This window comes from Tachypleus tridentatus, chromosome 6 (genome assembly GCF_004210375.1).
Source record: "Tachypleus tridentatus isolate NWPU-2018 chromosome 6, ASM421037v1, whole genome shotgun sequence".
Taxonomy (NCBI): Eukaryota; Metazoa; Arthropoda; class Merostomata; order Xiphosura; family Limulidae; genus Tachypleus; species Tachypleus tridentatus.
In genome coordinates, this window is record NC_134830.1 from 71,946,316 (window position 1) to 72,234,673 (window position 288,358).

At 32.6% G+C, this 288,358-nt stretch overlaps 4 protein-coding genes and 1 long non-coding RNA gene across 10 annotated transcripts; 2 read left to right on the forward strand and 3 right to left on the reverse strand.

Annotated features, from left to right (window-relative positions):
* Positions 1 to 37,471: 37,471 nt before the first annotated feature.
* LOC143252779 (bifunctional 3'-phosphoadenosine 5'-phosphosulfate synthase-like) lies at positions 37,472 to 78,057 on the reverse strand. Its single transcript, XM_076505458.1, has 12 exons — positions 77,925 to 78,057; positions 61,121 to 61,235; positions 56,123 to 56,358; positions 54,711 to 54,849; positions 53,304 to 53,422; positions 52,744 to 52,969; positions 52,321 to 52,526; positions 49,214 to 49,345; positions 44,198 to 44,327; positions 43,211 to 43,353; positions 41,101 to 41,226; positions 37,472 to 39,630 (listed from the first exon to the last, which is right to left on the reverse strand). Exons 1-12 carry the CDS (start codon positions 77,949 to 77,951, stop codon positions 39,385 to 39,387), a joined length of 1,845 nt encoding a protein of 614 aa, XP_076361573.1. The 5' UTR covers positions 77,952 to 78,057; the 3' UTR covers positions 37,472 to 39,384.
* Positions 78,058 to 105,312: 27,255 nt separating this feature from the next.
* Usp39 (ubiquitin specific protease 39) lies at positions 105,313 to 147,596 on the forward strand. The gene is made up of 14 exons (XM_076505464.1): positions 105,313 to 105,470; positions 110,611 to 110,674; positions 111,676 to 111,770; positions 121,099 to 121,235; positions 130,976 to 131,072; positions 133,736 to 133,791; positions 134,927 to 135,152; positions 137,713 to 137,858; positions 138,698 to 138,743; positions 139,096 to 139,319; positions 142,305 to 142,366; positions 143,971 to 144,112; positions 145,521 to 145,607; positions 147,385 to 147,596. The coding sequence occupies exons 1-14, from the start codon at positions 105,374 to 105,376 to the stop codon at positions 147,430 to 147,432; spliced, it is 1,527 nt and encodes a 508-aa protein (XP_076361579.1). The 5' UTR covers positions 105,313 to 105,373; the 3' UTR covers positions 147,433 to 147,596.
* Positions 147,597 to 147,653: 57 nt separating this feature from the next.
* Positions 147,654 to 238,503, reverse strand: Rtel1 (Regulator of telomere elongation helicase 1). Of its 6 annotated transcripts, none has more exons than XR_013029139.1 (22): positions 238,212 to 238,503; positions 233,532 to 233,745; positions 230,766 to 230,850; positions 223,538 to 223,762; positions 213,524 to 213,743; positions 206,851 to 207,045; positions 198,567 to 198,785; positions 197,511 to 197,635; positions 195,501 to 195,707; positions 179,663 to 179,945; positions 178,989 to 179,120; positions 170,704 to 170,819; positions 167,442 to 167,565; positions 165,280 to 165,431; positions 163,531 to 163,589; positions 162,907 to 163,037; positions 162,049 to 162,219; positions 157,269 to 157,416; positions 154,614 to 154,697; positions 151,194 to 151,276; positions 149,039 to 149,136; positions 147,654 to 148,792 (listed from the first exon to the last, which is right to left on the reverse strand). XR_013029139.1 is itself a non-coding variant. In XM_076505461.1 (22 exons), the coding sequence occupies exons 1-22, from the start codon at positions 238,320 to 238,322 to the stop codon at positions 148,685 to 148,687; spliced, it is 3,333 nt and encodes a 1,110-aa protein (XP_076361576.1). In that variant the 5' UTR covers positions 238,323 to 238,503; the 3' UTR covers positions 147,654 to 148,684. The 6 variants fall into 6 exon arrangements, 4 of the variants coding, with proteins under 4 accessions (XP_076361576.1, XP_076361575.1, XP_076361578.1 ...); XR_013029138.1 differs by having other exon boundaries at positions 162,907 to 163,040; XM_076505461.1 differs by having other exon boundaries at positions 151,151 to 151,276.
* Positions 238,504 to 247,567: 9,064 nt separating this feature from the next.
* LOC143254582 (protein bicaudal C homolog 1-like) lies at positions 247,568 to 280,139 on the reverse strand. Its single transcript, XM_076509738.1, has 15 exons — positions 279,982 to 280,139; positions 277,876 to 277,929; positions 274,036 to 274,278; positions 272,465 to 272,522; positions 271,463 to 271,536; positions 270,907 to 271,117; positions 269,437 to 269,610; positions 267,443 to 267,583; positions 266,334 to 266,511; positions 265,172 to 265,299; positions 264,578 to 264,723; positions 256,205 to 256,334; positions 255,725 to 255,870; positions 248,957 to 249,053; positions 247,568 to 247,906 (listed from the first exon to the last, which is right to left on the reverse strand). The coding sequence occupies exons 1-15, from the start codon at positions 280,117 to 280,119 to the stop codon at positions 247,824 to 247,826; spliced, it is 2,001 nt and encodes a 666-aa protein (XP_076365853.1). The 5' UTR covers positions 280,120 to 280,139; the 3' UTR covers positions 247,568 to 247,823.
* On the forward strand, positions 275,154 to 276,544 carry LOC143254583 (uncharacterized). The gene is made up of 2 exons (XR_013030269.1): positions 275,154 to 275,477; positions 276,065 to 276,544. It is a non-coding gene; the product is annotated as an uncharacterized LOC143254583 (long non-coding RNA).
* Positions 280,140 to 288,358: the final 8,219 nt, after the last annotated feature.

The following is a 288,358-nucleotide window of genomic DNA, read 5'->3' on the forward strand; positions in this document are numbered from 1 at the left end:
CCATCCTCCGCTCTTCCATGATACTGTTTTGATTTTCGAATAATATAATAGGAAAGATGATTCAACTACATTAATCCACATATATAAGATGCTCAAATAAGAAGTTTCAATTATTTCCCCTATAATAAATTTCAGAAACTGTTTTTATTGTGTACGTTATACTTTTTCTAAATTACTGTTTTCAGTTTTATTATAAATGCTTATTTATTTACACAAAATATTTTAAAATATTTAATCAACGTTTTATCATTAAAGTTTATATACTAATATTACATATTAAAAACGGTACATTGGTACAAACTTAGCAATACCTGGCAAATTTTAAATGTATAATACTCCATAGGTATTTGTTTGTATATTACTATTTTGTGAAGGAAGTCCAAAAATTTTAAATGTGCAATCATTTCTTTTACAATTAATATTAATACAATTATTAATCAATTTTATATCTAAATCTAACGGAAATAATCACTATTTTATTTCAACTATCAATGGTGCAGAAATTATTATGTATTTTATTTCATGCATGTATTTTAAGAAAACTATATAATTTATTATCTAGTCAAGAGTCATTAAATTTACTAGTCTCTTAATGTATTTATCGTAAATACAGGGGATTTATTACATCACTGTAAAGTTAATGAAGCTAAACATAAAATGTTAAGGGTTTTTTAGACTAATTAAGGTTTCGTAAGTATTTTATTTTTCTTGTTACTTTAGATTTTCAAAGAACATAATAATATATTTCATTAATTCTCATTTTAAACAAGAATTTACATGTATAATTTCAGCTGAATCGTTATAATATTTTGAGATTATTACAGCACACAAAAATACGCTGGCGTAACACAAACAACACAATAATTGATAAAGTAAGGTATTTACATTCGTATAAGAGCTTTTGGTCGAGATAATGTGTATTTGTACTATCTCTTATTTTAAAATTTAAACTTAACCTTAGTTTGTTTGTTTGTTTTTTGAATTTCGCACAAAGCTACTCGAGGGCTATCTGTGCTAGCCGTCCCTAATTTAGCAGTGTAAGGTGAGAGGGAAGGCAGTTAGTCATCACCACCCACCGCCAACTCTTGGGCTACTCTTTACCAACGAATAGTGGGATTGACCGTCACGTTATAACGCCCCCACGGCTGAAAAGGCGAGCATGTTTGGCGCGACGGGGATGCGAACTCGCGACTCTCAGACTACGAGTCGCACGCCTTAACACGCTTGGCAATGCCGGGCCTCTTAACCTTCGTAAGTTTAGTCATTATGTTTTACGTAACAGCGATTTTTCATTTCATATAAGTTTTAAATACTTTTTCTTAATTATAATTTCAAACAAAACAACAGCACGAAATTTGAGTTTTCAAAGTAAAACGATTTTTTATTATTCGAGAGATAGAGTAATGAAACAGCCTCTCAATATGACAGAAACTACCGGTTCTTAAATTCCATTTTTTTCAGATTTTACGAACTTCTCGGTCGCACAGTTTGGTTTCCTGTTCCCTTCTAATGGCCCCCCGGTAGTACAGCGGTATGTCTCCGGATTTACAACGCTAAAATCAGGGGTTCGATTCAGCTCGGTGGGCTGAGCAGATAGCCCTTTGTGGCTTTGCTATATGAAAAACACAAACACACACACCCTTCTAATGTTAAAATTAACTTATAAAATATTGTGTATTTTTTAAACAGAAGACGTAAGTTTGTATTCAGGTTATTTCTTTATATCTCTATGATATATATGCATCGAAAAGTAAAAATCTATGTCAATTGCTGATAAAATATTAATTTCACTTCTATAGTAGAAAGCAAATACAGCATGGAAACGGTAACCTTTTGTTGTAAATATTACAAAAATAGTGCATATTTCTATAAACTTGCTGGAAACAGTATTCGTTTCTATTAAATAACAGACTAGTTTGAATTAGCAACTGTGAAAAAAGTAGTTTGTTGTAAATAGTTTGAAAATAACAACCGATTTGTTGTAAACTCTGTGATTTATGAATGATAATATTTGATAGACTGCAGACTTTCTTTCTTAAAACTTTTTAATTGTAATACTTGTGAATTTGTTCTCTAATATTTTTGATGTTCGTCATCACTATCTTATAATTCTTCATTTATAGAGAATATTTACTAGAATCTAAAATCTTGTGCCATCTTTTTTCTACTTGTAAAACAACCAATTATTACACATCAGCACCAAATAAATCATATTATAAATGAAACATGAAACCCTGAGAATGTTTTCATAATTTTGTGATATTTAGAAACCAGCCACAGGCAGAAAAAGTATTTGCAGCGAGTACCACAAGCTCTTTATCCAAATTTAATGAGTGTTGCTATGTTTGTTCCAAAGTTTCTTTTTTTTAATATCTATTTAAACATGTAAAAGATAATTCTAAATGGTTGAACTAGGTTGGATACTCAACTATTGAAATAAGACATTCGATTACGAATTTTATAAAACTAGGTTTTTTAATTTATGTCTCGATGTTTTAAAGCTGTGATATTTCTGAAATGTTTTTGCTACTAGCAAAACTATAAATCACGACGTCATAAAACTTTACCCTTAGAAAACATTTCGAAACTAAACTACAATTAACAAAATACAGACAGTCGTTTTATATGAAAGGAACCAAAAATTTAACAAGATTCATTATCAAAAAATGCATTTCATTTTTAACGCTCAAAACAATGATTTTTTTTAATACAAAGAGCTATTATACCTGTTCTTTAGGTTTATTTTATATATTAAGTTATTTGCTTTGACATTTCTCTCATTATGTTAAATAAAATATTTTCTGTGTGTGTTTTTCTTATAGCAAAGTCACATCGGGCTATCTGCTGAACCCGCCTACTGGAATCGAACCCCCTGATTTTAACGTTGTAAATTGGTAGATTTACTGCTGTACTAGTGGGAGGGAAATCTTTTCTAAACGGTATGAATAAATTACCTAAATAATTTGAAATGCATATGCTTTAAAAAACGGGATAGTTTTGAATCCGACGTTGAGATGTTTAATTTTAAATTTTGAAACGTTTCTCTGATAAATTATTAGATACATTCGCAAATTTGTACAATTTATCATAAGTGCTACAGGGATCGTCTTCTCTCTCCTGTCTTAGATCGCAATATTTCTACTCACAGAAATAGATTGAGTTCTTTCATTTTATTTTGTGTAAGCGAGCAATGACATTTTCTAACTTTTATATATATGTTTATGAGATTAACTTCACATATTTGTAAGAGCAGATGAAGCTTTTGTGTGAGAAATTTCATTTTTGGTCTAGGAGAAATTAATCACAATTTTATATCTATTTTTATCCTTCGATGTGTATTTGTGTATTTTTCTTATAGCAAGCCCACATTTGGCTATCTGCTGAGTCCACCGAGGGTAATCGAACCCGTAATGTTAGCGTTGTAAATACGAAGACTTACCGCTGTACCAGCGGGAAACTTTTATCCTCCGATGTAAACACATACAAATATTGTTTTGTTAATATTACGACTAGTTGATGATTAATACCTGCACAATAAAGTGAAGATTCTTCATATTAGCTGTGCTTATTACTGAAACGGTTCAATGACAGTTAAAATGTGCATAATAATTGACACAAAACTATTGGTTCCCAAAAGCCCCTAGCCAGAAAATCCCTACAGATCAATTATTCAGTTTGTTGGTTCATAAGATCTATCGATGCCCGGCATAGCCAAGTATGTTAAGGCGTTCGACTCCCGGTCGCACCAGACATGCTCGTGAGAATGTTATAATGTGACGGTCAACCCGACTATTCGTTGGTAAAAGAGTAGCCCTAAAGTTGACGGTGGGTGATGATGACTAGCTGCCTTCCCTTTAGTCTTACACTACTAAATTATGGGACGGCTAGCGCAGATAGCCCTCGAGTAGCTTTGCGCAAAATTCAAAAAACAAACACATCTATTTATCGTATTTGCTAATATCAATTCAACTTAAAATGATAAGGCAGAATTTAAGTTAATAAAAAAAAATTCATTTTGCTTGTCGTTTTACGTGATATCGTCTTTTAACTGCATTCACATTGATTTAATTCATGAAGGCACTAAATCTCGAATTAAAAGGGATTTAAATCTCCATAAAGGAACGGAATTATCGGGTAAATCCACTTTAGTCCTTCTGTCCATGTAATATTAGTTTTCCATTTAGTAAAGTATTATATCAATAGAAAAATGTACCTCCTATGGTTCAACTGTTAAATTGTAATAGGCAACTTAGTTATGGAACATGTTGAGAAGATAACTATTAAAGTATTTACATAACTACTGGAACATTGAAGCTGTGCGTTGATGATACATTTTATTGTTTCTAGAATCACTCAGTACTAATTTTCATTCTCAATTTTCAATGAAGAAAGAAATGTTAAACAGTTCACCTTTCGTTAATATTAATATTGCTCTACTGAAATGGTTATTTCAAATCGAATTTGTAGAGAAAACTATACATTTTGGAATACGTGTACGATTTCGATCCCATTATCTTAAAACCCATTACTTTGTTATTATTTGTTTCGTGTCTAACACTTTATAATGTGTTTAATTGTTGAAGCCACCTTTACTGTTATTTAATATGTGATATAGCTTACTCATGCTATGTATTTTGCTTTTTTCGTTTATTTGTTGTTAAGTACAACCCGAGTTATGGCTCAATGTTGTTGTTGTTGTTTGTCATTAAGCACAAACCCTCACAATGGATCATCTGTGCTCTGTCTACAGTGACTATCTAATCCCGATTTATGGCGCAATATTGTCATTGTATCAAAACTCGATTTCTATTATTTATTATAAGATCGCAGACAAACCACGGTATGAATATATATTACAAAGTTAGCAAAACGAAAACAATAAAGCTACTTCAATTTAATGACAGTTACAAATTTTAGAATGTCTTAATGATACTAAACAAACGTGAAAATCCAATGCAAATTTGATTTAACTTTGCTACAGTTTAGAGAAACCTTACACCTTGTTACTACACCCAAACATATACATTATTAATCTACCTCAGAAGACAAAACGTTTCTGCTCTTTATTTCACCAGTTATTGATTTTTACTGTTAGACTTGAGATTAGGGACGTGACAAACACAACAAGAAGGAAACAGAAACTGAGAGAGAAAGGGTCCTCTGTATGGATTGTATGGGTCAATAACAAGAAGAAATTGTGTATTGTAGCGTTGTTGGCAGGTGGCGCGGTAACACGGTGGCACAAAGTTACAGTATGAGTTCTCATAGCTGAAAAATAACGGAAAATAATTCTCATCAAAACAAGGAATCAAACAACTATGCATTTTATCATTATGTAATAAGCATAACTTACCTTTGTTAGCATGCTAAAAATTATAGAATTAATGAAAATCAAAGACGTGGCCGTGATAAGCAGAGCATTTGTAAAAAGTTCAATTGACTTCTTTTCCTCAATTGGAGTTTCACCAAATAGCGACGGTTTCAAGCATCAATTATTTAAAAATTTCATTTCAAATTCTTATAACACTTAGTAAACTTAATTCATATTGATTGTTTGTTTGTTTTTTTAATTTGGCGAAAAGATCCACGAGAGCTATCTGCTCTAGCTGTCCCTAATTTAGTAGTGTAAGACTAGAGGGAAGGCAGCTAGTCGTCACGACTGACCGCCAATTCTACCAACGAATAATGAGATTGACCGTCACATAATGCCCCCACGGTTGAAAGAACGAGCATGTTTGGTGTGACGGGGATTTGGATCCGCTATCCTCACATTACGAGTCGAGTGCTTTATCCACCTGGCCTCATGTAGCTTTGCGTGAGATTATTGCCAGCCGACATTTTTCCATGGCTTAAAGGAATTAAAACATAAGATATGAAAGCCTTTTTTTTTACTCTATCACTTTTGGTTAGTCAGTAAGAGTAGTGTTAGAAAGTTGCTTATGCTACTCCTATTTTTAAGAGAGATGATAAAAGTTGACCTGAAAATTATAGGTCAATTATTATTACTTCTGTCGTGGAGAAAAAGAGTCTGCTAAAAGTTGTACAGAGTCATTTAATGAAATGTGATATTATAAAAGAAAGCCAATATAGATTTTCCAAATGGAAATATGTTTCTTTTTCTGATGAACGTCACTTTTTATCTGGACAAGGGAAAATATATGATCTTGTTGTACTCAAGTTTTCAGAAAGGTTTTAATCAGGTACTACAGAAGATAGATTACTGAAGAAAATCATATTGATAGGGGTTGGAAAAAGATTATTTAAATGGATTGTGTACGAAGTTTGTAAGGGAGAAATAAAAAGGTTCAAGGTTAAATAGATTCAAGACAAACTGGTTCATTGTAAGGAGTGGAGTATCTCAAGAGTCAATGCTTGGACCTCTACTTTTTCATAGTTATAGTGTAATATCTAAAGAGCATAATTAGCAAATTAATAAACATTTTCTGCTTTCATTAAACTCTTAGAAATTTCTAGGTATAATAAATCGATTGGTAATTTGTTCAAATAAATGATAAACGACTTTCAATATTAGTAACTGCAAGGTGACGCAACTGAGTTATCGTAGTATGGATCACGCGTTTCGTATAAATGGGAACAAACTTAAATAGCGTGACTCAAAAAAAAAAAAAAGGATACTGGCATAGTAGTAAATAAGAAACTCAAGCCATCAAAACAGTACTCCATTGCTAGCAATAAATTCGATTAACTTTTAGGGTGTATTTATAAGCATTTTGATTGTATAAGCCAAATTATAGAATAATTTCTGCATATAAATCATTACTTATGCCTCTTTTGGAATACTGTATCCTTTTTTGGTCTCCTTATCTAAAAAAGGATATTCACTTACTGGAAAGAGTTGAGAGAAGGACTACTATGGCAAATGTAAGGTATGTAAGAGTTATCTTATATGAGTAGACTTACAATCTCTTAACTTATTTCGTTTTCAGAAAAGAAGAATAAGAGATAATCTTATTAAAGTTTACAAAAGTGTACGAGTGAATGATGAGATAGGGCAGTGATTCCCAACCTTTTTTATGCCCCGCACCCCTAAAAAATGTTAATATGTTTTCGCACCCCTCACAGTAATTATTTATTTAAGAATAAAGGGGAAGGTGGTAAAAAAAAATGTTATCTCATGCCCCCTGAAACGCTATCTCGCACTCCCAAGAAGTGCGAGCACCCCTGGTTGGAAACCACTGGATTAGAGCCTATGATTTCTTTATCTATACTAAATACACGAGTTTAAGATTTGTGAAAGATACGTTAAGCTTTAATAAGACGGTTTTATTTTACAAACAGGGTAATTGACTTATGGAGTAGGTTACCGTCGGCAATAATGGATGCAAGCAATTTGTTTGATTGTTGTTATCAGAAAGCTACACAGTTGGCTTCCTATGCTGTGCCCACCGCAAGTATCAAAATACAGTTTTTAGTGTTGTAAGCTTACAGATTTATCAATGTGTTACTGGAAGTCCCCAGCAATTTAAAGAAGTTTAAGAGAGCAGGCAATAATATCTTGAAAAGTAAAGAGTGTGTTTTCAAATTTTTATTTTTTCATGTGAGAGTGTGTGATGACAGTTTTGAAGGAACCAGTGGTTTCTTGTTGTTCCTAATTTATGTTATGCCATTAAATAATAAAACTGAAAATTAAAATTGCCCATTTGAGCTAAGCATTATGAAATATTCTTATTGATTCATCAAATAAAAGAGGTTAATATTGTAATATGCCCGGCATGGCCGCGTGGTTAAAGCACTCGACTTAGGCAATCCGAAGGTCGCGGGTTCGAATCCCCGTTACACCAAACATGCTCGTCCTTTCAGCCGTGGGGGCATTAATATGTGTCGGGCAATCCCACTATTCGTTGGTAAAAGAGTAGCTCAAAAGTTGGCAGTGGGTGGTGCTGACTAGCTGCTTTACCTCTAGTCTTACACTGGTAAATTAGGAACGGTTAGTACAGATAGCCATTGTGTAGCTCTGCGAGAAATTCAAAACAAACCAATATCATGATAATCTCAAAAACATTTTTTTGGTTGAAAAGATTAGGTCAGGTTATTCAATTATGTGAGAAGAGTTAATAAAGTAATAAAGAAATGGGTTTCCTTCTCACAGAAACAATAATTTCAATATAAGTCACACTGGATGTTACAATGAGCAAGAACCTGCAGTTGCATTCCTTGTTAACTAATACTGAAACCTATGGTGTCAGGAAATTTCACGTAAAATATTAATGAAATATTATTTTTTTTAGAGCAAATTTAATCAATAAGTAACAGAAGAAACTATATTAATCAGTAAATTTTGAAAGTTTCGCTATTGCATCTTTAGTTGAATAAGAGGCAAGCGGTGTGTATGTGAACTTACAAAGCTAGAAACCGGATTTCGATACCAGTGGTGGAAGAACTTACGTAGTCCATTGTGTAGCTTTGAGCTTAAGATCAAAACAAACAATCTCTTAACTTTTAAATTGCTGATAGAATGTTAGAAAATTATGGCACATCAGAAGATAAGACATAATATTAAGAGTAACCCTAATTCCATTATTTTCACGCTTTAAATATTTTTCAAACGTTAATTTAATAAAATATGAACTACATTTAAAGACATTACGAACAAAAACATATTTTATAAATCATCTAACATTCCTTCATTCTTTTAGCTGAGAAAAATTGTAGGATACGTTTAAAAATAGAAATAAAGTTATAAAACTTTCATAAAAAAAGACACCAAACATGCTCACTTTTTCAGCCGTGGAAGCGTTATAATGTAACGGCGAACCACACTATTTGTTGGTAAAAGAATAGTCCAAGAATTGGCATTGGGTGGTAATGACTAGCTGCCTTCCCTTTAAATTAGGGAAGGCTAATGCAGATAGCCTTCGTGTAGCTTTGCACATAATTAAAAAAACAAACAAACAAATCTTTGTCGCTGAAACGTACTGCGCACTTTGCGACCGTGTTTGCGTCATAATAAGAACAGATAAATCCAACTGTCTGGTCAGATAAGAGTAGTTCAACGGTTGGCAGTAAACACTAACTAGCTTCTCCATAGTATATCTCTTCAATATTGTGAAAAACAATGTGTTTGTAGCTCTTTTATGATTTTCTTGTATAGCCAGCAAATAAGGAAACAAAAGCTAAGTGACGAAATAACGAGTTTCATGTTTACGTTGTTCGAACACTGAATAGCCAGCAGTAAAAATAAAATGAAAAAATGAGGCAGATAAACAAAAAGAATAAAATTATTAGGGTTCAGTACATCTAGTACTGACGTTTAGTAATTTTATTAATACAAGTAAAAATATTGATTAAGCCTAATTAAATTATACATTCAGAAGAATAAATCATAAATTATACTTACCGACAAATAACTTCAGTTACGTACTGCTGATAGTAATCTGTGTTGACTACGACCAACCAGCGCCCGTTCGTGTTTTTCGCCCAACCCGGACGGACAATCCTTGTTGAAGAGTCACACACCAAAGCACCATATCCGGTGTCTACGGGTTTCGGCATCTTTGTAAACTTCAGATCCTGGAAAAGCTTCTCAAAGGGCCATTTCATGTATTTTGACACAGTCGTGACAATATCACTGCGTCATATAAATAATTAAGTCAAATAACGTTTGTACAGCGTTGTATTACTTTGGAGAATAGATAAAGAACAAGTCACACTGCAAAAGTATTCTTAAAAACTGAAATGGTATTGGGATTATTTTTTTAGGATCTAACAACATTCATGTGTATTTGAAGCAGAATTTTATTTCTCTCTCACCAATTTTAAGTTTCATTTTGTAGAATGATAATACAAGTGAGTTGAATCATCCAAGTATCAGATTGTTGTTTGTTGTCTAATACATATTACAATTCATCAGTATACTGTAATGGGTGGCAACTGAGAAAGGGTGTAGAATAACATTTCAGAACTACTTCGTCTGTAGAACCTGAAGACGATTCTTTTTGTGTGTGTGTTTTTCTTACAGCAAAGTCTCATTGAGCTATCTGCTGAGTCCACCGAGTGGAAACGAACCCCTGATTTTAGTGTTGTAATTCCAAAGACTTACCGCTGTACCAGCTGGTGACCCTAAAGACGAAATTCTTTGAAATGTCGACCTATACATTTGTGTTATTGTTGTTGTTTTTTATGACAGGGAGTTGCCATTCATTTCAGTGTACCCATCATGAATACTGAGCCAAAATAATTTATCAATGAATATGTTACCTTGCCATGAAAGGATAGTGTTTTCGTAAGGTTCACGTAAGCAAAATTAATACTACATTGAGAATCTTCGAATACGTTTTAACTTATTTTGCTTCATTCTTTAACTTGCAATTGCGGAAAAGTGAGCAGGACTCGAAACTTGATGATAATATTAAAAATTATCTTAAGTTCTTTCCTGCCTTTCCGGCTTTAATTTCCCGTCGTAGCAGAAGTTCTCAAAATCTGCAAATCACAAAATAAAAATTTCTTGGTATTCCCTGATTTTTTTCATTACAACATGTAACGGGACTCTATTCTTAATTATTAAGATGTTATATATCAGTATCGAAGATTTCAATATACATTTTTACTCTAGCTGTTATGTATGGAAAGAAAAATCCTGAATCAAGAGCATGTGATTTTTCAACAAGAGAAAGTACTTTTTACTGTTGATATTTTTCTGAATAAGGATCTAAACGATCCAATAGGTTTCTTCTTATAAAAACAAACAGTAATTTTCGTATTAGTACAGACAGTTCTCTAGATGATATCCAGATGTTTTTCTTTACTATTACTTCACATTTAAGTCTAATTTATTTTATCACAATATCATGGAATAAGGTTTTTATAAGTTATATATATATTTTAATACATTGATATGTTATTTGCATTAAGAGTCAATGTTAAGAGGGCTAATTGCAATTCCCAAAGCGTCTGTTGCTGTGTCACTCATAGTTTGTATTACAAATAGGTTATGTCATTAGTGTGCTTAGCTGAAGTTTAACTGGAATCTGTGTTTAAAATATTTACCATGTTTTATCCATTATCAATTAGTAACTGCATTTCCAGGTACTAGTACATAGCTAGAAAAGCAGTTGGAATCTCGTGTATGACGCAAGTATGTTTACCCACAAAACACTATTAAAACATTTTCATTGACAAAGAGGTATTGAGAAATTTCCATATTATAAAGTCTACTTTTCACAACTGTATTTAATCTAAAATCTCAGCATCGTCTACTGATATCTAATATAAATATAGATTTACGGTTTTTGTAATATCGTTGATTCTTCTATTTTCATCATAGCGAATAAACTTATTGAAATAAAATCATTAAATATTCAATAGATATGTTTATCACTTGCGTCACAGCAAAAAAATATGTATATATACAGTAACAAAAAAACATATCTTTGTATGTTTAAATAAAAGCCATGACTGATTTTTGTTTTCATTTATCATGTTAATTGTAATTTGCGAATTTTAAACTTGATATTAGTACACAAATTAAAGAAATGATAACTCACATTGGATAGTCCTCTTTATAACTACAATAATATCTGCCGTATCTAGCACATTTAGGTGCTTTGGTTGTTCCTGCAGGACCATAATCTTCTCTACTATATCCTCCATGTCCACTTCTCATGCTGCCGCGATGGACAGACTGGCTAGTAGATTTATCTGATTCGGATGGTTTATATTCATCTTCTGTATTCAAATCTGGGACTTTGGTCTTCTGCTTACTATCTTTGGATTCAAGAATTTCTGCAATGTTTGTAGGGATTTGCCACTTCTCTTTCCACGTGGAATCGGGAAAAGTATTGTTAAAATGGCTTGTTTGTGACTCTTTTTCATTTATAACACTGTCTTCAATGAATGTGTCACCCCAGACAGTGCACACCATAACAACAGTCAGCAAAGACAAGGCATATATCGAAACCTAAATAACATAAGAATTCTAATACACTAAAATATTTCAAGCGTAGGTATTATTAACAGAGGTAAATATAAGCATCTCTAAATACTGGAATTTCAGGTTAATATAAATTTAAATATGAATGAATTTTTCACTATTAGTTCAAAAGCAGAAGTTTAGGATATCGTTTGAGGATCACTTATTACTAAAGTCAGAATCAAATAAGAAAAATTAAACATAGTGCAAAATGTAATGCCATTACATGAGAAACAAGCTTGAGATTACTACGTGAGAAGCTTCATTATAAGTAATGTATAATTATGAAATATCATGTTGGGATAAAAGGAAATTCGAATGAAAATGTATATGGAGGATTATGCAAAAGTATTAATACAAAGAAGTTGTACCTCTGTTTAAGTTTGGTTGTTTTTTTAAATTTCGCACAAAGCTACTCGAGGGCTATCTGTGCTAGCCGTCCCTAATTTAGCAGTGTAAGACTAGAGGGAAGGCAGCTAGTCATCACCACCCACCACAAACTCCTGGGCTACTCTTTTACCAACGAGTAGTTAGATTGACCATAACATTATAACGCCCCCACGGCTGGGAGGGCGAGCATGTTTGGCGCGACGCGGGCGCGAACACGCGACCCTCGGAATTCGAGTCGCACGCCTTAACGCGCTAGGCCATGCCAGGCCCTCTCTCTTTAAGAAGACAGCGGTGAGTTTACAAACTTACAACACTAAAATCCTAAATTCGATTCCCCGCAGTGGACACAGCAGGTAGCTCAATGTAGCTTTGCTATAAAACAAAAATAACTATTTAAGAAGCAAAAGAATTACAAGAGATCTTAGTCTGCTCTCAGGCATCTCTGGTTTCAAACAACTAACCATTGGCTGATTGATTGATTGGTTCCTAGAGCAAAGACACATCGGAATGCCTTCTGTGTTTTTGCTGAGATTAGAATTCCGAAATTTAATGTCGTGAGTCAATAAACTTACTCACTAAACACTGGAAGTACTAAAAATTAAAATAAATAAGAATAAATTCAATAAATCAAAGCAATATGTGGGTATCGCTACATCGTAGATAACGACATACACGATAAAACATCTATTCCATTTTCGTGTGGCTTCTGTCTGCAAGAAGTAAATTAGCCTCAGTAATATTAAGTAATAATGAATGACAACCTGAGTCAATTTTGAGATGGCGCAATTATTTTACTATCTAAACTTGATTCATTATTATGTTAACGTAGTATATCTGGTAAAAACGATTTATTACCTCAAATAAACTTTATTATAAAACATTTTCTGTGTTTACTGGGAGGTTTGTTTAAATATAATGAAAGCTATTTACAATATGTTTGTGCTTTATTTTTAAATCTTATAATTCACTCGCTCAAGCTATGTTTATGAGATAAACATAACTAGTTTATTATTTTGTTCATTCAGTTATCAATAACTACTCACCATAATTTGACGATATTTCTAGAACTTCAGTTTATTTTCATGTAAACCGCTAATAATTGAGATAACTTGAAATATATCTATAATAAAAATTGCAAATTTAGGCAAGTTTAACTTGGATCTTTCACTTGGGTCGAGCCAAAATTTCCAATATTTTACAGTCACAGGAACTAAAAAATTAAGGAAGATATATCCATACTTATAAGACTAGAAACAAGGCCAGTAGGTCAAATTAATCAGAAGAACGTGAGCAACTTAACTACATAATTATTTTGGTAAAATATAGTTCAGTATTCTCCAAACTTTATGCTCTAGTAGGATTAATATATTTCCTCTTGACCAAGTGTCGAATTAGTTGCTATGATTACTAAACACATGCGAATATATGTATTAACCAAACGATGACCATTTAATCAGATGTACTGTGTAACGTGGAACCGGAATATATCACGGATCAATACCTCTCCCTACACCCTGCTGAGTATTTCTAATGCACAAGACTAATATGTCCGTGTTCGTACAAACAAAACAAGTTAACTGCCCATAAAGTTCATTTGTGCAGGAGGAAAGACAACAAGAATACAACAGAAATAATAGCAGAAACATATTATGGTCATTTACTCAGATTCATTAAGCTTGATGATTAGATCCACATTAACCTATTTATATATCTATTTTTATGTACATACTCTCTGTTATACTTACTACTTACAGTTATCATGGGGGGACCAGGAAAAAAAAATGTTGCAAAGATACGTTACTTTGAATGACATCTACTATCGTTTTCTTTTTAACTTTTCATTCAATTCGTTAATATCAAATTAAGTTTTAAATTATAAAATCGTTCTTCATAAGAGCAAACCATATAGTTTTTTGTGTAACCAGAAAAGGAGTCATTGGATGTATAGTATCTGCAAATTAACGTTTAACTTTCTATTTATGTCTTTGAACATTAATTAACGTTCAAAAATAAAAGACAAATAACAAAAATATGTCTTCGAGTTTCTATACTAATTACTTAACTCTTAGTTTTAAAGTTACTACGTTAAACTCTACTAAGAACTAATCTCCTAAAAGTTATGTTTGTTTTGATTTTATATAGTAAAGTGATTTAAAACAAATACCCTAATCTTTAGAATACAATGAAATATGGATATTCTTCTTCTTTTATTCTCAGATCGTGCTAGTCCACAGTATTTATTATATCTTTATGTACTGTTGGTACAGTGCAGTTAAGTTTTCCAATTTGAACAAGTTACATAGAAAGGCTAAAAACATACAGGCGTAACTCCTTTCCTTGAATTTCATTATAATGTCCATGAATGTAAGATAATTTACTGCGTTACACTAAAGATCGTAATTGTTTAAACTTCTGGCACTTAATAAAAGTTAAAACATGTGGATGTCCAGAAAATTTAATACTTATTATCTACGTCTCGACCGCATTTTAGAAAAAAAAATGTTTTCTTATAATTCAATTGTATATATATATATAAAGATTTTTTAGAGAAATACCGAATTACAGTATATTATTTGAGCTCATAAAGCGTTAAGTTTGGGCTGTTTTTGTTTAATAACTCCAGTTTTTGTAGTTGCACATTGAAGATAAAAATAAGCTGAGTCTTTCACGTAGTACACACATACATATATATATATATATAATTTTTCCTCCATGTACCACAAATAAGACTGCTTTCAAACTAAGTACTAACCTTATGGGTTGAGTGTGGTCTAATGGTTGTTGCTCCGAACTGCTGTGGAAGGAAAGTCCCAAATGTTCATTTTTGGAAGCTGCTTGCCTGTTCTCTGGTCGACAATTATAAGTTAGTGGTAGCTATACGTGAGCTTTAAGGGTTTTTATTCTGCCCTTTTAGGCCACATAATAATGCATAAAGTGGAGACTCTGGTTGAAAATACTAAATACAGTTTAAAAATTCTACACAAATGAGTTTATCAAATGGGGTCACGTGAATAAGACATAAGAAGTAAAGTCCTGTTTTTTATGATAATCAGTTTATATTGATTCGGTTTAGTGGTCTAGTGTGAAAGAACATTAAACCATTTTAAAACCAATATATTTAGAATAATTAAATTATCTTATAATAAATATTACACATTCTAATATGAAATGTTGAAATTTTATTTAAATGAGAGAAATCAAACGTAAAAATGGTGCAAATCAATGTTTCTAATCATCCAGTTAGTGGTCAAGCATTTGAACGATTGCATTATTCTTGTTTTCGGTTTTCATCTTTTATAGAAAATATTCACATATTTCATATTAGAATGCATAATATTTCTTATAATATAACTGTTCTAATTACTTTAATGTTTAAACGGTCTCTTGACCCAAGGGGCCCTGGTTAGGGTACTTGGCACGCAGTATTAGAAACGCGGGCTTGAATACCTGTCCCATGAAACATGCTTGTCTTTTCAGCTGTGGGGGCGTTATAACGTAAAGTTCATTCCAATTTTTCATTGGTAGAAAAATATCCTAAGAGTTGGCGGTGGATGGTGATGACTTTCCCTCTAATCTTCCACTGCTAATTGAGGGATGACGAGTGCAGATAGCCCTCGTGTAGCTTTGCAAGAACTTCAAACCGAACTCTAATACATTCAAGGCACGCTTTGTCTTTATCTAATAACTGGACAAATGCCAATCAAAATTATTTTACTAAAATTTAAAATAAGTACAAAAACTTTCAAATAAATTATTATATTTTATTATCAGACTTACGGTCTAAAAGACGTCAATAGTCTTCAAAATAATTTAGGCTATTTAAAAGCAAGTATTAGTTATGAACAAAACATTAAAGACTTTTAATAATTTTTGCAAGTCATTAAAATGACTTCTTACTTCAATAATGTTAATGACTACAAGTGTTCATGTAGTATAAGAATCTGTTTTGGTTGAATAATTATTAAAATCCGTATGACATGACAGACCGTTTATTTTGTAAAGCTCATCAGTCTTCTACCAATTATGTTTAGTAAGAAACGTACTGAACTGAATAATTAATGAAAAAATAGAATAACAAATTTTAATAGTAGGTAAGTTCTGACTTAAATCATTACAGCGTTTCGACTTATACTTGAAAATAATCCAATACTATAGGTTGAAAAGCTATAATAATTAAAATCAGAACATACCTACTACAAAATTTGCTGCTATTGAGTTTGTAATTTCTGTCATACTATGAATACCAACGTCATTAGCAGTAAGGACTGCTGCTGGAAGTTTTTGCAGTTTTTGTAAGTAAATTAACGATACAAAGTTTGTTGATAGAAATTCTTTCAGACAGAGAAGGTAAAAGTGTTTCCGTAGAAAAAGAAAATGATAATCCTATTAAGAACATTTAATAACATGAGTTACTGTAACATCATAAATTAAATGCATACTTAGAAATGAGTTTACCTATATATACATCCATTTACATAGATAAAGAGAATAAAGGTTTCAGTAATTGCTCTCTAATCCGTACATTTTGTGGCTCATGTGTATGTTTGAGGAATTATAACTTAAAAAAAATCGGTTTCCCATTAGTTAAAGGCAGAGCATAGATAGTTTAATTTGTAGTTTTATACGCAACAGTAAAGAAATAAATGCGTATCCGTTATTTCTGAAACCAAGGGAGGCAATATCCATTAGCACCAGAATTAGATTTTATGTCTTGTAAATTAAAGTAAATAGAATATGGTGTTTGTCTAGCTTAGGCGTTTTTATATTGTTGAGTATATGTTCCGATTACTGTTTTTGTTGTGCCTGATAACCTCAGGACTGAACAAAATGGGTCGTTGACAATGGAAATGGTAACGTAGTGTATTTCAAATATTATTATTATATACTCTACTCATTCTTGAAAATTTATAAGGAGCTAGATAATAAGTTAGTAATAAAATGCAATTGACTTAATAATGTCGTATGACAAGTGTAATAACTATAACCATGCTTCTCCAGGTGAGAAAAGGGTTCACACCACAATAAAAATGATATAACTAAAAAAAAAAAAAATTTTGACAGTTAACTTATGCGAATATCCTTTTTTGTTATAGGAATGAAAACAAAATAAATGTTTTAAAATATGCCTTTACTGTAATGGTTTGTTTACACGGGCACGTTTAGCACTTATTTTAAAACATTTTCAAACAAACTTTGTCAATCATTTTCATTAAATCTGGAAGAGTTTACTTGCTAGCTGTGTTTTCACCTGGAATGTTTATTTTAACTCAACAGAGACGTTTTTAAGGATCAAGTGAAGTGATTTGTTAAAAACTCTTTGGTATTTTGTATACTTCTTTAAACCAGTATATCCGTAGTTTATATATATGTGTGTGTGTGTGTGTGTGTATGTGTACAAACATATATTCTTATTTTCACACAATAATTTGCCAGTTTTACACAGTAAATAAGCATTTTAAATCTTTTTAGTCCTGCTTATCACTGAAAGTAATAGCTAAAAATTAAAAGGTGAGGCATATTAGGCAACTAGAACTTTACGGTAGCACCTTAAATTAAATACTCAATTGAATGAAAAAACAAACATTATTTCTCATTAAATTCAGTCCCGATAAGAAAGGCAAAAATGGGATTTCTTATAAAATGGTATCCTACGAACGAATAATAAAAGCACAAAAAGTTATATAAGCTATCAGTTGCATTGTTTTTTGCATGCAATACCTCGTGCTTATCTCGTTTCTATATTAACAAAGCCGATTTAACAGTGTTTGTTAATGGTTTCAGTTGGTTTTCGAAAATAAACCAAGCGCATACTTTATCTAATATCACACTTGTATGTTTCTGCTTCGTAACTGCGTTTTCAACGCGATGTTTTTAGTATCATAGCAACGCCGTGCTAACAATTCAAGTAACAGTCACAGTTCTACAACAAAATCGCTACAAAAGTTAGCGTATTATTAGTCCATAAAACCATCAACTATTTTAAGTTCCCTTTCAGCATAAGTTGAAAGACACCATAAACAGAACAATAACCGCAGTCTTTCCTTTCCGTAAATCTTTAATTTCTGTATGGAATTAGCTTAATGCAAACATTGTTTGATTGTTTTGGGCATATATCTTTTATTCAGCTTAACCGACTGTAGCATAAAGCATCGTCATCATTATGTTCGACACATATTAACGAACCAAATTAATTAAATCAAACACAAAATGTTCAAAATAGTGTTTTATTGATAGTTCATAATTTTAAATATATAACCATTTATGTTGAATACGTGTAGCGCATGAAAAGAAATGATTCTTATTTTGAGAGTTTACACTACCAGTCAACTTTCGAAAGCGCTCTGGTTATAGGGTTTTTATTTCGTTTCTATGTTTATTTAACGTTACACGATATAAAAATACATCTACAGATTAGAACATTTTTAGTTGTTCAGTGATAAGCACTGTTGAACTGTTATATAACAATAATATATACACTACTGGCCAAAATATTAAGGTCAATGAACATAAAGAAAAGATATGCATTTTGCATTGTTAGACTCGACCACTTATTTGAGAAGAACTTCGACAGATAAAAATAAGAAAAGGGAAAATAACCCCCTTTTTAGCATTTAATAGAGAAAATGCAAGCACAATGAAATTCGCCTAACTACTAGCTGGTCAAAACTTTAAGACCATACTAAAAAGAAGTCCTAAACACGGTAAGAAATTCCCAGCCAGAGGTCTCAGTAGTGAGTTGCACGGCCGTCATTGCGAATAACTTCAAACATTCACTTTGACATGGTTGATATAAGCGTTTGCAGAAGGCTGACTGGAATGTTATTCCAAGTGGTGAAGATGGCTTCACGAAGATCATGCGCTGTTTGGAACTAACGTCCATTTCTATAGACTTCCCTTGCCATCTACCCCCGAACATTTTCAATGAGATTCAGTTGGGGCGAACACGCTGGATGGTTCAAAAATCACGTTATTTGCCAGGGAAAAGTCCTTTGTCCTGCGGACATTGTGGATTGCAGCGTTGTCCTTCTGAAAGATCCAGTCATTTCCACACAAGCGAGGGCCTTCAGTCAATAAGGATGCTCTCTCCAACATGCCAATGTAGCCAGCTGCTGTTTGACGCCCCTGTATAACCTGAAGCTCCATTGTTCAATGGAAGGAGAAAGCACCCCAGATCATGATGAAACCTCCTCCACTGTGTCGTGTAGGAAATGTCTTTGGTGGGATATCCTTGTTGTGCTAGTGACATTGGAAACCATCTGGACCATCCAGGTTGAATTTTTTTCGTGGTGTGGAAGGAGGCGTGGTCTTTGAAGACGTTTATGGTTTTTAAAGCCTTTCTCTTGTACATGTTGTCTTATTGTTCTTGAGCTGCATTCTGCGTCTGTAAGGCCTTTAGCTGGTTTGACGATCGGCTCGTGTCTTGCCGGACAACTCGTCGAATCCTCCTGCTCAACGCCGGAGAAATTTTCTTGGACCGACCACTTGAAATTCTTGTTCCGTATCCCTCAGGGTCTTTTAAGAATTTTGCAACAGCAGTTTTACTTCGCCCAATCTCACCAGCGAGGGCAAGTTGAGAGAGACCTTGCTTTTGCAGCTCAAGATTTTTGTCACGTTCAAACAATGTCAACCTTTTAGCCCTTGCCATGTTTTTACCCAATGTAGCACAGGAGATGTCAGTGGGAGATGTTGACAACGCTAATGCTTGAACACAAATGACTAAATTTCGTTACGTGTTTATCGATTAATGCTTCATTTCAGTATGGTCTTAAACTTTTGACCAGCTATTTAGGGTAATTTCACGGTTTCCATATTTTCCCTAATAAATGCCAAAAGTTTTTTTTTTTTTACTTTCTTATTTTCATCTTTCAAAGCTCTACTCAAATAGGTGGTTGAGTCTAACAACGCAAAATGCATATTTTTTCTTTATGTTCATTGGACAGTACCATCTACCTAGGCATCTGTTTGATTTTAACATCAATTATCTTTAGAGATTTAATTTGATAATGCATGAATAGAATTTCAATACTTCATTGTAAATATGTTATCCTTATTATTGTGACTTTCTTTTCGCTTTATATTATTCTTTCCACTCCCAAATTCGTGCTTTCAATTTTCATTCACATTTAACACTATATAACGTTTTTACTCTAGCATATTTACCTAAAATATGCACGGAAACCAATCTAAAAGTCTAAAATACTATTTTTGTCTCACTATGTCTGCCATTCTCTGTTCTACATTCTTAAAACTCATTCAAAATGGTGTAACACATAGAAAGAGAGTTATGAAACTCAATCTGCCATAACGTAAGGGAACGTAATATTTGAAATGTTCTATATTTACTAAGCACTGATGATAAAGATGGATTTTTAAATAGGCTTTCTTTCATTGGTAATATTTCTTCCTATGTAAAATGCTAGTTGTGTTGGTACACAAATTTGTGAATTGTATTATCGTATAAAGTAAGTAAGTCTATTTTTTAAAAATAAATTGTGTCCAGCGTATTACTGATCCAACGACAATAATGCAAAAAGTCTTTGAAGTTGCAACAACAAATAAAATTTATAGAAAGTATAGAACTCTCAAAACGAAAAATGTTATGCTCGCAAAAGAAGGAACTCTGTAAGTCCGGATATCAAATATCTTCCTTTGTGATGTATCTATATTTTTTTTTATACTGTTTTAAGCACTATCAACAGAAATACGTAAGATCAAAGTGGCCTAAAAGTGAAAAAAAAACATATGAAACCTTCCTTTATTAAATTGGGTTTCCTAAAGTCATGCCATTTCTACAGTCATCACAATGGGGAAACTATTCAAATATTGATGAGAGTTAAGACAATAAACCATTTGACAGATGATCTCTGTTAGAAGCATGTATTTATTATCATATTTGCTTGACGCAAATGAAATAAGTGGAACCACAGATATTTCTTCTCAAGATAATTTATCGTCCACATTTCAGTAATATTTCTATATGCAAACAAGTTATAACTTAATATAGGTTTGGTACAATATTTTACAATGATACAACTATTTCAACATACGATATGCATAAATAAAGCGTTGTTTTACAACCAACAAAGTATATTTTTACTATCTGTTTATAATGTCTGTATTTGTAATTTTTGAAAACTACATTTTGATTATTAATACAAAAACTGTTTATTTATACTTGAGTTTATCAGCTGTGTTTGTGAGCAAAGGTTTTACACTTTGAATCTGTTTTCAAGCGAAGAAATATTTCGTTGACGTTCCGAATTATCTAATGAGATCTGTTAAATGTAAAAGTACAGTTAAGTGAGTTAATAACGTTTAAAACACCTATCAAATTTGCTCTTTACATAACTTAGGATAACTTCTTAAATACTGAAACATCATGCATGTTCTTCAGTAACATTATAAAATTAAAAATCATAATTAAACTTATTTGTAGCGAAAAATGTAGTGTGCTTATTATATAAAAAATAATATTATACAATAATGCCTTTTTCTTTTTGTTGTAGTTAAGCACAAGTCTATACAATGGGCTATCTGTGTTGTGCCTAACACAAGTATTGAAACCCGGTTATTATTATGTCCGCAGACATACCGTTGAGCCACTAATAATATTTCCTTCTTCTGAAGTGTTAAAATAGTTATTTCATATGCATCTGCCAAAAGACAAATAATAAAGATCAGTTAAATCATTTTTCTATCATATTAAATTTTTAGACCCCTATTAGCACAGCGGCATGTCTAAACACTAACACCGCTGCAAACTGTGTTTCGATACCAGTAGTAGGCATTGAGTAACTTTGTGTATAATTCCAAACAAACAAAATTATATTTTCAATGCTTTTTTAAAAATAAAAAATAAAAGAGTTTATTCTCGTTATGTTTCTGTTTTTCTAACTTATACAGGTCTAGCTCTTCTCGTTTATCAGTGGTGCATCGAGATGTTACAGACTTTCATCGCTAGAAACCGGTTTCCGATATCTGTGATGAGCAAATTACAAATAGCCTATTTTAAGTCCCTTGCTGGTACATGCGCCTTTTCTTAGTAAATTTTAGTACAGTTATTAGACCCAAAATGCTTGAAAACTTACGTTAAAATACTAATTATAAAAAGTATCAAATTGACCATTAAAATGTAAATATTCTTGACATTTTGGGTTAATGGTTTGACTTACGATACCAATATTTTTGACAAATGTTATCTGAGCTTTAGATTTAAAGATTGTGGCAAGTTATCCGAAATTATTATAATGTACATAAAGACAAGTTGGCAAAAGTTAGTGAAATGATCTATATATATTTGTATATAATACATTAATTCTAGGTTTTCACTGAAATTTATAATATATATATATTTGTGAAATTAAATAATTTATATCTAAATGAAGTTAAATGAATAAACAAAATCATGAGGAAGGACTGCTTTAAAAACAGTAAATCTTAACCTATGATAATTATATTATAACCATAAAATATTAAAAACATAAACCAAAACACATTAACATACAATTAAAAAAATTCAAATACGTTGCACATTTTTTTTTAAAAAAAGGTATTCTAAGGTACAAGCTACAACGAGGGATTATAAAATGTATTCTAGGTTTTGGAGGTGAGTGCGAAAGTATGACCCATATTGCGGTGGGGATACACTATCTATCAGTCTTAACCTCCAATTCGCTAGTCTCACAAAAGAAAATTAGAAATTAGGAGAGCGAGGTGTGGGTGCTCAATCCCACAACGTCAACATCTAAATCACCCTTCACTGCCTGCAGACAGTTGTGGGAAGGTGACTGCTCTCCCAAGCTAAAATAAGAGAAAGGTAAACATAAAAAGACTAAAAAAAGAGAAAAAGTAAATGAATAAATAAAAATGAAAATAAGGTACTGCTATTTTGAGGTTAGTAAGAAAAATTATACCTCTTGAAGTTAGAATTTTGAATTTATTTACAACAAAAAAAATATACAAATCAACAAGACAATGAAAAAAAACGCGATACATACTGTGAGAAAAAAGACAAAAAACAACCATATATACACTGTAAATATATACATGACGAAAAAACACATAATAATATAGATAATAAAAATACTTTTCTAGAAATATGTACACAAAATGAAGGAAAATTAATTACATATATATACAAAGTGAAAAAATAATAATAAAGAAAAAATAAATACATCCACCATGAAAAAATTAATAATAATAAGGAAAATTAGTATATACATACATATATATATATATATATATACACACAAATGAAAAATTTACAATAAAACAATAATAATCATACAAATATATACAAAATGAAAATAATAGAAATAAAAAGAATATACACTCATATATACAAAATAAAAAATAACAATAGAAAAAATACATTCATATATCAAATTTACAACAAAGAGCGGGAGCGGAAATAGATCCGATCTCCACCAACGCACAGAGGGGCAAAACGTCTGACCGCCACCGAAGGAAAAGTCCCGAGAGCTCAGCTACCGAAAGTTCGTCTCAAGACGTAGTAACAGCCAATACCTGGCTTTACCCAGTATTTTAAAGTACGACACCGGCGCCTGCTCGAAAACAAATTGATTTCGAACAAGCCAGATGAAGTACTTAAAGACGGTTAGTGTATACTGAAAAGAAACGGCCAAGTGATTGAGAACAGGGACCGGCAAGTGATATAAAATGGTCCTTACCCAGAACGGCGGGACATGGAAAAGGCGGGCCACCTTCTTCCAGATCGCCACAGAAGTCGGGAAAAGTACTAGCATGTGCATAACAGACACCACCTGAGAGTAAAAAAAAAGGCACATCTCAGCTGTAGAAAACTTTAACAGGAACGTATGTTCCCTCACTGGAAGGATGTTATGTACGTCACGCCAGTTGAAAGCCTGGAGGTAGCTATTTACATGACGCAGAACAACGCTGCCCCAAATAAAATCCCATGGCAGAGCAGGGTGGTGTTGCTCAATCCTGTTGGTAATTCAGAGATCAGTAAGACGTAGAGGGAACGGGAGTCCGTTGGAACATCAGAGGAAGCAACACGACGTCGCCGGATCGCCGCAGCAGCGTTCATATACCAGGAAGTAGGTTCAAAACACATCACACCAAAGAGCATGTACCCCGTGCCAACCAAGAATAGAATGAGGTGGCAACAGGGATGACCCTTCAAGGACAGTGAGCGAAAGGTGGTAGACAGTAAAAGAGAAAGACACTGGGTTTGGACCCATGGTATGCCCAGACTTCCCTTGCGATGCAGCAGGGTCAAAGAAAGAGTAGGTACAGCCTCAGGCTTGCCACTCCACAAAAGGTGAAGACATGGCGCTCAGTAACCCGTGCAGTGCAGTCATTCAGAGAAAGAATAGTTCCAAGGTACCAGACCACGGGGAGTATCTTCCTCTTAACCACTTCTGCTCTGCTAAACAGATCAGTAGGGCAGAAACGGTATTTATGCACTCCAAACAGACACGCTGCACCACCTACCCCAGGCAACCTCAGGTCTTGCAAGAAAACGAACACCAAAGCAAGTGACCTGGGAAGAGGTCCAATCCAGTCCAAATGGGGAGTCAGCAGACGACGTCCGTTTGCCCAACCACCGAATGTGAGACTTAGCGTAGTTGAACTGGACAACACTAGTCTGAGAGTAATGATGGACAATGGCCAGTGCTAAACCCAGGAACATGGAGTTCGCAAGGAACAGGTTCACATCATCTGCCTGGGAAACATATCCACACACCCAGTAAATGGAGACCACACACCAAAACCGAGTGATACAGATAAGAGAATCGATCACCAATGCATAAAGCGAAGAGAACAACGGACAGCCCTGATGAACAACCTGCAAGATGGAAAAGGAAGGCGTCAGATATCCGTTAATCAAGATCCTGCTCAAAGCTGTTGCATACAAGGATTGCATGTGCTGAATAAAATCAAGAGGAAGACCAAACCTTTCCAAAATGAACCACAAAACTTTGTGATGACCTTTATCAAAAGCTTTGCTCTGATCAAGGGGCACAAGATCATAGAGATATCTCTGACCATGATATAATGGAGCAGGTCCCTTAGAAGCACCAGATTTTGTTGGATGCTTCTACCCCACATGCCACATGTCTGAGTGCAGTGAACCAAGGAAGGCATAACTGCACCCAAATGGGAACACAGGACTTTTGAAATAATCTATACATCCACATCTAACAGAGATACGAGACACCATGAGGAAAGATCTTCAGACTACCTGGATCTTTACAGATAAGAGTAATGACCCTATTCAGCATTCTCAGTAGCATAGACCCTCCAGCCAGACAGCTGATAAAAAGTCTGACAAACAAGGGTCTAACAACATGCCACACATAGCGATAGAATTCCACTGGCAGTCCATCTGACCTAGGACACTTATCAAGTCCCATGAACTGAATGGCCAACGAACATTCAACCAAGTTGATAGGTTTCACTAGCTGATCATGCAAAGGGTCAAGGGAGGGCAAAAACTGAGTGATGGTCCACCACAACCCCTCATCCACGAGTAAACCTGAATATAAACGGCGATAAAAGCTGAAGCACGTGTATAGAGTGTCAGAGATGTCAGATAATGATTGACCATTCTCCAACAACAGACAGTGGAACTTTAGTAACACTTCTAGGATCGAAAGATTCCATTAAACTAGAGACGTTTGCTTGCAAGGAATAGATTGAAATCTTCCAAATCTATTTCCATACAAAGGTTCTTAATGTCTTAGAAAACCCAGTGATCCAACAGCCTGTCACAAAGGCCAGGTAGCAGACTTGCGAATGCTGTATGCCAGCTTCTCTCCACAGAGAGGCACAGGGTTCCTTGAAACCCGCACACCATGACTCGTCGACAGACACGACAAAACAAAGCTCATGAACTAAGGCAATCAACTGATTTCCAACTTTATCCTTGGCAAGAAGGAAGACGTTGAGCCTCCACACACCAGTGCCCCAAAAAACAGTTCTGAATTTGGTGAGAAGTACCAAATGGTCGGACACTTGAAACGAGACATCCTCAACCCAGTAAACTGCAGCCCTACTGACACTCTGCCTAAGGCAACGTGTTACATAGAACCTGTTCAGGCGACAAGAAACGCCTTGACTGGTCCAAATGGCCACAAAAGCAGACCCATGCAGCTCACGCCAAACATAAAAAAATTCAATATCTTATAACACCACACAAAGAGACCATGTACACTGATCACTAGGAAAAGGATTGCCATCAATCTTTTCAAGGTGAAGATCTAGTAAGCAGTTGACGTCGCCATCAAGGATGATATAGGTATGTGTTATCAAGAACCTGTCCTAGCCAGAGAAGAAGGAATCCACCTCTCCAGACGAAAGAGATGCATAGACATTAACAAACTGAATTTTATGACCCCTAGTAACAACATCAACGCATGCATACTGCCCCTCAGCATCACTATGTGACGGAAGTATGGTGCTATTAAATTGTGGATGAAAAACAGTTCCCACACCACATACACGCATCGTGCCAAACGACCAGAAAGCACTAACAGGAAAGTGGTAAGAAAACGAAAAGTGGTCCCTCGAGAAGCAAAATGAGTCTCCTGCAAGAATATGGAATAAACAACAAAGCAGTTGAAGAGGAAAACTGTGTAGAATTGCTTTGCAGTGCTATGCATTCCCGGATGTTAAATGTAATGCATGAGAAACCATCAACCAGTCCAGATGAAAGGAATCTGTGACACTGCTGCTTTACCTGAATGGACTGGACAGAGGGCCAAGCAGCCTCTTGAGGTCATGCAACCCCATCCCTGCTTTGCAGCTGCGGCTGCCAGAATCTAATCACTGCTGCTGCCCAGTAGATACACCCAGACTGAGGTCTACGAGATTCACGGGGCTGCAGGGCCCCACTCCCCATCACTTTCCTCCCCAAGTCCCGAAAAACTGGGGAAGTCGACGAAATAATCTAGCGAGCTAGGATATGGTATCTCATCCATCGTCTAGATGGGGTCAACAACGTCAGCAGGGGAGGGGTTAGATTACCCCCAACACCCGAGGCCTAAACTGAGGGCCTTCAGAGCCCCAAACCACATCATCACCAACTGGTGTGCACTTTATGGGTCTGCTTTTGTGGCCACTTGGACTGGTCAGGGAATTGCTTGTTGTTTAGACAAGTTTTATGTTACACCTGACCTTAAGCAGAACTTTGGCAGGGCTACAATTTGCTGGGTAAGGAATGTCTCATTTTATACGTCCGACTACCTGGCACTTCACACCACATTCCAGGACTTTGTCCCTCTTTCTCAGACCCTGGAGAGTAGAAGCTCAATGTCTCCCTCCTTGCCGTGGATAAGGTTGAAAACGAATTGATTGCCTTGGTCAGGGAATTTAGTTCTGTCGAGTCTGCCGACAGGTTGTGGTAAGCAACTCTCAAGGAAGCCTGTGCCTCCTTGTTGAGACAGACTGGCATGCAGCATTCGCGAGCCCGCCACCTGGCCCTGTGAGACAAGCAGGACATCTTATCTGCCTTCCTTCGAGACAGACTGATGGATCTCTTGGACATTTAGAACCCTTGTAAGGATATAGATTTTAGGTACTCCAAACTAGGTATTCAAGTCTGATGGGATCTCTCGATCCAAGAAATGTCACTAGAGTTCCACTGTGCGAGGCACAGGAGATAGCCAAGACAAGACACATCTCTAGTCTGTTGTTGGAGAATGGTCAGTCATCTTCTGGCATATCTGGCATTCTAGACGCTTGCCTCGGCTTTCATAGCCACTTATATTCAGCTTCACCTGTAAACGATGGGTTCTGGCAAAATATCACTCAGTTTAAAACCTCCCTTCAACCTTCTTTTCATGAACAGCTAGTGTAATCCATCAGCTTAGGTGAATGTTTGTCGGCCATTCAGTTCATGCTGCTTGATAAATGTCCTGGGCTGGATGGACTGCCGGTGGAATTCTATTGCCACGTGTGCATGTTGTTGGACCCTCTTTTGTCAGACCTTTTTAACAACTCTCTGGCTAGTGGGTCTATGCCGCCAGGAATGCAAGATAGGCTCATTACACTTATATGTAAGGATCCAAGCCAATCTGAAGATCTTTCTTCCTGTATCCCATATTTCTCTTGAATGTGGATGCAAAGATTATATAGAAAGTCCTGTGTGCCCGTTTGGGTGTGGTTATGCCTTATTTGGTTCACTGCACTATGTGTCCTTTGATCAGAGCAAAGTCTTTTATTAAGTTCACCACAAATTTTTGGGGTTGATTCTGGAGAAGTGTGGTCTTCCTGTTTTTGTTAACGTGTGCAAGCCTTCTGCACGACTGATTCGAGCAGGCTTTTGATTAATGGATATATGACAGCTTCCTTTCCCATTTTACATGAAGTTCGTCAGGGCTGTCCGTTGTCCCTTTCGCTTTATGTGTTGGTGATCCAGTGCCTACTCTCTTATCTTTATCACTCAGTTTTGGTGCGTGGTCTCCAGTTACCAGGGTGTGTGAATCTCAAGTGTGTTTCCCAAGCAGACAATGTGAACCTGTTCCTTGAGAACTCAACATCTTTAGGTTCTACGCTGGCTATTGTCTATCCTTACTCTGAGGCCAGTGCTGCCAAGCTCAACTATGCCTAGTCTCGGACTTAGTGGTTGGGCAAATTTGGACTGGATTGGATCTCTTCCCTGGTAATTTGCTTTGGAGTTCATTTTGTTGCAAGCCCCAAGGTTTCCTAGAGGGAGGTGGTGCAGCATGTCGGTTTGGCAGGGTAAAGGTGGTGAGGAGGAGGGTACTCCCCCTTGGTTTGGTACCTTGGAGCTATTCTTTCTCGGGATAACTGCACTACATGGACTATCAATCAGCATGTTTTCGTCTTCCTGTGGGGTGGACTATCGGCTGCTGAGCCCTAGGGACTTTTACCATTGGTGGCAGTCGGACGTTTTGCCTCTCTGTGTGCTGGTGGGGTATTGGGTCGAGCTCGAGTTCTGAGCCGCCCTATCGCTGCTCCTGTTTTATGTTGTACCGTATCTTATAAATATCAATCATTTTGTATGTATTATATTTTTATGATTTTTTATTTATGTCTTTTAATTATTGTTAACTTTGTATATATATATAATGTGTATTGTAAATGCTATTTTTGTATATTCTAACTGTTCTTAACTTAACTGTTCGTTAACTATGTACATATATATATATTATACTTTTCATTACTTATTTGGTATATTTCTCCTTTTTATTTTCATTTCTATTTTATTATTTCCATTATTTTTTTATTATTTTTTTTTGTTTTGGTATGCAGTGCTATTTACAATTTTTTACTTATGATTTTGTATATATGTATATGTTTTTGCATTAGTTGTTCCTTTCCTGTAAATATTTGCCTGATGTTTTTTAAAATTGTCTTGATTACTCATAATGTTCTTCTTGTTGTAAGTAAAATGAACATTAATTGTGCCTATGCTTCATCATGTAATTTACAGTTCAGTTTTTAGTTACTGCGAATTTTGATTTTCTTTGTGTGCTACCACTCTGGTGGTACCCTCGTCATCCTTCTTTCTGGGTGATATATCTCCCAGCAACCTCCTCCGCTTCTGAGTTGGCCAGGTTTATTGTGGGAGGCAGAGTACACTGTCTCGAGGCACAACCTCAGTCTCCCGGACTTAAGTCTGGGGGATACAAAGGTAATAAGGTGGTTACCCCTATCAGATGACCATCTTGTAGTTCCTGTTATTGAACAAATAAGTTTTAAGAGGGTTCATGACTTTTTGCTGCAGGATGTAGCACCAAAGCAGCAGTAGAAGTAAATCCATCCATCCAGAGCCTTTGATGGGTTTATCCTGCCTCACTGTTAACATCCATGGAATGCATAGCCATAGAAAACAGTTGTATGTATTCTCTCTCGCAGCCCCTTTCAGGCAGATGTGATATTTCTGCAAGAGACCCAATTTACCACTAGGAGAGATCACTTCTCCTTTAAAAATTGTTTTTCACTTTCGACATTTTGGTCCTTTCGTTCGACACATGTACAAGGTGTGGGAATTTTCCTCAACTTCAACTTCTCAGAAAGTATCCTTGCATCACAGAGTGATGCTGAAGGGTGGGTTGTGTATGTTGATTTCATCACTCAGGATCGTAAAGTATGGTTTGTTAATGTCTATGAACCTGTCCAATGGAGGGGATTGAAAATGTTCTTTTCTTTCTTGGACAGGTTCTTGATCACGCAAGCCAATATTGTTGTTGGTGGGAACTTCTACTGTGTGTTGGATCTCGGCCTCGATAAGACTGGGAGAGATCCTCTTTTTGGTTATCAGCATGCACAGCCTCTGTGTTCATTGTTGTCAGACTTCAACATCCACGAAATCTGGCGTGTACTTTATGGGGATGCTTTTGTTGCCACTTGAACTGGTAAGTGCATATCTTGTCGCCTGGGCCATTTCTATGTAACAGTTGACCTGAAGCAGTACCTAACTAGAGCTGAAGTCTATCGGGTTGATGATGTTACGTTTCACATGTCTGACCATCAAGTCTTTTTTATCCCATTCCAGGATTTTACCCCTGTTTTTCGGGGTCCTGGAGTGTGGAAACTCAGTGTCTCTCTCCTCTCTGAGGACGAGGTGGGAAATGATTTGATAGCCTTTGTCTGGGGACTCTGTTCCATTGATGCCATTAATGAGATGTGATGGGTGGGTTTCAAGAAAGCATGTGGCGTTCGTGAACTCGCCATCTTGCCCTGTGTAGTGAGCAAGACACCTTAGCAGCCTTGCTTAGGGGCAGCACAATGGACCAGTGGATTCTTGCAAACAATGACAGGCTCAAACAGGACATAGATTTGGAATATATCAAATTATTCTGAGCTGCGAGCGTTTACAGTCTAATGGAGTCACTTGATCCCAGAAACGTTACTATGATTCCAATGTGTAAGGCAGGAAAGATGTCTAGATATAAGCACATTTTCAGTCCATTGAGGGATGACGGACAGGTGTCCTAGTACATTACTAACATCCTCAACACGTTCCTTAACTACTATAGCCAACTATATTCAGCTTCGTCCGTGGAAGTTCTTGCCAACCCTCGATCCATCACAGTCTGACGACCTTTTGAAACCCATTACACTGGGTGAATGTTGGGCAGCTATCTGGTCCATTCTACATGGTAACTGTCTGGGACAGGATGGTTTATCAGTGGAATTCTATCACCACGTATGGCATGTTATTGGACACCTCTTTATTACACTTTTCAACGACTGTATGACTCATGGGTCATGTCTCTAAGTGTGCTGAATGGGTTAATTATGCTAATTTGTAAGGATCCCACCAGTTTCAAGATTTTTCGTCATGGAATCCCATATTGCTCCTGAATGGGAATATAAAGATTATTTCTCATGGCCTGTGTGCCTGTTTGTGTGCTGTTATGCCCGATCTTAACCTTGGCACTCAAACGTGTAGTGCAGGCTAGAAGTATCCAACAAAACTTTGTGCTTCTACGTGGCCTGTTCCATTACATCACAGATAGGAACATCCCTGCGATTTTTTGTCTCTCGGTTTGATTGAGCCCACCACAAATTTTTTTTGGTATGTTCTGGAGAGGTATAGTTTCCCTCCAATCTCTGTGCACTATGTTCGGACTTTCTATACACCTTCAAGCATGCTCTTAGTAAATGGATACTTGATGACCCCTTTAACATCTGTCAGGGTGTTCATCAAGGATGTCCATTATCGCCATCTCTTTATACATTGGTATCTGTATCACTCAGTTTCAGCGCGTAGCCTTCATTTGCTAGGTGGTGTGTCCATCAAGTATGTTAGTCATACAGATGATGTAAACCTATTTCTAGAAAATCAAACAATTGTGTTCAGTACTGGCAATTCTCAAAAAGTACTCTTAGATCACTACAGCTTGGCTCAACTACACTACGTCTAGGGCTTAGTGGTTGAGCAAGTGGGCCTCATCCACAGACACTCCATTTGGTTTGGCATGGACTTCCTCTCCAGTCAAGTGTTTTGGGATTCGCTTCCTCACGAGTCCTGAGGCTGCTTGGGGGAAGGTGATGCAATGTGTCAGTCTGCAGTTCAAGATCATTGTTAAAGCCCCAGCTAACTTGTTTGGCAGGGCAAAGGAAGTGAAGAGGAGGATTCTCCCCTTGATATGGTATCTTGGTGTGATGCTTCCATTTAATGACCACTATACGCGAGCTGTCGAGTGACATGTCTACACCATACTGTAGAGTGGTAAGACTGAGGCAACGTCCCGTTTGTCTTTAGTTTAGCTGCTCCACAAGGGAAGACTGGGCATCCAATGTGTCTGGACTAAGTGTCTTTCTGATTTCCTGTCCAACAGTAGTTGCTGGTTCTCTTGGGAGGATCATCCCCGTAGCCAACTGGCTCGTTTCCTGATTGACACAAGGCTCAGGCATTTTCGTGTTTCACCAAGCCTAAATAAACCAATGTGTTTTGATTCTACCACTTAGTATACTGATGCTGTTGAGGCGATCAAACATTGTCACGCCATGTCACGTGATATTCCAGCTACTCCAATTTTCTCTACCGTCTACTTGCTCCAGATTGTACTCAAAAGATAAAGCAACACCATCCGGATCTACCGTGGAACGTTGTTTGGGGTCGGGTAGTGATACGTGGTATTGATGGCTACCTTCAGGCTTTCAACTGGCGCATCGTTCATAATATCTTTCTGGTGAGAGGACTGTTATACCTCTCCAGTATCAGTGTCATCGAGTCATGTCCATTGGGTCATACTCGGTTGGAGTCTGTCCTTCACATGCTGGTCCTCTGTTTGACATCAGATGGGATATGGAAAAAGGTGGCTCGCCTTTTCTGTGTCCCTTTGATTTCGGCTGAGACTATTTTGTATCACGTGCTGGTCCCTGTTCCCAATCACTTTTGCATACATCCTATCGGTGTTTAAGTACGTAATCTGGCTTATCCGTAATCATTTCACTTTTGAGCGAGCTCTAGTGTTGTACTTTAAGATACTGGCTAAGACCAGGTACGAACTGTTACTTCTATCGGTACTGAGTTCGAGTGGACTTTTATCAATGTTGGCGCCTGGACGTCTCGTTGATGTGTACCATAGAGAGTAGCGGGTCAGACTGATTTTCTAGACTGTCTGTATTCTAAGTAATTATTGTTTATTTGTATTTTCTTTTTTATCTGTCCATTTTGTTTGTAATATTTATTCATTTGTATCCTATAATTTATATTTTTTAATTTTGTATACATATTGTATATTACGTGTAATGTTCATTTGTAAGTTTGTTTGTTTTTTTGTTTTTGTAATTCAATCCAAGAAAATGTTTTTTTTTATTTTTCCATAACCTTTGTATTTCATTTATTTTTGTAATTCTCTTTACTCATTTGTAATTTTCTACTTTCACTTTCGTAGTTTGTTTGTTTGTTTTTTGGATTTAATTACTTGTACATTGTTCTTTTATGTACCGATTTATTTTTTTTAATTTAATATTTGGAGTATATATATATGTATGTTTTCTTTTTGTTCTTGTAATTCACATGTTCATTTACATAACTGTATATATTGTATATTTAATTGTTTTTGTTATTTCATTCCATATCATTGTTGTACATGTTTGTATATACTTAGTGTTTTGTTCCCTGTACTGTTATCATGTACAATAAATTCAAAATTGGGGCAGGAATGCTAACCTCAAGAGGTAAGCATTATCTTACTTACCTCCAAATACTAGTACCTTATTTTCATTTTTAGTTATTTTTTTCTCTTTTATTCATCTTTTTATGTTTATCTTTTTCTTATTGTAACTTGGAAGAGCAGTCACCTTCCCACAACTGTCTATAGGTAGTGAAGGGTTATATAGGTGGGAGACATTGTGGGCTTGAGCACCAACTTCTCTCTCTCCTAATTTCTATTTCTATTTTGGGTACTGCTACTCTATTTCTTATGTGAGATTGACGAATTGGAGGTTAAGACTGATAGACGGTATATCCTTACCACAATGTGAGTCCTACTTCCGCAATCACCTCCAAAACGTAGGATAGAGTTTATAATCCAACGTTATAGCTTGTACCCTAGGATCCCCTTTAACAAGTATATGTGCAACGTATTATAATTTTTTTTTAATGTCATGTTAATATGTTTTGGTTTATAGCTTGAATATTTTATGGTCATATATATAGGTATGTTAATGATATTAAAGTACAATATTATGACGAGAAACCCGCTTGAAGCTGGTATGGATATTAAAACTTTAATTAAAATAAAGTACAGAACAACGTTTCGACCTTCTTAGGTCATCTTCAGATTAGCAAACACTCTTTTTTTGGCTATCATAAAATTATGCAAGAAAAATTGTAGATCTCATTTGGAGAGCTAGTCCTTTACAGACACCTCAAGATGAAAATAAATAACAGACACACAAACTGACTAAACCATTAAAGACAAAGAGACAAAAACTCCGATAATTAGATATTAACGACAAACAATTTTTATTTCTTACATGTAATGTGTTGAACTCTGCCTTCTTTCTTTTTTTTAATTTCGCACATAGCTACTCGAGGGTTATCTGTATTACCCATTCAAAATGTAGCTGTGTAAGACTAGAGAGAAGGGAACTAGTCATCAGCGCCCAGCCCCAACACTTAGGCTAATATTTTAACAACGAATATTAGGATTGATCGTTACACTATAACGATCAACGGCTGAAAGGACGAACATATTTCGTGTGACGGGGATTCGAACCCGCTACCCTCTGATTATAAGTCGATCGCCCTAATCACCTATCCATGCCGAGCCTTGTAGTGAGGTCTACGAATATTATCCATATATTTGAAACATATAAATAAACGTACATATAGTGAACTTGTGACGCGTTATCGATAATCACATATACAGAAAGGATAATAAATTATTGTTTACTGCTGGAAAGCAATTCTAAAAGTCTAAAGCTCTGATCCGAACTTTAAAATTATACTAAAACAAAAAACACCAAGCGTATTTCTTGAAAAAGAAATATTATTTTTATTCACAACGTTTCAGCTGTTAGTTCTCTTTCAAAAGTATGCTTGTATAACTGGCATTCAAAACCAAAGCAGAACAAAAGCTTCTTTGTTTGTTTAAGCTGTCTATGCTGTGTTCATCACAAGCATCGAAACCTAATTTTTAGCATTGTAAGCCCTCAGACTTTCTAATGAACCATCAATGAGGGACAGAAAAAAGAAGTTTCCCTTTTTTATTATTAACACAAAGCTTCACAATGGACTATCTGTGCTCTACCCATCACGGGCATCGAAACCTGGTTTTTAGTGTTATAAGCTTTTAGATTTACCTCTGAATCGCCAAAGGAGCAGAGAAAAAAAAGAGGAGATAGCGTATGAGTTTAACAGTAATCTCGTGCTGTATTACTGAATGTAAAATTCGTTTTTAATAAGTAAAGAGCATATTACTGGGCAAATGTAATAATGAGTTATCTTTCAAATAACGAAAATATAAATACATATTATAAACGAATTAACTATATAATTCCAGATCCTTACTAACAGTCAATCACAAATTATAAAACATTATTGTTAATATGTACATAATCAGAAACAAATGTATGCAGAAGTGCATATAAGTAAAAATATGTAATCAAGTTTTACACTTGAAAAATCACTGCAAAATCTTAATTAGCTAAAAGAAAAGAGGTTTACTTAATGTGGCCAGACAGTGTTTAAGTTAATTTTGTGCTTTATTTCCTCTTAGACTTCCGGTCTAAAAACGTTGTAGGTTTTGTGCAGAATATGAACAGAGGGAATTTTTTGGATAAGAACACCTGAAAAAAATATATCATATCTAAGATTTAATATTTATTATTTGTTTCAAGATCTTGTTCATTTATCATAGGATAAATGAACCTTTGTGCTTTTGTCTTTTTAACTCAGTATTATATAAGTAATCTTCCAGACAATGTTGTAGTCGCTCAGTATACCTCATCTGGCAAAAGCATCTTAGTTTACTATACGGTTAGCTGGTACATGCCTGATAGTGGCTCAGCGGTAACTCCGAGTATTTATAATGATACAAATCGGGTTATAATGCATCTGATGGACACAGCACAGACAATTTACTGTGTAGCTTTGTGCTTAACAACAAGCAAAAGCTTGTACAAATGCTGACGTTTAGGATGGTTGTTTGTTTTCAGGCTTTCATACTGAGTCCAAAATACATATATGGATTATCCTGGTATCGTTATATTTGGCATGATATTTTTTTAGGATTTTTTCAAGCAGGCTTTTCTGCCCTATCATAGTGAAAACGTTAAACAAAATAATTCTTTTTATAAGTGTGTTGGTGAAATAGATTGTGCGGAAAATGTGATGCTAATACTGCTTGTTTGTTTGTTTTGAATTTCGCGCAGAGCTACACGAGGGCTATCTTTGCTAGCCCTCCTTTCTCCGACAGTTGGATAAACATCTAAAAACTGCGTGCGAAATATGTGACTATGGTTTTTTTGTTCCTTTAATAAGATATGAAACGTTATAACGTCAGGAAATAAGTTCTTTGATCTATTTGGGAAGTCAAACATCATGCAGCATGAAGTTGAAAGTTTTTATTTTATCATACTATCCCACAATGCTGTATTTATATCTTGGTGGCTGAAGGTTAGTCAACACCATAATATCACAATCACTCATTATTCTTCGAAATTAAGTTGAAAAACACCAGAATGCCTTAAATCATTTTCTTTACCCAGTAAAATAAATTTTTCTCAGTCATACTGTGTAGCTTCAAAATAAATCATCTCAGCGTCTCTAAACTAGTAGAAGACATAATCCTTGCGGATTATACGGCATAGTCCAGGATTGTTTTCTGGAGAAAATCTGAGATTTTAGGTAGGGACTAGTCAATGTTGCTTGTGGCTTTTATCGTCTCAATATTGTGTGCAACTACGTTATTTCCTTAAGAATTAACTAATCATTACTTATATATATTCACTATATTTTTTATTCAAAATGTAAATTATGTCAAAATAATAAATATTGTCTAGTTTTGTGATGAATATTAAGCGCACATTTCGACTTAATACTGAAGATATAAAAAGTTTGAAAATGAAGAATTAAAACAAGAAAGAAAAACCATGGAAATATTTATTACCAAACCAAATCTCGTTCTTCTGAAAGGTAATAGAATGCATTAGTTTTCATTTAGCATGAACATAAGATTAGCGTGTAATAAAGTTAAAGCTAAAATTAAACAAACGCACAACCATTTTTCGTTGAAATAATAGTACGCATGTGTTATGTATTTAAGTAGTTAGAAGTTTAAAATAAAATATAAACAAAGTTTAATGTTTTATATTTAACAATTCTGTAGTTCAAAATATTGTTTCCTTAAATCCCAAAGAAAACACATCTTTACTGAGTAAAGAAGATATGCAACGATCCATAATTACTTTTTATGGAATGGAGCTTTGTCTTATATAAGTGTAGTATGTTAAGCTCTGCTTTAAAATACACGTATATTTATTTCATCATAAACTTTCACATTAGCAAAAGTAACCGATATAAAACTACGTCTTATTTGTAATTTATTGGGGATTTTACTTATATTTGTAAAGTATTAAAATAAATGAATTATATGCTCAAACGCCAAAGAATAATACTTTCAATAAAAACATTCAGATTTTATTCATATCTTTAAAAGTGGCCCATCATTCAAGTAGGTTCATGAAATATCGGGAAACAACATTCCTTACATAATCAAAAATCATATATTCATTTTAGAATGACTATATAACACCATCGTTCATTTTCTCATTTTGTACCTTTTGTCCAATTTCCCTCACTATTAATTGTAAAAATTCCTTAAATTGTTTATACGTATTTTTTAAAAAATTGAAAATAGTTTTCCACAACCAAACGAAATCATTGAAATTTAAGTAATAACCGTTATTATATTAACCCCGATTTATAATTATTGCAGCTTAACAATATACAGAAATGCCTCAGAATAATGAATACAATTTTTTTTTTTTTGTATTTTCTCGAAACAACAAATTTATGTGGGTTATAAATATCACTCAAAAATAAAATTTTATTTAAGTACGTTTAAAACATTAAAAGTTTAATGAAAGATTAGTTTTTCTCGAATACAATGAAAACTGCTGTAAAATCGTATTTTCTATCCGTAAATACGCTTAAAACTTCATGGACAGTATTATCGAAATAACATTTTTCTCTAATAATACAATGTTTACCATTGTATTTTTCCAGGCGTAGAGGAAAATATTATTCAAACTTAACACTGTTTATATCATATTTTAAAGTTTATAATGTATAAAAGTTTCTAAGGTCAACGGAGAGTTAGAAAATAATTTTGTTAACTAAAAGCTGTCATAAAGCCATACCAATACGAAACTTAAAAACATTATACATTCCAACGAATTATGCAATGTGTCTGTTTGTTTGTTTACAATTAAACAAAAGTGGTTTCTAGCGATGTGAGTTTGCAGACATACAGCTGTGCCACTGGAGAGCTGTATTATTTTTCAAGATTGTATAGCATAGTATTTGTTTTCTATATCTTTGTAAATAAAATCATTATTTGCATAGCTTTTATAATTATCACATACATCTGAAAGAAAATTCATGTTGCACGTTAAACAACCGAATTACTTTTTTAAAAAACCTACTTTAAAATAGACATGGCAAATCAGTTCTCACGTTTATAACATAATAATTAAAATATCGGTTATAAATATAATATGTAATTAACATACGTCTCATAAAATATATTTGTTTATTTTAATGTCTTATATCGTATACTAAAATAATTTTTATTATTCAATGGAAGCATTCGAAGTTGTAATTAATACTATTTCATTAATATAATAGTTAATTTAACACTAGTTCTTTTCAAAAACATACACGCATATCACGTGTTTATTTGTTTTTAGGCATTTCTAAACGTTGAGTTAATTCAGTTGGGATTAATGAATAGAAACATATCGCGTAGTTGCTAGTCTGTTGGCAGTGACAAAAGCTAAGAGTTACATTAGAGTGTGAAAATCGTTTCATTTTGTAGATGATTAGTTGCAAAAGGTCATTTAGAAACCTTATATTTCGAATTACTTATTTAGTCCTCCTGCACTACAGACTGGTAGTATTCAGATATAATCTTCCAGGCTGAAGGTGCCATAAAGCCATCTGGAGGACATTGACTGTCTCTTGCAAGTTCTCGCATTTTGGTTCCAGAAATAAAAATAAAGTCTTGAGCTCGTTCAGGGCTAAAGAAATCCATTTTTCCCTGCACTTTATCATAAGCTGCAACCCGGAAAGGAATAATTTCCAGCTGTGTCAAGCCAGGAGCCATCGTCAAAACCTAGGAAAACAAGCTTTGGAAATTAAGTAATTCAGTAGAGGTTACGGTTACATGGTGTTCCTGACAATGTTTGTAATAAAGCTTTCACAAAGATGGTTCCTTTTATCTTGGAACTCAAATCTAATAATGAAAGAATAACTAGGAACTACGCACAGCGAAATTTTAGAGTAATCAGCTTTTCTCCCTCTAAGCATGCAGGTTTTATAATTCTCTAAAGCAATTACAACTCTAGAAAATTTTACCGCTTAATTCACCTTTTAATTAAGTTATTTAGTTATAAAGAGTATTAGTATGATAAGAAGCTTTATGAGAAATGTGACTGAACCTATTTAACAGAAAAGAAGAACCAACATTATGCATTTATTCTTCTTCTGCGGGTAACTAAGATATAGTCTAAATTTGTTTTATTATGTTATTCGCTTCTTATATACTCAGTTTACTCAATATACTGTATGAACTATGTACAGTTATAGTAGTTACGTATCTCTTTCTTTCCCATTTTCTTTCTCTATTCTTATCTCTCTCTCTCTCTCTATATATATATATATATATATGAGGGTTTTTCAATTTATGACTTTTGTTTCTGACTTTTGTACCTCGCGAAATATCCAAAAGTCAATTTATCTTATCATAATCACATTTATTGCTAGGCTGTAAAAATCATAAAATTATTGAGCTCCAAATCTCCTACTAGAAAAATTTGAGTAGAGCATTGTCAAGAATAATGACCTTTAAATAGAAATAATAAAAAAATTAAACCTTGTCTTAAAATACTTCTTGTAATACTTATTAAACAACAGCAATCAGAGAGATTTCATACAATCTCCCGCCGCTTCTTTTCGAGAATGCATGCATTTATGTTGGACTGCATAAAAAATAACCTTAGAAAATATTTTTCAGATCCAGAATGATCAACGATCCGAACCATTTTTTCTTGTTTGCAGTGTGATGAGGAGTCGCAACCTTAATGTGCCCAAGAAATTTGGTACAAATCTGAGAAAATGCCCTGTATCCCCATTATAAAATAAAATACTTCAAAGAGATTCAAAATGCGGATCTTGATTTGGATCCGGACCAAATTTGAGGAGGACTGTCCCTTACTGTAGATGTTTTACCCAATTGACTTGAAGATTAAATTTATTCTAATCAGTAAATTATAACCTGAACTTATCAACATTTTTATTAGGTAATTTTAATAACTAGAGTTTTATTTAATGCTTCATCGTGTGAGGGTATTTTACTAACTAGAAATAAGCTTAATGCTGTAGCATAATTCAGCGGCTCAGCCGTATTGAATTATTTCTTCATTTTGATATCGCACTGTTTGATGGTGGAGGTTTTAAGGCGAATTGCTGTTTTGTAATATATCAGAACAGTCTACCTCTATACCTCTTGGTACTTGTAAAAAAAAAAAAAAAAAGAGCAAACATTAGCATTCCAATCATTATATTAACGTTGAGTCAACGTTACCTTTCCTCCATGGGTTGGTTCGTACAGATCTCCTTTGGTGTCTGGGTGAGGCATCCCTGCAGGATCTCGCCCAACAATGTAAAAGTTCGCCCCAGTAGGCATTCTGGCCTTAGCATGCCATTGAACCTGTAATCAGTGAAATAAAAGGAATACCGAGAAAGACCTTTTTTTCTTTCTGTCGCTTTATATTTGTTTTGTTATTCAGCACAGAGCTACACAATACGCTAGCCATCTAGCTTTTTTATATTTTGCCATTTGTAGATACTGAAGTTCGATTGTTATCGTTATGAGCTCTTAGACTTATTGCTAAGCTATATGTCTCTTACATTGTTTAATTAAAAATATATAGATTTGTTTTTTATAGCATCGGAATAAATTAACCCTTATTTTTTTTTCGTTTCACAAGTAACGGACATTTGACAAGAGTTTATTTACTTGTTTGTAGTTAAGCACAATGATACACTTTGGGTCATCTGTGATCTGCCCATCACGGATATCAAAACTCGGTTTCTAGTGTTGTAAGTCCGCAGATATACCACTGTGCCATTGGGGGGCGGGCAAATGAGAAGTGAAACTGACAATATCTTTAGCATTCCAGTAGTCTTTGTCATTTCATTTAAATAACTGTAATTCAGTCTGGAGATAAATAACGTGGAATTGAAGTGGCTAATCCCACACTTTTTCTAGCGACTCGTATCAGACTTGCCCAATACAAAAATTATATTTCACTATCCATTTAAAGCAAATGGAAAAATATTGAAAATGATTTCATATCTATACAGTTTATAATTTCGTCCAAAACATTTTATTGCAACGTAACACACCTTACATTAATGCTATTAAGTATCGAAATAATATTTAATGATAAACAAAATTATTGCAGTGATGTGCAGATAACACAGCCCTGTAAATTTAAACTTCATGAAAGTTGGTATAGTTTTAATAACATATTTTTCCGTAATTCAGATACGCAGATTTTAAAAAAGTATTTCATTTTTTTTCCATAACGTAAATATTTTTTTTACGACTCGGGAAAAAACTCTTACCACAGTAAACATTTTATTATTATTATGTTTGGCTTAAAAAACAATGAATAAGACTCTCGTGCCGCGATTGATCTAGAGAAATTTCTAGCCAATGGTATTCAACATTTTAAACAATAACAAAACGTGGCCTGATTTCAATAAGAGTAATTCTTTTCTGTAGGAATACATATGCAATTTTGTGAAAAACTTGCGTGGTGGGAAAAATGAACATCTGTTTTTTGGTTTTGAATTTCGCACAAAGCTACACGAGGGCTATCTGTGCTAGCCGTTCCTAATTTAGCAGTGTAAAACTAGAGGGAAGGCAGCTAGTCATCACCACTCACCCCTGACTCTTTTACCAACAAATAGTGGGATTGACCGTCGCATTATAACGCCACCACGGCTGAAAGGGCGAGCATGTTAGATGTGACGGGGATTCGAACCCGCGACTCTCAGATTACGAGTCGCACGCCTTAACATGCTTGGCCATGCCGGGCCAAAAATGGACATCATTTTAGGATTCAATATACAGGAACTAGTGTAGAACTTGTAAAAATATTAAAACAATAAAACCATCGCAGGTCTATGTAATCGTATCAATTCCACTTGTAATAGTGTTAGGTATAAATTAAAGGTTATCGTATAATTTTATGGCTCGAGGCATAAGATTTGAAAATGAGTGTATGCTACAGATTTACAGATGTGCAAAGTATTAGATGCTTTGATAGGCTTTCCTTATGCGAAATTACAATAAAGTACTAAAAACAGTTCAGAAAGGGACCTCATATCGATAAGATTTGTTGCATTATATAAAAACCTAAAAGAAAGTTACAACATATTATCGTTTTTGACAAAGTACCTCAGAATTTTTTTACACATTCTCAAATACGAATACACGTAAAAAAGGTAAAATTCTCAGGTATTCAGAGGATTTTTGTAAAGGTTTTACACAATTTCAACATGGCTATTTATATGGCTTCTTACTAATGACACCAGAAAAGCTAGTCGTCTTTGTCGTTTTCAAACACATAAACAAATTAGACTTTTTTATCATTTCTAGTTACTTAGAATCAATTTTCTCGTACCTCAGTTGGTCCAGCGTACATCATGGGAGAAGGAAAAATTGCCAAAACCGAACTGTCTCTATTCAGAATTCCCTCATCTAATACAGCTTCATGCTGCTTTATTCTGATAGATAGTGGAACGTCGTCCTCCTTAGTCCACCCTCCTAGGATTTAAATATTAAGTCTACTTACTTAGTTGCTAGTCACAAAAGCTTAAGACAAAAATAAATTGTCCTTTTGAACCTTATGAACTTCTCAAATAATGAAATTTTGGATTCGCTTAGTCACTTCAAACATTGTTTATAAGTCTCGACAGACTGATCATTTTGCCACTAGTCATACAGGTATATTCATAGGTTTTAAAAAGTTAGCTTAAAATAATAGTTTTTTAGCTATAACAAATTAATTAGAGTCAATAAATAATTTAAAACTAACTTTGAAGTAATATTATTTATTTCACACAAAGCTCTTTGTTTGCTCGCTTGTTTTTGTACATTTTCACAACATAGATATGAACTGTACGCCTATAGCCATTCCTACTTTTTACCGTTAAACTTGTGGAAAAGCAACTAATTAACTTTTCCACCACTATCACTTCATCGGTTCTCTTGTCTTCTGGTAGGATTTGGCCATTACTCTTATGGTGCATTCAAGGTCCCAAAATACGGAGCACGTTTTTTTGTTGTTTTTTTTGTGGGAACAGACATGAACCAAATTACAATTAGAGTACGTTAATCACTAAATTACGTCTAGCTTTTTGTTTTAATCGAAAATCAAATACTTCTGTTATAAATGTACTAAATACTTTCGATGTAATTATATTAGATATTCGCAACAAATTGTAGTCGAACCTTTCATTTCAATATAGTTAAACCAGTAAGTAAAATTATAAAAGCATTTATGTAAAAGATAAATAATATAAAATGTTCAGCATTATCATTAGCGTGTCTTTAATATTAAAATATTAAATAATTTGTCAGCATGATAGATCTCTGTTTTAATAGTTACCTAAAGGGTGCAAAAGGAGAATTGGCTTTTTATATCCTCGTTTAATAAGTCTGTGTTCAGTATCCTGCATCAGCAATGCGTGGCCGTTGTGAACTGGATTACGTAATTGAAAAGCAAAAACTGCATCTGCCTAGGAAGATAAATTAACAATTGGAGAACCTGTTTTTTCTTTCGGTGTTGTTTTTGTATTACAAAACATATTCTTAATGTTATAACTTGGGTAAATTACTTAGCTTAAAGAGCTCTTAATTTCCTTGCTTACAACTTTACTCTTTCAAATAAAAGCTGCACTTTGTAATACAGTACTTTTGTATACTTTATAATAACAATCTTACGTCCTACGTTCTTTACAAAGAAAAATGTTTGCTCTCAAATGAAAAATATATTTTTATATTTATTTTTTTTAAAAAGTTTCATTACTACGATATTTTCAAATCACAAAATATTTCAACTTCGGTAATAATAACAACGCTGTAGAATATTCTACAGGTTTCACCTACTTATAATATTTCAACGCTTTTAATATTATTTTCTTATGCTGTTAAGACTATATTCAAATATTTCAAACGAAAGAATAAATTAAAACTTAAGAATTTCGAAATATATTTGAAACAGGTAGCCTATCCAAATAAATATACAGACATTCTGGCTTCAGCATGCTACCGAACATATAATCAGTGAAATCAAATTTCAGGACTTGTAAATGTTCATTTATTTTGGTGAAGAGATTCTTTTAGGCGATGTCTTTTACAGTGTATCATTTGAAACACCTTGAATAATTTTTGATATAACGAGCAGATTCTGTTGTTTTGTCTAGTTGAGCTGATGAGAGTCGGTTTAGCTCAAAATTAGTTTTCAGCTGTCTACGATCCAGTTAGTTTTTTTTTAATTCAATATTATGTTTATTATTATTTGTTAAATAGAAAATTAATACAAAATAAAATGTTTTAAAAACTTAGCAGTGCAAGAAGAAATTGTAAATTATAAAGGTTTCAGATTCAATGTTTATGATTGTTGAGCTGTTATTATGTACATTTATTATCCATATACAGCTCGAGAAACTTTATCTCCAACCCATCTCAGTCGCTAACTACATAAAATATAGCAAGACGATATTTTTTGTTTTTTAGATGGACAAAATATAATTTAGCGTGTAATTTATTGTTCATAACATTCATTAATTGCACTGTCGTTGGTTGTCACACAAAGAAATATTATCATAAAGGTTCGTAAAAATGATTGGTATTTTGCAAATTCCCTATTTTATCGGGTTCGAATCCCCGTCGCACCAAACGTGCTCGCCCTTTCAGCAGTGGTAGGGTTATAATATGACGGTCAATCCCACTATTCGTTGGTAAAAGAGTAACCCAAGAGTTGGTGATGGATGGTGATGACTAGCTGCCTTCCCTCTAGTCTTACTATGTTAAATTAGGGAGGGCTAGCGCAGATAGCTCTCGTGTATCTTTGCGCGAAATTCAGAACAAGCCAAACCAACCCTATTTTATTCGTTTTATTTATGTTATTTATCTTATTTGAAAGCTTGCAGTCTCTAAATTGAATAATCTGTATTTTTGATAAGTACACTGCCAAATAACATCGATATTAGTAAGAAACCTATATCACCGACCAAGAGTTTATGAATGATTAAATGAAAGTGTTCGTGCATGGAAAAAATCTTTAAAATGATCGTTTGATTTATAATCACTTAGCTCTTTTACAAGGAAATTTTTCGTGATGAGAAACATATTTCTCGTTCGTAATGGCATATTTGGTGTTACGGCATAACATTTGAAAGTTCCGTTCTAATTTATATATCACATCCAAAGTTGTTATGTTTGAAACCCATTGTATTGTTGTTGTTTCAGTGCTATTTTTATAATTTTATCTTTTGCTAGACTCGAGAAACAAAATAAATGTTCTACTCATGATTTCGACTTATTCATAATGCACTTTTTTCCATTTGTTGCACAATGAACAAACTATTTGTATCACGATGAACTTAAAAGTTACAAACATTTGATACTGTTTTATGAGAGTTTCTATTTCTTTTATTCTTCGAAGTTCTGTCCTGCCATGGAGTAAGCAATGCAAAGAAAACTGGTTCAACTATCCTCTCTTTACTTCAGTAATTCAAACATTATTGAGACTTTTATTTCTAAATCATTAACAATTTTGTAAATGATTAACATTTTAGAATAGATTTCATGTACTTCTGATTACAAGAGCTCTCTGTTTAACTATGGTATAACCTTGTATTCCAAAATCCAGAGTAACTAAAATACAATCATGACGGCAAAATAATTATAGCGATTGAACACGTTATAATAAGATGAATTTAGAGCTTCACCACGTCTAGTCATGCGACCGTGCATCTTGACAATAATCCTACAGCAAAATTTCCTTTTAAAAGAGTACGACTTATTGTAGATCCTTTTTCTAGATAGTCCTGTTAACTTCAGTTGATCCATACTCCTTGGTTTTTCAATGCTGGTAGGTACAAAGGATATATCTGTCATGATTATTTTAACTCTCCGGCCTGAATACATTTTATGATCTGCCTGTGTGAATATATTGCATTAGGAAAAGCTGTTTCACAAACACTTTTTAAAAGTGGGCAATTTTCGGTAGCATTAAACATTTAACGTAGCGCAAATAATGGAAAAACGCTTTTCTAATATATTCCGTTCCACTCCAGCTTTACATTGGCTGCGGTTATCAAGTGACTTGTAGATTCGTGTATCCAAAATCGCTTTAAAATAACCTATGTAAACTTTAGTTCTCTTCTATAGCAACAGAAAAATAGTCATACGAAATGTACTGCTATCTTTAGCCGAAAACCGAAAGAAGTGTAAGTCACATACTTTTTTACTTGATTTCCTACATTTTATATGAAAAACGTCTTCACATTTTCTGTTTAATTCACTTTTTTATCGTGCCAGCTTATCAGTCGTGATTCGCATATATGTTTGTCTTCCAAGAAGTATTTCTAAAAGTAATCTTATATCCTACTGCAGCCAAGATTTATTTTATTTATGTTAGAATGATCGAAGAAAAGTCAAATTTCTTTGACTTATGAAGAAAGTTAAACTTTGAATGCAACCATTCTCTTTATATAAAATGTATATATACGTGATGTGTCTAATCGACTATAAGTCTTGCAATCGTTTTACAGCATTAATTAGGTTGTGGTCGTATACTAACTTGTATTGCCCTAGTGCTGGTCGTATAGTAAAACTTGTATTGTCCGGGAGTGTAGTTAGTTGTTGCTTTTTTTTAATTTACTATCTTAGATCTTTTGATTTATATTAATTTTTTTTCGTAATTCATGAAATTCTTCTTATAATATAAAACTCAAGATTGCGATTTCACAAGTTAGAAATTACATGGATGAGTATTTAAAATATTTTGTTTCCCCTTCATCTACCAGCAAAGCCATTTTGACAAGAAAAATATTAAACATTTTTAATGTTTATTTGAATATCAACATATTACTAAAAATTGAGAACAGTATTTAAAAATAAAGTGATGTATTTAAATAATATTATTAAAATGTTTTAAAGACTATATGTGTTTACTTTTAATTAAAGAAGTAAACAATTTATTTAATAATTATTTGGTGTTTTATATGTCTTATATACATATGCCATTTCAATATTATTGAAAACCTACATAAAACAGAATAGCAAAACTTCTTTGAGGTTGAAAATTAACCTGCAGTTATTGAATTTTGTGTTAAGCTGTCTTCAAGAATTTGCTTAATGAATTTACGACTCAAAATAGATATTGGTCATTCGTAACTATGTGTAGACCAAAGTTCAATGTTTAATAAACGCTTACTAACATATCTTCTAAAGAAACTATTGCCTTAATGAAATGTTTGTTCATTTATTCTTCTAGTGTTGTAAATGCTTTAATTAAATACGTGTTTTTTTTTATATGTCTCTTGCTGATAGAGAACATTTATATTTACCGACAACATCTAGAATAAAATTTAGGATAGGATCAATATTGCGTTTGCACATGCTGTTAATAATTTACTTTTAATTCATTATGAGAATAGGTGGATAAAATAACTCAGCAACAATTAAACACTCTACTGCATTCGTTTTGTTGATGATACTTTCGCTGTGTTTCTAGTGTATGAACATTTAAATGGCTTTTACACTTTTTGAAAACTAAATATTTAAAAATAGCTACATTAGAACAATAACTTGTCTTGGTACATAGACTAAACCATGACTTTGAAGAGAATTCAAATAACGATTGTTTGTGATCTGAATAATATGTTTATAGCAGCTGTTTAAATAAAACCGTTATCCCTATGACTCAATAACTCGTTGTACCAAAAAAACCCTTGAAATTAATAGCTGAAGTTTTATTCTACACAATACAACATTCGATAACTTCTAAAAATAAAGAAGAATGTTAATATTTCAATCTGTTGACACTGGCAGATCCAAGATAGTAAATCTGGTGGTGGGGGGATAAATTAGTTTCCAAAAATAGGCTGTCATTAATAATATTGTTACTTTCAAAATTAAATTGAAATCTTCATTATTCTAAGTAAAACTGACAATGAAATTAAGTTATGGGTTCTGGAGAGACTTATGATTGCTAACTTAAATTAACAAATATTGGCTTACCATTCTTCCTAATATTTAAGCAAATTATAACTTTTTATGTAAAAAAATATGGAACAACCTACAAAATGTGTTATTGTTTTGTTTTTTAATTTCGCCGTCCCTAATTTAACAGTGTAAGACTAGAGGGAAGGCAGCTAGTCATCACCAACCACCGCCGATTCTTAGGCTACTCTTTTACCAACGAATAGTGGGATTGACCCTCACATTATAACTCCCCCACGGCTGATAGGGTGAGCAAGCTTGGTACGACGGGGATTTGAACCCGCGACCCTCAGATTACGCGTCGAACGCTTTAACCCACCTCGCAATACGGATCAAATGTGCTTATATTTCATCTGTAAAAGTTATAAAATAAATATTAAATAGTTCTTACTCCCATATTTTTAAATCTTGCACGGAGTTCCAGAGGTGTAAGTCTATACTTATCTAATCCGTCATTCCACCGGATTCTTTCAAAAACTTCCAATTCTCCACCTGCTAACCAGTCTGCACTTTCCATAATCATCTGAAAGAAATAGATGATATAAAACACAGTATTTTTTTCTTTAAAGTTTTTGAAAAATAAAAATAAACAATTAAATTTATTATTTTTCCTGTACTAAATAATACGCCAAACTCAGATAATAAACAATTTCACAAACAATTAAGTGTGAATATAATATTCTGTCCTCAAAAATGTTTTCCTGTAGCCTTTTATGATAACGCTCCTAACATAAAGTAAATCAAATTATATATATGTATATCTGTTGATTTGTTTTGGTTATAAAATCCTTCTAGGTGGTATCTTTCACAATGCATCATTTGAAACACCTTTTTTGTTTCTTTTTATGTAATGAGCATGTTCTTTTGTTTTGTCTAGTTGAGCTGACGAGAGTCGGTTTATCTCAAAATTAAAGCTATCATATATTCACGATCCAGTTTATTTTTCCTCATTGCAAGACTATTTTTGTTATTTTACAGTCTCTTTCGCTGAATGACCAAGAAACACCGAATGGAAAATTTAATTTAAAACTCTTACTGCCTCATTCTAATTTCAGCGCTGAAAGAGTACAAAAGTGGACGTAAAACCAAAAACTATATTATGCAAAACTTCTTGCAAATTGTTACTACGTAATATCAGTGTAATAATTATGAAACGTGTAAAATTATCGCGGAAAAATGTTTTTCTACTAAATTAGTTGAAAGACAAGTAAACCATGTACATTATGGCATTACGTATTTCATAAACAAAGTATAATTAATATTTTAATTTTACATTTTTTGTTATCAACACAAGGCTACGTAACCGGCTGACGGCGCATAATAGTCCCTAATTTTCAAGTAATAGGTTAGAGGAAGATAGTTTTTTCTGTTCATTTGCTTATTGTTAATTGCGAAGCTATAGAACGGACTGTCTATGCTTTTATCGCTGAGTGTATCGAAACTCTATTTTTAGCGTTATAAGCTCCCAGACTTACTGCCGAACCAACAGGGAGCTATTGTTATATTACATGGTAAGGTCACTGTTATAATTTGTATACAAAAATGGCATCTAATGTTAAACCATGTGAGATGAAATGCAAATAGCTGATCACTGTACACTTGTAAATGAACATTTTATGAAGATAACACTTTAGTTTGGAATACGGTCACCATAAACATTTAGAAAAGCCTGGAACAAACGTTGCTTGCAGGAAATCATATCACAGTTTTGATAAAAGTATAAAATATTCTTGACCATTTGGCCTAAAAGAAATATTTTTAAGGCATCATTAACGCGAAAAATCATTTATGCTATGTGGATTGATTTGGTTTGTTTGGGTTTTCGGGCGAAGCTACACGAGGGCTAACTGCGCTAGTCGTCCATAATTTGGGAGTGAAAGACTATAAGGAAGGCAACTAGTCATTACCGCCCACCAACTCCTTATCTACTCTTTTACCAACGAATAGCGAGTCCAACCGTCACATTATAACATCCCCACGACTGAAAAGGCGAGCATGTTTGGTAGCACGGAATTTCGAACCAAAACCCCTTTTATTGCAAGTCGAATGCCGTAACACACCTATCCATGCCAGACCATTATGCACTGCGAAACATGCTTATATCCTACAAGTGTCCAAAACGCGCTTTAGAGAAGCGAGGTCGAGTAAGTCACCTCTTCTTGAAGGAATGGCGTTAGACTGAAGTCTAACAGCACAAACAGTTATATCAGATCTGGTTGTTTGTTTTTGTAATTTCGCGACAAGCTACTCGAAGGTTACCTGCTCTAGCCGTCCTCAATTTTAAAGTGGTAGATTAGAAAGAAAGTAGCTAATCAACAACCATCTACCATCAAATCTTGGGCTACTTCTTTGCCAAGAACGAAGGAAAGTGACCATCACATTATAACGCTCCAAAGCTGAAAAGGTGAATATATTTGGTGACGTAATTCGAGTATCTTGATCATCAGGTTATACTAGACCACATGGAAATATAAACATACTCGGAACAACATGTTACTTTACGAAACTATGACTGAATCAAATTCCTAATTTATTTTAATTGAGTATACGTGTTAGCTGACTACAGTGTGAAACTAAATTCAGATCTAAAATATTTTGGTTCACATGTTGCATAGAAGCGCCTAGATTAGCCATTTGGTATACAGATCATCCGCCTCTTGAACTCTGTTCTTGATACTGTGTTCAGTTACGCCCTCAAACACTTCTATCATTATTCGAGCAGGTATCCTAAGACCGACGAAACTGACAAATAATGACGTTGTAAATGATGCTAGATTAATTTTCCAGGTGTTCGAGCAATTCTATCACTGGTTCGGATAAGGTCTATATTCTGCAAGCCTGGTGGATAAGACGCTGGGCTGACAATCTGAAGATCACGGGTTTGAATTCCAGTTACCGAAAATGTTTATCATTTAAGACATAGGGCGTTATGGTACGTTAGTCAATCCCACTCTTCGTTGGTAAAAGAGAAGCCTAGATTTGGTGATAGATGGTATTGATTATCTGATTTTCCAATCTATCACTGCGATTAGAGATAGCTAACGCAAACAGCCTTCGTGTAGCTTTACATGAAATTCAAAATAAATTAAACCATATTCTGATAACGACACTTTGATACATTTGTAGCCATTTCATAATACCTTGTTATGACTTCGGTTCATCTGATAGGTATTCACATGAATGAAATCTCTAAATAACTTTTAGGTCTAACCATGACTCATGAACAACTTGAAACTCTTTAAACTGTGAGTTACTTCCAAGCAATAACTGAAACAAAACGTTGTGAAACTGAGGAAGTCATTGAAATGTGTAATACAATGATTTTTCTTTGTCATAGCCTTGACGCTAAATATTGAACTCCTCATTTGATTCTTTCGCACAGTATATGTTACAAACTGACAATGAAATTGTTCTAGATTTAAAATATATGTCTAGGTTAGCTTATTTTGTAAACTTTATCAACATTTCCCATGTCATTAAGGGCATTTTTAACCTCACCTTTACATAAGGATGACCTTTATTGCTGGTTCCAAACTGCCTACAACAACGTTCTTCCTTTCTGTGTTCGTAAATCTCAGGGTTCCGAAGGATGGCGATGTTTTGATTGTTATATCTTAAAGTGAAGGCAGAGCATCCATCTACTTTTTCCTTCTCCTCAGACGTTATAGGTAGAACAATAGGAATAGACTGGTTACTGATCCCTTCTGCGAAATCCAAAATAAAAGAAAAATTGATACAAATATTTTTAATCGAATCACTGTTCTTGTTATGGAAAACTAAAACGTACAGTATAACAATATCTGAAAGATTAATTTTTTCCTTCATTAAAAATATAAAACACCCGTCTCATATCAAAATATAATAGATTCAAGTAATAAGCCAACTGAATCTATGAAATAGCATTAATCTATAATACGGTACCGTCAAAGAGACAATTAAAATGAATGCACTGAAGAAACTGGCGTTCTCTCATAAAACCCCGTAAAGGGGTAGCCCAGCCCTCAGATAAAATTTGGACCCACTCAACATGAAGCTTATCAATATCCACACATGGAAGAGACTCAGCCTCAACTCTGACTTCTTCTAGTCTCTCCTTAGGAACAAATAGCTCCTTCACCGTGTTTACAGCTGACTCGGGGACGATGCCCTAACGGCAAAGAAATAAAGTTATGTTTAACGAGTATGAATGGTACATTCCAGTCATATTGTCTCATTACAATACACGTGATGTATAGCAAAACAAACTGAATAACTGTCATTCACAGTTGTATAAAACTTACAAGTGGACTTGGCATACGTCGTTTCTCAAGTTGTCCGTCCTGGTTAACCTGTCATCCCTTGTATTTTCAGTTTAAAATAAACCTTCATTTGGTTCAATGAAAAATTGTTAAAACCAATCAGTTGAGCTTTATTATTTAGTAAGTGTTAATGTAATGCTATCATGGATTAACTGACCGATAATTGGTACGAGAGATAATTACCTCATCTTGTAAAAACTGAATGACTTGTTGGACACATTCGTGTATCGTAAGTTCGCCAGCTTTGATATTAAGTTTGGGGTTCACTGGAGGCTCGTAAGCAGAGTCAATACCTGTGAAACCTAAATAAATAAACAAACATAAAAATTAAAATTGCTATAAAAATGCGTAAATGTTCAAAATGTACCACGTTAGCCCTGAACTAAATATTGTAGGTATAACATCGTCATTAACAGATAATTAAATATAAATATGTTTCGCCAGCGTTCTTATCTTTATATGATAAATAAAAATCTGTTGAGTGTATTACACAGCAAGACCCCAGTGGCACAGCGGAACGCCTATCGACTCATACCGCTAGAAACGGTTTTTAATAGCTGTGGTATGAAGAACACGACAGCCTTATGTGTTGCTTTGGGCTTAATAATAAAAACAATATTTATCAAGAAGTCCAGGTGCGAATCCTGTTCCTTACCAACATAAAAACAATCCTTCTCAAGATGCTAGCAGTTGAAACATAGAATAAAAGTTATTAGTATCGAGTTTTAAAAGTTACTAACTAACAATTAGATGTGGGTGGTCGTATAGACTGCTAACAGTAACTATTAATATGTCAAAGTCTAGCTTTTATTCTTCTAATAGAACCTATTAACAAATTAATAGCTTTATGGTTTGAGAATATAAAAAGTCATTCTTTCTCCTAACATATAGATTTGAATAATATGCACTAAATGTAACTTCTTGCTTGTAATTATATTTGTTAAGTAATTTTGGGTTTTCTTATGTATTGAATCTTTTTCTTTTATCGTTTAGTTCAACTTTTTCTTTCGTCACCTTCATTGAAAGTTTCTTTTTTTTTGTATTTATCAAAGGCACAAACAACTACAATAGCAAATTCTCCAACTTTCATTCTCTTGTAGGATTAAAACTCATAAGTGTATGTATGTCTCTCTGATGTAGCCACCTAAACAATAACTTTTACCTTACAAAAAGAATGACATCCAAAAGGGCCCCGCATGGCCAGGTGGTTAAAGCACTCGACTCGTAATCCGAGGGATGCGAGTTCGAATCCCCGTCACATCAACCATGCTCGCCATTTCAGCCGTGGGGGCTTTATAATTTCACGATCAATCCCACTATTCGTTGGTAAAAGAGTAGCCCAAGAGTTGGCGGTGGATGGTGATGACTAGCTACCTTCCCTCTTGTCTTACTCTTCTAAATTAGGGACGGCTAGCTTAGATATCTCTCGTTTAGCTTTGCGCGAAATTTGAAAAAAAACAAACAGACATCAAAACGATACTACGACAAAATTAAATTTCATAAAAGTGATGTGATTATTTTTCTTAAATTTTCTGCTTTCATTTCAATAAGGACTTGAGTGACCTAACAATTATCAAATAAAAATTAAACCTTTAATTTCGCCGGCTCGAGCCCTCTTGTACAGCCCTTTCACATCTCTCTTTTCACACACCTCAATTGGAGTGTCTACAAAACATTCGAAAAAAGGAAGCTTTGCTTTTTCATGAATAGCACGTGCCTGTTCTCGATCCTATAGCCAATACAAAAATAATATGTAAATTTTAACAGTCAAACAACGGTTTTAAAATTTCATTATCACAAAGTAATAGATTACTTAATCAAAATTTCAAAATATTAGGAAAAAATTCAATAAATTTGTCTCTTTACTTTATGTACCTTTATTTTATATATGTAGTGATTATATATTTAACACCTAACTGCATAGCTTCGTTGCAATGTGCCATTAAACGCCAATCAACTAACTAGACTTAATACATTTTGGTATTTCTGTTTCTTTCTTTCACTTGGTTGGAAATGAAATTTCACATCCTAACTTTCAACGTAACTTCAATGTATGTATCAATGTAGCTGAATTAGTTTAAAGTACAATGAACCTAATATTTTACGCTCACTCTTGAAGGGCCACTGAGCTGTTATCCAATGATAACCATGGAATGTTTTAATTAAATTATTTTTGTCTTAACACAAAACATGATTACAGAAATATATTTGAACGGCTTGTAAAGCCTATACATTATAATAATATACTTAACGACGCTCAACCGTAAATTTTATATCAAACCCGTTATGGAAATATTTTTAGAAACAATTCTCTTTATAAATATTCCTGTTTTGAGTCTACTTATTGATTAGCCCTCTAGTGATATAGCGATACGTCAGCAGAATTACAACGCTAGCTATCAGGTTTCAATACCCGTGGTAGCAGAGTACAGATATTCCGATGTATAGCCTTGTACTTAACTACAAACAAACTTACCAATTAAATATTATTTCAGTAATAAAAATTTCTTTTTTTATATTGGTTGGCATCTACAAACTCTGCTTGGCTGTTTTAATTGACGTTACATTAACTTTCATATTTCTTTCTGACTATATGTACACTTAGGTTTCTTATAGATTTCTTGCCTCCAGACATAACATTAAAGTAATTGTTGAAGATTATGATAACTTATCTTGTTTTTCCTGAGCTGGAGTTTACACAAAGCCTCACAAGATTACTAGAAATCCAAAAATCGTTTGTTTTGGAAACTTCTGAGTGATAGTGGATTTCGAATAAGCTATGTAAATATATATATATATATATACATATATATATATTACACTATATTATATTACATTCGAATATTTAGCAAAATTTTAAGTTTTTTTAATGTTCTAATGTGGAGTGATGTTTTTTTTTATTCCAATAAGTCAAGATTATTTATCTCATAACACCTACTAACCTTTTGATAAACTAATTTTGAGATAAAATCTTTAGCCTTAATAAACATACATATTCATACCTTCGTAAATGGACTAATAAAACTGGTTATAACCACAACACCGCTGTCGGCAAACAACTTTGCCACCTCAGCCACACGACGAATGTTTTCCTCTCTATCTTCTGAACTAAATCCGAGATTTTTATTTAGACCATGCCGAACATTGTCACCGTCAAGAGCATAGGCTGGAATACCTTGCGAACACAGGTAATCTTCTACTCCGAAAGAAATCGTAGTTTTTCCAGCACCTGATAAACCTGCATTCAAAACAACACGTTCAGCCATTTACAAGAAAGAAAATTTTACTTTCGTTAGTTTAATTTCTTTTTATCAATAAAACATCGTTTTCAAATGACACAAACAAGAAACACATTACAAAAAGATAAAATGCCCACACAACATGAAACTACAATCATGTGAAAAAGTTAGGTCACCTCATGAAAGACTGTGTATTTGTGTAACATTGTTGGATATACAGATATTTAATCTTAATTTTAACAATACTGAGAAATTATAGGAATATAACTAAACAATTAAAACTGAAGAAAAGACTTATCAAGATCTTCTGTAAATGTAATTTTACAAAAATGTATATTCTAATTGAGGAAAAAGTTAGGACACCCTACCCCCTAATAGCTAGTGTTACCCCCTTTGGCTGAAATAACTGCAGTGAGACGCTTCTTGTAGCCATCTACCAGTTTCTGACATCGGTCTGAAGAAAGTTTGCTCCACTCCTCAATGCAGAATTCTTTCAGCTGTGAGATGTTTGAGGGCTTTCTTGCATGTACAGCCCGTTTCAAATCACCCTACAGCATCTCAATGGGATTAAGATCGGGGTTTTGACTCGACCATTCCAGAACTCTCCATTTCTTAGTTTTCAGCTAGTCCTTGGTGGATTTACTGGTATGTATTGGGTCATTGTCGTGTTGCAGGGTCCAGTTCCGCTTCAGCTTTAATTTTCTTACAGATGGACTCACATGATCCTCAAGCACTCTCTGATACACAGTATAAATCGTGGTGGATTCTATGCTTGTGAGCTTTCCAGGTCCTGCTGCAACAAAGCAGCCCCAAGCCATGACATTTCCACCTCCATGCTTCACAGTTGATTTGAAGTTCTTTTCCTGGAATGCTGTATTTGGTTTACCCTAAACATGTCCTCTGTTCTGGTGTCCATATAACTCAATTTTGCATTTATCTGTCCAAAGAACATTATTCTAGAAATCCTGGTCTTTGTCTACATTCTCTCTGGCAAACTTCAGTCTGGCCTTGATGTGTCTCATAGAGAGCAAAGGTTTCCTCCTTCTACACCTCCCATGCAAGTTAAACTTGTGCAGTCTCTTTCTGATTGTAGATGCATGCACTTTCACATCAACAGTAGCCAGAGCCTGCTGTAGGTCCCATGATGACATGTTACGGTGTTTGGAGACCTCTTTTAGCATCTTGCGGTCTGCTGTCGGGATGAACTTGCTTGGACGACCAGACCTGGGCATGTTATCAGTTGTTTTGAAAGCCCTTTATCTGTTGACTAATTTCCGGACAGTGGAATGGCTGATTTCAAAATCTTTTGGGATCTTTTTAAATCCCTTACCAAACTCATAAGCTGCTACAATTTTCTTTCTGAAGGCCTCAGACAGCTCTTTTGCTCTCACCATGGTGCTCACTCTCACTTCAACAGTCAGGAGCACACCAAACTAAATGTCTGAGGTTTAAATAAGGCAAACCTCATTCAAAACGCTGAGTAACGATCTTCTAATCATGTGCACCTGGTGTGATACATCTGTGTGTGAGTTGAGCCATTTCAAGTGGGAATAAATGTGGGGGTGTCCTAACTTTTTCCTCAGTTAGAATATGCATTTTTGTAGAATTACATTTACAGAAGATCTTGAAAAGTCTTTTGTTCAGTTTTAATTGTTTAGTTATATTCCTATAATCTCTCAATATTGTTAAAATTGAGATTAAATATCTATATATCCAAAAATGTTACAAAAATGCACAGGCTTTCATAGGGTGTCCTAACTTTTTACATGACTGTATATAACATATTTAATGTCTCAAGAATCAGCTAATAACCTTCTGTTTACTTTTCTCTGCTTATATGTATTTTTTTTACTTCACAAAGTTATCAAGATAACATTTTGAATTCTTGCATTTACAAAATTTTTTTAGAATGATCGTACATCTTGAAATCATCTATGTTTTATAATTATAATTTTAACCCAGCGTGTTTTATATGTGTTCTATTCTTTATTTAATTTTTTACAATTCAAGATATAGTGTAAATGCTCTAATCATCTGGTTAAGAACTGGTTTTCTTAGCTCAATGGTAAAAGATTCTGAAGTCTAAGATGGAATTCTTCCCGTAAATAAAGGATGGCGTAAAAGAAAGTGGAAACAGTTACAGCATAATCTTCATTTAGACAATGGCTGGCTACATTACTAGTTTTGCGAGTTTTACAGTTACAGTGTAGCTTTATTTGTCTACAGAGCCATCTATCGATTAATCAAAGATACACCTACTTACATCTCAGTCACGTTAACGAGAGATTCCTAACGTTGTTTGTGTTTAAAAGTGAAGAACCATTTTAACATAGACATTGTTTTCAAGATACATTTTTACTGAACTTATAAATCTAATGGTTTGATCATTTTCTTCTTAATCATGTATGAAATAGTGCCTAAGTAAGGAAAATTAAACATTAATACTAGATAGGGTATTCATATGTTTTGGGATTATTCTATTTAAGAATGACTTTAGAAAACAATTTCTAATAAGCATTTGTTTAATGTTCTCAAATTCTCCTTCAAAAAGCTTTTGATTACCTGATAATTTTACTAAATGCTCTGTATAGAAGAGTTTTAAACATATTTTCTTAAAAAAGCAAAAGAAGTGAAACATTCAAAATATGAATAGTGTCTAGTAAAAGTTGATTTAAGATAAAATTTAGTGGTAAGTTTATTTATCTAAGACTTGAATATCTAAGAACTAAAGTTTATCTTTCTGTTAATTTTCAAGAACCAGTTTTATGCTGGGATTTTTATCACTGGAGAAATAAACTAACCGACTCGCCATTGGTAAACAGTACAAAAGTATCATCAACGTATCTCTTGCATTACACCGATTTAAACGTTCAGGACAGGAATGTAATCAATATTTTTCAGTTTATTCCGTATTATTCTCCATTCTCAGGAAAAATTTAAACTTACAATACTTGAAAATCTTGCCATCAAGCTAAGGAAATCAACCTTTAACCAGAATAGGAGCACGTTGATTATTCAATTGTGAAAATGTAAAAACAAAGAACGGAACTCGAACTTCTATCGTTGAAAATGACGTTAACCAATATCGTTGCTGAAATAGGAAAACAAATCAATTTAGTCTTAACCCTGCGGTTGCTTGCTAAATAAATATATTATTGTTGTTTACTTTCACAGACAGAACATTTTAAATTGTGACAGAGTTGAAATCTAAGCTAAATTTTAGTTTTTAGTATTTTCTTATATCAGTATACATTAAAAAGACTTGAATATAATTAGAAGCCCATCATTATTTAAAAATCGTGCAACTTTCCAACTCAAATAAACCAGGTATAGTTTTTGAAGATCTTTACTGGATTTTAAATCTTGACACCAAAGACAGTAAAGGAGAACAAGTCCAGAAATATTCTTTTGAATGTATTTCGTTTTTGTTTTAAATCATTGAAACTACGAAATTATACGTTGTCTTTGTTTACCTTTCACTGTATTTGATGATGACAGACCAGCATCCATGGTTAACTCCTCTAACGAAATTGCGTCTGCTTTTAAAAATAAAGTGGTTCAAATGTTGCTAAGTGTTCTGTGATCCATCCATCATTTTATTGCTTTGTAATGTTAATGTCATTCTATAAGATAGTATTTAATATATCGAGGTTTCTAAGCAACAAGTTCATAAAAATTCATTGGTCCTTCACTAAACGAATAAACGTCTTAGAATATTTTTAAAAGTTTTTGTTTTTATATTTTTATTAGGTAATGCAATAAATCTGAGTTGATCCTGTTCTTACTTCTTTTGCACTAAATTTCAATTTTAATTTGTGAAGAGAAAGTAAATGGTATCATGACATGTTATCACTTTGATTTTTAACATTTCCGAGTTTTTCGTATTTAATTTTCTTCTCATTTTAATAATTTGAGGCCACACATTTTCTGAAAAAGGCGCTATTAATGATAAAATACTTGAGAATACATGTGTAATATCTACACAGAAGACATTGTACTAAATAATTAACTGTAATAAAAGTCGCGATATGTACTTAATATATATAATAGACGTTACTAAATTATTTTTTGCAGCTTGAATATGCATACACAATACATTATTTGAACATCGTCTTCAACCATTTGATGTAACCAAATAATTTAATTTGAAAGGGAAAGAAGATGATGAATCCTAATATTGTATTTCAGGTTCATTACAGCAATGATATATTTGATGGACTATCATTCGATTTGATTTTTAAAAGTATTTAGTTCAAGAAATAACGATTAACTATTGTCGTAAAGTTTTTTTGTGTTGCAGCAGAACACATTTTGAGACCAAGATTTGAAAATACGAAACATTCTAATTAAAATATCAACAATTATGGAAACATTCCGTAGTACAACTGACAACATTTCAGTAGTTATGTGTTATTTGATAGACATGTTTGGCAAATGGTAACAAGTAGGATATTTCAGCGGTGTAGAGACAACTCGCTTTACTACAAGCTTACGTATTCTGTCTCAATGCCTATACGGTACACTATTTTTTTTTTCTGTTATAAGTTATTTTATACAAAATTATATAATACAGAGGTAATGACAGAAATCATTAATTGTTATCTATACGTAGAAGCGAAGAGAGTTTTGATAAACATTCACCTGTAAACAATATTATACACCCACTGAATCCTCCCCTTCGTTCACCCATAAAGCATGATGCATTTGTTCACAGACTTTAATATTTCTGTATCAGCGAAAACAGTTATGATAAAGACTTACCAGATAACCATAATGTGCACCCACGAAATCCACCTCTCTGGCCCATAATCTGGCCTCGTTTCGTTCTAGAAACATGGTGCGTTTGTTCGAAAACATTCGTAGCTTTCTGCTGAGACTGCAAGAAAACAATTGTTTATAAAATGTTCAATTACCTAACAAATTGAAACTAAATAGATACAAAGTTTGGTCTTAATCAATCTGAAAAGGTATAACCTTATAGGTAGAGGTGCAGACTATAAATATGATGATTTATGGTTCGAGACTCATTATCGTAAAATTTCGATCCGTACTTGAGAGCCATGAGCGAAATAAATATTGACGGTCAAATCTCATTATTCGATCAGATAAAAGTAACCTAATTATTGTTGGTAGGTACTGTTTCTTGGTTATCTTCCTTCTTGTGTATCAGCTCAAATGTAGGGAATGTTAACACACATAACTTTTGCGTAGTTCGGCGAGAACAATGTGAAACAAACAAATTAAGAAATTCTTAACAATCATTTGATGTGTACTGTAGCTGTAGCAGGAAAAACAATAGAAATAAAGCTTCCAGCTGAATTCTTCCAAGAGAATCTGGCTTTCCATACATTTATTTCCTTTTACCTGCAAGTTTGTGACGTTACTACTACTTGTATTTGTAAATATGTGTTTATGTCTCATATAACTAAAATAGTTACTCCGCTGAACACAGAATATGCATTATTACTATTTCTTCTTTTGTGACACATAAAATTTCGTTTGATTTTGAATTTCGTGCAAAGATACACGAGTGATATCTGCGTTAGCCACCCCTAATTTAGCAGTGTAAGACTAGAGAGAAGGCATCTAGTCATCATCACCCACCCGCCAACTCTTAGGCTACTCTTTTACCAACGAATAGTGGGATTCGCCGTCGCATTATAACGCCTATACGGCTGAAAGGTCTAGCATGTTTGAGGTGATGGGGATTCGAACCTGCAACTCTTAGATTACGAGTCAAGCGCCCCAACCACCTAATCTGTATATAAAAATTAATCTATATTTGAAATATACGTAAGTGCAAGTGTGTGCTATATATGCATCCACATGTGTCATGAAATTAGGCGGAAAATAATACTGTGAAAATTGAGAGAGCGCGAGTAAGTGGCCAGCTTTTGATCAGTCTCTAAGAACGTATGTGAATACAGTACTCTTAATAATTAGATAATTATTCAAGTGAGCGGGTATAATGGCCTCCTTTCTATGTTCAGTCGGGATGGAGAGTGCAAGACTCTTTATGGTTATGAAATTTTATAAAGCAATATACGGAAAACAGATATAAGAAAGAAATATAAAAAACAGAAATTCAATGAAGAAAAAGGAAAATAACAAGAAAATGCGAAAGAAACTTAATAACTCAAGATAGGCGAAAGAATAAACTAATATGCAGCTAGCAAGAAACAGACCTATTTCTAAATCAATAAACAGCAATCTGTTAAGTTTACATTGGTATGAATTAATTTGTGGTAGGAATAAACTCAACCTAAATAAAGCTGATGAACATGAAAAAAGAGCAAGCGAAATGCAGGTATAATAAGATCATGACAATGTGTTTTAGTAACGTATACGAGGTCTGTTCAAAAAATATGCGGACTGTTTGAATTGCGCGGCTCCAGTTGGTTCCAGGGGAATTCGCTTGGTGTCGCTAGGTTTGCACAGATAAGCTGATTACGACGCCATTTCCCGATTGCAGATATTTTCATTTGTGTATTAGCTACGCAGTTTTAAGTGAAGTGAGATTTTTTCGTTTGGCGGATTTCAGAATGAATGACCTGAAGGAGCAACGACTTGCTGTGAAATTTTGTGTTAAACTTGGAAAATCTGCGACTGAAACTTTTGCTATGCTTAACACGGCTTACGGTGATGTTGCTATGAATCATACGGCATGTTTTAAGTGGCATGAACGTTTTAAGGATGGTCGACAGTCCATTGAAGATGATGAGCGTCCTAGACGTCCTTCCACGTCAACTGACGACCCACACGTCGACAAAATCAACACCCTGGTGCGGGCAAATCGACGTCTGACTGTCAGGGAGCTTGCTGAAGAGTGTGGGATATCAGTTGGATCTTGTTACGAGATTTTGACCGAAAAATTGAAGATGCACCGCGTTACTGCGAAATTCGGCCCTCAGAACTCGTGAGTTTTTGGCCAAACACTTTCCCACCCCTCCCCCTACTCATCTGACCTTGCTCCTTGCGATTGTTTCTTGTTCCCCAAACTCAAAAGACCCTTAAAAGGAAGAAGATTTGAGACGATTCCTGAGATTAAGGCAAATGCGACGAAGGAGCTGGAGGACATTACAAAAGAAGCGTACCAGGACTGTTCCAACAAGTGGAAACACCGTTGGGATACGTGTGTGCGTTGGGGAGGAGAGTACTTTGAAGGGGTCCCAGACCTGTAACTTCTAAATAAAGTACATTTTGTTTTATGACGTCAGTCCGCGTATTTTTTGAACAGCCCTCGTATTATAATTACTAGCCGATTACCCGTGGTGACAGTGCATTAGATCTGCATGTGGCGTATTCAAGACGTCGTATTTACACTACCAGAATGGAAAAAAATAAATTTCTTCGTGATGGAAAACGGATGCAAGACGGAAAAATCGTGACCCCTGTTGCAAATCGACATACACACCAGATAAACATTTCGCGAATTTGGAAGTTTCACATCGCGTAAGAAAAACGTTTTTCCAATATCATATATTTAAGCATAAGCTCCATCATAGCATGATGATAAAGATGATGATACATCAGTGTGGCATGGTTTGCAGTTCGCGCAAACTTACACGAGGACTATTGCGACAGACGTTCCTTACTTAACATTGACAGACTAAAGAGAATATAGTTAGCTAACACCACACACCGTAAACTCTTGGACTACTCTTTTATCAACAAATAGTGGTATTAACTGTCACATTATATTGACTGAAAGGTCAAACATGTTCTGGGGGAGGGCTCGAATCCGCGACCATAAAATTACGAGTGAAGCGTTCTAACCAATTTACAATGTTAGGCCTTCTGCTGTGTCTAAGGCGAGGAATAGCACCCCGAAATTTAGCGTTGTAAATGTATATATATGTCGCTGCCCCATCAAAATACATAAGCAAACTTAGCAGTTATCAAACTTTTAATGATTATTTTACTGTAATGTGTAATTAATTTCTCCTAATCTAAAGATTTAATACTAAATATAAAATATTCAGTAACCAACTCTGTGTAACCAAATAAGATAGAAAAAGAAAATCATCTTGAGACATAAGCTAGGCCTGGCATGGCCAAGCGCGTAAGGCGTGCGACTCGTAATCCGAGGGTCGCGCTAAACATGCTCGCCCTCCCAGCCGTGGGGGCGTATAATGTGACGGTCAATCCCACTATTCGTTGGTAAAAGAGTAGCCCAAGAGTTGGCGGTGGGTGGTGATGACTAGCTGCGTTCCCTCTAGTCTTACACTGCTAAATTAGGGATGGTTAGCACAGATAGCACTCGAGTAGCTTTGTGCGAAATTCCAAAACAAACAAACAAACATACATAAGCTATAATGCCTTCTATTGTCACTAGAACTGGTTTGTGAACATTAGTGCATGAATTTAATTATTAATAGCATATAACATACCAAAATAGGGATTAGCTGATAATTTATCTAATTAATATTTACATAATGTCTTAAATCATCTCATATAATATGTCTTATATTACTTTATTAATTAACCTTTTTATTTCAAACATATTATTAAATATAAGGTGACATTTACAACTTCGTTTGTACTGGATATGGCAGAAGCAATGTGGTTGAGCAATTATAACCCATTCTTCTTTGCTTTTACTCACAAGTTCATAGAATTACTAATATAATTTTCTCACGTTTATGCTGTATTTGTATGACCCGCCCTAGGAATAAGATTGGCTTCTTGGTTTTCCAGTTCTTCTGATTGATAGAATTTTACATCCAAGTTAAAATAAGAATAATAAACAAATAATTGATGTTATTAATTCTTATCCTAATTCTAAGTTTTAAATGGCTTAGATAAAAATTTATAATTAATTACTTAATCTAATTCACACCATGACAGTTGCTGTTCATGAAAGTGACGACATAAATAGCACCTCGACAACTACTTTGTTTGTTGTCTCTCATTTGGCCTGACAATCTCTGCTACTGATCGAAAGACCCAAAACGTACCAGGTATAGTATATACAGTATCGTTAGCACATTATTATATGTTTTTCTTTGCTTTCATTCAAGGATCGTAGATATTGAAGCAAAAATTAAAAGTATTTACTAATATAAGTTGAATCGAGGCCCTTTGTGTTCTTGCAAGATATATTATACAAATACTTGACTTTTAAAAGACCCATCCGTGGGTCACCACTAAGTTTACAACGCTGAATTCCGTTGTTCGATTCCTTACGATGAACTGAGCGGGAAAACTCCATCGTGTAGCACTGTGTTAAAACGACAACGACTTATCAGTTTAATTGTTTGTTTTGAGGCAAAGTCATATTAGACTATCTACTGCATTCACCTCGGGTAATTGACTTTCGGCATTTAGCGTTGTAATTCCATAAAGTTACCACTGATTCACGAGGGGGCCAACTAATCAAAAACAACAACATAAATGCAATGATTTTATCAATAATTCACAAAATTCACAAGTTTCGATGTGTGGCACGTAGCCAGATCTTGCTGAAAAATGCCAGATCCATCTGAAAATCTCTTTTTCAATTCTGGAACGACTCTTCTCTGCAAAACTTCGATGTACTGTGGTCTTCGCATCATATCTTCTATGATATCTAAGCCTCCGACGCCATAGTAGCTGAAAAAGCCTCAAAACATCTTCAAGGAATGTTTTACGAACTGACTGATATGAGATTCTCGAAGTTTCTCACTTGGAGATCTGCGAACATGCAGACTTCTTTGATCCTGTACGAAGAAATGAGTCTCGTTACTGAATAACACCTTCTTCCATTGTTCTTGCGTCCAGTTCTTGTATTTCAGACCCCTTTGATACCGTTTTTTATTCATTGAGTTGGTAAGAAGTTGTTTTTTGACTGGTCTCCTTGCCCTTCTAACGCTATTTCAAATGACGTAATATTCTTCAAAATTTCTTCATATATCCCAACAGTAGATCAACCGTACTGCAAAAGAAATCTGAAGAATTCTCTATCCGAATGAGGTGGTCAGGAACGTTGTGGTTCCTTTTCATCCCCTCACGTGAAAATTATTGAAATTTACACGAAATTTTTGCCTTTATTTTATTTTGACTTTTTTAAGGTGAAGAAGTGAGGTTGGTCATAATACTGGTAAGCGAGACAAAGGCGGCACCAGAGAGGTCAGCCAGGCCAGAAACCAAACAGCAGATGTCAAAGTAACTATGAACGCGAGACGACCTGTTTCAGGGCTGGGCAATAATGTTGCCTTGGCTGGGATCTAAAGATCTAATGCATGAGATTTGGATGTGGGGGGAAACGTGAGTGCCCCGAAAAAACCCACTTTCACACAACAGTCGCCGAAAGATTTACTTGTCCTGTGCCCGAGATCTGTGTGTGTGTATTATATTTAGACTTGGCAGTAATTTTGGTTTTAAAGACCTCAGGGAGACCCTAAGTCAAACCAAGGGCGCTCAGAAACTTTTGTTTCTCTTCAGCCCCACACGTGTGTAAGGTTGGACGTGTCATGAAGAAAGGAAGAACGAATTGACTGATGTATGACAGAATATAACAATAAAATATGAAAGTTGAGAGTTGAGGAGCGGGAGAGCTGGACTGGTCGGCTTTGGTCGGAAATCTTTTTGATCATGGGCAAGGAGACCAAGGCTGCAGCAGGTCACACATTCTTAAGGGGACCGGTGACATAGAGAGAGAAATGAGTAGTGAGAGAGAGAGAGAAAGAAAGAGAGAGAGATTTAAAAAAATGCGAGATAGAGAGAGAATAATACGTGGAGAGAGAAAGGAAAGGGAGGAGTGGATAGAGATAGGAGTAGAGACAAATGGTCTTTTCAGGTCCAGGGTGCCTGGGATCTATAAATCCAATGGCGAGAAACTAAATGTGGGGGAAACCGGAGTACCCGGAGAAAACCACTTTCACTGGATGGGCGCCAAAAAAAAAATACCCACCCAGTGCCCGATCTAGAACGTTAAAAAGAAACATTAATGACATGTAAATGGATAACACTATATTGTCTGTTCTAACATTAATGGTTAGTATTGATCACTGTGGTTGGTGGTCCAGTTTAATGGTGAGGTGTACTTAGTCCAGGTATGAGGGGTATCTGCTATTCGGAATAATTGACGGGTTTGGAGGTTTCTATCAGAAGCTTTAGTATAATAGCGTTTGGTGAGTTTCATGAATCGATCCTTAATTGGTAATAGTTGAGTTAGGGAGTTAATGTATGTTGCGGGAGTGTAGTTGGGGAGACGGTAAGCAGTTTTAATGGTGCGGTTTTGCAGGTTTTGTAATATTGAGTATTGTCTTTCAGTCATGTTACATGTGGCTGCATTACCATATTCGAACAGGGGTCTAATGAATGCTTTATATATTGTGATAATGGTTTTGGGAGAACAGCCTTTGTTGGGGCCGCTACTACGTTTCAGAAAGAAGATTCTATTACTTGCTCCGGTAGCGATTTTCTGGAAGTGTGGAGTCCAGGAAAGGTTATGAGTTGAGGTAAGGCCTAGAAAGGTTATAGACTTTGTGAAAATAATGTCAGTTTTATTGAGGTTGAGTTTAATGTTTTTGAATTTTTTCCTATACTTGTTAACTTTTCTGTAGAAGGCAATAGCTTGCGATTTCGAGGGATTTAAGATGACACGCCATTTATTACACCATTGAGATACCGCATCAAGGGTTGCTTGAACTCGTGAGGCTGCAGTTGGGGGTTGCATGAGGTGCTCCAAATAGCGATATCGTCTGCATATTGAGAGATGAGGGTTGAGTTCAGTGAGGGAAAAGGTATGTCATTAACGTATATATTGTAGAGTATTGGACTGAGTACAGAACCTTGGGGCACGCCTGCGTTAAAGCTGAATAGGTGTGTGATCGAGTTGTTTATCTTAATACTTGCCTTACGGTTGGTGAGGAAGTTGGATATCCAACGGACTAAAATATGTGGGATGCCGATGGTTAAAATTTTATGGCGCAGGCCATTATGCTAGACAGAGTCAAATGCTTTTTGAACATCTAGAAAGGTAGCGACGGTTGTTTGTTTCCTGTTAAATCCTTTAAATACTTATTCTGTGAGACGAGCGAGGTGGTCAGTGGTTTGTCTGTTTTTCGTTCCAGCGTTTTGGTTTTCGTTGATTAGGTTGTTAGTCTCGAGGTAACAAGTAATTCTATTGGTGATGGATTTTTCCATAAGTTTTCCTAGGGTGTTTAGAAGGCTAATCGGTCTGTAAATCATCTATATCAGATTCGCACGAGGCGACTGTCTTAGTTAGACGTACCTGTTTTTCTATATGGTTATTAAATTGAGTCCAGTCAACGTGAAAGTAATCGGGCAGTGGTGGACGTGTGAGAGATTCGGAAAGATTTAAATGTAAATAGGGTAGTGATTACTACTGACGTCGGCAAGAACTTGGAAGTTGGTTACGTGTCAAGACTGTCTGATAGGGGCTATTACTAAGTCAAGGATATCTTCATTGCCATTATTCTGCGTGTGGGTAGCTTGATTATTGTTTAAAGTGACAAGATTATTATACTCTATTAATTTGTGTAGTATGATTCCGTTACGGTTAGTTGTTCGGCAGTTAAAGTCGGTGTGTTTACTGTTGAGGTCGCCAATGGTAATCGAGTTTGGAAATGAATTATAAATCTGTTGTAGAGTGTTTAAATTGGGTTTCGTTCGAAGGGAGACATACATAGCAATTAATGTAATAGAACTCGATGAAGTGTGAATTTGGCAGACGATAAGTTCGTTATCAGTAGTATAATTAGGTTTGGGGAAGAAGATTACCAAAGAATTGAGGTATAGTATTGCAATACCTCGGCTATTATGGCTAAGGGGTAAGTGTTTCATATTACGGAATGCTGAAATTAGTTTTATCTTTTAGTAGTGTTTCACTTAAAAATAGGATATCCGTTTTTGTTCTTGTTAGTAACTAAAAAATTTCATATTTTTTGTGATGTAAACCTCCGCGATTATGGATTATGTTTACCATTTATAATTTAAAGAAAAGGAAGTAAAAGAAGGGAAGGGGAGAAGTTATATGACGTCCAGGAAAGATTTTTCTCGTCGTCTTCGATTTCTCTTTATCTGTTCAAGTAGAATACCAAGACGTACAGGGTTCAGGACTGTATCAGTACCTAGGAAGTCGCTGGCACTCGTACATGCAAGATGAGCAACATGATCCGCTTCGTATTCCTTGTCACATAGTTCAGTTAAGACATCGGAGATAACTACCACCATTACTTCGATAACGTCATAGAACTGTTTTTAAGTATAATTATGAGCTTTAGTATCAATTAGATTGGTTGCCTCAGCATAGGATTTCTTGGTTCTGGGGTTAGGTACTTGTGCAGGAAGTGGGACTTCTTTGGTAGGTAAATTGTCGTTAGAATCAGGAACTAAAGGTGAAGCAAATTGGACAGATTTCGTGGTGTTGGTGGAGGTTTGTGGATTGACAAGTGAAGGCTGTTGTGTACGAAGGGCAGCTTGATATGTCGGACAACCATGGTAAGAAGAGGCGTGGGGCCCTTTGCAATTAGCGCATCGGGTGGCCTCTCTTTCGTTAGGGCACGCGGAAACTTGATGCGGGCCACTGCATCTGACACAGGAGGCAAGTGATCTGTAGGCCGTCGCGGTGTGCCCAAATCGTTGGCAGTTGAAGCACTGGATTAATCTGGGGGTAGTGTTTCTCACTTCCTCTACTTGGTGATGGTTTTAGTAAAGGATGACACCTGATGTCAGTATTTTTTCCGCAACTTTCTCGTTGGGGATACTGATTTTTACTAATGAAGTAGGTAAGCCGGTCTTGGGTGACTTAATACGGTCGATTCTGTTGATGATAATGCCTTGAGTTATGAGTTCTTCCTTGACTTCTTCTAAGGTAATGTCAAACGGGACACTTCGGATGACAACTTCCCTGCCTGGCAGTTGGTTTCCTGGGACGCAAGCTGATATGTTCACGCCATTAAAGGCATTACTTGGCCATGGTTTGAGTATTGTTCCGTAGCTGTGGGGGTCAGCACATTTGATAACAACACCTTTCCTAGGGAGACCCCTTAGGTGATTGAAAATCACATGTGGGAATAATTTCCTTAGTTCACAAGCGATTTTGGGGATTCTTGTGGCGACGGGGATGCCATCGATAATGTCAGCTGGTGGTAACTTGGGTTGTGGTTGTAGGTTGGCAGAAGAAATTGGATCAGTAGCAAGCTTGGTGTTGGACGAGGATTGGTGAGGTTTAGACTTGTTTGGCAGTTCAGGAAATTCAGATGATTCGAGGATGGTAATATTATCTTGTGGAGAATTACATGAACTATTGTCGCTATCGTCGGTTGAGACTTGGATGTCGTTCGATTCAGGTTCGCTGAAAGAACAACATTCTGCAGCTTCTTGGAGAAGATTTAGTTGGTCTGAGCTTGATAATGCTCCACAAGCAGATCGGGTGATTCTTTTCCTGGTCGTCCTGGTATATTCATAAGTAATAAATGTTCAAAATTAGTATTCAAAAATTTAAGATGCATGGGCCTAGGTAGTTATTCCAAATACCCGCGGGCAGTCACATACACCCTATGAAACAAAGGTCTAGATTACAGAAGATGTTTTTCGCAGAAAATATAACACGTGTGATCAGCACAATGTCTGAGTAAACTCTGTGATCTGCATGTGTGTAAATGTTGTCGATCTTTTATAGTGTCCTGGTGGACTGTGGAAACCGTGTTATTATTGGTTTGATTATCACTGTTTTTCATTGGAAGAGAGCTTTCCTGTAGATTCAACCAATGGCAGCCACGGGTTTCTTACCTCTAATCCGGAATCTCTGTTTAGTGAAGGTTTAATTTTGTTAATATAAAATGATTCTTTGATTTTTATTGTCTTCCAGAATTTGTCTGTGTCGATGATTCTAGTTTTCCCCCAGTTTATTCTGTGCCTGGTTGGCGTGGCGTGCTCTGCAATGGCAGAATTTTGTGTTTACATGAGTCTTGTACTCTCTTTATGTTCTTTTATTCTTCTCACGAATTTTCTTCCCGTTTCTTCAACGTATGTATCATTGTAGGAATTCAAAATTTCATAGATGACGTTTTTGAGATTCTCTTTGATAGGTCGGTGTTTGTTTTTTACCAGAACGGACCTGAAAGTATTGTAGAATTTCCACTGGACTTCTATGTTGAATATTTTGGCTATAAAAGACTGACAACACATACCTACACACTGACTTGAAGACGAAAGGCAGAAGACTTTCGAAACGTCGTCCTCTACACTCGTGTTTCTACAACAGGCAATTGCCGTCCATCCTACAAAGTTTCATCATGAATACTCTACATAAACAATCTATCAAAAAATACACAAGGGCTATCCTAATTTAGCAGTGTAAAAGTAGAGGAAAGTTTATTATCTACCAACTTACCATAATGATAGTAAAATCTAGAATGACCTCCAATTTTTCACAAATTGTGAGAGATTGTTTGTTTATTAATTTCACTCACAAATTTAAGAGTGTGAGACTAGGTGGAAGGTAGCTTATATCCCACCCACCGTCAATGCTTGGGTTACTCTTATACCAACAGATGAAAGAGTAAGCATGTTTTATTTGACAGGATTTCGAACTCGTGACCCTCAGATTAGGAATCGAGGGCCATAACCACTTGGCTATGGCGGATGAGTTGCAAGCCTCAGTTTACTAAATAGTAATGTATGTATCTTTCTCTCATTATACTTTATGATGAGAACGATAAAAATAAATAAGTATTTCTAAGTTTCATTATTGTGAACTAGTAAGCCAAAAGTTATTAAAGTAAGATCATTTGTTTGATTTATTTAAAATAAACAAAATAACAGTATAGAAAATTCTGAAACATACTTAATGATTTGACTGAAGTGATGTAGCAGACATTTCGTTAGAATCAATTATTATTGATATTTGTTAAAGGATTAGGTTATTATATGGTCTAACCGGTGACTTGACAAATGAAATATGTTTAATGGTCGACTATGTAAGCAATGTTTTTAATTAAATCCTGGTTTCGTGTTATGTGTAATATGGCGCTAATACTTCTCTTGATTTTCCTATGAAAGACAACTGGCATTTTTTGTTCATAGATTTTTTTTTTTTTACATTGGTTTGTTTGATTGGTTGGTTTTGAATTTTGCGCAAAGCTACACGAGGGCTATCTGCGCTAGCCTTCCCTAATTTAGCAGTGTAAAACTAGAGGGAAGGCAGCTAGGCATCACCATCCACCACCAACTCTGAGGCTACTCTTTTATTGACCGTAGCATTATAACACCCCCATGGCTGAAAGGGCGAGCATGTTTGGTATGACGAGGATTCGAACCCGCGACCCTCAGATTACGAGTCTAGTGCCTTATCCACGTAGCCATGCCGGGCCGCATGTTAGGATATCTGTGCTCTGCACACCACGTGTATCGAAATTTAATTTCTAGAGTCGAAAGCCTGCAGTGATACCATTAGCCTCAAGAGGGCGGATTCTCTTTAGTAACAAAAGTCGTGATAAACATTTAACATAGTGTTTAAATTCCTTGTTGTTGTTTCTAAGTTAAGCACAAAGCAACACAGTAGGGTATCAGTGCTCTGTCCACCGAAGCCCGGTTTCTAGCAGTATAAGTTCTTGTCATGCCGCTGTGCCAATGGAAGAGAGGGAGGAGGGCGTGAAACTACTTTTTAAAATAAAATATTGATTGAAAATTGAATAATAAATTAATATAAACTCGAAAAATGTTATTTTTAGAGCTGATGTTATTTTAACTATTTCAAACAGTGAATTCTGTAAACTAAGTCGGTATTATTTCGTATATCTAAACTAAACTTCTTTGTTACCTTAATTACGTTATCTTAATGTATGAGCTTTTATTAACATTAAACGAATTATTTTTTGCTATTTTCTTATCAAACGTAACTTTGTAAGGATGTCTTCACCTATAGTCGTAGCTCCATTAACAAATAAACATACCACTTTCAAAATGACTTAAGAAATTACAGCAAAAATAATAATACTAAATCCAACAACTGTGCTAATTTCTTATGTTTAACACTTTCTCTCTTTGACAGTATAATATATTAAAAAACTATAAAATATTCAGGGCCAAGAGATGCAATCTTATTACAACAAAACAAACAAATTGAGGTGTATTTCTTAAAGTCACCTAAACAATGCTTAAAAATCATCTTTAAAAAACGACGCTTTTAGAGTTTCAGTATCAGTAAAAAAAACACTGGACCGTTTATACACAAATATAAACTTTATCCTGCACTCTTTAAATACAAAATTGTTTTTCTAAATATTCTAAGTAAAGGAAATTTAGACTATCTTGAAGTTACTTTGTTAAAATATCGTGTGGTAAAAGGTAAAATATATACTGAGTCATCCCATCATAAATTTTGTAACCCCAGATGATCTAGGAAGCCGGATACATCAGTTTATTAGTTTGTCATTAAATCTATCAATGCTCATTGAGAAATCTTTTGATTATTCGTACTGTAAATTCTTTCACTTCATCATCTCGAATTATATGTATTATCGTTTTTTAAATATTTATAATACTTTTTTTTCGTGGCAGTTCATCTATGGTATAAAGAAGTTTCAAACTATGAGAGTTACACCTTTTCTCTTTCTACATTTTGAAAAATAGTAGAACTTCGTGTAACACTACTAAACACTCTAACGTTTATGTTAGTTAGTTATCACCATTAGATTCCATCAAGGAACATAGGGCCGCAATCGCTTGCGGATTCTTCAACAGGTATTTAAGTGAGTAGGTTGTTAGCCCACTGCACCGCGCCGTCCCTAATTTAGCAGTGTAAGACTAGAGGGAAGGCAGCTAGTCATCACCACCCACCGCCAACTCTTGGGCTACTCTTTTACCAACGAAAAGTGGGATTGACCGTTACATTATAACGCCCCCACGGCTGGGAGGGCGAGCATATTTGGCGCGACGCGGGCGCGAACCCGCGACCCTCGGATTACGACTCGCACGCCTTACGCGCTTGGCCATGCCAGGCCATCTAACGTTTATGACGTTTGTATATTTAGTTTAGGAACTTGGAAAGCATTTTCATTGTAACTCATAGCGATAAACTAATCTTTTAGGGGTTTTGTTTGTATGCTTAAAACATAAGAATAAAGCTATAAAAACACTATCTCTACACATACCCATCCCTAATCTTAGACTGAAAGACTAGGAGGAAAACTGCTAATAAAAAGCATCCACCGTCATTTCTTGGGTTACTTTTATCTAGCCAAACAGTGGATTTGATTGACACTCTTATAGTGCGCCCAAGACTCTAAAATTTGGGCTACTATTTTGCAACAACATACGGCAAACCATGAACCCTAGAATTCTCATTCTAAGCACACTGACTATTAAGCTTCTCCATGTTAAGAGAAAATACTTCTTGGTTAGCAAATGACATATCTTAAAGACAGGAATTACATATTACCTTTTAGATAGCTTTGCTTGGTTTCAAAACCTTAATGAAATAATCAAGAGGATTGTGTTAAAATATCAGCTGTTTAAAACATTTTTTTCTTAAAGTTCATCAACTATGTAGATATAAATATATCTATAACTAAAAAGCATGACCTATCACACCTCTTCTTGTATCTTTTTGCGTTCGTTTTTGCTGATTATCTGAACAATATAACAATAACATTGTGTATGAACATTTCAAAACAAAATATACCTTTTTAGGCCTAACCACGGAAAATAAAAATGATTAAATTTTATCTCCCAACAAACAAGTTCTGTCAATCGTCTCTATGTTTTAATGGTTTTGTAGGCTTGACTATTAATAAATTCCCAACCACAACACAATGTACTGGTTGGATTTCTTTTCGAACCATTTATTAATCTATGAACTTGTAACAATAATATATGGGTTCTACAGATTACTTTGTTTTTGCTTGCCTTATATATGCATTCATCCTTAGAAAATAGGTTTATGCAGAGTGTATTTGGAAGTGAATTGGCATGACTTGGTTATTCTATTTGTTCACGCCACAAAAACAGTAAGAAACAAACCATATTCCCTTGGCATCGTTATAGTTTTGATAATTAAATAGTGTACCTGTAAATATTTCCTACGCATGTAAAATTTTACACTTTAATTGATAGAGACAACAATGATTTTCTTTAATAAAACAAAGATTTGTAAACCACCAATGAGAACATTACAGCATCAGAACTCATAGTGTGTTAAATTTGAGCTGCATGATCAGAGAGAACCCTTTATGTAAAGCTTTATTAAAGTAAATGTTTCTAACTGTGTTGCTGTCCAATTACAAACTAAAAATATTAGCATTATACACAGCCATATTTTATCTTTACGTTCGCTGCACAGCACATGCGCCTACGCTACATTCACCCACTGTACAGAAATACCAGTCATTTGTTAGATAAGTTTTGTTTAAACTAGTTCAATACTGCCTGTTTCCTTCTCAAAAGTATGACAGTCATATCTTCTCCTAGTCTTTACAAAAGCATTTGCATGGAATTTAGCTCGACTACAGATCGACTTCGCTCTGGCTGAAAAACATTTTGTCTTTTCTGTAATCTGAGTCGCCTGTTTTTAAGTTCATACATACTTGCTGAACGTACCAGTTTAGGAAGCGAAATATTTATATAACGGATATTGTTAGATAAAGTTTCCCTACTTATTAATTTAACAAATCCCTAATATCCTCATTAGATGTTAACTGCATACCCTACTTTGTGGAGGGAATAATGAACTAGTTTTACTAGTTTAACTGATCAAGTACTTGTGTCTTCAAATCCAAAACCAACAGTCTATAAAAAAGTTGAAATGTGCCCTATTTTAGGTTTTTTTGTCCCTTTCCTCAGGTAAAAATTCCTTAAAATAGTTCGTGTGCACAGTCGTATAGTCTTTACATAAGATATAAAAATATATATTAATAAAACCAGACGACAAACATGTACATGCATGCAAACCATTTTCTGTATAGTAATATGGCATAATCTATCGTTATTAATTTCAAAAGCTGTTTAAATCCATTTTGTGTTTTTGTAACATTTTGTATGCTTCAATTAAATCACTCCTTAGCGTCCTCTCTTTCAAAGTTGGTAACTTAAGTATATACATATGTTTTAACGTCGTATTTCTTTTTCTTCATACCGTCTACTAGTTAGGTAATTGTTGTGTTTGTTAATATTTTCCATTAATTTGATATCTTTCTCACAACAGGATGACTATACCAATTCTGCATCCTCCGTATAAAGTATAACATACGTTTCACATATAAGTGTAAGACACTCTTATGAAAAGTTTTAATATTATTTTTTCCACTTCTTAACACCTAGAAAACATTTTTTCACTCTCTCTATTTCTTTATATTATCAGTGTTTCACAAACTTAGATCGTCATCCTCAGAGTCCCTTTTAATATCCATATTTCTCTGTCATCAGTCATATAATATACATATTTTTCACCATCGGTCATATAACAATTTCTCTATGGATATTCTCGATCGATATTGATATTCTAATATATTTCCACATTATACCTCAACCACCACCTTTTACTACATTCAGTAAAAAAACAGCAGATATTTTTTAATATTTTTCCTCCAAAGATGCTGAATCTTTATTTAATCAAAAATTCATTAAATCATTTTCTACTGAATTTCTCGTTAAATTCTTTCTCTAAAAATTCAGATAATAGGAGCGTACAAAATCACTACAGAGACTCAGAAAAAAATTTAACGTTTTTTTCAGTTTTAATTAGTACTTTATTCATGGATAGCTTTAGCATATATTTCGATTTATCATCTGCATAACAATTCATAGTTTCTATATCTTACTATAAACGTTATCTGTTACATATATTTGTTTGTGTGTATCAGCATCTATCACCCAGAGTCTGTTGTTTGCTCAATTACCGTAGGTTTTTCTACAGTAACTGCAAAGTTTACGACAGTGTACCTGGACCATTTTTACTTTTTATATACTTTTGGCTTTGAATTCAAAACGCCATTATTTAGTCAGTTAAATGAGTAAATTATTTCCAATCAACATCCAATATCATTAGGAATTTAATATCAAAAGAAAAAAAAGAAAGTTATCTAACATTGTCCTTATTACAATTTTTCCTTCCTTAACGGGTACCATCAGCTAATAGATAGTTCATCACTGTTCAAACAAAACTTAACGTTAAATTTCTGTCATAGAACACAGAACGTACACATGCTCAAAGGTTTACAGGTGTGCACACGATAGTATACCATATTATGAGAACTTAAAACGTAGGCCTTATCACAATATTAATTTTACTGAAATAACATTAGTGACATTTTCGTGATATTTTGATGCGTAACCTTTTTCGTTCTATTCTAAATCATAAAATCGTACAATGTTTTTTTAATTCGGTTCGCATGTTATTTAATAGTTATATTTCGTGTTATTATTTATGTATTTTTCAAATAATATTGTTTATGTCTGCTCACTGGCATAAAATCAATTTTGAAACTAAATATATAATCCTCATACGTTTCATGTATGTCTAATCTAAGATGATAATTACCTCTTCTTAAAACACTCACAATTTTTTACTAAAGTATAAAATATATTCTATAAAAGAAATATAATATATTGCTCTTACTATGTACAAGGGGGCAGGCCGAGCCATAACAGTCTTGAAGATTTACAACAGAAACACTTCAGTGAAGTTAAAGGTTTAAAGAGATAGTTGTGTGTGCTTTGTGTTTTATGTGTGATTATAACCAGTACAAGATAACACAGTTGTTCACTTGAGCACGTCGAATGAAGTGCAACAAAAAAACCATAATCAGTTTCCCTATCACTATCATTCGTTCTCCTTGAGTGTGTCACAGTGCTTAAATTAACTAACGAACAATGGATCAAAAGGTCAAAGAGTGGTTTGATTTATTAACGTGATTTACTCTCACTTACACAAAATTTTCCAAACGTACTTAAGATAATTATATTTCTATCCTGTTCATAAAATTTACACATCTAATATTTCGAGTTTTTAAATTAAACTTGGAGTTGGCATTGTGGCAAAACTGTGTAAATTTTAGCTACAAATAATACACCTCGAAATGTTATATATTTTGTAAGGTTAAAACAAGAATTTTCTTTGTTCAGTTTTTAAATTAATATTGTTTTAGACTCTTAAATTATTCTGTATTATCCTGTTAAATTAAAGAAGTAGAACGTCAAACACGATCACTAATTGGCTACCATGGCGTTTAGCCATGAGGGGAGGGACAGTAGCAACAAGCGATGACGTGTTCAAAGTCTGTTTTTACAAACTCTTTGCTTGCATGAAGCTATACTTATCAATATTCATCACAATTCCGAATTTGTTAAATTTATATTCATGAACTTTTTGAACTTTTAGAAAACAGTACCATTCTGTTGTCCAAATAAATTAGACTTTTTAGCAAAGTATTTTTACTGAAGATTTGTCTAGCCCCTTGTGTAACTTTGTGCTGAACTTCAAACAAGATAATTTAGCAGTGTGAGACTAAAGGGAAAGTAGCTAGTCATCACCACCCACTCCCAACTCTTGGGCTACTCTTTTACCGTCACATTATAACATCCCCACGGCTAAAAGGGGCGAGCATGTTTGGTGCAACCGGGATTCGAACCCTCAACCCTAAGATTACGAGTTGAACTCCTTAACCCACATGTCCATGCCGGGCCAAATAAGAAATTAAGCTAAGCTATGTTTTTCTCTCTTGCAATGCCTGCAAACTGTAACACAATATTACATAATTTTTTATTCTTATAGATTATAAGACCCGATATTTGATTTTTATTCAATTATATTGTTTTATTGTATTTTGTACCATGCCTAACATCTCACTGTGCGATTAAAATTGTACCTCACACGATGGAAACGAACTCAAGTTACAGTATGGAACTATGTAAAAGTGTCACGTGGTAGAGAAAAATGAATATTAAAATTTTGTTTCCAGTTAAGGAATTAATATTAAAGTATGATTTGTTAAGTACAGTTTGGTTCTAAAGATACTATTATGCAATAATTTTTAAGCAGTTTAGTTAAATTTTCAATATAACCGTTGTCGTTACTCTTGATTATTGGTTTGGTTTGTTTTGAATTGTGCACAAAGCTACTCGAGGGCTATCTGCGTTATCCGTCCCTAATTTAGCAGTGTAAGGCTAGTGGGAAAGCAGCTAGTCATCACCACCCACCGCCAACTCTTGGGCTACTCTTTTACCAACGAATAGTGGGATTGACCGTCACTTTATAACGCCCCTACGGCTGAAAAAGCGAGCATGTTTGGTGTGACAGGGGTTTGAACCAGTGACCCTCAAATTACGAGTCGAGTACCTTAGCCACCTGGCCATAGATTATTGTTCACAGTGGTTTCTTTATTACAACTTACACACGTAGCAGTACCAGAATGGCAAGAAGCATGAGTCAAGAAAAAATGTTCAATTTTTAGGCATCAATATCATCGAAATAGGTGAATAACAACTTTAGAATAGTGTTTTTATAGGAGAGCCTTATTCCAATAATATTAACAGCACCCTATTCCTGATATTAAATAGTTTGTTTTGAATTTTGCGATAAGCTGCATGAGGGCTATCTGCGTTAGTTATCACCATCCACCGCCAACTCTTGATCTACTCTTTTACCAACGAATAGTGGGATTGACTGTCACCCTATAACACCCTCACAGCTGAAATGACGAGCATGTTTGGTGAGACGAGTACTTTGTTTATCAAAGTGGAATTCCAAGTGTCTTGCTTATTTTAATGTTTGAATTGTTAAGGCATAATTTTCCAGAAATGCGAAGGAATGTTTCTAATATTTAAAAACAGACATTGTGTGTTTTACATTTGTTGCTTATTGCTTAAAAACAAATTTGACTCTTAAGAATATACAATAGAAAACTTTGGATTGCTAATAAGTATAAAGTTTATCTATATTCTTGCTAAAAGCTAATAAAAGTGCGTGGACAAAAACAGAAAAGCAACAGATTTCGACATGTGAATCTAAAGTAGATTTTAATCTTAAAACGTTCTGACTTGGAATGACAAGCAAATCTCTAAATACACATTAGAAAAAAAATCCAATTCTCATGTTTTTTCACACTAAATAAATATTTATTTATACAAAATAAATGCTAAAAATTGTGTTTAAAAATTAAAAAAAAGAAAATACATCATACAAATTAAATTTCACAAGTTTTGAAAAATAATATAATATTTGGAATTTTATGTGTATCTTTTCTCGTGATCTAAATTATTCTTCATAATGATCTTAATGCCTTATATTTTGCAGGGTAGGTCAGTAATTTTGGAAGCCAAGAATTTTTTCACCATCTCAAAAAGCAACCGTAGAAAACGAGCATTTTCGGCGACATGGAATCGAATTAGCGACCCCCCCCACACACACACACACACATTAGGAGTCGAGGGCACTTACAACCAGACGGTATCCCGACATTTCGCAGCCGCAATTTCGCACCCGACAATTTAACAGTCGAGCTCATTAGCAGCGGACAATTTCGCGCCCAGGAAAATTGGCACCGGATGATCACCCAGCCGAGTATTTACATCAACATTACAGTTTAAGAAAAAAAGACTCATATATCATACAGCCATGTAGTCACATTTATTCACAGTCAAAAATGAAACAGCCATGCTGCCACATCTGTTCACAGTTTAAAGCAGCAGCTAATTCCAGAACGGATTTTCTCGGTCCATCGGGTGCGTGGCTGTGCTCCTTGAGGCGAGCTGTAAGTGTGTCGTCTTGGACATGAATCTGCGCTGGGCAGTGCATAGTTCTGTAATTTTCACACATGCAGAAAGTTACCTGATTGTCCTTCTTGCTACCCTTATCGAATAAATAAATGTATCCATTGTTGCATGCCTTCGGCTTTCCTCTGTTTGATGTTACGTAAGTTACTGTGTTGTTCGTTACTAATCGGCTGTTTGAAACTGTTTTAAAATAAATCAATGAAAGTTTAACGAGAATACTTTGTGTTGAAATTCTAACAGTAAACACAGACATTTTATATGTTTTTTCTCCAGGTTTAATAGTGACGTCAATTTTGAAATGGATATTACTTTGTTGTTAAGTTAACATTAGTAACATTATGAACAACACCATAACCTAACTATGTATTGCTTGGCTGGGTAATCATCCGCTGCCAATTTTCGTGGGTACGAAATTGTCCGCTGTCAACGAGCTCGGCTGTTAAATTGTTGGCTGCCAAGAGTCGGGTGCGAAATTGCGGCTGCGAAATGTCGTTTGTTTTTGAAATTCGCGCAAAGCTACTCGAAGGCTATCTGTGCTAGCCGTCCCTAATTTAACAGTGTAAAACTAGAGGGAAGGCAGCTAGTCATCATCACCCACCGCCAACTCTTGGGCTACTCTTTTACCAACGAATAGTGGAATTGACTGTGACATTATAACGCCCCCACGGCTGAAAGGGCGAGCATGTTTGGCACGACGGGGATGCGAACCCGCGACCCTCAGATTACGAGTCGCACGCCTTAACACGCTTGGCCATGCCGGGCCTCGAAATGTCGTAGAACTATATTTAGCTATTAATATCATAATCCTCAAACAACGTAAATTATAATACGTAATTTCAATAACTAAAGCCATATAACTTTATTTACATTATTGAATAATCCCGATAAATATTAATCTATAATAATCGATTTCATAGAAATGCTAAGTTTAAGAAATTAAAATCAGTCTAACAGACCTGAAACAAAATTGCAATTTTATTTCAATAATAAAAAACTGATATTCTTAAAAAGTAGTTCACTGCCACTGTTTAATTGTTAAATAGTTATATTGTTACGTATTATAATTTATTTCCGACGAGTTTCCTTTTTTATTATATTAGGTACGTTACGTGTTACTATTTTAAATAACCGGAAGTTTTAATTTTAATTTAGAAGTTAGCCCAGCATGGCCAAAATTGTTAAGGCACTCAACTCGTAATCCGAGTGTCACTGGTTCAAATCCCAGTCACACCAAACAGGCTCGCCCTTTCAGCCGTGGGGGTGTTATAATGTGACGGTTAACCCCACTATTCCTTGGTAAAAGAGTAGCCCAAGAGTTGCCGATGGGTGGTGATGACTAGCTGCCCTCCCTCCAGTCTTACACTACTGAATTAGGGACAGTTAGCGCAGATAGCCCTCGTGTAGCTTTGCGCGAAACTCAAAACAAAACAAACAAACAAAAACAATTTAGAAGTCAGTTAAATGTTAGTATGTATTAAATTTATGATATTTGCCAACAAAATTGATACATACAATTTTCTTTCTTAACACAAATATATTTTAATACACAAATAACGATACAATTTATAATAACGGTTATTACGAATAGTTATTCCAAATAATGATTTATGTACAATAGTTTTGCAAACTTACAAACAATACTGAGTCTTCTCTGCTTTATTAGTAAGAGTTAATACCCATACCAGCCGTCCTGAAATACATTTTTACTTCAAGTGGTTTCTCGTCATCACGAAATACTGAGTACTATTTCCGGTCTACGACGAGCTAACTAATTTGGAATTGGTATTGTCTCAGATCACTTACGCTTGCTTTCTTCATTGGCCTCATAGCGCTTACAAGCTTGATTTTTACTGACAACGATATTTTATATTCTCGTAAAAATAATAACGTTCAAAGTAATTCACTAAAGTTGAATGTTTTGTAATGTCCGATATATATAAACATTCTTGGTCAAATTTTATAGTATTCCTATCAACAGACGCTAATCCCCATTATAGCCTCCGAAGCCTATAGCACACTAACTGTGGCTGGCTAATAACATTCTCACTGTTTTTTAGCGAGTTGGTTTATACAGTTTAAGGCAAATTTCTAGAACGTTCAACAATGTTCAAACAAACTAGTATTTTCGTAAAACATGTATTGTTTATTCTTGCTCTCAATAATCTTTTACAAATTTAGAGAATAGGTAGAACTTACGCAATACACGCAACACGTATCAAATCAAAACAAACGTAAATATTAAAATAAATGTATGACGGTAAATCCGTTACATGTTTGAAGGCAAAGCTGCAAATTGAGCTATATTTACAGTGCCCGCCCATCATGGGTATCGAAATCCGATTTTTATCATTATGGGTCTCTAGACTTACCGCTAAGTTACTAGAAAAGGGTCTAAAATGCAAAGACAGAATTTAACAGAACACTCGTAAAAACCCAAATGTAAAGCAGGAATTGTCAATATCCGCGACGTTAATATTATTCGCTAGACTTCCTGTAAAATTTGTAAGAGCATAAATTTGTATACAACTTTACATTAACGCTTCACTCATGTAGTTTATAGAAAGTTTGAGTCTCAGTGCAAAATATGTAAATATAGGCGACTAAGCGAAGACAAGTCAGGTAAAATTCAGTCAATAAAGGATTAGAAAACGAGAAGTTAGCCGACGTGTAAGTGATTAACCATACCGGGCGATATCTTAAAGTAAGCTTCACAGTTTAATAGAGATAAAGAGAATAATTTGTCTTGTCAAAGAGTATTCTAAAGTAATTAATCCCACTTGTGTGGACTTTAACGAAGAAAGATAATTTTTTTTAGTTTTAGATACAACTTTGATATATTGTAGTATAAATAATGTTTCCACATACATTTGGCTTGTTTTGAATATATTATTTTAAAACAAGTGGATTGTGTGTTGTCTGTTTATTATTCGAATGTATCGCTCATAAGTTACAGACGCCTACTATAAAAGAATCTTAGCCCATATGTAAAACTCTGACAATGGGCGAGCCAGACAAAGGGACTGGCAAATCTTCTAATATGTGAGCAATTCAATTTCATGTGTTTAACTGATATATCATTGTTCCTAAAGGACAGAGCATCAAAAGACGTAGGTGAGATTATGAAGCTGGCAGAACAGTATATGAGAGACCATGTAGGTGGTATAATCGGAAAGTCCAAGAATATACAAATAAAGTTGAAACCAATGGTGGTTGACCAGGAACAGGAGTCTACTAAAGGTGACAGGAAGTTGACAAACAGAAGGAACAAAAGATACTTTAATTATTATAAAATGGGATACATTGAAAAGTAGTGCAAGTCCAATACAGATAACAAGAATAACATGTCTTGTCGAAGGGTGTTCTAAAGCAACTGAACCAATCTGTGTGGACTTTGACGAAACCTGGTACTTCAAAGAAATCCCTGTTATCAAAATTGTTTACATTCAACAAAATTTCAGTTACTTTAACTTCCATTATGTAAAAATCATCTGTTCCAACCAGTGCTCTAGAGTCACCTATATTTATTTCCTATACTCTTAGGATTAAATAATAACACTGTAAAACTATCTTTGCACTTCATTCCTACACCATACTCTATCCACATCTTATCTTTGTTCATTATTTTGTCTCGCTCCACTGGCTAAGCGTGTTAAGGCGTTCGACTCTTAATCCGAGGGTCACGAGTTCGAATCCCGGTCGCACCAAACATGCTCGCCCTCCGAGCCGTGGGGGCGTTATAATGTGACGTTCAATCCCACTATTCGTTAGTAAAAGAGTAACCCAAAAGTTGGCGGTGGTTGGTGATGATTAGCTGCCCTCCCTCTAGTCTTACACTGCTAAATTAGGGACGGCTCGGTGCAGTGGACTAACAACCTACTCACTTAAATACTTGTTGAAGAATCCGCATGCGATTGCGGTCCTATGTTCCTAGATGGAATCTATGGGTGATAACTAAACTAACTAACTTCTAGTCTCACACTGCTAAATTAGGGACGGCTAGCGCAGATATCCCTCGAGTAGCTTTGCGCGAAATTCAAAAATAAAAAAAAAATCGCTCCACTATCTAATCTTATTTTGAAGTTTCTCTTGGATTTCAGCTAGCAAACTAGCCCTCACCTATTTATATGTAAACCATCCAATCCAAAAAGCTTGAACTGATCCCAAGAAAAGCATATAACTATTTTTAATTATAATACATTCTACACAGCTATTTTCACATTCTTTTTTGTCGATGTGTTAATGACGAAAACTATCAATGGAAACTGACCATAAAACTATCTTTTATCTGCAGTCATTTAATCTATTTTGAGATCAATATATGCCTACTTGTTTTATTTTTATTTTAGTAAGTAGCTCTTTTATTTTAAGATTCCACATGACCAAGTTAAGTTGTTTTTTATTCATTATATAAAACTTTTAACATTAAACTGACTTTTGCAATACTTATTAAATTAATAATTTTATCTAATGTCACATTGTAGTTAACTTTGACAGTTCTTAATAATTTGTTAAATTAATTCGTCTTAAGACTGCACTTTAATTTAATCTATCTTAAATGGTTGCAATCTCTTCTTTATTCGTAATAATAAAGCAGACTCTGGCATGTCTTCATATTTATAACTCGTTCTTCGGTCTTAAAATTAAATGGCTAATCTTGACAGTGATTTTATTACTTATATCCATGTCTTACATGCTAATATTACAGCTGCCCCTTACATTTATTTAGCTTTTGAATTAAGTTCCTATAACTAAATACTTTCATTTCACGATACAAAGTTTTACCTGCTTCTCAGCTTTTTGACCAGAATGTTAAAGTTAATATTTAAATATATTAAGCTCATCATATTTAACTAAAGGTTACAGTGCGTGAGTATATTCTTTTCATTATTCTAATAATTACTGCTTTTCTTCCCGCGCTTGTCATTGACATTCAAGTATTTCTAAAACCTTAAAAGTGAAAGTGAACAATGGAGTCTAATGACATGTTTACCATACTATATTTTCCATGTCCACCAGAGCCAACGAGGCCTTTCCCTTATGATCATGCTGAGACGTAACAAACACAGTAGTAGTTAAGTCGCTATTTAAATTATCAAATTGCCTGGCGTGAACTAGATTAAGGTGGTGAGGCGTATTATTTATCGGTTTTATATGAATCGCTTAAAAATAAGAATTAATAGTTTTAGAAAATATGAATTTGAAACTGACAGACCAGTCTTGTTGGACTTATTTTATGAAAGAAAAATTATGTATAGGCTAAATTTTGAATACCATTATAACACGAAAAGGAGATAAATCATTTTGTGTGATAAATAAAATTTTATAGTAGAACACTTACAATATTGTATATAACATAATTTATAGCATGCATGTACGTATTTGATTGCAAGTGGTGCATTAGCATTGAGTACAGTCAATGCGCAGGTTTTGCATTAGTAATCCACTAATAAAATTCGATTGCATACAAAGTTATATTGGATAAGCTATTTAAAATATATATATTTATATATATATATATGTATGTATAATAATTATTCTCAACTACGGGTAACAAGCAAACAATAGAAACCTCTATAACCACTTAATGCCCGTGTATTGATTACATCCATCCTTGGATCTGGAAATAGCAGTGAGGAAGAAAAACGAATTTTCGAAGTATTTGACTCTCTTTATTACAAACCGCAGTGTATACTACACATGTGGATGAACTTAAAATAATTATCAGGATTTACGATCATTATTATTAGGAAAAAAATACTTTAAATTATCCATCTCGCAATAAAAATATGGCCAGAACAAAACATACTGTTAAGATAAATTCATAAAAATTACTAAAACTACAATTTAATCACAGAGTACTTCCTAGAATAAGTTTAAAATGTCTGTTTTTTCAATAATTCCTTAGCTTTTAAAAGTTTTAAAGACTTGTGTAATATTTGTAACTAAAATCTTTAAATATCACAGCAAAACCTTATAATATTTTAACTGGTAGTTTTCAACACTACCTTAACTATAATTACCCATAAACCACACAGCAATATTCACGTGCAAATGATAGCTTTTTTCTTATAAAAATAATCTTGAAACGTTATCTCTGAACCTGTGTGTGTGTGTTTTCTTATAGCAAAGCTATCTCCGATTATCTGCTGAGACTACCGAGGTGAATTGAACGTCTGATTTTACCGTTGTAAATCCGTAGACTTACTGCTGTACCAGCGAGGGCCAACTCTAAACCTCTTGACGAAATACAATAAATAAAATACAATATTCCGTCAGGAAATTGGACTTCAGAATAACTAATATTCATGTTGGAATTTAGAAGTTATACGTATAAGCTTTCATTAAATGTAACGTCAAAATAATGTGATTAATAGTATGCATATAATCTTCAAACCTTTAGAAAATTTAATTCTATGCGCGTCTTACCTTTATATCCGAAGAAAGAAAACGAATTACCAATTCCTTACAGTTCATCACAGAAGAAAGATATAAAAGAATATATCACACACGAAAAGTAAAACGACTAATGAGACAAACATGTGGTTTGAATACAAATGTGTTTGTGTTTTTTTTCTTATAGCAAAGCCACATCAAGTTTTTTGTCGGATCCATTGAATGCGAATTAACAACATTAGTGTAAAAAGCTGTAGAATGTTTACAAGTTTCTGTTTTCTATCCTAAGATAATAAACTTTGGTTTGTTTGTTGTTGTTGTTTTCTAATTTTGTGAAAGCTACTCGAGGGCTATCTGCGCCAGCCGTCCCTAATTTAGCAGTGTGAGACTAGAGGGAAGGCTAACAACACTCAGCGGTAAACATTCTAAATCAGAGTAATACTAACGTTTCAAATAGAATTCCTTTTATTATTACCTATAAGTTTAAACTCAGAAACGTTTCACGAAATATGAAAAAAACATTTTCATCTCTTACAGCTTAACGATTGTTTTAAATTGATATCTCTTGAAGTTACCATTGTCTTATTCTGAACAAAGATATATTTGTTCACACAAAAGTGAATTACATTCCACCCAAAAATTGTTGTCGTCCATGTAATAAAGCCCACTGTTAAACCTATAAATTCATAAAAAAAACACTGACTCATTTTCTGACAAACACAATCAAAGAAACTTTAAAATATATAAGGAAATCATTTGTGAAATAAAAAAAAACGCCATTTATCTTACACAGTGCAACAAAAATGCAATCATCAATATGTAGGACATATACAAACAAATTTTAAAGAATGTTTTCACAATCATAAATCTTCTATTAACACCGGGGATCTCCCTGTTGTTTGACACTTTAACTAACCTGGTCATTCTTTTAACGATGCTACTCTTCAGTGGCATTGAAACAGGATTCAAAACTACAGCAAATAGAGAAAAAAATGAAAATTATTGCTTTGCTAATTTAAATACTGTTCAACCTTTCGGAAATTATTCTAGATCCTAGAATCAGTGATCTCCGTTCATTATTTTCATCTCTGTCAGAGAAAGAACTTTATTCTTTGCTTATTTTTTGATGAAATATGATTTGTTTGTTCTGAATTTCGCGCAAAGCCACACAAGGCTATCTGCGCTAGCCGTCCCTAATTTAGTAGTGTAAGACTAGAGGGAAGGCAGCTAGTCATCACCACCCACCGTCAACTCTTGGGCTACTCTTTTACCATCGAATAGTGGGATTGACGTCACATTATAACGCCCCTACGGCTGAAAGGGCGAGCATGTTTGGTGCGGTGGGGATTCGAACCCGCGACCCTCAGGTTACGAGTCGAACGCCTTAACCCACCTGGCCATGCTGGGCTTATAAACTTTGGTAAACAGAGTTTAGGCACGTTGCATTTTATCACTAGAAGGCTGTCATTTGTTTAAATACTTTTTAATTTCGATGAAATATTAGAAAAATAACTAACTACATTATTAAAAAGAATGTACCTGAATACTTGTTACAAAACAGAATATGAAGGACTCCTCAACAGCTGCGGCACTTGAAATTCTTTAAGGTAGTATCAGAGTAAATTAATCTATAAAACGTTTCTTTTTCCATTTTACTAACCATGTTTTTGTGCTCGAGCATTAACAAGCGTGGGGCGCGTATACCTGATTTGATTTTATAATGTGAAAATAATATATACAATATAGTAGACATTATATGAAAATAATATATATAATATAGTAGGCATTATAACAAGAAAATAATATATATAATATAGTAGGCATTATAACAAGAAAATAATATATATAATATAGTAGGCATTATATGAAAATAGTATATATAATACGGCATTATAATATGAAAATTATTTTCAAGATAATCAAAGATGTCAGTATTAAAGAAAAAGAAAGAAAAAACAGCAAAATATCGTGATAGTAATTTGATTGAAAATTTTACCCACAAGACTTATAAAAAAAATACATGTGAATGATAGCCAAAGAAGTCCTCGAAGCTCTTCGAAACTTAAATTCGCCAATGTGGTTTGTATATTGATGCAGCAAGAAATACTTCAGAGCAAATAGGAAGAAAAATATCTAAACTTTGGAGTGAAAATAATTGTTGATTCAAAATGTAGACTACGAATATCAGGGTAATTAATAAAGGGTATATAATATAAATTTCTGAAATATAAAAATCGAGGCTCATTAATGTAAAGATTTGATTTTTTTGGAGGGAAATTAACAAATTAAAACTTGGATAATGTATATGAAATGCATTTTTAATTCCACATTTATTGACATACACTAATAATAAACTAACATCATAAAAGGTTAAGACATTCACATTGTTAACTAATCATAACGATAGAGTTAATTTTATTGTTTTATTGATATTTCAACCGTGTCTAATTAATAATACCACACAATTTGTGAATCACTCGGTGAACGTGTAACTGATGTTGCTGTATAGAATAATATCATGCACGAGCTGCTCGCAAGCATGCCTCTTAAAAATTTTCTACTATTATTAGTTTTTCATTAGAACATAATAAAAGCACGTAAAACACAGACAATGCTCTATAGATATCTTTTTTGTTGTTTCTGGGTTTCTAATCATGTAATAAGAGCCTTTGCAAATTCGGCTAAGCTTGTCGATGTGAATACCGTCGGAAAATGATTCAAACTGGAAGTGAAATGGACAATTATGTTTAAAGAAAACAACGCAATATATACGTAATTGAATATATTAAAACTGTAGGTTAATGTTGTTTATAAGTAATTATTGGCAAGTACTTGAAAGGGAGGAAGTGACAGGTGGGTGTGGCAAGTGAGTCTGATTTTCTATTTTATGAATCTGTAAAAATATAAGACTGAAGGCTGTAAAATTTTGCTTTGCCTAAGTGATAACTATGTTATAATAAGTGATTTACGTTAAATTCTGTAGGAGATATATTAAATAAATTAGAGCAAGTTCCATTTTTCTCATACTAGCGGAGATTGGGTTTTTTATATATTCTTTATAAAATCAATAACGTAAAACGTATATAAAATTAATTTATTTTTTGTTTGTTTTGAATTTCGCGCAAAGTTACACGAGGGCTATCTGCGCTAGCCGTCCCTAATTTAGCAGTGTAAGGCTAGTCATCACCACCCACCGTCAACTCTTGGGCTACTCTTTTACCATCGAATAGTGGGATTGACGTCACATTATAACGCCCCTACGACTGAAAGGGCGAGTATGTATGGTGCGACTGGGATTCGAACCCGCGATCCTCAGATTACGAGTCGAACTCCTTAACACACTTGGCCATGCTTGGCCATTTAATTTATTAACTACGGTTTAATGACCAGTTTATTAATATACATTGATAAGAAAGTTATTTAATTACATTTTGAACATTACTACGTAACATAGCTGTCATATGATCGGATATAGGTTTCTTTGTTGTTATTCACAAAGCAACACAAAGAGTTGTCTGGGCTCTCTCTGCCCACCACGTGTATCGAAACCCCGTTTCTAGTTGTATAAGACTCCAGTTATATCAGTGTGCCTCTGGGGAAGGGGGTCAGAAAAGGGTTATTGTGCAGAAAGGGTTTATATATACCGAATATACTATGTTTCACAAAATAAGTCATGACGTAGTAACGTCAAAAAACAATTACCTTGATAAAACGTATGATAGGAGTAGGTTCCATTAAATACTACCCTGCTATTTTCATTTTTTTTTGCAAACCGTTCATCTTTCCATCCCGCATTCTCGAAGTACATGTCACATCACATATTTTTGCATAATTCATAAAACTAAACACTAATGACACAGCTTAAAAGTCTCTAAAATGTAAAATTACACGAAATTCTTGAAAGTATTTTCAACTATACATAGAGGTGGTGTCACTGTAAAGCAGTTATACATATTCAGGTTTTTACTTTTTGTTTATATCCGAAATCACGCTTACATCCGTGTATAACGCAATGAAGCAACACATTTTAAAGAGTTTTGTCATTTGTAAACGCCCTTCGGTGACTCAGCGGGAAATCTGCGGGATTAAGGCACTAAGAAGCGGGTTTGATACCTATGGTGGGCATAGCACAGATGGTCAACTGTGTAGCTTTGTGCTTAAAAAGAAACCAAACCATTCGCAAATAATTATTAAATTTAGTTACTGCACTTAACACCGAAAATGTCATGTAGAACTGTACTAGATGTCTCCCAATAGATCGACGGTCAGTTTCAGAACTAACAATACTTAAATACAAGATTCGATTACCCGTGGTGGACAAAGCGTACATGGTGAAGCTTTGCACTAAAAAAAAAAAACAATCTGTCTGATCGAATAGGAACATCTATCAGAGTTTTTACCTTCAAAACATGTGAGCTTCGTGTTATAACTAAACGTATTCATACGAGCAAAAACAAAATAATCTGAGTTTACTTTATATTTACTTTATATCAGGTTCACCTGATGCCATTTGTGACATAAGAAATACAATTAATAAAAACAAATCATATTTTGGTGACTGGTGATAACACAAGACCGATTGAAAAGAGAGAAAGGTATAAAAATTGACATAAAATAAAAACTGTAATATTATTTATCTGCTTTTTAAACAAACTCTTTGAAAAAATATTAACTAGTACTGGTTGAGCCTTTTGTCTGAAAAAAATATTTTTCACAGATGGGGATTTTCTTTGTAACGCAAGCGTTTTTTTAAGTTACAAGAGAAATTGTTGTTTTTTTTATTTCGCACAAAGCTACTTGAGGGCTATCTGAGCTAGTCGTCCCTAATTTAGCAGTGTAAGAGTAGAGGGAAGGCAGCTAGCCATCACCACACACCCCCAACTCTTGGGCTACTCTTTTACCAACGAATAGTGGGATTGACCGCACATTATAGCGCCCTCACGTCTGAAGGGGCGAGCATGTTTGGTGCGACCGGGATTAGAACCCGCGACCCTCAGATTACGAGTCCAACGTCTTAACCCACCTGGCCATGCCGGGCCTACAAGTGAAATAATCTGGATATCTTTAAAGTAATAACAAAGAAACATGAGCTCCACTTAATTAGATGTTAAATTAAAGGAGCGACTTATTTTTTGTGTAGTTTTTAATCATTTGTATAAAGAAAATGGAAGCAATTATCTTTATCTGGAGCGTCATCGTCTGATTTTAATAAGAAGATTCATTAAATTTACACAAATGAAATGCGTTGATAGTGAAAACAAAATTTGCAATAATGGTTTCCGAACGCTCAGCCCTAAATTGGAAAAGGTTATACTGCTATATTTTGCGATTTTATCTTTGTGGTACGTACAAACAGATAAAATAGTTTGCAGCTTTGTGCTTAAAAAACATATAATCCAAAAGAATGTAAAAAAGGTCGTTATTTTGGTAGAAGGAAAGTACAATTTAAATTAGACGTGCATACAGTACTTGCATAAACAAAACCTAAACCGAGAAGATACAACAGGAGTAGGAGAAAACTTTCAATTTTACGCATAACTGTCACCAATTTTGTTTCAATTTGTTTTGTTCCATCTCAAACAAACTGCTCTGAAATTGTTTGAAACTTGAACTTTCTAAACAACATGTAACTTTTTCAAAATACAGGGTGTTCGGAAAGTCACTTATATATTTATTAACAGACAATATAGAATACAGGAGGTAAATGTGAATGACAATTATAAACAATGTTGAAAGTGACCCCCGTTGGCATCAATACAAGCCTGGATCCTTCTTATTTTGTTTCTAAACACCGCTATCAGTTGCTGCCTTGAAATAGACTGAATGAATGCTGTTATCGCAGCTTTCAAATCATCCAGCGTGCGCGGACGATCTCGATACACTGCAGATTTTGCTGCTCCCCATAGATAAAAGTCTGGTGGATTAAGATCTGGTGAGCGTGGGGACCACACGTCTTTGGAAATAATGCGCTCTCCAAAACATTCCTTTAATAACCGCATAGATCTATGAGATGTGCGGGCAGTAGCACCATCCTGTTGAAACCGATAAAAGTGTGAAGAATCTCTGAACAATAGCGCTCGCTGTTTATTGTGTTCATAAAGAAAATAGGGCCAACAATTCGACGTCTGGAAATCGCAACCCACACACCAACCTTGAAATCATGTAGGGGTGTTTCGTGCAAACTGTGAGGATTATCGGATGACCACAATCTTGAATTTTGTGAATTAACGTAACCCGAGAGATGGAACCATGCTTCGTCGGTGAAAAAGGTCACATCCAAAACATTAACTGTATTCTCTTCGATAAATCGGTTAAACCATCTGCAATAGCGTATTCGTTTTTCATTATCAGTTTCTTCCAGTTCTTGTACCGTCATTATTTTGTATGGGAAGAGCTTTAATTTCTTTCTGACAGCCTTATGAGCACTTCCAAGATCAATATCATGCTGCTGAGCTAACTTTCGTAATGATTTTGATGGACTCTGCATCACACTGTCTGAAATATCCAACAGTTTCTCCTCCGATAGCTTTGCTGGCCTTCCACAGCGTTTGGCATCATCCACTGATCCTGCTTCCCGAAACTTATCAACAAGGTTACGAATTGCATTGCGATGTGGAACAGGTGTATCTGGGAATTTCTCAGCAAATCGCTGTCGCACCACATCTGTGTACCTACCACCTTCTCGGAATACGTGTTCGACGAGCCATACACGTTCTACAGTTGTTAAAACCACATTGGAATCAAAATCTGAAATATAATAACATATGATTACAAAACTGCACAGTGACTTTCCGAACACCCTGTAGAATATCCTATTTTCATATGAGGCGTTTCTATGAATTCGCAGCTTTGAAAAATTGAAAATATTTATACGTATTATACTGTTTTCTCAAGAAACAACTAAAAGTGTTTGTTTTTGTTATATATCACAGTTACAGTTTTTATATCCGTAGGTCTCTACAACATTACTGTAGAAAATTTCAATATTTTTTCTTCTATAAAATTATAAATTTTATCATTTTTTCTGGTATGAATAGCTTGCTCTCCAGTAGCATAGTAATATGTTTGCGGACTTACAACGCTAGAAACCGAGTTTCGATACCCGTGGCGGACAGAGTACAAATAACTCATTGTGTAGCTTTCTGGTTGCATCCAAATAAATGAATAACCTTTCTAAGCTAATAAAGTATGATTGTAAGTGATTATATTTGTCATAAGACTTTACTAGCTGGTCAACAACATTTTTAACACTACATATTTTATTAAATTCTTTGATTTTTTTTTTTTGAAGAAGAGTGTATAATAATACATTACCAATGACGTATATAATGGGACTGGCACGAGTGACTTATGACGATTACATATATAATTACAGCCACGCTTCACCTGCTTAGAAAAAGCGTTAACACCATAAAAATTGTTATTGTAACAAATGGTTTTTGTAAATAATATTACAACCATTATCGTGTTTGTTGTATATCAGCACGTCATCAGCCACGTATAAGGTGGACATAATATGGTTGTAACACTGTTACACACTCTTCTTCCTGAATGAACTAATAAATAAGATAATATCAATATAGCAATTCTAATATTAATGTCTTACCATAAATATAATTAAATTCAATCTTATTTTTTTTATTCAAAAACACTTCACGCTTTCACATTCAGAGTTTACAATTACTGGCATATAAAAGAAATATAATTTTAATGTATTTGATTATATTCGTGCCGAGGTTTTGATTTTTAATTAGGAATTTTTATTTGGTATATGCAGAAAGTGATAAACCCTTTTTTATATTACTGTATACCTACAAATATCTTATACTTCTTTTGATGATATTATTTGTCCATTCAAGCAGTTACTTGGGCTGATATGCCTTGATGGATTCACCGCCTAACAAAATCGTTTTATATTCACTTATATGAATGTGTATGTTGTAACGGATTTACGATTACGTTTATTTTATTATCTACGTTTGTTTTGATTTGATGCATGTCGCATATATTGTTGGATGCGTATTGCACAAGTCCTGCCTATTCTCTACATTTGTAAAAGATTTTTGAGAGTAAGAATCAACAATGTTTGTGTTAAAAAAATGTTACCGTGACTTTCTAACATTTTTTAACCTTCTAGGTTACTAGAATATCGGGTGATTGTTATAAATCGATGCGTCAAAAGACAGTTATTGTTATTGGTCAGTTACAGTCAGTGTGCTATAGGCCTCCAAAACTATAATTGTGATTAACGCATATTAATCGGAAAACTATAGAACTGTACCAGGAACGTTTACAGATTTCGAATTAACAACCCGTTTAACTTCAGTGAATTAACTTCGGACGTTAGTATTTCTACAAGGACTTTAAATATCTTCGTTGGTAAAAGTCAACTTATACGCAGCGTTAAGCCAACTGAGACAGCTAGCTTAAGCGATATGTGACAGTATTAACTCAGAATTAATTTGCTCGTCGTGAACCTGGATCGTCGATAAAATATTCAGTTCTAGTTTGTTTGTTTGTTTGTTTGTTTGTTTGTTTGTTTGTTTTGGAATTTCGCACAAAGCTACTCGAGGGCTATCTGTGTTAGCCGTCCCTAATTTAGCAGTGTAAGACTAGAGGGAAGGCAGCTAGTCATCACCACCCACCGCCAACTCTTGGGCTACTCTTTTACCAACGAAAAGTTGGATTGACCGTCACATTATAACGCCCCCACGGCTGGGAGGGCGAGCATGTTTAGCGCGACGCAGGCTTCAGTTCTGGACCGGATACAAATATCGTCTGCAAGTTTGTAAAACTGTTGTATGTAAATCATTATTTGTAACAACTATTCGTTATAAACGTTATTATAAATTGTGTTGCTTATTTGTGTATAAAAATATATTTGTCTTAAAAAATTGTGCGTATTAATCTTGTTGGAAAATATGATAAATTTGACACATATCGACATTTGATTAACTTGTAAACTGAAATTAAAATTTTCGACTATTTGAAATTTTAATACGTAGTATACGTAACAAAAAAATCGGTGACTCATGCAGTTATTTTTAAAAGACCAGAGATCTAGAATTTTTAAAACACGGAGCTTGGAAAAGTAAGTTTTACTGTAGTAAGTAATCTGTTGCAAAAGTAAGTTGGGACAACAGTAAGTCTACGGATTTTTAACACTAAAACCAGAGGTTTGATTCCCTTCAGTAGACACAGCAGATAGCTCCATGTGGCTTTGCTTTCAGCAAAAACAACACACATTGTTTTCTTTGTCTGACATTGCTCGTATTATCGCTAGATTAGTATTATACTTCAGGTACATTTCTAGTGAGCCACGTAAATTTCCTAAAAATTTTAACATAGAAGAATAGCACTTTATACACAAAAACCTAAATTGTGTACTCATAAATTTTAGACCAAAATTATATACACACCTCTTTAATTCACAAACCTCAGTCGCATTGACAAACGTATTTAAGTTAATGTGATGATATTGTTACATTATTCCTTTATAGAATTATATTGACTCTCATCAAATGGTATTTCCGTTGTACACTGTTGTAGTCCTTATTTCTAGATAACACAGCAATGGTAATTGAATATCAGTGTCTAACATTAGAGTCCATGTATTAGTGAAGTTCAGCAGTCGCAGTACATTAGATGTTTTCCAGAGATCACAATTGATACTGTATGTCGCATTTGCACTGCGCAGGCGTTTCAGAATTTGGGGTCACTTTCACAAGGCCACGTACGTGTGTTTGTAAACATAAACATAAAAATGGTTTAAACTTATCAAATATACATTATCTGATTTTCAATTTCGTTATGATTTTTATTTTGACTGTGCTTACTTTTGTTAGTAAAGAAAAGCTAATTCCCTAATAAATTAATAATAAACTATACTTCTTCTATATCTTATTGTGCCTCTTGTATGTTTGCAGACTTACAATGCCAGAAACCGGGTTTTCATACCCGTAGTGCGCAGAATACAACTAGCCTGTTATGGAGTTTTGCGCTTAATTATAACCACATAAATACTTTTTTAGTGAAGCACTTACCATCACACTTCAAAAGAACATGGTTTTATTATTCCTTTTAAAAGTAAACTTAATATCCTTATTTATTGATTTTAAAATCTCAACAAACGTATTCATATGTTAAGTATCCTTGCACATAACAAAACAATAGTTTAGAAATCTTTTCCAAATTTTTTTATATAAGCTATAAAACTCTCATCAAAATAATTAGGTAGTATATTAAATAATTGTAATCAAAAATTATCCACAGTAATTTCTTCAGGATAATGTCTAAATCAGTGGTATATATGTATACACTCACATACACTGAACAAACAAAGAAAGAAATATATTTTTCGTTTTTGCTCCCCCCCCCCTTCCTGTGGATTCCAATGCCCACAATGATATTAATATAAGTTGGAACACCTTTTGAACCTCTTGCTATGCCACAAAGTTGATGGAAATTTTATTCCTTATAAGTAAACAAAAAAAAACTTTAACACCAAATCTCAATATCTTAAGCCAAAACTGTATTAAATACTGGATAAATTAATGCCTTGTGTTTATTCAGAAAAAAAATCTACGTCTTTAAGTACATGGTCATGTTTAATATTTGCATATAGAGTTACTAGATCTAAATAAATAAAACTGTGATTTTTTTTCTAATTTGTTTGGTAGCTTTTCAAGAGATTCAAAATCATCTATAATAAGAATCGTGATATGAGATTAAAAAAAGAGGTTATTATAATCTTACTATAAAGAAGCAATTGAGCGGCTTTGTATATATTTATCTAACCATGTGACCGAACCAGTAAATACAATAGTGTTATCTGTTATGGCGATTAAGGCTTATGAAATGTTGCGCTACCCATTGAAGTGCCACACAAACAAAACTCCTTTTAAAAAGATCCCACACTTAAGGTATTCAAGTCTCAGACATTTAAGAAAATAACTATGATATGTGCAGCAACTATCTACTTATAACAGAACACCATTTTAAATACTAAGTACTCTTCCCATAACAAGAAAACGATTTTCACAAGAACTGTGAGTGAGGATTTAACTATATTTTTATTGATGTAAGTTTTAAATGTAGTACCAAAAAACTGTTATTTTTGTCAATAAATGGTAGCACTTTAATTTATAAAAAATTGCAGATTATGCCAGAATATTTTATGAAAATGTTAAGCTCTATACAATGAATAATGTTGGTGAAATTAGTTGCATTTGATTAATGACAACAATTCGAACACCTTTCCCGAAAAAAAAAAAAATTTTGGAAAGTGTCAATTTTTCTAATTTTTTTACAATGAGGAATGAATGCTACGATGACTAATACTAGCACAAACTGTCCCCCGTTTGGTGGCGTTTCTGTTGGTATGTCCAAATGGTCACTTAAATGTTCAGTAATTTCTCGTTATTATCTCTTATAGTTTGTATTCCTGATAGATTGGGACGTTTTACTATTATGAATATATCTACTTCTTGTTTTCAACCATATTTTACTAATCTTTTGATTTTTGGAAGAACATAAAAATACCCAATTTCTGTATTACTCAAAACAAAATCCTCTCCCCATTTTCTCAGCTTTACCTTACACCGACATTAAGTAAGTTTTCCCAAATGGAATTATAGATATATATCATAAGAACAAGAGATATATATTAATGTAATATTACAGTCACGTGTTTATCTGAAGATTTTACCATACTAAAGCTGTACTTGTTCTATCATATTTTATGAAAAAACACCCAAACGTTTTACCTCATATTTATAAGTCTCTTATATGATTGCGTATAAGCCTAAGAATAACGCAAGTACGTTCAACACACAGTCATTATACTCGCCTTCTCACCAAACTTAATGTTTTAGTTTCCTGTACACAGTCGCATAATTGTATATTCATCATATATAAAAATGTAAACCGTACTATCTGTGTACTGAAAAACAAATTTAGAAAGAAAAAAACTTACATACACTTCTGGCCACAAACTCTTAAGGCCAATGAACATAAAGAAAAATATGCATTTTGCGTTGTTAGACTCAACCACTTATTTGAGTAGAGCTTCGAAAGATGAAAATAAGGAAAGGGAAAAAAATTATTAGCATTTAATAGCGAAAATGTGAACACTATGAAATTAGACTAAATACTAGCTGGTCAAAAGTTCAAGACCATACCAAAAAGAAGTCCTAAACATGGCAAGAAATGCTCAACAAGAGGTCTTAGTAGTGAGTTGCACAGCTGTCATTGCAAATAACTTCAAACATTCGCTTTGGCATGGTCGATACAAACGTTTATAGAAGGCTGGCTGGAATGTTATTCCAAGTGGTGAAGATGGCTTCACGAAGATCATGCATTGTTTGAAATTGACGTCCATTTATATAGACTTCCCTTGCCATCCACCCCCAAACATTTTCAATAATGTTCAGTTCGGGAGAACACGCTGGATGGTCCAAAAGAATCACGTTATTTACCAGGAAAAAGTCCTTTGTCTTGCGGGCATTGTGGATTGCAGCGTTGTCCTGCTGAAACATCCAGTCATTTCCACACAAACGAAGACCTTCAGTCAATAAGGATGCTCTCTATAACATGCCAATGCAGCCAGCTGCTGTTTGACGCACCTGTATAACCTGAAGCTCTATTGTTCCATGGAAGAAGAAAGCACCCACGGATCATGATGGAACCTCTTCCAATGTGTTGTGCAGAAAATGTCTCTGGTGGGATATCCTTATCGTGCCAGTAACGTTGAAGGCCATCTGCACCATCCAGGTTAATTTTTTTCTCATCAGAGAACAAAACATTCTTCCACTTTTCTACGTTCTATGTTTGGCGCTTCTCAGCAAAGTTTAACCAAGATGTTTTGTGGTGTGTAAGGAGGCGTGACCTTTGAAGCCTTTCTCTCGTAGATGCCGTCTTATTGTTTTTGAGCTGCATTCTGCATCCGTAAGGGCCTTAATCTGGTTTTACGATCGGCTGGTGTCTTGCCAGACAACCCGTCGCATCTTCCTGCTCAATGCCGGCGAAATTTTCTTGAGCCGATCACTTGAAATTCTCGTTCCGTATCCCTCAGGGTCTTTAAAGAAATTTGCAACAGCAGTTTTATTACGCCCAATCTCACCAGCAATGGCACGTTGTGAGAGATCTTGTTTTGCAGCTCGACAATTCTGCCACGTTCAAACTCTGTCAACTTTTTAGCCTTTGTCATGTTTTTACCTAATGTAACACAAGAGTTGTCAGTGGGAGATACTGACAACGCTAATGCTTGAACACAAATGACTAAGTTCCGTTACATGTTTACCGATTAACGATTCGTTTCAGTACGGTCTTAAACTTTAGACCAGCTAGTATTTAGGCTAATTTCATAGTGTTCACATTTTCCCTATTAAATACTAAAAATTTTTATATTTTTATTTTCTCTTTTCTTATTTTCATCTTTCAAATCTCTACTTAATTAAGTGTTTGAGTCTAACAACACAAAATGCATATTTTTTTCTTTACGTTCATTGGCCAGCAGTGTGCATAATAACATTTATTTCTTACACCTAAGAACCACAGTTTTTTGTCTTCTGACCAATAATAACCATCACTCCTTACGTGGCTGTGTATCCGTGTCCATACCTTCTCCATCAACAATTACAGCAATATATAGAACTCCATCCACGTCCACAGCGCCAGCTTTTATATCAAAACGTCTTTCTTCACAACCTGCTGTTGTAAGTTGCTTATAAAGTATCGCTTCCCAATCAAAAAAAAAAAAAAATAAGAATAAAAGCTAATATTGTGGAACCAACTTCATCAAATCAGCATAGAAGTTACACTGTTTGACTTATGGACAAAGTAATATGGACGAGAGCTATAAATATTAAAATATAATTTCTAAGGTTTGACCTATATATATAATTTATTAAATTCCAGTCAAACACATGCACACTCTTACATGCGAACTTTTTCTACACATTTCTGAGAAGTGTTGAAGATGAAGCAGGGTGCATTCACGATAGAGAACACTTCTTTCAAATGTGAATGCTCGAAACTTGTGACAGTGAAACCCCAAGTGGCAGAAACATTGATATCGTGATGTCCTTCTTCTGATGCATTTTACGTTTGAACTCCCACATTTTCATCACATACACATTTGAATACTAAAATACATGTCAGTCCTCGACAAAGCTCTCTGTGAAAAACATTGTGTTTGGGGGCAATTGAATTAATGATATTATCACCTACTCACTTCGGTGATGAAATGTGCAATTTCAAGAATTCGTCTTCCCTCAAGTGTCTCTGTCCCAGCATGGCCAGGTGATTAAGGCACTAGACTTGAAATCCGAGGGTCAAGGGTTCGAATCCCCGTCACACCAAACATGCTCGCCATTTCAGCCGTGGAGTCGTTATAGTGTGACGGTCAGTCTCATTATTCGTTGATAAAATAGTAGCACCATAGTTGGCGGTGGCTGGTGATAACTAGCTGCCTTCCCTCTAGTCTTACACTGCTAAATTAGGGACGGCTAGCGCAGATAGTCCTCGAGTAAATTTGAGCGAAATTCAAAACAAACCAAACCAATCGAGTGTCTTTAGGCGAGAATCGTTGTTGTTAGCACATAATTGTCCTTCCATCACATTCGATATTATTAAAACTGAAAAGTAATAAGAAATATATAGAGAAAGTGAGGTGATCTTGCATCTTAGTGACAGACATAACATTTAATTTACACATTGTCTCACATAAACGTACCTTTCGAAAATTAGGTCTGATGTTTGTGGGTTTTTAGGTTTATCTGTAAATGAAAGTCCGTCTGCTTCATCTGACAAATTGCTTTCTTCCGTAACACTGTTATAAAGCTTTTGTGGTTCATCTACCTTTGTTTTTTTGTTGTTGTTTTTTAATTACACCCACGATTACTTCGTTTTCGTTTCGACCAGAAAATTCCCCTTTTGTTTCAGTCATGTCTCCAAAACGTGTGTAAAATACAAACCATCACAATAAAATGTATTTTTACCTGCGGACAATGCACACAGTTTGATGAAAGTAGCCACTGTGTTGCCTGGGTTAGTATTTTATTTGTCAATATCAAGCATTGTCTACCTCCCCTGACCAACATTGAATGTTGCATGAATAGTCTTCAGAAGCAGTACGGCGAAAATAAATGAGATAGAATATCAATGAACTGTGTCTAAAAATAAAGCTCTAAGTAGCAATTCTTATAATTTATTGATGCAAAATCTCAATATTTTAGCAAAATATTTGAAATGCAAGAGTAGTTAGCCTAACTTTCACCTAAATAGCCGTCTTTAGAACAGAAGCAATCACGGTGTAGGTAAATAGCCACAAGATAAAGGAATAGCCGATAGTCATAAAGCAGGAAAAGTGTAGTACAATAGCATAAGTGAAGTTAAAAAGTTAGTAACAACAAAGAGATAGAAGATTTTGAAAAGTGGACCTGTCTTCTGCAGGAACAAACTGAGAATAAATTATTTATCCCTTTAATGATAGTAGGTAGAAGTGCAGAATTCTTCGTAAGTGAAAATATCATACCCGATTAATGCAACTGACGACAAACTAAAAATTTCGAGCTCGTTGCCAGCTATTAGATTTTGCATGAACTAAGACTCATTGCATTTCTTAATGGCATTTTTCAATTCATCTCCCTTACAAAAAATTGTATTACTAAAAAAAAATATCATTTTAAAAGTAAATCATAAACATAAATGAACTAGTTTATCTTCTAGATGTGAGTCTACTTACAACTGATTTTATTTTGTCACAGAATTGCATGTTTATACTTTAAAAAAAAAACATTAAAAAGTATTATATTTTTAAACCAAAACTGAAAAAGGTTAACCACTCCTATATGATAGTAAATAGCTACTTACAAAAGATTAGACACATTAACCACATAGTTTTCATGCTGTAACTGAATTTCATGTTGAAAAAATAACGTTTCAAAAATTCATTTAATTAAAAACTGTTCAATAACTGAATAAATTTCAACCTGTAATTGAATCTTTAATGCCATGACTTTTACAAGAGGTTGTCATTTTTAGAAAATTTTATTTACCAATCTCGAAAAATACACATGTAACATCCCTTAAATACCTGTATAAAGATAAAGGAAACCTTAAGATTTTTTTTTTCAGGCAATTAACAATCCTTTGTAGAATATCAACAATGATTTAGAAGATCTACACCATTATTTAAAAACTGGTTAGCAAGAGTGAAAACTGATTAATGACATTAACAAATAATTTTAATAGGAAAGAATTGGGAAATTTAGTGACAATGAGATCAAAATTAGGAACAAAACCTTGTCGAAACGTTGTACATTTGCTAATAAAGTTTATTTCGTTACCCACTCAAACTATCTCCAAACTCTATTTTCTAAAAGTGGGTTTCTTGTTATCAAATTTAATATCAAGGATCCATTAGTTTCCTTTATTGCAAATTATCTGAAAATAAAATTAAAGTGAGTAGATCAAATGAGAAAAACAATCATTTAAATAATAACTTATTATATTTGGTTTTAATTGATTTCGCAACTACACAAAGGGCTTTCTGTACTCTGCCCACAACAGGTTTCGAAACGCAGTTTCTGGTGTTGTAAGGCCACAGATTTATCGGGTGCTACGGGTGGGCAAATTCTAATGAAGAAGTTTGCTATCAACGAATATCATTCAATGTCAATGTAATTTATTGCGGTTTTATAGTTAGTGACTTTCTCTTAAATAGATAACTTTTCTATACTTTTTAGGTAGCTAAAGATTTACTTTAAAGTCATAAAAAGAATAGAACCTTAAGGTTTTCAACACAGATGTGTTTTGCTTTCTTTAAACCTCATACACACGGTGGGGGTCACAAATGGGCCCACTTGTGTTTAAGTTGTTATAGAAATATCAAAGGTGTGACTTTCGGGCCTAAAAATGTACCTAATTTAATCTATACTAATAACATACTATACTAATACGTTTAACATGTATTTTATGCAAATGGGGTATTACATCCCTTGTCTAATGTCGAAATTCACGTTTACCACATTGGGGGTCATTTTTGACCCCCGTTTAAAAAACTCAATTACATTCCTGGTAAACAATCAAATCATATATTGATATGAAATTTTGTGTTCTAGAACATTCTAGAACACTCTATAAATGTTCTCGAGCATTCTAGAATATTCTTATCTACGTTGCATCTTATCTACGAGCCCTCAATCGATGATGAATCAGGAAAACCTGAAATAATATCATACTATAACTCCACCAAAGGAGGAGTCGATACACTAGACCAAATAGTTAGATTCTTTTCCACAAAAAGAAAGACCAGAAGGTGGCCAATGGCACTATTTTATAACATTCTTGATGCTGCCGCATACAATGCTTACCTTCTCTATCGCCAGCGCCATCCAGAATTCGCATCAAAGTACAAAAAAAGAGCAAGACGTGAATTTCTGAAGTTGCTTACTGATGAATTACTGCCTGAAGAAGATACAAATGAAGTGATCCCTCCAAAAAGACAAAAAGTTGCTGAAGAGAACGTTAGGAAATGGTGTCAAATATGCGCACGTAATTCAATGAAAAAAACTTCTTCAAAGTGTATGAAATGTAGTAAAATGGCTTGCAATGACCATAAAGTTACCCAGAGAGTATGCATAAATTGTATAGAATAAATATTTTGTCCAAATTTATACTTTGCTTATATGAAAATAATTTTTTTAAAATATTTTTGGTGGGGGTCAAAAATGACCCCCAGTGTGGGAAACGTAATTTTTTGAGTGTGTGTACTAGGGTTAATTTACGTAATAGGGAAATATATATATATGCGTATTTGTATTATAAATTATAAAGTACTAGGGTTAATTTGTAAAGGTTCGTATAACTACTAGAGGACGCTATACTTAGTTTGTCGTAATGGCTGTTTCGGTACCGAATAAAAACTTAAAGCGTAAATACGATCTTATTGAAGATAAAACCCTCCATTATCCATCAAAGCAAAATAAAACTACTGGTAATATAATTTAAATTAGTTTTGAATAAGATCAATTTGTTAGCCTGATCATAAAGTAATAATAATAAGTCAGTTACCATTTCAGTTTCCCTTCACTTTGCGGAATGAAATTTTGGCCTGTTGAAGTTTTGTAAACTAATTACTATACACCATAGTCTATACTGTTTGTATTATCACTCTTTAGATTATAGAGTAGTCCATACATTTTAACTATAATATAATCTAATGAGACATATATTAGGTTTAGACTTAGTAAGTAAATAAGACTTGAACTAGAACAGTAAAATTGCAAGGAACTGATGAAATATGGTAGTATTGCTAGTAATATTAATTATAACTAATGTGTAAAGTGTCGTAATTGCCATATCATTTTTGTTATCAGTATGTGATAGTTTTATACGTTATTGCCAGAGAGTAGTACTGTATAGTAACATAACATTTTGAAAAAACATGGAACTACTGGTCCATTTTGGATGCTCCATCCTTTAAATTAAAATAATTTTTAAAAAATCTTAAGGCTAGCCCTTATCATTTATATACTTATCAAGCTTTTACTTAAAATTAAACATGTTTAAATTTATTCCTTTACAACATCTGAAGGCAACACATTCCAGAGGCTAATCACCCTGTTAGAAAAATGAAAGTGTCTCAGCTGAAGATGACTTCAATCCTGCCAACATTTATATGTGTGTCTTCTAGTCCTACTATTTGTGTTGTAAAATATGAACAAAGATGAAGTATCAGCATTATCAATTCCCTTTACAATTTTAACTACCTCAATCAGATCCTTCCTAACACTGTTTTTTTTTTCAGAGAAAATGCGAGAGATTTTAGCCTCTCCTTATATGACAACCCCTTCATCCCAGGCACCATTCTAGTAATTTTTCTCTGAACCATTTCAGTGTTTTTCCTAAGGAAGGAAGACTTAGACTGAATGCAATATTCTAAATGTGGCTTAACCAGTGACCTGCAGAATGAAATTATAACCTCTTTAGGCTTGTATTCAGTATTTCTGTAGATACAAACTAAACTTTTATTTGCCATACCACATGCATAGTGGTTTTAGAGATGGATCTACTGTTACACCAGTATACCTTTACTTCATAACAGTTAAGGTTATTCCCATCCAAATTATACCTTATAATTCAAATTATGATATTCTCATGCATTATCTTGCATTTATCATGTTTAAAACCAATCTGCTATTTATATATGTAGAAACAGCGTGTTTGGGTTCAGAAATTTTTACATGTATATTTCTTTACAAGTGAGTTTTCTCGTCATCACTGATTATTATTCCAACCTGCCATTTATTTGCCCAACTTATTAAATGATCTAAATTCTTTTGAAAATCAGCAGCATCTTCACAAGTAGCAACACCTAAGACCTTAATATTGTATGTAAATTTCAGTGATTTATTTATTATTCTTTCATTTATATTATTTGTGTAAATCAAAAAGAGAAGAGGTCATAAAACTGATCCCTGAGGTACCCCACTTGTGATAGTAATTCAGTTTGACTGAACTCTGTTTATAACAATGATCTGCTTTTTTCCATGAAGCCACTCTTCTATTCAGTTTGTTAATTTATCCCCCACCCCTATAGAAATATATATTTTTTTTTTTACAAGTCTCTTATGTAGCACCTTATCAAATCCTTTCTGAAAATCAAGGTATACCAAATCTATAACCTTACCCTTACCATAAGCAGTAACCTTTTCAAAAAATGTTAAAATATTTGTAAGGCAAACTTTTCCCTTATTGAAACCATGTTGAATATCCAGTAAAATTCTAAACTTTGTTGAATGACTTTATAAAGCATCTTTTAACAGGCCTTCTAAAAATTTTTTTCCACAACTGATATAAGACTGATGGATTTATATTTACTGGGACAATTGTTATTACCTCTCTCTGGTACTTGCCCACTACTCAAGGAGTGACAAAAAGTAGCAGTAAGTGGCTCACATATGCAATTTTAAACCTCATTCAAAACCCTGTGGAAAATATTACCTGACCTTAAGAGCCTTGTCATTTTCTAAACTTTCCAATTTTTTCTTAACCAACTCACAATTAATGCAGTCACTTTGTTTGATCTCTTCTCTTCCATTTACCAACTATTTCAGATTTGGAATAATGCTTAAAATTTCATTAACAAAAAGTGCAGAAAAAGCAAAATTTAATAACCCAGCCATGTCGTAATCATCAGATACTAATCTTCCTTTATCATCCCTGAAAGGTCCTGTCTCCTTATTTTAACATTTTGTTTACCCTTAGTGTGTTTTAAAAAAATTTCTATTGTTAATTTTTACATTTTTAGCCAACCTTTTCTCATACACCCTTTCTGATGTCCTAATTTTCTGTTTAACCAACTATCTTACTATTATGTAATCATCCAAGTCTCCTGACATACCAGTCAATTTAACTATTTTAAATTTATGATACAATCCTTTAGTTTACTCTCTTAAGCTCTTTATGAACCAACCTAGTTTTACTTACAGCAACACTTTTCTTTTTATAAGGAATATGTTTACCTTTAATATTTAAAAACTTACCTTTGAAAATTTTACACATCTGATTAGTTTCATGAAATAACTGCCTAATTCGTAGTAGACAGTTTTTATCACATCCTTTCAATTTGCTTTTTAAACATTTATAACCAAAATATCATTATTCCTTGTCTTTTATTGTAGCAAAACATCAAACCTAATGGAGCAATGGTCACTTGCATTCAGATATTCCCCAATTTCCACCTGGTAGATCATTTCTGTATTTGAAGTTAATAACTTTAAAATAGCATTATTTCTAGTAGGTTTCTAAACTAATTGATGAAGAAAGCTATCCTGAAGAGCTTCCAAAACCTTTTTTCTTGTGGTTTAACTCTGGAACTTTCCAATTTATATGCCTAAAATTAAAATCACATTATTATGACTTCATTAACAGATGAAATCTTTATCTCATTATAAAGTTTCTCACCAATTTCCTTACCATCATTTGGTGGTTTATAACAAATTCCCACTAAAAGCCTTTTCTTTTTATATCCACTAAAAGAAACCCAAATGGATTTAATTTCCTTGGTATTTTCTGTGATATTCTCAATTTCAACAGGAAGTTTTATATAAAACTCTTCCTCTCTCATTAATACTCTATCTATTTTGAATAGCCTATAACCCTGTATATCAAAGAAACTTTTGTATCAAAACCATCTGTGTTTAACCATGTTTCAATTATTTTTATATAACAAAATCTTCTATTTCTATCAGTGCTCTAAATTCATCTATTTTATTTCTTATTCTACTAGTATTACAATAGTAACAATGCACCACAAAAACTACATCTCAGCTAGCCTCCTTCATTACATATCCTTCTTTGTCAGTTATATTCTCCACCTGTCATCCTTAGTTAGCATAGTTATTTTCTCCTTATAAACCCCACAGGATATGCTATCCACATGCCTTGTCAAGGAATCACTTGCAACTACAATGTTATCAACCACATCCTTGTTTGATACTTTTTGTTTTCCTTCCCTCCATTAGTTCTCCATTTGCAGAAGCCAAGGGCTAAAATTTGTTGCTCATTAGAATAAGGTAATTGTAACTAATTTCACAACTTTAAGCTGTAATAGTAATCTCTTTAACTTCTTGTGAGTATTGTTAGCTGAAGTATCCGTTGCATGTAAAAGCTAAAGGTGCTCCTGAAATCCTACTATCATTTCCACAGTTTACATGTCTGTATCTATTGTCTGTAATTAGGATAGCCTTCAACTTTTCTTCCAGTCTACAAACTGTATAAAAATTCCACATTGTCATAACTTGTCTTTTTAAACATACATGCCAGTTCCAAATATCCCAGTGCACCCATAACACCTAACAAACTGTTAATGTTTAACTCCTACATTAGTCTTAACCATTATGTTTATACTTATAGCCTGAAAATAAATATTCAAATCCAAATACTAGCAGTCTGTTATTAACACTATTAATATTAAACCTAACATTTAAGAACCAATTATTTTTTATCACTACTTTCACTTTACTAAAGTAATAAAGTTTATCTTTAATTATATAGAACTTAGGAAAAAAAGTAAATTCTTAAAGCATCAAGAGGCAATAAACTAATTTTTAGATTGCATTTATTTAATAAAACAATGTATTTATCCTGTTTTATGATTTACCATTAAGTTGAAATATACCTAAGCCTAAAGTACCATTACACATATGAAGCCTATTTTAAGGTTATAGTAAAGGTTGCACCACTAAACTTTAAGTTAACTTTGATCATCCTACTTTTAGTTACCAAAATTACTATAGCCAGTTATTGTGTTATTTAAGCCAAAGTACTACAAATTATAATATTACTATTAAATAACTTTCGACTAAACTTTTCAGGCATTCCCTCTTCAGTTGCTCAGTCATTGAAGTAAGGTTATTAGTAATAAGTTTGCACACTTTACAATGACAATGATTAAAGTATGAAATGTAGGTTGAATTACCTGATGTCATACATGCATAATTCCTGTCATGTGACTGAAAATATACAAATATGACTAAAAGAAATACTTGTTGGCCAGAAAAAAGTTAAGGTGGACCGTCCTAGGATTGACTAAGATATCTCATGAGTAAGAGGTGATTACAAGATGTTTCAGAAAGTCAGTACAGTAGTGGCTTATATTTTTTTTGCTTTATATTTTATAGCCAAAAAAAAGAGGCAACTTTAAAATTTGGAAAAGAGAGGCTAGGCTTCAGTTAAAATAGTTTAATTTTTCAACTAGGATTATTGGTGTGTGTAATGTGTTAGCAGCAGAGGAGGTTGGTGTTTTACAGAAGTTTAAAGTGAGAATTGGTAATTGTTGTTTAACCTAATTTCATTTGTAATTTTAGCATCATAGCTATGTTCCTGCTTTCCAAGTCTTGCTACATATAGTCATTAATATAATTGTTCTTAATAAGCAGTTATATCTTACATTGGCTTTTAACTGTTATACAAGTGTATAAGAGCTGTTCTTATTGTAAATAAACATAGATATCAATAACTATAAATCGACTTTTTATTTGTCTAATATTAAGGACTCATGAAAGATTGATGTGATAAAGTTTACAACTATTTATTTGTTAGTCACACATTTTTTGTATTTTTTCTTATAGAAAGAAGTCGTCAATCTAATAGGGATAAAGGAAGAAATTGCCCATATTTAGACACAATAAATAGGTAGAACAATGTTATATTTTTGATTAGAAATATTAATTTCAATTATTTATTTCTAAGAAAAATTGCAAATGAAATGTGTACATTGAGTTTAATAGCAAATAGTCTTTTAATGCTTGAGATTTTGTCAGTTACACTTTCCCTATTAAGTTATTTGTGCTAATCTTTTGAAATTCTGCAGTACTTGTGATACTGAATCACAAATAAAAATAGTATTTTTGGGTTTAAGAGGTAACAAGTAAAAATGGAGTGTGTGTGTGTGTGAATATATATATATATATATATATCTGAAAGGGCATCATAATTAACCAATAAAGTTATAATGAATTTTCATATTTGTGTACCTGCTAGTGATTTCATTTGGCCCTTTTATTGCGAATTAAAAGTTGACTGGGAAGAGAATAGTTGTCTTTGACAAGCTATTATTGAAGTTTACCTTAATATTATAATTTAAGTATAATATTAAGTTAATATGTAGTGTGTGTGTATGTAAAACTTGTATAATGCATTACAGTACTTCACTAACTGTGCAAACTGAAATAATCCAACAGCAAAAATATTATATAAATAATAGTACTTTACATCTAGTCATTGACAGCATAGAAATATATACCACAGATGCAACATGTTTTAATCAAATAAATTAAGGGAGATTTAATGCTTATACCATTAAATAATATATTGTTTTGTCAAGTTTTAGCATTTTTCATAGTTAATTTACATTAATATATTTAATTTTTTTTGTATGTTTGACTCTCCTTGGAATTAGAATATCTTACTAGTTCTTGTATGATCTTAGGTGAATAAAAATTCATCATAAATTATATATCAATTATTTTTAATTACATTTATCTTGTTTTGAGCCCTACTTATCAGACAGTTAAATTATGCAGTGTAGTTGCATTTACATTTTTGTCATTTTTTATTATTTATTTACATACTAAAATATTCTGTTCACTGAATGCATAAAGTTTTTCTTTTGTTCTGATGTGTTTTAATTTCAGAAATGTGTTAGATTTTGACTTTGAGAAGCTGTGCTCAATTTCCTTATCAAGAATAAATGTGTATGCTTGTCTGGTCTGTGGCAAGTATTTTCAAGGTAAGAAAACTTTCATATGTTTGAATAGAAGTTAATATTATTAAATATTTCATGTAATAATTCAAGCTGTAATAGAACTGTGAGTTATAGTAAGTGATATTTATAAGTTATTTGCAAAGTATAAGAGTGATTTTTTATCTCTGTTAACTAACTAGCATTTCAATTTTTTTTCATTGCTTAGGATTTTGATGAAACTCGCATTCCATTGTTGTAATGACTTCAACACACTTCTCACAATGTATGGCTGAAATACACAATTTCAACTAAAACAATAAAGATCAAGTTAACATTTCATAAATTTTAATATTTGGTTTACAGAATCAATTGCATTGAATCTCCATTAAGTGACAGATTGTTTTCAGTATGCAATTCAAACTTGACCAGTAGAAATTTGAGAGACTGAAATTAATTTGACTGGCCATAATGTGTTTTACAGTTAACAGGTACAATGGTACTACTGTGAGAACTACTAAATTTACAAAGATAATTACTGTATTTTTACTTTGAAAAGGCTAGCAACATTACTTCAAATTGATCAAATACTTTTCAAGCTCCCCTCGGTGTGGATTCCTCTACGTGGTGAGGGGACCTCCAAGGGAAGGTTCTGTTCTAGCTGGTTACCTTCTCTGGGATCTAAACATCCACTCACATGTTTCGGGTGCGTGGCGACCCGTGAAAGGGAGGAGAGGATGCTGGTGGTTGAGGGGTCCAACCCTAACACACCACTTTGGCCTCAAATTCATGTAGACGGGTGGCCTTTGGGTGGCCCCCCTTGGGTCAGTCAGCTGGTCCACTTGGGCTAGAGTCAACCAAGTACCAGTGTTGGAAGTTCTCAACGGGTGTTGTGCCTGATGCTGGTGTTTGGGTATAGTGCTCACGAAACCCTGGCGTTGCTACATTGTCCTTGCGTGACTTTGTAGTGTGTCCCCTTGTAGGGCTCCATGGCGGGTGGGGTCAGTGGGTACCGAAATTTTTTCTTTTTCCTATGGATCCTCTAAAAAATTTAAATAAAATTGTAAAAAAACAGTCAATGGGTAAGCGACCACGTCTTGAATACTCAGAACAGCAATCTTCAACATCAGTAACACACGTACCTCATTTTCTTATATTACATTCTCTTTTGGAAAAACCTTTAGGGCAAATGTCCCCTTTTTTTATTCAAAAGGGACTGGCTGGCTCTCCAAAGTCAGTAAAGAAACTTCGATCTCGTGACATATTGGTTGAAACATCCACATCCCAACACAATGAACTCCTCTTGAATTCAAAGGCAATTGGGGATATACCTATTGAGGTTACACCCCATGCTACCTTGAATTCTTCACGAGGAGTTATTGTTGAAAGGGATTTGAAGAACATTCCCGAGTCAGAGATTCTCGCTGGTCTCTCCACTCAAGGAGTTTCTGCAGTGAGGCGCATCTCCACTCGCAAAGATGGAGTTACACTGCCAACAAATACCCTCGTTTTAACATTTACTTCACCACGTGCACCTGCCACCATCAAGGCAGGTTATCTCATTTGCAGGATTCGGCCATACATGCCAAACCCTCTTCGATGTTTCCAATGTCAGATATTCAGGCCACTCAAAGACATCTTGTCGTGGTTCCCTGACATGTGCTCGTTGTGGAGGCAAGGACCACGATGCCTGTGACTGTGACATGAACCCACATTGCGTAAACTGCAATGGTTCTCACCCCTCTTACTTTCATTCTTGCCTAAAATGGTTGGAGGAAAAAAGAGGTGCATCATTTGAAAACGACACATAACATTAGTTATCCTGAGGCTCGGAAATTGCTGTCCACAACTCCATCTCGGACATATGCTGCTGCACTTCATTCCACAACTACAGTGGGAGTGCAGACAGATCTCTCTGTGCCTCCAAGAGAATCGTTTTCAAAACAAATGAAAAGTTTTTTGACCTCCGTTTTTAAAAAGGTTGATGAATCGACTTCCACACCCATCTTTGTTCCTCCCATACCTTCCAACAAACCTCAAGATCCACATCCTTCAGTTTCAAATACAGGCATTTCTTCTGATACATCTTTTTCTCCCACCACAAGAGACAAAACAATTATTCGTTCGCGTCCTCAGTCACTGGATTCCCCTTCCAATAACAAAAACCTGCCCACCCGACCCAGAGCAGGATCCATGGAGGTTGATAGACCTCCTCCGACTAAAGACAGTAAAGAAAAAAGACGTGGTCATAAACCGAAGGGTTCTCCAGCCACTTCACCTACCCATTTTTAAAAATGGCCACCTTGATACAATGGAACTGTCGAGGTTTACGTTCTAATCTGGATGATATCAAAACGCTGATTGCTTCCTACCATCCTGTTTGTCTTTCTTTACAAGAAACATTTCTCAAAACTGCTGATACTGTCTCCATTCGGCAGTTTTCTCTGTACAGAAATGGCAGGTTGTGTGATGGTCGAGTACATGGAGGGGTGGCACTGTTGGTTGATCAACATGTGCCCACCCTGTCTTTGTCACTCAACACACCCTTGGAGGCTATAGCCATCAGTGTTTCCTTGGGTCATACCATCACTGTTTGTTCTCTGTACCTGTCCTCTGGAGAGACATGTGATCAATCAGATCTTGATGCTCTCGTTGAACAGTTGCCATCTCCATTTCTAATCCTAGGGGATTTTAATGGACATCATCCCCTCTGGGGAAGTGCTATTATTGATGGGAGGGACCAATCTGTAGAGCGGATGCTCTCTGATCACAATCTTTCTCTTTTCAATACTGGTTCTTCCACTTACTTTCATGCACCTAGTCAGTCCTTTACCGCTATTGATCTCTCAGTTTGCTCTCCTTCATTATTCTCCCATTTTTCATGGAGGGTTGACAGTAATCCACTAGGCAGTGATCATTTTCCGATCCTTTTGAGAGAGACTGGCCGTGGTCGATGCCACCCTACCCGCGTGCCCCAGTAGAAGCTGGATCAGGCAGACTGGTCCACTTTCACTGCTCTCGCAGAACTTGATCCTGCCATCATAAATCAGCCATCAATAGACGACTGTGTAGCAGCGGTAACTGACTGTATTACACATGCAGCTGCTCAGTGTATTCTTAAAACCTCGACACGTTTTCCATGATATCCTCGTCCGTGGTGGAATCCTGCTTGCCTCTTAGCACGGAAGGCTCAAAAGCGGGCCTGGGATACTTTTTGTAGATATCCCACACTTTCAAACCGGGTTGCTTTCCAACGGGCCCGTGCACATGCTAGGTGGGTAAGATGTCAAAGCCAGAAGGAATCTTGGATTAAGTTCACAACCAGCATATCTTCTACCACCAGTTCTAAGATCATATGGGACAGGATTTGAAAGGTTAATGGGCACTACAATTCTGTCCCCCTCTCGATCTTACTCTCTGATGGTCAGGAGGTGACTGATGTTCGGAACATCGCTAACACTCTAGGTGAAAGCTTTTGCCGGGTATCTAGCACTTCTGCTTGTTCCTCCACCTGCCTGACCATCAAGACTCGGGCAGAGTGATCACCTCTTTCCTTTCGAACTGACTGTTTCTTTGACTATAATTGTCTCTTTACCCTGGTGGAACTAAAAATGGCCCTTCATTGGTCTGCCAGAATGTCTGTTGGACCTGATGATATTCATTATGACATGCTGCACCATCTATCTCCTGCTTCTCTTGATGTCCTTCTGATTGTTTTCAACTGGATCTGGCAGGAGAATGTTTTTCCTGATGCCTGGCACCAGGCTATTATTTTACCTTTCTCTAAGCCAGGGAAAGATCCCAAGATTCCTTCAAACTACCGTCCAATTGTTTTGACGAGCTGTCTCTGTAAGACATTAGAAAGGATGGTTAATGCTTGTCTTGTTTGGTTTTTTGAATCAGACAACCTCCTCTCGCCCACCTAGTGTGGGTTCTGTCGACAGCACTCCACCACAGACCACCTAATTTGTCTTGAAACATCTATCAGAGAAGCCTTTCTCAACTGCCAACATCTTGTATCAATATTCTTTGAAGGCTTACGACACAACATGCAGGTATGGCGTTTTGCAAGACCTCCATACATATGAGTTATATGGCCATCTACCCATGTTTATTAAAAAATTTTTAATGGACAGGAGATTCCAAGTTTGTGTGGGTTCGACACTTTCCCGTTCTTTTGTACAGGAACTTGGAGTCCCTCAAGGCTGTGTATTGAGTGTTACACTCTTCAGTATAAAGATAAATGCCATCACTGAACAACTCCCTCTCACTGTTGCGAATGGGCTGTATGTCGACGACTTTCACATCTCATGTCAGTCGTCAAACATGAGATATATTGAGCGGCAACTACAAACTGCCCTCAATTGTGTACGGAAGTGGACTCTGGAGAACGGCTTTAATTTCTCTCTCTCCAAAACTGTATGCATGCACTTTTGCCGTCGACGGGGTATTCACCCTGATCCTGAACTTCATATCGGTGAAGTTTTACTGCCAGTGGTCCCGGAGACCAAGTTCTTGGGGCTTATCTTTGATCGTAAACTGACCTTTATACCACACTTAAAGCAGCTTCGGGTCAAATGCACAAGAGCACTGAACATCCTCCGTGTTCTCTCTTCTACCAGTTGGGGGGCAGATTGCTGTTCAATGTTAAAGGTATATCGTGCTCTTATTAGATTGAAACTCGATTATGGATCAATGGTCTATGGCTCTGCCAGACCCTCGGGCCTTAAAGATGCTGGACCCCATTCATCACCAAGAACTTCGACTCTGCACTGGGGTTTTCCGTACCTCTCCAGTTCAAAGTATATACATTGAATCTCATGAACCTTCTCTACACCTTCGCCGTTTGCAACTATCTTTACAATATACTTTGAAACTTCATTCCTTACCAAAGCATCCCAACTGGAAATGTGTTTTCCTTCCTTGGTGGGCAGTACTTTTTCAGAATAGACGATCTGTCATTGCTCCGTTTGGCCTTCGCATCCGGGCGCAATTGGATGAATTGGGTCTGTCCTTGGATAACATTGCAGATTCCGCAGGTTGGCCCATCCCACCATGGCTTATTACAGCCCCCAAATGTGACCTTTATTTCAGTCACCTAAAAAAGGCAGATACTCCAGATTGGAAGTATTCAATGAATATCTTTCAAACAATCATTCAGTTCCCATTTATACAGATGGTTCCAAATCAGGTAATTCAGTGGGCTCTGCTATGGTTTGCTATGGGTCAGTAGTTGCGCGCAGAATCCCTTCTACAGCTTCTGTGTTTACTGCTGAACTGTATGCCATATCTCTTGCCCTGGATCATATTGCAGCTGAGCAGTACTCCAACTGCATTATTTATACTGATTTGCTTAGTTCTATACTTGCCTTGGAATTGCTACACGTTAGCTCACATCCTATTCTCACTGATATTCGAAACCGACTGGCCCATTTCTCATTAGCAGCTACTTCAATCCAGTTTTTCTGGATACCAGGCCATGTTGGTATTCGTGGGAACGAGCTTGCAGACATGGCAGCTAAATATGTTTGCTTCAGCACCATCACTCCTATGCCTATTCCGTACATGGACTATGGTGTTGTTTTCAAGGCTCGGCTCCGTGCCAACTGGCAGTTCACTTGGAGTAAGCAACGTGACAACAAACTTTTTCAAATCAAACCCAAAATTGGACTTTGGCCATCTAGCTTCCGTAAAGTTCGGAAGGAGGAAGTTGTTCTCACTAGGCTACACATTGGTCACAGTTTTTTAACTCATCATTTTCTTTTATCTGGAACTGATGCACCAATGTGTAGTTTGTGTAACACTCAAATCACTATCAGCCATGTTTTACTTTCTTGCCATCGTTACAATTCTCAACGATGGCAATATTTAAACATATTTTTTTCCCAGGGTCAGTCTGTAACATTGGACAGAGTTATTGGTGATGGTGACTCTGTCCACCTTGATAATGTTTTTAATTTTTTAATGGCCATTAATCTTTTTAATCTCATTTAAGTGTTGCATATTTATTCATTACACCTTTTTAATTGTGGTTCCTTTTTTACAGTTTTAATCTCTCTCGTTCAATTTGACATTGGACAATGGCCAGAACATTAAATAACTTGACACCAGGACTGGAAAGGCTAACTTCAGGTGACTAACGCTACTGTTTGAACTATACGTTTGAACTACTCATTAGTCGTCCTGGCGAGTTGTTATTATACTTTTGCTGCATATCATTTCACACTTGTACTACTTTACTTTTTAGTACTGGCCATATTGACTCATAACCAGGACTGGAAAGACCAACTTCAGGTGACTGACGGTGATTTTTATACTTACCTGTTAGTCTTCCTGGCGGGTTATGATCATTACCATTCTGCTACAGGTAGTCCTTTACAACTTTGTTGACTGGATGTCAACATTGATTTTTACGCCATTTTCTGTTTTAATTGCCGTTTTGCTTTTATCTTCAATTACTTTTACAAATTTTACTCCATTTACTTGACTTTTATCTTTTTACTGGACATTTGGCTACTCATTATTACGATTTTGCGAAGTGTCTTTTAAAACTTTTATTCTTTTACATTTTAATAAAAGCTGCTATGACACATAACCCGGAACCAGGACTGGAAAGGCCAACTTCAGGTGACTGATGGTGGTTCTTGAACTTACCTGTTAGTCTTCCTGGCGGGTTATGATCATTACCTTTTTTGCTTGAGTAAATACCTTACAACTTCTTATACTCTGCCTTCTATCTTAACATTGTAGACTAGGTGTCAACATTGGTTTTATACTTTTTTGTTTTACCTTCATTTCCATTTATGTCTATTACTACATTTATTTATTTTATTTTTTTACATTTTTACCGAATGTCTGGCGCAGATAGCCTCGCTGCTTTGTGCCATAAAACACTAAATCAATCAATCAATCAACTTTTCAAGCTCTTGATGCACAACCATAAAGACAGATTTTAATAGCTGCCTAAAAATAATCTTAATGAAATGTGAATCAGAATTTTGAAGGATATTAATGTTTTAAATTCATTTATTGTGTTGTTGAAGTTGAAAATGATGACAATCTGCAAAGAGAAAACTGTAATTTATATTGTTAGAACTTTTTAGTGTTAATTGAAAAATTTTAAATTAATTCTAGTGACTAAAAGTACAAATCATGCTACATATGAAAAGCTAATATCCTGTTGCATAAATACAAAATAATGTTCTTATTGATGAAACTTTGTAGAATGGACAGTGACTGCCTGTTGTGGAGACACAAATGTAGAGAACGACGGTTTGAAACACTTGCTGTCCATTCTACAAAGTTGCATCATGAATACTCTGCCTAAACAATCTATCAAAGAATGTTCTTATTATTGTTTTTTTTCAGAACCAAAGCATGATTTGTGAAACCAATAAACTTGAATTTGTTTACTATATAAGTATAAAGAAATTAAAGTATATATATTATAACCACAAAATTTTCAAACCATAAACCAAAACACATTAACATGAATTTAAAAAAAAATTAAACATACTACACATTTTTAAGAAAAGGATTCTAGGATACAAACTACATTGTGGAATTATAAAATGAATCCTGTGTTTTGAAGGTGACTGTGGAAGTAGGACCCACATTACGGTGGGGATACACTATATATGTGTGTGTGTGTGTATTCATGTTAAATTATTACTTGAATACAATGTAAATGTATAGAAACTTTTAAAAAGTACCTTTTCATTTTAAGTAATATAAAAGAGTTTAACAAAATTTATTTAATTAAAGAAATATCTGTGTTAAAGATTTATCAAAAAACTTTATATGGCTTTGCAATAATGATGTGATAGATAATTTTTTAAAGATGATTAAATATTAAATATTCATCATAAATGGGTCATAACTACTTTACATCAGTTTCCTTATTTTTATAAATGGTTGTTTCATGTGATAAATATGTCTAAATCATTCAACAAGTCTAAAAATGATTTAATATATAAAGCTCACAATTTAAAAAACTTACCTAAATTTATAAGATTCCACTGCTTGGACTGCTGAAACATGATTTGCATTACCAGACCTTTATGTACATTTGTTTTCAATTTTCGTCTGATACATGAAGGTGTAATATCATGTTATTAATCACAGTAATATTCATTTGTTTGAAACTTCTCCATTTAATAGCTAAGTATTACAATGGTTGGTTTGTTAAATGTGCAGATAAGGTTCCGTGGTGCAAATCCAAACACAACCAGAAAAAAAAGGGAATTCCATATTTTGCTGCCATATGTGCATTCAGCCTGACAAGAGTAGCCCAAGAATTGATAGTAAATAGTATTAAATAGCTGCCTTCCTTCTAGCCTTCATTTCAAATCTAGGTACAGTTTGAGCAGATAGCCTTCGTGTAACTTTGCACAACATTTGACAAACTTTAAATTTGAACTACACGTGAAACTCTCTATAAGAAGTCATTTTTAATGTAACATTAATACCAATCTTCATTTAACTCTAGGACTAAATGCTTTATGTTGAATTTTATGAATTAGTATCTGGTTTAACTTTTCATGCAGAAAAGACTGATATCTTATTTGGAAGTAACTTGAAGAGGTCATATTCAAATGCCACCCCTCTTTGTCACTTTCTGTGTAGCTACAAGGGTACCTTCCTTGTTTGTTAACAACACACACAGACACAGAACTGTCAAGGAATGGTTCAGACAAATTAACTGTATTGCTATGAATGTACTATTATAGAATCTGTCCAATAAGAATAAAAGCATTAATCATGCTGAGGTTATCATTCTTGGAACTTAATTATACCTAATTTTATAAATAAAATAAAATTAGAATTTTAAAAACTGAAATATGACTTGAAATATATATTTTTTTACAGAACAGAATTGTCTATGTAGAACTATTTACTCTATGACATTGTCATGTATGGCGAGTTTTTCTACCAGTTTAATTTTTAAACTACCATTAAAAAAAAGTTCATGGTTGTTGGAGCTTGATTATTTATGTACATATACTTCATAAAATGTAAACATAATTTAGCTTTTCTTCCTGCACAAATGCATTTTTTTTCTATCTGTTCTCACCAAAAGACTTTTTATATATGCATTATTCAATTATAAAATCTTAAAAAAATAGTTATCGCATATTACAGAACAAGCAATAAACACATTTGGTAATATTTTGTGGAATACAGTTCATGTTGAAGTATTTTTAATTCAACTTAAACTTGGAACCTACACTTAATAATACCAAATTTCTCATATATTTATAGAGAAAAGATTTGTGTATACAAGAAATGTTGCTTGCAGTGTGAACTTCAAACATCATAAGTTGTGTAATGATCATGTACTAAAGTTTATTTTTATACAGATTGTTAATTTTTTCAGGAAGAGGAACAAACACTCATGCACATACACACAGTGTACAAGCAGGTCATCATGTTTTTCTCAACCTTCAAACTCTACGTTTCTACTGCATCCCAGATAATTATGAAATTATTGATTCTTCTTTAGACGATATCACTGTAAGTAAAATTTATGATGTTAGATTGGGTTTCTTTCTTAAGTGATTCAATTTCACTTTTTTTTTATAAATAATACGTAAATAAAATGTTTACCATTTCCAAAAAACATAATACATCTTTTTGCATTATTTGAAACTTCTCTGTGCATTTGCTTATCAGCTTGAACATGTGTCTAAGGTTATATCTATGACAAAGGTCATGTTAGCTTTCAAAAATTGTATTGTTTTAAACAAGGTTTCTAAAGTTCTGTATTTTCAACTAAAATATCTATTTCTTCTTTTACATATTGCATCAAAGTATTTAATTTCAAATTTACCATTATGTTTAGATTTAGTTAATATGCAAACAGTTATGCATCATCCAAAGTGCCTAATCTCAAACTATAAGTACACATGGTGATATAGGAGTTAACAGGTATTCCAGAGTTCTATGTTAAGTTCACACATTGTTGAACACTTAGAAACAATGAACATTTTACATCTTCGTAAGCATGTTTACAACAAAGTTGGAGTATTAAGCATTATATCTGTGTGTGTGCAGTTACTCTACTTCCTTACCACCAACCAAAAGAATTGATAGTCATAGTTCATTTTGATTTATTAGACAAATGCATGCATATCTAAAGCAAACATCTGTTATTTTGGATATCTTTCAAGTATCCTAGCTTCAGAGTCAAACAGTGTATAAGTTAGAATAATGTCAATTTATTTTGTAAATTAAAGACTGATAACTATAACTATGTTATAAAGTTTAAAAAACCATTAGAAACTTAATGAGAGTCAAAGTTAGAAAAATTCTGATATTATTTTATTAACACTACTGTTTAAGTGTTCCATACTAGCTTCTATAATTTATTTTTATGAAGATAACATGATAAACAGAAACATTTTTAAAGTTAGCTCTGCAACACTATAATAAAATTTTCAGTACATCTTACATGAACAAGGAGCCACTTCTATTATAATGATATAGTAATTTGATAAAGCAGTGACAACTGTATAGTCCTAAATTAATCTAAGTAAGTCAGCTAGTGTTAAAATAAGGTTAATATATTCTGTGGTAAAAAAAAGAAAATGTATCAGTTATCATAGTTTTACCTTCAAGTTTTAAACCCCATGGAAAATTTAAATAGATAATATTAGTTTTATTGTGGTGACAGCAGTGTTTAAAATCTCAACTGGAGGATGTGGCTGTATGGAATAGTAATTCATGCTTTGTCACTGAACTGCTATGGGTTTTAGCACAGACAGCCTTCATGTGGCTTTGTGGAAAATTCAGAACAAACCTATGGCTTTTGAATGAATGGATTTGGGTGGTGGTGTTTTTTTCTTTGATTTTTATGAGGAGGATACTTGAGCAATGGAACAGTTTTCATGTTACATTACATAAAAAACATGGCAATTTTAACCAAGTAATTTTGTTACATCAGCAGTATAGAAATACAGTAGTGTTAGTTTTTTATTTAAATTTCATGCATATATAATGCATAATTTTTTTGTTAATACAACCTCTGTTTAGGGCTTATCTGTTTCACTTTTTAGAAAAGTGGTCAGCATCTGACATTTTGTGGTAATTTTAGTCAAACATATGATTTTGATGAATTCAAAATTGCTAAATTCAAAAATGATGCTTGTCCAACAGGCAAACAGCTCTTTCACCTTCAAAATTGAAAACACAGTAGCCCCTCACAAACCCCAAAAATCAACGTGAAGAAAATTCCGTGTCTTAAGAATTTAATCACAATGTTTTCTTTGTTAAAGACCTAAAAGGTCTTTGAACTAAATAAGAGGGAATTATCAATAGCTGAAGCACTTAAAATTTTTTTAGGCAGAATTAGAGTAAATTAATCTATGAGACCTTTGTTTTTTTTATTAGCTGTATTTTTGTGCATCATTGATCCTAATGGTGTCCTTTCTCATCCTCCATTGGCATTCTTCACCAGGTGTGTGGATGTCCAAGTTTGAGGTTGCTGAGGCATTTCTCTATATTCTCATAGTGAATTCATTTTGTCTTTAGCTATATTTATATACAGGAATCATGTTCTACAGTTTATGGATCTAATTTTTAGTGTAGCATCAGCACCACATCTTCTGCTGGATTTTACAAGTTTTCACTATCTTTTAAGCTTGGCTTGGCCACCTCCCATCCAGTTACAGATTATGAAATAAGCAGTCAGAAACATACTTAAAGTTATTCTATCTTTAGTTTTGTGATCTTCCCTCAAATCTCAAATATTTTTGGATGAGAACACATGCTATCCCTTCAGTAGTTCTACTGTGACTAATTAATCTGGAACTTCAATCCACTGGATATTTCAGTCTCTTTCATCAGTAACAACATCTTAGTTTTTGAATGGTGGTTGGTTTATTCTATGAGTGGGTGTAAATAAACTGATTTAATGTTGGCCCTTTATATACATTTATGAGATGTTCTGTTTTTCAGGATTCATTTATTTTCATTTTCCAATACTGACTACACTCCTCAATTTAGTCTAATAGCTTAGACATTTTAATTTCATATAATAATGTTATGTTTGATGGTTGTCACCAGCATGAAAATAGTGATAACTTATGTACATATTCTTGTTATCAGTCATCTTTTTAAAATCTGACATTAAAGACTGAGTTTGCTGGTAGAGTTTTGTTTCTTTTATGCTGAATAATGTAAAATGTAGACTTGAAAGGTAAATTGACATGTGGTGTTTTTGAAGTCTTCTTAATGGTAGTAAAATTACTACAAGATTCTACATATTTACTGTTCAGTGAATTAAACATTGTCTTTAATAATTCTGTATTTGTAATGCAAATAAAATATCTAAAGGATATCATGAATTTTTGAAAACATAAGCAAAAATGCTTCAGGTTTATGTTTTCTAAAAAAGTATTAAAATAAGTTACCAAAGAATCTTGTACTGGTAATAGCATTTGTAATTTTTGGGAAATTTAAGTCACATAATACATTTTAAGACAAAAATAATGCACCACATATTATATCTAAATTATGTTTGCAAACCACAGTTTAAAAAAACAAAAGCAACTGTGTAATCAGTTACTGTTATTTTATTGTCATATATCATACTAAACTATACTTGTATTACTAAGTAATGTAATATTATAAAACATTTAGGGTCTTTAAATAATTTCTCCATTGTCTGTCAAGGCCTGGCATGGGCATGTAGTTAGGGCACTTGACAAACACAGTGCAGGTCATGAGTTTGAATCACTATTGTTCAAAACATGCTTGCCCTTTCACCCAGAGGGGCATTATAATGTGATGAAATCCTATTATTCATGAGCAAAAGAGTAGTCCAACAGTTAGTGTTGGAGGGTGATAACTAGCTGTTTTTCCTCCAGTCTTACTACTAAGTTAGGAATAGTCTGTGCAGATACAGTCATGTGAAAAAATTAGGATACCCTATGAAAGCCTGTGTATTTTTGTAACATTGTTGGATATATAGATATTTAATCTTAATTTTAACAATACTGAGAGATTATAAGAATATAACTAAACCATTAAAACTGAAGAAAAGACTTATCAAGATCTTCTGTAAATGTAATTTTACAAAAATGCATATTCTAATTGAGGAAAAAGTTAGGACACCCTACCTCTTAATAGCTAGTGTTACCCCCTTTGGCTGAAATAACTGCAGTGAGACGCTTCTTGTAACAGTCTCTGATATCGGTCTGAAGAAAGTTTGCCCCACTCCTCAATGCAGAATTCTTTCAGCTGTGAGATGTTTGAGGGGTTTCTTGCATGTACAGCCTGTTTCAAATCACCCCACAGCATCTCAATGGGATTAAGATCTGGGCTTTGACTTGGCCATTCCAGGACTTTCCATTTCTTAGTTTTCAGTCAGTCCTTGGTGGATTTACTGGTATGTTTTGGGTCATTGTTGTGTTGCAGGGTCCAGTTCTGCTTCAGCTTTAATTTTCTTACAGGTAGTCTCGCATGTTCCTCAAGCACCCTCTGATACACAGTAGAATTTATGGTGGATTCTATGATTGTGAGTTATCCAGGTTCTGCTGCAGCAAAGCAGCCCCAAACCATGACATTTCCACCTCCATGCTTCACAGTTGGTATGATGTTCTTTTCCTGGAATGCTGTATTTGGTTTACACCAAACATGTTCTCTGTTCTGGTGTCCATATAACTCAATTTTGCACTTATCTGTCCAAAGAACATTATTCTAGAAATCCTGGTCTTTGTCTACATTCTCTCTGGCAAACTTCAGTCTGGCCTTGATGTGTTTCATAGAGAGCAAAGGTTTCCTCCTTGTACATCTCTCATGCAAGTTAAACTTGTGCAGTGTCTTTCTGATTGTAGAGGCATGCACTTTCACATCAACAGTAGCCAGATCCTGCTGTAGGTCCCGTGATGACATGTTAGGGTGTTTGGAGACCTCTTTTAGCATCTTGTGGTCTGCTGTCGGGTGAACTTGCTTGGACGACCAGACCTGGGCATGTTATCAGTTGTTTTGAAAGCCCTTCATCTGTTGACTATTTTCCAGACAGTGGAATGGCTGATTTCAAAATTTTTTGGGATCTTTTTAAATCCCTTACCAGACTCATAAGCTGCTACAATTTTCTTTCTGAAGGCCTCAGACAGCTCTTTTGCTCTCACCATGGTGCTCACTCTCACTTCAACAGTCAGGAGCATACCAAACTGAATGTCTGAGGTTTAAATCAGGCAAGCCTCATTCAAAATGCTGAGTAACAATCTTCTAATCATGTGCACCTGGTGTGATACACTTATGTGTGAGTTGAGCCATTTTTAGTTGGAAAAAATGTGGGGCTGCCCTAACGTTTTCCTCAGGTAGAATATGCATTATGTAGAATTACATTTACAGAAAATCTTGAAAAGTCTTTTCTTCAGTTTTAATTGTTTAGTTATATTCCTATAATCCCTCAGTATTGTTAAAATTGACATTAAATATGTATATATCCAAAAATGTTACAAAAATACACAGGCTTTCATAGGGTGTCCTAATTTTCTCACATGACTGTAACTCTTGTATAGCTTTGTAAAAAATTCAGGGTGTAAACCAAGAGGAATAAATAAAGTGGATAGCTAGAATTAAATAAGGGACTGCACTCTTGCTCTGCTTTTGTTTGTTATTGTTGGAGTGGAAATTGTGTTACTAATCAATTATTTCAACTCTCCAAATAATTTTGTTTAGAGTTTACATATTGATTAAGTGTTATTTTATTACAAATTACACCTACATTAGATCTCTTGCATCAGTAATCAGAATGCTGTACCTGTTCTGAAAAAAAATCTTCATTACCGTAAGAGATGTAACTCGTAATAAAATATCCAAACACTTGAAATATGGCTATTGTGATTTTTTTCGCTATAATTTCTCATTAATTCATGGTTTCTCAGCTTAATCAGTTTGTATCATGACACACACAAAATAATCAATTTGACAAAATTAGTGTTTCTGAGTATTACTGTTCTCAATTATTCTAATGAGTTAAGTCCTACTTGAGAATAGTCAATTAGATAAAGTTAATTGGTTAATGTGCCTGGCAGTTAATCAGTTATCAAATTAGACTGATTGATGTTATTCCTTGTAGATAAATGTTTATAATTATTACATAGGAAATTTTGAATTGTTTGAAACTTCTGCAGAGTGCTACATTAGCTTTATAAATTTACATGATGCAGTTAAATATGTTGCTAGATGTGATTAACTAGGGGTTGAGTTAAAGCCAACAAAGAAATTTTTTTTTTTATGTGCACTTGAAGATAAGTGATTACAAAATTTCATAATTATAGCTCAATTTAAAATATAAACTCATAAACGAGCTAGAAAACTAAAATTACTTCAATTAAAAAGATAACCTTAAAAAAAAAGTAGAATTTAATAGACAGCCAACTTTACTGCTATATTATTAAGGTGTTTTCTGTAGTATGCATTATGAAGTGTAATTAACCATGTGTAAAATACTTATAACATGCTTATGAGTAATTTATATCTAAAGGCTATAGAATGTTCTTTTTTCTACCATGTTAAGGCTTGCTATATTTTTCACCGTTTGATTCAGTTTTCCTATTTTTATGTGTAAAAGTTGGAAAATAAAGAAATTAAACCTGATTTTGTGATTCATAATTTTACTTAATCTTTGTAACATTAAAATGGGCAGAATAATAATAGAACAAATTTCTCATTACTTTAATTTTAAGACGTATCCACTTAATAATCAAACATAAAAGTTTAAAACAACTGATTGTACAATAATACTAGTATTTGATTGTTCAAAAAATAATGGCAGATTTTAAATTTTAACTTTAATAAGAAATGAAATAATTCAAAACCAACTTTATTAATCAAAATAGGAACCTAGTTATTCTACACACTTTTGCCAATCAGAAACAAGATTATTTATGCCATAATGATGTAATTGAGGTCCTAGAACTAAAAAAATTCTTTAAAGCCATTCTCTACTGCTACTTGGTTGTTGAATCTTTTGTCTTGTAAAAGTTGCTCAAATGATTGAAAAGTAGTAGTCAGTAAGTGACAGATCTTGAGGAGTAAGGAGAATGAGTCAATATTTTGTAGCCCAATTTGTTGAGCTTCTGAAGCATTCTTTGAGCAATGTGTAACCGAGCATTTTCATGAAGCAAGGTTGGTTCTCTTTGATTGACTAATGCTGGCATTTTTTCATGCAACTTTCTATGCATTTTTTTCAAATTCTTGACAGTAAACACCTGCAGTGAAGTGATATTCTGGCCCTGGTTGAGCAAGCTGTAATGGATAATACTGGCTGCAGACCACTATACAGTGACCATAATCTTCTGTTGGTGCATCTTTGGTTTTGGGAAGTGTTTTGAAGTTTCATTACAATTGAGCCATTGTGAAAATCATTTTCTGTTGTAAAATATCCACTTTTTGTTGCAGGTGACAATTCAATCAAGAAATGGGTCATTTCTTGTTATGCAAAATCAGCATTGAGCACAGTTCGATTTTCATTGAGTTCATGCAGAATCCACTTGTTGAGCATTTTCATATTTCAAATTTACTTGAGATGGTCCAAAATTGTGGAAATGCCAACACCCAATTCCTGTGCCAGTTCTCAAACAGTTTGGCACTAATGCTCTCAGGTGGTTGTTTTCAACAGCAGAAGGACAGCCTCTGCCCTCCTTATCTTCAAGACTTGCATTTCCATTATGAAACTTTTAGAACCAACTCTTTACTGTACATGTGAAGGTAGTTCCTTTGCCCCATGCTTGGGTGATATTGTGAGCTGTTTATGATGTATTATAACCAAGTTTGAATTTGTGTAAAAAAAAATGATGCACAATTTTTTCCATCATCAGTTGTAAGAGTCTGAAATATTGAAAGTAAAGTTTTAGAAAAGAATAAATGAACATAAGAAAACGTTAGCTTTTCAATGGTATATATGATGTAAAAAAAAGACAGTTTTCTTATCCTTGTAAATGACTAAAATTTTAGTATAAAAATCATCTGCCATTATTTTTTGAAAACTTCATATACTCTTCAAAAAAAGAAATGCAAAAGGCAAAATTTGAGACAAATTGTTAGCAAGTTTATTTCGGGTAGTTCTGGATGACGTGTGAAACTTTGCACATTCACTACTGAACATCCAAAGTCTGCAAAGGCGAAGTCCACGCTCACTAGGTGAAGTTTAACGTCATTCAACATCAATAACGAGTATGCCCCCGTGAGCATCAATAACTGCTTGGCATCTTCTGTCCATGGAAGCGATGAGATGATGAATCACATCCTGTGGAATGGCTGTCCACTCAGCCTGCAAAGCTGCTGCAAGCTTTGAGGTTGAGGTTGTCGCCATCGCAGACGTCGGTCCAACTCGTCCCAAAGATGTTTGATGGGGTTTACACCTGGTGATCTGGAGGGCCAGGGAAAAACGTTGATGTTGTGGTGTCTCAAGAAGACAGTGGTGAGTCAGGCTGTATGAGGACGGGCATTGTCATGTTGAAAAACGTCGTTGACGTTCACCATGATGGGTTGCACGTGTGGCCTAAGAATCTCATCAATGTATTGTTGAGCCGTAAGATTCCCTTGAATGTGCAAAAGGTCTGTTCTGGCATTGTAGGCGATGGCAGCCCACATAATGACGCTACCACCACCAAATCTGTCAACATCCTGCACACAGTTTGCTTCAAAACGTTCACCTTGGTGACGGTAAACATGGGTCCTTCCATCCTGCCTACGAAGCATAAAACGTGATTCATCGCTGAACCAAACATGCCTCCATCGTCAATGAGGCCATACCCTATGTGCCCAAGTCCACTGCAGTTGTGTTTGACGATGTTGCTGGGTGAGGATGACGCCTCTAACTGGACGTCAAGGTCGGATTCCTGCATCTCGTAGACGGTTGCGTACGGTCTGATCAGAAATCCTACAGAGCCCTGGTATAGTTGAGGCAGTAGACGTCGCAATGGTGGTCCTATTTTGAAGGTGACGTAAAGTGCTTGGGTGGACATTCACAGCTCTGGCAACATCTGATTGAGATTTGCCTGCTTCCAAGCGACCAATGGCGTTGCGTTGTGCTTCAGTCAGTCTTGGCGTAACTGTATTGTGCGTCGGTGGCTTAACACTGAGCTATGGAAACCAAGAACCCGTCACTTTTATAGGGATTTTGCACATGTTGCACTTGCAGAACATGCAGATCTCTCAAACAAATTTATTGGACACGCATGCGTTTTGGCAAAAAATCCGATGTTTTCCTCCGTTTTCAAAGTGGACAACTTTTATTGTCATTTTGGTCTGATAATCAATGCCTTAACATGTGTAACATCACATACTCTGAGCTTGTAACGTTATTACATATATCTCTCTTTAAAATAAAAAAAATATCCTTTTTGCATTTCTTGTTTTGAAGAGTATATATATATTTCAGTACAAGGTTTTGTCTCTAACATTCTAGTATCAAATACATCTAATCAAATAATTCTTTGTGATTATACTAGTTCCTTTCAGAGCAATTAACTTGGTACAAATAAAAAATACTGTGTGCACTTTGATGTTTTTTGAATGTTATATTTTAATTCTTTGATTCTTAGTGCTTGTAGAGTTTTTTGTTTAGATTTTTTTCTGTATTTGATATTTTAACATTTGTAAAATTTATGTTGTGTCATTTTTAATCATATGTTAATTTATGTTTGACTTCATTTCTCATGTTCCTTACTTCTGATTACCAGATGTAAAGAACATAAAAAAATTGAAAAGCAAAGTCAAACATAAATGAACATGTAAGTGAAAAAAAATTGAAAGCAATAAAAAGTGAATAATTAAAATACAGCCCAAGTAAAATATCAGGAGCACTGTTATATTTGCATAAAGTGAATTATATTTTAAACCAGATGGAGCTAATATTTTTGTAAATAATAATTTGACTAGATGTTTTTGTACTTTGGTTGTTGTATGTAATCATGCCTAATATGAACATAAACAGAAATCTAAAACTATTTTCATTTTGGAATATGTTTTTGCACAAACTGTGACTGGATTCTCCATCTTTTGTGTGAAAGGAATTTTTTAATTTTATTTTATGTTATGAAAAATAATTGAAATTTGACTTCTGTTATTTTCATCATCCCATGCTTTTGTGTACATTTCTCATGATTGTCTTATAATTTGTCCTCTCAGGTTCCTGTGACTTATTTTTCTAAGTAAATATTAGACCATCCACATGTGTTATAAATAATGATAAAAATATAATTATTGTAAAAATGTTCTCTCTTGTATTTCAAAAGTATGTTTTGAAGCCAACATTTACTCCAGAAGATATATCAAAGTTAGATAGAAATGAAAAAATGTCCAGGGCTTATGATGGGACCACATATATGCCAGGTAATAGGGCTGTTATTATATATATTTATAAGCTAGTTTGTGTATTTAAACTTTAGATTATTTTATAAACTTTAATCACCTATTCATAAATTTAGTCAAGTTTTTGTATGTTGGTGTTTTATGAAATAAAGATTAAAAAAAATTATTGAGGTTGGTAACTGGAATATGATTAACTACTGGTCATTATTTTAAGTAGACAGTTATTAGTTTTACTGGAATTGTTAAAATGTTTAGCAAATTGAATTTTAGTATAAGTAAGGTAAAACAAACTGCAAATTTGTTTTATGTAATGTGTTTTGATAATTTCATATATATTTTAATCCATATGTAGTGTTTAGTGTAGTGTAGTTCAAGAAAATGTTAATGTTTACTTCACCAGTTCAAAGCAAACATTAATCAAATGTTAATTTATTTTGAGAAAACATTTTTTTAACATCACTGATATGCTCTCTGACTCATTTAGTCCCACAGTGATAAGTCTGAAGGCTATAACACTAGAATTTAGCATTAGATTTTTAAAACACTTAATTGTAAACAACTAGTATAAGAAAATCACAATTAGATTTTGCCTTGTAAATTATACTCATTGTTTTATTTAGGCATATTAGTATAATTACATACATGTTTGTTATAACCTAAAAACAAAGAAAAACAAAAATAATTTAAAAGATAATAAAAATGCTGCACTAATTAAAAGATCCCAGGGTACAAGCTATAATGTGGGATATAAAATGTATCCTAGGGTTTTGAAGGTGACTGAAGAAGTAGGATCCACATTGTATTGGGCATACACTGTCCATCGGTCTTAACCTCCATTTGCCAATCTCACATAAGAAATAAAAGAGTAGCAATAGATATAAATATAAATTAGGAGAGCAAGATGTGGGTGTTCAAGCCCACAACATCAACCTTCACTACCTGCAGACAGTTATGGAAAGGTGACTGCTTTCCAAAGTAAAGAAGAAAATTTAATTGAAAATAAGAATAACAAAAATAAGGTATGATTATTATTGTACTAATAACTAGTTATTTAAATAACTGGGTAGGACTCTTCATACTAATATAATTCGTTTACTAAGCTACCAGTTAGTGCCTTTCTACTATAATGGGGGCTGGGATGCTAACTTCAAGAGGTAAGTTTATAACTTACTTACCACTTACCTTATTTTTCTTATTCTTATTTTTGAATTAATTTTTTCTTCCTTACTTTGGAGAGCAGTCACCTTCCCACAACTGCCTGCAGGCAGTGAAGGGTGATACAAATGTGGAACATTGTGGGCTTAAGCACCCACATCTCACTCACCTAACTTCTATTTCTATATCTATTGATACTTTTTTATTTCTTATGTGAGACTGGCAAATGGAGGTTAAGACTGATAGACAGTGTATCCCCACCACAATGTGGGTCCTACTTCTACTCAGTCTCCTCCAAAACTTAGTTTACATTATATAACCCACATTATAACTTTTACCATGGGATCTTTTTAATTAGTGCTGCATTTTTTGTTTATGGTTTTTTAAATTATTTTTGTTTCAGCTTGTTTTAATGCAGTCTTTCCTTTTTATTTTGTTTACTTAACTTTATCAGTATTAATTTTCTCTAAAATATATGTGTATATATATATATATATATATATGCCTGATAATTGTTGAACTTTTGTTTTCAACCATTGATATCAATAGACTGTTTGAATGCCCTTTTATCAGGAAGTATAAAGTAGAATTATTTCTTCGTTAATATAGTCGCAAATTTGTTTATTAATAAGACTAATTCAAAAGGTCTATGAACCGTTAATTGAGTTAAAAGTTACTTCAGTAAAATTGCTTACTGTTTGGCATAAATCTCAAAGAATTCAGAGATGACAGTTGAATTTGCACTTGTTTGACTGAACTAAGTATTCAGAATAAATTTTTATACATATTTCTGTAGATATGAATTTTTGTATTTTTCTGTGTAGATGACAATTTTATATATATATTCTTTTTCTTAATTTATTTCATATCTTTTTATGTTAGTGACACTGCAGAGATAGCTTAAAAACAACAAATATGTGTATTTATTAATTAATACATTGCATGATCTATTAATTAAATCAGATATTTTTTCTTCTCCTTAATTGAAAGATTAACAGCTGGGTGACATAATTCTACCATTGGATTTGCATTTTAGGAGGAACGAAAAATCTGTTTCTTATGTTGAATTTTGTTACTTAATTTACATGTTATAGAAGAGTATAGCTATTTCATTTTGTGATTTAAATTTATAATTTTTGCTCATACAGTTCATTTGCTGTGCTGTCAGTTTGTGCCTTTCTACCACACTGGGGGATGGAATGCTAACATTTAACATTCTTTCACTGCAAATCAGAGTATATATCAAGAATTAACAATCTGTAGTAACTGGCAAAATGTGATGTGAGATACTGTGAATGGAACTAGTTATTGAACTCTGTTGTATATTAATGGATGTTTTTTTAGAAATTTCTCTGCTTTCGTAGGTAAAATCATGTGGTTCTGTAATTGATAACCTTTATTTTATTAACTTTGGGGAAAAAAACATTTTATTTCTTCATACATTATCTGTGTGTTCATAGGGTTTATTGTAAAACTTTCACTATAATTCTTGTAATATATAATTTTTTTGCTTGTTTTTGCATTCACAGGAATTGTTGGTCTCAACAACATCAAAGCCAATGACTATTGCAATGTAATTTTGCAGGTAAGATTTTAGAAAGAAACATATGCAGATTGATACTTAAAATGTGTAAGTTTTATAATACTATAGACAGACATCTATATAATTTTATGGGGTTACTTCTCATTACATTTTTACTTGATTTCTAGTTTCATGTATAAACCGCTGGTACTATTAGTGAAATGAAGATATAACAATTTCATAATATGTCACTGAGATACATGTACCAGAATGATTGTATATTTCTTATATATGAAGTTTTTTAAATTATTTCACTAAACTTCAAGAATTCTTTTCTTTTACATGATATTTTATCATACTGTCCTTACAGTAAATACTGTGTACAATTCCCTATGATAAAGTAAAGTATCCTATTTAAAAAAAAACACAACAATTTCATGTATAAGAACATATTAAAAACTGTGCATACTTTCCTCCTGGAATTTAAACTTCTGTGAAAACTTTGTGAAAAATGTATATTACAGAAGTTCTGAATTCTCAGTTGTTTTTGAGAGAGAAAATGTTTTGATGACAAAAAAATATCCACTTCTTGTTTTTACACACAGAAAAAGAACATCATTTGTTAGAGGTGCATCTTCTTTGTTTTAAACCATATAGTTTTTTTTCAAGAATTAATTTAGTGTTCTATGCTATCATTTAATATTTTTCAATTTACTACATAGATGTAGATACGTTGATATTGGCTTCCTTAAATGATACATAATAATCACAAACTGATTATAAAAACTCAAGTCTTGGTAAAAACATGTGAAATGCATATAAAGTTATTTTCTCAATTTTTTTTCTCTCCTTAACTTTATTATCTTTGGGGGAAAAAAACATTTTATTTCTTCATACATTATCTGTGTGTTCACAGGGTTTGCTTTATGATTAATTCTAAATACACAAACATACTCTATAACTATCCTGCACATGCAGTTAAGAGTTCTTAAAGTACTATCACTAGAAAACATTATCAAAATGATAAAGTTGTTGGAGAAACTTCTATATTTATTTAGCTGATTATGTGAAAGAAATTTCATACACAAACTTTTCTCCAAAATGTTTGTTGTTATTGTTTGATAGAAATTATTTAAAAATTTACCAGGTACATAATAGCATTGGGCATCCTTTATTTTTTGTCTTCTACAATTTTCAGGCTCTTTCTCATGTTCCACCACTTCGAAACTATTTTTTGAGGGAAGAAAGCTATGTGAGCATAAAACGTCCCCCAGGAGACAACATGTTCCTCATAGTTCAGCGTTTTGGAGAGCTGTTGCGTAAGCTTTGGAACCCACGCAACTTTAAAGCTCATGTCAGTCCTCATGAGATGTTGCAAGCTGTTGTTCTGTGCAGTAAAAAACGTTTTCAAATTACTGAGCAAGGTAAAATTCAGCTTAAAAGTAATCAGTTCAATACTGAATGACTTTGAATACAGACTATTAACAGTTATATTTCTGACAAGACTGTGAAGTAGTTTCATTTTGTGTATGTGCAGCTTTGCACTTTATGACCATTAGATGAAGAAAACTAAGCATATAAATATGCTTTGCTGTATGTTTTGAACAATGTGATATATAACAAAATTATTTTTTTATCAATCTTTAAATAATATATTCATAAGTACTTAAGTTTTTTTTCATTTTATCTATCAGCCATATAGAGTGCCTTATTGTTCATTCTTTAAGTTACTGATTCATTATAATAAGTTAATTATTATACTGTTCATGTTAATGCTTTGTATAGAGTAATTTTATATTTTTGGCTTCCCCTTCCTTCAGTGGGAAAACAGTAAATTTACAGACTTGCAGTTCTAAAATCTCGGATTTGTTTCCCCATGGTGAATGCGTCCAATAATCCAATAAGATTTAGCGCTAAAACAGTAATACCCTATGAAAATACCAAATCTTACAAACCCCCTCCTATTTTCTGTCTTACCCTAGTATAAATTATAAAAACAGTGATCTTGGAAATCTAAAATTTGGTTTTCTTAGGACACTTTTATCACACACTTTATTATTACATTGTTATTTTTTGTTACATTGTTAATTTTATTACATTATGAAAACAACAGCACTCTTTCAAGATTTCACTTTTGTAACTGATATCACTTTGATTAAGCCGTAATTTGTTTTTCATCTCATCTTTAAAAACAACACTAACAGTTTATTTAATTTTAAAAATGGCAAAAAATACTTCCCTCACTTTTCCATTTTTCTTGAGTCTTGAAGTTATAATTTCCTACTCAATGTGACAGATCCATGCAAACATTTTTCTTTCATCTTTATGTACTCTTTTCTGAGAACCCTCTGAAACATGTTATGGTTATTTCACCTAAACATTTCCTTTGTAAAATACATTGGGGGACCATAGTAGTAAGTTACGGCATTAACTGCAGAGTTTGTGGGGTTTGTTTTTTGTGTAATTTATATTTTATAGTCCTCTGTAGCAAGCAGTTTTATGCATATGGAGTTGAGAAAAATATGTTTAAAAAAAGCTGATGTATATCATTAGCAATTATAGAGTTGAAGCATTTAGCAAAGAACAAAGTGGTCAACCACAAAACAGTGTATTATGCAGTGGTGAATGTTAAAATATTGATGTATGAGCATATAACTATTAAATAATTTGTGTAATGTAATTTTAATTTGCTTTAGTTACATAGTACTGTTGATTAATATTTTTGGATTAGTAAATTGCTGTGATGTAACTAGTGATGAAGTGACTAGTGTTGTGTACATGATTCTGTTAAATGTAGCCACAAGATTAAATACACACTAAATTCATTGTTTCATATATAATAATGTGCTTGTTTTAAATTTGTATTTTATGATAATACTTGTTTATATTTACAACTAAACAACAGTTTTTTTTTTCCAAAAGTTATTGTTCCCCAGTGAGATAGTTTGCAGCTTTACAATGCTAATATTTGGGGTTTGATTTCCCCATGATGGACACAGCAAGTAACCCTGTCTTTACTCTAAAACATACAAACAAAGGTTATTTTTTTAAGGTCGTTTATTAACAAAGCAAATTAATTGCATAAAAAGATTATTCATGAGGATAAGTAGCAAAACCAAAGAAATACACTTGAGATTAATATGATACAAACAAATGCCATTATACATGATTATATTAATAAACTGTATTTAAACAATAACTAGTTTACCATTAAACTTAAAATTTCAAATAACTCAAAATCTCACTTTCAACTACAATCCATATTAAGTAAATATTGTGTAGAATTAATTAATACTAATACTATTTATAGTGTTGTAACCGAACAGAATTCTACCTCTGAAAAGCAAAGAAAATTGAAAACCATATTCATTGGAAATAATAAAATCCTTCCATATTTACCACAATTGCAATTCTAAAAAAAACTATAGTTAGTATATTTAAAGCACCGTAAGTATCAACACATGAAAAATCAAGGAAATGAAACAGCCCTACACAAAACTAACACAACAGGGTACCACATTACATATCCTAAGCTGTTATGCAGTTTTGAATCAAATGAGGCTTGGCATGACCAGGTGGTTAGGGTACTCGACTCATAATTTGAGGGTTGGGGGTTCGAAAGCCTGTCACACCAAATGTGCTTACCCTTTCAGCCATGGAGAGAGGCATTATAATATGACAGTCAGTTCCAGTGTTTGTTGGTAAAAGAGTAGCCCCAGCATTGGCAGTGGGTGATGATGATTAGCTGTCTTTTCTCTAGTCTGTCACAACTAGATTAGGGAGGGTAGCACAGATTGTTTTCATGTAGCTTTGTACAAAATTACAAACAAACCAATGCAATCATGTGACCTCTTTGTTTCATACTGCTTATATATTCCTGTATCATAATAAGCTTTTTTACTTTCTTAAACTTGTAATAAAGTTTTCGTCATTACCCATTCAAACTTTCTTCAGATTTTTTATAATAACTTCATCTGTTTTTAGGTGACCCTATTGCTTTCCTTTCTTGGTTTCTGAACAGTCTTCACTTAGCACTCAATGGTACAAAAAAAGACAACAGTAGCATTGTGCACTCTACCTTCCGAGGTTCCATGCGAGTTTACTCCAGGAAGATTTTACCCATTGACATCGTAAGTTTTCTATAACCACAACACTCTACCATGATTATAACATTTGTAAATGTATTTGTATTGAGGGGCTATTTATAAATAATGAAATATAGGAAGCAGATTTTTTTTATATATACGTATATGTACATTGAATTGACTGAGTTTTCATACTATTTCTGTTTATTGTTCAGGAGGTAATTACTAAAATATAAGTAGGGTACTTTATCTTCTTATTTCAATGGTTTTAAGAAATTCTAATTAATGTTACTTAATAACTATGAAAAAATTGTTTTTATAGATTAACATATAATCTGAATTGCAAGTGGTCAAGAAACATTCAAATATACAAAGACATTGAAAAATGACAGAAAACATAGTTTCCTTTCTACATTTTATTATTAAAAACAGATCTAAAGATTGTCAAGACAAATTAATGTTTCAGTTGCCATCTGAAAATTCATTAATTTCTAGTCATGGAATCAACTTGTTTTAAATAAAATAGAACACATTTTAAAAATGATTTATATTTCACCATTCTTGTCCAGCCTAGGTCTGTGAGCACGTTACATTGTAAAACTTTATAAATCCTTTTGTTTTGGCAGCTAGATATTCCATCACAAAACATTTTTGTATTCAATAAGAGTGAAAATATTTTTCTTTTTTGCTGAACATTATTTGGAGAGAACAAAAGCTGTTAAGCTTTTTCTGTATATTTATCACAATTTTGTGAAGGAATGATGAAAGTTGAAGTAATATTTTCATCTGACTTTACAGATAATATTCCATTTTACAACATAATAACAAATTATCTTTTTCTTTGTTTATGTGGTAAGGTCAATGATGTATTTGCTGTTTTTAAGGGTGATGAAGAAAAGGAAGAATTACTTTATATGGAAGAATATAAAGGTAAGTTTGTCATTATACAGTTTTAAAAATGTTTTAAGTGTGCATAATGTGATTTTTCTGAAATGAAAGCTGCTTGAATTACTGAAAATTAATATTTTATGCTGTGTTAAAATAATCTTGCATAAATGGAAGTTATTTGCTTCTTAAGTTACTTTATTTTTAAAATCTTCCAAAGTCATTTCATTGTATGTTAACCATTGTGAAGAAAAGATAAGAAAGAATGTTACATCTGGTTTTACACTTTAAGTGTTTTATGTGCTATAACTTATGTTTATTTAAACATATGTAATAATACTTTTTCTTGTATTTTATGTATGCAAGTGTGTTATACTTTTGTTTATTTACCACACAGAAACTGTGGAAGAATCCAAATTTCTTTATCTGACGTTAGACCTACCACCTCCGCCACTATTTAAAGATGAATTGCGAGAAAACATCATCCCTCAAGTTCCCCTTTTTAATATCCTTGCTAAGTTTAATGGTACCACTGAAAAAGAGTATAAGACGTATAAGGACTCAACAATGAAGCGTTTCGAAATCACCAAACTTCCACCATATCTCATTCTTTACATCAAGGTGATTATATAACTTTAGTCTTATTAGTTATTTAATATTCTAAGTGTAGCTTTTTATTTGAAAACTGTATGTAGTTTTATTTTAGTTAGTTCAACATATAAGAATGTATTAAACTAAAACTTTTTCCTGCTATCAACAATTTTAGAAAGTCTGCAATTCCACCAATTAGAATAATTTGTCTTGTATAAAAAATTGAAAGCTTCTGCTTGTAAAAAGTTATATAATCTATAACATTCTCAAATTGTCCCCATTATTTGAATTTTCAGAATGTTTTATGCTATTTCAAAACGATTACTGTGTCAAAGATAAAATTACTTTAGAAGATCGAGTTTATCAATTAAGTGTTTTTCAATGTAAACACAATTTTTCGATAACATTCAGTTGCTGTGGATATAAAACATATATGTAGGTTATATCTGAAGAATGTTGCTTATGCTCTATTGTTCAACTAACTTCTATGGAGAGAACATGCTGAAAATGATTTTGCTATCACATACTGTTGAAACTACATTATTAAGTTACTGATGAGAAGTTTGGAAAATAAGCAGTCACATAAAGCTAATAATCAGAGTCAAGTCTGCACTGCAGATTGGGATTACAGGCATCATATGGTGTTCTTATACTATTGTACACAACTGGCTTTATCAAATAGTACAATGTTGCGACAAGTGAAACGTGAGATGAGTATAAGCCTGTGGCATTGTCAGATTCATTGATTTCCCTGCAACTAATTTAGTTGAAGCCACAGAATAAAAGGTTTGCCAGAAAATATTTTGCACAGTAAAATCTAAGTTATCTTAACCATGAATAAAGGAAAAAGATGTCACACAGTGAACGTTTTTTTAAACTTAATAACAACAGTCAAAGCTTTTAAGGACAAGTGTATATTGATTACCTTTACCCAAGTTTGTTTAAAGCAAATCATTGTGTATTTCAAAACCCAAAATTATTCTTTGTCAACTCACTCCAAACCAATGATGCATGACATTATGTACACAAAACAAAAAATGCCATTCTTCTTAGGGCAAAATCTCTACCCAAATAATTAATGGTAATTTGTCCAATATAACAGGTGATGTTGTATCCCTTGGGCATCACCTGATTTTTCAGTGTAAAAAAATCGTTGTCAGTTTTAATACAGTAGGCACTACATTACAGCAATTTTATACCCTTACATATGCATGTAATACCCTTATTCAATAACTTACTTCTTTGGATAACTTGGACAAGCGGAACATAGTGGCACTCTTAATCCTCTCCCTATTGGCAGGTCAAAGTGCATCTGCTATGACATTTTAGTTGCATTCAAATTTAATTAAACTACTTTATTATCATTGTATATAAACATATTTGGCATCCAAATGTAATTAATAAATCAAAGTTTGATATTATAAAGAATTAAAGTGTTTACTTCTATAAGGAAATATTTAAAGAAACATCAATTTCCCCCTTGTATGAAAATTGACATTTGCTTTCTAGGTTTTCCCTCATCTCTAATATATTTACCACTCCTTAAAAAATTTAACAGAATTTAATGTAAATTACTCAATATGATATACCTATTACCCAGGTAAAGCATAATTTTTATTGCCTTCCATCTTATTTGTCCATGGAGCCATAAATTAAAAAATCAAACCCACTTGTTGGGTCCTTTCTTTAATAAATTGCCAATACGTCTCCCTGGCATTTTACACTATGTCATTTATAATTAATAGAAAACTAAAGTTTTAATGTATCAAATGATTTATTGAGTATTTTCTGTACAGGGTAATGTGTATTTTGCCTCCAGTTTGTTTTTTGTTTTTTTTTGACGCATTCACATCGACAAGCTTATCCAAACTTGTAAATGCTCTTATCCCATGGTTAGAGAACCAGAAAAATTATGGTTGTTCTGAGATGTCATATGTTTTGTGTGTGTTATCATCCTGTGTTTTAAGGTGCATTATTTAATTAAACAAAAATTAAGAGCACCAAGTAGCATATTTCTTGTTTTTCATGTATATTCTTTATTTAATATTATAAAAGTAATTAAGGTTTAAAACTTAAAAAAATGTTGCATCAGATTATGTAAGATAATGAAAAAAATATTAAACATTCTTCACAAGATATGCCCACATGTATCTCGTTTCAGTAAGATAAAGTGAGCTGCATGTTTGCTGAGTACTTTACATTTTGTGTGCTAGAATTATTAATTATGCATGATTCAGAGGGTAATAAAACAATAAAACTAGATATAAACAAATATATACCGTCATCAGCTTTATGCTGTTTAGGATACTCACTTATACTTTTATGTCACAATTTTGCAATCATTCCAGGAATTAAAAAAAAGAGTAATTTAAATTTATTTCATTTTTTTGTAATGGTTACAAGGTTGGTCAGATTAACCAAATAGGTATATACAGTTATGGTAGAGGAGGTTACAGATAAGGTTTTAATGATTTTTTTTTTTCTTTTACGTAGAGGTTTTAGAGATTGTGCAAAATGAAATTTCATAGTTTTTAGATAAAGAAAACAATTTTTTAATCCTTACACTGACAGCTAAATTTTAAGTAAAAAAATACTTGGAAAGAAATGAATTTTATATATACAAAAGACTTAGTGTTTACTGAAAGTTTGCCAAATTTCATGAAGATACAAAATAATGAAAGTGTGGAAACATGTCACTTTGAAGTCACAAACACCATTGAATCAGCCAAGCATGTAGTAAGGGATCTAGTTAACTTTCTTTATTGAGAAACAATACTCAGAGTATACACCAATTTTCAAAAATGTGTACATTGCCTAAAGGGGTAGGAAACTTTATATTCTAAGTACCACATGGCTTCAAAACAAGTTTAAAACTATTCACAAAGAAGGGCATATTTATGTGATGTCATTCCTTAGTATAAAGCAGATGATGCCATCACTTGTATATTATCTTTTTACCTGTACTTGTAATTGTTTTGTTTTTAAAAGTATAATCTTCATTCTTGTCCATTTCAGAGGTTTACCAAAAACACATTTTATGTAGAAAAGAATACTACAATTGTTAACTTTCCAATCAAGTAAGTATGTTTATTGGTTATTGTTGCTGTAATTATTATTATTAAAGCATTTCCAGGCACACAATCAATAAACAATATCTATGTGGTATGAGACCAATAAAAAGGTTTAGTTATCTTTTCTTCCATCTTCATCTGAATATATAAAAAGCTTTCATAAGTTAAAGCTGATTTTTATAAAGTAAAAGCAAAAATTATTGGGTTCTGTTATATATATATTTTTTTTTTAATTTCACTGAACCTACTATGGCTGAAGTATTTGATGATCAAGAAATAATGAAGGAAAATACCACCACAAACTATTTAATTTCACAAAACAAATTAACATTTTAAACAGGGAAATTACTTCACCCAAGTGTAGACTACACAGATTTAGAATTTGAAATATTTTTGCAGTTATTTTTCCAAATGTTTAAGTGTATTTGTTATTTTGACAGTTGAGGTTAAAAGCCAAAGCCACTTTATTAAAAACTGATTGACATGTAACTAGCCATAAAAATTTTATTTTGCAAAGATGGTATTGAAGTATATATCAGTTGTAACAATTAAAGAGTGTTTATTGACATACAGAGTGGTGGACAAACAAAAGTGGCCCCCCTGGGAAATGTTAATTTATACCTTCTATTCAATAACAGAAAGATATATAAAACTATATGTTTTTAGAACACACTTTATGAGATTGTTCAAATATGATCTCAAATCCTAATTTTAACACTGGCTTTTGTAAATACATAAATTTTCACGATTTACATTTTCTTAGAAAAAGTTGTGCAACTGCTGTAGTTTTTTAGATATTCTTATTCTAGTTAGCCTACAAAATCATCAAACAAGTTTCTCTGCAATAATCAAACATAAAAATAAAACTCAAAATAATACAAATAAGTTTCACAAGTTAATATGTAATCAATGTTTTCTCAGTTTATGGTATTGCTTCACATTAACTTGACATGCTTTCAGTGAGTTTGTGCAGATATTCCTGGTGATTGACTGCCATCTTTCTTTGAGTACTTCAAAAAGTTCATCTCCCATATTTGGCTTGTGATGTTTCATTAATCATTTAACTTAGCCCATAAATATCAGATTGACATCAGGTGATTGACCTGACCATTCCATAACATATATTCTCTTCTAAGATATCTTTTAACAGCTTCAGAGAAACTCGTTTGATCATTTTGTAGGTTAATTGTAATAAGATCTGAGAAACTACAGCAGGTGCACAACACTTTTTGTGAGAAAGTGTAACTAAAATCATGAAAATTTCAGGTATTTATGAAAACCAGTATTAAATTTAGGTTTGAAGATCATATTTGAACAGATCTCATCAAATGTATTCTAAACACTTATGGTTTTACATATTTTTCTGTTATCTAATAAAAGGTGTAACAAATTAACATTTTCAGGGGGGAAGGGCACTTTTTCTCCACCACCTCTACATCTTCAGTAGGTTGTTTCTGTTTTATTTAGTTTTCAAATGTGCTACAAACAGTATGTTCCATTATTCATATTCATTATGTTAAATAATTGAATTAAAACAGTATTAAGACTTTTATGTGGCATTCCTAATGTTATATAAAGATAATCATGATCTGTATTATTTTATTTTGTAGAAATGTAGATATGACAGAACTGTTGACCCCCGAAGCAAGAGAGAAGCATCCTAAATGCATTTATGACCTTGTAGCAAACATTGTACATGATGGTGAACCAGGATCTGGGACAGGCACCTATAGGACTCACATTTTACATCGGGTAATTTGTTTAAGCCTTTCCTGATGCTATGGGTGTCACTAACAAGATATCCCATGATTTATTTTTAGTTCTGCTTTCAAAAAATCATAAATTTAGTTTATCAAATTTCCAAACTTTTCTCATGAAACATTGTTTTGAAGAAAACTATTAAAAATTTAGAATTTTCTTTCAAATTATTGATCATAAAATTCCATGTTTATATTTAGTCAGTTTCAGATTGTTTGATATTAATAAATTGTTTTTTTATTATTGAAATAGTCGTGCCACTCCAGGCTGTATATTAAGAAAATGACAACTACAAAATCTTAAGTTAAACTTAAAAGTATATTTGATAAATAGTTTACTGTTGCCTGATGTTTTGTCAAAAGAAATAACTTTACACAAAATTATTTTCAAAGACAAAAGAAACTTGCCAGAAATTTTCATATTGTAAGTTGTTCTTAAATGGTGTCAACATTACAGTGATCTAAATATTACACTCCACTCCAGAGAAATTAAGTTTGCTTTCTCAACCAGAAATGCATAATACATCTCTATTCCATTAGTTATGACCAATGAAAGTAAACATATTGTATGGATTAAATAAAAACAATTCATGAGGAAATGTAATCTTATTTTATTATCATCTCCTACTTACCCCTGTAGTAGCTCAGATTAGTTAGTGTTTCTAAAAACCCAAAATTACTGCTTAAACCATATTATTTACTTGTATTTATGAGCACAGATTAGAACACTTCTTTCCAGTCATATTTTTAGCAATTGAGAAAAATAGTAATAAAAAGCACTGATAGATAAAAGTGAAAAACAAGATTTATCTTAATATTTTCAAAAGAATATTAGTACCTCAGAAAATATAAACTTATACCTGGGGATAGGCAGAATTTTCTTTTAAATTAATACATGCATTGCTTATAAATAAAACATTTCATAGCTACCAATTAGACATTCTTGTAACTTTTATTTAGTGTAAAACACACTAAATAAATTGTGTGTGTGTGTGTATATATATTATAAATTCTGAAATACTTTTGAGTATAATATTCATGAAATAGTTACTTTTTAATTTAAGTTTTGAAATTTGATAAGCACTTTGTGGTTGTGATAGTTAATTTTTGCTTTTATAACAACTTCATCTTAATGGACACTAAAATTTAAACTTCCTAGGAAGGTTAGATTATGTACTTACAATATTTTTACTGGAATATGAATTTATTTAACTTTACTAGTCAGTATTGTAATAATAAAAGTAAGATATGGGTTCAATAAATACTATGTGAATACAATGGGAAGGAAAAAAAGAAATACATCTGTAACACTGAAAATTTTAAAAATTGTGTTGACAGTTAGCAATACGTAAAATCTATGGTTATATCCATAGATAAATGTTAATATTTGCTTTATTATACAGGGAACAGGCCAGTGGTATGAAATGCAAGATCTTCATGTGACAGAAATACTTCCTCAAATGATCACCCTCTCTGAAGCTTACATTCAAGTATGTTTTACTTTGTTTTCAAGGAAAAAAATGTCAACATGTACTGTTTTTTTATATAAATTTATTACCCATCTAAAGAGAGAGGTTTTACTTCACAAACAGTATTCTTAAGTAGTAATCATATGACTAACTTTGTGTATGTACAGTTTAAACCCTTAGTATATAATCACAAAGTAACTATCAGTTTTAGTACTGTAAATGTTTTGTATGTCTTTATGAAATCTGGCAAACTTTCAGTAAAAATTATTTTTCTCAACTAACTATTAAACATTAAAAACAGTTTTATTCACTTAAAATTGTGAACTTTCACTTGCATAATCTCTAAAACATATTAAATAAAATTAAACAGTTTTTCTCAGTAAAATTTTATATTTTATCCACTGTTTTCTATCATACCTCTATATGGATTTGGTCAGTTTGACTGACATCATAACCATTGTAAAAAATATGTAATAAATTTAAATTATCCTTTTTCTTTCCAGAATGATGGCAGATTCTAAAATGAAAGTACAATTATTTAATCTAAATAGCTTAAAGTTCATAACAATATACATAGTTAAATTTTATTGTCCTTTGACCCACGTTTAACTAATAATCTTACCATACAAGCTGTAAATTACTCAACAAATGCATAGCTCAAGTTATTATATAAATTGCATAACACACAAGCTGCTTGTAAGCATACCAAATAAAAAAATTTTTCTCTTTGCCTTACAAGTTTTTAATTTTTACATTTTTATTACTTTTATAATAATAAAGAATATACATGAAAAATAAGATGTATGGCACTTACCTGTGTCCTCATGTTTTTTTTTCCTTGCTGACAATGAAAGTTAAGCCTACTTTTTTATACTAATAACAGCATTACATTAAATAATAACACACAAAGCAAACAATGCCTTATAACTATCATAAATTGTCTGGCTTTCTTACTGTATGATACAATTTTAGAAATTTAGTGAAGGTTGTCAGTGTGAATACTGACAGAAAATTTTTCAAAGCAGAAACAACATAGGCAATACTCGTCACATAAAATGTAATATGTTAGGTTAAAACTCTCAACAGTTTGTGAGAGAATTTATAAGTGATTCTGATTTCTCGTTTATGGCTGTATAAACAAATAAGGTTGTACACTAAAAATTATGCTTTATCTTAGTAATATCTTTATTATAAAGAACAATTTACATTTCTAACTTTATCACCCCACTGAAAAGAAAAGGGAAGACCATGTCATAATTCACACACTAGGGCAGATGGAAGATTAAATATTTCCTTATAGAGTTAAGAACTTAATGTGGTTTCTTTGTATATAATGATAATAAAGTATTTTAGTTAAATATTTAATGTAACTCTCTCAAAGGTTATGATGTGCATATTTATTTACTTGTAACAAGAGTTTAAATTTTTATGTTGCAGAATAATTAACAGCTATAATGTTATTGTGATTACTTCTGATAATCATAGTAATTGAAAAATAAGAATCAGTAATTTTTTAATATTTGTTCAACTATTCATGAGTATCATTAAGGCACGTACAGTTGCTTGTTTTTTAAGATAAACATCAAAAGCCATATATCCTTTTGCATTGTTATTTTTACAGATTGTGTTAAGGCGTAAGGATGAATATTATTTAGCTTAATAATACAAGCAATCTATTTTCAGTAAGTAAGATATGTATGACTATTATGGTTGCAGGTGACATTATGGAGTTTCTGGCATAAAACCTGCATTACTTTCACTCTACAGTTTATGAATAAACTAATTTTTTGTTTTGTAGATTTGGGAAAGAAGAAGTATTCAAAAGAGGGAACCTAATCAACACTGAAATGACAAGTTTCTAGCAGTATTTTAAGTTGTATATGAATCATAATCTATTTTCTTGTTAGTTACAGTACAATAAAAACACAGAAATAAAACCTTTTCCAGCCTGTTCGCTGATGGTGATTTTTATGAAGAATAAATAAGCATGCTCTTAAATGTTTAACTTAAGCTCCTTTTCCTGTGTTTATGCATGGTAAAAACGTGGTGGTTTTGAATAGACAGAAATATACAGAAGCTATTTGTTTTTCTTCAGGAATTGTAAAAATTAAATTATTAAGGGGCAGACTTATCTTACTCACTGTGAAGGAAGGAGGACAGCTCAGAAACCACCCAAAATATACTAAAAGATTCCAGAACATAAAACTTTGCATACATGGTTAATAGCTTTTTATCAACTACTCTTATGCTTGCAGTACATCATAACCCTTAATAACTGAATCATTCTTTAAAACTAGCAGAATAAACAATGATAATTTCATAAATATAAGTTTCCACCACAAGAAAGTCCAATGCTCTTGAGTGTGAATTACTAATCATGTCAATGATTTGTTCCTACTATTATACAGAGTGCAATAAAATTAACCCTACTTCATTCACTATGATCAAAAACATCAGTATCTTTATGAAACAGGTTAATCACACACACAACTGAAAACTGTGTGTAAATATAAGCACTTTTTCTTTATATGCAATACAAAAACATGCACTTTCTATTTGAATTTGACATACATTATTGCAAACCTTAAATTATTAAACCATTCATACATAATCTGTATGTTCAATTGCTATAAACAAATAACATCTTAAGACATACCTGAAGCATCCATGTAACTTAACTACAAAGAGATAGCACTTTTTTACAATGTCTTTACTTCTCAAGTAACAACTAAAAGTAAAGGTTAAAATTTATGTAAATTTACTTTATAGTTCTTTCTTCCTACATTAGACAGTGGCTTAAGATTTCATACACTATACTAAGGAGATTATGAATAGTAAACAAAATCTGATATTTATATCACATTCTATAAGCCCTCAACCTAGTTATTCTTAATTTTATGTTTATCATCATTTAATTTTCATCAAGAAAAAATGTGCTACAAAAGTATTTAAAATAATAAAAAATTAGTTGATTTTATTTTACAGGCACAAAGATCTTATTATTGTCAGTGTTTAGCTGATTAACTTGTCAGTTACATCAGGAACTAAAACTATATGTACAACAATTTTTTATGAGTGCAGATGATAATAAAATAATGTTAAGAATACAACTTGACTTTCTGGGAAATAGGTGCTGAACTGAAGTACAATCTTTCAGACTTGTGTTTTTTCAGGAGTTTCTGGCACAAAACACAGTTTGCTTTGTCCTAAAAATAATCAGATACATCTTATTCACAAAAAGTATTTTTTTAACTGTAGAAATTTAAAGTGTCTAAAAGTACTCATTTTTATAGAGATTATGTATCTTTTTGTGTACAGTTATATTCAATATCATAAGTTACAGCTTCTGTTATTACAGCATGTATTTAATTTTCTTCATTTCTATTAATATAAACTTTAATGTGTTTTTAGAGTTGAAACAAATTTACACTACTACAACACAAATTACTCACTTTTGCAAGCTGTTTTAAACATAAGTAACAGTAAGTGTTCCTACAGGATGTTCTTATAGGAACTCTGGCTTTTTCTTTACACCAGCAGCAAGTGTGTTCTGTAAAATAAATTTATTAAAGCATGTTTGATTTTCATGCTTATGTTATTCTAAATATTGATTACTTAAGGATATCTTTACTTTTTAAACTTTGGGTAATAGTTATAGTACATCCAAAACATTCATTTCAACACTATGTGAGAGGTTAATTACACCTTATTTACACAAATAGTATAGTATAATAAAGAAACATGTTATTGTACATAAATTAGTGACATCTTAAACAAGTTTAGCACATGCATATCTGTTTCACCATAATTTGTCGATCACTGAGCAGTGCAATACTTCACACACATACTTATGTCTGAAAAGTGAAAAGGCTATTTGAAAGACATTCATAACATGAGTTAGTTAAAAAACACAGAAGAAACAACATTTTTAAGAAGCGATCCTTAAATATTCTCTACAGAATCAACAAACTTAAGAGAGCTAAAGGCTCTAAAACTGTACCAACACGTAATTCTGAACAATGTTCTCATTTACAAAATGATTTAACAAAGATAATTCGCTAGGTATCTCTTCTATGAACTACACTTTTTTGTGAGATAAATGAGTTTTAGCAGGGAATCAATTCTATTCAACTATAAATTTGTCAAAGCAACTGATGGAACTCTGAGAGATTCATTTTCGTTAAGCTGACAGATGGTCTAGAAATCCAATGTTCATATACAGTGAAAAATCTGTCAAGTGATGAGACGAAAACTGACTTTGTCATCTTTCACAGATAGTTTTTACAATTAAAATCGCAGTATCAGGTAATAATGCATAATCATTACCATGAGTTTAAACAAGATCACTGAGAGAGAAGGTTGATTGAGGATTCATATAAAGTGCAATTAACCTCAACAGAATACACACAAATTTATAATTACAAAAAAGTTATTACTGTTAATGTCCACATTCTTTGCCATTGACTTTCTTGATATAGTTAAGTAAAAGTATGCAATTGAAACTACTTTATTATATATATCAAAATAAAGTTGACATCAAAGTGTATGTGATAAATCAAATGTTAATATATATATATTTATTTCAAATTATGTATCCAAATAACTGCTTAGTATTCTCTTCTCTATACCACATAATACTTGTTTGCTCAGAATTGTGAAATTTAGATATTTTATCAACTTCTATTTGAGTTTCTGAGTTCTAATACAAACTACAGACATGAAGTATAGATATTACTACAACATGATCTTACATCCTCCAATCATCTTGATTTACAGATACAAACCAGAAAGTAAAACCCACGTCATGCCCTTACATCAAATACAGTCTTTCGAAAAAATGTCAGTAGTTCTCACTGACATTTCCTAACACATTACTTATAACAAAAAAGGGAATATTTTATTTTAATGAAATACATAACAAGCTGGCTTTTTCTGATGATGATGACTTGAAGTGTTTAGCCTACAGATTCAAAGTTGCTATCACTGAATTCACCTTAACCATGTGAGGAAACTGTTTTAAAACATTAACAACTCAGAAAACCAGTTAAACTGCAATAATTATAGGACACTGTATAATTTGTCCATGTTATAAAAAGCTTCAAATCTTCACATTTTTATTGAAAATCATAATTTTTCAATTATGTTAGGAAAAAATACTTTCTTTTAATTCTTATCTGGCTGAGTTTTTTTAACATTAAATAGAGGAATAAAAACAGATATTTTAAACATCTGAAGAAATAAAAAAGGTATTTCCAAGCCTAATTTGTGGACACACATAACAAAGTATTAAAGTCATACAAAAGGTTATGAAGAAAGCTATTATTTCAGTTGTGATGTAGCACATGTACACTAATTGTAGGGTAATACAGCAACAGCTTTTACATGTGTTGAAAAAATAAAGAAAGATGGAAATTCAAACCAGCTCAACTGTTGAAAGTAAATAACTTAGCTTCTTTAGTAAACCGGTTATTTGTAAGTGATGACAGTTTTGTTAACATAAGCAACAAACATAATTTTACTAACTATGCTAAACTGTTTTTGGTATTAAAAAAGAAATAAAGTACCTAGTCCTGAGAAGAAAGACAAAGCCCGTGGTTGAGAACTAACCTTATCAGGTTGACTGCTGTATGATGTCAAGACACTGGAACCTCCAGATACATCTCCTTCACATCTCTGACTTTCTTTATTTTCTAAAGTTTAAAAGATTCACGACATACAATTAGCCATTCATTGATAACTTAATAATGAAAATATAATTCTATCAATTCAAACTAATATAACTATGCATGTTCTAAAATTCTTGCACCTGCCTCTACAAAGAACAGTGATATATGCTGTTTAAAAAATTCAGTTTCCAAAGAGTAAACAATGGAACAGAATAGTGTTCACAATTTGTGGTAAAAATCTGTAATTCAAACATTTTTTTTTCCCCTGGTAATATTCATGGCTTGTGTGAGTAAAAATTTGTTACAACTCAGTTGGAGGCTCAAATGACATTTCACAACTTTCCAACATGAAGTTCTACAATTCCAGAACTAGAAAAGCAGGCACTTCCCAATACTTAGCATTTTAAAAAACAGTATCTTTAGTATTCTTATATTGGGAAAGTAAGAATCCAGCATGAGAAAACAATTAAGCTACTCCTTAAATAACTACCAGTCTCACACTGGAGATAGTGGAAAAAAGTTAAATAGTTTGTCATCAGAAGTGATCCAAGAACAGATGCAGTTCACTGAAAATAAAGTAGGAACCTCCAATGGAACTATAGCAAGATAATTCACACAGATTTAAATAACAAAAGTGGCACAAACTTCCCTCACACCACAAGCCAAACATAAGGCCAATTGTAAAAAACCTGTACAAATACTGTCTGGTTGGTGACAAAGAAAAATTACTCTTTATTCAAGTATCTTAGAAGTCTTGACATTTTAATATTGTCCTGCCAAGAATTCAACATGCAAAAATTATACAAAGTATGTTACAAAACATTCTCCCAGGGTTTTATGATGGCTATAATAATAACTTGAACACTTGGAGAGTTGAAAAAAGTGCCAAGGTGAACCTGCAAACTGTTAAGCTAACTGACACCATAAGGGATACCATTTTTGTATGAACTGAATACTAATATTGTATGGCTCCATCAATTCAAGCATTCATTCACACATCCACAAAAGCATTCAGTTTTTTACAAATAAAAACATCTCCAGTAAACTTTTGCAGTTTTGACTGCTCAAAAACAGGCTTTTAGAAGTCATCATCAGTGTTGAAAAAATAAGCTGTAGGGTATAGACACTCATCCTTATATTATAACCACAGATTATGAGCACTTATCTTTATATTCCCTTAATATCAATTCATCTCCAAAGATATACCACACAATAAACAACCTTCACTATGAACATCGATTAAATAACTACAGGTGGGAAATATAATTCAAAACATGCTAAAACTAGATAATTTAAAATGTAGTAGCCCAAATTTTCTCCAAAAAATAAAATTTTTGGTGATTATTACCAGTGCAATCATAAAAGGATAAAATTATCTTTAAGTGACAAGATGCATTGTACTTATTACAACATTAGCATTTCTTTTTTATTATTGTTGCTCCAGTTGAACTTTAGGTTTTTGCTATGTTCTCAGAACACAATATAACACTAATATAAAGAATACTAAGGGAAACTTCCAATGAAAATAACTCTAACATACATGAAACATGGTTAATTAATGTAACAAACCATTCTATAAAACTCTGTTCAGTAACTTTTTTTCTTTATCCCTATTCTCTTTTCATATATAGTACATCTGAAAGTGAGTGGACATTTAAAAAAAAACACCAATTATGACTAATATTCATCCTTTATACAAAGTTTCATTACACTATGTAACACACATTTTGTTCCTGGATAGCATGTGTTATTTCTTAATTGCTTATGTTGTAAAAGTACAGAAAATGACCATTATTCTCTTCAAACTTTGCTTTTGTGACCTGGATAATGAAATTTAGAAATTAACCTATTTTATATGTAAAAATGGGCAAATTTGCACATTTACATTTTCATAAGGTCTGAATAAAACAACATATGAATCAAGTATTTATATGTATTTATACTAAACTTATAGAAAAATGAACAAAAATGTTTAGAGGTGAGTAATTTATCGAGATTTGTGACTATAATGTAAATCACTTTCATGCATCAGTCCCCAAACATAGTCTCCCATCATGTTTTCATTATATGCTCCTTGGTAGCAGTGTTCAAAGTCCAGTATATCTTGCTGGAAGTGCTCGCCTTGCTGCTCTGAGTATGCTCCCATGTTCTCCTTGAATTTATCAAGATAAGTGTCAAAAATATGGACTTTCAGGGACATCCTGCAGCCCATTTTGCCATAGTTCTTCACCAAAGCCTCAACCAGTTCCACATAATTTTGGGTCTTGTGATTGCCCAAGAATTCTTGCAAGTTCTACAACATTCTAGTAAGTTCAAGAAAATTCTCTATCAGCTACTCAGCACTGAATCTACCTGGAATGTTCTGGAAAATGGGTAAATTTGAAAATTTCATTATCCAGGTCACAAAAGCAAAGTTTGAATAGAAAAATAGGACTTTTCCATTTACTTTAGGCATAAGCAAGTAGGAAATAACATTTACTGCCCAGGAACAAGACAAAATAAAAATTTTGTTACATAGTGTTATTGTTCTAAATTTTGAAGTTCTTATAAAACAATTCTGTATATAACAACTTATAAAGTCAACTATAATTTATATGCAGTCAAAAAGCACATTTCCAGAATCTTTTTCATGAACCTTCTTCTGGATTTTATGGTGGAATCAAAATTCCATACTTTTAACCAAATCATTACAAAATACTAGTGAGAGGCATTCTTTCCAACTGTTTTTTACAGTTATAAACTATTCTTTAAGGTTGGGAAAAATCTTTAGATTCTACATGTAGAAAGCCTTCTCTGATTTATTTTTTCATTGTCTGAAGTTTATGAACTTGAAAAATAAAATTAATTTAACTGGCACTTACATAATTTAAAGGTCAGTTGTATAGTTTATATTTGATATCACACAATCTGCAACAAACCAATGGCACAATTATAGTCAAGTTCATTAAAATTACACAGATCCTCTTTCTTTCACTGTAGTACATAAAATTACCTCTCATTTGTGAAACATAAGAGGATATCAGTAAGAAAATGCTTATTTTACATGACCTTAATACAAGTACTCTGATTAACATTAATTACATTACAGAAGTGAGTGCCAAATACAGATACTAACACAATTTTTAAAAGTGTGAAATGTTTTTACACAGATCAAATCAATACATTTTTAAGCTAACTCTGAACTGAATCTTAGGCAACATCATAAATAAGTAATAAAAAATATAGTTTAGGGCTCAGCAGATTTACTAATATAAAAATAACTCTGAATTAATAATTTAAAAAAAAATTCAATTGCAAATTTCTTTGCATAACATGAATTTCCATGCATTTGTATATTTAAGGAAAAGAAAAAAAAACTGACCATTATATAAAGTTTTTTCCATCTTTGATTCACACAACCTTAGAAACTCAACTCTTTCATTAACTGAAACAATCTGGGAAGTAACTAGAAATAAAAGAAAAATCTTTATGTAAAAAGTAAAACTGATTAGATATTAGAAAAACATTTTAAACAGCTCAGAATGTTGTAGAAACCCTTTTGTTATACTTTTTTCAGTGATTACCTTCTGGCTTTTATACAGTTACAACTGAAAGTGTTTGTACCCCTGCATCCTGAGTAGTGTTTTGCTCATAACTTAAAAAGTATCATGATTAGGCTAATATATGTAAAGTTTATCATAAATATTATACTAACACACATCTACATAAATTTTTATGTAAATTAAACGACAAATAAACTGTTTATAAACAAATAACCAAAAATAGAAGGAGCAGAAAGTGTTTGTACATTTTAAAACGTGTGAAAAACGATATTCCTGTAAACATTTTGTTTAGTTTGGCGAATAAACTACATTATACCATTCCAGAACTAGACACTGAGTTCAAAATTTCATAATTATTGGAATTTAGCCAGCAAAAAATTTACTTCCAGAAATTTAGTGCCACCTCCATCATTATTTGCTTGGTCATCATGGCAAACAAGAAACAACTGTTCAGTAATTTAAAAAAACAAATTATTGTAAAATACAAGTCTCGTGTGTCTCTTTCCGGTATTGCTACACAACTTAATGTGCCGAAATCTACTGTTCAAATCATATTTGCCAAGTTTAAGCTTACAGGATCAACTGCTGACCTCCCTCGTTCCGGACGCCCCTCCAAAATTCCAGAGAGAACCAAGGGGAAGGTTCTCAGAGAAGTTAGTAGGAACCCTTGTTTTACATGTAATGTACATACAGAAACTGGTAAGGGAAACTGAGGTTGAAGTAAGCACCTCTTCAGTTACGAACATGTTACACTCTTCTGGGTTCAAAGCATGCCGTCCTCGTAGAACTCCATATTTAAAGCCTGTTCATTTAGAAGAATGATTGAGGTATTCAAGAAAGCATGTAGATAAACCCTTTACCTACTGGAAGAGTATTCTTTGATCAGACAAGACTAAAATCAAGCTTTTCGGCCACAATGATGTTTGCAATATTTTCTGTAAGAAAGGGCAATGCAATCTTTCAAAGAACACCCTCCCTACAGTTAAACACAGAGGTGGCTCAATCATGCTATGGGGTTCCTTCAGCTCTTCTGATATAGGCAGCCTTCACTGCATCAGAGGAATCATGAAAAAAGAAAAGTACATTGATATATTAGGCACTTATATCAAGAATGATGCTCAGAACTTGCGGCTTGGACATCGTTGGATCTTCCAGCACGACAATGACCCTAAGCACACATCAAAATATGTGCAATCCTGGTTACAGAGGAACCATTTTATCATTCTGGAGTGGCCATCACAGTCACCCGATCTCAACCCAATTGAAAACATTTGACATGAGTTGAAAACCAAGGTTCATCAGCGTCATCCAAAAAACATGCAAGATTTTGAGGCCTTCTGTGAAGAAGAATGGAAGAAAATACCAGTCGAGTACTATCAAACAATCAAGGAGGGCTATGAGGAGAGATTTTGCCAAGTAATTCACCTGAAAGGCTACACAACTGACCATTAAAGTAGATCCATGAACACTTTCTGCTCAACTATGTTTATTTGTTTATAAACAGTTTATTTTCGTTCAATTTACATAAAAATTGATGTAGATGTGTGTTAGTATAATATTTATAATATACTATACTTTCATTACACTTGTCATGATACTTTTTAAGTTATGAGGAAAAACTACTCATAACACAGGGGTATGAACACTTTCTGTCATAACTGTAGCACTGTTACTGAATATGTAGATTCTAGATAAACATTTAGACTCCCATAGTCTTTAAAAACATTAAAAATAAATACAAAAGATTAAAGACAATATTTTATATAAATTCACTAAATAAATAAATTTATCATACACTGATGACACGTATCACACAATTCTTCCAAAACAATTAATATATGCTTTCAAATTAAGGCTCATTTGCTTTAAATTAATCAAGTACAGTTGAAACAATAAATACAGCAATGCACACAACAGTTTTAAAAACAGAAAATTCTATTTACATTTTTTTCATTGAAAAACAACTTTAACAACTATAGAGTTAAAAACAAAAAACACCTCAGTACTTATCTATTCCTAATATTACCCATCATATTAAGAAATCCAGAGAAAGACAAAAAATATCTAACAACTAATTTCTTCCTGATACAACCAATCATCGGTAGAGAAGATTCAGATTAAACAAGATACTTCACTGCTTGTTTGTTTGTTTGAAATTAAGCACAAAGCTACACAATGGATTTTATGTGCTTTGCCCACCAAATGTACTGAAACCCAGTTTATGGCATTGTAGGTCTGAAGACATGCTACTATATCATTGGAGGACATCTTCATTGCAACAAAATACAGAGTATAATTATTAAAGCCTACCTTACATCTTGTATTAGATACTGCAAATGTGTAAGTCAGTCACCTCTACCTCAATCATAATTTAATATTGAAACAATATAAGCCACTAATATTGAATCATATTTCAAAAACTAAATGCATCATAGAATGATAATTTTAAGAATTTTGGGACGCATGTTACTTACTTTCTATGAATTTCTTTCCTTCAGCAACATTGCTAAATACTTGTTTCATGACAGAAGCAAACTGTTTCACATCTCTCTCATTTTTATACTCCTTAATAGCACTACAGAACTTGGCATAGTCTGGAGTTTTCCCAAGCAAAAGTTTTATCTATGTAAACAATATATATAAAAATAGTTATACTTGACACACTTCAAAACTGTATGGAAACTTAAATATCTTATCAAGATTCAATCCAGTTTTTACATGCATCCTAAGAACAGTTTATAATTAATTTATGAAGACCACTCTTGCTTAAAAGAGAAATATTTTACATTTTAAACATTTTATTTCTCCTCAGTAGATGAAATTAAAATCCTATGATACTTCATGTTGAAATATAAAAATAGTTGTGAAAGTTTATAACATAACTCTATCTTCAATAGCAATAAGATGAGATGCAAGTGCTCTGAGTGATTTACAACTTACAGTGGTATGGATAGTAGTTAGATGCAGTTCAAAGGGCAATAAAACAATATAATTTAATTATAAATAGATGTACACTGTTACTACCTTAAAGCTACTAAGTTTAATTTTCAAATTTGAAGTCATTATAGAAAGAAAAAGGGGCTAATTGAGATTTTTTTGATTTTTTTTTGCTGTTACTGGATTTGATTTAAGTAAAATTGACTGATCCCATTTTGAGTTAGGGTAAAGAAAATAACAGGTAAAATATAGTTATATTGAAAAAAACATTTGAAATTTTTTTAGGAGGTTTTAGAGAGCACAAAAAGTAATTTGAGATTTTTTTGAGATGAAAAGAAATATTTTTAATCCTAACAAGACAACTGCTTTGCACACTGACTATTCAAAACAAATACTTGATATATTAATGGACAAATCTTTATTTTAATTTATTAAAAATAATTCACTGAAAAATGATCTTTTTATATGTGAAAGACTTATGATTTTAACTGAAACATAGCCAGATTTTGTGAAGATATACACATACACACTATATTGAGAGTTAGAAACATTAAATCTATAACGACTTTAAATGAGTACAAACAGGTTATGTGGTCAGTCATACTGACCAAGCCTGTGTTGAAAGAGTTACAACAAAGTGTAAGTATAACAATGACAAAATACCAAACAGAGAAATAAACTACACAGACTTCTATATATACAATAACATCTAAGGTTTAATAGATATGTAAAAACGGTCAGTTTGGGTTGAGAAAATTTTTTATGCAGAAGAGCGAACAACATTTCGACGTTCTTTGTCATCATCAGGTTCACAAAGAAAGAAAGAGGTAACTGATCGATAGCTGACCACATGTTTGAAGGGGGTTGTGTAACTGAGTGTAGGAATGTAGAGGGCGTACTTAGATGTTTGATTATATTTATTAATATATGTATAAAGGTGTTCCTTTGTATTGGTTTATTTTGGGCTTGAGTTGTATAAGTAAGGCTTCTTTAATTTTGCATTTGTTTATGTTTATTTCTTTGTTTAGTATTTGGGTGTTTTCTATGGTTATGTTGTGTTTATTTGATTTGCAATGTTCGAAAACGTGTGAAGTTGACTTTTTGTGTTCTTTGAATCTGGTTTCCGTTTTTCTACTTGTTTCTCCAATATAGAAATCGTGGCAGTTATCAGATTGTATTTTATAAATAATGTTGGTGTGGTGTTTGTTAGTGTAGTTTTTACATAGTATAGACCTCAGTTTTGTGCCTGGTTTTTGAATAAATTTGGTATTAACTGGAATGTCATACTTGTTACTAGTTTTTCCCAAATGTTGGTTAATTTTTTTCTGCTGATGTCGGGAATATATGGTATGCAGCAGTATATGGTTTTGTGATTTTTTTTTAATTCGTGGGATATATTTACTTTTTGTTAGTTGATTTTGCTTTTTGTCAAACACCACACTGACATTATTTATAAAATACAAGGGAAGCTGATGTTTTGGGAAGAAAGAAATGGTCAGGATATAAAAGAACATAGGTTTCATGATACAAAATATGGTGAAAAATGATAGTGAACAAGTACAACTGGTGACATTCACAAGTTAAAAGAAGAAGGAAAGACATTTTCAAGGAAAAGTGATATACGAAACAGGCAGATAGCTGTTTGAAAGGGAAAAGGGAATGAAAAAACATTTAGATTTCAGTCCAGCAACTGAGTAGAATAAGGATGATGATGGAGATATATAGACTGAAATAAAATGGAAATAACTGGAGAGAAAAATATAGTAAAAATTGAAAAACAAAAGGTTGATATGTTATCCATGTCTAGCCTACCAGAGGAAGCCAGACTGAAGGGAAGCAAGAAGAAATACCTGGATATCCAGCGGGTCCCTTGATCTTGCAAGGAATGCATAATGGCATGTCCCAAAGGGATGAGAGCCTCCAGTGATGCCCAGTCCTCAAAAGAGACAGAACCTCTCTCACAGGGAGAGAATGTGCTGATATCATCCTGTGAACTAAAACTCCATGGCTTGCAGATGAAGAGGTGTGTGTGTTTTTCTTATAGCAAAGCCACATCGGGCTATCTGCTGAGCCCACCGAGGGGAATCGAACCCCTGATTTTAGCGTTGTAAATCCGGAGACTTACCGCTGTACTAGCGGGGGGCTGCAGATGAAGAGGAGAAGGCTGGGCTTAAAAGAGATGTGAATTGACAAACATCTCCAGAACAACAAGATACTGGGTGGAGTGGGTAATAGACCTCTATACATTGATAAAACAACCCACCTAACCAGCTTCTCTGATGAAATGTCACTAGGGAAGGAAAATCTGTAAAGGACAGAGCCAGAAAAAGCCAGTCTCCTACAAAGATGGAAACTAAGCCCACAAAACTGTTGGAGTCAGGCAAATGACCAGAACAACCAACAGAAAGTGTAGGCTGCTAATGCCAGCTCCACATGAAAAGCTTGGAATTAATAAATGTGATCCCCATAGACAAATGTAGATTACGATGTGGTGCTTAAGCAGCATGGATGGGAAAATAAGCATTGGACACATCAATCTCATCAACCTCAGCCCTGGATGAAAGGCTAAACTGAGAGACACGTAGGATTCCATGATAAACCAAGAAACATTGTGAAATCAATTCCAATGAGAAAAGTCAATATCAGAATGTAAATACCAGTCTTCTTGTGGATGACAAAAATCATAAATAGAATCCTGGAAAAAGAGGACAAGCCTGTTTCAATAGCATCCTGGATGAGAAGTTCTTGACACACTTCTGTGAGAGGCTGGTGAGAAATGAAATCTTGAAGAGAGGAAAGAACTACTACAGGTGATAAGACAAAAGATGCGAGAAAAAGGAGGGAGTCCTTCTGACAAAACTCGATTGACCCAAGGGTTTGCTGAACAATTATATGCAAATGCATGAGCCTCTGCAGTACATGGGGGCACAACATTCTAGCCCCTACACATAATTCCTCTGCCAAATGTTTGGCATGGACCCCAAAATGAGACAGGGGAGGGATATAAAACTTAGAACGGTGATGTAGTTAATAATGAAGGGAAGGGATCAAATGGCATGAGTGACAAAGATAAAACACAGCATACCTGTGATGCCAAGTTTAAAAATGGTGATTGAGGTCTAAGTGCTTCAAGAGGCTGAGAATATGCTTGCACAGCAAAAGAAGGGGGGAGTTGTCCAAGTCTGTATCATCCTTATCTAAGTCCTTGAGTAATGGCAGAATTGTGTGTAGGTTGAGAGATTCCTAGGCCTACATGAAAGAAGTCATTTCCCTACAAACTACAGTCAACACTTCCTCCACCAACAATACTGTATTTACAGCCATTATCATGGGTTATTGAATGACAGTACTGTCGATAGCTATTGTAGTTGTAACATTAAACTGTGGATTTATAAATACTGACTGACTACTGAATGAAATATAGAATTCACAACCAAATAAAGAAATCCAACTCAATAGTTGATTATAAACAATACTCTGAAATGCAAAAATCAGTAACTGAAGATTTTCAAAATGCACTAAAAATAGAAAAAAGTTTGTAATAAAGCACAGTCTTCAAAAATCAAGAATTGAAGACTGGGTTCAATTGCATAGAAGAAGTCAGGTGCTATAGTTGGTTTTGTTGCATTCCTATTGGTGAAGCACTGTCTGTCACTGATTTGCATGCTTAAATGCAGCTGAACCACATAGCATACACATATGGAATTAGATGGGAGCTTGAAGACTAGTTGAAAGTAAAAATACATGCACTTAGAGTGCAGTCAAATCATCAATAGCCTTAAATTTACCATTTCCACCAATGGCCTATCAGAAATCATTATTTCACTCATTTATTTTTCATCAGCTCTATGAGCATTTTAATGAACAAAATCACAAAAATTATTCAATATGATGTAAAATATGTGTGTGTGTAACAGTGTAAAAACAAACCAATAATTTGAGAGTTAAGTATATAGATAACTTTCATCCATTAAATATAATTCATAACAAGGTTTTCTTTTTTTTAGCATTCACAGTAGAAATATTAAAGTCACTTCATACTGGTTCAAGCATCATATATTAAAAAAACTGTTAGTGGGAAAAAAAATTAAAAGCACATTTAGTTATTCACAAAAGAATCTCAATTATTTGCATGTGTAAAATAAAAATATCAGAATTACATAAACGTTTTCATAAAATAAAAAACTAACATACAATTGAAATGCTATTAAAAACACTTTCAGGAATAATTATAGCAAAATAACAACCAGAAAATTATTAGGCTATCCCAAAAGTCTCAAACTTAGAAATAAAATTTTAAATATTTCAATTGTTTACCTTGATTAGATGTTTTTTCCAAATTTCTCGAGAGTTTTCTATTTTCAATGGGTTAGCTCCAACAGAAGTGTGTGGTTCACAGTTCAGTTCACCATCAATACCTTGTAATTTCATATTGATCTTTCTTCTTTTACAATTCTTCTTTGCATCTTTCGAATCCAAAGTGCTAATCTGTCAATCAATAAAACAAGTTAAAAAGAAATTTAAAAAGCATGGCTGAGGAATGAAGATAACAAGTGTGCAACACAAATAAAAAAACTTACTACTTAAATAATATTAGAAACACTAAGTTTATCTTTTACTGTAATGAAACACTTATATTACAACTTTTTATCTTCAAAGGAATAAATGGAAGCTTCTATAATCTTTCAAAAATATATTGAAATAATTGTTTTTGTTTTGAATTTCACACAAAGCTACATGGGGGCTATCTGTGCTAGATGTCCCTAATTTAGCAGTGTAAGACTACAGGAAAGACAGCCAGTCATCATCACCCACTGTGAACTATTGGACTACTATTTTACCAATGAATAGTGGGATTGATCGTAACATTATAACGCCCCCACAGCTGAAATGGCGGGTATGTTTGGGATGGCCAGGATTCAAACCCACGCCCCTCAGATTATGAGTCGAATGCCTTAACCCACCTGGCCATGCTGGGCCTATATTGAAAATAAAGAGATTAAACTTAGATCTTTAAATATGATGATAGCTTATAAATATGATGAAATATTTTCTGTTCAAGAACTTTCAAGAAGTCAATTATTATAAATATAATTTATTTTCTCTATAACTGATACATAAAATGCACTAGTTCCTGTTACTGAACCCTCATTATGCAGAAAAGACAGATATTACCTGATTTGCATTCTTCACACCCATATCAAGAGAAGGAGATGAGATTACATTTTGAGTATCATTGAAATTCTTGGAATCACATTCTTCTAAAGCATCAAATACACTTTTTCTTTTACCAGTTGTCTGATGAACTGCTGTCACCAAAGCAAAAAACAAAAAAACATTTAACAAATTCTTTGATTAATTTGCTTAATAACTGTTATTCCAAGTTTACCTTTTTGTTTTTATTCATTATTTTTCTAGAAAGGTAAAATTTTATATTTAAGAAAAATATATTATAAAACATTTGTCCTACTGATAATCCCCAAAATTCAAAAAAAATAATAATATTGGTCAAATAAGCAGTAACATTTAATGTCTTGCCTAAGTCAATTTTACTTAGCATACAAGGCTAAAAGTATTTATTATATTTCATACTTTTTCAAATAACTGTCAGAAGTCTAAATTAATCTTTCAAACAAATTTATGTTAGAATAATGAAATTATAATTGTTTATTGCACATGTTCTGATTTAGTCATAGTGTTTTTGCAAGTTTTTAAAAACAGGTGCTATTTTTATTTATAAATGTTTTAAGTTATATCTCAACAAAATATACCTCTTTATCTAAATAAAAAAAAGCTCACCCTGGTCATTTGGTTTCAATGGCAATAAATATCCACGAAAAGGATCCTCCTCTTCATGACTAGTTAAAACACACAAGAGAAATTGTAAAAAAAATTAAATTTATTTTTAATATCCAATACTTTCTAATTATTACATACAACTTAATTCTTTAAAATAATAATTTTTTGCATGTTCTGTTGGAATTATTTTTATTATTTCCTAATAATTATCGCCATACTCGATAAAAATTTAATTTTCTTAATTTTGTCAATAATAACATGGTTTGGATTAGTTTTTGGCCAAAGTGACATATATGTTATAGGACACTGCCACCATCCAATGGATAAATTGTTTTTTTTTCAGGGTGGCTTAAGTTTGAGAAAATAAAGATCTTAATACATAAAAATATTATCAAGACATCTTTATACAGCAGAAATAAATCAGTCTGAGTAGTGAGTCAAATAGTAATATAAAAGATGTTGCAATACTATTTTCAAAACCCCTCTCTTACAAAAAAGTTTGACTTCAACAATAAAAATCTGCAAAAGATTGTTATTGTAAAGTCAGAAATTTCTTTGCAGATAAGTAAGAAATAGTAAAATTATATTCTTGGAAACATTTGTGTTTAGTCAATCCTATAACAACTTTTATGTTTTAATACCTTATGAAATAGCTCTTCCACCAGGTTCATTTAATTCAGAAATTACAAGTTTTTATACCATTTTCTATCCAAGAGGCCCACATACTGCAATATATTGACATTTTGTCTGTTACAGCATTCATTTAAAGAAATGTCTACAAAAATTGGGTGAAATCACTATTTTCTATTTAAAATAAACTGAGAACCACAGCAACAAACAATGAGATTCATTGCAATACTGAAATACTTTAAGTTTCTTGTGCAACTTTTATGTCTTCTCAAAATGGTTAACTTTGTCATTTCTAATAAAACATTAAATATATGTTTCATAGGCCATTTTTACAAAGACATAGGACCACTTTAATATATAGGATTAAATAAGATCATAGGTTTTTACGGATCACTAAGAAGCTTGAGATTTTTACAGATCCACTTTGTATTTTGCTGTAATGATTAATATTAAAACAATTAACCTATTATACATAAAAACTACTAAATGACAAATTACAGTGCTTCAATGTTAAAGAACCCAAACAAAGGACCTTCCATAAATATTGAGCACATCCTATCCTTTGGCTTGAAATGTAGTACGTGTAGAGTTATGTTTACAAGCTAAATCACACATACTTGTGTTAATGTAAATATAAATTACCTTTAACCATAATTTAGAAAAAAAATATGATACTAAATATTTCATTATTAAAACTGTTTAATTTGTAGTGGGAAATTATACTTCATTTTTTGTTCAATATACAATTTTTTTAAACAGTTTTTCACTGAGAAAAACAAAACAAACTGTTAAATAATTTTCACTTCTGTTGGCTTATTCCCACCATGAGAGTTAAAAAAAACATACTTAAGGATAAATGTATATTATCAAGAAAACAATTGTTTATCAACATAAATGAGATCAGACACATAAGAAAAAACATAACAGTAAGTTTGATAACTTTCAACTGTGGAGATCTTTAATGCACCATTAATTCATTAAAGAATAAGTTACAAATCATCTCAATGCCTGTACAACATATCATAGAAAAGTGTTAATTTGTGTCAAGTTTTTGGCTCAACAAATACAGAACATATAATGTTATTATATGAAAGGCCTAATATGTTAATAAAGATTTACCTCATGCTCTCACTCTTCCCTGTAGACTGAGAAATTTTGTTTCCAGCTACGTCTTGGATTGATATACAAGATGAATCAAGTTTATTAATGACTGGTTGTACACAACTACTACTTGATTGTTTTGATACTCCTGCTTGGGCTTTGTGTAATCCCTAAATTAATTTGAGAAAGTACTTTATTTGAATCACTTCAATATAATTATAAAGAAACAATAAACATGTCTAATTAGTGTTTCATTCATTAGAGGTATGGGAATAGGGAATTTTTTTAACAGAATAAGAATATTACAACAGGTATCCCAGCCATTAAACTTTAGGCATAATGATAATTAATTTCTGATTTAATAATAATCATGCAACCTAACTGAATGAAAAGAATAAATAAGCTGTAAAAAGTCTTATTTTTCTCATTTATATTATTATTTTACCAAGAATAATTTATAAACATATGTACAAAACAGTTTTTATTTTTATTCCTTTTCATATGCTATGAATAAAGTTTTTAACAACAATATGAATAAAACTTGAAAAACAAATATGCACACCTTCTACCTTAACAGTTTAAATGTTCTTTAATAAAATTTTCTATTCATATAACACAATACTTCACATATACTGTTTTATTTTCTTGATTGTTTTAAAAATAAATGATGACTGAATATGTTAATCAAAATTAATTTAAATATTCAATAACACTGATTTCAATATTAGCTAAACACCACATTCTAATTAACAATAGTGAAAAACAAATAAAATAAAAACTTCCAAAAGTCTTTTAATTACAGGTATTGTTTTCACAAGTAAAGCTAGTAGCAAAATTTTAGATTGTATATTTGAGTCCATGCAACATTCAAAACCTCTATAAAATTACTTTTACTCTTGATAGTCCAGTAATTCACAAAACCTATTAAATATTGATGCAGTTTTACACATACATATGAATGCATGAATCTTCTCATATAACTATACTATCCCTAAAATGAATATAGAATAAAACTATTAACTTATTAACAATGTTTTGTAATAATAAAAAATACTAAACACTAAAATAAATTCAGGATGAAATTGGAAAATGTACCAATAACAATGAACTACAATGTATTATATATATATATATATATATTGTTTTCCTCAACATTGTTGAAATTTAGTCTTAAAATCATTGCTCAAAATTGTTTATAATTACTGATGTACAAACACATATGCATGACACAATTAATTTGTAATTTAAAATGTCAAATTATTGAGTTTTATATTTATAACAATGATCTAAGTGATATTTTTAACAGAATTAAACGTTTTTTTAATACAGTTTTATTGATATGAGATAAGAGTTATATTTGAGCAAAATGATTGGGACTGCACACTAGGAACTCCGTGGTCTTTTTCCTCAGACAACAGAAAAGGGTGAGGTGTTTTGATTTTGATGTATTATACATTTTTATACATTCTAAAGAATTAAAGAGTATTTGGTTTTCAATATATCACAAATAGCAGTGTATCTCAAATGCAGACTGGTTAACCTCTACATTGGTTTTATGTCCATGTCAAAAGCATTGTATTATTTTTTAATTTTGTAATACTGTGGAAGATGTCATTGCAATAAATATAAACATGTGTATTGTGTAATAATTTTGTTATTGGAAAAAAAAATTAATAATTGGGCTCACGGAATTTCACTTCAGGCTCATACATTTCTCACGTCTATTAGTCTGGGGCTAGTACATAAAATATTTTTAAACCCTTGTTGTTTAAGATGTTCAAACAGTTGGAAAGCATAATTTTGTTCTTTCAAATCTACCACATTAATCTAAAGCCAGTACAGATGGAAGATATTTGCAGTTGACTAATCTTAATTTCTTTTAAATAAAAGTTCTGAAATTTAAATTTGCCTAATTATGTCTTATCTTTAGAAAACATGAAAAATTACATATTTCCCAATTAATACAAATAAAAAATACATCTAAATCCTAGTAGAAAGCACATTAAAATTATTTATTTACAGCAGAATTGAAAAAATAGAGGAAATGTTTTGATTTCTATGCAGTGATTAAATTTTGTCAGCTACGTAAGCATAGATGACTTTGTGCAATGTTTCTTATGATGAGCAGGAAACAAATTTTCATATTTAAATAAAAACTGAATGAAGAAAAGAAATGTTACTGTAACATCCAGGTTTTTAAAAAACTTTGATAAATCTCTTAAAGCTGGACCGAAGGTTGTGTAACTTTTCACCCGATCACGAACCCAAAGAGAAAGCTGGGAGTTAATTCGTTTTTCTGCAAATCTGAAATAATTGTAATAGTCAACTTAATTACCAATAATTAAAAACTAAAGCACAGTTCAAACTTTGGTAATCAACTATCAGAACCAATTATACAGTAACACGTAAAACTAATAAATACACCTTCACACAGTTACAGTACATTATCTGAATAAAACTCAGTAGATATTTTGCAAAACTTTTAAATTTATAAATATTCTGATAATTTATACATTTTTATATGTCATTTTCACACACATAAATATACAGAATGTCACATTCAACATACATGAGAAGCAGAATACATATCTTTCAAATCTTGCCCTTAGTAAAATTGATTGTAATTAATGCAAAATGAAAATGACTTTATAGTATAATTTTCACTAAAATGCTTTTTCTTAATCCAATTTATTTTTCAATAACAATTACTATTTCAAATTACTAACATGAAAACATAGTAGGTAATGGACTAACCAACAAAGAAAATTATACCTAGCTCATACTTCTGCTCTAGAAATGACATATCAGATTCCTACTCCAGTATTATTTATTTTACAAAAATAGTTAACAAGGAAAAAGGGTAATGACTAAATGCTAGTGTTATTCTATCAAGAAAAAATTGTAAGCAACAACTGTATGTATAATACTAAATCAAAAACATGTAAAACTTTAAATGTTCATATGTTTAAAAACAAATATATTTTCAACTTCTGTGGTAAAATTTTTTGGGAATTATACTTATCTTTGTGTGTACTTTGTACTCATAATATTTAATAAATGTTTGATATTATTAAATTGTACAGTATTATAATGTACCTAGCAAATGTGTAAACTGTATTCATATAAATATTATTATTTCATTATAATCTGGTCTATTTCTAATGAATATATGACAGTGTTCTTTAAAATGTCAATTTTGATGAGGAGAAAGTAATATAATTTTCACATTCTGTACGAGCCTTGTTTGAAGCATGTACATGTAAAAATGGCTGATATGGGTTGAGAAAATGTTTTATGTAGAGGAGCGAACAACATTTCAACCTTCTTCGGTCATTGTGAAGTTACCATCAGGTTCACTGACGATGAACAAAGAAGGATGAAACATTGTTCACCCCTCTACATAATAAATTTTCTCAAGCCATACCAGCTGTTTTTACATATATATTTTTCTCTACAAGTGGGTTTTCTCATTATCACAGACTTGTTTGAAGCACGTTTCATAGCTACTAATTTTATTGACAGTGCAACTGGTACCTTTGCCTTCTTTACCAATCAGGAAATAATTAATATTTATACAGACAATGTTACAACTAGAGCTTTTCATTATCATACATTAAGATCATATTTCTTATGGCACCACTCCCTGTTTAATAGTTAACCTAAGTATTCAGTCAAATTTATACTGACTTTTTTTGTGAAAATTTATTACAATTATTTGTCTGCTGCTTCCATTTTAATCTTGCCCTAAGGGCAAATAGCACCAGTGAACTTAAAAAATTATAACTTATTCAAATTTTAATTTCAGATATTTAAAATAATACTATAATATTAAATTCATTCGATTAACCTGTTCAGTGCCATAGATGAGATAACTCATCCGAGCCGATCGGTAACACAGTGCCACGGACAAGTTAATTCGTTCTCAATAATACCTAACTTCAACGCTAGATGTAAGCACCATACATGCATTTGACCTACTTACAAATTGTTTCAGTTTCTATCCAAAATGGCATCACGAAAAAAGTTACAAAATGAAAAACCCAGCATAGGAGCTGCTGTAGCAGCTGAAATACTTGGCAACAGGTTAAATTATTTTATTTACTGAAGTTTAAAGAGAAATTTAACAAAAATAATCTGCATTTTAGGCTGTAAGTTATTGCTCTCTAAGGTAAAAACATTTTCTTTTAACATAATAAAACTTTCCCTTGCAATTTAGCATTTGATTTGCCATCTATACCTGGTATTTAAGCCTTTTCTCTAGTTTTTCTTCATAGAATGTTATCTAGGCACATTCAACTGCCATTTTAGTTTTAACTAATCATAGTCATAAGGTGTTAACTTTGGTACTATCTCCTTCATTGTATTGTATCTGATGTCTGGCAAGTCACATGATGATAAGTTCAATATGTAATGAATTGTTGTGTGCTTTATTTCAAAACTGGAAATTTGATGGTGCTTATTATAAAAATTGACATTTTATTTTGAAATTATAGTTAAGTTTGACATTGGTCTCTTTGTTATACATATTTGAAATCTTGCTTTTGAAAAGAACTTGATGGTAGATATATGACTTATTTTAATCATTATATTGATGTATTAACTGAAAATAAATATGTTTTTAGGAACAAAACTTTATTCATAAGTACTAAGTATTGAATTACTTATGTGGTAGTGCAAAGTCTTTTTTACAATTAGACTTAAAGCTTTGAACCGGAAAAGAGGTTGTGATGCTTATATCCTTCCGTATTTAAATTAGCAGATCTAAACAAAATAATTTAGTATATTTCTTATATTTAGTTCATAATAAAAAAAATATAATTCACTAGTTGTGAAGATGAGGTTGTACCATTTATATATACTACTAGTATGTTACTCAGAGGAAAGATGTCTTGTGCCCTGTTTGATAAAACATTTTATTGACACAGTAAACAAAGTTAAGGGAACTACAAGTTAGAAAATTTTGTTAGCTGTGCAGAGCTGAACAAATACAGGTAAAAAAATTGTGACTCACTAGAAAGAAATAACTGTAATAATAATACAGGAGAATTTGCTGTATACAATCAGCCATGTACATATTATATATCTTTTTTTAAACATAGGACAGATCAGAGGGGCTTCTCTGGTGGGTTTGACAAATTTATTAATACCTTGATGAATAAAAAATGTTGGAAATTTAAATTTTATATTCATGCTTGTAATTACTTTTCCTCAGTTTTATATAAAACTTTAATTGTGTATCATGAAACATTGATCCTTTGAGTATTTCAATATGTTTCAAATATTTAAACGAATTCCTTTAATTTCAATGTACTATAGAAACTCTTCAGAAAAAACAATGAAATTTGATGAGAACGTTATTTACTTTTTTATAGCATACTTAACAACTGCCTCATAAGTTAAGCTATTCTCTATAAAATTAAAAAGTCAAAAAGTTGTACAAACCGATTATCACATAATAATACAGCACCATAATCATTCCTATGACGTATAACTCTGCCCACAGCTTGGTTGACAGCTCTTGAAGCTTGCTGCATGTACCACTCATTACCTGATAAACCCTGTAATAAAAGGATACATTTCTTTATGCACATTCAAGCACATGTATACAATTTTGCCTGTAACAAATAATAAATTTTGATCATTGAAGTTTTTTAGCACATTACCAAACCAGTGTTTGAATCTTTGATTAAACATATTTTTATATTTTGATTCAAAACCTTTTGTAGTATATAGAATACATATAAACGAAATAAATCACTAGCATGTAGTTTATAAATTTGTTATACAGAAAAGTCACAATATTTTGATACTTTAAGTAAAAATTAAATTAAAAATGCGAATTACTTGATGCAACATGTAATACTTATATAGCTACACAAAATAAGTATGTATTGGAAATAGCATCCTACTGTAGTCAACTGAAAGAAATGCCAGTTAAAAATCATAGTCTTTTCAACATGAAATTGTTGATCAACTAAATATACCTGATAAACCTAATATTAATAATAAAATATATCTAATGTAAACATAATAGATACACAGCATCACAGAACAAAATGATAGCAACAGTTACATTAGAAAATAAATATGGACCTTCAGCTATGACAAGAGGTTGGAAGAAAGAGGGAGAGAATCTTATTATCAGTCACAACATTCTTAACAACACTGTTCATTAATTAAACATACAATTTGTGGAGAGAAAGGTGTAGAGTTACAACTGTGCTCTCCTTTTTTTAACTCTAAAATTATTCATTTTAGCCTATATTTTTATGCTTTATGCTTATTCTTCCATGAAACTTCTGTTACATCTTGTACACTAGGCATTCAGTTAATTTCAATGAAGAAATGCAGATGTTAACCATACTTAACCTCTTGTACTACACAATAATAGTTTTCATGGATGAATGAAATGAGACGCTATGTATAGCATTTTTGTTTGTTTGTCTGTTTTAAGTAATGGTCATTATACAAATTAAAAGTTCAAGTGAATTTAAACATGAAAGAAATGCTGGGTGCAGCACTAACAGGTCTGGGAGAAGAATGGAAACAACTTGAAGAAAGCACACACAAGATGAAAAGCTCTAGAGATATTCAACTGGTAGAGAAATATTGGGCAAAAAAAATCACTCCATTTGTTCCTTCTCAACTTTAGTTTCAAAATTTATGAAGAGAAAAGTGTGACATGGTCAGAAGAAGAGACTTCAGGTGGCAACATGAGCCCTACCACATACTGAAGAATATTACACACCTCTCCTTATAACCATAATTTTTCAACTGAGCAATAATTTTCACAATACATGATGACTGTCACAATTTCAACAAATAAAGAACTTTCTAAACTGTTGATAATTGTAAGTGATATTTGGACTCACGTCAAAAAAAAATTATATATCAATTAGTGGATTCATACTGAATAGTTCCAAGTATGAATTGTAAATTATTTTAATATGTCTCAGCAAAAATAACTCCACCTTAGCACAAATGTGCTGAAGAAAAGAACAAGAATTTTCATATGTGAATGTAAGGAAGTATTTACATGAGAAAGGTTTTGCTGCATAATACATTTATACAGTCGTACAAAGTCACATGTTTTCACATGAAATTTAAGTGGGTGTTTTCACAAGGCTGGTGACATGTACATTTGTAAGCCAGAATAGCATAACATCAAGAGGAAAAAAGCCATTACATGTATGAGGTGAGTCATCTTATTAAGAGATCAAATTTTCAATCAAGAGTGATATTTACTACATTACTATTATTCAAACATAGTAAAATTGTTTCTGTTAATAATATTTCTGATACCATTTGAATATCACTCATGAGCTTCCAACGTTTAGAACATTTTCAAATTCCAAACTAGCAAATAAGCTTTCAACCACACCTCTATAAAAGGAAATTATTCACCATAGAACAAAGAGAAAAAAATCAAGGAAAACTACCATATAAACACACATTATATCTTATTTATGTTATGTATTTTCATCTGAAATTATACACAGAAATTACATTGTAAAACATTCATTTGGAAGTACCATTTGTAAACATTGTCAAATACTTATACTACCAACTTTATTCTGTAACTGTAACTCTTTCCACACCAAAACTAAAGAATTTTATCTCAAGCTTTATTACTTTTGATCTAAATGAAGTGCTAGCACATACAAAACTTTGATTTCATTTTTCATCACCTTAGCCAAAAGCCAAAAATGTCTAAAACCTGTCCCAGTAGCAGGACAATTTTGATATTTCATTATACATAATGCACAGGAAGTTATGGATTATTTATAAATATTTCTGATGCATTTTTATTTATAACTGATTATAATCAGAACTCAACAATTTGTATCATATCTAGTAGTTATTATTACATATTTAGCAAGTTGTTCCTCATACATATATAAAAAGAAAAACTTATCTCATGATTCAATGTCACCATTAGAATATTCTACAAAAGTATTAATTGTTTCATAGTTGTTAGTATGCTTTTTGGCCACCAGTTATTGGCAGTAGTTTGATATATGTAATCCCTTGTACAGTACACTGCTAACAAGTATTTGTTTTTGTATAGCACTTGTTTGTTTGTCTCATTTTGTAATTTTGCTATTTATGTAATTTATTTTATGTCTCATAGCTGAATCGTCATTAGCTATTGATATGTCTCATGACTAACAGCTGTTGGTGCTTGTCAGTATATGACTGGGAAATAGCTATATACCTGGTTACCATAAAAAAAAAAGGGAGGGGTGCTTATGTAGATTACTCATTGGTAACTTAATGTTTTATAGACACGTCTACATGTTAAAAATGATGTTTTCCCACCAAACACTAATAATTAAATTTATTTACAACTTGCAGTGGATTGTTGGAAATTTTTGTATGTTAAAATAGATGCAGCATTTCAACTACTAGTATGATCATTTTGAAGTACAGCAAAGCATTCTTGTTGTACTTGAAAACTTGAAAAAATCCAGATATCCACAGCAAGATATAAATACATTTAAATGTCTACACACTGTTGGTAAGTATGCATTATAAATGAAAAACAGTGTTAAAAAGAAAGATAAAATGTCTTATAGTTGTTAGAGCAACTTGTAATGTCTGCTTAGCTTCATCATAAATGTTATCTAAAAAGAAATGCATTTTGACTGATTTTTGTAGCACAGCCTGGTAAGTTTTGCTGTGTGACTTGTATAGAACTTTGACAGATGACTGTTACTGGTGATGTTAAATAGTAACTTGTAAATAATGCAGTGTATGTGTTTGGCTGATAACTATTTTTACTTGTTAATGTATGTATATGATCATCAACACAACAAAAATATTGAGTGCTCCTGGCAAGAAGCCACCAGAAGCTATTCAAAGGACATATTCTGAAGGCAAATTACTGCCATTTTACTCTGAATTCTGGTTGCAACAATTAGTTTCATTCATGTGATGGCTGTTGTTACCACTTTCTACATTTTCCTATAGTACCCTAAAATGCATGTCTAGTCACTTTGGAAAAGTTAGGAACACTACAGTAATTTCACATAACTACCTGACATGTGATGAGTTCCAAGCTAACTAACCATTCAAGCAGAGTTCAGTTTATTTCAGATCTTCAAATATCAGACAAAACCTACATTGGCTTCACACCAATTTCTTTTCATTCAGTTATAATCTTTATTTCAATTAGATACTTAAGCAAAAATTAAAATTGCATATTATTATGCAAAATTAATTCATTCACTGAAATGTAAAATGTAATGTTTGTTTTAATAAAAGCTTTATCAGATTTTTAAGTCTTTCTCTCTCAGTTTATTTGTCTGCTCATACATTTTACAGTCTTTTTCTTATCTGTTAAACCTCTGTCTTTTAAATTTCTTCCTCTAAACAACAACAAATGATCTCTTTCTTTTTCATTTAGCACACCTGTTTTCTGTAATTAGAATATAAACACTCATAATCATAGGGGAGGGTTCCATAAACTCCACAGCAGCCAAACAAGTAAAGTGGCCAATCTGTCTAATAATTCTCTTAATTATTTAGTACTGTAATCTCTTAACACTCTCAATATCTGCTTGGTCAATTTGACCAGCCCTCTTTGTACTCATTTAAAGTCTTTATAGATTTAACACTTCTAACTTACAAAATAATGTGTACACAATCACAAAAGTTGGCAGTATTTCAGTTAACATTATACATGTTTCACATACAAAAAATATTTTTAATAAACTAAAGTAAAGATTTGTCCATTAGTTTATTGAGTATTTATTTTGAATAAACTGTGTGCTGAGTAATTTATGTTAAGATTAAACTTTTACTCCTCTAAAAAAATCTCAAATTTATTTTGTGTAATTTCTCAAACCTCCTAAACAAATTTCAAACGTTTTTTTTATTTTTAATAAAACATTTTATTTCAACTGTTATTTTCTCTACCCCAACTCAAAATTGGATCAGTCAAATTGTTTGACCTCATAACAACCAAAAAAGATTTGAAATAAGTCTAATATGATGTTTCTTTTTCTAGAATAACTTCAAACTGTAACATGAAACTACATTACTGTAACCTAAGTAGCTTTAATTTCTTAACAGTATACATATGTTGGTAAATAACTGTTATTGTTTTATTTCCCTACAAAATGTGTTTAACTAATATCCACACCACAATAAGTTGTAAATGACTCAGAGCAAGTGCAGCTCAAGTCAGACTATCAAATTGCATTACCTACATGCTGCTCACACATGTGCCTCGTGAACCATTTTTATTACATTATTATTTATTTCACCTATTCTAATCTTACCTTTCCTTAAGAGATCCCTATTTTTATATTTTAGTTACTTTTATAATAACAAAAAGAAAAGAATAAACATCAAAAACAAGAAATAAATTATTCATCTAATCTTTTTTTTTGCTGTTGATTATTGAGGGCATTTAAGCCTCTGTGTTATATACTAATGGTGGTAATGCATTGAAACTTTTTATTTAATTAACAATACACCAAAGAACATAGACTATTAACATATGAAAAAGCAGGCAATTTCCTTTAACTCTCAAAATTTTCCTAGGTTTTTAACCTAGACAAAAGCCATTAAAAAATTCATCCAAGCTAGACAGCCATTGTAATTTCTGTAGAAACCAGATTTATGTTATAAGTTAAAATTACACTTATCTATTCAGAACACAACATATCATTTGATAAATGAAAACCTTGACTTTCTGTTGGTTATAGGCACTTTATAATCAAATATAAAACATAACTATAACCAAAGCCTGAAAGAGATGATATGGCATGTAGGTGTGGCAGGAAGGGTGCAATCTTCTATTTATAACTCTGTGACCAAACAAATTTGAAAGATATAACAGTTTGTCTGAGCAACAACGATTCTATAGGGAGCTATTTACGTTTAGTTTAATAAATTTTAAAGGGGTAGTGAATAAAATAGAGAAGAAAAGATGCCCAGAGAAAATGTGTTACTGTATGACACTAGAAGTTCAAAATTTTTTTTTAAATACTTGCTTATATAATTAAGAACTTAAAATGTATATACTATTAAATTATGAATTATTAGTTATGTTTCTTTTGCTATACTTTTTGTTACAAGATAAAAGAAAAGTAGTTTAATAAAATTTTGAAGGTTAAACACTATAACTTTGTGTAATGAGCAGTAAAGAATCTCTGGGTCAAAATAGTTACCATGAACAGTAAGTTAACAACTTACAATTAAAGGATGAATGGGCTGAACAAAAATTCTACCACAAGGAGGATATGTTTACTACAGTTAAGAGAGAATAAAAAAAAAAGGATTAGCAGCTATTAACTTTGTTCCTATAGGCTCAGTTAATTCAACCTAATATTTGACAGCAAATTAACCTTTAAGAGTTCACTCTATAATTCTTAATATGTTTTAAGTACCTTCATGAAATTTTGCAAGCTTTCAGTAAGCATTATGTTAAATGTAGAGAAATTAAAAAGAATTTTTAATGAAGTATTTTTTGCAATAAATTTCTCTAAAAATATTTAAAGTCAAAGCATTGACTGCTTCCAATGCAAAGTGATTTTCATGTTAAGATTAAAAATACTTTTTTCATTTGAAAAATCTCAAATATTATTTTCATGATGTCTAATACCCCCAAAATAAATTTCAATCTTTTTTTCACTGAAACTTTATCCTTTACCTGTTATTTTCTCTACACTAACTCTATATGAGGTTGGTCAAATTGACCAGCCTTGCAACCACCAAAACAAATTAGAAATAAATCTAAATTATCCTTTTTTATTTCTAGAATGTATTCAGAATGTCATATGAAATTGCATTTGTTTACAATAAACAGCTTTAAACTCATAACTGTATACATCTGTTTATTCTTAATTTCTATTGTTTTACTTCTCTCTCAACCACATCTAACTGATATTCAATCACACACCTTGTAAATAACTTGGTGAAAATGAAGCTCACATTATCCTACCAAATTGCTTAATGCAAAGACTACTCATAAGCATTCCTTAACAAAATGTTTTTATTATTTTTTATTTTACCTAATATAACATAAAAAGTTTCTAATTTTCCATTTTGGTTAATTTTATAATAATAAATAAAGAATAAACACAAAGAACAAGAAATAGAGTACATACGAGGGAAACTTGACCCTACTTTTTTATACTAATGGTACTATTGCACTAAATGTTTCATTAATGTTTCATTTAATTATATAATATATATAAAAAACACAATGATTAGCACACAAAAAATAAATACTGCCCTACAATTATCATAATCTTTCTAGTTTTCCAACTATGCAACAAAATTCTAAATATTCAGCTGATTTCATTGATGTGTTTCCTGTGGGAATGAAGTTTGAACTGGATGTGAAACAGACAATTCTCTGTATAGAAAGCAAAATAATATAATACATCATTTGATAAATTAGGACTTAAGCTTTCTATTGGTTATAAGTGATATTGTGTTGAATGTCAAAGAGAACTATCAGCAATTTCTGAAATAGAGGATGTCACAGGGGCCTAATTTTCAACTGTATGGCTCTGTAACCAAAAATTATTTACAGGCTGTAAAACTTATGCTTTGCTTGAACAATGAAAACATTATAATGAGTATTTACATTAATTTACATTCATACTTATTAGAGGAGTGGTGAATAAATTAGAAAAGAGAAGATACCTAGAGAGCAAATGACATAAACTCATATTTGGAGTTTCTAGGTTGTTTTTGTAATATTGCTTTATAACTTTAAAATCTTAAAACCTTAAGTAGTACTAAGATTTGAGTTTTTAGCTAATTTTCAGTGATAAGAATGTAGTTTAATTAGATTTTGAATGTAATTGAGTAAAACACTTCTTGATATATGCAGAAAAGGAGGTCTGTGACAAGAAGATTAATGATGAAAAACAAAAATTATAAATTTTATACTTCTTGGTTAAAATACTAAAAACATGATAATTTTCATCATTGTAGTACCTACTGAAAATGTTTTTTCATGGAATAAAACCCATGTTATTACTGTTAGACTTATGATAACTAATTATCACTGAAACAGTGGAAAGCAAATCACGTATAACTTTAATATTACTCAAATGGTAAAACATCCTAAATAACAACTACTTGCCTTCAATTATTTGTCAGCAATGGCTGTTTATAGCCCCAATAAAAATTGGCTTATTTTAAGACTTCAGATATTCATGCTTGAGAAGTACATGTCACACTGTGATAAATAAATATACATTGCTTGGCCAAAAAGCAATAAAACGTTAACTATTTGTTTTTTTTTAGATTCACTCACTAATTGATGAGTTAACAGGTAATGAAATATGCCCCATGTGATTACTGCACAGGAATAAATAGTGTAAGAAGGTATATGTCACAGCATTCATTATGATGGCAGAGATTAAAGGCGTGTCTTACTTTGAAAGAGGAATTACTATTAAAGCTTGATCATAAAGGTCTCAATAGTAAAACATAATGGAATTGCCTTGAAGTTAAAAAATGATCATTTCATTTTGGAAGTCTATAGGATGATGCAGATACCTTAAAAATATGTAAGGAAAGCAGAAGATGCAAGAAACCACTCTGGAACAAACATTCATGTCCAAAGTGTTCCTGAAAGGTGTGATCTGGAACTAAAAATATTTAAAGAATGTGAAAACATTTGACCTTTTACATTTCTATTAAAATGTTGATTTGCATGTTATTGTATAATAATTCCAATCTCAGAAGTTATTCAAATTTACCTTGTTATTTTGTTCTTCATCTAAGTATGACATCTTCAATTTCACTCTTGGATCCAAGAATGGAAGAAATGGAAGGCCTGTAATTATCACTGCTCGAGCATTACGATCTGAGAAGTCTAATCCTTCACTCACCTGAAGACAAATAATAACGTACTCAACAAACAATTAGCATGCAACAAAATAAAAAAAAAACTGTTAATCATTTGTATTAAAAATATTAAATACACAAGAATACTATACTCAGTACTTAAGCACTATTAAATGTCATAAATTTTAACAATAAAAAAGAAAGATCTTGTAGGAAGTTGCCCTTACAAAACTGATCTTCAAACTATACATATTATCATGTTTCAAAAAACACATTTAAAATGTTCATGTTATATTTTTTCTGCTCACTAACTTTACTAATGATACATGTATTAATTAAAAATACTAGAAACTTGAAAATGCCTTACTGCTCTTAGAAGACACTCAGAACAAAGACAAAAGATTATATTAAAGACCACAGCAGAAGCAAGATGTAACTCATTTATCATTCCTGCTGAAGACTTGAATTTTACATATTTCCACACAAAATTTTAAAAGCATAGAAATATACATAATACACTATCTTATCTGCTTAAATACATATATAATCACAATTGTAATGATATTTGTGTTAATCCTGTAAATACCTTTCCTCGACAAACTGCGAAAAATGAAGCACCTCTAGATTCAGGAGCATAGATTTTATTGTAAAACTGTTCAATACTTTCTTGGAAAGCATCTTTACCCTGAGGCTCAATAAATATTGGTTTGACAGCACACATGCTTTGCCAGAGTCCAGACTCTTCCCAATGCTCATTACATTGTTTCAATACTGAATATGAAGGAAAGAAGACAAGTAAGCCATCTGGTATAATTCTGCTGAAGTTTAATATTGTTCGACCAAGGGACTGTATATATTTTTTATCTGACCTGAAAAATATAATATTGCAGTGATTTTTTTTCAATTACAGCAAACAAAAACAAAGTTCTGTAACAAAATTAAAATACTTTCATTTCTCAATGCAACAAAAATTTCTTACAACACAGAAAATAAGACAGAACTGATGAATTAATGCAATCTAATCACAAAGTTTCAAATCATTTGCTTGGTTTCAGTTACAACATACACACACATATTATTAGTTTCATATGCATTATTCTTCTAACTACCCTTATTTCTCTGGGCAGGTTGTTATTTTCACAAACAATAAATGTCAGGATATGCCTGTAGCTCAGTCTCTTTACTTTAGTTTTGTAACTAAGGTTGAACTTTATGCAGCCATTATACCACTCTGAAGTATTTTATCTGCTGAATGAGATAATGTATTAACCTCAGTGATTAAATCTACCTCCATTATTGGACTCTTAAATAAATTTGTTAATAATTTGTGTGTGTTACAAGTAAATTTCCTAAAGGTCTTCAAACTGTTAAGATCATACCTACTTTCAAAAGTGATGAACTTGACTAGGTAGAAAGCTAATGGCCTATTTCTATTTGTCTGCATATATCATTACTTTTTTCAGATCAATAACGTTCAAAATAACTTGCTATTTAGTGCTAGTAAATATAAATATAATGAAAAGCATCTATTGGTAATAACCACAAAGCTTATTTAGGCACATAATGCCAAGAAATCTGTTTAGATTTGTGCACTAGATATTGCCAAGACACTTAACAATATAAACTACACAATTTTGCTTTATAAGTGTGCTTGTTATGGCCCATGCAGTATTATTTATAATATTCTGAACACATATCTGACTAATAGGCAATGTCACATTACAGTTAGCAGCATAAGGTCTCTCCTTGCAGTGTTTCTCATGGCTCAATCTTTGTGCCACTCTTGTTCATTATTTATGCAATTTACTTTTAGTGTGCCCAAGTGGCAATTGTAATCTGTATTTTGACAATATGACTCTTATTATTGAGGTTCGTGTTCTTGCTGATTGTTTTAGAATTGCAAACAATGTGTTATCTATTGCAGCTTGGCTTTTTGACAACTGCCTGGTTCTGAATATTAGCATGTCTCAATATATAATTATATCTAGAGGACCAGTAAATAAGAATTTGAGTCTTAGTGATGTCCCTTTGCCTAAGGGCAATTCAGTAAAGATTCTGGAAGTGATTATTTAAAATATCCTGAAACAGGATGAATAAATTGTATAGTTTCTGACAAACCTGTCAGAGTGATCTATATTATGGTGAGGTGTAGGATGGTTTTTCCATTTCATGTGCTTTATCAGATTTTTTATGCTATTCTCTAAGATCTAGTAATTTGGTGCATTAAGACCAATCTGGCTATTAGAAAAGTGGATCTTGAGACAGATTTAAAGACTGAAGTCTATTCACTATTTACCAGGACTGTGTCTAATGATTCCTCTTTGTTTCTGAGGGTGTCAGCATTTTTAATCCTGACCTGAATCAAATTATTTTTAGTGAAAGTTCTTTTTTCCTTTTGTCACTGTAATTTACTTTCTGTGTAAGAAGTACTGCTGTTTTCAGCATTTTCATTCCTTGGCTCTCATTATATCTCAATAAATGAGCACAGATACAAATCATTGATACCACTGATCCAATCAAAACAATTCAGATGTCGAGTTTTACGTATGTGGGCAGAATTCTTCATAGTAGGTTTCTTTATTTGATGATAAATTTCAATAATAAACAAACAACACACAATCCATGTGCTTTACAACATTATATTAAAACATGTCAAATGTATATACAAATGTCCATCACACCATTAGTTACCACAATTGTATCCAGAGCTTTAAATAATTGTCTCTTTTTGTCAAAAGCCCACGTAGGTTTGTTCATTTACTTTGAAACAGAAATGACAAGGCAAATTCTTCTCCATTACTCTGTTGTTGGGATACAAGAAATGAAAGTTTCACTTTAAAAAAAAAAGTCACTATATGCTATTTAGGGCTAAACTCTTAAACATTCAGCATGGATCTAACTGACTATATCCACTGCTAACTTTTTTTTTTAATTCAACTTGAACTACAATTTATAAGTAATCCAATTGAGGCCTAAAACTTTCTTCACACTATAAGATATGATGCAATAATACTCAAGAAAAACTAAGATTCTAGTAACATGACACAATTATACAACTGTCACCAATTTATGACAATTAAGCTAAACAATGTATTATTCGTACAAGTTACGTAAGGAAACTTGTAATAAACTTATCACTTTTCAAAATAACAAAATTTTAATACATGTATAAAACGTAAATAGTTGTGTATATCTAACACACACTTGACATATATAATTAAGAGTTATATATTTTTGTGAAAGTAAATATGAACTTAAGAATACAAAATTGTATGTTAACTCTATAGCAACAATGTCATTTTTAAATATTGTTCTGTACATATTATTGAGTTACATTCAAAATTTAAGTAAACCATTTTACTACAAATGTATTTTAATAAAATTATTATAACCAAGTGCATTATAATTCAATTTTAGCAAAAAATATTTACATTTTAATGAAATTAGTTTAGTAAAATCATCAGGAAGGACTGCTTCAAAAAAAGCAAATTCAAACCTCTGACTAATTATATAATTTGTTATTTTAACTCAAAAGCAAGCCAAAACAAAAATAAATTAAACAAAAAACACTACATAATTGTAGCTGGTACCCTGGGATCTTTAAGTTGATGCAGCATTTTTTGTTTAATTTGCTTTTGTTTTGGCTTGTATTTGAGATAAAATAACAAATTAAATAATTCAATTTTATATATAGAAATGTTTATTCCCTTATTTTACAACAACCAAATAAAACAATAATTGAAACTTCAACATGTATCACAAATGCAGTTAAAAATCTCTCAGCTTAGAGCTATTTAAAAGAAACAAGTGTGAGAATACAGACTTGCCATCCTTCAGACAGCTGAGGTATAAAATGTAGAAGTTGTTTAGATGTAATATGAGACATTCATGGAACTAGAGTTGAAGAAAAGACCATTGAAAATTTGATTGTCAAAGATAAACCCCACCCATTTACTAAGTGATTGTTTTCCATTAAATGGTATGCTTATAACCAATAGAAAGAGAAAATTTCCCACTGCTGAGTTGAGATAATTAGACCAAGATACATTAGCAGTGTATGTGTTTGTAGACAAGATAAAATAGAAGCTTAGTCCATTGCCAATAGTATGGTCCTTAGTGTTTGACAACACTTTTAAACCTTATACACAATAGACTGATGGACAGTTAATTAAATTGAGATTTTACTTTTATATTTTGATTAATTATGTATTAATGTTGATTTAAAACATTGAATGATTTTTATGAGTTTACTAGTTTACTTATTCATCTCATATCTCATCAAGAATTGGTAACAAAGGATGTGAGCAAAATATCTTGTGCAGCTACACATCTCTCCAGTACATGAGAATTGACCATGTACCCTTTGTGACATTTTGACATAAATGGTAAAATGCAAAGAAGTGGAAAGAAAAACAAAACATTTAAAGTAAACTATAAGAGAAAAAATAAAAATGTGGATTATGCATATGAGAAGAATATATAAACATACATGTATTGGATGATTCAACAAAAAATTAAAAGGTATGTAAGCATTTACATTTTATAATTTTAAACATTTCAATGTACTGGATGATAATAGCCAGAGTTAGTGAAATGGTAAAGATAGTGTAATATAAATTATAAACATTTACCATAAAACCTTGAATATTCATTAAGAGATTATGTAAATGAAATATGAAAACTGAGTTAATAAATAATAATCTTAATTTTCACCATGGTATCATTTACTACTCATGACAAAAGGTTTTAGTGTCTTACATTAAAATGTTAAACTATTTTTTATGTTATACCAATTAGTATAACAAATTATTTAGCTAGCAAGCCTTATTTTAACAGTATATAAATTTTATGTTCCTAATTCTACAAGGAAACATTTTAAAAAATCCTAAATTTCCTCTAATATATTACACGCAACATATTTTTTCTATGCATCTTTCTCCTCTCAATCTTTGTACCACATCTTGAAAGAGTGAGAAATTAAATGTAAAGTACTCACCATAGAATCATTATTACTCACACAAAGCATAATATTTATATCCTTAAATTTTCTTTGGTTATAGAGTTATCAATAGAAAATTAAATATTTCCTGCCACACCAACCTGTCACAACCTCAAAATTTTCACATATCAAATGATATATTACATGAAATTGTGTTCTGAGAAGATAACAATCAATTTAAATCAGTGTGCAAGCAATGTTTCACTTAGAAACTTAATGAGTAGCTTGAATAAATTTGTAATAGCTCTTACTGCATTGTTAAAAAAAAACAAAAACTGTGAGCATTAAGAGAAATTGTCTACTTTTTTGCATGATATTTGTCTAAGTTCTTTAACAAATTATTTATTTAAATAAAACTATTTAGTGCATTATTACTACTGGTACAAAAAGTAGGCTTAAATATCCTCAACAATCAACAGCAAAAAAAAAAAAAAAGATTTGGTAAGTACTATATTTCTTGTTTTTGATGTTTATTTTTTATTTATTATTACAAATGTAAAAATTGGGAATTTTTAGGTTAGTTAGGATTAGATTAGGTAAAATAAATAATAATATAATAAAACTATTTCACAAGGTATGCATCCAAGCAGCACATGGGTAATGTAATTTGATAACATAACATGAGCTCCATATTCCCCAAGTTACTGACCACTTATAATGGTAGTTGTCAGACGTGGTTCAAAGGACAACCAAAAGGGCAGTAAAATTTAATTATAAATAGATATATTCTGTTACAAGCTTCAAGCTACTTTGGTTCATTTTACAATTTGATGCCATTCTAGAAAGAACAAAAATGGGCAGATTTCTTTTGCTTTTTTGTTTTGTTTTGTGGTTACAAGGTCAGTCAAATTGACCAATCCAGTTTTGAGTTAGGGTAGAGAAAATAACAAAATATAAGTTTTACTGAAAAAAAAATGTTTGAGATATATTTAGGAAGTTTTATGGATTACACAAAGAAAATTTAAGACTTTTGAAATAAGAAAAAGTATTTTTAATCTTCTCATGAAAATTACTTTGCAAATGAATTATTAAAACAAATGCTCAATATACTCATGAACAAACCTATATTTTAGTTTATTAAAAATACTTTCCTAAAAATACAATTTTTTGTATGTGAAAGACATATAATGTTAACTAAAAGAATGCCAAATCTGGTAAAGACATAAACACAATATTGAAAATTAAAAGTATTAATTCTATAAAGACATAAAATGAGTACAAAAAGGCCATGTGATTGATCAAATTGGCCAAGACCATGTTGAGAGGTAGGTAGGTATTTCATGTTTATTGGCACAAAGCTACTAGGCCATCTGTGCCAAACAAAATATAGTATATGATAATGGCATAGGGAAATGGAGGTATAAATACACAAAATATGTAAAATTAAGACCTGCCAGCAAGACTGAAGCATTAAGTTCAAACACGTTGTCAGTCACCTGAAGTTGGCCTTTCCAGTCCTGGGTTCAGGTTAAAATAAAATTAAAATGCATAAAAGAAATCATGTTAAAACAGTGTATAGTCCAAAAAAAAACTTAAATTAAGTTATAAAGACCAATGGCTCTTAAAAATGTAAAAACATGAGTGATGCAGCCAGTATCACCTATGACATTGGCTTATGTCAAGGGTAAACCTACCTTAAAAATATGTTTAAAATGGCATCATCATTCTTGTAATGACAGCATGATAATAAAATATGTATGATTGTGACCTGAGTGCCACATAGACCACACATTGGTGCATCAGATAAAAGGAAGTGGTGAGTAAAAAAACTGTGACCAATGCATAGCATAACCAAAACAACTTCCTCCCTTTGATCTTTACAGAAACAGGATGGCCAAAGAGCCGAAGGTGGCTTGATCTGAAAAAGCTTATTATTTCATAGGCTCACTCCAGGTCGACTTCCAACTGGTATATAGTCAGGTTTTGATAAATGAACCACAGTCCATGTATGGAAGAGGGACAGTGGTGATAAAGCCAGAGCTGATGGACTTTGCCACTCTGTCAGCTAGCTCATTCCCACGAATACCAACATGACCTGGTATCCAAAAAAACTGGACAGATATAGATGATAGAGATGGATCAGTTTCTTTTAGATATTGATAAGAATATGGTGGTAACTAACATGGAATGATGTCACGGCCAATAGACAGCTGAGTGAATCAGTATAGATCGTACAATTCATATATTGCATAGTTTCAACATGATTCAGGGCAAGAGAAATGGCATACAATTTGGCAGTGAACACAGAAGTTATAGAGGTGATTCTGTGTGCAGGGGCATAGATTGTTTACACCCAATGGGGGGGGATGATTTTTGCACCCACTTATGTGGACTGTTCAATCTGCAAATTGGTAATCTCTGATTAAGTGAACTTGAAAACTGTAAACATGCAGCCACAGAGTAATCTTGTTGCCACGATACTTCAAGGTTTCCATGTAGGTTTGTATAAGTGAGGTGTTGTGAACAGTTTTCAAAATGTTAATAGAATAAAGACAAATGTGTCACAAATTAACTGCCACATGAATTTATTCCTGCACACTGCACAGTATAAAAGATGGCCATTATACTTGACAAGGTTACTAATAACTTTCATTACATGAAATACATTTTCAAATATTAATAAAATTAGAAAGAAAAACTGGTCATGTTGTTTGATAAAAACAATTAAATTGTCTTTGCAAACTCTTGAAAATTACACATCAATACAATGGACATAATTATTCATACTTTTCATTGAAGTAAGATTCATTTAGTCCTCTAGTCTACATGTTCCCAAATGTAGACCTCCTTTGAGATGATCTGTTTATGAATTCTTTCATAAGCTCTTCTATATTTATCTTGTTGACCTCATCTTTGTGAGTGTGACAAACTGCCACATGGTTGAGGTGGAACTGAGACATAGTTGACCTTAACCATGTCTTCAACCGTCTCAATGCAGAAAAGCTGCGTTCACATTCGCAGCTGGATACTGGACATACAAGTAAAATGTTCATGAGAAGAAACATTTCACTAAACATCTGCTGGCTTGTTTCATGCATTTTACAGTAAGCATCCTTTGCAACTTTCAGAGATACTGCTTTTGTTGTTCCTTTGAACATGGGCAAGTGAAACTTGAGCTGTTGTGCAGAGATTTCTGGATAGAAGTTTATAACTGAGTTGTCAATCTTGCCAAATGTGATCACGTTCTCAAGTGCCAGATACTGCCTCAAGTCATTGTTGTCTGCATTGAATCTAGTGGTCAGATGTTCTCTGACTGTGTCCACAAATTCAAAATATTGACTTCTAGAGATAGTAATCTCTAGCTGTTGCAGAATGGTGTGCTGAGCTATCACCTGTGATCCTTCTGGGGGATCTGCAAATATGTAGTAGTTCAATAGGCACCAGATCTAGGGAAGTTACCTTTTTCTCACCTTCATCAAATATCTTGTTGTAATTTTCCTCTGTTCGTAATACCCATAATTGTTCAACTGTCATTGCAGATGCTTCAATCATGCCAGATACTGTCACTGATTTTGCTTGGAATGCACGGTTTAGTTCCTCGAATGCAGCTAATGGATGCTGAGCCATCAACAATCCTAAAACTGTCTTTCCTTTGTCAAATCTGTCTAGCGGACCTCGTGCTTTCACTGCTACATATGATTTTTCATTTCCTAATTCAGACAAAGAATCAACAACGCCACTGTAGTAATCATAAGCACATGTAATTGCAGATAGGCAGCACAAGGAGCGTGTTGGACACAGTGGGCGATGTATTTAACTGGACCATTGTGGCTGTTTGACGATACAATATTTTCAAAGATTGTCTTGTATTTGCCTGACCTCTGAAGCAAGACACCAAGTTCATGTACCCACTGGATAAAATCTCGAACACATTCACAAACTTCAACTGCATGTTCCATTATTAAATTACCTTTGTGTGCTCTGCAGTGAAAAATCAAAGCTGACAGTTGCTTCTCTTTTATTTTTGCCTGGCATCCACTGTATGCACCACTCATGTTAGTGGCTCCATCATAAGTTTGTGCTCTTAATCCTGACAGTGGTAAGTTGAGTCTAGTCAGTACATCAAGTATAGTCAAGGATATTGTTTCACCAGTTGTATTGGAAACACTGTACAAACCAAGAAATGTCTCATGGATGTCAAGTTTCTCATTTACGTATCGTACACATATTGCTTCCTGTTCGGCACCTGTAACATCTTGAGTGCCATCAACCATTAGTGCAAAGATTTTACTTTGCTGCACTTCGTATGCTATGTTCCATAGTATTTGATGGCTGAACATATCCATTATTTCATTTTGAGCCTGGGGTGATGTGAATGTGGTTTTCTTTGACAAGTAGGCTGTCAACTCAGGATCTTCCTCTTCCAGGAGCTTCATTAACTGCAGGAAGTTTCTCTCCGTATCAGTATGTCCATGTAATGCTAAACCTTGATGCAGTCAGAAACATAAACTTCTGAATATTTTGGCTAGACTTCTTTTCCATTCTTCCTGCTGTTTCTTTTTTCCATCATGTTGCTGGACAGTCACTGGAGTTACATCAAGTGAACCTTCTGGAGATATAGCGAATCTGTGCTGAGAGGAGGATTGGTGTTTGTTAAATTTCTGTTTTACCTTTTTCCAGTTGCAAAAACTGGTGGATATGAAGGTATGCTCCACTGGCCACTCCAATTTCCCTGTAAAAAGGTCACTATTTTCTGTCTTGGCACAATGAAAGCATACGACTTTTTGAGTCTGATTGTCGAAGTGCAGCCATGAGAACTCATCAAACCACTTGCCCTGGAAGTTGATATTTTGAGATTTTGCTTTCTGTCATGGTATTAGTTGTGCATCTGGATGATATGGCTTTCCACACTGTATCTGTGGAGTGTCAGATTTTTCATTACTGCACAAACTTGTTACACAACTATCTGGTGGTTCATGATGTGCAATAGTTGCACAAGCATTTTCAGACTCATCCTCTGATGAACATGGTATTTCCTCTGTATGGCAAGTTTTTATTTCTTTGCTTGAGGTTGTTGGATTATCTGTATCTGCACTGTCACTTGTAGTACTAGTAACTGGCTTGCAGAACTGTCTAATATCGGAAAGTTTCAGACGCTTGCTTGTCATAATTGGAATCTGTTTCCTAGATAACTCAACAGGCTAAAATACAGTCTTTACTGAAAAACTATCGTACAACAAACAAAGAGAGAACAGAATAGAAGTAGGACTGAACTGTGCAACGTATTTAAGGTGAACACACAAACCTCACAGTGACTACCGAGCCGACTGACCGCCTGGGCATCACTGGGACAATAATGTGTGCTAGTTACAACACAAGTAATTGCAAGTTTCTTGAAAAAAAACAAAAAACAATCATAAATATATTATATTCCTGTTAAAGCTCATCAAAAGGCAAACACGTTGTGATATAATGTCTATAAGCATGTCTATTAAATAAAAATACCTAAATAAAAACTAGCAATACAATTCGAGTAGAAGCTTCAGGCCGTTGAAATCGTTCCTTTTGTGTTCTAATTATACAAGAAAATACAATATTTTTACTATCTATGATAAGAGATTATAATGTTCTTTTACCATAAAGCACCAGCACTTTATTAGAGGGTGGTGATAATCTGAAATTTCATTGATAAATGAGAGCCACAAACACAGGTCTAATGAGCCCTGTTGTAAAATCAAGGCTCTGACTAAAGGGAGTGGAGAGGGGTGATGTAGGGCGCATTCGGATCCGAGCGGCCCAAACCTGTCATTAACTGTGCACTAAACATACATTATGGTCAGCGGCTTCGGCAGCTAAGGAAAGGCATTCGGCAATGAAACCGGCTAGACATGCATAAGAACATATGGCAAAAAAAAACTGCACAATATACACTAAGATTGATGCAGCTACAAGCTACAAATGACCTGCCAGATCTAGATCACAAGAGTTTATGCTTGGGAGTAATATTTTCAAGTTTCATGCTCTGTTCAATCTGTTGTGATGAAAATTTTACTTAATTTTACGCTACATACAAGACATAGGTAGATTCTGTGATAGTGCTTGCAAGCCTTGCATGTATACTTAGGCCTACTGACTGATACTTACGAACTATCGCTTAGAGCGAAAAGCTTAGAAGCTATTAATAAGATGTACATTTCAGCTACTGAAAAAGCCTACATCTAGGCCTAATTATGTAATTCGATTGGTAAGAACATGATAATCACAAGAACAAACACACAATTTGTAGGCCTGTGATGCAATAAAACAATTCAACAAACCAAACTGTAGTGGGGATGATTGTATGCACCATATCCCCCACCTAAAATGAAGGGGGGGATGTATCCCTCCCTCCCTCCCCCAGGATCTACGCCTCTGTCTGTGTGCTAGAACCGAAATGCAACAAACCATGACAAAACCTACAGAGTCACCTGATTTTGAGTCATCCGTATATATGGGAATGAATGGATTGTTTGAAAGATGTTCAGCAAATAAAAAGTGATATTTCCAATTGGGAGTACTGGCCTTCCTCAGAGGAGTCAAAGATAGGTCACAGTTGGGAATAGTAATTAGCCATGATGGAAAATGCCAAACTGTTGATACTGCTATGCTATTCAAAGATATATCCAATTTTTCTGATTGTACCTGAATACAAAGGTAAAAAGGAACAATGACAGATATACTATTGTAGAAAAATGTGGCCCACTGAGGTTGGAGAACACAACCCAAGTAGAATGCTGTGGTAAAGAGCGAAGTTTGAAAGCATACATAAGAGAGAATTGCAAACGGCAAATATACAAAGTTGGTTCTTGGGACTCCACATACAAACTTTGGACTGGAGAAGTACAAAAGGCCCCAGTGCAAAGCTGAAACCCATGAAGGTGGATAGGATCCAGCATTTTCAGTGCTGAGGTTCTGGGAGAACCTTAAACCATAGACCCATAGTCAAGTTTGGATCAGATAAGGGCACAATAAATTTTAAGCATGGAGTATCAATCTGCTCCCCAAGAGGTGGAAGAGAAGACACAAAAGAAGTCCAGTGCTCTTATACATTTGACACAATGTTGCTTGATATGGGAAATAAAGTTTAATTTACAGTCAAATATAAGGCCAAAGAACTTTGCCTCAGAGATGACAGGAAGTACAGCATCATCAATACAAAGTTCTGGATCTGGATGAATACCCCGTTGGCAGCAGAAATGTACACAAACAGTTTTAGAGAGAGAAAGTTGAAAACCATTTGCTGTGGTCCACTTAAGTATATGACTGACTACAGTTTGTAGCTGCCACTCAATAAACCTCCTGTTTGATGACTGACATGAGATGTGAAAGTAATCAATGAAAAGACCATTTACAATTGTAGGGGTAGCTGTTCACTGATGGCAATCTTTATAATGAAAAGTGTGACACTCAGGACACAGCCTTGAGGGACTCCAAGTCCTGTGGGGAAAAACAGGAAAGTGTTGAGCCCACATAGACCTGGAATTGGTGGTTCATTAGAATATGCTTAATAAAAAGTAGCAAATTATCACACAATCTATTTGGGTGAAAGTCTCATAAGACACCATATCTCCATGTTGTATCATAAACTTTCTCTAAATAAAAAACAATAGAAACAAGAAGTTGTTGCTTTAAAAAGGCTTCTCTAACTGATGTTTCAAGGTGAATTAAGTGGTCTATCATACAACATTGTCTTTGGAACCCACACTGAGTGAATTTGAGAAGGTCATTTGATTGAAGGAACCAAACAAGACGAGCATTAATCATTCTCTCTAAGGTCTTACTGAGACGACTCGTCAAAGCAATGGGACAGTAATTTGAAGGAATCTTTGGATCTTTCTCAGGTTTAAAAATAGGGAGTACAATAGCTTGGCACCAAGCATCAGCAAAGACATTCTCCTGCCATATCTGGTTAAAGGCAGCCAGGAAAATAGTAAGAGAGGCAGCAGAAAGGTGGCGTAGCATCTCATAATGTATATCATCAGGTCCAACTGATGTATTGCCAGATTAATGAAGCCCAAGTTTGAGTTTCACCAGTGTTAGAGGGCAATTGTAGTCATAGGGATGATCAGTCAAAAAGGAAAGAGGCAGATGTTCAACTTGTGTTTTAATAGCTAAGAAGGAAGGGGATAAGTTTGAAGAGCTAGATACATGAGAGAAACATTCACCAAAGTATTGGCAATGCTCTGAACATCTGCAACTTCATGGCTAATGAATATTAAGATAGAGAGGGGGACAGAAGTATACCATCCACTCACCTTCTGGATCTTGTCTCATATGACTTTTGAACTGGGGGTTGAAGAAATGCTGGAGGTATGTTTAATCCAAGATTACTTCTGGCTTTGACATCTAACTTGCCAAGCTGGTGTACGGGCTTGCTGAAATGCAATGGGGTTTGTAAGCGTGGAATATCTACAAAATTTATCCCACGCACATTTCTGAGCTTTTCGCATTATAGAACAAGCAGAATTCCACCAAGGGCAGGTATGCTGTGGGAAAGATGTCAAGATTTTGGGGATGCACTGAGCAACTGCTTGGACAATACACTTAGTTACTTCTGCTACACAATCATCTATTGATGACTGATCAAGTTCCAAGAGAGTATTGAAAGAGGGTCAGTTGGCCTGGTCCAACTTCCACTGAGGAACACGGGTCAGGTGGCTCTGACCAAGGCCAATCTCTCTTAATATGATAGGAAAATTATCACTACCCCATGGATTGATGTCAGTCCCAAGAGAAGCAAATGAAAAGTAAAGGGGAGAAGACAAAAAAATCTATAGCAGTAAATGACTGACTGGGTGCATGTAAATAAGTGTAAAAGCCAGAGAAAGGATGTGATTCAAAAGCATATGCTCTATAGCACGACCCCTCACATCAATACTAGAACCACCCCAGAGGGGATTATGCCCATTAAGATCCCCCAAAATTAAAAGGGGGTTGGCAGTTGCTCAATGAGGGCATCAAGGTCTGAGGGATGATAATTTTTTCCAGAGGTAAGGTACAGAGAGGAAAAAGTGATCGTGTGACCCGAGGAGATACAGATAGCTAAAGCCTCCAAGGTTGTGTTAAATGACAAAAACCGGGTGGGCACATGTTGATCAACCAGCAGTGCTACTCCCCTATGTACTTGTCCCTAAACATGACCTGTCATTTCAGTATAAGGAGTGATGTCAAATTGTGATTGTGTTAGTAGGTTTTAAAAATATTTCCTTTAAAAAAAGACATTTGATTGAAAACCTTGACAGTTCCACTGGATTAGCATGGCCATTTTTCTTTAGTATGGAAGAGAATATGGCATGGAGATCTTCTGCTTGCAACTGCACTTTTTCCTTCACTGATTGGGGGTCGGTCACTCTCTAGTGATCTTGCTCTGGATCGAATAGGCAGGTCGGAGTTTGTAGACATATGTTCCAGTGAATGTCAAGAAAGAAAGACCCCATGAAAACACCAGGGCTTGAACAAGGTGAAGTTGGACAATGAGTGGAAGATGTGGTAGAGACAGAGATAGAAGTAGATACTAATTCGTTAACTTTGTTGATTTTGGAGGGTACAAGATTAAGATGCACTGTTAAGGATTCTGTAGGAGGCATGGAAAGGTCTACCTGGACTCCTACTGTAGTAGTGGAATGGATTACAGCAGCATAAGTCTGAGATGGAATTGGGAATAGTAACTTCCAAGCCTCTGTATAACTTATGTCATGAACTGTCTTCAGACATTGTACTTCTTTCTCTTCCACCCATTTAGGGCAAGAAATAAAACAGAAAGGATGTGGACCATTACAGTTAACACAATACAGTTCTAGTTGGCATTCAAAACATCATGGTCTTTACCAGCACAACGGGTACATGTTAAAGAAACACGGCAAGATGTTTTTGAGTGACCAAATCATTGACAACGATAAAATCTAACATGGTTAGGAATATTAGGCCGTATCTTACAATTCAGATATCCTGTCTTAATTGTGGTAGGAGGACGTGATGTTGTAAATGTTAATATTAGAACATTTGTCAGCTCCATAATCCCATCTCCACGAGTAAATATTCGGAGCACAGCTGTAACACCTTGGCTGGTGAAACCTGTGATGATCTCTGACTCTGGAATGGTCTTTAAATCCCTCTCAACTAGAATGAGGAGTAACCTCAATGGGTATACCCCCAATGGCTTTCAACTTCAAGATGAGTTTGAAATGTTGTGATGAAGCTGTTTCCAGTAAAATGTCCCCAGACCATAATTTTTTTACCAATTTAGGTGGGCCAGCAAGCCCTTCTAAACTCTTCTGAATAAAATATGGAGACATCTGCCCTAAGGGTTTTTCAGTAAAAGAATGTTTAATTAAAAATCACAGAACAGATTCAAGTTGTAAGTTTGGCCATACAAAGTCATCAATGCATGGTTGTTTGTCAGTAGCTGAATTTTTCTCTATGCTGTCATGCTTGTTTATTTTTTTTATTTGAGGGGTATCCATAATAAAAAGAAGAATATTTCAGTTCCCACTGACCCCACCCACCATGAAGCCCTATGAGGGGAGACAGTACAGTGCCATATAAGGTAACTGCAGCGACACCAGGGTTTCGTGAACACTATACCCGAACACCTGAATCAGACATAATGTCCACTACACCTGTTGAAGACATCCTGTGCTGGCACTCAGTTGACCCTGGTCCATGGCCCAAATGGACTAGCTGATTGACCACCAAGATCCTCTCCTCCCCTTTACAGGTCACCAGCTATGGCAAACATGCAGGTGGATGTTTAGATCCCAGAGAATGTAAAATGAAAGTATAGAACCTTCTCTGGGAGGTCCCCTCACCATGCACAGGAATCCACATCAAGGAGCCATGCTGAGAGAGTTCATAAAAAAACTTGTTATTTAATATAGTTATTTGCACTCGTACTCTGAATAGTTAACATGCAAGGTGATTTTTGAGTTTAAATATTTTATTTTTCTGAATCAACTTACATTTAGGAAAGTTCTTGTCAAATTTCAAACAATTTCTTTCACTAGAGTTATTTTTTTAAAGAACTCTACAGAGCTACAATACCTACTTATAAAACTAGAACATCTTAATTGGGTTAATATTAAATGTTAAGACCAATGTACATTGAACTACTAAATAAAAGAAGTCTCATGAGGATTATGTGACCTTTCAACATTTTGTTGACTCCATGCACAAATAATGGTTTAAGATAAGGAATAAAGACTGATCCTGTTTACAAAACTTTTAATAGCTATCACCTGAAACTGCAGTCATAATAGAATTTTAAAAAATGCCAGAAATATTTCACAAACTACTCAAAAAATGTAAGTCAAACCTCTATACATGTAATCAATGAAATATGCCATTTGCATTTTAACCAATACAAAACTAGCAATGAAGAGAGCAGAAACAAGTTTATTTAAAAAAAATGCTAAAAATACCAAATTATTAACTAGTATTATAACGTTACCTGTTCTTAAACGAAGAGTTTAGAGGGGTACCATCAGGACCTTGTGACACAACTCCAATATATACTTGGTCATCACTGATAATGTGAGGATTCTCTAGCTGAATTGGAAATGGTTGGCCTAACTCAGCAGCAAAAGAATTCAATGGTGATAATGTCCCACTCGTCAAAATCATGCTGTGTATACCCTGATCAACTATATCTTGCATACTAATTAAAAACACAAAATGTAATATCTTTATTTTTCAAAATTACCAAATATTTTGTACGTAACATGGCATATCTTTATTTAATATTTTAAAAAATTTAACTAAAAAGTTATTTACAACTATATTACGGTTACATGTATGCAATAATGCTGATAACATTTTCACTATTTTTCATTGAAAAATATACAACATATACCAATAAGTTAAGAACTCAAAGCCATGTTTTAGCACAAATAAAATACTTTTACATACAAATTACTGCATCAGACTTTATTACTGGTTTGAATATTCAGACTAAATATGTTTTTCATTGTTTAATTGATACTGGGAGAGTGAATTACAATCTTTATTACTTTAATAACTACTACTGGAAAGATGCATGTCATAAACATTTCTCATGTTCGGTCTTTAAATATATCCAAGACACATGAAAACACTAAATTAATTTGAATATTTTTAAGGCTGAAGATATGTATTCTTTCTGAAGAGGTTACAATTCTGTTTAGACATAATTGAAATCTGTTCAGAAATAATTTTTTATTATTTTGATAAAATTACATTTTCTTTATTTTGTTACTTTTTCTGCAAATGAAAACTACTGTCAAAAGTAAGTGGCAAAATATAGTAAGAGCAAAAACAATGCTGAATTGTCAAGACAAAGATAACCTAACATTACATTATCAAGAGTTATCAGTGTCTCTCACATGTAAAGTGTACAGCTGCATATCAGATTTCAAACTTTAAGTAAAAATAACATTCCTAACCCTGTTTCAACAACCTTTACCATAAAATATTCTATAATTAGGATTTTGTCATTTCATAGCATTTATTTAATGTAATTCACAAATAAAATGTTTTTTAAAGTTCTGTCATTTCCATGGATCTCTGAGGAGTCTCATCTATAAATAACATATTTATCTATTTTATTAGAATATTTTTGCATTGCCCAAGAAAAACATTTATATTTGTTAAAAATCTATCATTCTTAGAAAATTTAATCGTCCATGTCTTGTTGCTTACAAGGTTTTACTTACTTTTTCACTAGTGTTATTTGTCTTACTACAACCCTAGTTCCCATCCTTTTATTACATCATTACAATTAGCCTAAAGGCTTAATGAAAAGGGGAAGCTTTAAAAATCTACAGACAATGTTTAAATGTGATTTGACAAAGCATATTGAAAATGCAGAAAAAGTAGTATAAGCATTAACTTATGCTACATAGAACCATTACTATCTGGAGTTCACTTAGAGCAGAACAAAACAGTGTAACAGAAAATTCACACAAAATAAGAATAAATTACAAATCTAGGATTTTATTGTTGTTTCTTTTTGGCATATACAACAGAAAAATATCTCTCTCTGGTATTTAATTAACAACAGCTTTAGTAAGCAATTATTCTGATAAGAAACTTTATTTGTTTAAATGGGCATACTGTTCACTTACAAGTAATAAATATTAATCTAAGACAATAATTATTCCATAATATTTCTATTTAAAAAGATTTAAACTTACAACCTATTTAAGTATATGCTTCTGACTTTGATTTTTTACTTAGTTTATAAATTCACATAAACTATATAAATTGTGGGAAATACTTATCTAAAATGATTTATACTAAGCATTTACACATAACAATAATAAAAAGTCATTTAAAAATCAAATATTTATGTTAATATTAATTTACAACCTAAATACCTCTTTTTCCATCAACATTTTCTGAATTTTATATCACAGAGAAGAATAAAGTTTTAATATACTTGCACGTGAAGTAAAAATTCAATATAAAAACAAATTTATCTTACCCAAGACCAGGAGAAAAACACCAACAGTTCAATATCCACCCCTGTTTTTTATTTGTTTTTGTAGCAACAGTCCAAACATCTACTTGTTTCTGTTGAGTCTTCAGAGGTTCTGGCTGTAAGAAAATCTGAAGAAAAAAATGAAACAATTGGCATATTAAGAGGGTTATTTATCAAGCTTTTCAATGGTCATTAAAAATATTGATACTAAATTTAAATTCATAAATTACCTTGTAAAGTATTATAGACTTAGCTGGAAGAAAAACATGTAAAAAACAAATAACAGAATTTGTTTTTTCACTAGTTGTCAAATAAAACAACAGTGAATGTCATGCAACAGTGTGCCACTAGGCTATACTTTTAAATACTATCCATATAAACATTAGAAAGTTGGAAAAAATAATTTTTTGTTGTCAATTACTGCTACTGTTAAGCATATCTTAGTGACGTTTACACTTCTAATGCCCAAGAATCTATGTAAAATATTTATCAAGATAGCTAACTTTTACCTCTTAAAAAAATTGTTTTCACAAATAAAACTGTAACAGGTTGAACAATTCCAGATTTAACTGCAAGCAAGCATTAAGATTTTATGTTATCACTTAAATTTCAATTAAAGCAAAGGCCTTGTGAGAAAATAAAACAAAAAATTACAATCCTGAAATAGCAAGTTCCACAAAAAAGTCATGCAATCATATTATACTGAAATCTTGATTGGAGTATTTAACAGAACAAATAAGTCCACAAGTGAATATACAACTTATGCTAAGTCAACTACACTAATTTGAAGGGCTGTACTTTTTAAATTGTTCAAATATACTCTTCTATCAAATCTAAGATTTAACAGATTTTAAAAATCTTACATCACTAGACATTTCTCATTGTAAGCAATCTCAATAGACCTTCTGCAGTGTACAATATTGTATAAACCTTAATTAAACTTTGGCCTCTACATATAAGCTACACCCTTTGATTTTGAACTAAAAAAAATAATACTACCTACATACAAAACTCCAATGAATAAATGATACAATAAAATTAATTATTTTTGTACCATACCTTATACATTCTGGAAAATTCTTTTTTTATGATGTTACTTGTTGTTCCTAAAGAGGCCTTGGAGAAAAGTATCCTAAGCATATCAGAAAATTTCTGGAGACCAGCACCTTTAGTCATCCATGGGCTTGTATTGTTAACTGTTAAAAATAGTATCACTTTGTCCAGAAGATCTAGGACAATATCTTTTTTCTGAGCTGTTAAGTCAACTTTAGCAAGCACCTAATAAAGAATTTACAGAATTTTTTTACAAAAAAAAACAACATAGTAAGGTTTAAATAATTAACAAAATAGTATTTAACCCTGCAAACAACTTATTTTCAAACAAGTTCAACATACAGGATATACACACCACTTGCCAGCTTCACTAATATTTTTGTATATAGCAAAAACATACAGCACTGTTATCAACAATACGTGCTAAATATTTATTAACTCATTTTGTATATTAGCCCTATATATATATATACATATATACTAATCAAACTCTAAATTTTCTTTAAAACACTGAAATTATAAAAAGAACTATCGTGTACAAATTATCATCACATAAAATATTTATCACTAAGCAGATATTCCATTCTTCTGTATGGATAGGATGATTGAGTTTTATATTTCTGAAAAACAAATACATGATAGGAAAAAAATGTCAACAATTATCAAGTACTATCATGAAACACTTACTTGAAAAACTGACAAAAACATGAAACTCTTGTTTGAAATAGAGAATGAAAAATGTTCTATAATGTGTTTTCTATGAATCTTAACAGGTAATATACTTGTTACAAAATAACAAACCATCCATTTAAACATATTCATGCTTGAAATCAGGGTTGTAATGCTCACCAATTTTATTCCTACCCACCTTGTACATCCTCCACTGCAAAACACACACATATATATATATATGTATAACACATCTTACATTTCTGTACGAAAAGACTGTTTGGTTGGTTTAGCAATTTTTGGTGCAAAGCAATTAGACTTCTGCCCCAAGTAATCCATAAAAAAGTCAAAAGTAAACACTTGTAAAATGTGAAATGATACCAAGTTAAAAACTAAACAATGACTAAAAATCAAGCAAAACTGAAATTAAACTGTATTTTAAAACCTTATAGTCCATAAAAAAACTAAAGGCAGTGTCCCCATCACCTCTGACACTATCCAACATCAGGGATAAACTTTTAGAAAATACATCTAAAATGATACCACCATTCACAATTGTAATGATGACATGACAGTAAAACATTTGGAATTGTGAACTGAGTGTCAGAAAGGTTACACATTAGTAGGTAAGTGCCAGATAAACAGAAAAAATAAGTTAAAAACCTTTTACCTTCATGTTATCTGGCTGAAACAACTTTCTCCTTTTGATCCTTATGGAAAGAAGATGGTGAAAGAGCAACAGTACATTTAATCTGGAAAAGTTTGCAATGATGTTTTTCAGTTTAAGCCAACTGCCAACTGACATGTAGCCAAGACTTGAATAGAAGCTCATTGTCCATACATAGGACAGGCATGGCCATGATAACACCAGAGCAGACAGACGTAGTTGCAATATCAGCATGCCTGTTCCTGCAAATACTAACTTGGTTAGGTATCCAGGAAAACTGAATTAAAACAGATTATAAAATAGGTCATTTGTTGTAGAATATCAACAAGAACTAACATTAAGTGATACCAGGGCCAGTTGACAACTAAAAGAGTTAGTGTAAATAGTACAACTGGTGTACTGCATAGCTTCTACATGATTCAGAGTAAAAGAAATGGCATAGAACTTGACAGTGAATACAGAAACTATAGAGAAGATCCTGCAAGCAACCACTGAACTATAACAAACCCATAAAGTCACTTAATTTGAACCATCCATATAAACAGAAATAGAGTAATGATTTGAAAGATGTATGGCAAAGAGAAGATGGTACTTCCAATTGGGAGCATCCAATTTCCTCAGACGATTCAAAGAAAAGTCACAAGTGGGGATGGTAATTAGTCATGGTGGGACAAACTGATTATTGGAGACAGCAACATCATCCAATGACATACTCAATTCAGCCAGATGCATCTGGATATAAAGACCAAAGGAAGGAACTGTAGACTGCCTTTTATGAAATATCATAGCCCACTGAGTAAGGAAGACACAATCCAAGGTAGAATGCTTTGGTAAGGATTGAAGCTGTATAGCATACTGCAAAGAATGTTGAAAATGGTGGAAATAAAGAGAATGTTCATGAGGCTTAGTGTACAACTCTGGAATGAAAAAATGTGGAGATCCTCCATGCAGAACTGAAGCCCTAGATGGAGAAAGGGGTCCAGCATCTTCAAGACAGAGGCCAAAGTTGAACCACAGACCAGAGCCTCATAGTCCAGTTTGGATCTAATGAGGGCACAATAAATCTTGAGCACAGAACATTGATCTGCTAATCAAGAGATAAAAGAAAGTACATGGAAAACATTTAGTACCCTTGTACACTTGACAGCTGGCTGCTTGATGTGAAAAATGAAAGTATGCTTACGATAAAAAACATCAACATGAAGCTTGGGATCAAAGTTTAAACTCGTTGGTGGCAAAAATGCATGTAAATGGTCTTTGAGAAAAAAACTGGTAAAGCCATTTGCTGTGGCCTGCTCCAATAAGCAACTGAGAGCAGTTTGAAACTGCTGCTCACTAAGTCTAATATTTTACGACCAATGTGATATGTGGAACTTATCCACATAAAGGCCATTTGCAACTGTAAGAAGAAGTTATTTAGTGAAAGCATTGATCTTGATACTGCAAAGTGTGACATTCAAGACATAGCCCTGAGGTACTCCAAGTTTCTGCATGAAAGAACAGGAATGGATCAAAACCACATGGACTTGAAATCACACTTTTGTGCATAAAATTATGAATAAAATTTGGTAAATGGCCATGCAACCCACATGAATTGAGATCCTGCAAAATACAGTCCCTCCAAGTAGTGTCATAAACCTTCTCAATATCTAAGAATAAAGAAACAAGGTGATCTCTCTTGAGAAAGACTTCCGTGACTGAGGTTTCAAGTCAAATTAAATGGTCTGTGGTGGAGCACTGTCAACAGAACCCATGCTTGTGGGAAAGAGGTTATTTGATTTAAAGAGCCAAACAAGACAAGTATTAATCAACCTCTCTAAGACCTTACAAAAATAGATAGTCAATGCAATTTAAAAATAAGTAGAAAAAATATTGGGATACCTTCTTCACTTAGAAAAAGATAGGACAATGGCCTTGCACCACGCATAAGGAAAAATGTTCTCCTATTATATCCAGTTAAAAATAACCAGAAAATAAGCAGGAGAAAGAAGGTGCAGCATCCAACTGAAATACTGCCAGACCAATGAAGATCTAACTTAAGTTATAGTGTACAGGTCTATCGGCTCAAAAGGAAAGAGATCCCTCTGCTTGAAACTTGATGGCCAACTTAAAGCAAACCTAAATAGTATCAGCAATGTTCTGTTACATCAGTAACTACCTAGTCATCAAAGAACAAGACAGAAAAAGAACAAGAAATATACCTACTATTGATCTTCCAAATTGTGCCCCATATGACTTTGGAACTGTTGGTAGAAGATACGTTGATTGTAAAGTTAATCCAAGATTAAATAGATAAAGATTAAGATACAAAATTATTGAAGAGAAACAGATTGTAATCAGAGAGCATACACTACATAAAGCATAAGTTGAAAGATCAATTGTTAGCACCTTGAAAAATATTACTAATCATTTGGTGTCTCATTTGCATAACAATGAGTATCATTTAACTGCTTTGTCAGTCTATATTTACTGCTTTTAGGATCACATATTAATATAAAATAGGCATTAGGAGTGACGACGATATACAGTATATGAGTTAAAATTACTTTAAGGATAAAATAGAAACTAAACATATAACATGAAACAAAATAAGAAAAATTCTAGAGTAGTACTTAACATGATGTTCATTATAATATGAAAAATGTATAAGGGGTTAAAGCTTAATGTTTTTAACACTCCTACAAAAAGTGGGGCCTAATAGGCCCCAGAGCAACTTGAAAGGTTATTAATATTAGGCTAATAATTTTGTATTTAAATGAAATTGCCATTTAAATCCAATAATGAATGGATTAACGAGATTCCCACTGTCCCTATCTACTATCTAGCGAAACCACAGCCAGGGGAACAAGCTTGGAGAAATCAGGACTAGAAACGTCTTTTCATAGGAGTGTTAAAAAGTGACTATCAAAATATAAAGTGAGCACTCTGCTGTTAACAGTGCATTTAGTTTTTTTGACAAATTCAAACATCTCAAATAAACTGGCTATCTTAAGTTTAAATAACTTCTTTACAAACACATCACATAGATGAAACAAACTTATTTTGTATCAGGATCAATATTATTTAGAAAAAGTCAATCAGAATGACAATTAAAATCATTTATTCCTTACAGGTCAACAAATCACATAAAATTTTCACTATCCACAAATGCAAACAGTCAATAAATGCTCAAAGCATTGATATTCATTACTTTTATTTTATGTGCCTATGACAGTAAATATCAAACAGCTCAAAACAATGTATCATGAAAACAGATAAAACTGTAAACATGAAATGATCTACCTTATGCTTAAGTATACTGTTGGTATGCACTCCCACAATACATTAAAATAAAGCGAGCACAATTAGTACGACCATCCCTTTATTAAATCTCACATTACTAGCTACAGTCCTCTATGTAATTCACCTGCTCAGCAGTGGGCAGTCAATTATCACCCATACTGTAAATACTAACCACAGTAAGTTACCATGCACTATCAAATTGTAGACACATTGACTCAAACCACAGAACTTTCTCAATGAACAAGTTCATGATATGCATAGTTCTTTTGTTAATTCATTTTTGCATGATTTTAATCAAAGTTAAAAGTTAATGTTGTTTCAAGTTTTGAAAAAGAGAAACAGAAAGTAAAACCTTCATATTTTATAATTAATTTTAGACATAAAATATTCAATGATTTTCAGATTTCTAAAATCATTCATCAATCTATAAACAATATTTTTCCTTGCAAAAACTTAAGACCTACCATCAGTTATAAATATGAAGTTCCAATTGGTCCATTAATATATAATTATAAAAGTTTTCTGGATAATTTAAAAGTAGATGATGTTAATAATTTACCTTATGAATGTGAAAATAGTTTATTTGTTGATACTTTTTATAAACATATTATTACTGGTTTGTTTGTTTGTTTTTGAATTTCGCACAAAGCTACTCAAGGGTTATCTGTGCTTGCCATCCCTAATTTAGCAGTATAAGACTAGAGGAAAGGCAGCTAGTCATCACCACTTACCGCCAACTCTTGGGCTACTCTTTTACCAACGAATAGTGGAATTGACCGTCATAATATAATGCCCCCATGACTGAAAGGGCGAGCATGTTTGGCGTGACGGGGATGTGAACTCGCAACCCTCAGATTACAAGTCGCGCCTTAACACGCTTGGCCATGCGGGCCATTATTACTGGTAATTAAGATATTACAAAAGACAAAATACTGTGTGAAATCATCAAAAAAGGAGCTAAATACAGAATAGCAAGAAAATATAATAAAAATAATATTCTAAAATATCTTGAAAAATATTGATGAATATATTTTAAAACTTAATTGTATTACAGTTTATCCAACTGTATGATCTTTAGAATGGAAATTATATATACTTAAAAAAATAAAAATAAAATTATCCCACATAAATTTAAAAAAATACCATACAAATTTATCATTTAATCAGCTAAAAATACGATTAAAGAACTGCAAGGAAACTATATTATAGTTCCTATTGGTAAAGCTAACTGTAATATTGGTATAATTTGCAAAAAAATTCTATGTGTTAATTATAACAAAAGAAATTAATAATACATAAGTTTTTAAACTTATCAACCAATCCAAAGATATAGTAATTAATAATTTTGTCAAAGCTTATCATAAACTTTCTTCTAAAAATAATTCTTATGTCGATTTGCCATTTCTTTATGCTATTCCAAAATTACATAAATCTCCAAGTAAATTTAGATTTATTGCCAATCCAACAAAAATAATTATCAAACAACCAACTATATTATTAAAAAAAATTACTTAATATTTTACTTCATAAATGAAAATGTAAGTATTAACAATAAAAGACATACATTTTGGATAATAAAAAATAACCAACCCATTTTAGAATGTCTAATAAAGTGTGAGCAGGTAAATAATATTCAAATATTATTTTACATTATATATCATTAAAAGATTTAATCTTTGTTTTAAATTCATTAATAGAACAATACTGTTATCCTTTTATAGAACTGGCAAAAATAAAATATATTTCCAAAAACATCAGATATATTAAGTTTCTGTATTTATAATAATTTTATATATTTTAATAAACAGAATTTTAAACAAGCGATAGCAGTTCCAAAGGGAACTAACTATTCAACTTGTGTAGCAAATTTATATTTATATTACTATGAAAATATATTTATTGAAAACTATGCAAATCCAGCTGATTTTGCTTTAACTTTCAGATATATTTATGATTTAATTAGCATAAATAATTCTGAAATATATAATGTTATTGACACCATTTATCCAAACAGAATTAGAAATTGAAAATACTTCACTTTTTAATACAGATGTGCATTATTTAGATTTAGAAGTTAAAGTAAATTGATAAAAAAGGATATCAATATAAATATTTTTGAAAAAAGAAGATATTTTGATTTTCCAATTTATGGTTTACCCTCCTTACATAATAATGTGCCATACCCATCTATTATAAACATTATAACTTTGCAGTTATTCAGATATTGTAAAATTTGGAATAAATTACAATATTTTATTAATAATGTTGATATACTGATATGAAAATTAATAGTTAATGTATTTAATAAAGAAATTTTAGATAACATTATTATTCTATAATAAATACAAAGAAAGTAAAAATCAGAGAAATTCTACTAACAATTATTTTCAGTTAAAAATAAGGTCACCTAAGAACTTGGCACTACTTTATGAAGATGTACACCTTAAGCCACATATAAAACTATGACAGTCACAGTAAACTATCATTTTGCTAATGTCATGTTAATTAGTGCCTCTACCTTATTGGTGACAGGAATGCTATTTTCTTTTTTATTTATTTATTTTTTCTCTTTATTTTTACCTTTTCTTTCTCTTATCGTTATTTTAACTTGGAGGAACAATCACCTTCCCACAACTGTCTGCAGCCAATAAAAAATGATATAGATGCGGGATGTTGTAGGCTTGAACACCCACATCTAGCTCTCCCAATTTCTAATTTTCTTATGTGAGACTAGCAAATTGGAGGTTAAGACTGAAAGATGGTGTATCCCCACCATAACGTGAGTCCTACTTCTTCACTCACCTCCAAAACCAAGGAAAAATTTATAATCCCACATTGTACCCTAGGATCCTTTTTAAAAATATGCAGCATATTTTATTTAATGTTAATGTGTTTTGTTTATGGCTTGAAAATTTATATATAGTTCTCATATGCAAGTTATTTTGCAAGATGTGAGAAGAAAAATTTGAATGAATGACAATAAATAATAAACTAACACATCTGAATGAAATATTTTCCCAGTTAATTTTGTGCAACATCCCATGGCAACACAGTTTTTAGTGCCAAAAATATTTTTCCAAAGATGGTACTTATCATAAACCATTCACAGCCAGCATGTTAACTATTCAGTATGGCCACCAATCAAATCATGTCTTTGATTGTTTCATTCATCAGCTACTGTCTGACTTCCAACAATCACTTTGCTTGGTAATGAAGGTAATAGATATTTCACAGTGAATTGGGTGGCCTCATAGTCAAAACTAAGCAAGAGTGAGAATATAGAAACTGTACTGTTTCATATGTGTGCAAAATGTAGTTGCGATATATTCTCTTCCATTTTATATCAGCTGTGGTTTTCATATGACTTACTGATTTGCATATTCAGTCATTTTAATATAATGTACTTTACAAAAACAATCCTAATGTTCAGGAATAAATGCCACCAGTCATTTCTAACAGTAGAATAAATCCTGATCTACTTGATCCTGTTTTTATACAATTATTAGTATGTAAATTATGCAAAATTATTACTGAAAATTAAAGTTTTAATTGACTCTGAAATCATCTTTCCCATCACCCTGTTGTGTCATTTAAATTATTCATTTTTGAGCTATGGTAAAATAGGACAATTAACTTTATAATAATGTGTACACAAACATTCACATTACACACCTCCAGCATAAAGTCTCCAGGTTTTGTACAGCCAGCTACTCCTTCTGTAGCAACTGTACTGTCTAACACCTCCTCCAGTTCACAGAACATAACTTTAAGGATGGAGAGGTCAGCAAGTGTGAAATCTGGTGCTCCTGAGTCTTGAGAAAAATCCAGATTATTTATGTCTTTCATTTTGTCTATAACTTGGGATACCTAAAATGAAAGTATAAAAAACAAAATACATTCATACAAATACTAAGTTAACTTTCCCCTTTTGAAAGTAAAAAATCAAGCATGGTCTAAAATTGACTAAAGGTTTTTGGAAAGATAATAAACCCTAGCTGTAGAATATTTGAACAGGTTCAATGAAAACTAAATCCTACTAATAAACTCTTTATGCATACAAGTCTATGCAAATCTAATTATACTAATGCTGTCACCTATATGACAAAAAACTGTCAACAAAGTGTGATATGAACTAGTTCATGATTATGCAAGAAATACTTTACAAATTTCTACTTACTAGAATTATTGAATTAAACATTTATGAAATAATGTTATTAACACTACTTATCCAGCACAATTAGTAATTGAAAATGCTTCAATATCTAATACAGAAGTACATTATTTAGATTTAGAAATTAAAATAATTGATGGATATCAATGTAAATATTTTTAACATAAGAAAATATTTTGCCTTTCCACTTTATGGTTTACCCTCTTTTCACAGTAATGTACCATACCCTTCTGTTATAAGCATTATAACACTACAGGAGAGCTTCAAAATTGTAATAAATTACAATATTTTATTAGTAATATTGAAATACTAATACAAACATTAATAATTAATGTATTTAATAAAGAAACTTTAAGTAAAATTATTAAACTAATCTGTAACAAATATAAAAATGTATTAAATAAATATAAAGAAATGAAAATTAGAGAAACTTTACTTAAAATTTCTAATAACTATTTTTAGTTATGAATAAGATCATTTAACAACTTGACACTATTTTATGTGAATGTACACCTTGCCACATATAAATACTTGTTTGAAACATGATAGTAACAGTAGAATTAATAAATATATGGTGGTTGGGAGCTGTACTAGTTTGTTTAGGTAATTGGATGGGATGCTTCATACAAGTATAAAATCAAGGTCAGCTTATGGTCTAAGATAAGACCCAAGAACTTTCCCTCATGAACCACAGGAAGCACAACTTCTCCAAGAAGGAGCTCAGGATCTGGGTGAATACCATGTTGGTGACAGAAGTATATGCAAATGGTTTTGGAGCAAAAAAAAGGTAAACCCTTTGCAGTGGTCCACTTAAGTAAGCAATTGAGGGCAGTCTGTAGCTACCATTCAATAAACTTCATGCTCAATAACTGACACAAAATGTAGAAGTCGTTGACATAGAGTTTGTTTGCAACTGTAGGAGGGGGAAAGTTGTCCACTGATGGCATTAATCTCTATAATGAAAAGTGTAACACTCAAAACACAGCCCTGCAGGACTCCAAGATCCTGTGAGAAACAACAGGAAAGTGTCAAACCCACATGGACTTGGAATCATCAGTTGCTTAAAAAATGTTTAATAAAAATGGGTAAATGGCTATGCAACCCATACAAGTGGAGGTCTTGCACGATGTCATACCTCCACATTGTATTATACGCTTTCTCAAGGTAAAAAATACAAAATGAAGATGTTGTTACTTGAGAAATGCTTTCCTGATTGACGTTTCAAGTCAAATCAGATAGTCCATGCTGGAGCTCTGTCTTCGAAATCCACACTGAGGGAGTGAGAGAAAGTTGTTTGATTCAAGAAATCAAACAAAACGGCCATTAACAATCCTCTCTAAGATCTTACAGAGACAGCTCATCAAAGCAATTGGACAGTAGTTTAAAGGAATATTGGGAGGGTTAGTTGACTTGATCCAACCTCCAGGCAAGGAAGAGGGCATCGACCACAGCCAGTCTCTCTCAAAATGATAAGAAAATGATCACTGCTCCATGGGTTACTGTCTCCTTACCAGAAGAGTAAGAGAAAAGTGAAGAGAAGCAAATAGAAAAATTAACAGCAGTAAAAGTCTGACTAGGTGGCATGAAAATAAGTATAAAAACCAGTACTGAAGAGAGATAGGTTGTGATCCAAGAACACATGCTCTATGGAACGACCTCTCCCATCAATATCAGCACTATCCCAGAGAAGATTATGTTCATTAAAATCCCCCAGGATTAAAATGGAAAATGGTAACTGCTTAATGAGGGCATCAAGGTCTGATTGATCACAGGTCTCTTCAGAAGCCAGGTAGAGAGAACAAACAGTGATGATATGACCCAAAGAAGTGCAGACAGCTACAGCCTCCAAGGGTGTATTAAGTAACAAAGACAGGGTGGGCACATGCTGATCAACCAGCAGTACCACCCCACCATGCACTCATCCATCACACAAGCTGTCATTTCTGCATAAAGAACACTGCTGAAGGGTGACTGTATCAGTAGGTTTCAGAAACGTTTCCTATAAGGAGAGATGCAAAGGACAGTGAGAATCAATCAAATCCTTAATATCATCTATATTTGACTGAAAACCCTGGCAGTTCCACTGGATCAGAGTGGCCATTTTTGTTTATGTGGAGGAGAACATGACAGGGAGCCCTTTGTTTTTGACCAAGTTTTTTTTTTCCTTCTTTATTGAACAAAGACCTACAAATCTCCATAGATCCTACCCTGGGATGAGTAGGCAGATCTCTGTCTGTAAACAAAGGTTTCAGTGACTGAGGACATGAATGAATGGTTGTTTTACTTCTTGGGGCTGCAGTAAAGGATGGACCTAAGGAAACACCCAAATCCAAAGCTAAAGGAAGTGGAACTAGGAGGTCACCGGAACGGGTTGCAAGGACAGAGATAGAAGTAGATGTAGATTTGTCAACTCTTTTAATTATGGAGGGCAAAAGATTCTTCAGATGTTTTGCAAATGACTCTGCTGGAAGCACAGAGAGATCTATCTGCACTCCCATTGTGGCAGTGAAATGAAGTGCAGCAACATATGTCCCAGATGGAGTTGGGGACAATAATTTTTGAGCCTCTGGGTAGGAGATATTATTTATGTCTTCCAGCATTGCATCTCTTTATCCTCCACCCATTTAGGGCAAGAAATAGAGCAAGAGGGATGTGGTCTACTACAGTTAACATAGCATGGTTCTAGTTTGCATTCATATGCATCACGGTCTTTGCCACCACAACAGGCACATGTTAAAGAACCATGAAATGATGTTTTGAGTGACCTAACCATTGACATTGAAAACATCAGAGAGGGCTGAAAATGTATGGCCAGACTTTACATTCAGATAACCTGCTTTGACTGTGGCAGACGGATGTGATGATGTAAATGTCAATATCAGAATAGGCACCATAAATCCATCTTTACAAGTGGAGATTTGGCACACCACAGAAATGCTGAAGGATCTCTGACTCAGGAATGTTCTTTAAATCCCTCTCAACTATAACTCCTCTGGAAGAATTCAAAGTAGCATGGGAAGTAACCTTAATGGGTGTATTCTCAATGGCCTTTGATCTCAAGGAGTTTGGTATGTTGTAGTCAAGATGTTTCCATCAAAATATCTCCAAAGCACAACTTCTTTACTGAGTTAGGAGAGCCAGCAAGCTCCTCTAACCCCTTTTGAATAAAAAAAAAAGGGTGACATCTGCCATAAGGATTTCTCAAATAAGGAATGGATAAATAGAAATTGAGGTATAGAATCTGAATGTAATTTTGGCCATACAGCTGAGCTGTCCACTCATTGTCATTTTCCTATAATCTGTTTTTAGATTTTTTATTTTTTATTTATTTTTTCATGAATGGAGGTATCCATAATAAAGATGCTACGTTTCAGTGCAGCCCTAAGAGTAGACGCACTAAAATACCAAACAAGAACACTACAGCAACACCAGGGTTTCATGAGCACTATACCCAAACACCAGTATCACACACAATGTCCACAACACCCACTGAAAACATCCAACACTGGTACATGGTTGATCATAGCCCAAGTGGACCAGCCAATTGACCCTGGAAAGGACACCCTAAGGCTGCCCGTCTACAGGAATATGAGGCCAAAGTGGTGTGTTGGACTCCTCAACCACCAGGATCCTCTCCTCCACTTCATGGGTCACCATGAATGGCAAACATGTTTAGCTTGCAGTGGAGGTAAATTGAAATTACTGAACCTTCTCTGGGAGGTCATCTCACCACATCTATACAGTACTTAATCTTTGACTAACAAGCAGTGATAGTTCAGTAGAAATAAAGGAAGTCACATGTGTCAGAAAGATGTGTTGTACTCCTACTGATAATTTACATGCAAAATGCAGTTGAACATTTTATCATGGGGTACACTGGAGTTCAAGTCTTGTGGCATGCAAAACATTTTTCCCTAGAGAGTGCAGCACTGAACAAGAATAGCTACACTGGTTAAAAGAGGTAATGATCTGTATCAGAAGGCTTACTTTCAGTACTACGTGTAGCTTCCTTGTATTGGAAAACTTCCCACTCTTGGGAGTAAATCATCTTATTTTTTTCAACTCTCCCTTTCTTCCATCAATCTTAGTATTAGTTCTATAATACTGTTTCGAAAATGATAGAAATCTGAATTGTTACATGAAGTTTATTCAAAATACATTTCTTAATATAGTTACAAATTCTGATAAATTAAAGAGTGAGAAATTCTGAAATGTGTTAATTCATCCAAGAAGTTCAAGTTAATTCATAGACCAGTCTATTACAAGCAAATCTATAACACTATTAACTAATTCAGTGTACTAAAACTGTGCTCTGACCAGATAATAGTCAATTTCACTCAAAGTACAAGTAATGTTGCAGTGAGAACATTAATGTCTACCTTGGATGAATTTGTAACAGCTCTTGTTGCAGGAAGGCCAGAAAAATTGTGAGAGGTAGAGGAAATTGTCTATTTTTAACATGTTAGCAGTCTATATTTTTCGGTATATTAGTTATTTAAGTAAAAATTATTTACTGTATTACTACTTTTAGTACAAAAATGTAAACTTAAATGTCCTCAATAATTAATGGCAAGAAAAAAGAAGATTGGGTAAGTACTTTAATTCTTGTTTTTCATGTTTATTTATCATTATAAAAGTAACTAAAATGGAAAAAACAGGAATCTTTTTAGGTTATTTAAAATTAAATTAGTTAAAATAAATAATAATAATAATACTTTTTCACAAAACACAGGACAAGCATGCGAGCAGCATGTTGTTTATGTAATTCAACAGTGTAATGTGAGCTGCACATTTCCTGAGTGATTTACAATTTATAATGGCAAGGGTAGTAGTTAGACATAGTCAAAGGGCAATGAAACAATAAAATTTAATTATAAATAGATGAGATGTATACTCTTACAAGTTTGTTGGGTTTTACCTGGAATTTACAACTACTTATGCAAAGACTGCAGTGAGAAAGTAAACAGTGACCACTTCAAAATAATAGACTCAGCAAAAGATGAGTGGATGCTAAGAAAAAAGGAAGCACTCTTAATTCCTAGCCTACAACCTAAGCTGAACAATCAACCAGCTAAATCACTGCATCTCAAACTAAGATCAGCTCATCATACATGAGATGAGCAAAAATGTGAAAAGTTCATCCAACAAACAAGCATCAGTGTCTACTGAACTGAAAAAACCAAACTTACAGGATTCACAATTTCAGTTATTAACCTCCTCACATCTGTTTTCTTTTAATGATTTTATTGCCTGAATTTATACTGGATAAGCACATTATCTCTCCATTGAAAAGCACTAAATCAGAGTGAGAGCTTCTTTTTGTTAACAAGCAAAGCATGTGATCTCTTCATTCACAGGTACAACTGTACTAAGCCTCATCTTGTTTTACTCAGTTGGTCATCCAAATAAAAATTCATATAGCTTTCAAATATTAATTTTATATTAAAAAATACCAGTCAGTAGAATAGAATGTTCAAAAAGTACTCTCTAAATAAATTTATATTTTTTAAATCCTTAAATGCTTAAGGCATTAAATTAAGTACATCCAAAAGCTACAAATTCCATTTACTATGACTTTCTTACTATAAGATCAAAGAAGTCATAAGATTTATGTACAGGAAAAACCTCCTCTTTTCATTGATTATAAAACATACCTAATTCAGTCATATGTAAGTGATTATATAATTACCTTGAAAAAATGATAGGAAGGGTTCTTTGGAAGATTTCAGACTTGTACTGAAATCTCAGCAAACACAGAAGTTTTTAAATAAAACCTTTTCAAATTAAAAAAATTAAACCTTAATTAGGATTACAAGCAACATTTTGGTACAAAAACAATAATTAAATTTTCAGTGAAACTCTGCAAAAGGTTATGACATTTTATGACATGCACATCTTGACCCAACCATAGGAAAATGGTTAATAGATATAGCTATATACATAATATATATAAAATACTTTTATTGTGAAATGACTTATTTGCCACTTCCTTAAAAAAATTATAGTCAGAACCCAGATAAATAAAAAATAATACTTCTTTCCAATATTATCATTGCTAGTTTTTAGACATGCAGTGACAAGAAATTCCCCAAACTTAAAAAAATACCTTTATAATAAACTTTTCACTTTATATTATTAAAAGTGCTTATAAGATTGACCAACTAAATGTCCTACCTCACTAATACAAAGGGCAATGTCTGCAGATTTCAGCTGGAATGACATACTCTCTTCACAAACATTTTCAATATTGTGAGCTTCATCAAATATCAGTACATTTCCCTGCAGTTCAATTCCATGAGCTTTTCTGGACTTTGGGTCAATGAGATAGTTGTAAGGTGTAAAGATAATATCTGTTTTACTTTTCAAACTCCTAGCTGCATAATAAGGGCAACAGCTATTGATGAAAAAAGGACAACATATAAATTCATGTAACAGATGTATTCATAAAATATAATACTTCTATAAAAAGTAATCATCATAGTTGAAGAAACTGGACAAAAGATATATTAAAAGAATACTGAGTGCCTTTAAAACTTATATATGAATTAAAATTGTGATGTTTTACCTGTAATTTATTACTTTTTAAGGTTTAAAAAGTAATTTAAACAAATGCTCAACAACTTGAAGAGAGCGAGATGTTTTCATTACTGGTATCCCTAAAAAAATAAGTCCCATAACAGGAATGCACTACATTGCTGTAGTTGGATTAACTGCAAATAAGATATAGTGCCAAATTTTACTTAAAAGGACCAGCAAAAGCTACTTGTTTCTCAATATCATTGGTTTGTTATCATTAGATTTCTAGATGGCCTGTTGGTTCTGTTGGCCTATTGGACCAACAAACCTAACCATTCTACTACAGACTCACTGGTTCAGTAGCAACCACTGGCTTCCCATTTCTTTTCTAATTAATCTACTGGTTCAGCAACTGCTAATGGGTTATCAATAAATTTAATACGCCTAAATAATAACTGGTCTGTCCACAAAAGAAAAGATGTAAAGCAACACCTTGTATACAAAAGTAGACACCACTTACCTCTGACAGTAGAGCAAAAGATATCTCAATGTTTCAACTTTATTTATTTTCTATTAAGAATGACCAGTCATACATTAAGCAACTGGTGACTCTGAATAAGGCTGATATTGCTAACCTAACTGAATAACATAAGCTTTGGTCTGTTTGAAACAAGTTCTTGTAAAACAAGAAATCTCATTTCTTACTTAATAATAATATATATAATTAACCAGATGGTGGAATTGCAATGGAATCATGATTAATAACATTACATGTCAATAATTTCCTTTGCCATAATGAAAAACAATATGTAGAGAACTGTTCATTCAGCTTAGATGTGTATACTCACAAATATATCTTGATGATATTTTTATTACTATCAGTAATTCTCAACATGTCCACCAATTTCTTTAAAAATCTTATTAGTAAATGTAAAATAAATGATTTATCATAAAAAAAAACAACTTGCTTTTTTGATACATTGGTACACAATAGGAGTGGAAGTTTTGCTGGTGAACTGTATCATAAGAAAATAAGTTACAGAACTTTTAAAGAACACTTGGTTAAAATACAACTTTTTTTCCATAAACTTTATGGTATCCATGAACCTCTTCCTAAACAATTCAAAACACTAATACTTAAATAGAAAGGTTTTCTAAATAATATGATGAATAGCATCACACAATTATTTGCAGTTAACATTTTCCTAAATTGAAAATATATTTCAAATAATACCTCCACTGACACTATAGCTATTCCTTGATCTCCAAAGTTTCCACTCATTGACCATCTAAGCATTGAGAAGCTTGCTCCAGTTATTCAAATGGCTCAGACAAATTCTAATTTGTAAAATTCTCCACCAACTTTAATGCACCCTTTATTCAGGTACTGTATATAAGCACCTCATTCCAATAATATAATCACATTCTCCAGAAATAAACTGGCTATTAGTGGGGAGGTAGGGCAGGAGAATGTCAACAAAGGTAAGTATTAATGAAAATACATCTTCAGTTCAGGAAAATGTTATATTCCAAAACTTACTTACCATCTGATGAAAATACAGCTAGAATCCCACACATTTCATACAGAAAGCGTCTGCATAGAAAAGGAGTGTACCAAGAGAAAAAAAAAATGGTACAAGAGTGGTGGAACTATACTACATCCAGAACACGTACATTCTTCCCTTGGAACTTAGCTTCTATATTAAAGGTGAAGTAGAATATGAGTAATCATCAATATAGGCCAGCCCCAACCAGACAAATGAAGTTCCACAACTTGGGATTGGAGTTAAGGGTTGTGATACCTATATCTCACATTGGTGACTAAGGCTATTTTACATCAATGTTATACATATATATACATACCTTGACTGAATCCTAACCTGTAGCCATTCAGTACTCAGATGCATTTAACTTCATCAGAATATTGAAAAGAAATTAAACAACACCTAAGAAGACAAATTTTCTCCTCCAAGTGAAGAAGTCCAAAAGGCAACATCCCATGCTTTGGATGATGGGATCACGTAGGCCATACTCAACCAAACTTACATAGCTCAGCCAATTTGAAAATATGAACATTCATCTTCACTCCTCAATCAAGTGGACAAAATTCCACTTACCTAAAATTATGGAAAGGACATGGAACCTGTGTTCAATCAAGTGAAGGACCTAGGATAAAACCACTTCACATTTGGAATTATGAGAAGAAAGTGTGCCACCTTTCATGAACAATATACTAAACTAACACTGATCAAAGAGAAGGTCATACACTCCCAATCCAGATAACTGTGTCAAATCTGAATTGGAATTATGAGTATGCTCCTATGAAATCTGGTGCCACTCCTACTGATATTTGGGAAAAACATCCAGGGACCCCAAACTTCACTCTCATATCAAAGAATGGGAGAACAACCTCAATCCTCACCACCCTGGATGAAAAGCCTTTGTCTGCCACTGGTAACTAAAGATAAGGACTTCCTTCCAATCTCCACTAGTAGAGTCTGGAGGGAGGGTAAAATGCACTGGGAAGTCCTGAGGAATATTGCTCTAGAAACTGCATATTCAACAATTTAATCAACCTGAAAATCAGCAGGAATGGGCAGGATACTCTTTAACTTTACTCATAACTCTCCATGAGTAGCTGTTCATAACAAAATAGTAACAACTGGTAGGCACCTAGATGGCCTTATGGAACTACCCATTTCAATAGAGCCTATTGCAACTATTAGTGACTATAGGGAAATTAATTGTTAGTGCATAACTGACAAGAGAAAGCATACCTACTGGGACAACACTTGCCATAGAGTGAGACCCAGTGAAAAAATAAAGTGGCCCTGGAAATAAAAGAGTATATGACTGAGAAAAATACACACATCTAGTTAAAGTCTAATGAATGTGGTCAAACTAACTGCAGGAAGTAGTAAAAAAACTCTCAGAAGATGAAACTCCCAAATTATATAAGTAATAAGACAGTAAAGTATCAAAAGACATCACATACCAGCCCACAAAATGTCTTCCAGAGGTCAATTCAATGAGTGTTTAATGACATACCTGGTGTGTGATGTCTAAGGAGAAAAGCAAAATTAATCACGACTTAACAAATCAAACATACTTGGTCATAAGCTCAGTAGATGCGACATAATACATCAAAGTACGCTTAAGAGTTTTGTATGTATTTTCTACTTAATGGATGAACTGCTAATAGAGCAAATGCCATAACTCAATCATCATTGTTGGGTTTTTAAAAATGCAATAGTGCCACAATGATCATCTGTAAATTAAATAAATTAATAAATAATGAAACATTTCATATCAGAATACAAGCAATAATTTTTATTTAAAATGTCACAATCACAAATAAGTATGTAGATTCTGTCTAATTTATATTTGTTGTTTGAATAGCAAAAAATAAAAACAATACTAAATAAAGATTTGAGTCATCGTAGTATTTTGTAATCACCTACCATACTCATTAAACAGTAAATATATCTAATTTGATGCTAAAAATCTCTTAAACCTATACATGTATTCTACTAATATGAAATAGTCTAGTTCTTGCATTATCCATATCATATTTAAACATCCTTTACAGTTGTTTTCAAATGTGTCTTATTATTATATGATTAAATCACTTGATGTGGCACAAAAACAAAGTTTCAACCAAGGCCTGTACAAAAAAATAAACACTGAAAAATCAAGAAATCAAGAGGTGATAGGTTCTTAGTAAAAATAATGTTACTCTTTGAGGTGAACAGAAAAATTATAAAAAATTAGCAATTAAGTTGTGTCATTTGAAGGTGAAATCTTTTTCAGCTGTGCTGAAATAAAAATACTACATTTTTTCTTTATACCCTACATAAGTTTTAGAATATGAGAAAATATCAATTCCAAAACACTCTTCAATTAGAACTGTGAAATATTTAAAATTAACATATAAAATTATCATAAAAATCTGTGGAGAATGCAAAGAAAATATATAAAAAGCTAGAGGAAATCCTGTTTTAAAGTACATTAATATAGGAGTAAGTTATTTTATTCATCCTAAACTATTGTAATGTAAATAAAACGAAAAGTGGTACTAAACCTCAAATCATTATTACATATTGGTTTCCACCACAAACTTCCACTAGACTACCATACTGAAACTCTTAAATGTTTTGACAAAAATATGCGTATTTCTTTGTGACACTTTCAATCACACATTTTAATATAAAATTAATAAATTTTTATTGTCCTAAAAACAAAAACAATAAAATATTTTAAAATGGCTAATTTCACTTTAGCCTTACATCATGAGTAACTTAGTTGAATGCTTCTTAAATTGTTGGAAGTTAAAATAGTTTTATAAACTTGTGCCAAAATCAATACATGATTTTTGGCAAACAACACTGATGTTCATTAAAATAAATATATAGAAATGTCAAAGCTCACTATATATAGTACTTATGTTAAACATTTTTAAAACATGTGTTCCATTCATTTCAAATCATGTTAAATGATGTATAGAGGTCAATACTTTGAGAAACTGTTACTCAAGGGACTGCTGTGATGGGGGGGGAGTCTAGACTTATACTAACCTACTGATAAATTGACTTTACATTTGTTTACATATGACTACACACTACTTCTAATTTTAATAATAAAATCAATTAAAAACATACAAAATCATTATGAGCAGCTCAGGTTTTAATCCAATGATTTCAAAGCTCATTTTTATTCCTAATAATGATATGTATATAAAAATAAAACAATTAAGGATAAACATCTGAGATTTTGTAATTTACATTTATTAGATTAAATTATATTTAGAAAAAAATTAAAGTCTACACCTAAATTATATGTTAGCATTTGTAACCAAGATGACTGTTTAATGTTTTACGTCATCATTTATATGTCATAAAATTGCATCTTCACATATACTAGACATCTTTCTCATGAGTATTATAACTTTCAAATAATGCAACACTGATTTTATAACAAGTGTATAAGAGCTGCAGCTGTATTAAGTAGTAATAACTTTGGTAAAAACAAATCTCTAAAGTCCAGTACACACAGACACACATTGTTATTAGCTGTGAAATGCTAAAGGACAAACATTTACCATGACAGTATTTAACTGATGCTCATATTATTAAACCTCCTTATAAATTTAACAATTTCCTGAACTGAAAATGTATTTTCAATCATACTTACCTCTAATAACACATAACTATGGTAATCTGCTATTAAATTCATCACCCATGGAACATGGTAAGCCAGGAGGCTGATATGATGAGAATAAGCCAGTACAGAATACCCAAAGTTCAAAACAAAAGTCCTGAGAATGTGTAACCCTTGACGAAAAATTCTATAGAGCATCGTAGAATTGTCAGAATGAAATGTGATGATTTTCACTATCAATAGGATGAAGTTTGAACCATGCCCATTGAATAGCAAGAAGTTCTAAAATATTGATGTGGAAGGAAGATTAGTCTTCCATCCAAAGACCCTGTAATTCCTGACTGTCTATATATGCATCCTCATCCCTGGAATGTGGCATCTGTAAAGAGGTGAATCTTGGGATAAGGGAGCAGTAATGTAACGCCAATGGTAGTGTTGATCAAATCCAACCACCACTCAAAATGTAAGGTGCTGCTTTTGATTAAGAAGATTGGATGATCCAGTGAATTACAGTTCATAATCCATTAGTCACACAAAGACCACTGAAAGAATTGCATATGTCCTCATCCCAAAGGAATCACAAATTTGAGGGATGTGTACATCCCCAAAAGAGAGAGAAATATCTGGACAGTAGGAGAAGGAAACATTGAGTAAAAGCTTAACTGCCTATTCCATAGCCTGAAGTGGATGGGAGTCAGCTGAGATTGGCTTAAAAACATTTAGGAAAAGACACCCAAATAGAGAATATATTGAGTTGGCAAACAGATTTCTCAGCTTTGATAATAAATCCAGTCTAGGTGGTTTCTGGAAGGAGAATCTGGGTGCTTTGTTCTGCCAACTGACAAGATGGTGCCAGAAATAACCAGTCATCCATATAATGGTGTTTACACAGACCCAAAACATGAAGGTGATGAAAAAAAAGCTTATATGACTTTGCAGAAGACAATGATGCAGATAATAGGCCAAAGGACAGAGCCCAAAGTCCAAGACCTGACTCTTGTGCATGACGCATAGGAAGCAATAGAATGACTCTGCTATGGGAATATTTAAATATGCATTGGCAACATTGAATTTCGTCATCCACAAACCTGGTGAGAACTGTCAACATAGGGTGAGAAAGGGCTCCATTGTGAATATGGAAGGATTTAAGAATTGGTTGAGATGAAAAAAAATCAATGATTAGTTGCCAATTTTCCATTTTTTGGGGTACAATAAATAAACAGGAATAAACTCCCTTAAGAATGTAATTGACTTTCTTTACTGCTCTCTTGGCCAATAACTCTCTAATGACCTTGGAATGAAGATCCACAATCTGCAGATCTGTTGAGGGTGAGAATACCACTGATTGGGAGGATAATGAAGGTGGGAAAGTAAACTGAATTACCAAACCTAAAGCCAGAACCTGAAGTACCTATGGATTTGTGGTGATGGAATTCCAGGTGTAGAGAAAATGTTGTAATCTCACTCCTACAGAATTCACATGCATAGGGTAGTTATAAATGGTGTTGGCGATTGTCTGCCCAAGAGGAGGAGCCTTGAATATGAGGATGGAATCCATTCTAAGTATCAACAGATCGAAGAGCAGAAGCCAGAGGTTGGGACACATGATGAGCAGTCATGCCATAACTTCCAGCAAGAGTCAAAGTCTTGAGGCTAACAAGAAGTAGTAAAAATACATAAAAAGCAACATCAATTTATGATTCCAATATCTCTTGGAAGCTGATGAACATCAAGGGATGAAGAAAAGGAGCATCACATAACTCATGGAGGATAACAGCAGGTAGAAAAACTACCTCCAAAAAGGCATCTCCACCCAATAACTCTCAACAACACACAAGCCAGGAAGCCAAAGAAAGAGCAGAAGCTGACAAATCTTACTACAGTAGAAGTCAGCAAAGGATCCAGTCGTCTTATCTTGATGTAAGGAATGCTGACAAGCTTCCAATAAAATATGGAAGGAAGATAAACATCTCAGAACTTTAGTGGGGATCAAACAAATCCAAGTAACTGTGATATTTTCAAAGCAATCACAGGATCTAATCTGGAACCCCACATATCCAAAAGAAGATCAAGTATTTGGGAATCTAATTATACATCCTCCTGGCAGTGGTAAGCCAAAACATACTGTTCAGACAAATGTGGGAGATAAGGTATAACTATCTCATCACATAATTAAGCAGTAATGAACAGGCATGAACAGCAATATCAGGTGATGGAGGAAAGGTTGACTGGTCATCCTCTGACTTTTCAACCATCGAGGAAGGAGCAGGTTCAAAAGCAACTAGAGAAAGCCCTAAAATCTCACAAACCAAACTCCCTAAATGAAGAAATGAAGCAGGAAATGCAAGATAGAAATTGGCCTCATATAAAGTAGACCTAGTAAATAAAGACATTGGAAAAATAGAATTCCTTCCAAATTGTCATGGGTCAGCAGATACCAGACAGCCTCAACTGAGAGTGACTTCTCTCCCACCCCACCTTTGAGAGACACTAGATAACAGTAATGGAAAAGAGGAGAGCATTTTATGGCTGAAACAGTAATCAATGAATTCATTCCTGACAATGGCATGTCAAAACCTTTTTTTTAATAATAATTATTAACTATTATTTACACATAAAGCCACTAGACAGTGCAAAAATTGAAATCAAGGATGACAACCATTGCAGCACATCTGTAGATAAATCTATGTCTGAGCATTGTCATAAAAAAAACGATAAAATTATGTGAATGAAGTGCTTATATTCAGCGCTGGGAAAGAGGGCATACTGATGTAGGTGGAGAGTATCACAAAACAAATATTTCAATGAGCAATTTAGTGGAGTATAAAAGACTGAAGCAAGCAAGAAAAACAATCACACCAATGCTTATATGAGCAAATCTGAAACTCTGGTAGCCAAGTAATAGCTTTAAGTGACAGCAAAGGTAAGTATATATTAAAATGTATGAAAACGTTTTTCTGCTCATGATAAAAAAGAAATAAGAACATTAAAATAAGAAATAAAAATAAAACTGAGATTAAACAGCAAGGAAAATGTGAAAAAAGTAACATAAGAGAATACTTTAAGACAAAAAATGAGTCCCACCTAAACACAATTGATTACACAATCATAAAAATAACAAACCGAGAAAAAATGAGCATATACAAAAACAAGAAGACAACTGTCCAAAATATCCAAAAAGAGTAAAAGGAAATGTTTATGGATCAATAACATTTGCAGATGTTATAAGCAAAAAATTAATTAGATTCTGATACAAATAAAATATAACAAATAAAATTGCAAGTAAACTAAGGACTAATATTAAAAATTTTCTGTTGAAGTAATGTAATAATGAAAAATATGACAATTATACAGTGTATAAAACACAATGTTTAGTTTATATTGACTTCTATATATATATGAGAAACAGGTAGAAGAATTATTCCCAATTGCAAGAAATGTGAAAAATAAAAAGTCAAACATAAATGAACATATCATTGAAAAACAACACAAAATAAACTTTTAAAATATTAAAATACTAAATACAAAGAAAAATTCTGGAAGCACTAATAATCAAAAGAATTGAAACCTAATATTAATAAAATATCATAAATGCCATTACATTTGTATAAAATTACCTCCATCTAAAACCAGAAGGAGCTAGCATCACAAACTAAATTATTTGATTGAATTTATTTGTACCTGAAGTGTTTCTCATAATCATGTCTCAATATTTGAAATGAAAAATTGTAAAGAAATAAAACTATTATCTCAAAATAGCCATCTCAAAATGTCATACTGTTCATAAGTTAAGTGGGTACCTCTTAAAAATTAACCGATGTAAATGCTGCTCTTAGGTGAGTGATTAAATCACCTGGCTATAAACACACACACCTGATTTTCACAATAACTGATGGACCTACTATGCTGAAAGACATACTGGTGTTTTGTTTCTGGTTTGTTTTTTAAAAGAAGGTTACAAAAGACATGATATACAATGAGTGTTTAAAATCAACCTTACTTCCAACACAAGAAACTGAAAACTGAATGACTATGCAAGTGGTCCGAGTATTATGTTATCACAGTTAGAAAAAGATTTTAACAATAAAACTGTACTGGATTGTAATGAAGATAATTAAAGAGCAAAATATATTTGAATAAATTTTAATTAAAATGGTAATGAATAGTAAAATCCAGAAAACACACATAGTCAGGAGCTATTAAATTAAACAATGAAGAAATTTCAACAGCTGGTCTTGATTTCTTCAAGCTTGGATCAAATCTGGTAGCTATAATAATTTTAAAAAGGGATTTTATTTGTAATAGTCCTGTACTTCTTTGCTCAAAGTAAAAATAAATGACACATTTGCAATATACCTATTCAAATAATTAGTAAGAACTGTATTATACACCCACAATCTTACTTATATCCTTTCTTTTTCTAACAAACAAAAGTAGTTTATGAAAGCACTTTGGTTATCATGATTCAATGACTGGGACTGCAAAAATGTTAAGAATGAAAAAAATATTGCTTACGTATGCTTTTTTCCCAACTTGACTAAATCTTCAATGTCTATCACAGAATTTGTTTGATAATCTTTTTCTCCCAAAATTTTTTGCTCCACATTAAGATAAAATGGACATGCACGAGCATTTACTTTAGCTCGACATGCATGAAGTTTCGCAGCATTATTCTGCAGTTTTGACACCTCAGAATGGAGACAGAGTTGGTCCCTAGAGCCCAGTACCACAGCTCGCACACTAACATGAAAATGTGAACATAAATTACTTTCAAAATAATTAATTGATAACAAACAAAATATATTAATTTTTTATTACCTAGAATTCACTTTGTGAATTTTGTTGAGAGAAATTAGCAATATTTACTTACATGGAATAACTACCAATCAATTGTACAATTTTAAATACATTTAAGATAACATTAAATCAGAATTTAATTTGTAATTTAACTTTCATCTGCAAAAACATCAATTCAACTTACTACTGAGGCTTAAACAACACACCAATTTTGTGAGACCAAGTCCAAATGAACATAATCTAAATTAAAACTAAATATTCTTTCTAAACATCTACACCCTAAGAAAACAAAAACTAGTTGACAAACACTTTAAAGAAAAGTAATAAATTATTATAAAAGAAATATACTACTGTAGAAAAGTGTTAGGACAAAGTAAAACTAGATTTCAGACTACTTTCAAATAACAATGAAAGATAAAGAACAGGTGAAACATAATTTTATTAGTCTTAATATCTAGTATGGGAAGTGGGCAACTCCATTGCCACTGACCACATGTGGTCAGTGGATAGCACAACTGTGGCCAGTTCAAGTTTAGGAATCAACTTTTTCCATCATTTATTTTTTTCATTGCAAATTTGGTAATCAGCAACTCCAATGCCTCACATCATCACTGCCACAGATTCCACCCATTTTGTAACATCAGTCTGGTTCAGATGTTTGTTATCGAGTGTGCGTTGTTTTGTATGCACTTGCAAACATATTTTTATTGTGCAACTTTCAAGTGTTTAAATATATTTTGTTTTTGATCCCATAATATGGATAAGTGGATAATTCAAAAATGAAAGAATCCAGATGATGATGAACACTCAGAAAATAAAGACATATTAATTAATTCTGGCATTACTGCTGAAAATAGAATGGCGCATGGAAAAATGTGAAACAAGAATTTAATGAAAGTTGAAAGTTGAAATTTGCAGTGATTGAAGCAAATAATAAGCCAGTGTGTCTTTTGTGTAACAAAGTTTTTAGGAATAATAAAGTATACAACCTTAAGCAACACCAACGATTTTCACAACAAATTTGATGTAAAATTTCTCGTTAATAGCAAAAATTCATATGAACAAAATTAGCTGTCTGAAAGCACAACTTCATGAACAAAATGAAGGCCTAAAAATATTTTTATCATCAACAGAACTAGTTACTCTACCTAGCTATAAAGTAGCTTGGATTCTAGCTTAAATTAAGAAATCATTTTCTGATGCTGACTAGTAAAAGAAGTATTGATTTTGGTCATTGATACTCTGTTGGACATTTATTATTAAAAATAAAAGATGATATTCTTCAAAAGGTAAATAATTTGTAATTAAATCAAAGAACAACTGTCTGCAGAATGCTAAAGTCAGTGAAAGACATAGAAAATCAGTTGCTTGAACAACTAAAAGACTGTTTGCATTTTTCTTTAGCACTAGATGAGCCAACAGATGTCAGTGACACTACACAGTTGATATTTTTGGGTTCGATATATAACTTCAGATCTTCAAGTGAGGGAAGAAATGCTTGGCCTTTGTGGATTACGAGATCAAACATGTGGACAAAATATTTTTGAAAAATTTCTTGAAATGTCAAAAAATTCAATCTTTTAAAAAACTGGTTTCTGTCACAACAGATGGTGCTCTTGCCATAACTGAGGTAAAAATTAAGATTTGTTTCTCTTTTGAAGCAGCATTTAACTGAAAATGATGTGAAGTCAACATTGCCATCTTTCCATTGTATTTTGCATCAGGAAAATTCATGTGCTCAGATGTCTAAAAATGATGAATTGAAAAATGTGAAAATTGTGACACTGTTGTGAAAATTGTGAATTATATTAGAAGTGGAAGTTTTCACATCCATTGACAGTTTGTTGAGTCTTTGGAGAAAAGCAGTGACTGTATTTTTGATGATCTCACTGATTTAGCAAATGTAAGATGGTTAAGTAGAGAAAGTCTTGGAACAACTTACTTCCTCATTTCCTCAAATAAAAGAGTATCTTGTTGAAAAAGGTAAGATTGAGTATTTCTCTGAAATTGAATCTTTGTCATGGCAGTGTGATTTGCACTTTCTGTGTAACATGATGGTTCGCTTGAATAATTTGAATATGAAGCTTCAGGGAAGAAGTAAAATAATAAGTGAGCAATCACAGTCTATTCATGAATTTCAATTAAAGCTAAACCTCCTTGCAGAACAATTACAAAAGAATGATTTGACACCTTTTGCAAAGTTTAATAGTTTTCTAGAAAATAACAAGGACTACAATTTCTCTGATGCTAAAGATGATCTCTACGTAAACTGGATAAAAAATCTGTCTCAAAAATTTGAATCACGTTTCTCCAAACTTAAAAATTTGAAATTGATATTTGAATTTTTGCATGATCCATTTCAATTTGATTTAAGAAATATCAGTAAGGAAATTACCTCTTTTTGACTTTGGATAAGTGTGGATTTGAAGACAAGATGCTTACTCTGCAAAGTGTAGAACATACAAAAGGTAAACAAAAATGTTATATCAAAGATATGTGGCTCACAATTCTGATAAATGACAGCATTCCAAAGATAGCAATTTCAAAATTACCTTCCATGTTTGGATCCACAAGAGTGTGTGAGTCAACATTTCCTATGCTAGATTTTCTCAAGTCTAGATACAGATCTCAGCTTACTGACATAAATTTAGAGAAAAAGCTAAGATGCTCATTGAGCACAGATATCAAAACAAATTTCACGAAATGTGTTGATGAAAACCCCATCAATTTTCACATTGAAAATTAGTTGAAATGCAATTATTTTGATTAAACTAACATCTTTCTTTTATTTTTTTTTTAATAGTGTGGCCAATGTTGTGGCCACTATGAAAAATAAGTTGCCCACCCCTGATCTAGTACATCAGAAACTTGGTGAAGGTGCTTGAGTTCCACCAACAGTTAATATTTTGTATCCTCCTTTTGCCATATTAGCTGCAGACAGTCTTTCATGGATTATTGCAACATATTTAATCAGTGTCCTTTGGGATTTTACTCCAAATGTCTCTTATACACTCCCAGAAAGTAACTTTTGATTTGTCAATTTTCTCATCTACCAAATTCCAGATCTGCTCAATTGGGTTAAGATTAGAACTCTGTGGGGACCATTGCAGCATTTGACTGACTTCAGGAGTTTCTTTTTCAACAATGCAATTTCTACATAGGTTGAATGAGTGCTTGGGATCATTATCTTCTTGGTAGTAGAATCCTTTACCAATAATATGCAAACTACTGAGTATAACATGATGGATAAGTATCTGTTGGTACTTGCACTGGTCCATTTTTTCCATCTATTTTACAAATATCTCCTGTCACCTCAGGAGAAAAATATCCCCAATCACACTGCCTTCTCCATGCTTGATGGTAGGCATTGTGCATTGAGGTAGATAATTTTCATCTTTTTATGGCTGGATGTACAACCTATGCTTTGAAACAGATATTTCAAATTTCAGTCTCTTGACAATAGTTAAAGTAATTGAAGTAAAGGTTTTTTAATTGCTACATGACCAAATATCCTATTCTCATCAAATCTCCTTGATAATGTAGATTTGGATAATTTTCTGTCATTTGATACATGGTCCTTTGTCTTATAACTGATAACAGTAGCAGTATTCCTTCTGCCCCAAATGCTGCATAAACAAACATACTTAACATCAGTATCATTGAGTTTAGGTATTCTGCCTCTTTTTTCACTATTTTGAAATTTATCTGTCTTAGTCTCAAGATCTAGAGTGTACTTAAAAGTATTTGGTGAGTATTTCAAGTGCACAGCAACTTGTCAGAGAGTCAAACCAGCATCAGGTGAAGCTATTATACAAGCTCTCTGCTCTAGTGACAATTCTTTGTGCCTTTTGCACTGTGGCAATGACAACAAAACTTAATACATAATGTTAAGTACTGTTTTAATCAAGGTTTATTTGTGTAGTGCTATTAAATTAGCTTATTCTAGCACATGCCAGTAACATATGCTTCTTTCTATACAGTTAATACACTGCATGGAGTAGCATGAAAGTCATTTCAAATTCTAAATTTGATCAGTATGTTCATTCAAGCAGAACCCTTATGACATGCATTTAGTACAAGTATATAGGAATTCTAAAGAATGGTAAGTATTCTTATTCAGGCTTATTCAACTGGCAACAGAGATCTGTAAAGCATTACCATGCCATATAAATTTATATTCTATAATGGCATGGAAAAAATTAGCCCCATAAAATAAAAGTAATGACAAATATTATTTTGTACTAACACTTTTTCACAGTACTGTATTTTATATATAAATATGTATATACTAGGCTTATTACATTTGTAAATAAGTTTCATAGTTTTAACTTTCATGTCAGATTTTTGTTTTTATCTCATTATTTAATTAGTCTAAAAACAATAAAAATTTTCTAAACTGGTATAGAATAATTATTCACTTCTGACTGTACAATTATCTACTGCTGATATTATACATTAATAAATTTGACTTTTGATATAACACAAAAAAATAAAATTTTGATTAATCTATCAAAAATAAAAAGAAACTGCACTCTCAAGAAACTCCAAAGCTTGAGTTTATAGAAGATCCAATCAGTTTCTAGGCATTTAGCATATATATACACACAGAGGGTTAAGTATATTATATAAAAGTGAATTTGGAACCTTACTACATCATTACAGTTCACCTCTCCACAACCAGTCATACTCTATCTGATGACTTTGCATTTTAACAATAGCCCAGCAGCATAATTTCCATTGCAAAAGACTACGTCATGAGATTGTCAAGTCAAAAGTACATAACCAAGGGCTTTCTCTTATTCTGACCAGTGTAAAGAAGACAGTACCCTGCACCCATTTCAATAGTTTGGTCACACACAAATCCACAACTACATTCTCTGGTAACTTGACCAGTATGTCCTCTTATCAAATAGCAAAATCACCAGTCCATTCTCTAGTTGCTTGGGGTATGCTACAGTTGAACAGGAGATACAACTGAAGTCTTATCTTCATGAGCCCATAACACTGTTGGCCTTGTATTCATATAAAGCCAATATTTACATTTCTGTATGGTACAAAGTATAAGCATATCAGATATTTTATTGACCTATTGCTTGGTAGGAAGTGACACAAAATTTGTTACAGTTATAAAGTTACACTGACACTTTGTCAAATACCACACTGCCACTCTCCTTCAGGTAGGTACTGTTCATACATTTTGTTTACAGTTGGGTTTCCTTTTCTGGATACATCCTGGAAAGAATTTGTTTATTCATGGCTTCTGTCACTTTTTCAAACAGATTTTTCTTCATTATGTTGTATCCTGGTTCCTGGGGCACATGGATGGTTTATGCAACTGACTTCTGTTTGTTGTTTCCCATCTGAACAACATGCTGCACTTGGCTTGCCAAGGCTGGGATACAAAATATGACTCAAGTTGATTCATATTCCTTTGTACCCCAATACCATTAAGCACAAGAGACCTCTCCCTCTTGTAAATTCTAAATCCAAATACAATACATTCTTATGTTTTAGATGTTAATATTTTGTATCAGGAAAGGCTATCATAAATCCTTTTAAAAGAACTGCATCACACTACCTACAAATTTTCAAAGAAAAATTCTGGTACATTCTATTCAATCAAAATTTTATATTGATTGTAGTTGCCAATGTTTTTTTGATTTGCATATTCAAAGCCATTTCAAAGCCATTTAAGTATAGCCTTTTCAATCCTCTATATATTTATGTTATTTCTTACCAATGCTCATGGAAAGAAATACATTACACACTATGTTTTATCTTTCATTTCTTAATGTTGCATTTACTAAATTAAATTTTGAATTTCAAAACAAAATCCAAATTCCATTGATTTGTAATTCTATATCTTTTTATATTTATTAAAATAAAGAGCAAATTGATGTTGATAAGAAAAAAGCTGTAAAAAAAGAGTTTTTTTTTTCCATTCAATTACTGCTGTCAGCTTCAACTTTGTGAAGTATACTTGGAAAGTGCAGAAGACACATAAATATCTGACAGTTTATTGGTACTTTCTTATTGGGAATGCTATGAATACATGTTATGAGTATGTACAGATAAAAATCATGCAAGTGCAAAAATGTCTTGAAAGAATTATCAGATTTATGTTTTTAAATGTTCTGTCTTTTAAAACAATACTCGTATTTGTCAGTTAAAAATAGAAAAGGAAGTAGATAATTTATACCTAATATAAACAAACTGATTCTCTGCATTTGTTGGTTTGTTTTGAATTTTAAACAAAGCTACAAAAGTTATATCTATGCTAGCCATTCCTAATTTAGCATTGAAAAACTAAAAGGAAGACAGCTAGTCATCACCACAAACCAACAACTCTTGAGCCACTCTTTTCCCAATGAACAGTGAAATTGACTGTCACATCATAACACCCCAACAGCTGAAAGGGTGAGAATATTTGGTGGTACAGGGAATTGAACACACAACTCTCAAACTGTGAATCAAATGCCCTAACCACCTGGCCATGCTGAGCCTATATCTTTGCAGTTTTACTATGATCCAGTCAAAATACTTGTACTAACCAACACTTAGTTTTAAGACAAAAGCTAAAGACCAGTTATTTACTGAATGTGTTAGGTAATTATTATAAAATACTTGAATACATTTAAGATAAAACTGACACTTTACATGTAGTATGCACTTTTTCAAGTAATCTAATAAAATCTTCCTTATAGTTGTAAATACTGTACAACATCAATTAAATGAATCATGCTCATACACATACCAAAAGGAAACTATGTAATGTATCATACATACTGACTGAAAATAACAACACAAAAAATGAAACATTTTAATAAATATTAAACTCACCAATCAAATTTTGAGACATTGTATCATACTTTTTCTCTTATACATTACATCAATTCTACATTGCTCTTGTAAATGTGTTACACGTTTCAAAATTTCTACTACTTACTGTTTGTAATTTGTTTTCTTTAGTTCTTGAACAGCTTGAGATAATTGAGTGTGCGTCCTAGAACTGTAAATTATTCGAGGAACAGCTGTAAATAAACAAAACTACATCTACAAATATTTTATTGGTTCACTCATTCTAGTATAACATATGGTATAAAAAAAGATACTAAATAAATCTCTGGTTTTAAACAAGGCTCTGAATTTATCTTTATTACATACCCTAACTATTCTACATAACTTATACATATCATAATCAATGGCTGATTGTATGATCAAAGCTGGAGGAACTGGTGCAAGGTTACCTAGAGAAGTACCATTCAGAAAGCATCTAGAGAGAGTCCATGGAGTGTAAAGCCTCAATGAATGAGGTCATGGATGAGGATGTATCACATCTATGTAAAAATACTCTTTGCCTATATTAAAGAAAAGTGTTGAAAAAACATAAAAAAGCACACCTAAAAAAATGGATGCTTGAATGATTTATGGTGTCTAGAGCACATCAGATCAACTCCAGAATAAAACCTGACAGCCTCAGGAATGTGAAGTATCAAGGCCACTAGAGGAAGAAGGCCCCCACTATCTCCCTTTTAGGCCTAGCAATCAACTGGAAATAGGAATTCCATTTCAAAAATCCAGGCCACTACATGTGTGCAGACTGTCAACACCAGCCACATAAGAACCTAACATATAGGCTACAGTAGGAAAACAGAATGCAAGGCATAGGGTCAATTCCATTCCAAAACCAGGCACCATTAGGATTGTATCCTCCAGTCTACAGTATGAGGAGAGTCCCAACCAAACCACTTGTGTGCAGACTTATTTTGATCAGCACAACTTCAACAAACATCAGCACACCTAGAACCAGTAACCAAGTGGCAGTAGGAAAGAGAGTTCTCAGATAGAGGAGTGAATTGCATGTGGTGGATTCATCCAGTTAATATCTAGACTGCATCTGAAATTGCACATCATGCCCAAGGTAGGAAGAAAGTACAAATCAACCACACCAGTAAAACACCATCAACCTACTCTCAATTGAATGGGATTGAGCACACTCAGGAGGAAGCCTCTACCATCCACCACCTTCACAAACAGAAGCTGGTAAACAATAAGAATTCCTGTACTCCAATGGAAGAGAGGGGTAATAACAAAGTGATGAGTCCAGAGGAATACATCAATGGCCAGACATGGAATCTTAATTTGGAAAGAATGCTGAATCTGAAGTATACAATCAAGAACAAAGGGATGACAGCAATCCCCTCCCTGCTTCACTCATGACAGTCCACAAGTCCAAATGGTCTGCAATGACCATATTTATTGCATAATATACAGTTAGGATGAACCTACCAGTTGTCTTATGGAACACACCCATCTTAATGGTGGATGTTATAGACTTTTAGGTCATACAGTGTGGGTTTGGTGAATGTTCCAGCTTGCACCTAGAACCTGACACCCTGAGAACTAACATCCAGGAGGAAGAAGGACAAAGAATCGCCAACTGAAAAATATACATGGAAAGGCACCACTCACCATAGAACAGAATACAAATAAAAGCAAGGAGACACTGTAAGTTGAAAGAGAATGAAAATGAAAAATCTACTCGTACTTGAACAGACAAGTGCAAGACCATGACAAGAGACAGATGTTATCTGCTTGAGGAGGAGACAGCCAAATGATGTAAATAATGGGTAACAAAAGTGTGTGGTGTGATTAACATGCCAGCTTGAATTACCTCCTCCTATGAATAAACACCAGCATCGAAGAAGTAGCTATTTGCTAAAAACAGAAATTTAAATTTTTTCTATAGAAGAAAATAAAAGGTTTAATAATAGCACAGTATTTGGTGTTTTCTTCTCCCAACAAACCATTTGACTACTAATTCTAAATTCTCCAAGTGTCAAAATTTTATGTCCTTAATCACTCATTCAATGAAAAGATCTGTAACGTGCAAACTGGATAAGTTGGTTATAGTTCAAAAATCATAAATCAGGGGAAAGGATGTTTGTGTTATGAGTCAATTTAAAAAAAAAACCTGTAAAGTTACTAAAGAATGAAAAAATTTCAGAATACAGTTTTAGCAATTAGGATAAAGTTATACTTCATATTTGACAATATTAGACCATTTCTTGGCAAGGAAAATGTCTAGAAAATACCACTGCATATTATTTAACTGCTAAATAAAAAAATATAATTGATTTGCCTTTGAATTTATGTCTGTCAAACTTTCTTAATTTTCTGGAAGTTGCTGTTGTTAGATTATAATTCTTTATCACTCTTACCTAATTGGAATCTTGTAAAGGTTGATTAATCAGATTGCAATTAATAGCAACACTTTACTAAGACTTATCATCATTAATGTAAAAAGGGGCACTGTAAATGTTAATGTAAAGCATGAGACGCAATACGATAATGTTTTTCCAAAGCTGTTGAGTTTATGTAACTGAATAACGTATACCAAGACTATTCTAATTGCACACAAAGACACCAGGTTATTATGGAAAGGAATATAAATGTTGCTAATACTTACCTCAGCTGGTAAAAGCACCCAAGTTGATAGCATGATGGTCCTTTTCAATCTAATAAAACAGTACAGAAATGTCTAATCCTAAAGTAGGATAAAAGTTGAAATCCTTGAACTTCAGCATGCAAATATGCCTCTTCAACTGAATTTCACCCTGCCCCTTTTTCAATCAAGCTAAGCATCTGTACACATGGTAAGAGAAAAAGTAAAAACTTAGGTAGTTAATTGTAAGAAGAGAAAATGACTTACAAAATATGGTAGTTTGTTGTTTTCTTTCACCAACAGCAAGCTCCAATTGATCCCACAACTGTGATATGAAGTTTTTTTGGGAGTCTGTTACTGAACCTTGAAGAACCATAGCCTGCTGGAGAGCCTTATGATTTTCTAACCATGCCAGTGAAGAACAAAGAAGAGATAATGTCTTTCCTGTTCCAGTTGGACTTTCCAGAATTCCATTAGCAGTCTGCATGTTTAATATCAAAAATTATAATTAAGAAATATGTACATCCCAGACCTCCCAGTCGTTTGTTATACCAAAATATAGGAACATAGGGTTTATTTTAAACATACAGAAATTTTTAGTTGTAAATGAAGGATCTTAAAAAAATAAAAAAGAACTCCATCTGTAAAAGCAAAGATTTTTCAACTATAAATGAAAAGCATTGTGATATATGATCATTATTTTAGTATGTCATAAAACATTATATTATTGTAAATAATGTAAAGAAATCAAGTATTTACATTTAAACAGGAAATGCTACATAAGTAACATTAGTTAATTTCAACAGATAATCCTGTAATCCATTCACATCAAACAGTGTGTTTATTTCAGTTAATATAACAAAGATATTTATCTCAACACAATTAAAAATGAAGAGAATCCAGCAAAGCCAATAGATTAAGAATAGTACAGCTATAATGTAGTATTCCAAGTGTACAGAGTATCTAAGAAGCTAATGATGCTCCAACATTATAAATTACTTTAAATTGTCAACATAGAAACTTCACACAATAACCAGTATTTCACAAAGTAATTGACAAACAATTTACTATCTGATAACTGCAAAATTTCAAAATGTAATATTAGTCAAAGAATTAAAATATAATACATTACATATGATATTCAATTCATAACAATGTACTCAAATAAAATGAAGAAATACTACATACCATATCACCAATATTTGAAACTTCATTTTTTATCTGCAATTTTAAACTTGCAATATTTCATTTTTAGCAACATTAAGTTTTGAAAAAGTAGGAAAATAGAGGAACCCTACCTAAAGGAAATGTTTGGGAATCAATGATTTCTTAAGAGAGAAAAGGTGGATTTAAATTTTTAATTTTCTTACAAATCAATATGCTTAGGAAGATTTAAAGGACTAAATACCCCCTTACTGCACAAAGGTAATCTTTCTCAGACTAACAATTTATGTTAGGTACCCCATTCCACACTTTTAAGTTAAGCATAAAGCCACAAAGCATGAAACACTGATTCTCTAAAACAACTCTAGAAGCTTTTATATGTACTTATGTTCAATCTTTATTCTTTCCACTCTCAAAACAAAAATGTAAATATACATAAAGTAACAATAACAAGCCATGGAAATAACCTCACTTCACTCAACTGTTTAGACAATAAAATGCTACACCCTTTCAAATGATCCATAAGATCAAAGTAAAGAGATATATGAACTGAAGATGGCATGTTATAACCAATAGTAATTTCCCTAAGGAATATTTGATAAATGTAACTAAGTGCTGTAGTTTTTATTTTTCAAGTTTCACATCCAATACTATTCTTTGAGGACTGAAACTTAACAAAACAGCAAGCTTATTATATTGGAACTTTCAAAGATCATCCAAAAAAGGCATGCTTAGCCTTGGATTGTAGACCATTCTTTCTATAAAAAGTATACTGGCTTTAAATCACTATTTTAAGTGTTAGCTCTGGTCATGGGTGATAATTAAATTTTAGTAATAATGCTTCATACTGATATAGTAAGATCTCTATATGTTGTATATATATTTATTTCTTAATGCATGTGTAAAAACCTCAAAACAAGTTAAGCAAACCACATCCCCATAGAATCTTTATATTAATTGTCTCACTGCCTTGTTTATAAATAGACAACTCCTTAAGTGTCAGGTTTACCTTTAAATACACAATAAATACAAAAGAAAAGGCACATTACTTCAGGTCCTGACCTTAACTGTTAATAGAACTATCAAATGGTTGCCATTTACTTTTTGGCGCGATGGGGATGCGAACCCATGACCCTCAGATTACGAGTTGCACGCCTTAACACATGCCGGGCTTGCTCATTGGTAGAAGATGCTATATGTAAGGCAATGTCAGTCAAAAGTAAGTTTGTTTACGAGTGTTTGTTTTTGAATTTTGCACAAAGCTACTCAAGGGCTATCAGTATTGCTACTAGGAACACCATCACTCTTCTATATTATTATCTGTAACTGTGGTATGATTTTATGTATTAAATGTTATTAAACACGTATATATCTATGCGATAAATCTTCTGTGTCATGGCTTCTTATCAAATATTTTCCAATATCAAAACTAATTTTATTTACATGTAACAATTTTAAGTTGAAACATGCTGTATTTGGGCAAAAACTATCATATCTGGGTCAAAAACAGCAAATAAAAGTCTATAATATCACACTGTGGACATCCACCCATTACTATAAAAATAATTTATCAAATATTTGAATGCTAAAAACATATGATAATTAGAAATCACTAAGCCTAACATTCATATTCATCATATAAAGAAAAAAATATTGACAATGAACAACCACTAAGGTGCAGTTTTTCTGATCATGAAGCCTGAAAACCTACACCACAAAGGCTAAACTGTGCATATTTAGCCAGCTGGCCCACATATTAATTGCTGGATCCATGACAATGTCTCACCTCCATGATTACTGACTCTTGCTTTAAAACAAACTAACTTTAGATGTTGCATTGCAATTCATACATAGAGTTTTGCAAAGAAATTGGTACTTTGTTGCAAAAATTTGGCATTACTTTGATAAAGCATAAGATGCATACTTTGTGAAAAATTATAAAACTTAAATGTGGTTATCAAATAAATCTAATTTTTTAAATACTCAAGAAGTTTTTTGAATGATGTTTCAATTGTGGGAAATTGCTGCAAGTTTTTCTTTACATTATCTGAACTGTCCTTTTTTTATTTCTGTTCAGACAAATTGTTTTTTGTATTTTCCAATCATTTTAAAATTTTTACTCTCTTGTATTTGTCTGAAAAATGTGTTTGATAGAACCATTTCTTTTTGATGAGATTCCAATTTTATGCAATGAAGTGCCAAATGTTTTCAACAATTTGTAAGTTCTCATGTTGAAAAATACAATCAACAATTACCAAATTACGAACCTAATTATAGTATCATTTGGAAACACTATTTTGAAATAATGTCCCTGACGTAATTAAGTTCTCACTTTGAAGGAAACAAACCCAAAATTGCAAACAAACTTTCAGTATGTCTTAAAAAAGGTAATAAAAAATAAATTAAAAGGTAGACTATATAAAAAATACTTGGGTGAAACATTGTCCTTTTTTCCAAAACCTGGTGAGCACAAATCAGACACACAAAACTGGCAAGGCACCAACAAATGAAACATTTTCATAAAAAAGGCACAGTAACTTCACTACCATAATTTACTGAAATAGCATAACATTTAAGAACACAAGGGGCCTGTTGGTCCATCAAGGCTATGTGATACACTAAACTAAACTAATTGAATATTACATAAATATAAGCAGACAATTAAATTAACTTCTAAGTTAGCCCTTATCATTCAAATATTTATCAAACATTTTCTTACACTCCCTTAAATCAACTGCATTAATCACATCTGAAAGCAACCCATTCCAAAGCCCAATCATTCTGTTATAAAAGTAACTGTCTTACCTGAAGATAACTCCTACCATGCTAAAACTTGTATCCCACAATTTCAATAACTTATCTTTCAGATGTGTTCACTCTTTAATAGCCTTTATTATAAATGTATTGATATTCCACAATAAGAACCTGCACATTTTCATTGAAAAACTGCAACACTAATCAGCACTTTGCTAGTTTGCCAACATTAATTTTGAACCCTGTACTTACTGAAAACTGGTAAACTTGAAAAAGTGTGAAATGAAATACATTTTTTTCACAATGTTACAAACTACCAAACTCACACGAGGTTACTAAAACAATTTTCAAGACCAAACAAAGGAGTTTTAAGTTTACTCATACACTTATTACTAGTGGTCTTTAAAGTGGTAAACATATACCCATGCAGTGAAGGAGTTAAAGTACAGCAACATTCACAACACATGTATGTGTTCCTATTAACTTCACAGCTAATCATTTCTTGTGATGCCTGTCATCACTTTCTGATTTTGTTGTTCACTTTACTAGCTTCAACTTACTCTAAATTGTCCAAAAAAAAATCAGAATGGACCAGGAGCTAAGAAAAGATGGAATAAACTTGTTATTTTTCTATAACTAGTGAAAGTTGTAGAACAACTGTTTTTATAGCCTACCGATAATTGTCCATTTTATTTATTTGTTATTCTTATAGTTTTTATACAACAATAACTTTGAATAAAGGCTCCTGAAACAATGCTTTTGCAAAATTGACCATATTCACTAATTTAAAGGGGTGGTCTTTATTCCGTTAATGCTGTAGTTTTACAGTTCAAAATATGTCAAATATATCATTTTTAGTAAATTAGACTGTATTAAACTTATAGGAATCACTGAAAGTAAAATAACCATCTTGACATTTCTTGTCGCTAATTGACAGTGAGACTCTTAAATGCTATTGCTATAAATATTATTTAGAAAAATCTTGTTTTGTACTGTGTTAATAACGTTACTACTAGTACAAACAAATACCTTGTGTAAGCATTCCAACACTTTAGACATATACTCATGTTGAACTTTATATGGCTGATGAGGAAACAAAATTTGAATTCCATTTATAGTTGTATTTGACACTGATGTCATTTCGAAGTATGTTATGTTATCTTATTAATATTATACATCTGTTAGTTTTTCCCCTCAAATCATACACGTTCTCTCTCTCTCTAGATGTTTGGATATGAGATGATCGTACCCTGAAAGGTCAGGTTCTCTTTGACATCTTATTCCAATACACGTTACCTCTGTTTCACAACAAAAAGAAAAATCGCGCTGTTTGATCCTTAAGAGCGCCATCTATATCAAGAAAGGAAGAAACTTGTGAAAAGGTAGTTAATAAAAATAAAGGTCAGTCCATATTCGGTTCACTACTTGTCACTGATGGTTTCGAAGTAACATAGGAAGTCGATTAAAAAAGTCATAGTTTTGTTATTTGTTGTTAAGCGCCGCAAAGCTACAAATTGAACTATTCGTACTGTTCCCGTTATGGATATAGTGTCTCAAGTTTTAGTAACATAAACTTTCAAACTTGCTCATTGGTTGGTTTGTTTGTTTGTTTGTTTTGAATTTCGCGCAAAGCTACTCAAGGGCTATCTGCGCTAGCCGTCCCTAATTTAGCAGTGTAAGACTAAAGGGTAGGTAGCTTGTCATCACCACCCACCGCCAACTCTTGGGCTACACTTTTACCACTTTGACCATCACATATTAACGCCCTCACGGCTGACAGGGCGAGCATGTTTGGAGCAACGGGGATTCGAACCCGCGACCCTCATATTACGAGTCGAACGCCTTAACCCATTTGGTCATGCCGGGCCCTTTGTTTATAATTAAGCAAAAACCGAAAAGATGGGCTATCGACCCTCTACCAACCATGGCAGAACATAAACTCTGTTTCTAGCGTTGTAACACCGAAAACATATCACTGTGCTAAAAGAATAAAAAATACTCGGGTACTTAAGAACAAAAGTATCTTCACTGGAAAATTTTTAGACTTATACTCTTAATGTGTCTTTAGCATTACTGTTGTACTAAGGAAGCTTGTTGTTGCTGAATCCCAATGATATCTTTTGCGACACATAGTTTGAAACGTCCAGGTTAGAGGAGGAAAGAAAATTTTAAGGAGCTAATAAATTCAAAAGCTGTAGTTAACCATTAAAAAAATACTAATTAAAACATATTAAATGAGATATAATATTGTTTATCGAGGTTTTATTTTTTAGTGATACAAAACAAATTTATTATATATAAAAGTTGAAAAATAATATGTGATCAATATACCTGGATTTTTCAGGGGGCCTTTGGATATCCCCTTCTTGGTTATGCCAAAGAGAAGCAAACAGTGAAAAAACACATGCCATCTTCGCAACTACAATTAACCAAATAGCGGAGTTGTCTTTCACTGTAGTGATAAAACTGCCTGGCATATTCAGCGGTCTCCCTTTGGATCAACGGTAGATCACACACCGAAAACGCTAAAATCTAGAGAACAATGTCTCTTGGTGAACAGATCATAGATAACTTACTGCGTATTTTACGCCAAAATAAACAATCTATATTCAGCGGTATTTTGTGAATTCATCTCGAATTGAAAGTAACTCAATAACATAACATTAAAAGACAAGAAGGGACCTTTTGCTCAATTTAGGCTGTTCTATCCACTAAGTTAAACAAAACCCTAAAAGAAATGATTCAGTATTTGTCAAACTTCCCTTTCAAACGTCCTCAAGTTAACTGCATCTACCATATCCAAAGGCAGCCTGTTCCAGATGCTATCTGCTCTGTTAGTAAAGCAAAGCATTCTTAGCTGAAGATGACTTCTTTTCTGCCTAAATTTACATTTTTGTGGCACATAGTCTTATCATTCTCACCAGTAAATATGAAACAAGATGATGCATCGACATTATTAATTTCCTTAGCAATCTTAATTAAACATTTCATTAGATTTCATCTAACTGTTCTTTTTTTGTTGGCAAAATTGGAATAGCTAACATACGTTGGTCGAACATGTATCGTCTAACTTTACATCCATTTGAAATTTTTCGTTACTTTGACAATGTCAGATTGAGGTTGGTTCGTGCACTGTTTGTGACGTTGGCAAAATACCAGTTTGCTACTAATTTGCCACCCATGAAGACAGCATGCCTTAACACATGGTGTATATATATGTTCTGCATGTATATCAGTTTTCCCTAAATGCTTCCCACATTTGTTCAAGATCCCCTTCCAACTCTTTTTCCAATTTACAAAAACCAAATCGTGTCTCATCCTATTAAACTTGGCTTTCCTGAAATTTGTGATCAGAGTACTATTCTTCTTCAATTCTATATGTGGTAAAAACCCCAACCTAAAGTGCAATGGTTGTTTGTACTTAAACACGCACCAACCACAACTCTGTATATTATTTGCACATCAGGTGTTTCCTCTTTTGTAAGTTCCATCACCATTCAGCGTATAAAAGTATCCTGAAAATTTTACACAAACCCATTCTCTCAATGTCAGGCTCGAAATTCTTCTAATCAGAACCTTAAAAATTAAAATCACCCATTTAAATCATTAACTTCCATATTTTGATTTGATGGTCTATAACGGATTACAATTACAATACTTTTCCTGCGGGTTCGAATCCTCGTCACATCATACATGCTCGCTGTTTCAGCTGTGGGTGCGTTATAATGTCACGGTCAATCCCACTATTTGTTGGCAAAAGAGTAGCCCAGAAATTGACGGTCGGTGGTGATGACAAGCTGCCTTCCCTCTAGTCTTACACTGCAAAATTAGGGACAGCTAGCGAGGATAGTTCTCGTTTAGCTTTGAACGAAATTCAAAACAAACAAACAAATTATAGTTTTTTCTTTGGGTTGTTTTTTTTTAATATGCTGTAATTCAACAGGAAATAGTCCACTCCTCACATATAAAGCTACTCTTCTCCATTTTTTCATTACTCTATTTCTAGTAAATAACCTGCAGCTTGGTTCGCCAAAACCATTTCTCTTATCAAAATTCTTCAAATCCAACAGTCTCAGTGATACTTATCAAAATTCTCAGTTTCTCGATGAGTTAACAACAGTTCGTCAAGTGCTACCTGTTTACTGTAGTAAGAAACAGTTCGGAACTAACAAAGATTCAATTGTGAGCAAACTGAATAAAACAATGTGCCTAGTGATAAAAACGTAGGATTTCCATGAAACTACTGCTCTATATTTGATTTTGAATCAATGTACAAATGACACATATCTCACCTGAAGTGATTACTTGTCTGTATTAATTATTTGAAGTTTTGCTATAATTAAGTTTTCAATTTTGGTAATATTGTTAGCATTTCACCCAAACCAAAATGCTTTGTATAATTGCAAATATTTCTTCAAATAGATTGAATTTTCAAAAGTTAGAGGTTTAGCTGTTACCTAGAAGTCAAACTTTTTGTTTATCATAGAATGTGGGTGGTGTTATGCTTTTTGAAAATAGGAATATCTCGATTAACTTTGAAGTAACTGAATGTGCAGGTTGCATATGCTTTTTTTATGACAGACTAACGTTAAACCAATGTTCGCTTAACATTGCCAATTACATTGGTCCAAGGTTTAAAAACAATGTTGGCCTAATGACAGTTTTTATATTGATCTTTACTTGGGTCATGATGTTATTTCATTGCTGACCTGAAGTAAGCATTCTTGTTTTTGACTGATGACCCACTGCTCAGGTAACATTTGTCTAAGACACTAAAAACACCAATATAATGACAGTTTTTATATTGATCTTTACTTGGGTCATGATGTTATTTCATTGCTGACCTGAAGTAAGCATTCTTGTTTTTGACTGATGACCCACTGCTCAGGTAACATTTGTCTAAGACACTAAAAACACCAATATAAATTACGTAAAGAGTATTAAAAAAACCTTTGCAGCAGCACTTGGCCAATGCAATGTTACACATTGACCCAATATTTATCTCTGACTTGGTTTATAAATACAGTCATGTGAAAAAGTTAGGACACCCTATGAAAGCGTGTGTATTTTTGAAACATTTTTGGCTGTACAGATATTTAATCTCAATTTCAACAATACTGAGACATTATAGGAATATAACTAAACAATTAAAACTGAAGAAAAGACTTTTCAAGATCTTCTGTAAATGTAATTCTACAAAAATGCATATTCTAACTGAGGAAAAAGTTAGGACACCCTTCCCCCTAATAGTTAGTGTTACCCCCTTTGGCTAAAATAACTGCAGTGAGACACTTCTTGTAGCCATCTACCACTCTCTGACATCAGTCTGAAGAAAGTTTGCCCCATTCCTCAATGCAAAATTTTGTCAGCTGGGCCATTCCAGGACTCTCCATTTCTTAGTTTTCAGTCAGTCCTTGGTGGATTTACTGGTATGTTTTGGGTCATTGTTGTGTTGCAGGGTCCAGTTCTGCTTCAGCTTTAATTTTCTTACAGGTGGTCTCACATGTTCCTCAAGCACCCTCTGATACACAGTAGAATTCATGGTGGATTCTATGATTGTCCAGGTCCTGCTACAGCAAAGCAACCCCAAACCATGACACTTCCACCTCCATGCTTCACAGTTGATATGAGGTTCCTTTCTTGGAATGCTGTATTTGGTTTACACCAAACAGGTCCTCTGTTCTGGTGTCCAAATAATTCAATTTTGGACTCATCTGTCCAAAGAACATTATTCCAGAAGTCCTGGTCTTTGTCTACATTCTCTCTGGCAAACTTCAGTCTGGCCTTGATGTGTTTCATAGAGAGCAAAGGTTTCCTTCTTGTACACCTCCCATGCAAGTTAAACTTGTGCAGTGTCTTTCTGATTGTAGAGGCATGCACTTTCACATCAACAGTAGCCAGAGCCTGCTGTAGGTCCCGTGATGACGTGTTAGGGTGTTTGGAGACCTCTTTTAGCATCTTGTGGTCTGCTGTCGGGGTGAACTTGCTTGGACAACCAGACCTGGGCATGTTGGCAGTTGTTTTGAAAACCCTTCACCTGTTGACTATTTTCCGGACAGTGGAATGGCTGATTTCAAAATCTATTGGGATCTTTTTAAATCCATTACCAGACTTATAAGCTGCTACAATTTTCTTTCTGAAGGCCTCAGACAGCTCTTTTGCTATCACCATGGTGCTCACTCTCACTTCAACAGTCAGGAGCACACCAAACTAAATGTCTGAGGTTTAAATAGGGCAAGCCTCATTCAAAATGCTGAGTAACAATCTTCTAATCATGTGCACCCGGTGTGATACACCTGTGTGTGAGTTGAGCCATTTTTAGTGGGAATAAATGTGGGGGTATCCTAACTTTTTCCTCAGTTAGAATATGCATTATGTAGAATTACATTTACAGAAGACCTTGAAAAGTCTTTTCTTCAGTTTTAATTGTGTAGTTATATTCCTATAATCTCTCAATATTGTTAAAATTGAGATTAAATATCTATATATCCAAAAATGTTACAAAAATACACAGGCTTTCATAGGGTGTCCTAACTTTTTCACATGACTGTAAATGTCAAAATTAAAATTACTACTAACTTCACTCTTCTAGAAGCAGGAAGTATATCTTTATTAATATATATTTGGGTAGCTTATTTAAAGTATTCTACGTGTGGTTACTATATCATCATATACCAAAAATACATCAGTTCTAAACATACACTAATCCCCTTACTATAATGACTATCCCATAGGATTGGTACTGGTTATTCTATTTACACTTCTGTTTCTATTCAAGTGTAATGAGTGTTACAATTTAGATAGTTTAAGTGTAGTATAAGTTTTTTTACATTTAGAAGTAAAAGTTTCTCAGGTTTGTTTACATAACTGTCTGAAATTGAATATTTTGTATTTCAACTGTTCTGAATTGGCTGTTGTTATACTATTTTCATTTTACTATGATCTTCGAAGTTTTCTTGTTGTTTTTATTGAGTATTATTGCATCATAATACCTTGTGGTGTTTGAAATGTTTTACGTCTTTATTCGGCTATAAATATGTACCCAAAATATAGTTTGATATAGTTACTTATATAGATCTGAAATATGTGATCATGAGTTTAGCCATAAAATGCATATAGTGGTGATTTCGAGAATGAATTACCACAGTATGTATTGTAATCACAGAGTGTAGAAAAAATAATTTATTTAAAGTAACTGAACCAAACTGTGTTACTTTGACGAAAACGAAATAATTATTTAAAGTTCTTGACAATTTTCATAACCAACAATGTAATGAATACTTGTATATGTGTACAACTTGTTAAAACAAGTGGACTGTGTGTTTGTTGATTATTTTCGAAATGTACTGCCAACGATTCACAGCCACCTATTGTAAAGAATCCAGCCTATACATTAAAACCTTACACTGGCTTTAATCTTTGTCTATTACACGTGATAATGTACACTTATTTCAGAGGGTAAAAAAAGCACTTGCATCAGTTAATATGAATTGGGAGGTTTTCTTTCTTGTATGTATTTGTCTGGAATAGTCATTGATGTAGGCAGTTTTAGGACTTTGTGATAAAGCATAATGACTTTGGTCTGACTTGAAAGTGTGGTATTTCATTATTATTGGTATTACATTTTTATAGTGAATATGAATCTTTGCTTTGTCACAGGTAGATGCAAATGAAATGCTGTTTGTAATCACAGAAATCATTATACAAAAGAAGTTGACCAATTGGAAGAAGATACATATCCACTACTGTGAAAAATTATTTTTTGTTTACTTGTGTCATTTTGTTTCTAGTTACTGTTCTTGTTCCAATTCCACAATCTACATTTTGTAGATACTTGATTTCTTTTTAACATAGGAATATCAATGTACTTGCACAACACAAGAAGGAATGGGTTCTTAAAATATTAATATTAATCTTCCAAGGAATTCTGAAGGACAAATAATCTGAGTAGATTTGAAAACCTCAGGTTATGGAGTTTTTATTCATTTCCATCAAGACGACTTGAACCTATGCATTTTCCCAACATATGAATGGGATACATCCTCTATATTCATGCTAGTTGTTGTAAAATAAGCTAGCTTAAATGTTACCATATAATGGAATTTGCTATTTTCAAGTGCACAATGAATGAAACTTAATTTATTTCATATTAATTAAAAATCCATGTTTAAAGAACAGTAATCATCCCTTGCTACTAAATTTGACCAACTACAAGAAACTTCACTTCACTTGAGTAACCATGGATTACAAAAACAGATAAATTTTTTGTAGTGGTGATTATTCATAAAATACAATGTTGGTTTGGATATTTTTTTAAACACAAATAATTTGTTTTCATAATTAATACGTTAGCATAGTATATATTATAAGATGTGATAACATGTGAAATGGAGGTAAAATATCAGTTTCAAGTTAAATAGATATTTCTTTTGATAGAGAAAAACTTTCTAGCTTTATCATTCTAGTAATGTTACCAGCTTGGTAATATAGTTTATATTTTGCTGAACCAGTTTTATAAAAAAAAATCAGATTTTGAGGCTTTTATATACTATAGTTAGTTAATTTCTTGGCAAAGCTGATCAGTTGGATTTAATATTTTTCATCAGTTGATTATTTAGCAATACAGTGTTTAAATTTTTTATATAAAATTTATGCCACAGGATACCAGGCATTTTGGTCTTGTATGATCCAAAAAGTAAGATGCTATTTTATATTCATTAAAGAAATAAATAAAAAAAACATTTAAGCTCTTTTAATTTACATTTCATAGTTAATAATGTGTGTGTGTGTCTAAACAAAACCTTCTTTCTAAATGTGTACACACCATTCTATATAGATGCCTATCAGTTTAAAAAATTAAAATACATACATTAAAACTGCAAAACAAATTCACAGAACAGTATTTATTTTCTACAGAAATTAGTATAAAAATAAAAATTACATATATAAATTGAACTAGCTTTTCTAAAAGTGTTGTTTCCTTTGCAGTCTAGGACTAAAGAATATAAACATTCTCAGTATTAGATATGTGACTAAAAGTACTTCAGTATGAAAAAAAAAATTACTTGACAATCATTCATGTATTTTTCACTTTCTCAATAAACGTATTTCTACAGAATAATCTTTCAACTCACCCTATCTACAGTAATATAACATCTATACCTACAAGTAATGTACGCGACAAATAGTGGCCCGGCATGGCCAAGCGCGTAAGGCGTGCGACTTGTAATCCGAGGGTCGCGGGTTCGCGCCCGCGTCGTGCTAAACATGCTCGCCCTCCCAGCCGTGGGGGCGTATAATGTGACGGTCAATCACACTTTTCGTTGGTAAAAGAGTAGCCCAAGAGTTGGCGGTGGGTGGTGATGACTAGCTGCCTTCCCTCTAGTCTTACACTGCTAAATTAGGGACGGCTAGCACAGATAGCCCTCGAGTAGCTTTGTGCGAAATTCCAAACAAACAAAAAAAACGACAAATAGTGGCATACAAGATGTTTCACATATCGAACACCATGGATGATGTCTTGAGTATAGTATGAAAGTCAATACAAATATTCAAATTGACATCAGGCTATTGAACTTAGTATGTTTATGGCAGTTGTTTTTCAGTAAATATCTTCTTAGGCAATGCTAAAAATAATATGGCATTTAAACATTTTATTTTTTTTTATATGAGGTTTACTGCTTCAATTTTACAATTTTCAGTATTTTGAGATTGTTTTGGCAATATCTTACGAGTTTAAGCAATTTGAAAATAAGCTTTTAAAAACAAATTATATGCAGATATTTACATAATGTATTTCGTGAAATTATACTTAATTTATTACAGGAAAACCTAACAGATTTTAAATATCAGTACATTACTTTTTAGGTACTTTAACATTATATTACTATATTTAGTGATAATCTGGAAAACAAACCATCATACATGCATGGTTTCCAAATAAAATAAAAAGCTGCATTTCATTGAATAATAAGAAGGGCAGTTAAACCAGTTTGTGATTTGAAAATGAAATATATATAACATTTTGTTATTTACATCCTCAGATACAAACATATATATTCTTTCCTTGCTTATTATTTTTCTTACTTTCTAAAAAAACCTTTTTTATTGTAGTTAATGTTTTGTGTAAATATCTCATCAAAAAAATTAAAATTATACATCTTAGCTTAACTTACATTACAGTCAATAAATTGGATATCAAAGTATTGCAGTGATAGTTATTTTACATTAAAGTGATAAAAATAAATATATATTTATGTACAAAAACTCAGTTGATTTGAGAAAAGTAAATGTTTTCAAAATATATTAAAACCATGAATAAAACTAAGAATATAACTGTATCTCATGATGGCTGGTATGGGTATTAAAACTTTTATTAAAATAGAAAACAATGTTTTGACCTTCTTAGGTCAAACAAAGAGAGTTTGAATACATTTCTACTTCAAGTGGATTTTTCGTCATTCCAAATTAAGAATATAGCTAGTTAAAATTTTTAACAGTACTTTATTCACATGTATTTCTCAGTCAAAAGTTCCTAAATAATCCAAGTACTGGATTCTTCAAAGGGAACTGTCAGGATATTATCAGATAATATATGTAAGTTTCTTGCTGTGGATGTGGCTTAATTTATGAATGTTCATTTCATTGTTTAGTCTTACATTTATTTTCATAAGTGCAAGCTTCAGTCAAGTCCATTTTTTTAATAGCTTCTTGTTTGCTCAAAACTAAAAAAAACAAGATATGTACTTGCATACATATATACGTGTATACACATATATAGAAAATTTGAAACTTATAACATAATATAAACATAAGTTTAAATGTTTTATAACTTCACCCTGAGAAATAAAATTGTGTTAATTTTTTCCACATATTTTGATGAATGGTAGAAGAAAACATTTCTAGTTTTCTTAACTCATCAGGTTTTTATCATTTTGTTTAGATTGCAGAAAATATTTTTTATGCAGTACATTTCAAACAGAGCAAAATAAAATTGTAAAAGAAATCTCCAAGCACTAAAGTATACAAATATAAAAGTAACTACATGAATACATTTAAAAACAAAATAATAGCACAGAAATAAGTAAATTACATTTCCAACTAGAAACAAGATCTTTACATCATATCATCAATCCCAGAATTACTGACCACCCCATCCCAACATTGCCTCTTTTCAGACACATTTTTCAAAACCTGTTTATTTGCAAAATTTCTTGTGAGTCTAGGATTATTGGCTACAAGGCCTTTTACAACATAAGTGGCACAGCACTTTATAAGACATAATAACCTCAATACTACAACTAATCCCACAAATTACTGTTGAAACAAATCCCCCAAGTAGTTTAAATAGAACATGAGTGATATCATTTCATTTTGCGGATAAGGTTTTTTTTACACTGAGTGTTGTAACAGACATATTTAAAACATAATTTAGTATGTGAACATATCAAAAAGAAGTTTGTAATCCAGTGGTTAGAAAAAATGAAAAGCCTATACATATATTTATGGATCATAGTATAAACAATTCTTTTTTCAACATAAAACATTTAATGTTTAATGTTCAGGAATATTTATAAAAAAAAGTCCCAAACTTTCTAGAATGAAGTATGCCTTTGGAAAAAGTTAGTCTCTCTACAATAAAGTAGTTTTAACATATAACCATTTGAAATATGAAATTTTCTTCATATAAAAAGTGATTATTAAAGTAAAACTTCAAAGTCATAAAAATTTGTAGTGCAAATAATTATCAACATGCTATGCATTTGGAAACTTACTTGAAATTGCTGACAGCATTTTTTGCCTGGGAAAAGGAGGAATATTCAAGTTTTCCAGGTCTTTGCTGGTAAGTTTTAAAAATGCTGTGAGATCAATCTAAAAAAAGAAAGAAAAAAAAAGCCTACATTCTCAGTTCTGGTACTTGCATTTCAAGAAATATAAATCTCTGTAATGTTAAAAACTTGTTAATTCTAATATTGCATTTTATCAGAGAGAGATAAGTTCACCTTCAAAATATATACATAATTACACACACAGCACATTATGAAATTACCAGCTGCTTTAACTTAATTTTGTTTTGACAATAGTTGTTTATCTTGAAAGTATACAGCAGATAAAATTAATTTTGGACCACATGTATGTGTCTGTCGGTGTTCATGTTTCCTTTAGAGCATTATTTTTCTGTTACTTCTAAATGTATTTAATTATATTTTCATTACCTACACTTATTTTTCAGTGAAACATTATTTTTTTAATTGTATCTTCTAACAAACTGTTAATACATCTCATTCTCAGCAACAGTTATAACTAGTTTACCACAGTCCAAAAGCACTGATAAGGTAGTCTTAGATTATAATTTGAGTGTGAAAGTTTAAATAAAGTTCAATAACATATATTGTAGGTAAAAGTTCAGTAGCTGTTTATCAATTCTTTAATTTAGGCTTCATTTGAAAGATTTGAAGAGTCTTCTTTACCTGTAGCATAATCTCATTTTTACCTTCACTGATTACTTTGAACATCTGGTGATTGGGATCACAACACATTTATTGTATGCAAGGCAAACAAAGCTTGAAATATCTTTTAACATGGCATTAGAGTTTCTTTAAACTATATTCCAGTCTCAGTCTTATGAGACTCGATCCAACATAAGTGACCTCATGTACTGGACAGTAGAATTTATAAATAGCATCACTATAACAAAAACTGGATAAAACTCGATAAAGTTCTAAACAAAAATTGAAGGTGAACTTTAAGATTAACTCTGTTAATGATATTTAGCTTGATTTTCAAGGTTGGTGAGTTTACTCAATAATTCAAAATTACTGTGTACAATAGAGAGTGCTAACTGTATCTTTGGGATGTCATTTTCAAGAGAGTTTGGTAGATGTAGTTGTTGAATGGTTGTGTTGATGGTGGAATAAATAAAATTACTTAAGAAGTAGTTATGTTTTAAAGCAGATTTTAATATGATCATGTAACTCTTGTTGTAAGATATGAAGGGAACTGATTGTATGATGTGTATGATATATAGGACATTTCACAAGGTTTTCTTTGAAGTGAAGTGGAACAAAACTGTTAAAGTGGGTGAATAATCCAGCGTAGATGGGTTTCTGATAACAACCAACATCAAAACATCCTTGTGAAGGAGGTGAAGGTCAAATAAAGCCTAGATTAAACAACTAATCAGCAAATAGTTACTGAACATTTACTCACTCATATTCTATTGATGCATAAATATCATATTACAAAAAAACATTAAGCTGCAACTGAACAATACTGACAAACATGAACATATATAAGACTCAATTGTTACACACTTCTCAAATCAAAACCCAGCACAAGGCAGAACAAACTGGTAACTTGAAAACATTATTTATGTAAGTAAAACCTATTTTGGCCTAGCTAGCAGCTATAATGCTTTATATTCATGAGCATGCAATAACCAGTACTTGCCTTAGGATAAAAAAAACAAAGCAGTTGCTTTGGGCCACAAGGTTGAAGTTAAAACATCAGAAATTCACAATAAAATATCTTGAGATTGAAATACTGTGATTGCCTAAAATAGTACAAGTGTTTGTGGGGTTTTATTAGGTTCTTTTTGAAAACGTGTAAATGTGTTTTTGAACAAGATGATTTTATCAAGTTTTTAAAAAACAAAATTATAATTATTTGAGGCTTTAATTGAAGTAGAATAAAGTGGAAGGTGATGGTAAATGATGTGTTCATCATGGTTTTACAAGGGTTTGTTTGTAAGTTGGAAAGCAAAGCATTCATGCATGTTTAGTACAGCTCAGTATGCTTGAAGTGTATAATAATATTTAACATTAAAAATTATATTAATAGTAGAAAAAAATGTTGAAAGGAATACAAGACAATGTCAAAGATATCATAATGGTAGTAAGAAAAGAACAACTAAGACTGCAAAAGAAACAGAAGCCAAAAAGCAGAGTAGTGAAAGTATAAATGAAGAAATTGCTGCCAAACTCAAGTGTCAAATAAGTTATTTGATAATTACAAGAGGTTTGACAAAGTAATGGAAATATGATACTAATCTGACCATATAGTTTCAGAGAAAGAATAATGGAACATGAAGAGCCCTATCATGCAATTACTAATTAGGGAGATCAACAATCTGATCATAAAATGTGTAACATCATATGCATCCCTAATTTTGAAGATCTCGCATTTTGGTTAGAACATACAAGTTTGACTAACTGTGATTTCTTAAAAAAGCTACAAGGAAACTCTAAAAGAATGACTTTCCAAAGGATTACACAGGTTGAAGGTTTTCAAAATGATACTATAAATGAAATTTAGCAAATGAAAAAGCTGTAAATCATCAATGGCTTGTGCACTCCACATCAAAGAATTGTGTGTATTGTTTCTGCTGCAAGCTCTTTGATAACTGCAGTATAGCTTTTATATAAAAGGCAGATTCTGTAGTTGGATATATACTAGTGCATGTATGCCTAAACATGAAAATTCAAATGGACACATGACAGATACTTTGTAATGGTTTGAACTCGATCAAAGACTCAACAAAGGATGCATTGCAGATAAACTAAGTCTATAAATAATAAGCAATGAAAGAATTCACTGGCAAAATATCTTTGAACATCTTTTAACCATCATACAGTTCCTGGCTGAGCACAATATGGCTTTTCATAGTTCAATTGACAAACTGCCAGCTACACATACAATGAAAACTTTCTGGAAGATGTAACATTTGATCCAGCAAAGAGCAGAGTGAAATGTGAAGAAAAATTCATGAGCACTACTTAACAAATTGAATACAGAATGAATTAATTTCTCTTATGAACAATTGTAAGATGTACATGACTCTTTCAGTTTAAGTTTAATATGAGTTCATGAGTTAGGTAGCTCATATAATGCAGGTGTCACATTTAGTTATTTATAGAAGTGATATTTTATGGGAAGTTTGTTAACACAAGTCTTTACAAATCATGCATTGTGTTGTTAAATTTTTAGCAATTAGCAGTGGTTTACATTTGTGAGTTGCTAGAACTTTGAGTCTTTTGTTAGTTTAATGAGTGTTACTGTTTCAGGATATTTAGTACTGCAAGGAATTTTCTAACTTCTTTCAAGATATAAATATGTGTTGAAAAAAATCATTATTTTGTAAAAGTTCTAAACTGTGTGATTGTGAGCTAAGTAATAAAAAAGTTTAAAGTGTCAATTTTTAAAGTGAAATTATAACACATTGTATTGTAATAACAGAGTAGAGAAGAATAATTCATCTTGTCAATTTTGTTCTAAAGTAATTGAATCAGCCTATATGCAATTTGTTGAAAAAAAGAAACAATTACTGAAAGTACTATATACAACTGTGGTAAGCAACACCTACTGTAAAGGATTTGCATGCAGCTCAAGGCAATCAGAAGCATTTCTATGACAAGAAGACTAAGGACTGATGCTTCAATGTTGGATAGAAAGTTTTAGTTTTACTACTCACAGACACTAAAGAACTCACCCTGCAGTGGAGAGAACCTTTTGAAATGTTAGAAGTGGTCAACAGAATGTACTATAGGGTGAATGTGGGTGGGAAGATCAAGATATACAATGCTAATCTGTTGAAGTAGTGCTTTGAGAGAAAAGAAGACCTAACAGGTGCAGCACAGATAAACATTGCAGGTGTAGCTGTCATGTAACCAGAAGACAATGACATTGTCATACAAGATGAAGAATTACTAGACCTAAGACCATAAAGTGGAGGTGAGACATGCAAAGATGTTAGTATTAGTGAAAAATTGAGTTACAAGCAGCAGAAAAGTTACAAGACCTACTGGGCAGTATGCAGATGTCTTCACAGATAGAACAGACAAGATAGACCTTGTAAAACACAAGGTTAAGATCACAACCACAGATCCCATCAAGACAAAGTGCTATGTAATGAAGGACATGATGAATCAAGAATGAGGCACTGTTAGAATCAGAATCATTGAGCCTTTGAATTTAACCTACTGTTCACCAGTGATAATCGTGAAAAAAAGAGGAACAGCACAAACCATTTCTATACAGATTTGTACAAGCTGAATCCCATGAGGAAATTTTACTCTGAACCTATGGGTAATCCAAAGGCTGTTATGACAGAACTAAATGAGGCCGAGTTCTCTTCCAGGATTGAACTCAGTATAGGTTATTAGCAGAGCAAGATGGAAACAGAGTCTAAAGAGAAGACAACCTTTGTAAAACCACATGAATACTACCAGTTCAAGAGGATTTCATTTGGATTAGTCAGTTCAATAGCAACATTCAATTGCACGATGAGGAAGATGTTGCATAAAAACCACCAACATAAAGCATTATGTGGGGGACATTTTAACCTACAAACACAGATGGGAAGAGAAGTTGAAGAAACTTAGAATACTGTTTGGGCAATTGAGAGCAGCAGGTATATGAAAGAGGAAAAGATATTTGCCAATGAAGCTTACAGTGAACCTGTTACAGATGCATCATAGGGTTTTCATGTAGACTGCTTTAATAGGGTTTCAGACACAGCTATTAACAACAGATATGAATAACTGAGAACACACCACAAGATATTTAAGAAATATACAAAATTCAGTAGTTACAAAAGTTGGACATGAAAAAAACGTGCCACTGAACCACAGAAAGTGCTTACAGATGCCCACTAAAGAGATGAAAATCTCTGACATCTATCCTTCTAATTCACTCAGAGATCAACTTAAAATGTTCCATTTTATTTCCATCAAAACATAATCAACAAACTTTCCCAATTTTTATACTGCTCTATAGATTTTTCTGGTGACTGTTGCATCAAGTGAAAGAAGCTTTTCTAAGCTAAAATTTATAAATACCCACTTGAGAACAACAAGCAGTAAGAGCAGCTAAATAACTTTGTTATATTATCTACTAAAAAGGACACTGCCAGAGACTGGACTTTGGTATCTCAAAGATTTTGCTCCCCAAAAAACTTTGGAAGGTTCCTATTTATAGAAGAATGCCAATGATCACATGTGATCTTTAATAACAGTTTGGTCCCTGCAGCTGTAGCTGTTTAGTGTTATTCTTATTATCATCCAAAATATTATATTTTTATATATGTCTCAAATCATCAAAGATTTGCAAATGAAGTTTATTATATAATGGATGTACTTATATGTTGTTGAAAATCAGGCTTCTAGCTTTTGCTTGAAATATTTTGACCCAATAACTACTGCTGAGTTACTATTATAGTAACTGTAATTAAGCAGGAGCAAAGATACCAGTGTACACTTGTACACATTAGGTTTTACCAATAAAATCATACTCATATGTACAATTGAAAATATGACATAGCAGCACCATATACATTTAAAATTAAAAGGTTAAAAATTGTATATTTTAATATTCCTTGTGTATTTATGAATTAAAAAAGTGCATAAATCTAGATTCTGATTTATGCTTTGAAAAAAAGTGTCTGAAATACATAGCTCAGAAAGCAAAAAGAAAATGCAACATTTTAAGAGGATCTCTGAGTAAATTAAGAATGATAGAATTCAAAGATTTTCATCTCTTCAATAAGTATGTAGCCATCAATGTCATGCTATCTGTGATTAGAATTTTCTGGAAGCTTCTGGAAGTCTCAGATAACTCATGTATAAAGACTGGAATAGAAAGATCCTGTAAATTATTTATGCATTGGGTCCTGTGATTTTTAAGAGCAGCTTTACTCATAAAAAAAATCCCAACTTGCATAATACTCACATAAAATTATAATAAAAGGTTCCAGGTTATTTATTCATAACATAAGACACATTTATCAGAAAATCTTTTAAGCAAATAATCTTTCAGTGCAAAATAGTGAATTACTTCTAATTGTATAAAGTTAATTAATAATAATATGCATCACCATAGTAAGAATAACAAATATTGAGTAATTTACAGCAATATCTTTTTAAGAGTAACAAACATTATGCAGTGAATATGATGCATAACATCATCAACTGGCTAATGTTAATAGGATTTCCAATGATAAGGATAATTAACTGGCTAATGTTAATGGGACTGATCATGACAATGATAATTGACTGCCTAATGTTAATAGGACTGATTCTAATAATGATAATGGACTGGCCAGTGTTAATGGGACAGAATTTGATTTATGTTGTACTTTGTATGTACAGTACTTGTTATTGTTTGAAATTGTTGATTATTATTTCAAAGCACTTTTATTTATTGTTAGACAGTCTTTATTCATTTATGACTGCCTTCCCTATGTTTTGTAAATTCCAACATGCCTCTTTTCTAAACTGTAAATTTTTAAGAAGTACATGCCTTGAGAAGCAATATAAAACAAATAAAAACAAAGTAAGAATATAATTTATTTAAGTCATCAAATACTAGTAGAATGAGCAAAAACATTCAGAAATTACAAAAAAAACCGAAAAAATAACTGACCTCTTGTAGGTTATAAGTAATAAGAAAAAAATGACTTGAGAACTGTAATCTTTCAGTGAGGGAAAAAAAAGAGTGGTACGTGTGAATCCATATATAAAATGTAAATTTTAAGTCTATATCCTCACCTCATTTTGCTGACGGACATCAGCGTAAGTCAGTACTCCAAGTTTACAGAGCAAATGGGGTAGATCAGCAATACTGCTCAATGAAATTAAAGGTACTTTGGATGGACAGCAATCAAAATAATTACTGCTACTGAACATACAGCTCCCTTAAAACAAAAAACCAGTATTAGTACTTTTTAAATACAAAAGAGATCTGTAGTACAAAAGATGTTGTAGGTTTTGGTATCTACAAGTTTCTTGGTATGATATATACTAACATAAATATGTATGAGTAAGATAAATGGATTTCTTGTTCCCTGTATTTACACTGATGATGTATTATTTTTTCAATGTAATGTAGTTTCTTATTTTTGAAATTAAAGGTAAAAAACAACAACATGGTTTAAGATTTAATTGTTGGTTTTAAATAAATTTATAACAAGTTGTTAACTACTATTAAGGAAGTTAATGTGATATAATAATATAAGACATCTAACTCACTTTTTTCAATCAGATTATTGTCCTGTTTATGACTGCTTTCATTTAATTTCTGAAATGTCTCTAGTTTAGGTAAAGTAGAGTTACTATGGTACCATATGTTGTCCATATAACCTGTAACAGGCTTTTCTTCCTAAAATAGTAAAACTTTAAGTTTGTTATTTTAAATATTTTAAGCCTAGTTTCTACATAAAAAAATTATGTTCGTGCATTAAATCAGAAGTTGATAGTTTTTGCAGATTTCAAATTTGAGAAAAACATAAAAATCATAACAAAATTTTAATTATGTTGATAATAATGTATAAAACAGATTAAACAAACATACAGAAAGTAAAAAAAAAATAAATTTTAATAAAAATATTGTTTTTTTTCTCTAAAGTGATGTCATCCAAGATCACAATTTCTTGCATGTGTTATGTCATTTTTCATAACATGACATATTCGTTTCTGAGTGGTTACAAGTACCACAGTTTCTTGAGAATGTCTTGAAGACATAACTGAGATGCTATATTGTTCAATATAAAAGACTGTTTAATGTAGGAATTATTATTTAATTTATTTTTTGACTTAATACTAAATGATTATTTAATTTGCACAGCAAGAGAGTTAAAAGTAATTATTTTAAAGGTGATGGTTATGACAAGTCTGGTTGCATTATTCTGTAACAGCCATATATTGTGCATGTGTGGTTCAATTGTTGTAGTATTGTTGACAACAAGGTATTCAAATCTTTGATATTTTTCTCATGACCTTAAATAAGTATTGTTATGTTAGATGTTGCTTGTGTAGATTATGGAAAGTTTAAGGCCTCAGTGAACAAAATATAAATATAGACAACCATGCAAGTGGAAATCAATTAGTGAAGAGTAAGTAAAGTTCAGTAAAAGACAAGTTAGAAAATGTAACGTTAGACAGAGGGTGCAAGATAAGTGTTAATGGTTGATATTGTAGTGTGAGGTATTTTAATAGAGATAAAGATAATAATTTGTTTTGTCAAAAGGTTTTCTCAAGTAATTGAGCTCATCTGTGTGAATTTTGATGAAAAGGAGACAATTACTTAAAGTTCAGGATACAACTGTGGTAACCCATCGAGAAATGTAAGTGAATTATTCACTGATAGTATCATGCTAAGAGTAGAGAAAAATAGTTTGTCTTGTCAATTCGATTCTAAAGTAACTGAATCAGCCTAAGTGGACTTTTGACAACAAAATAAGCCCAGCATGGCCAGGTGAGTTAAGGCATTCGACTTCCCGTCACACCAAATGTGCTTGCCCTTTCAGCCATGGGGTGTTATAATGTGATGGTCAATCCCACTATTCATTGGTAAGAGAGTAGCCCAAGAGTTGGCAGTGGGTGGTGATAATTAGCTGCCTTCCCTCTAATCTTACACTGCTAAATTAGGGATGGCTAGTGTGGATAGCCCTCATGTAGCTTTGCACAAAATTCAAAAACAAACAAACAAGAACATAATTATTTATAGTTTTAGATATAACTGATATCCTATGGGGTAAATAATTTTTGTACATTTGTTTGACTTGTTTTGAATATATAATATAAGTGGACTGTGTGCTGTCCATTTACTATTTGAATTTATTGCCAACAAATCACAGATACTTACTGTAGAAGAACCCAACAACACATGAACACACACATACTTAACACCTTGACATTTGGTGAGATAGCCAGATTTATACAGTGATAAACAGCAGCGAAAGAAGACGTGAACAACTATGAGAGTAAGTAAGCCTATATAGGTACAGCTGTAGTGGTGACAAAAGTAGTGTAGAAATTATAATCATCATGTCAGCCAATTTTGAAATATAGATAGAAAGAGATGAGTATCTTGAGTTTACAGTCAGTGAACAACAAGAATTACAGAGAGGAGAAAGAAATACTAAATGAAGGAAAGGGAGAGAGAAGAAAATGAGAGAAAGGAAAGACTGGAAACAGAAAGAAAAAGAACACAAATTGAGATTGCAAATTTAAAGGAGGAGGACTCAAGAATAATAATGGAGTCATGGATAGCTGACCCAACCTGTCCAAGTATGATGAACTGAAAGATGACGTGGATGCTTTCTTGGAGAGATATGAAAAGTTTGCCCAAAGTCATAACTGGAAAGAAAGTTACTGGGTAGTCTGCCTCAGCCCACTTCTCACTGGGAAAAAGCCTGCAAGTATATGCACGCATATCATTGGAAGATGCTATGGACTATGACAAATTCAAAGTGGCCTTACTGAAAGGTTATGAACTTATGGAAGGTTTTCATCAGAAGTTCCAAAAATGCAAATCTGACACTGGAGAAGTTGTATTCCAGTTTGTGGAATGTCTACCATGATAATTCACAAAATAGACTGACATGGTCAAGTGTGAAAATAGTTTGTAGGTCTAGCAGATTTATTAGCATGTAAACAGTTCACAAGCATGTGCTCAACTGACACATCACTGTTCCTAAAGGAGAAAGTACCAAAAGATATGGAGGAGATAGTCAAGCTGGCAGAACAGTATATGAAAGCCCATGGAGGTAGTATTACTGGCAAGGTCTAAGAACATTCAGTTGAAGTCAAAACCAGCGGTGGCTGAACAGGAGCAGGAGTCTACCAAAGTTGACAAGAGGTTGACAGACAAATTGGAGAAGATATGCTATAGTTGTTATAAAATTACATTGCAAAGGAGTGCAAGAACATCACTACAAAGCAACAACATAAATATGAACATAAAATGAATGGAGCTACTTACAAAGATGGTGCTGGCAAAAAACAAGAAAAGACTGGCTGTCACTATGGATACTGCTGTTAAAAGAAATGTAATCAAGGAAGCACTTCAGATTCATCAAAAGAAGGAAGTGCCATTTTCAAGATTGATCAGTGTATGACTAATAGTCAGCTGAAATTAGCAAATGGATCAACAGTACCAACAGTGATCAAATCACATTACAAAAATCAAGAAGTGCCTACAAATTATAATATGCCAATATATATGTAAAAGCTATGTCAGTGACAAGAAAGTGAAAGTTCCATGAGACACTGGGTGCAGTAGTAAGAACCAGTTTGGTATCTGAAGACCAGATGATGGTCAAGTTATGCCTGTGTATGCTTATTACAGGGGCAGTAATAAAGTTTCCTGTAGCAAAAATAAATGTGAATAATACTCCTTACTATGTGAGAAACTTTGAAGCCATGTGTATCAAGGAACCAATATACAACTTGGTGATTGGAAACATACCAGTTAGCATAAATTTGGAGGAACTTGACATAAAGAAGATTAATGTGACATCTACAGTCACCAGTAGAGACTAAAGGAAGAAGATAAAGCAGATATCAAGCCACTTAAAAACTGTAAAAGTGATATCCCAAATGTAAGTCCATGAAAGTTGCAGGAAGCACAGGCAAAAGACTCATCCAGTGCCTAAGAGAAAGTCAAACTTAATACAAAATAGAGTACCAGAAAGAAATATTGTATCAAACCTAGTAAAGAAGTTCTACTAGTGAAGCCAAACCCATCAAAAACAGTAAAAAACACTTCCATAACAAGAAGGCTAAGGATTAACATTTTAAGATTGGACAGAGGGTCCTAGTTCTGCTGTTCACAGCCATCGACAAACTCACCTGGCAGTGGAAAGGGCCTTTTACAGCACAGGAAATGGTCAACAGAATGCACTACAAGATGAAAGTAGAAAGGATGACCAAGGTATGCTATGCCAATCACTTAAAGAAGTACTTTGAGAGGGAGACGACCTCAGAGATGCAATTTATGAGGTACAAATGGACATGGCAGGTGTGTTTGCCATAGATGCATAATCTGAAGACAGTGAGAAGGATGTTGACATAAGAACTGACTGGCAAAGAGGAGGAGACACAAGATTTACTACAACATTATACAGATATAGCAGAAAAGACAGACCTCAGGCAACATAAGTTCAAAATGAAGACAAGAAATTCTATCAAGATAAAGCTCTACTAGAGGCCCTATTTGAAGAAATATTAACAAGGGAATTGCAAATGTTGGTGCAGACTATTGAAAGTATGTTTAATGAAGAGAGCTTATTGTTGGATATACAGGTCTGTTTAAAGTAAGCATTATTATTTCATTTATTTTTAAGCTTAATATTTAACAATAATTTACTTTTCATAATAAAAAGTTAAAAGTAATTAGTTTAAAGGCGATAATTATGACAAGTTTGGATGCATAACTCTAAGAGTTATACATTGTGTATGTGGTTCAATTGTTGAAGTATTTTTGGTGGCAAGTTACTTGAATCTTTGGTACTTTTATCATTACCTTCAGTGAGTATTGTTACGTTATGGCATCTCTCACATAGTTTATAGAAAGCTCACCAAGTGAGCACAAGACAATTAGAGAAAAAGTAAGTAAATTTCAGTCTGAAACAAGTTAGTCAAGTGTGAATGATTACCCTGATAGCTGTTATTTCAAAGTGAATTTAACAGTTTAATAGAAATGAGGAGAATAAGTTGTCTTGTTAAAGGGTGTTCTAAGGTAACTGAACCCATCTGTGTGGACTTTGACAAAAATAAGACAATTGTTTGAAGTTCAGAATACAACTGTGGTAACCAACAGGATAGTGCAAGTGAATTACTTACTGGTACTACTACGATAAAAGCATAGGAAATAGTTTATCTTATCATTTATATTCTAAAATAATTGAATCAGCCTGTGTGGACTTTTAACAAGAAAAAAAGAATTATTTTGAGTTTTAGATACAATTGTGATATTCTACTAGTGTAAAGAAATGTTTATAGATATGTTTAAATTGTTTTAATAATATTACTTTAAAACAAGTGGATTGTCTGCTGTCTGTTTATGGTTCAAATGTATTGGCAACAAGTCACAGACACCTACTGGAAAAAATCCAACTCCACACATACATAAAACCCTGACATAACTATAACACTCACAAGGCTTTATCACAAGCTATTTATACATTAGAGCAACACTACACTCTTCTCTTGTCATCTGATGCATGATGATTTTTTTAACTGAAAGGTAAGAATCAAATATTCTCTTCTTTCAACATTCAAACTCTAAAACAGTTTTGGTATGAGAAATACATTTTATATTTAAATTGGATTGTTTGACCATTTACAAATGTAATAGTTTTGACACTCTTTATACACACAATAATGAATAATTGCATTCTGCACTTTCACTAGTCAACAAATTCCTATAATATAATTGGAAGTACAATAAAATATTATATTTATTATTTTTCCTTTATGAGGCCAAGTGTCAATATCAAGGAATCAATATGTAGACTATTTTTATACTATCACAATGTGATAATTCTCAGATATTTCTCACTTTCATTTATGAGCTTGCAGGTATTTAACATACACAGTACACTTAATTTTGCATTTTTGTACTGACTTATTGCTACTAGTTTGCTAATCCGGGTAGCTGTTGATTATAAAAAGTTAATTTTTCTGTAACCAGGCTTGCTTGATCAATTTATAAAAATTAGTGTCCAAAATCTGTGAGATTGAGTTGTCCCATTTATTTAGATTAATTTTTATTTTAATTTGAGCAACAACTAAACACACACACACATGTATATGGAAACTCATTAATTCTATACATTTCTGAATCAGGTTGTAGATTTTTCATTGCATTCATGCTTTAGGAAACAGGCTGTTAAATGGATTGTTGGTACAGGTTAAACTCATATTTTGTTATATTAAGTTTCTTTTTGTCAATGAGTTACCTTTATTTGGTAAGACCTGTCAACATTTTTAAATCAATAATATGTAAAAAATTCAGGTTAAAGATAGTTTAAAATTATCTAGTACATTTCAGGGAAGAATAATTACATAGTGAGTAATAATGTCAAATTATTTTGCAAAGTAAACAATATTCCTTTGAAGAAACAAGACTTATCTCATACAAGTTAGTTCCCAGGGTCATAAGGAGAAGAGGGAGTTGGGTGCAGTATCACCCGTTTTTCAATGAGGGGCCCTTTGTTATTAAACCTTTTATTAATAGATGAAATAACCATCTAACTATCTAATAAATATTACCCTATGAACAGAAAAAGTGATTTCGTAGACACTAGAATATAATTAATAAATTAGTCCCTTCAACAATAACATTGAATGTAAAAAATGAGTTAAAATACTTTAATAATACTTAAAGCCAGCATCTCTACTGACAGTCGAGGGCTTCTCTGATGACAGACATGGAAAGGTGTCTAATTATCATCACAAAGGTCCCTATAAACTGAATAACAGAATCCAAAAAAATCTCACTTAAAATAAAAAAATAACAGTAAGCAACATATAAGCATAAAAATGTATAATAACAGTGCTGGAGCCACAGTGAGACATCTATGTGTCTGTCAGATGTTATGCATGTATGAGCCACTTTCAACAATAAATAAACAGCACATAGTCCACTTGTTTCACAGTAGTGGACTATTGAACCAAATCAATTCTATATATACAAAAGTTTATTATACTGTTGGTTATTACAGTGGCATCCAGAGCTTTAAATAACTTTCCCATTTTCATCAAACTCCTCAGTGGCTGGTTCAAATATTTTTAATACAATTGACACAGTAAATTATTCTTCCATGTTTTGTTATTACAATACAATTTGTTCTAATTTTTGTTTAAAAATCACTGCTATAAGCTTTTTTTATAGATACACCCACAATCATGCAGCTGCGATCTATCAATCAAACTACATTTTTGATGTGTATTTATACACAACAGAGGTACGAACATTGCACACAGTATTATATATTATGATGTAATAATACTCAATTATAACAACGAGTAAAACTCAGAAGGTTCTATTAACATTATCCAATAATGTAACAATCACTAATTTATAAATAGTGAAATATGATGCATAAACAGTTACATAAGCAAACTTTAGATAAACTATTGCTTCTACATTCACTAAATTTAACACTCACACTATTTAAATCAACTTAATTATAACACTTGCATTAAACTTAAACAGTCCTATATATTTAAAAGTGCCTCATCTTTTTTGGGCAATGGGGTGTCTTTTGTCCTGTGACATTAAACCAACAAAGAAGCCCCTTGATAGTAAAGAAACAAGAGGTGTCTGGGATAATAAATCAATATGAGGGGCCCCTCTATTACTGAACTGATAGTGAGGCCCTTGCTAGTAAATGGATCAGAAAAGCCCTTGATAGATGTCATAGAAAATATTTAATCAATTTTAGTCTGTTTATAAATTTGTTTAACTTAAATCTTTGTATGAGTCATTATCCCAAAATTGACATAATTTACAAATTATAGTGTTGCTTTTGTAGAAGCATTGTACATAAATTGTATCTAAAAATCAAATTACTTTTTCTGTTCATGTATTCTCTGGTTTACAATGCATCAGTTCCTTATTAGCAATTTCTTATTTGTGAGTGTAAGTTAAGAATTTTAGATTTTATGATATTTAGTTGTTTTGTTCCAAACAAGAATTCTTTGACTGCATCATACTGATTTTAAAAAGTATTCTGTTGACCCATATTATGAGTGTCAATATAACGTATTTCATGGAGCATAATTTTCCCCCAATATTTTTGTTTTTTTAGTTACCTTAATATGCATATTTTTATTTTAAATTATAAGGCTCCAAAATAAGAGTAAATAATGGGTGGTCCCTTAGAAAATTAGAAACTACCTATTTAAAAATTCCTTGGTATGGGTCAGATTTTCCTTTTTGATAGAGTAAATGACATATCTAAACATGTATTTATAATGCTCTGCAAAAACACATTTTCTTTCTTTTTTTTCATTTATAAAACATTTATAGTTCAGCAGACAAGGTTAATATATGCAAATTGAAATTGCATATGCTAATTAGCTTATTTTATTCTTTTGTGAATCAGTAAGTAATATGCATTAAACAATGCAGTTTTCAAAACAGTATACACTGTAAACCAACATTTTGTTAGTGTATTACATGCTTGATTACCTTAGTAATTATTTACTCTGTGGATTTGTAGATTACTTTATTATATATTTTGATCAGTCTCTATTTATTGAATTAAAAGCAGTTAACTCTGTTGTGTGAAAAAGATTTTGAAGTTTTGTTTTGTTGGTAACCTTACTGATAATACTTTAGCTACAGTCACTTGACACACTGATAATACCTAGAAGTAGATCAAGTATAGCTCATAAGAATGAGATGTTTTAGTGACTACTTATAGTTTATCATATATAAAACAGAGCATGAGAAAAAATAATGACTTGCACAACTCTTAATGTAATCCAACTTTAATTAAAAAAAGGGAAATTTTATTTTCCACTTTTCAAATGATCCATAATTTTAATATATAAGTATACTTCAGTTTAATTACTATTTATTTGACTTTTTATAATACATAAAATCCATACCTTTATTGTTTCAGGAACAGAAGCTTGATTTAAATGTGTCTGCCACTTCTCTTTTATAACGAACTCTGGCATTGATTTGGAGAATCCAAAGGCAGCCCATATATCAGTTGGTATTCGAGTGTCTGAGTTCAGTGGCTTCTTTATTACTGTCATTAAGAAGATAATAAGATAATAATAGACATACAATAGAAGAAAAGAGTTATAACAGGAATATGTGGAATATAACGTTGACTTTCAATTAAATATTGTTTCTGGGAAACTTTGGTTTTTACATAAACACCAATCTTCTATCAATAATTAGATTAAGAGAAATACATGAAAACTTAGAATTTCTTCAGTCAAGGAAACGTGAAAAAAATTACAGTTTAATCAATCAATATACATCTTTCTTTATGTAGTTAAAACTTACTGATATAGAGGGGGACCCTATTTTTCCAAAATTTGAAGAATACTAAAAACAGAGTATAGAATAAATGAAAATGTTTTAATTTAAACAGCTATGAAGTATATTATTCTGATAACTTATGCAAATTTTAATTAAAACTTCTTAATATCAGACTAATATTTTATCAATGTATGCAAAATTAAACTAACCTTTAGAAGCAAGTAATTTCCCTTCTTCATAGTCAAACAAAGAGGAATCTATTGGACTTTTCCTCCCACATCCTACAGTACCTACAATCTTCTCTCTTAAATAACTGGTAGCCTCAAGCTTGCTGTCACTGTTACAAATTAATGCAAAATATTCTAAGACAATTATTTTAAATATTAACTGATATCTTTCCACAATTAACATGAATGTATGACATTGAGCTTATATTTGTTACTCAACTCAGTTGTTAGGGCTTAAAATCCCATATAATCTATTCCCCCCTTTAGTTATTTGATTAGGAAGAACATTTAAATTAAACATAACAGTTAACACAACAAAACTACATGATATCCTCAAACTAATATTACATAGATCATGATCAGCAAGGTCAAATTAGAAATCAGTAATTTTACAAATAGCACAGTATCTGTTTCATAAAATCAACTTCACAAAAGTCTTTGAATGAAACTTTATAATCTAGGTTACCCAACTGTCTAGTTATGATTTATCAGCCAAGCAGTGTAATTAAAAATGAAATACAAGTTCACCTTTTTTATATTTTAATTATACACTGCTCTTTTACTGTAACAAAATTGGATTTTCCACAACTTTAGCATTTATTTTGTAATGTTGATGTTACATGAAGAAAAAATACACCTAGGGTATTACTTGAACTCAGCATTTCCAAAGTACTCAACCAGTATTAAAGAAATAAAGTTATCAACAGTGAGGTCATGCCGCATTTCACCTGAACCATGATATAAAACACACTATAAGGTTGAAAATGAATGCTACAACTAGGTTCTAGAGTTGCTTTTTATAAATAAATGTCAAAAGTAAAACTTAACTAATGATATGTACTAAGAAAAATTATTTCAACTTGCACATCAGTAGGCATTACATATCAATACATGAAGCTAAACATACAAATTTGTTCATTTTCTACTTTTAGAACAATTACAATCAAGTGAAATGGTCACCTATAGATGAAAATATGTGTACATGAGAAATGTTAAATGACACATATATTTTCCGCAATGCAAATAAATTAATAAAATTTCAAGTATCATCATATTTTATCATTTTATAATTTTGGATCTTTCAGCTACTACAGTTGATTAATTAAAAATGATGGTAAAATACTTTGTGTTCTACCATACAAACCTTGGCACTGAAGATCTTGCAAGTGATCCAGCTTTTGAAATGTGGGTAAAAAGGTTTTCATTTGAAGAAGACCCCTCAACTTCAAAGCCTTTACTCTTGATTTTTGTAAAAACACTTCTTTCTGATACATGCCCACTATCTTCTGAAATGTCTAACCAGTTTCTTATATGAAATAATGCTGCAAATAAAAAACAAAAAATTACCATATCAAAATTTTAAAATAAAATCACTTCTACGAATCATTCTTTATTTACCACAAAAAAGTATAACCAACAAAGTCTGATGTTCACATTATTATTATAGTTTCTTAATAATATAGAATCAACTATTCAATGTAACATCACATTAATTGCATCAACCACATTCAAGGGTAACCCATTCCAAATACAACTACTCTATTAGGAAAAGCTATCTTAGCTGAAGATAACTTATTTTCTGCCAAAATTTATACTTGTGTCTCCTAGTCTTATGATTACATATGAAGAAAGATTATGCATCAACACTATCAATTTCCTTAACAATCTTAAACACTTTAATCAAATTCCATCTAACTCTTCAAGAGAAACGTTTAGTAACCTTAACCTATCCTCATAATAACACTTCCATCCAAGTTACATTGAAGTAGCCATCTTATGTGCCCTTCCAACAGTTCCATTCATTGTAAAGAGTCAAAACTGAGCATAGTAATTCAAAGGTGACTTAAACAATGACATAATAAATATTTTAGTATTATAGTTGATATTTATCTATAAATCACATAAAATTCGACTTGCCCTACTGCTAGTAACATCACATTACTCAGATGGCTTTTTTACAACATTAAGGTTATTCCATCAAAATTATATGCACACTTCATAATCGTATTGTGATGCCATGTATGCATTATCTGACATTTACTGCAATTAAATATCATTGAACAATTATTTGCCCAACTCATCAAATCCTTATATAAGGCAGTAGTATCCTTATCACTGCCTGCATCACCAAAAACTTTAATGTCACAAGCAAATTGAAATAATATATTGACCATTCCTTAAATAATTACATTTTAGGTCAACTATTGAGATATGAAAATTAATAATATTAGTAAAAAAAATTTCTTTATTTACCTTTTCCTGTTGTACTTTTCTTATCATAGTTTCCATCAACACATAGATTTTTATTTTCAGAGGCAAGAAACTCAGTGCTCCATGTTGGGGTAGACAATGTACTACTTTTATTAGAGCTTATACTTTCATAAACAGATGGCACTAAAAATTAAAAATTAAGTGTTTTTCTAAAATTATGGCTCAAACCTGTTAAAATCAAATGCAAAATTACCTTAATAGAATAAAAAAAGGTAAAGCTATACAATGTCTGAATATCTATTTTAACATACATATTCACTTCTACTGAACTTGCATTTTGCTTTCTTAATTATTCTATATACAATAATTCTGAATGTAAATCTTATGCTACTAATGGATCTTTATTTCTCAATATTTAATAAAAATAAAACAAAATTTTGATTTATGTTTACCACTTCACAACTGAACTTGTATTATACTCCATTGAAACTTATATTTAAGTAGCCAAATATCTATCTTTGTATCCCCTGAAATAGAAGTACTAAAACAAAATACCAAAATACATTTTTTGAAGTGTACATTAAAAGAAAATTCTTCATTTTCTGCAATTTCTTAAAATTTTATTTCAATATTCGCATTGATTCCTCAATATTCATATGCGTTGGGCAGTTTGAGAAAAACCTGTTAAGAACAAAAATGTTTCTCTTTTAGAAGGTAATATTAGGAAAAACACAATGGGGCATCTTCTTTTGACCAACTGAAAAAAGCATTTTGAAGATAGGAGAATGAATGAAAAGGAAATGTATGAAGAGAGAATTGTGTTTGTGTACGTATTCGTTGTTGTTCTGTGTATTAAACTTCCTGTGTTGGTATTATATGTGTGTGCATGATTTTACTGTACCATGCCAAATGAATCTATTTGCATTGAATATGTCCCCTTTGATACATCTTATAGTAATGACAACTGTCAAAAAGTGCTAACTTCAGTAGCAGTCTCTTCTCATGCTTTGTAAAATGAAAAATAACAGGAAAAAGTAAGTCCCCATGACTACTGAGCGCTCTTATGCACTGGATGCACCTAAGAAAAAACCTAAACTTTTTGTCAAAAATGCATTGAATTAATTCTTTGTTGAAAAGGAAACCAAATGCATTTTTCTTTATTGAAATAACACAAAAATGACAATATTGAGAGTTGTAAATGGCCCAATAGACAATTGTATTTCACATACACTCTGATCTAAAGAACTGAGCTGACTGCAGATGTTATATCCATCACCATATTTAAGAAACTTACCATGGAATTGTTTTAATGAGCACTTTCCAGTATAAATCAAATCATACGGTTTACTTTCATTGCTCAATTTTGTAAGGAGCTCTTGAAATTAATTTTCTTTTTGTTCACCAATTTTCTATTAAATAATGAAATTTCTCCCACTGAAACACTCTGAAACCTTTTCTTGCATATTTAGAATTTCATAATGCATTAGGAATAGGCTTCATTATATCCAAAAACCTATCAAAGTAATGTTGTGATAAGTTTTATGTTGCATCAATGTGACTATCAAAGTAAATACTGTAATAAACTTTTATGTTAAAAAATTTAAGTATCATAGTAATGCTGCTTAAGCTTTCATATTATGTCTCCACAACTATTAGAGTGATACTGTAATAAGCTTTCAAGCTACATTGATATGAGTGTCAGAGTAATGATGCAATAAGCTTTTATGTTATCACCATGCAACCATGAAAGTAATGGTGTAATAATTTAGCTTTTACTTTACCTTCACACAGATTTCAGAAGAGAGTTGTAATATATATCAGATTAATGAATGTCAGATTAATGATGTAATAAGCTTTTATCCTACATCAGTGTAACTGAGTAATACTGTAATAAGCTTCAATGCTATATCTTTGTGATTATCCAATCAATTATTAACCTTGATCAAACATCCCTGAGATTAAATATTTATAAAGATGTAATCCAAACTTATTTCTAGGAAGAGAGGTTGTATTTATGCAAGAGTTGATGTAGCTACCATACAATGCTGAATTTGAGCTTTTACAAAAAGATGCTGCTGCCTGCTGAGTTGGAGTGGATGTAACCACAGGTAGAAAAGAGGAGCTTAAAGGAAGTTGGAGATTTTCCAAGTTGTTCGAAAGAAAGAGAGAGCTTGTTGGAATGTTGGTGAAGGGCAGTTCAAGAACTTGTTCTGAAAAAAACCCAACAAGAAACATGTTGGTTATTATATATATAAAACTAAATAATATTTAAAGATTAAAAAAAAAATCTGTGTTTGTAAGTTAATAGCTAGTTTCTTCATAATTATAGTAATCATGGAATAATAAAATATTACACTTTTATAAGTTAGAAAAATTAAACATTGGTGGGTATATTTACAGACACACACAGGTATTGAAATAAATATAGAAGATATACAATTACAAAAACTGAAAAGTTCTTACATAGGATTGTGGCAAGCAAATATTTATCATTGCCATGGTTAGTAACATATAGTATTACTGTAGTCTCATAATAACTAGTTACTTTTTTATCACATAAAATTACTTATTAATATATAATCTACATTTCAGAGGTTAATTTGCTTTCATCTTCAGAGAATTTTCAGGACAAACAACATCTTACTCCAAAGTCCACAAAAAGTCCACCCATATTCTCCAGTATTTTACCCTTTCATATCTAGTATATATTTTTATTTAAGCATACTCAAGCATTTTGATAAGAGAACTCAGAGATAGATTAAAAGGCACAGCATTGAGTCTTTCCCTGTGTGGAGCCCAGGGCAACTGCCCAGTTTGCCTGATATGCAAGACTACCTATGCATACTTATCCCAGTGAACGGTGCAAATATTTGTACAGGATGGGAATTGGTGGAGGTTCTCCCACAAACACCAGTTTACAAGAATGATCTTGACTGAGATAATCCAAGAATTGTGTGACACGGTACTAGAACCTTTGTTTGACTTAATGATGTGCTATCTTAATTACTTTCTATTCTGTGCATTTTATATGTTGCTCTCAACCTCAGCAGTTACTTAAACTCCTACTACAAATTAGAAGTTGATCAGTAAACTACATCTTGTATTAATAAAGATATTGTATCGCCTTTGCTGTCTATGTTCAAAATTACTCCTTGCATAACATTTTTGAATACTGCATATTGCAGATACTTGAAGCTACCTAAACACCATAGATCCAAATTATTTAGATCCAGTTAAATGTGTGATAGTTAGAAAACTTTAAGAAAGAGCATAAAAATCTAATTATCAAAATATGAAACAATAACTGCAACACATCAACAACACTTAATACCAATAGCCAATCTGTATAGTTCATTTACTAAAAACACACTTCATTTACAGTCACACATATATGTTAAACAGATCATTGAGAGCATAGATGTTATATAACAAAAAAGCAAATTTTGCTCATATTTTTTCCATTAACATAAAGGACACATCTACTGGTGTACTTATTACAAACATACTAAGTGCTATTTTTCTACTGTCTCTAAGTTTGTCTTGAAAATTCATCATTTCTCCATTCATGGCTAATGAAGACAACAAAATAGGATGTATTCTAGAAACAAAATGTTTGTCACAACACAATGGTACAGCTGATTCATCTAATTCAAGCACTTGTCTTCTAACTTCAAAAAGAGCTCTTGAGTCTTTCTCAGCTCCCCGTACAACAACAGTCTGGAAAAATTAAGAACACATAGTCAAAAGGATCTATGTCTTTGAAAAAGATTAATATTATTTCAATATTATCTTAGAAATTAACCAAACAACCTAAATAGTTGTAGTATTACATTTTTTCACATTTGGAAATACAATTTGAAGATCCAGTTAACTGGTACTTTAGTACCTAAATACAGTGTATGAAATATTATATAATGGAAAGTATAAGAGATTCAGAAATGTGGTTTAAATACTGCTTTAGACAAAATGACATTAAAATATATGCTGCAAGTAATATTTCTTCAGCTACACAGTAAGTCAGTCATTACATAAAAAAATATTTAATTATAGAATTAGACTCACCTTAATATTCTTTTTTGGCTTGGGTCTAATGATAACCTTAACTTTTAAGAGTTCCATGAGTTGATGAATAAGTGCTGCATAAATAAAGCAAGAAATTAGTTTTCAAATAAAATTACAATATTCATTATTAAGAGAATAAACAAACATCTCAAAAAATAAAACAAAAGTAATGTTCAACCTTTTCTTCTAATTATCATTATTACCATACTTTTTGCTTTCTGTAATGAGATTAAAGGCATTTGCAAATAAAACATTATAAAAATCAGAAATAATAACATTACAGTATTCTCTTCTTTTAGTTCTAAGAACTTTAATATGGAATGAGAAAAAAGATGTTTATATTAAATAACTACTATGATGATTTCATTTAAGAAAGATAGCTAGTTGTATTTCATAAAAATATTTTAAACCAAACGTATAGCTAGGAGGGTTCAAGGGTGTGAACAAACTCCAAACACCATCTCCACCAAAGTACCACTTACTTGTTAGTATTAACATTTTTTTCTTCCTTTCTTTGATGATGGTCTCTCATTATCTAACTGCTTTTGTAACACAGTAAATTTTCATAGTAATCAGAGGAAATTTACTTCAAATGTTTATTTGCAATGATAACAAAAGGAACTATTACATATTTCAGATATTTTTATTTTCCCTGAACACTCAAGTTACACGTGAAAAGAGAATTTCACGATGGACCAAAAGACCCCCACACACTTCCAGACCTGGATACAGGTTTGTTTTTAACCTATTCAAAACGACATTGTTTTTGGAATGAGGAAGAACTCTTACTTATGAACAATGTAAAAATACATGCAAGTGCTTAAAGGTAAGTTTAAAATATATCTTAAGTGGAGCCAAACCAAATTTGTGTACACTTACACCATCACAATGACTATCACTCTAACAATATTAGCCACTGACATTATTAGTTATAAAATATTATAAACAATATTAGTCAGTTTATAACTGAAATTATTAGTTATAAAAGGAAATAATTTGTACCTGTGTGTAGTTCTTGGTCATCTTTCAGATCAAACATTAAAACGAGTGGAAGATGACCCTGGCAAAAATTGAAAACAACTTCATTGGTTAATGTTCCTCTGTCTGTTACTTATACATATGGATAATTTTTTATTTTGAAGCTCTCAGCTTTATTTAACAAATAATTATTTTGATGAAATTGGTATTACTTTGTTACGAACCCTACATTCAATATCATCCAGTTCTTCCAAATTATTAATTAATGTACAAAAATTTAAGTTTAAACTATAACTTCTAAAACTACAGTGTGTAATGAACCAATTATAAAACACATTTTAATTGAAAATGAAATAAAAAGTAATTTTCTTGTTATAATGTCTTTCGAAAATATTAACAGTTTGCATTAAGTATTTTAGATGACTTAGATTTTGCTGATGTACTACGTTGGAACAAAGGGCCCTAGATTTGATTAAAAGTTGACACAAGTTTGTTTGTTCGTAGTTAAACAAAAATCTGCACAGTGGTTTATCTACCCACCACCAATATCTAAATATGGTTTTATTGATACTAGTTCGCAAACATAAAGTTGAGCCACACTTTATAATAATTAACGGTGTGTTTCATTGCACATTGTTGTGAGAAGCATATTTTTTTCTACTTTGTCTACTAATAATTATATTATGCAACAAAATTTTTACTTTTTCTTGTTCCTTGGCAGAAAGTATATTTCCTAATTGCTTATGCCTAAAGTTAATGAAAAAGACCTATTTTTCTCTTCAAACTCTGCTTTTGTGTCCTGGGAGCGTATAACCAAAACATAATGGAAGACTCAGTGATGACAACAAAACCCATTTGTAGAGAAACATATATATGTAAAAACGCCTGTTTTGGGTTGAAAAATTTTCTCAACTTAAACCAGCCGTTTTTACATATATATAATGGCAGACTATATTTGGAGCCTGATACGTGAAAGTGATTTACATTACAGTCGCAAATTTGGAAAAACTACTCACTTCTAAACATTTTTGTTGATTTTTGTGTAACTTTAGTATAAATATATGTAAATCGCAATTCAAATGTTGTTTTATTCAGACTTTATGTAAATGAAAACGTGCAAATTTGCCCGTTTTTACATAGAAAATAGGTTGATTTCTAAATTTCATTATACAGGTCACAAATACAAAGTTTGAAAGGAATAACGGCCCTTTTTGTACTTTTACAATATACACAGTTAAAAAATAACACATACTATCCAGGAACAAAATTTGTGTTACAGTGTTATCAAGCCAATATTTATAAAATTACACAAATGATTTATTTCTAAATAAATATCATTTATTAGTTAGAATCTGTAGCTACTTTGTTGAAAAAAATTAAATAAATCTGTTAATAATGCAAATAAATATGTTAAAATTAATTTCAAATGGATATTTAAGGTTTTGTTTTCTGATCACACATTAAATTGAAGTTCATCACAATTTCATAACACATTAGTTTTTGCTCTTTTTTGTAGTTGATCTTCGGCTTTAATTATTTTAAGTAGTAATTTAATCAAACTTTGTCCTTAAGCAATTGAATCCAATTTAGTTTACCATCAACTCCTGCCACGCTAAATACACAGCATCAACACAGCCAGTGATAGTGACAGAAGAGGCATGATGTAATGTAGTAACAAAATTTTCTGTTGACTCAGACACAGTACCACTGGAATCAGGAAATGTTACCAGTACTCCTGTTTTCTGCATGATCATTTTCACATTTATGTTGTCCTTTCCCATAACGAAATCATGATGATATGGAGATATTTCTATGTTTAAACTTACTGGAAGCATCGTCTATAAAATGATAAATGAACATATATTTTCATTCAAATAGCATGTTAATGCGTACTTCAATACTTGTGAATTTACAATTTCAATATCTACAGAAAACTCGCTGGTGGAACATTATAATTTTCCTATATTGAAAATGCGTTTCCTTTAGGTATTTACTTCCCCCTCATATAAATAGCTGTTCTTGTTCAGTGCATTTATATGTACAAAACGTTTTGCGCATGCCACAATCCTATCGCCCTCCATTGGAATTGACTGCTTCCAATGCTTCTCTCATGCACATCATCATAAGTCAACCCTCAACCAAATATAGTTTATATTGTGCAGATATCTTTTTGGTAGAGGATGTCGGGTTCCCGGATTGATCTATCAATTTATCATATTCACAAGTGCCCTGCTCATGAATTGGAGAGTACTAGATTTCCTCCAGTCTTGTGAACTTGAGATGAAAATGATATGGTCCTCTTTCCTGTCCTTACCAGTTTGTTTGTTTGTATTTCGCTCAAAGCTACTCGAGAGCTATCTGCGCTAGTCGTCCTTAATTTAACAGTGTAAGACTAGAGGGAAGGCAGCTAGTCATCACCACCCACCGCCAACTCTTGGGCTACTCTTTTACCAACGAAAAGTGGGATTGACCGTACTATTATAACGCCCCCACGGCTGGGAGGGCGTGCATGTTTGGCGCGAACCCGCGACCCTCAGATTACGAAGCGCACGCCTTAACGCGCTAGGCCATGCCAGGCCTTATTTTAGGGAGTGTCCTTCAGATGCTTCCTAAGGATGATTCTTCCTTTTTCTCTCACCAGTCCCTCCACCTATTCAATGCGGTATTCTAGCTATTTATGTGAAAGGAGGTAATCAATGGTATATTTCAGGGGGTGGCTAGTCCCATTCTCAGATCCGCCACAGATAATGTACCGTATCGGAAGTTTTCCTACATTAAGTATATGCAATAACTGGTACTTAATAGTGCTTCTGTCTTCTACCATAACTCGAAGTGATAATTCTGTAAAACTGAAAAGACGAAGTTACATGCGTCAGAGAGTATGTAGCACTTTTATTGTGGAGGGTTGTGCATGATGAATTGCGTGAGAGACGCACTGGAATCCGTTAATTCTAATAAGTTAAGAGGCTTATGGTATGCGTAACGTTTGCTTATAGAAGACAGCACTAAACGAAAAGATCTATTTATGTGTGAAGAGGTAATGTACCCTATTGGGATTAATTGGTTTTATTTATTGAAATTCATTTTTATATAATACGTGTGTGTTTTTCTTATAACAAAGCCACATTAGTCTATCTGCTGAGTCCACCGTTTTATATAACAAGAAAAATGTAAAATTTCTTTGTAGTTGAAACCAGAATCAATATATATTAATACATATGAGCTGTTAAAATTATACTAAAGAGAAGTTGCTTTATTTAAATAAATGTATACTATTCAACTAAAATACTTAAATGCTAAAAGTAACAAGTTTTGCTTTAGAAAAACGACAAAAAGAACATATTCGTACAAATCACTTTTAAGTTACAGGTAAAAATTATGTTTATTATTTCGAAATATTTTATTTAATGAGACGAGGTGGAATTTTTGGAAATAGGAGAATAAACTTACATTTTTACAACCAGTCAAATAGTCCATAAGAATGATTAATCCTTGTCTGATGAGAGCAAAATTTTTTCGACAACCTTTAACGACGACTACACCGAAACTATCACAATGCCAGGTTCTAACTGATGCTGTAAAAGCATAATTACGTTGAATAAAAAGAATGTCTTTGGATAACAGGTCTGGTGGTGGTGACGTTGTAGAAAATGTGAGATGAAATGAAAATACAAGAGGTAGAAGCTCCTGGCAATGAAGAAGACTTGTTTTCACTCACTATTTGTGTTCATAGTCGAGTTTAATAAGCAGAAAGATAACTGTATAATAATAAGTTTTAATATTATTCTATTGCCCCAGTTTTATTTCGAAATAAATAGTGTGTATTTCTTCAATGTTCTTTATGCAGTACAGTTCTGTTTGGTTTTTATAGAAAAATTATCCATTTAAAAGTAAAAAATGTGCAGTTTATAAACAAGTTTTTCCCATGTAAAACAGAAATGTAGCTATATATAAAAGCTTAATGTCTTACTTTAACGAGACAGATTTACCAAAATTGTAAAATCCATTGTACAAAAATAGTTAAATTAAGAAGAAAAGAAAAATTATTTTATTATAACACGTTTCAGTATGAACTTCATTTGCACGACTTCACTTTGGCAAGAATGTTGTTGCAAATATAATAAAATACTTTGTCACAAAAATATGCGATTATTTGCTTGTTGAATATAACGTAACGTTTTGAACAACATAAGACCAATTGGCCCATTTCGGCTGTTCCATTCCTTAAGCTAAAATTACTAATAAATAAATTCAAAGCCAGTCCTTATCATTCATATACTTTTCAAGTTTCTCTTAAACTCACTGAAATCTATTGCTCCCACAATATCTGATGTCAATCTATTCCAAAGGCCAACAATCCTGTTAGAAAAATAAAACTGTCTTAGCTGAAGATGACTCCTACCCTGCCAAAACTTATATTTGTGTCTTCTAGTCCTACTATTCTCATCGTTAATATAAAAAACTGATGCATCAACCAATTCTCTTTACAATCTTAAACACCTCAATTGAATCTCCCTCCTAACTCTTCTTTTTTTAAGAGAAAATTATTGGAGATATTCCAGTCTGTTTACGTATAACAACCTCTCAATCCCAGGCACTATTCTAGTGACCCTTTCTAACAATTAAATATCTTTCCTAAGGTAAGGAGCTCAAGACTGAACACAATATTCCAAATGTAATCTAACCAGTATATAATGAAATTATAACCTCTTCAGTCTTGTGTTCAATATCCCTGTAAATACAACATAAAATCTTTTTCCTCAGCCACTGGCGAAAGATACACTGCTTTGATGGCTTAAGAGTCTGATCAAGTATTACATGAAGATCCCTTTATTTCATGACAGGATTAAAGTTATTCCCATTCAAGATTCAAATTACGATAACCACTTGCATTATTTTGTATTTATTATAATTTAAGTTTCTTTGCTATTTATTTATCCAACTCACTAAATGATCTTATTGGTTAGATCTTTTGACCTACCTTTCCATTATGTACCTCAAAAACTGCATCTATGCTTTCTCCTTCAATGCTTTATCAGTTACATCCTACACCTGTGCCCCTGGTTATCCAGATTATTTTCTCCCCATTTACCCCACAGACTATTTTATCCACGGCTTTCTATGGAAACACCTACAACGTACTTATAATCTACATCTTTCTCTAACTCTTTTGGTTTTCTTCCACATATCACTCAGGAATGTAACCAGGAAGGTAATGTAGGTGTGGGAGGGGAGATCTCAAACAGCAACCCGCAATATTCTAAAAAGCTTAATAGATCCACTACCTTTTCATTATTTTTCTAGAATAAACACTTGAATTTCAGGTAAACCACTTTAAATCTTGGAAAAATACCTCTTCCCTCACTTTATAATACTGATCACGTCCATGCCATTGCTTTATTACAGTTGGTTACAAAGGAAATAGTATAACTCACCCTTACTCGGCAACGTGCTTTCTCCACCCCTCCTGGTTGACCTGCAATTGATACCTGTAAAGGACAATAGACATCAACACCAAAACCTGCACGACACAGAAACATATCAAACAATAATTCTTAAACTACTTGAATATAATGACATGAGAAACTTTCTCGAAATAAAATACAAAAGTTACATTTGTATTTAAATGTTTCAATATCAACTTTTTAAAATAATTTTATAACACTTAAAAAACACGTATTACTTGAAATAATATTTTTTAATATCAAATGTACTAAATATCAGTTCCATGATTATTGAATATGGTATGGCATTGTTTCTCTAAGAACATAGTATTTTTGAGAACTTTAGGGTGAATTTGGTTAATTCTTCCCTATAAACATTTTATATTCCAACCTATTTTAATGAAATAAAGCGCAAAATATAGTGTTTTAGCTATAGGTTGCATATTGCTGAGTACTTTTCCATGTTTATGTTGTTTTTTATAAGTTTAACATAAATTGATGGTGGTTATCATTTGAATAATCGCTTAGTAATTTCTTATTTTTGTAATAGGGGACATTGCCTTTTCAGATCATGTTGTTGTTGTTGTTTTGAATTAAGCACAAAGCTACACAATGAGCTATTTGTGCTTTGCCCATCACGAGTATCGAAACTCGGTTTCTAGCGTTGTAGGTCCTCAGACATGCCGCTGTGCCACTAGGGGCGGAGAAAATAACATTATAGCTTTTTTTGGTTATATACTTTAGAGGAATTTGTGTATTTGAAAAAGTCAAATAGTATTAATCTACATAGACTTTTTAATTCGGTACGATTTCCTTTAAGACTCACTTAAAAGCTGTGCAAAGCAATAAAGTTTTTGAGTTAAATGTTAAAATGAAACTATTCATAGTTCCGAGATGTAAAGAAAGATAGATTTGTATTATTATTATTTTATAATATTAATCATATTATTCCTTTATCATCGTCAAATAAAAATATTGTTTATTGCTTACGATCAACCACAGCAAACTGGATATGGTGAACAACTCAATAACAACACAGAATAATGTTGATTTAAAAATTATTTTTCATATCTTAATGGCTGTTCAATGATTACTTTAACCCATTAAAAGAAACAAACAACTTACTCTATTACAACTGCAAATCATCAAGAAATGAACAACAGAAGAATTATGGTTCACATTTCTATAAATTCTCAATAAAAGATATTTAGTATAGAAACTGCTAAAAACTAATGTGAGACACAAATACATAAGGTTTAGAGCATCATAATAAAATTACTTGGAACTCGATATGTCGTTACATTCGATGCAGCCACATCTATGTATTTTAAAATTAGCCCTACAGCATAGATTACCTAGCAGAAAGCTCTGTTGGGAGGCTGCCTTGTCCAAAGCAAACCAAATTTTCATAGCTCATATAGTGCACTAAAATGATGCTTTTGTATATAACATTAAATCAACTTGTGTACACGTGTTTGTGTCACTTTTATAGATGGAAATATTTTTTCATCATATTTTATACATTTGCTTGATATACTTAGTCAGCTTTTGTCACTGATCTTTGTTGCGTGACTCTTTACTGTTAGAAAATGCGGCACTTTCCTTACTATGACTACAGTATCACTTCTTGTAGTTCTCTTTCTGGAGAGCCCTGTACCCCAAGTTGACCCATATTCTTTTGTTTTCAAATATTGTTAAGTGCAGTAGATATACCTGTCTGGGAAATTCCAAATAACCGATCTGGGCACATATTTAAGACATAACTGTATGGATACTTAGCGTCAGAAATTACAGTTACATGCCATTCCCAAAAGCGATTGATTTTTGATGTGACACTATCTATGTAACATCAAGCAATGTTAAAATTTAGCTTTTATTCATACCATTACACCACTACTTTGCACCTTCTTCCTGATTTGAATACATAAAAATCGTTTTAATACAACGTATTTAACCCTATATTATGTAAATGAAATGGGTGGAGAAAATTAAAAACAAATGCTAATTACAAGAAAAATTATGAGTAAACATTTCATTAACCACAGTATTAGTGTCTGACAAAATACAATTGACAGTAAGCTAACTCTATATTTATACCTGATTACTCTTATTATTCAAACTGTTACGGTTGGAGTCAGGGAAGTGGATATGGCAACCAGTTTCGTCCATTACTCTCTGAATGTTTTTCCCACCTTTTCCAATTATATGGGAATGGTCAGTATATGAAATGTCCATTTTTATAGTAACTCTGTTTTTTTGCTGTAAAGAACAATTCATGATATATAAAATTATTTCACTTCACTAAAACATTGATATCAATATTAACATGTTTTGCAATTTATTTAATCGTCACTTGTATCAAACAAAAAGGCAGACATTAATATAAGATAATTTGGAGTTTCGTTAAAATCGTTCTGCGATATGAATGTGTTTATCAAAATATTTTGCACGTTTTGCTGTGTCTCACTGAACTTAACAATGCAAGAATAAATGTTTGTTTTTGAAATTCGCGTAAAGCTACACTTGGGGTATCTTCGCTAGCCATCCCTAATTTAGCAGTGTAAGACAAGAGAGAAGGCAACTGGTCATCACCAGTCACCGCCAATTCTTGGGCTATTCTTCTACCAATGAATAGTGGTATTAACCGTGACATTATAACGCCTCACGGCTGAAAAGAGCGAGCATGTTGGTGTAACGGGAACTCGACCCTCCGATCCTCAGATTGCGGAGCGCCCTAACCACGTGGCCATACCCTCCCTGCCAGAATAATGATAGCTACTGTAAATCGACGTATTTATACTGGGGAAGTTAAAAATATGAATTTTTATTTACACATGAACACGCCTTCATTTGGGAAAATAACGAGTAAATACCACAAAATAAAGTTCGATTGTTGAATATCAAGTAATCTAAGATTTAGATTATAACCACCAATTTTGATGCGTTTCCTCCACTACATTGTGAGTTCCATCACTCACACCACTTAAAAATTAAGTTACCGTTTCTTTGAAAACATATTGTTTTGGAAATGCTAGCTTCGCAGACTATAGTTTAAAGGACATGTTGTTGGTCTTGATTTCTCTATCGCAGTTATTGGCCTGTACTTAAAATACAAATTATAAGTGTGTCGTACGTCTAATATTGTAAAAATCCATAACATATAACGCTACTAATAATAAACAGATAACGATCTATTAATGTGACCATCTTTGGCTGCATTTCACTCGTGTCCAGCATAAGAAAAATAAAGGGACCCAGCGTGGGTTATAAGTTGGGTGTTTGTTCCTTGAATCTGAAGTTGTATGGTTCGCTTCCCAATGCTGCAAAACCCCACTTACACCTTGGGTTGCGAATTTGCTATAAATGTTACAAGAGTGAATGTCGGATAACACTGTCCAGTAAAAAAAACAACAACAGCTAAAGAGGTGGTTGGTGATGTTGATTAACTGCATCCCCTCTAGTCTAACAGTTGAAAATTATGGAAGAGCTATGTACAGACAACTCTTTGTGTAGCCTTGCGTAAAAGTTCTGAAACAAAAAACACGCAAAAGATAGTAACATTTAATTTTCAAAACCTCTAGTATTCAGTTTGTTTTATAATTCATGAATACTGAGAAATCTCCACTTATTCTTGTCCTCCAAAGTAACATTGTTTGAAGTTTTCTGCAAATGTTACTATACTAGAATCGAAATGTAAAATATATTCTGATTTTAAAATGTCTCATTCAGGCGGTAAGTCAATAACATTGTATTTACTTATGTTTAAAAAGCAGTGCAAACAATATTAAACCAAATAATGAATAAAACAAATTAGATTAAGCCTTATTAGCATGCACATTTATGAGCGAAACGCCTGAACTAAACCTAAAAAATAAAAATGATATGCATCAGAAAATAATTATAAAACAACACATTATTAAAATATTATAAATTGAGGTATCGTTATATGTTTATTCTTTAATCTTAACCTTCTTTGTATCACAGTCAGTATTCAATGTTCTCGATGGAACGTAAAAGAAACAGTTAACATTAGAAAAGTTCCATGATAACATTTTCATGCGCAAAATACCAATGAATCAACCAAAGCTCATATACACATTTATTTATAAATAGAAATTCATATTGTTATAAAATATTTTGTTAAAAAGAAAACGACAATGCACAAAATCCGTCAAGACATTAAAGCAACATTAGGAAAAGGTAATCAGTGATGTCGAGAAAACCCACTTGTAGAGAAATATATATGCAAAAACGGCTCGTTTGGGTTGAGAAAATATTTTACATAGAAGAGCGAACAACGTTTCGACCTTCTTCGGTCATCGTCAGGTTCACAAAGAAAAGGTAACTGACCGGAAGCTGACCACATGTTTGAAAGGGGTTGTGTAACTGAGTGTCGGAATGTAGAGGGCGGTGTTAGATGTTTGAATATATAATTTTATTTATTTTATTATATTAATATAGGTATAAAGGCGTTCCTTTATATTGGTTTATCTTGGGTTTAAGTTGTTGTATAAGTAAGGCTTCTTTAATTTTGCGTTTGTTTATGTTTGTTTCTTTATTTAGTATTTGAGTGTTTTCTATGGTTATGTTGTGTTTATTTGTCTTACAGTGTTCGAAAACGTGTGAAGGTGACTTTTTATGTTATTTGAATCTGGTTTCCATTTTTCTACTTGTTTCTCCAATATACACATAAGTAACTTTCAAGTGAGTACAATCTGTTAAATTAAGATAATGATTCAACCAATCAACGTCCTGTTCGCATGGAGGCTCTAAGTTGCTCTAAAGTTTGAATAATTTGCATGAACATGCTGTCCTAGAAATGAAAGAGTAAAGTATAATAGTTTTAAATTGTCATAGCGATAGCTAGATTTACAGCTACATTGAGCAGTCTATTCTATATTACCTTACATATTGTTTTAAATAAGAGCTGCATGCATATAATATTTAAAAGAGAAATTATATATAAAGATATGCATAAAATAAACATCTTTTGAAACACTTTCTGAATTAAAACTTAAAAAAGACTAGTTTTAAGGTTAGTTAAGGTAAAGTGTATAGTGTCTGGAAACTTTGTTCTTGGCCTAAATTTCATAATTTGATATTGCGTGATATTCATTAAATATTAACAAATGTTAACAGGGTGACAATTCATTTGGTCGTCACTGGAAGTAACAACAGTAATAATAGTAACAAAAGTGGCTATTGGAAAAGTGCTGGATTAACTTTATATTTTAAAGTTGCAATGTAATTTATTGAGACTTAATTAAATAAAACTTATTTAGTGCATCACAACCAGTAGTATAAAAAAGTACGGTTAAGTTTCATAGTCAATCGAATGCAAGAATAAAAGAAGATTCGGATAAGTACTTTATTTCTTATTTTTTCATGCTTATACTTTATTTACTTTTATAAAAGCAACTAAAGTGTAAAAATAAGGACCTCTTTAGGTTAATTAAGATTAGATTAAGTAAAATAAACAGTAATATAATAAAAATGTTTCATGCGACACCTACACGAGTAGTTTGTGGGTAACGTGATCTCCCCGTTCCCCAAGTGATTCATGACTTACTCGAATAATGTTTCTGACAGCAGTTCGACAGGGTTCGAAGGACAAAAAATTATCAAACTTAATCATATATAAATGTATTCTGTTACGAGTTTAAAGCTTCTTAGGATAAAATAATTTAACTTGTTACAAGTTGGAGGAGTTATTCTAGAAATAAAATAGGGTAATTTAGATTTATTTCAATTTGTTTGGTGATTACGAGGTAAGTCAAATTGATCAACGTTGTATAAAGCTATGATAGAGGAAATAACAGCCAAAAATGCTTTTTTTTTTTTTGGTTGAAAATAAGGCCTGGCATGGCCGAGCGCGTAAGGCGTGCGACTGGTAATCCGAGGGTCGCGGGTTCGCGCTCGCGTCGCGCTAAACATGCTCGCCCTCCCAGCCGTGGGGGTGTATAATGTGACGGTCAATCCCACTATTCGTTGGTAAAAGAGTAGCCCAAGAGTTGGCGGTGGGTGGTGATGACTAGCTGCCTTCCCTCTAGTCTTGCACTGGTAAATTAGGGACGGCTAGCACAGATAGCCCTCGAGTAGCTTTGTGCGAAATTCCAAAACAAACAAACAAACAAATGCTGAAAATAAACGTTTAAAATATATTTAGGATGTTTCAGAGATTATACAAAGATTTTTAGATGAAGAAATGTATTTTTAATTTTAACACCAAAATCACTTTGAACACAGATTATTCAAAACATATACTCGATATATTCACAGACAAATCTTTTTTCGTTTTTTAAAAATAATTCACAAAAAATATTAGTTTTTGCATGTGAAATACTTACAATATTTACTGAAAGAATGCCAAATGTTGTAAAGATATAATTACTATTTTAAAAGCTAGTAGTATCAAATCCATAAAGACATCACTCTAGTATAAAGAGGTCACGAGGTCGGTTAAATTGACCGTGCCCTTGTTGAGAGAGTTTTATTGGCATATTTAGAAAGTCAACATAAACAATATCAAACATGTAAAAATATTAGCAAATTAATTCAATAAGTATTACTTTTGCTACTGTTTAGTTATTAGCCATAACAAATTGTCATTTTTTTTATAACTGCATAAGCGTGAAGATGTAAAATATTGATATGCTCATTGTAAATCATTGCCGCTTATATTTAAACCAATGCAATAAATGTTAATTTTAATTTAATACTTATACTCTTTTGCGGAATGAGTAAAATGATAGAATAATAATTTGTGAGTAATAAAAATGATTCAACATACCGTTTTATTGCGCATAAGTTTTGCTAAAGCAACGAAACTGTAGTTTGTTAACAACTATATTTTAGCTGAATTTTTTACCTTTTTTTGATTTTGGGTCAGTTTTCACTTTTGAAGGCCAGGAAATCTGTATGTCAGTTTCATTCATGATCTGTAAACATAAACACTCGCATTATAAAATATTATTTACATGTTATGTAAAAATGGAAAACGATTAAAACTAACGCGCATGAATACATAGAGAGAAATGAAAACTATTATTATGCGCCTATTTGAATTACTAAAAAAATAAATTGAGAGCAAACATCTCAATACTTTTATAACCAGGAAGCTCAAAACGTCAAAGACATTACTTTTAACAAAATTTGCTGGTGTTATTTCGTGGCAGTTTCAACATTCCTCGATAACAAAACTAGGTAGAAATGTTTAAAACGGTAATTGGTTATGCAATCACATCTATCAAATAGAACAGATTCACTTAGCCAGACTTCTTGTTTTTTACGGAAAACAAGCACCTAAAGTAGTTTCTAAATAACACTTAAACATGTATATGTGATGCAAAATGTATCCATAAAATAGGAAGTTATTTCACACGTTTTTCTTTTAAAGTCTTCCTACAGCATGTTACACGTGTTTGGTTAGAATCAAAAACGAAATAGTACTTTGGTTAATCTAAAAACAAATTTTAAGATGGTTTGTAACAGTCAAGGAAATTTAGATTTGATGAATATGTATAGAAGACGGTAACACTTCTATGTCATAGTTAAGCAAAACTTGACACCTTTAAATATTTTACAAGAAAAATCAACCTGCATTCATCTGCAGATCAAATTTCGTCGACAAATTTTCAACATTATATTAGATGCTTTTCATTTGCTCTTTATTATCGTAGGTTTTGTGAGATAACTAAAGTGCGCGAGTGAACAGTAAAAAATACTAGATGTATCTCCGCAGGGTCCCCGAAAGTGTTCTGTTTCAAGAGTATATAAAACGAAATATTTGGCTCGGCATGGCCAAGTGTGTTAAGGCGCTCGACTCGTAATCCTAGGGTCTCGGGTTCGAATCCCGGTCGCACCAAACATGCTCGCCCTTTCAACCGTGGGAGCGTTATAATGTAACGGTCAATCCCACTATTCGTTGGTAAAAGAGTAGCCCAAGAGTTGGCGGTGGGTGGTGATGACTAGCTGCCTTCCCTCTAGTCTTACACTGCTAAATTCGTGACGGCTAGCACAATAGCCCTCCAGTAGTTTTATGTGAAATTCAAAACAAACAAACAAACGAAAAATTTACTTATTAAAAGTTAGATCACAATTTTGCAACATGATGCTACCAAAACGCAGTGGCTTTTCTATATATTAGAAGTAAGTTAAGTAATCTTTTTATTTCTTGTTTTTGAGGTTCATATGTCATGCTGTGTTGTAGCCTATAGAGCACATAATTATTTATGATTCCTGGTCAAGTATCCGTAGTTTTCTGATTAATAAGTATTTATCACAGTTATAGCTTCCGAGGTTTAGAGTATACTGACTGTAGCAAACCCTGCAGAAAAAAAGGGTTTTGTATAGAAAAAAATGAAAAATCTCTTATAATAAGTCATTTTGAAATCTTTGATCTTAAAACAGAACGTGTGAAACCATTTGTTTAGAATTTATGGTAAAAAAAAAAACATACCCATTTCCATGAAAGCTGTAATATCACAATAATGTTACGCTTCCATAATCTACTAACAAACTTTAAATTTTGAACTTAACTCTTTTCTCTTGTAGCAGAATATATCACGTTTTAGATGGAAACGTAACATTTTGTAATGAGTTTACCAAAACAGTGCTGTGTAAGAAGATGATTAGCACTGATTTGTTAATTTCTATTATATCACTTTGATAATGTTCTTATCTTAATGTTATTACTCAAGAACGTCTCACTCTATGTCGTTGGCTTTCGTTTGGCTAACAGGCTTTAAGTACAGTGCGTAAATAAAATTTCTAAAAGTATTAATGGTGATAATTAGACCTTTAACTGATACAAGGTAGCCCTATTACTGAATAACGTTAAAACCTAATTTATTGTACGTGAGTTCGATAAGCTTATATACATGTGAGTGTGTTTTTTTTATAGCAAAGCCACACCGGGCTATCTGCTGAATCCACCGAAGGGAATCGAGCCCCTGAATTTAGCGTTGTAAATCTAGACTTACCGCTACACCAGCGGGGTACGCAAACCAACAATATTAAGCATGTTGTGATGGCTATCTTTTATAGTCATTAGGCGAGATTCAAGAAAATTCAGCTGGCAGTAATACCGGGAATCATTAGTATTTACTTACACGCATCGTACGTTGTTGATTCTTACGCTCGAGATTTTTCTACAAATTTAGAGAGAACAGACGGGGCTTTCGCAGTACACATTTAACAATATACGTTACATTCATTTCTAAATATATATTAAACTCCAACTAAGATAGATATTAAAATAAATACATGACAGTAAATCCGTTACAGCGGTTACAATTCTGTATTTATAGATACATGCAATTAAGACATATCGCAACACATTACATAGAGATGCTATACAAATATTCAACTCAGGTTATAACACGAAACTTCCAGATAACACTAGTAAATAATTCCTTAGTTTATAAGAAAATATAGTTTTTGGTCAGTGAACACTTTTTTGTAGCATGATTAAGTAACTTAAATATCATGATCATGTTTCACCGATCAGAAACGTATAAATAAAAGAAACTTTGTCTCACAATCAAACATCATCCTGCAAGGATATAAGAAATGTCGTTGTTTTTTTTTTAATCACAAGTGTAAGAAGATGTTTCTGTAGATTAGTTATCACGTCTTGGTGACTCTTTTGTTTCACTGTATCTAAAATACTTCACATAGTGAGAAAGTGGTCTGATGTTGGTTTTATGTTAATAGAGAGCAAACAGTATTTTGACCTCAACTACACTAAATGTTATAGCAGATGTACGATAAAATCTTATTTTGATAAACATGTTTTAATTAATGCATGGTTCAGCAGAGTACATTAAACCGGTACTTACTACGTATTTAGTAATGAATAATTGCATTATACTGAACTCATTACAAGTTTGTTACACTATAGTAATGGTAAAAGCATTTATTTTTTTCCCCGATTATTTAAACAAATCAGTTGGAACATAAATGCTTTGAACTTTCGTTCTGTGGCGTAAATCGCTACTGAAGGATTTTCTACCTTATCTTTATTGTATGAACTTCTTCCAGGCAAATCTGTCACGCCCTTAAAGTTTAATAATACGTCCGAACAACTGAGAATGTATTTTACTATTAATATTCTAAAATTTAATGATTATAGTTAGATTTGAAGTAATTTTAATAATGCATCCATGTTATTTAAAACACAGTTCTACAATTAATTTACAATTTATATAATAGAATTCAAACATGGGATGTTTTTTGTGTAAAACAAATGATTATTTACAAAAAAAAACAAGAACTCGGTTGACACTATACTATAATTTTTTATCAACTTCAACATGTCAATGAAGAAAAGCAAATGCTTTCTTTTTCGATTCTTGTTTCAAAAGAAATATTTTATAGGCTTAATTCAAGTAAATTGCTCGTTATATAAAGTAAAACGCACGTGTTTGAAAATATTGTCATTATTTGCATTATGTTCATGTAAATATTTATTCTC

What these genes read in the sequence shown, in the direction of transcription:
- Rtel1 (XM_076505460.1), bottom strand. Translation starts at nt 238,322, where the DNA reads ATGACATCAGTGTCAAATACAACTATAAATGGAATTCAAATTTTGTTT. An exon ending in AAGAAAACAAATTACAAACA is followed by an intron (nt 223,763 to 230,765) that starts GTAAGTAGTAGA and finishes TTTTCATGTTAG; the next exon opens with TGTGCGAGCTGTGGTACTGG. An exon ending in AGGAAAGAAATTCATAGAAA is followed by an intron (nt 154,698 to 157,268) that starts GTAAGTAACATG and finishes TTTTATTTCTAG; the next exon opens with TTACTTCCCAGATTGTTTCA.
- Usp39 (XM_076505464.1), top strand. Translation starts at nt 105,374, where the DNA reads ATGGCTGTTTCGGTACCGAATAAAAACTTAAAGCGTAAATACGATCTT. An exon ending in CTTCTTTAGACGATATCACT is followed by an intron (nt 121,236 to 130,975) that starts GTAAGTAAAATT and finishes GTATTTCAAAAG; the next exon opens with TATGTTTTGAAGCCAACATT. An exon ending in ATTGTTAACTTTCCAATCAA is followed by an intron (nt 142,367 to 143,970) that starts GTAAGTATGTTT and finishes TTTATTTTGTAG; the next exon opens with AAATGTAGATATGACAGAAC.
- LOC143252779 (XM_076505458.1), bottom strand. Translation starts at nt 77,951, where the DNA reads ATGGCTCGGCCTGCCCCCTTGTACATA. An exon ending in TTCAGTTTTTACAAGATGAG is followed by an intron (nt 52,970 to 53,303) that starts GTAATTATCTCT and finishes CTTTGCCGTTAG; the next exon opens with GGCATCGTCCCCGAGTCAGC. An exon ending in TCTCCTTTTGCACCCTTTAG is followed by an intron (nt 43,354 to 44,197) that starts GTAACTATTAAA and finishes TTTAAATCCTAG; the next exon opens with GAGGGTGGACTAAGGAGGAC.
- LOC143254582 (XM_076509738.1), bottom strand. Translation starts at nt 280,119, where the DNA reads ATGGACATTTCATATACTGACCATTCCCATATAATTGGAAAAGGTGGG. An exon ending in AAGCACGTTGCCGAGTAAGG is followed by an intron (nt 274,279 to 277,875) that starts GTGAGTTATACT and finishes ATCATTTTATAG; the next exon opens with ACGATGCTTCCAGTAAGTTT. An exon ending in GCAAGATCTTCAGTGCCAAG is followed by an intron (nt 265,300 to 266,333) that starts GTTTGTATGGTA and finishes AATTTGTAACAG; the next exon opens with TGACAGCAAGCTTGAGGCTA.